The 286361-nt window shown below is 40.5% G+C and overlaps 17 protein-coding genes across 27 annotated transcripts in view; 7 read left to right on the top strand and 10 right to left on the bottom strand.

The window, feature by feature from the left end:
• Window positions 1-5462, top strand: part of LOC117455775 (kinesin-like protein KIF2A) — a 13201-nt gene extending 7739 nt beyond the window's left edge. The window contains exons 9-21 of the mRNA XM_034095333.2: window positions 1-65; window positions 275-365; window positions 442-505; window positions 600-691; window positions 842-984; window positions 1069-1273; window positions 1789-1899; window positions 2022-2089; window positions 2189-2278; window positions 3024-3171; window positions 3464-3565; window positions 4088-4223; window positions 4714-5462. The exon at window positions 1-65 is cut by the window's left edge and continues 98 nt beyond it. Of these exons, the coding sequence (XP_033951224.1) occupies window positions 1-65; window positions 275-365; window positions 442-505; window positions 600-691; window positions 842-984; window positions 1069-1273; window positions 1789-1899; window positions 2022-2089; window positions 2189-2278; window positions 3024-3171; window positions 3464-3565; window positions 4088-4223; window positions 4714-4799 (1401 nt within the window). The 3' untranslated portion in view covers window positions 4800-5462. The remainder of the gene's footprint in view (window positions 66-274; window positions 366-441; window positions 506-599; window positions 692-841; window positions 985-1068; window positions 1274-1788; window positions 1900-2021; window positions 2090-2188; window positions 2279-3023; window positions 3172-3463; window positions 3566-4087; window positions 4224-4713) is intronic.
• A 13079-nt stretch (window positions 5463-18541) lies between these two features.
• LOC117456659 (membrane-associated phosphatidylinositol transfer protein 2-like) lies at window positions 18542-90745 on the bottom strand. 2 transcript variants are annotated; one of them, XM_034096597.1, is made up of 29 exons: window positions 90500-90745; window positions 82886-82947; window positions 82161-82290; window positions 69666-69887; window positions 57497-57711; window positions 55241-55362; window positions 54567-54800; window positions 35534-35857; window positions 34580-34675; window positions 33885-33989; window positions 33658-33722; window positions 32671-32761; window positions 31650-31803; window positions 31362-31551; window positions 30431-30550; window positions 29968-30182; window positions 26076-26251; window positions 25180-25350; window positions 24970-25101; window positions 24200-24355; window positions 23866-24102; window positions 22899-23047; window positions 22079-22195; window positions 21572-21688; window positions 21347-21495; window positions 21109-21258; window positions 20138-20321; window positions 19930-20058; window positions 18542-19304 (listed from the first exon to the last, which is right to left on the bottom strand). In XM_034096597.1, exons 4-29 carry the CDS (start codon window positions 69741-69743, stop codon window positions 18936-18938), a joined length of 4245 nt encoding a protein of 1414 aa, XP_033952488.1. In that variant the 5' UTR covers window positions 69744-69887; window positions 82161-82290; window positions 82886-82947; window positions 90500-90745; the 3' UTR covers window positions 18542-18935. The 2 variants fall into 2 exon arrangements, with proteins under 2 accessions (XP_033952488.1, XP_033952487.1); XM_034096596.2 differs by lacking the exons at window positions 23866-24102; window positions 54567-54800; window positions 55241-55362; ... (3 more) ...; window positions 82886-82947; window positions 90500-90745 and adding an exon at window positions 42987-43174.
• Window positions 90746-91537: 792 nt separating this feature from the next.
• Window positions 91538-113142, bottom strand: LOC117456355 (M-phase phosphoprotein 9). The gene is made up of 24 exons (XM_034096205.1): window positions 113055-113142; window positions 111715-111980; window positions 110664-110811; window positions 109289-109378; window positions 108699-109207; window positions 107159-107318; window positions 106962-107043; window positions 106180-106283; window positions 104379-104495; window positions 103841-104304; window positions 103057-103206; window positions 102706-102793; window positions 101847-102062; window positions 101508-101555; window positions 101348-101412; window positions 98868-98969; window positions 98141-98365; window positions 97399-97565; window positions 96399-96659; window positions 95964-96084; window positions 95469-95560; window positions 94859-95047; window positions 93328-93401; window positions 91538-92542 (listed from the first exon to the last, which is right to left on the bottom strand). The coding sequence occupies exons 2-24, from the start codon at window positions 111942-111944 to the stop codon at window positions 92441-92443; spliced, it is 3804 nt and encodes a 1267-aa protein (XP_033952096.1). The 5' UTR covers window positions 111945-111980; window positions 113055-113142; the 3' UTR covers window positions 91538-92440.
• Window positions 113143-114106: 964 nt separating this feature from the next.
• Window positions 114107-117993, bottom strand: LOC117456124 (cyclin-dependent kinase 2-associated protein 1). 2 transcript variants are annotated; one of them, XM_034095875.2, is made up of 4 exons: window positions 117831-117993; window positions 115862-115962; window positions 115266-115392; window positions 114107-114729 (listed from the first exon to the last, which is right to left on the bottom strand). In XM_034095875.2, the coding sequence occupies exons 1-4, from the start codon at window positions 117856-117858 to the stop codon at window positions 114662-114664; spliced, it is 324 nt and encodes a 107-aa protein (XP_033951766.1). In that variant the 5' UTR covers window positions 117859-117993; the 3' UTR covers window positions 114107-114661. The 2 variants fall into 2 exon arrangements, with proteins under 2 accessions (XP_033951766.1, XP_033951765.1); XM_034095874.2 differs by lacking the exon at window positions 117831-117993 and adding an exon at window positions 117214-117366.
• An 831-nt stretch (window positions 117994-118824) lies between these two features.
• sbno1 (strawberry notch homolog 1 (Drosophila)) lies at window positions 118825-136850 on the bottom strand. The gene is made up of 33 exons (XM_034095455.2): window positions 136521-136850; window positions 134033-134152; window positions 133843-133941; window positions 133499-133723; window positions 133257-133392; window positions 132619-132719; window positions 132426-132522; window positions 132008-132168; window positions 131698-131831; window positions 131490-131580; window positions 131214-131375; window positions 130947-131082; window positions 130726-130831; window positions 128375-128528; window positions 128094-128276; window positions 127538-127635; window positions 127303-127454; window positions 125208-125411; window positions 124947-125117; window positions 124690-124859; window positions 124469-124600; window positions 124122-124257; window positions 123878-123990; window positions 123709-123780; window positions 123526-123625; window positions 123305-123379; window positions 123042-123188; window positions 122709-122803; window positions 122525-122611; window positions 122216-122353; window positions 122047-122123; window positions 121537-121730; window positions 118825-121441 (listed from the first exon to the last, which is right to left on the bottom strand). Exons 2-33 carry the CDS (start codon window positions 134150-134152, stop codon window positions 121299-121301), a joined length of 4209 nt encoding a protein of 1402 aa, XP_033951346.1. The 5' UTR covers window positions 136521-136850; the 3' UTR covers window positions 118825-121298.
• Window positions 136851-137730: 880 nt separating this feature from the next.
• kmt5aa (lysine methyltransferase 5Aa) lies at window positions 137731-143452 on the top strand. Its single transcript, XM_034095771.1, is given in 8 exon segments — window positions 137731-137951; window positions 137953-137997; window positions 139941-140085; window positions 141019-141298; window positions 141411-141498; window positions 141711-141770; window positions 142498-142688; window positions 143120-143452. Coding segments are annotated over 8 exon segments (1215 nt in total). The 5' UTR covers window positions 137731-137756; the 3' UTR covers window positions 143331-143452.
• Window positions 143453-149013: 5561 nt separating this feature from the next.
• Window positions 149014-165421, bottom strand: rilpl1 (Rab interacting lysosomal protein-like 1). Of its 5 annotated transcripts, XM_034096257.2 has the most exons (10): window positions 164874-165421; window positions 160170-160317; window positions 158939-159057; window positions 155984-156205; window positions 155393-155554; window positions 154183-154233; window positions 153932-154086; window positions 153748-153852; window positions 152567-152654; window positions 151090-151181 (listed from the first exon to the last, which is right to left on the bottom strand). In XM_034096257.2, exons 1-10 carry the CDS (start codon window positions 165159-165161, stop codon window positions 151176-151178), a joined length of 1344 nt encoding a protein of 447 aa, XP_033952148.1. In that variant the 5' UTR covers window positions 165162-165421; the 3' UTR covers window positions 151090-151175. The 5 variants fall into 5 exon arrangements, with proteins under 5 accessions (XP_033952146.1, XP_033952149.1, XP_033952150.1 ...); XM_034096255.2 differs by lacking the exon at window positions 152567-152654 and having other exon boundaries at window positions 149014-151181; XM_034096258.2 differs by lacking the exons at window positions 152567-152654; window positions 154183-154233 and having other exon boundaries at window positions 149014-151181.
• Window positions 165422-166701: 1280 nt separating this feature from the next.
• On the bottom strand, window positions 166702-179270 carry LOC117456260 (huntingtin-interacting protein 1-related protein-like). The gene is made up of 33 exons (XM_034096070.1): window positions 179083-179270; window positions 178685-178748; window positions 177931-178073; window positions 177753-177809; window positions 177208-177288; window positions 177028-177104; window positions 176880-176941; window positions 176604-176744; window positions 176460-176517; window positions 176301-176376; window positions 176037-176174; window positions 175823-175945; window positions 175395-175578; window positions 175225-175313; window positions 174914-175030; window positions 174694-174795; window positions 173871-174065; window positions 173361-173471; window positions 173083-173277; window positions 172846-172993; window positions 172236-172322; window positions 172036-172143; window positions 171809-171945; window positions 171362-171472; window positions 171127-171185; window positions 170991-171021; window positions 170491-170553; window positions 170171-170271; window positions 169969-170074; window positions 169580-169703; window positions 168182-168243; window positions 167260-168096; window positions 166702-166926 (listed from the first exon to the last, which is right to left on the bottom strand). Exons 1-33 carry the CDS (start codon window positions 179161-179163, stop codon window positions 166891-166893), a joined length of 4104 nt encoding a protein of 1367 aa, XP_033951961.1. The 5' UTR covers window positions 179164-179270; the 3' UTR covers window positions 166702-166890.
• Window positions 179271-179513: 243 nt separating this feature from the next.
• Window positions 179514-189907, bottom strand: ccdc62 (coiled-coil domain containing 62). Its single transcript, XM_034095742.2, has 13 exons — window positions 189403-189907; window positions 189252-189292; window positions 189053-189166; window positions 188203-188395; window positions 187730-187884; window positions 187397-187498; window positions 187113-187284; window positions 186905-187006; window positions 186179-186267; window positions 181682-181782; window positions 180736-180895; window positions 180148-180336; window positions 179514-179995 (listed from the first exon to the last, which is right to left on the bottom strand). Exons 1-13 carry the CDS (start codon window positions 189455-189457, stop codon window positions 179927-179929), a joined length of 1542 nt encoding a protein of 513 aa, XP_033951633.1. The 5' UTR covers window positions 189458-189907; the 3' UTR covers window positions 179514-179926.
• Window positions 189908-190027: 120 nt separating this feature from the next.
• denr (density-regulated protein) lies at window positions 190028-197161 on the top strand. The gene is made up of 8 exons (XM_034095744.2): window positions 190028-190170; window positions 191346-191455; window positions 193510-193529; window positions 193657-193741; window positions 194143-194232; window positions 194830-194946; window positions 195039-195178; window positions 196855-197161. Exons 2-8 carry the CDS (start codon window positions 191356-191358, stop codon window positions 196897-196899), a joined length of 597 nt encoding a protein of 198 aa, XP_033951635.1. The 5' UTR covers window positions 190028-190170; window positions 191346-191355; the 3' UTR covers window positions 196900-197161.
• A 98-nt stretch (window positions 197162-197259) lies between these two features.
• LOC117456028 (hydroxycarboxylic acid receptor 3-like) lies at window positions 197260-199866 on the top strand. Its single transcript, XM_034095743.2, has one exon. The coding sequence runs from the start codon at window positions 197590-197592 to the stop codon at window positions 198583-198585; it is 996 nt and encodes a 331-aa protein (XP_033951634.1). The 5' UTR covers window positions 197260-197589; the 3' UTR covers window positions 198586-199866.
• A 121-nt stretch (window positions 199867-199987) lies between these two features.
• Window positions 199988-231525, top strand: clip1b (CAP-GLY domain containing linker protein 1b). Of its 4 annotated transcripts, none has more exons than XM_034095565.2 (24): window positions 199988-200120; window positions 200648-200677; window positions 202285-202467; window positions 208538-208918; window positions 208999-209129; window positions 210223-210347; window positions 210437-210638; window positions 211076-211273; window positions 211931-212034; window positions 212152-212212; window positions 213098-213202; window positions 214034-214195; window positions 214432-214527; window positions 215260-215317; window positions 215404-215489; window positions 216940-217014; window positions 221580-221686; window positions 225514-225559; window positions 225753-225796; window positions 227042-227129; window positions 227219-227384; window positions 227477-227529; window positions 227691-227803; window positions 228440-231525. In XM_034095565.2, exons 3-24 carry the CDS (start codon window positions 202359-202361, stop codon window positions 228672-228674), a joined length of 2745 nt encoding a protein of 914 aa, XP_033951456.1. In that variant the 5' UTR covers window positions 199988-200120; window positions 200648-200677; window positions 202285-202358; the 3' UTR covers window positions 228675-231525. The 4 variants fall into 4 exon arrangements, with proteins under 4 accessions (XP_033951456.1, XP_033951454.1, XP_033951455.1 ...); XM_034095563.2 differs by having other exon boundaries at window positions 227477-227565; XM_034095564.2 differs by lacking the exon at window positions 200648-200677 and having other exon boundaries at window positions 227477-227565.
• A 1218-nt stretch (window positions 231526-232743) lies between these two features.
• On the bottom strand, window positions 232744-238838 carry bcl7a (BAF chromatin remodeling complex subunit BCL7A). Its single transcript, XM_034096045.2, has 6 exons — window positions 238716-238838; window positions 237055-237136; window positions 236797-236893; window positions 236530-236679; window positions 235424-235527; window positions 232744-235132 (listed from the first exon to the last, which is right to left on the bottom strand). Exons 1-6 carry the CDS (start codon window positions 238805-238807, stop codon window positions 235058-235060), a joined length of 600 nt encoding a protein of 199 aa, XP_033951936.2. The 5' UTR covers window positions 238808-238838; the 3' UTR covers window positions 232744-235057.
• Window positions 238839-240316: 1478 nt separating this feature from the next.
• On the top strand, window positions 240317-243902 carry eif2b1 (eukaryotic translation initiation factor 2B, subunit 1 alpha). Its single transcript, XM_034096152.2, has 9 exons — window positions 240317-240647; window positions 240726-240827; window positions 241105-241241; window positions 242172-242288; window positions 242510-242622; window positions 242702-242770; window positions 242861-242936; window positions 243515-243640; window positions 243716-243902. The coding sequence occupies exons 1-9, from the start codon at window positions 240635-240637 to the stop codon at window positions 243869-243871; spliced, it is 909 nt and encodes a 302-aa protein (XP_033952043.1). The 5' UTR covers window positions 240317-240634; the 3' UTR covers window positions 243872-243902.
• Window positions 243894-250062, bottom strand: ddx55 (DEAD (Asp-Glu-Ala-Asp) box polypeptide 55). Its single transcript, XM_034096151.1, has 14 exons — window positions 249851-250062; window positions 249699-249749; window positions 249237-249323; window positions 249043-249134; window positions 248799-248861; window positions 247776-247925; window positions 246606-246795; window positions 246445-246527; window positions 245581-245712; window positions 245263-245355; window positions 244958-245072; window positions 244607-244775; window positions 244224-244516; window positions 243894-244139 (listed from the first exon to the last, which is right to left on the bottom strand). Exons 1-14 carry the CDS (start codon window positions 249956-249958, stop codon window positions 243957-243959), a joined length of 1809 nt encoding a protein of 602 aa, XP_033952042.1. The 5' UTR covers window positions 249959-250062; the 3' UTR covers window positions 243894-243956.
• Window positions 250063-250807: 745 nt separating this feature from the next.
• tmed2 (transmembrane p24 trafficking protein 2) lies at window positions 250808-254239 on the bottom strand. Of its 2 annotated transcripts, XM_034096018.2 has the most exons (5): window positions 253863-254239; window positions 253149-253341; window positions 252930-252947; window positions 252483-252590; window positions 250808-252396 (listed from the first exon to the last, which is right to left on the bottom strand). In XM_034096018.2, the coding sequence occupies exons 1-5, from the start codon at window positions 254040-254042 to the stop codon at window positions 252272-252274; spliced, it is 624 nt and encodes a 207-aa protein (XP_033951909.1). In that variant the 5' UTR covers window positions 254043-254239; the 3' UTR covers window positions 250808-252271. The 2 variants fall into 2 exon arrangements, with proteins under 2 accessions (XP_033951909.1, XP_033951910.1); XM_034096019.1 differs by lacking the exon at window positions 252930-252947 and having other exon boundaries at window positions 253863-254236.
• A 2239-nt stretch (window positions 254240-256478) lies between these two features.
• ptpn11a (protein tyrosine phosphatase non-receptor type 11a) lies at window positions 256479-271743 on the top strand. The gene is made up of 16 exons (XM_034095562.2): window positions 256479-256896; window positions 258156-258278; window positions 260033-260227; window positions 263930-264122; window positions 264903-265022; window positions 265122-265235; window positions 265636-265732; window positions 265827-265924; window positions 266119-266277; window positions 266588-266719; window positions 267215-267369; window positions 267463-267530; window positions 268259-268410; window positions 268497-268615; window positions 268713-268801; window positions 268991-271743. Exons 1-15 carry the CDS (start codon window positions 256883-256885, stop codon window positions 268780-268782), a joined length of 1809 nt encoding a protein of 602 aa, XP_033951453.1. The 5' UTR covers window positions 256479-256882; the 3' UTR covers window positions 268783-268801; window positions 268991-271743.
• Window positions 271744-286361: the final 14618 nt, after the last annotated feature.

The raw sequence follows: 286361 nt of genomic DNA, 5'->3' as shown, positions 1-286361 counted from the left end.
GAGAACCAAACTTTCCGGTTCGACTACACCTTTGATGAGAGCTCCACCAATGAAATGGTTTACAGGTGATTTTCTTTGTAAACCAAAGTGAAAGCATATGGGATTATAACAAACTTTACATAACAAAAAGTGGAGGTAAAAATGACTTCATGAAATAGAAGTTGACTGATCTCTATTGAGAAATAACAATTCATTGTTGCAGAAGTATTTATTTAATGTTGAACACTTTAGATCCCCATAGTTTCCTGCTTGCTAACAAAAGCTCTTCTTTCAGGTTTACTGCTCAGCCTCTGGTTGAAACCATTTTTGAGCGAGGAATGGCAACTTGCTTTGCATACGGACAAACTGGAAGTGGGAAAACACATGTGAGCGCTTTAATTTGAACCTTAACATTCTTTTTTTCATATACCATTCCTGTTTTAACACATATCTCCCTTTCAGACGATGGGAGGGGACTTTTCTGGAAAGAACCAAGACTGCTCTAAAGGGATCTATGCACTGTCTGGTCAGTTTCTCCTATACAGTACTTCTACATTGACTTCACTACTGATAGCTGCATCTGACTGAATTCAGGTCTTTCATTTTCTTTCTTCTTGCAGCCAGAGATGTCTTTCTCATGATAAAGAAGCCAAATTACAAGAAGTTGGATCTCCAAATCTTTGCGACATTTTTTGAAATTTACAGCGGGAAGGCAAGTGTCTTTTAACACAACATGACATTTATTTATTTAGAAGAGATTTCTGAATGTGCCTTATTTCAATTTGGCTTAATGCTTCTACCAGAACTGCCAGACGAAAATAACTAATGCCTTCATTTCTACTTTTCTATTCGTTTTGAAAAGGTGTTTGACCTGCTTAACCGCAAAACCAAGTTACGGGTCCTGGAGGACGGGAAGCAGCAGGTGCAGGTGGTCGGGCTGCATGAGAGGGAGGTGAAGTGCACAGAGGAGGTCCTCAAACTCATCGAAATCGGAAACAGCTGCAGGTAGTACGATCTTATAAGAAAGACACAGCAGCATGAACAGAAGTTTGTTCTGAAAGTTAGGACTGGTCTTCATGTCTCCTTAAGGACTTCTGGTCAGACCTCTGCGAATGCTCACTCTTCTCGGAGCCATGCCGTCTTCCAGATCATTCTGCGCCGGCGGGGGAAGATGCACGGAAAGTTCTCCCTTATTGATCTGGCGGGGAACGAAAGAGGGGCGGACACATCCAGCGCTGACCGACAGACTCGCCTCGAAGGGGCCGAGATCAACAAGAGCCTGCTGGCACTAAAGGTCTCCTCTTCACTACCTAGATGTATCCTGTGCTTAGCTTTAAATCCTGTTTGGGTTGTGGAGGTTACTCAGTTTTTAAGTGCGACATTGTTTATGACAGATTTCGTCTCATTTCGTGAACACAATATTTCATCTATCTAATCCTAACAATTTAAGGTAATTATTCAAATTTGGCACAAATGTCCGCTTCAACCCAAGGATTAAATTCTGTTGGTCAAAAGTTCAACATCACTTTGACTTCACGTCCGTCCCAATTCCTCAAACACAATCTCTCAGGAACTCTTAAGGTGAACTGATTTAAATGTGGTGGTCAAAGGTCAAGGCCTATGTAACCACTATATGATATTAAAAAAGCTGTAAATTCACACATTTGGGAATGTACCGAAGTACATTTTATATAGTTAAGCGATTATCAAAAGTGTTAATTGCGTGTGTCTAATTGCGTCTGTATAATTGGACATTTGGAAATTGTTCTGCCACACAGCCACTGATGATGTTCCTGTCTCTGTCTGCAGGAGTGTATTCGAGCGCTGGGCAGAAACAAACCTCACACTCCGTTTCGAGCCAGCAAGCTAACCCAAGTGCTGAGGGACTCCTTCATAGGAGAGAACTCCAGAACATGCATGGTGAGAAACAAGTTAAGCTTTGTGTTTATAACTGTACCTCCTTGGACAAATTGATTATTATATATTTTGGTATTTGTTTCTAATGAATACTGATGGAACCCTCTTGATATTTCCCTGCCCAGATTGCAACCATCTCTCCTGGAATGGCGTCATGTGAAAACACCTTGAACACGCTGAGATATGCCAACAGGTAAATCCGATCGTAGGACAAACAAAAGAGAATGATTGCAAAACATTACATTATTCTCTACTGTCTGCTCATGTTGTGTTTTTCTGTCTCTCCTGCCAGAGTAAAAGAGTTTGGGATAAGTCCTTCAGATATTCCCTTCAACCAGAGCGGGTGTTCAGGGAGCCGCTCGGACCTCTCCCCAACTTATGAGTATGATGTCTTTCTACTACGTCTTTCATCATTTCATAACCACTTTGGGTTTCTTCCTGTCCACTCAAAAGTTACTCCAAGTCAATAAGAGATATATATATATATATATAGAAATATTTTAAACGTTCTGGCTAATAAACAACATTTTGTATAATGCCAGCACTTATCTGGAAGAATAAGCTCACCTTTAATATGGGTTCAGAAGTGCATGCGTTGTAGTAGTACTAGTTTTGAGCCAATCTTCTTGTTACTGAAACAATGAGTACGCGGTGGAAATGCACAAAACACTCAGAATGGACATCAGTCGTCAACGTTTTGATAACCAATGTTTGCATATTCATAGATTCTGGATGTTTCATTGAGGTAGAAGGAATTCAATGTAACCTTAGGGAAGGTAATTAAACATTTTTGTGGAAAAAAAAAACCATATCGGACACAAATTATTCAAAGCAGAGGATTTGTATTTGTCCTTTAATTGATATTTAATGTTGGGAGTTTACCTGTAGGCTACCAAAAACATTACTGGGGCCTCCGAAATATTCACAGTATATTCAACAGTAGGATGGTATTGCACAATGGCTCAAGTTGTTACATCACACCCAAGAGTGTGTTTATTTTACTGCTTTTATTTTTTCCAGGATTGATTTCTCCTGAGCCTGCATGGAGTCAGTCTGTATTGATTTTGTTTCCATGCATGTGATCAGTATTTTCAGCAGAAGTACCAACAGTCATTTTGCTATTTTAGTGTGAAGGAGCTCTCGATGGACCCTGAAGCAGTGATGGACATGCGTCAGGGAGGATGTGGTGTCAACCAGCTGGAGGTGCTGGAGGCTCAGTGGGAAGTCGGGAATTCTCCACAGAGAGATGATCTGAAGCTGCTGTGTGAACAGAACGTAAGATGAACAGATACTCCCTCATTCATCATGTACTGTATGTAGGCTTTGTTTACCAACGCACTTTAAGGACAAGGAACTTGTTTTTCATGTCTCCAAACTATACTCAGACTGAAAACTAAATCCTGGACGATATGTTATGTAATGTGGACTTCATGGGTTGTGTTTGAGTTTCAAGAATGACGTTAAATAGATTTATGTCAGTTAATTCCTATTTTTGAATAAACAAACTGCAGACCGTTATTTCACAGCATCAATGGTGTCCAAACATACCTGGTTGTTCTCTCTGTAGGTGGAAGAGGTTTCCCCGCAGCTCTTCACTTTCCACGAGGCCGTCTCTCAGCTGGTGGAGATGGAGGAGCAGGTTCTGGAGGACCACAGGGCCGTGTTCCAGGTGCAGTAAAGCGTTTAGCAACGGAGGCAGCTCAGAAATGTCGAGTGCCTCATTTGAATCATGCAAAGTCCGAAATTCCATCGATCAAAATGTGAATGAACTTGACAGTTACTGTAAGTAATGAATCAATATCAATACAGACGAATTTATCAATGTTTTAACCACACTTCAAGTTATTTTGTATCCTTATTTTAATCTTGAGTATTTAACTACATTTTCTAATTTACATTTTTCAAACTTTATTAAGTTATTGCTGCTCATTTCCTAAATATTTAGTTTGTCCATGATCATGCCAGACACAGATGTGCTACAGAGACCCAATTTCCAACAAAATGTGTTGATAATATGAGTAAAACTCCCACCCAAGTCCCAAACACCCACCCACCCAAGTCCCAAACACCCACCCACCCACATACAAAGTAAGATTAGAGATCCTTGAAATATCAAACTGCGATTATCAGCCTACATATTCAAATGTATTTAAACAACATGAGGTGTTAAAACTGCAGCGTGTCCTTACAGGAGTCGATCCGCTGGCTGGAGGATGAGAAGGTGCTTTTAGAAATGACGGAGGAGGTGGACTACGACGTGGAATCATTTGCAACTCAACTTGAACAAATTCTGGATCAGAAGATCGACATCCTCACTGAGCTGAGAGGTAAAAAGAATCTGTCGTTCCTCAATATTTAAGCCTCTTAGCTATTTCAGCCCCCTTTATGTTCCCTGAAGTCAAGTTTACAATGTCTTTCTTGTGTCTCAATAAGCGCAATGCTACCTTTAACAAAACACAAGTCTGATATGATAACGCATTAACTTGAAGGTTGCAGCAGCAGCAGCACAATCAAGAGAGTGAAAGAAATGTGTCATGTTGCACCTTCTTAGATCACATCATCACTCATGCACCAACAGTTTAATAACCCATGACACTCAGTGAAGTGGAGGGAGATTTTGTAATATTTTACAACTGGAGCAGAGGAGAAAAATAAATAAAAGCACAGTTAAAAAAACTCTTGATCAATGTCTCTGCGTGGCTGAATATTCAGGAGAAACTCTTAATACAAGCGTTGAGTGTTAACAGGAATGAATGTTATGATGATGTGATGCACACGTTTTGAAACATGACATTTTCCCTTCCTTTTTTTTTTTAGATAAAGTCAAGTCTTTCCGTTCTGCACTCCAGCAAGAGGAGCAAGCTAGCCAACAGATAACCCCGAAGAGGCCTCATGCACTATAAACACCCAATACAAATGATATTTCACTGTAACACTGACTTGACACAAGGCAAAGGCCTGCACTGAGGAGGTCAGTGTTGACTAAAGAGCTCATGTAGCTCAGTTGTGATTTTATGACTTGCTGTCTTCTGTGCGTCTGGTCCCTCCTCAACCCCTTTGCTGTACAGGCTGCCGCTGCTTTCCATCATGCATCCGTCCATCTGTTATACCAAAGAGCAGTCCGTCTTTGCTCTTTCATCCTCCTGTGAAGTGTATTTACAAGGTTTTTGTATATGTAATACAAGTGCTTCATTTGAAAACAAAAAAAGGTGAATAATTATTTGTTTTACGTACATTTTTTATAGATTCAAATCATAGCTTATCCTCACTTTGGCCAATTTTATAAACGACTTTGCCATTTTGTGCAATATTTGGAGGATTTTATTCCTGTACTTCCCCTTATTTCAGCGGAGGGGTGAACAGGGCATGTCGAGTTTGTGTGTAAAATGAGCCACTGTGTGTTTGTGTTGATACTGTATGTAATATATGTTTGATTGAGAGAAAGCTTAAAACTCAAATAACCTTGCATCACATGAATTGACCTAATGGGGGCACTAAAATCAAAGAGAAAACTATTGATTTAAGTGTTCCATATAATAATTACTGAAACAGTAATTTTTCATTTGCCAAAATAAAGAAACTACTTCTTGTTGCGGTACTTGTTTTTATTCATTCTGTTGACATCTTACTATAAAATGTTAAGAATATGAAAGAAGGTGAGAGTTTAAGAAACTTCAACATTTCTTTATTCATTTATGGAAACTGATTTAGTGCTTGATGATTACTCACAAAGCACTAAATCAGGATGGATAACTCTGGATGGATTCCCTAAAATGAAGCTGTTTTTGTAAGTGATCTATACACTTTTTTTAAAGGAATAATTTTGTATTTCAGTTACTCACCCTAACCTTGAATTATTGATGAAAATGTGTTCCTTATTTGAGTAAATTGTCTTAAAACTTCCTCTACCGGTCAACCATAGACAGTAAATGCTGTCAGCCTGTAGTATCTAGATTTTTTAGTGATGGGAATTCCGGCTCTTTTTAGTGAGCCGGATCATTTGTCTCTTCATTTGACCACATATACCTTTTATAATTCAATCAAATTTAGCCCTGTTTAGACTAATTATTTACATGTGTACACATATATAACTTAAATTATTCAATACATCTTTTGTACTGAAGTATTAAAGTCAAAATTACATTTTTAATATACATGATTTGCTGTGGCCAATTGTTTTCATTGCATTTACATACCCTTAACTCTCTGATACCACCCAATGAATGCACTGACTTGCTTGTAGAACCACGCTACACAAAGCAGATAGCAACACATGTAAAAACTTAAGCATAGACATTTAAAAAAAGGACAGCTACTGTATCAACATTTTAAAGATATATACATATATCACACTCTCGACCTTGTTCTGACTTATGGTATTGAAATTGAGCAACTATTAGTCAAACCGCATAATCCTGCTTTATCCGACAATTTCTTAGTAAGTTTTGAAGTACTGTTACTAGACTACAAAGCATTAGTCAAAAGCTCCTGCAGCAGAAACCTATCTGTTAGTGCTATAGCCAAATTTAAGGAAGAAATTCCACCAATACTTAACTCGATAGAATGTAAGGGAGGAAACTTATACAAAATGTACACCACCCCAAATTGATCATGTTGTTGATAGTGCTACAGATGCGCTGCGAATAAAATTAGACTCTGTTGCTCCTTTGAAAAAGAAAATAAAACAACATAGATTAGCTCCAAGGCATAATGCCAAAACCCGCAAAATAAAGCAAAAGTCGAGACAACTTGAAAGGATATGGCGTTCCACTAAACTTGAAGAATCTCGTTTAATTTGGCATATTACTCTCAATGAATATAAGAAAAAACTGCGTAAAGCGAGAGCAGCCTACTACTCTTCATTAATAGATGAGAATAAGAATAATGCAAGATTTCTTTTCAGCACTGTAGCCAGGCTGACAGAGAGCCATAGCTCGATTGAGCCTTCTATTCCCATAGCACTCAGTAGGCCTAGTAATGATTTGATGGGCTTTTTTAACGATAAAATTGTTACTCTTAGAAAAAAAATTAATGACCTCTTGCCTTTGACCAGTATAGTGTTATCAACAGCTCCCGGAAACGTAAGTTCTAATATTACACTAGATAGTAAACTAGAATGCTTTTCAGCCATAAACCTTGAACAATTAAATTCAATGATTCTCTCTTCATTCTTCATTCTCTCTGAAGAACCAGCACCTTACCGTGGTAGAGAGGTTTGTGTGCCCTGATGAACCTGGGGGCTGTGTTGTCTGGAACCTTGTGTTCCTGGTAGGGTCTCCCATGGCAAATTGGTCTCAGGCAAGGGGCCAGACTAAGATTGGTTCAAAAGACCTCATGAAAGAAACAAGAAGTGAGGATACCCGGCCCGGAGGAAGCCCGGGGTCCCTTTCTGGAGCCAGGCCTAGAAGGAGGACTCGTTGGCGAACGTCTGGTGGCCGGGCTTGCCACGGAGCCCGGCCGGGCCCAGCCCGACAAGGCAACGTGGGCAACACCTCCGCTTCTCCGTCCCGCGGGCCCACCACCTACGGGAAACAGCGATTGGGTCGGGTGCGCTGCCAGAAGGGTGGCAGTGAAAGCGGGGGGGCTCGACGGACCAGACCCGGGCGACAGAAGCTGGCTTTGGGGACGTGGAACGTCACCTCTCTGGGGGGGAAGGAGCCGGAGCTTGTGCGGGAGGTGGAGCATTACCAGTTGGATCTGGTTGGGCTCACCTCTACACACAGCGTCGGCTCTGGAACCTTACTTCTGGATAGGGGTTGGACTCTATTCTTCTCCGGAGTTGCTCAAGGTGTGAGGCGCCGGGCGGGTGTGGGATACTCATAAGTCCCCGGTTGGGTGCTTCGTTGTTGGAGTTTACCCCAGTGGACGAGAGGGTCGCCTCCCTACGCCTGCGGGTTATGGGGGGGGAAAACTCTCACTGTTGTGTGTGCTTATGCACCCAACAGCAGTTCAGAGTATACGGCCTTCTTGGAGACCCTGGAAAGAGTCCTGTATGGGGCTCCTGAAGGGGACTCTTTAGTCTTGCTGGGAGACTTCAATGCACATGTGGGCAATGATGGAGACACTTGGAGGGGCGTGATTGGGAGGAACGGCCCCCCTGATCTGAACCGGAGTGGTGGTTTGTTACTGGACTTCTGTGCTAGTCATGGATTGGCCATAACAAACACCATGTTCGAACATAAGGATGCTCATAAGTGTACGTGGTACCAGAGCACCCTAGGTAGAAGGTCCATGATCGATTTCATTATCGTATCATCGGACCTGAGGCCGTATGTTTTGGACACTCGGGTAAAGAGAGGGGTGGAGTTGTCAACTGATCACCATCTGGTGGTGAGTTGGGTCGAGTGGCGGGGGAAGCCTCTGGATAGACCTGGTAAGCCCAAACGTGTAGTTTGGGTGCACTGGGAACGTCTGGAGGAGGCCCAAGTTCAGGAGGCCTTCAACTCACACCTCCGGCGGAGCTTTTCGGGCATTCCTGTGGAGGTTGGGGACATTGAACCAGAGTGGTCGGTGTTCAAAGCCTCTATTGCCGAAGCCGCGGCGGGGAGCTGTGGTCTCAAGGTCCTAGGTGCCTCAAGGGGCGGTAACCCTCGAACCTCCTGGTGGACACCGGTGGTCAGGGAAGCCGTCCGACTGAAGAAGGAGGCCTTCAGGGATTTGTTATCCCGGGGGACTCCCGAGGCAGTTGCAAGGTACCGACAGGCCCGAAGGGCAGCAGCCTCATCCGTGGCCGAGGCAAAGCAGCGGGTGTGGGAGAAGTTCGGAGAAGACATGGAGAAGGACTTTCGGGCGGCACCAAAGTTGTTCTGGAAAACTGTCCGACACCTCAGGAGGGGGAAGCAGGGAACCATCCAAGCTGTGTACAGTAAGGATGGGACGTTGTTGACCTCAACTGATGGAGTGTTAGGGCGTTGGAAGGAACACTTTGAGGAACTCCTGAACCCGACAACTCCGCCCTCTATGTTAGAGGCAGAGCTGGAGTATGACGGGGGATCAACACCAATCTCCCGGGGGGAGGTCACTGAGGTCGTTAAACAACTCCACAGTGGCAAAGCCCCGGAGGTGGATGAGATCCGCCCAGAAATGCTGAAGGCTCTGGGTGTTGAGGGACTGTCATGGTTGACACGTCTCGTCAACATTGCGTGGAAGTCGGAAACAGTACCGAAGGAGTGGCAGACCGGGGTGGTGGTTCCCCTTTTTAAAAAGGGGGATCAGAGGGTGTGTGCCAATTACAGAGGCATCACACTACTCAGCCTCCCCGGGAAAGTTTACTCTAAGGTACTCGAAAGGAGGGTCAGGCCGATTGTCGAACCTCAGATTGAGGAGGAACAATGCGGATTCCGTCCTGGTCGTGGAACGACGGATCAGCTTTTTACTCTTGCGAGGATCCTGGAGGGGGCCTGGGAGTTCGGTTATCCGGTCTACATGTGTTTTGTAGACTTGGAGAAGGCGTATGACCGAGTTCCCAGGGAGTTACTGCGGGAGTATGGGGTGAGGGGGTCTCTACTCAGGGCCATCCAATCTCTGTACTCCCAAAGCGAGAGCTGTGTCCGGGTCCTCGGCAGTAAGTCGGACCCATTTCTGGTGAGGGTTGGCCTCCGCCAGGGCTGTGCTTTGTCACCAATCCTGTTTGTAATATACATGAATCGTATTTCGAGGCGTAGTCATGGGGGATGGGGTCTGCAGTTCGGTGGACTAAGGATTGCACCACTGCTTTTTGCAGATGATGTGATTCTGATGGCTTCATCGGTCTGCGACCTTCAGCACTCACTGGATCGGTTCGCAACAGAGTGTGAAGCGGCTGGGATGAAGATCAGCACCTCCAAATCTGAGGCCATGGTTCTCAGCAGGAAACCGATGACTGTCCACTCCAAGTAGGGAATGAGTCCTTACCCCAAGTGAAGGAGTTCAAGTATCTCGGGTCTTGTTCTTGAGTGAGGGAACAATGGAGCGTGAGATGGGCCGGAGAATCGGAGCAGCGGGAGCGGTACTGCAGTCGCTTTACCGCACCGTTGTGACGAAAAGGGAGCTGAGCCAGAAGGCAAAGCTCTCTGTCTACCGGGCCATTTTCGTTCCTACCCTCACCTATGGTCATGAAGGATGGGTCATGACCGAACGAGATCGTGGATACAAGCGGCCGAGATGGGTTTTCTCCGCAGGGTGGCTGGTATCTCCCTTAGGGATAAGGTGAGAAGTTCGGTCATCCGGGAGGGACTCGGAGTTGAGCCGCTCCTCCTTCGCGTCGAAAGGAGCCAGTTGAGGTGGTTCGGGCACCTAGTTAGGATGCCACCTGGGCGCCTCCCTAGGGAGGTGTTCCAGGCACGTCCAGCTGGGAAGAGACCAAGGGGTAGACCTAGGACCAGGTGGAGGGATTATATCTCTTCGCTGGCCTGGGAGCGCCTTGGGATCCCCCAGTCAGAGCTGGTTGATGTCGCCAGGGAAAAGGAAGTTTGGGGCTCTCTGCTGGAACTGCTACCCCCGCGACCCGACCACGGATAAGCGGGAGAAGATGGATGGATGGATGGATTCTCTCTTCTAAACCATCAACGTGTATCTTAGACCCAATTCCAACTAAGCTGTTGAAGGAAGTGTTTCCATTAATTAGCACTTCTTTATTAAATATTATGAATATGTCTTTATTATCAGGCTATGTTCCACAATCATTCAAAGTAGCAGTGATAAAACCGCTTCTTAAAAAGCACAACCTCGATTCAGAGGTTTTAGCCAACTATAGACCTATTTCTAATCTTCCGTTCCTCTCAAAAATTCTTGAGAAAGCAGTCGCAAAACAGCTGTGTGATTACTTAAAAAACAATGATTTATTTGAGGATTTTCATTCTGGCTTTAGAACACATCATAGCACAGAGACAGCTCTGGTTAAAGTCACAAATGACATTCTAATAGCCTCAGACAAGGGACTTGTCTCTATTCTTGTTTTGCTCGATCTCAGTGCTGCATTTGATACTATCGACCATGATATCTTATTGCAAAGACTAGAGCACTTAGTTGGCATACAGGGAACTGCTTTAGGCTGGTTTAGGTCCTATCTATCTGAACGCTCTCAGTTTGTACGTGTTGTCACAGTGTCAACGATGAATCTTCCACGCAAACCAAAGTTAGCCATGGAGTGCCACAGGGCTCAGTGCTCGGACCTATTTTGTTCACATTATATATGCTTCCGTTAGGCAATATTATAAGGAATCATTCTGTAAATGTTCATTGTTATGCGGATGATACTCAACCATATTTATCAATCAAGCCTGATGAAATTAATCATCTAAATAAAATTCAAGACTGCCTTAAGGACTTAAAAACGTGGATGACCTTAAACTTTTTGATGTTAAACACGAACAAAACTGAAGTTATTGTACTCGGCCCGAAGAATCTACGAAACAAACTATCTAAAGATATACTAACTATCGATGGCATTAATTTGGCCTCCAGTGAGACTGTAAGGAATCTTGGTGTTATATTTGATCAGGATTTATCCTTTAACGCCCACATAAAATCAATTTCAAGGACCACCTACTTCCATCTACGTAACATTGCAAAAATCAGGCATATCTTGCCTCAAAACAATGCAGAGAAACTAGTCCATGCATTTGTTACTTCTCCTTATTATCAGGGTGTACCAACAAGTCAGTTAAGTCGCTTCAGCTGATTCAAAATGATGTAGCTCGTGTACTAACCAGTTAGGAAAATGGACCACATTACTCCTGTTCTGGCTGCCTTACACTGGCTCCCTATAGAACACAGGATAGAATTTAAAATTCTTCTTCTCGCCTACAAAGCCCTTAATGGGCAGGCGCCATCTTACCTTAAAGAACTCTTATTATACCCTACTGTCCTACTAGGGCATTGCGTTCCAAGAATGCAAGGTTGTTGATTGTTCCTAGAGTCTCTAAAAGTACAATGGGAGCCAGAGCCTTTTCTTATCAAGCTCCACATTTGTGGAATCAGCTTCCAGTTTGTGTTCGGGCGGCAGACACCCTATTTTAAGAGTGCGCTTAAGACCTTCCTTTTTGATAAAGCTTATAGTTAGGGCTGATTAGATTCAGCCCCTAGTTTTGCTGATATAGGCTTAGTTTGTCGGGGGACATCTTACTTCTTCCTTCTCTCTGTCTATACCTGTGTACTCTCATGTTCCGATTAACCCAGCTTTCCCAAATTTCTTTCTTTTTGGTGTCTATATACGCTGGGATCCGGAGTCATGGATGATCCTGCGGTCCTGTGTCCTGGATCGCGAGCCCTGGATCTTGAGTCGTGGCTGTGGTCCTTGATCATAAGTCCTGGATGGATATCCTCGTGGATTCATCTTCCTATTATACACACATGCATTTCCAAACATTTGGACTACCTATGTTGCAAATGTATTATCTTTTCAATTTACACACGGCATCTATTGCACGTCTGTCCGTCCTGGGAGAGGGATCCCTCCCCTGTTGCTCTCCATGAGGTTTCTCCCATTTTTCCCTTTAAACTGTGGGGTTTTCTCCGGAAGTTTTTCCTTGTATGATGTGAGGGTCTAAGGACAGAGGGTGTTGTATTGTCATACTGATATTCTGTACAAACTGTGAACTCCACTGAGACAAATGTAACATTTGTGATATTGGGCTATATAAATAAACATTGATTGATTGATTGATAGATATATACATATTTAAATAAAAAGCCCTAACAAAACAGCAGGGTTCTATTTCAGTATTAAATAAAGAAAAAAAGACAGAAACAGCTGACATCAAATCTTTGCTGAGCCTAAAGATAATCATAAATAACATAGTGAAAATCAATGTATTGCAATGCTCAAAACAGCAACATCCAACTGTCTCTAATCATAAACAAAACCAATACAAATAAATGTATTGCAATGTGCAAAACAGCAGCATCCAACAGTCTCTAATACTTGGAAATTACTTGTCACTGCATGCATGCACGTAGCACCCGTAGCTGAGAGGTCATCATATCATTATGTCTTGTATTACTTAAAGGTCCCATTTCTACTGATCATAATTCCATTGTTGAGGTCTAGAATAGATTCAGTGTGTCCCCTAGGTTTACTGCTTTTTTTGGGGGGGGGGGGCCGAGGCAGATAATTGGACTTGCTTTTTACAGCGCCACGGCTTCCACAGATGAAATATTTGTATATATTTTTTGTCAAAGCATTTAATTTATTCATTGCTATCGGGATGTTAAGAGCATTCCATGGAATATAACAATATGTGTTTCTGAAGTGAATTACCTACCCTACCTTTAAACTGGGAGTAAAACAGCTAGAGCATGTTGGCATGCTAATACGATTTCCAATAAGTACAGCTGGTAATGTTATTACTTGTAGGTATTTTGGTCATAAACCTAAGTATTAGATAAAAGTATTTTGCTAGAAGAAAAGGGATGGGTAGAAAAACATTTCCAGATATTCATCTCAAAGTATTATGTCAAATAAAATCAAACAGACATGTTGAGTTACCGTCCAATTGTAATTTATTCCACAGAACAGACAATGGTAGAGAGAGTCCGGCCCGATCTGCCTGAACATATGAACTATGAGACATCAGCACCTACTGTATCCTCTGTCTGAAAACAACATACTGGTGTTCTTAACCAAGGACACAGAGCTTTTAACAGTGGTTGTTAATGTCATTTATGAAAGGATAACACTTACCAATCATGTAAAAATTGTTTATGGCCATTTGTATACAGTTGCTAACAGAATACAGAGAAATACTGGTAATATTGTCATTTAAAGCCCCCTGTTTAGCATCTATAGGCAGTACAATAACACTGGACAGAATATAAAACTATAATGTTTGGTAGTGTGATGATCATAAACAAACGTTGATAAAAAGTCAATTTAACCTGACATAACACAAAAGTTGTAATCATACATGAGTAAATCCTTACACGGTGTCATAAAGCATTTACTCTAGTAAGTATGCAATAACTGTTTACAATCCAATTCTGAACTGTGTACACACTGCTTATAAATGCTAAATAACAGGGTTAAAATAAAATGAAATACTTTAACATTTGTCAATCTAACATTTTAAACACTGCAAATATCCAAAATATATCTGAATGATTGCCACCATATATTTATGTCACAGACCTAGAGTTCTGTTGTGTATCACTATTTAATTCAGTTTATTATTTAAAATGTATAACAACCCCAGTGTTGGGATTTATAAATAATTGAGAATAATACAGAATATTGGTACAACGTAACAATAAGGCACCCGGCCGTTACTTAGGATTTACAAGTTGTGAGTAATTGCTTTATTAATGGGTGATTAATAAAGATCATATAGGGTGCTTTATTATAAAGTGGTACCACAAAACGTTTAGTAATGAATCAAACTAGTTCTGGACTGTGTGTTTCAAAACTAAGCTGAATATGGTTCTTTAAGCGTTTTATCCAAATGTGGCAATAATTGCAATAATCTCAAATATATTCAGGATAATGGTTTATATATTTCATTAGACAGTGAGGACATTGAGGACAACATAACTGGTTTATTATTGTTAAGCATGAAGGTTAAGTAGTTCCAATCTGACTGGATGACATGCAACAGCTTGTTAAATAGAGCTGCTTCGTTTACGGGATTTTTCACTTCTTCATGCACCCACTGCTGACTGAAAAAACAGTCCCCATTTATATCTCAAAGGTCTTGTAAAATACTCCAGTTTGAAAAATAGGTACAGTAAGTCCTATAAAACGTTCAGTGGTTGCCTGTTGTAAAGAGAGACAGCAGAGGTCAACAGTAGCCCAGATACAAATAGTCTTCACGAGACGTGAAACAACTGCAGGTGTGTGTGTGTGTGTGTGTGTGTGTGTGTATGATTTCAGACTGCGGATTGCCTGTAGCTTGTATTGTGGTATATTGTGCCCCTGCTGTGATAGCGGTTTTGCCTGGCTGTGATTGGAACAATAATATTGCACTGGTAAAAACAAAAAAAAACGTTGTGTTGGTCCTTAGCCTTAATGACCGCCAAAGTGACAAATAAAATGCTACATATTTTCAAATATATTTCACCTGAAATTTCCAGAGTAACATTATGATCTTTAGGTAAATAAATAACTCTCAACCATATAAGTCCTACATATACATCTTTACAGTATGTACACTGACACATCCATGGCTTCTGAACAGCCTCAGAATAAAACGGGCGGACATTCAACAGCAGCCAATCGGCTAAATGGGGTAACGATGTGTCTGTAGCCAAAAAACTGCTACCAACAGCACTAAAAAGATCTGTGACATCTCGCTAAAATCCTTACTGTCCACGATTACAGCAGCATGGTCACCTTTTTCTCTCAATTCAAAGCTAAAAATACATCTTCAGCTTTCCATTAAAGCCACTTTTTTCATCCTCAGACATGGACGACATTAGATTAAGAAGGTGTAGTCACCAAAAATCATGATAATCCAGTCAAGTAGTAGAGTAAGTAATGCTCTCAGTACACTTTTTCCCTTCTTACGGAAATAAAATGTTGGATACAGTCTAAATCAGGGGTTTTCAAACTCTGGGGCGCCTCCCCAGGTCAATTATTGAAGGAAGGTGAGGCAGGTGTCTCTAAAGTGCTCTAAAACCAAATTATTGTAGTTTCTGATTTGGCAATTCACCAACACTGTTGCATGCAGCTGATGGAGGACATAAAGGTAATTTAAAGCAGTTGGCACCTTATTGCCACAAATTCTGCCATAATTTGATGTCCTTCGAAATTGTGAACAAACATATGTTGTTGTTGGTTTGTTTTTTATGGGGCCCCATACTTCCTTTTTTACATCTCGCAAATCATTATGGGAAACCTAGCTCCAAAACATGATTATTTTCCAAATAGCTGTAAGACAAAGGTTAATATTGATATGAGAGTAGGAGTGTGTTGGGGGGAGCCACAGTGTCAGAAAACCCCTGGTCTAAATACTTATCCTCTCAAACTGTTTACTGTTTGGCACATATACTTACATTATTTTCATTTTCTGACAAAATATACAGACGTGTGCGTACCTGCACATACAGTATACCCTGAAATGAACAAAGTGTCATGCACTACAGAGTTGTCCAAATGTAGCAACATGAGATGGTAACTACAGTATATTCCCACCGTTAACTAGTGCAAAAAAACAACAATGAGGTTACACAGTTGATTAACTACAGTATTTAGAGAATGATTTTGGCTTTTGTGTCGGGTTGAAGACATTGCTGATCACACAGAGAGTGGAAACAGACACTCTTGTGTGGAGTGGAAGCTGGGCATAAAACAACAGCATAGTAAAATGACGTGAACAAGAGGTACAACTGTTCCACGCATCAAAAACTTTCATGGGTTTAAAGGAGGGCTTCACAGTTTCTCAAGTCTGTCTGAAAACAAAAGTTGGGTTCCCATATGAAAATCCAAAATGGCTGATTGAAGGATCCTTTTTCAATGTGCTTCCATATGGAGGACAACATACACAGTCCCTTCTGGGCAAAAATGCACGACAATGTTTAGTGAGGGTTTAACATAAGCAAAAATGCAAGTTAATATCTTCCAAATGGAAGTAGGAAAGATTTTTATTTTCGATTTAAACGTAACAAAAGCGTATACCAAAATGTAAAGACCCAACGCCCAAGACTTTACCACGAGAGGAACTCTTCGCTAGTCACAACTCTTCTCAATATTTAAAGAATAAAAAAAGGGATGTAGAATTTTCAAAACATGGTTTGAATTATTAATCATAAGTGATTTTGATCTATGTGTTACAGTAAATGTGATTGAAACCACTCCAACGCCTGAATGCCCACTTTGAGTACCTACCATAGATAATTATATCATTTAAAATCACTCAACAAAACCTGGAACTTGTCCAAAATGTTGTTTTGCTCAAATGTCATACTTAAAAAGTCAATATAATATTCACTTGATACGGACTTTGTTCATACTTCAATATACTTGTAACACATCCTGGCATAGATCGAAGGCTTTCTCTAATGGGATTTACCCCATCCCTTAAAAAGGAAGAGCAATACAAATCTTTAAATGACCGCTATGAACAGGAGCAATGATAAAAGCCCCCAACTATTGTTTTGAATCAGACTTTGAAAAAGTGTGAACTTTTCCTTGGAGGAGCGAGGATGACATCAGCACTGGAAACTATTTTGTGCACAACGTTTGCATTTTGGACTGGAGATGTGAGGACGCTTCTTCTTCTTCTACGTCCCCTTTGTATGAAAATATACAGTTCAGTAGACGGAAGCAGCAACATGATGCTCTCATGAGGGCAGCGGTGATTTCGATGCAGTCTTTTCAACATTCCTGCTGAATCACTTCCAGCCCTATTCTTCAGTCAGTTGGGTAAAAATACTGTCGGGTCTCTGTGAGTGAAAGCTACGTGGAAACACTGCCTCCATGCCTCCGAGAGTCACGCCTGAAATGAATCCGGCTCCTCAGCAGAAACACCACGTCCATCCTCCATCCATCCAAAAGAGCAGGAAGCCGGGGAACAACACACAAGTGTCTCCCAGCAGCAGCACATGTGGGGAACAGAACGCCACCAACAGGCGGGTCAGAGGTATTGCAAGCCGATGAAAATATAAAGGGATTGTTGCTGTTGACTGTACAGAGTCTCTGTTGTTGCTTCAATGCTGCATGCCCTGTTTGCCTGCTCTCTGTTCCATCTGTGGAGCAAGTGTGTTGTTGGATATTAAGGCCTTGGATGGCCCAGAGGCCACACTGAAAGGGAAAATACTACCGAGTCTCCCACACATACACACACACACAGGGGAATGCAACTAGCATTATGTATTGTGTGGAGATACAAAGTACTTTCACCTCTGATACTGTATATTTCAAATCCAGCCCTCAGGTGTTTAAAGGATCAGTTCACCTAAACTACCAAAGAAAACATTATTTCTCACTTCTCTATGATAGTATATATTCACGCAGACAGTCATGGTTTAATAGTTTCTGTCTCTCCACCTCACTGCGATTGTGGTCCTTGCAGCATTGGAAACTAGCATTTAAATAAGACTATGATTCTGCAGCCTTGCTAGGTGCTAAGGAGGCTGCACATGAGCTACATGCACGGTTCCCAGATGTTCTTGAACATTAAGTTCAAGGACTTGTTTCGAGGCCCAATTGCTTAAAATATAAGGACCCAACACGGCACAGTTTGAGTCACAGATAAAGATGACATCATCTCACTTTCTTGAATCAGTGAGGCAACAGCGGGAGACACAAATGCAGACGGAAGCGCGTGAACGACTCAAATTGAACCCAAAAGTACCTGCATGGAAGAGAAAAGTGAGAAACTATTTCCTTTATGTAATTAGGATGAGCGGACTGTATTCTGTGCTGATTGCCAGTCATTCCTGGGTAGAGGGAAGTGATTGAAACATGTTGTTGCTCAGCTGACATTGGGACAGAAACGGTAGTGAAAGTCATCAACTCTTTGTCATGGCTGCCAGTCAACTTGGCCTCAAACCCGTGCTCGATTGTTTGAAGATGAATCTGGCTCTGCAGTTTGTCCTGAGCTCATGAGTGTGAATGCTTGGACGTGTGTGTGTGTGTGTGTGTGTGTGTGTGTGTGTGTGTGTGTGTGTGTTGTGTGTGTGTGTGTGTGTGTGTGTGTGTGTGTGTGTGTGTGTGTTGTGTGTGTGTGTGTGTGTGTGTGTGTGTGTGTGTGTGTGTATATATGGAGGTTGGGTCCCGTTATACGAGATTAGTTTAAGGCTTACAATATTTCATTTAATCCTTCCTTGTCACCGTGTTCTATAGTTTATAATGTATCCTATAAAAGTATTACTGTAAAAGAGTCATGCTACAGAATTGTCTTTTGTTCGCTGGATCCCATTTGGCCTGATTAGTCCTCTCCTCCTGGACAGATCCTTCTCTATCACTGATGATCAAGTGTTGTCATGCTATAACCACCTATTCCTTCATTTCCTAAGATTCAAACCCTCCTTCCACCTTTTCTTCTTCCACTTTTCTCTCTGGGACCAATCCAGAGATCATGTTGACTTGGGCAGCGTCCTCTACCACCACAGCTCCAATCTGAACCTTATTTAGGGCTGAGTAACCCTCCACTGCCCTCCTTGCCGCTCCCGGTGCGACCCCAGCACCCTGCAGCAATACTCATACTCCTCTGGGTCGCTGGCCCGGTCACTCGCTCCCGCTCCATCTCACACTGGCTGAGGGTCCGCTCCGTCCGCCCCGTGGGGTTGGGAGAGGCCGCCCCCGCCCCCGCAGACTTCTTTTGGGAGATGGTGCGGAAGATGTGATTGCGCTTGCGAAGGAAGTCTCCTCCGGCTGCCCCCAGCCCAAAGCTGCCCTTGCGGAGGACCATGCGGGTGCTGGCCGACTTGGCCGGGCGGGACCTCTGGTTGTACTCCAGCTGGGACAGGTGGGAAGCGTAGCCATCTGGAATGAACTGGAAGAGAGGTAAAGTCAATCAGATACATGTATTGACAACCAAAATCCAAACAGTGCGTGATATTAAACACACACAAGTTAAAAGAAATTGGAGAGCAGAGACTTCTACCAAGGCTAAATGTACTACATCGCATTGATTACAGAAATACAAAGTAATAGTGTATCTGCCCTGTGATGATGAAAGAAACATCCCCTCCATTGTGCCAGGAATACAAAGTAAAACTTATTGAAAACAGTCGAATGATGCCACTTTTTTCATTTACTCAAGTAAAATTGAGAGGCACTTGTCATTCATTCTTGGAGTATTTGATTTATGCTACTTACAGTACTACATCTACTCAACTCAAATGTACTTGACAGCTAAAATAACTAAATAGTTAAAGAATTATAAGTGCTTTTACACAGTTTTACTGGTACTTTATTAAACCAACACATTTGAATTCTTCTTCTTTTAACAGTGTTGTTATTATTAGAGTTTTAAAAGTCGGTGAGACCAACAAAGCACACTGTTAAAATGATTATGATGAATTTACTTGTATACTCGTGGCAATCGTTAAACTACTTCTGTGTCTACACTGTTAACCGTAGATGTTCTGCCTTTGCTATCAGGATTTACTCCGTACCTGACACTGCTGCAGCATCTTCTTGGTGGGCCTTCCCACAATGTAGATATGTGAAGAAGGCAGGCCAAGAGACGAGTACACTGAGATGTCCTTGGTGGAGCCGTAGGCAGCAAAGATCCTCATGTTGGCCTAATCAAAGAGGGAGGTCAGCTTTTGGAAAATTCAAGGATTTTAACAGAACACATAAAGTCAAAGGGACCTGCCTTACCTCGCTGATGAGACATTTTAGGAAGTTGGCCTTGTGCCGGAGCGGGTCGTGCACCAGCCCGTCGCAGAAGGAGACGATGCCGTGAGGGAAGTTATGCTGAGAGAGCCAGGCAACCACGCGCTGCTTCTGCATGTCCGGACGACCCGTTACATATACTATCAAGTAGCCCAAGTCCTGCCAGTATCTGCGAAAAACAAATACATTTAAAGGAGCACAGCATTAATTCAGGAAAAGAGTTCGGGATCACCTGTAAGGCCAGTACGGAGGGACATATCTGGCATTAGCAGCCAAATGCTCCATTATGGACTTAATTAATTATTAATAACAATACATTTTATTTATTTGAATACAAATTAATTTAAATACATTACATTTATTTTACTTTTTTTTTTAAAGATTTTTTGTAAAACGGCAGTTTCTTTTTATTTCATATAGCATCTGCCAGATATTTGGCAAGAAACTGATATAAAAACTAAACTATATGTATAGTCAAATATATTGCCATATAGTGCAATATTTAAAGGTGGGGTAGGTAAGTTTGAGAAACCGGCTCGAGATCGCTAGAATTTGAAAATACACAACCGGAGAAAATCTGCCACTTCCTTATAGAGCCCCTCCTCCAACACACACGAACGCGCACATGACCAATGAGGGCACGAGATACAGTACCACGGCTTCTACAGATGACATTTTTTTATGGATTTTTTGTCAAAGCACTGAAGATATTCATTGCTATCGGGATGTTAAGAGCATTCCATGGAATATAACAAAAAGTGTATCTCGAGCCGGTTTCTGAAACTTACCTACCCCACCTTTAAGTAATATATGCCTCTGTATTTACTAAAAACAAACATAACTAAGTAGCTTAGTTTGAGTGGGCTACAGCTTTTTACAGTTGATGTATAATAAATCCACCCTGATAACCTTTGTGTATATATTACTATAAAATAAACGGTTATGATGATCCTTACCTCACCACATCCACAGCTCCAGCTCGGACTTTTGGATCGCTGCCCATTATAGACACGCTGGCAGCGAATGAGCCGTCAATACTGAAAACAACAAACTCTGTTCCTCGTGGTACCACAGAAATATAGCTGTCTGCAACTGTGTGGTCTCCCCTGAGAGAGAGAGATGGAAGATATTTTAAAAGGGAGGAGAAGTACAAGGAATGTTGTTTTCAATTGAAATACCAATGACTCAGCACACCTTACGACCATCTTGACAGGATAAACCCCGATACCCAGCTTCTTGCCCTCAGGGATCACATAAGAGACGCGCCCGCTGCTGTTGGTGAGCTCCGTGTTGAAGTACACCCACTCTCCAGAGGGAGGCTGGGTCATGATGTGGATGTCAATCTGCAGGAAACAACACACATACATTTACAACACTGTGTGCGACCCCACTGAGAGTGTGTTTGTCTTTCATCAGTACCTTCTCTCCAGTGAGGGTGACCATGTCCAGGGGGCCGTACATAAAACGTCCTATCACCATCTGGGCTCCGTCCTCCACGAACACGGCGTCGTTCACTCGGTGGTTTGCCGTCACGTTCTGACATAGAAGAGCACACAACAGGAATCAGAAATACTGTCCAACTCATTTTATTTGGTGTGTACTGTAACGAAAGATGTCATATTTTTGTGATAAAAGGGTTCATTAAGGTTTCTCACCTTAACTCTTGTTAAATGGGGCTGGACTATGCTAATAGTCAAGTAAAGTCCTACTATACGTATGTCAATATTGCAATTCAGCATTCACATGAATGTCCTGTTTGCATTGTATTAAGCTGATGCAGCAGCTTGTCTCTTAATAAATCAAATAATTGATAAAAATGTAACGGTAAAGTGTGTTTAAACCAGAATAAGTTATAAAATGCAATATTACAATCACATGTCAAATGTTTTTCTAGGAAATGCACTTAAAGAGGAAGAGAGCTCTTACCCGGATTTTAACATGAGTCCTCTTGCGGAGCCACTTCTCCCGAGGCTTGGATGGAGTGAATTCAGACACTTCTTTACCATCCAGCTCCAAAATACTGGAGTTCTCATGTCTCATCACCTGGGGGAGATGATACATTTTTGTTATAAAAAGCCAGCAAAGAACATTTTAAGTATAACCTTGTTTCATAACCTGTAGTAAATATTTAGATTTACAGTCATCCTGATCTTCATAAAGAAGAAACCATAAAGAAGCCATTTATTTTGTTTAAGTTTTTGAAATATTTTGGCGCTTAAGCAGGCACTTTTTTCTGCTTGCTTAGCAACTTCATCTGAATATTCTGGGTCATCACTGCAATGAATAAATACATGATCTTTCAAATTGATGTAGTATCAAGTACACTTTGCTTCATTTCACTTAAGAAGATTTATGGTTTTGTCCTTTTCACTCCGCTCTAGATTTTAGCATCAGCTTAATTTTCAGTTTGAAGACAAGGATGGGAGAACTGTGACACTTAAAATCTATTAAGAAACCATAACAATAAGTAGAAAAAAGGTTCAGGATATCAAAATGATTACGCTTCACATAGGGGAGCAAGAGGACTTTAACCAAATGTCATCGCATTGAATATTTATCAACTATAAAGCAAGTGTCAACCTGCTGATGCTTTTACACCAAACACCAGTTTCCTACTCTGGAAACAATTAATATCTTTATTCAATTTCATTTCAAACCATGCAAAAGTTGTTGATTGTTGTTGACCTTTAACTACATTTACAGATAAAATGACATAAATTCTGATTAACAGAGAGAGGGAACAAACCTGTCTGAGTAAGAAGGAGACGACGTCTGTGGACTCCCAGTAGGAGGCGTGGAAGAGATGAGGCAGAGCGACCGTGGGGAACGCAGTCAGAGCGTCAGGGCAGTACAGAGCGTAGTCCATCCTCTTACTGCCCCACCAGCGAGAAGCAACTAGAGCAGGAAAGAATAACAGAGGGAGGTTAGTAATCTGTGCCTCCAGTTTCTCATCTCTGTTAGGGTTTTTTCCAACGCAGATTTACAGCCTACATTCATTCAGAGGTACGTTCTTTAGGGTTATCATAAACTGGAAAAAGTTAAAACAGTGTTAAAAGGGAAAGTTGATCATTGTATATCAATTACTTTATATGGGAGTGTATTGAATAGCAAGGTTTTAGGAAAAGTGCATGTGTTTTGTGTGTGAGAGTTGACTGGATGAAAAAGGCTTGGATTATACTGCACAAATTGTGTGGGGGTTTAAAACAAATATTTTGATATAGTTTTGCTGTGGCCCCCCTTTTACTTCAATTCATCAAGACTTTTCTCAGTTTTCAACAAAATGGAGGCATGCAAGAAAAGTGCGGGCATGTTTTCCTCACAAATTCAAGGTAAGTAATTGATATACAAATCTCAATTTTGTGGGTGAAGTATTCCTTTAGGGAACCAAAACTAAAGTCCAAACAGTTCATCAAAATGCCGAGTGAAGGGTTGTGAAAAGGTTCGGAAATGCACACTTGCAGGGGAAAAACAGCTCAGACTTTGTGAGAACCTGGTCAGTTAATTTCTGGTGGTCTTGCAAAAGAAAAACACGGAGGTGGTTCTCATAAACCTGAGCGTAAGAGGAGATTGCAGGATTTGTTTTTGGAATCAGGAGTTCTGAGGAGGACTATCCCAGAGAGGAAGATTTCAGAGGAGAAGGGAAAGTGCACAGGGAACAAGGTTGGAGTCTAGCATCCTTCCTTCTTGTCCTTTCACTACAGCTCCCAGGGTACCTTTCCCAATGTTCTTCAGCAACCCGGGGGACGGGGGGGCCGAGCTGATGTCTGCGATGTCAGACGCGTCATCGTTGAAGTCAAAGCTAACCTCCTGCTCAGACTCCACACCGTTGGGTTTTGGGAGCATCTGACGGCTTTTCCTTTGAGACCGCATGGATGCTCTTCGAGAGGCAAACTTATTGTAGGGGAGCACCAGCTGGGACAGCAGGCTGGGCTTTCTTTCAGTTTTGTGGGCTGAGCGGGCGTTAGGAAGGAGGAAACGAGAACATGTAAACTGTCAGCTCGTAGGCCAAAACTTGGGTCACACACTGGAGGTGAGAGCGCGACTTACTGGTGGCGATGTTGGAGGCGGTGTACGAGTCGGCTAGGCCCGACACCTGGCTGGCGATGCTGGCACTGCTGGACCTGCGGGGGCAGCGCAGGTGAGGGACGCCCGGGGACGTGGGGAGGGGGCCGTCGACGAAAATATGTGACTGAAGAGAGTCAGCTGCAGCGACAGAAGAAAGGGTTTAAGTCATATTCTCTACTGCAGAAAGAATTCCAGTGAAATCAAGGTAATTATGATTTATTTTATTTCTGTAGCTTTGGCATACTTTCTGTTGGCTATGATAACACTGCGGGATCAGTTTGCAAACAAACATCTCCCTGTACAAGAACAGAGTCCAAAAAAACACAATTTCCGCATATTAATCTTTATCATAAAGCTAAACACGAGTCCATCGCTGACGAGCAGCCAACTTCCTAATGTAATGAAGCAAAACTTTTACAAGAGCAGAGCTGCGTGTCAGCAAATAATTGTTGTGATCTGGGAACATGACGCTACAACGATGTTTGACGAAACACCAGCGGTCAAAAAGTTGGACAGTTTGTAAAGAAGTTTATATGGAGATCAAAATCTAAAGTGAGTAATAATAATCTCGTAAATTCACAAGAACATTGTGTTTGCACAGAAGTACTTTGGGTTATAAAATCGTTGTTACAACTATAAAATTAAGACTCATTGTTATAATCTAGATTTTCCCTTTTTATCCCTAGAATCAGTAACATGAGGGATAAAAAGATGAAAAGAGCCACATAAATGTTTGCTAAATGGAAACATACCGTCTGTGTGGAGCTGCCAGTTTAGGACGGGCACTGGGATGGACGTCTCATTGACGGTGAAGTCCTGCTGGCGGTGAGAAACTGCACCAACAGACTCCATCAGAAGCTGAGGGTTACTCTGCATCGTCTCAACTAGGGAGCAAGTAAAACGGAAGAAGATTAAAAGGCTATCTACATTTAGTATAGTAAAAGTATGTATGTTTGACTCACCCAATAGAGCCGACTGTCCATCGCCCAGAGGGAAGCGCTGGTATCGAGGGACACTGAAGGGAGGCAGCAGGTGGAACCGTTTGTCCAGGAGAGGCTCGAGGCGCGAGGCCGAGGGGTCGGCGGGGTGAAACAGGTTGTACACCTGCTGACAGGCCGGACGCAGAGCCGACACTGGGGGGGAGAGAGGTCAAGAGATTTAAAAAACTGCAACATGATACCGGAAACTAAGATTTCAAAAGCCAAATAACCCAGTTTTATTCATCTCTGGTTGAAGGTTTCATGTTTGTAACCAAACCTTTGTGCAGTTCTACACCACTGCACACAGGTGAGAAATAAAACCACTGCTCAGCAGCACCCAAACGTTCAGGCTGCTGTAGAGTTTGTATTTAAATTACATTTAGTTTGACATTCATACTGGTTAAAATAAAGTCACTTGCTTTTTTCTTGATTGTTAGATATGATGATTGTAAACCACTCTCTAATGTATGAACGGTTAAATATTATGACTTGTCTGTGACTTTTTATGCCAAACAAACTATTTATTGTAAGAAAAGCTTGTCATTTCAGCCCACACATTTGGAGTCTTAAAAAAAACATAATTTCAGTGGTTTTGCTTTCTACAGTATTGTTTTGATGTGATTAATTGATCGTCATGGTGTGGTTTATTATAGACCAAAAATAAACCTTAATTAATCAAATCTGTTAGACAGTTAAAATAATAAAAAGAGGGGGAAAAACAGGCTCTCCCGACACCGGCTCTACAGCACGAGAATCCCACAAGGGAAAATACAGCAGAAGCTATCTAGCAAAACAAAACAACTTTCAGAAGGGACTTTTAACTATTTAAAATTACAGTAAGCTATGCGCAATATCAAAATAAGCAAAACCTTCCTCACCATCTAAAGAGGGCACCACCGTCTTCCTCAGAGCGAGCACCAGCCCCAGAGGAGAGCCGAACATGAAGAAGTCGGTCACCTCAAAGTCAAACTTCCCCAAACTGCCTCCTTCCAGCATGGTGCTGCTGCTGGAGCGCCGAGACCCGGGCTCCCCGAGGAGCACGCTGGAGTGGAGACTGGAAACATTCATACAATCACAGGTAATGTTGTTAATGAAACTTTAATGGCAAATTAAAATTGAAGATGAATTATTTTCATTAATAAAAGAGGGGGTGTACAACTGTGAAGCTGACAATTGAGCGGTAGTGATGGCAGTTTGACACTGAAGCTTCGAACGGAGCTTCAACCCTGGACTTCCTATTCCATAGAAGCAGTGCTTCGAAGCTTGCTTCAAATCACGTGACATGTGACGTCCGAAGCAGCAACTGCTCATTTCCTGAATGAATCACTTGACTGGTTCCATTCACGCGATTCAATGCACTGCCTCGTCTCGAGTCTGACAGGTGACAGGTTGAAACGGTTTCAAATTTGAGCGCTTCAACACTTTATGACCGCTCTAAACAATGCGCAATATTTAGGTTGTTGTCGTAGTTTGCGTTGTTGCTGTTGAGTTGTTGGTATTGCATTTGAATTGTAGTATCATTATAGAGCAAGCCAGGAAGAAAGATAGGTCGTTCTGGCTCGGGAACACTTCGAAATGTGGAGAAGTTCTGAACAAAAAGACAATTATCAGTAATATAAAAACAGTTCAATATTTTAGGGAATAGATAGTGGGTAGAGCCGGCGGCCCGAATGCGGCGATGTCTCAATAACCCAATACCCACAATTATCAATCTTTAATTGCAAATAGAACATGATATTCAGTCTTAGTGTGTGTGTGCATCGAATATTTTTCAAGGCAAAGATACGTTAAACCCACTGCAGCCTTGCACTTCGCCAGGAGAGGTCGCTGTAACTGAAGCTTCGAGAAATTAACCTATTTCCGACACAATTGTCTAAGTGGTTCGATGCTTCATTCAAAGCTTCATTTTGCCATCACTATTGAGCGGCCCGACCAAGCAAGGAGACAGAACGTCCAAAAATACAACCCGGTGTGGGCATTTATTCAAAATCATAAGCACATGGGACGGGTGGCGCAGTGGTCTGTGCATCAGATCAAGGGGGGTGCTGGGGAACTCCAGTTCGAAACCCGCTCCTGCCGCCACTGCGTCAGGCCGTTGTGTCCTTGGGCAAGACACTTCACCCGGATTTGCTCCTGTGGGTATTGTCCACAGTGACCATTGCATGTATAAAAAAATATGTGTAATGTGTGTATCTGTAAAGCTCTTTGAGCACTGGAAAAGCGCTATAATAAATGCAAGGAATTAATTAATGATTCACAGCCTCAATTGCTGTTCCCCTGAACACAGTCAGCAGCCACAAGGATCTCACCATTTCCTTACCCCTCTCCCCTGAAAGCACAGTGTCTTGGAAATCTTGGCTTCCCTACAAGGTTTCTGCTTCCCCTTGTGCAGCTTGGTTTTGTGTAGTCAGAAGGAAGCTTCCCTTTCTTTCTCTTCGGGATCTGATTCTTCCTCTCCATGCGCTGCTGCTGGTTCTGCTCTCTGACGCACTCTCTCTCCTGACGGACCTTCTCGGCTATCTTTGCCATCCGCATCTTTTGCGCCTCAGTCTTTTTCGCTTCCTCCCGCGCCCCGTTGCTCCATCACCGGCCGCCCGTTTGCTCAGCTCCACTTCATCGAGACACTCAATGTCCTCATTCACTTTCTCCGACATCCTGTCGTGTAATGTGTGTATCTGTAAAGCTCTTTGAGCACTGGAAAAGCGCTATAATAAATGCAAGGAATTAATTAATGATTCACAGCCTCAATTGCTGTTCCCCTGAACACAGTCAGCAGCCACAAGGATCTCACCATTTCCTTACCCCTCTCCCCTGAAAGCACAGTGTCTTGGAAATCTTGGCTTCCCTACAAGGTTTCTGCTTCCCCTTGTGCAGCTTGGTTTTGTGTAGTCAGAAGGAAGCTTCCCTTTCTTTCTCTTCGGGATCTGATTCTTCCTCTCCATGCGCTGCTGCTGGTTCTGCTCTCTGACGCACTCTCTCTCCTGACGGACCTTCTCGGCTATCTTTGCCATCCGCATCTTTTGCGCCTCAGTCTTTTTCGCTTCCTCCCGCGCCCCGTTGCTCCATCACCGGCCGCCCGTTTGCTCAGCTCCACTTCATCGAGACACTCAATGTCCTCATTCACTTTCTCCGACATCCTGTCCAGAAAGTCCCGCCCTTGGTACTCCCCACGTCGGAACCCATCACATCCCGGACGAACTCCGGAGTTTTGGCAATGATCAAAGGCTGCGACGACTCCTTTCCTGCAGGTTTCCTTGGCTTGTTATTCTTCTGCGTGTGCGCCGCCATCTTTCCAACCGTTCTCCATGCTTCTGCCTTCCTCTCTTCTTCCCTCTGTAACCGGAGCTGCTCCTCTTTCTGCTCTTGCCCCAATCTCCGGTTCTCCGCCAGGATCTCTGATGCCTCAGCGGCAGAGCCAGCGCCCGTCGAGCCTCCAGCCAATCTGACGGAGTATCCGTTCCTCTTCCTGTGCGAACTGCTGCTCACAGGCTGCCTGAAGCTGCAGGAGTGACCTCATCATCGCCCGCAGTACCTCCATCACTCTCACCTCCTCACTTGGTCAAATCCCACTTCTGACACCAATTGTGAAGCTGACAATCGAGCGGCCCGACCAAGCAAGGAGACAGAGGCAGAATGTCCAAAAATACAACAACCCGGTGTGGGTATTTATTCAAATCATAAGCACGTGATTCACAGCCTCAATTGCTGTTCCCCTGAACACAGTCAGCTGCCACACGGATCTCACCCACACTACCAGCCTCAAAACAGACAGGGCAACAGAGCCTAAATACACACACACACTAATCAAACCAACAGGACACAGGTGAGGGGGGAGGAGACACCACAGGGCACCAGGCGTCAAGGACAGACATGGGGAAAGGGGAACACTTTTCAACAACAAAAAACGAAACAACCCGTAACGGAGGCCGAGATCTATGAGCCCAGAGATCACCTCCGTGACAACAACTAAAAACTAAATACGAAAGGAAATAGATATGAAAGGAAAAAGTGATTGTTTTAATGCTAAGTTTCATACAACGATCATCAGAGGCAGAATGTCCAAAAATACAACAACCCGGTGTGGGTATTTATTCAAATCATAAGCACGTGATTCACAGCCTCAATTGCTGTTCCCCTGAACACAGTCAGCTGCCACACGGATCTCACCCACACTACCAGCCTCAAAACAGACAGGGCAACAGAGCCTAAATACACACACACACTAATCAAACCAACAGGACACAGGTGAGGGGGGAGGAGACACCACAGGGCACCAGGCGTCAAGGACAGACATGGGGAAAGGGGAACACTTTTCAACAACAAAAAACGAAACAACCCGTAACGGAGGCCGAGATCTATGAGCCCAGAGATCACCTCCGTGACAACAACTAAAAACTAAATACGAAAGGAAATAGATATGAAAGGAAAAAGTGATTGTTTTAATGCTAAGTTTCATACAACGATCTTCATATATCTATCCAAAAAAGGTAAACTAATGTAACAATATTGAGAGCTGCTGATGTCAATGCGGCTTAACGTTTTCTTTCGGTGGCCTACTTCTTGTGTTCACATTGAAAAGAATGACTAAGCAAAGGGCAAATACAGGCAGAGGAAAACATAACAACAGCTGAACCCTCTAAATGCTTTGAATAGATACAAATAAATAAAGGTCAACAAAAATGGCTTTAGTTTTTGTTGATTAATACTAACAAATTACTAAACTCTGTAAACATTCGGCGACATTTACTGAAGCCTATTTCTGTGTCTCACCTGGACAGGAAGGCCTGGTGGTGTTTGATGGTGTCCAGCTCGTAGGTGGACGAGTCGCTGCGTTTGCGTGGAAGTTGTCTCTTGGGGTCGTCGGGCCCTGAGCAGCGGGGGATGTCGATGTTGCTGCGGCTGAGATGGCGGCTTCCTTCGAGGGTCGGCGAGGAAGACGGAGAGCCGCTGTTGATGATGATACCCGGAGAGAGGAGGTCTGTGTCCTGAGAGACAGAGAGGACAAGGAGAACATCGTCAAGCTGAACGGGATTACAACATTTCTAAATGTTCAGCCAGACTAGTAGCATGGCATTAGGGGTGCGACGCTGATTAGCCCAAACTGAAATATAACAACTATTGATTGGTTTGCTGGTTTTTAGAACGCTGGTGTTATATTTGAGTACTGAGCCTCATTAAGATGCTAAAGTGTGCATGTTAGCCCCGTATATGTCAGAGAGTAGTTAGATGTTACCTGTACACTGATGGCGCTGCCCCGCCTGCTGCTGTTCTGGCTTTCTGACACCATCACCGAGCTGCTGCACAGAGCGTCAAACCCCAGGATGCCTCCAACACAATCCCCAATAACACACACCTGTAACACAAAACAAAGCACAAAAACATGAATACACATTAACCACCAAACCACTGAGGGAAAATATGAACCTTCCAAGTAGGGGTGTCGCAATGTATCGGACAATTGAATTATCAACCCTGAAATGAAGAACATCAAAAGTTTATATCATGTTAAGAAAATAAAAAATATGATGAAATATTGTGTAGATAATGCATCACCTATTAAATCATTTCCATTTCTTTCAGTTTAGTGTTTGTCTTCCTTGCTGACTCACCTCCCTACACTCACAATTTGAGTGTAATTAACTTAAAAACAAAAAACAATGAATTTCACTGATAGCATTATTTTATATATATTCTTTAAATAATCCAGTGCCTCTTAAATCATTTCTGTTTCTTTCTGTTGTCGCTTTGTCTTTCTCTGCACTCATCATTTGAGGGCAATTCATTTTCAGAATGTGCACAATACACCCAGAATAAGTCAAAGATGAATTTGACTGATAACATTATTTATTTACTTTGATAATATTGTGCGAATACTCCAGCGCCTCTTAAATAGCTTCCATTTGTCTATGTTCTTGCTTTTTTTGTTCTCTCCACAAATGTCCTCTTAATTCCATGTAATTAGTCAAAAAGTGAACCAATAAGCACAATTAAGTTAAATATGGATTTGACTGAAAGCATTATCTATTTTGTTGTTGTTGAATGTACTACAAATATCCCAATGATATGGCTGTTGTAAATTATTTGGACCTCAAAGACATTTTGGCCACAATAATCATATGGTGAAAGTATGATATTGTGTCAGCCCTGCCTGGTTACACACTCACCTGGCCGTTGAAAGACGATCCCTCCACAGACTTGAGGAAGTCGTTGTACACCTGATTGGCTCGTAAGATGACGGTGGCCACGGCTTCTTGGTACTGCGGTGCGGCGGTGGCTAAGAGGGGCAGCGCGGCCAGAGGGATGTGGTCCTGACTGCTGGACAGGCAGCCTTCGTCGTAGCTGTAGGGGCTGAGGCTGCGGAGAGGAGGACGCGTTGTTATCCATCTGTGTTTAACATTCACTCAGCAGGTTGTATTACAGCAGATTAATTAAACACTCAAAAGGGCTCTCACTTGGAGACGAGTGCGAATGCGTCCACACATACAGCAGGACAGGGGACCATCCGGATGGCGATGCGTCCCAGCACTGCGGGGTAGTGGACCCTCATCACCGTCTCAAAGGCCCCGCCCAGCGTGTTTATATCCGCCTGCTTGCCGCTCTGCTCGCCTGCAGACAAGAAGAACATGTTGCATTGGTCAAAAAGCTGCAAGAACATTTCCCTTTTACACTTTGTTTCAGAAGTTTGAATTATTTTTGCAGCAGAATTGTCTTCTTTATATCCTGTCTTTTGTTTGGACATCCTCAGATTAAATCTTGAGAGAACTGGTAAACTACTGCACCAGTTTAAGGCTGTAATGAGGTGATTTCCTCCTGAATGGATCAATAAGTATTACCTCTGCCAATGAGGTTATGATTTCAGTTTGTTTATCGGTATTTAGCTAGATTACAAAACAACTTCTAGCCTGATTTGAATGAAAATGGAAAGGAAAGTGGTGTTAGCAAGGGCCAAGAATGATCCCGTCCCAAACAAACTGTTATCCCTTTGGTGAACACTGCCAAATAGAGCATTTGGCCTTATTGGAGATCTGTGTTCTCCGTGGGCTCTTCTTGTTGATACTGAGAACATTTGTGATTAAAACAATGAGCAACATTGGAATTATTTGGAGTTGTTGTTGTTGTTGTGTTCACCTGAGGATTAAATGTTCCTCTGATTTTGGCTCTTCTTTTTTTTATCTTTACTCACTCCTTAGTGCTATATTTTTCTCTTGACATATTGTGTACTTTTCTGCATTTTGCAGTTGGTGTCATGTTTTAGAGTTTTTTTCCTCTTTGATTGCTGCCAGAAATGACACCATAGCACTGTGAGAGTGATCTAAGCAGTGCATTTGAGGCCCCAAAACCAAAGCAATAAGCTGAGAGACGCAAAAATATTGATTGAAGCCACTATATTAATTTTTTAGGGTTAGAAGTTCAAATTGATTTAAGCTAGTGCGAGTTTCATTAAAATGTTGCAGGGTTTGATTGCAGGTGTACCAGAGCCAGTGTCCAGAATGTTTCCTCCATGCAGGACGAGAACGAGGACGTGAGTTTTGGACGTCTGGAGACACTGCTGAGATGAACAGTCCTGCAGGTAAGAGGAGAGGAAAGGAGGCAGGAAACAGGATTAATAGAGAGAAAGGAGCAGGCAGATAACAGCAAAAACGGGGAAAGGATAGAAGAGCAACATGCAGGGACAATACTAATGCTAAACGAGTTAGTTGATTAATAAATACATCTATTGAAAACTACATTTAATCAATTAAAATGATTGTAACCTGAATTTGTTTGTGTTTTGGACTGTTTCCCAGACCAAATCAATCAATCTGAAGCCTGAAACGTGCTTTGTATACAGAGGGTATTATCCACTAGATACTAAGCATCAGTTGAGCTGCTGAAGATGGTTTGATAAGATTGAAATCTCAATAGCAATTAATGGACCTTGTGGTGAGATGATTGCCTTGAATGCTACACAAAAACAAAGTTTAAAAGCAACAATTAGACAATTGACAGGGGTCATATGACTTCTTGGTCACTACCAGTAACTTAATGTAGCCAAGAAATAGTGAGTACGATATTCTACACTAAATGTAATCAATATGAATGCTGTCAGGCGTCCTTAAAGTGCTTCTACTCCTAAGACATCTAATGTCTATTTCGACTTTCTTCAATGCTCTACTGGCTACAGGACTGACACTTACATTTATTTTTCTGTTGAATTTATGTCTTTTTCTCTTTGAGGCACGGTGCTGAATACAAAGAGCAAGAACACACAGCATTTATAGCATGGTGAAAGTGTTAGGGCCATGTTTCCACTGTATAGTCTGACGGCTGAGGTGGAGAGGGGGTCCTGGTTTTACTACACTGGCAGGATGACTGGAAGCTATTTCAGGAGGAGGGATGAAAGCTACACGCTATTTCATTGAAGATGTTGGTGTGTTAGGATGACTTGAATGAAATAAAAAAAGAGTGAAGGAAGTGTACCTCCATCTGCCTCTCCTCATTACTCATCACAGCATACTCCCCACCCGACTCCTGATACATAGTTTCTGTAAAAACACAAATTCATTCAGGAAAAATAAGTGTATATTATACACAAAGATCACAATAAAACTGACTGTAATGGACAATATCTCACTGCAGGATCTCATGTGGCCAAAACTGTTAAAAAATAATATGAGTCTTTGTTTTTATTTAAATCAGTTTAGCACCTTGTGCTTCATCCATCTCGTTTGTTCCTATCTTGTCCATCAGATCGTTGGAGCTCCACTTGGTGATCTCTTTGGCAAACATCTCCTCGTTGTCAGAAAAGTCCTCTGCAAAATACACAGAGGGCCTCTGATATAAATAATCTATCTCTGCACGTCAGAGCAATAATATCTAATAACACAGACCCAAATAAATGTTAATCCCACGATTTAAACGTGTAAAGCCATATTTATTCCTTTATTGTTGGTGTTTTTAAATTAGCTTAATAGATAGAATTACTTGATTTTCTTTCTGTCAGCCATTTTGAAGGGCAAGGCCATTTGTTGTAGGTTACATTTATTGAATCTAATATAACAACGTAATGTTCCTCTTTTAGAGGTCCGGAACATAAAATGCATTCATTTAAGAAAAGAAAATGATCTGAACTTCATGGCAAAATAACAACTTCAACAAACAAAAAAGGATTTAGAATGAAACATTGAGATTACCTTGATATATTATATTAATCATCCCAAAGTGAGATATGATAAAAGCGAATTATCTAATCCAATGTGTTCATGTTGTAAATCCAGTACAAGGCAAAAGGCAGTACCAAAATAGTCATGTTGCATAACACATAACACATATAGTGCATGTTTAAAATACAAAATAAAGCCGGTGTTGTATTATTTATCATGAAGAAAGAGAAGATTTTTACCGTGAGCATCGAAGAACTCGTCGTCTGTGCTGTCATCTGAGTCTCGGGCAATGCTCTGCATCCTCCACTCTGAAATGTTCTGGTGAGACGGACTCCCTGTATAAACATATTAAACAAAACAGGAAGTAGTGATATTAAAGCTGGGAGTAGTAAGGTTGTATAATGCACTTATCCAAAGTCAGTGTATTAATAACAGTGGTTGGCATGTCCTCAGTTTGGAGAAAAAGTATGGGCATTATAGTGCAGTGGACGGGGGTGGAGGACAATGTATTGTAGCCACATAGAAAATAATCAATATCAGTTTAATATCAAACGCTATGTTTGGAATATTTCCACTGCTTTACCTTTTCTGTCAGACAGTCCGTTTCTGTTATCACAGCTCTCTAAAAAGCACAGATAGACTCCATTGATTGGAAATGTGCTAACTCTTTATCTACTGCAGGTAATACACTGCATTTGGAGAATACCTCATACAGCTCAACTCCACTTCAAAACATCTGAACAATGCCTTTTATCTTCAGAGAAACAACAAGACATTTGCTCAAATAAATATAAAATAAATGATCAATCAATCAAATTTCATTTACATAGCCCTACAGTATATCGCAATTACAAATTTGTCTCAGGGGGCTTTACAGTATTAACAGCATACAACATCATCTGTCATTAGAGCCCCCCAGTGTACAAGAAAAAATCACCAAGGAGACCCCACAATTAAGCGGGAAAATCAGGGAGCGCAACAGAGGAAGGGTCTATCTCCCAGGACGGACATACACGCAATAAATGTCGTGTTTATAGATAAAAAAAGAGAATGATACTTTTCTGAAATAAAAGTACAACATGGATAATCCAAATGCATGTGAACGTATATACAAAAAATGTATCCAGTAGTAATATTCTAGGGGCCACCAAAAAATATTGATATAAATAAATGAGGTAAATAGTAATCCTCACCGCCTCTCTTGGACGACCTGTTGGAGGACTTGGAGGAGGTGGACCACTGCTTGGTGAGCTCCCCTCGTGTCTCCAGGGAGTCTCCCAGCTTCCCCCCCTCTCCCTCTGCAGCCGAGCCCCCGGCCTGAGCCCCCTGCTCCTGGTCCTGGCTGACGGACGTCTCTGCCCCCCCCTCCTCAGTCAGGCTGAACTGGGCCATCTTCTTGGCTAAAGCCAGCTGCGTCTCCAGCTCCAGCAGCCGGATGTCCTCGATGGTGAGGCCGTACCACTCGTCCTGCCAGCACCACGCCTGTCTGTGGGCGCGCACCATCACCTTACGCAGGCCTGGAGGACAGCAGTGAGGATTTATTGGCATTTTAGAGAGGAAAGAAGCATGTTTCTGGGATATATATTCTGGGTCAATTTAAGTGGATTAACCTTAAAATAAAGACTTTATTTGGTTCACTCTAGAATTGTATCTACGATGTATATTTTGTAAATTGTGTCATTTTTACAATTGGTTTATCTTTAATATTTTTTATTCATGCTTCTTAGGTAACATTAAGCTGTCTTTGGCTCTTTTCTGCTGTTACAATGTAAATGTCCCCTCTGTGGGACTAATACAGATATTCTGATTCTGCCACAGAGTCACTGTTTAAACAAAGGTGTAGGTTTGGTTTGAAATATGAGGAAGGGCTATTCAATCATTAACAAATTAAATCATATTAAAAGGCAATGCAATTTAGCAAATAGCGCATTATAATGCTTAAGGAATTCAAAGGGTGGCCTGACAGTCTGTATTTATTGCAATAAGTCTGGTTTCTTTGATAGAAAACTGAGATACTGCTTTAATAGATTAGACAACTCAAACCAGAAACTGCAAGGAAAGAAAAAATAGATTAAATAAATACATCATCCAAAAACTTTAAGACTCAAATACAGTATTCAGTAATAATAAAATCTATTATTTAAGTTTTGCAACAATTTTATTAGAAATTCTGACAGTGCTGTAATATTATACTGTGTAATATATGATATAAAGTATTTTCCAAAATTAAGTTAAATTATTCATAACTCTAGTGGAGCAATCTGATTTATTTTGTTCCCGTTTCGAACACTTATGGATCGGTCAATATGAAAATGTAATCTTGAACAATGTCTTTTTCTTGAGGACCTGAACAAGCATAAACTGGTTATAAATTCGGACGTGTAATTAGCTAAAGTGTTGTTGTTTATTGATATCAGACAATGATACTACAGATTATTCAATTATTAATTAAATATTTCGTTTTGTTATTGCATTAATTTGTATAGTACTGTATCATGTCTGTATCATCTTTTGTTTCATTTGTATTTTCTTTGGTTTTACACTAAACTAAACTAAACTAAATCCCAACCCCTCTGAGCAAATCATGATTAAAACATCCAACCTGGTAATAAAAGCCAAAATTAGCAAACAGAGAAAGCTATTAAATTAATATCCAGTGGAAAAAACCACTGACAGATTAATAAAGCTTGAACGGTCCAGCATTATACAAGTTACAACCCCCTTCCGGCATAATTTATAATAAAGACGCTGTGTTAGAGCAGGTTGAATGCAAATGAGATACAGTGAATATCAGAAGCTGCAGGGCATTAGCATAACAACAAAGGGAAAGTCCTTTATAAAAGCATGCATGTTAAAGTGGAAGTGGATGCAGCATGGACAGAAAAAACAAACAGATCTTGTATTTTAGGGTCTTTTGATTAGGCCTCAGAGTGAGAATGCCATGAAGATAGAGCAGCTGCTGTGTAATTAGCCTGGGAGTGAGCGCGTGAGGGAGTGAGCTGCGGCTGCCCGAGTGTAAACAGTCTTAAATCACAGCGGCGAAATAGAAACGGCGGCAGGAAATTAATCCAGTCTGCTGTGTTATCTCAGGGAGCCAGACTCCGCGCTGCTGCCTCTCAAACACTTTCTATAAAAAAGGGATTTATTTGTTTTACCTGCCCGCTCACTATCCCTCACACTCACCTTGTTCCTTTCTTCTTCAGTCACTCAACATAATAGACAGTTTAATTAATCAGTGGTTAATCATTAAAGAAAGAAGGTCTTTTTTTTATTTTAGTTATTATTCTTTAGATATTTTGGATTATTCAAATACTTTCAAGGTAATCATGTTCAGGGTTATCCTGACTTTATCAGCATCATTCCTGACTCTTTAGGATTCATTCCCAACTGTTGTAGGCTATACTTTTTTCCTGATTTTTCATGGTTATCTATTAGGCTACTTTTTACAGTTTTAAATCTCACATTTTCAAGGATTTAGTATTTTGTGTTAGACATTTTGGGTGCAAATTAATGGCACAAACTAACGTAACGTCCACACGGTTCCGTTGCGTTCTTCAACTGAGACGCTTCCCATTCACTTTGAATGGGGTGACGTCAAGCTTTGCCGAACTGCGTTGTGGTTCCGTTGCTAAAGATGAGAAAAGTTCCGGCCCGTCCACACAGCGGCGTGCGTTGACGCTTCACCATTCACTTTGAATGGGGTGACGTCACTTTTAGCCGAAATGCATCGTGGGAAGCGACGCGGAGCGTAGCTGGCGTGGCTCGCTGCAAAAGTTGAGCAATGTTCAACTTTTGACGCCTCGGCAGAAGCGTCAGCCAATCGAATCATATGCCAGTACAAGCTCTAGCCAATCAAACCGCTGCTTGTGTGTCAGGGGCGGGAGATTCATGTGATTGGTTGTTGGTCGAGTTTCAGACACGCCCGCCGGCAAGCGTCAGCGCACGCCGCTGTGTGGACGGGCCGTTCAACTTTTCAAGCGTCAACGGAAGCGCCTGACAACCAAATCATATGCCAGTACAAGCTCTAGCCCAGAGTGTGGACGTACCGTAATATATACAACTCTAGTCCTTTTCTGATTTTTAAGCATTATTAATAATTTAAGGTTCTATTTCGTCCCTACTGACCGCCAGAGGCCGTGCTTTAGCACTGGATATGTCCTTCGCGCGCATGCGCCGTACCAATAACAACAAAGTCACCTGTGACCCACGTAACACCGGCTATATCAGCCAGTGTCATCAGAGGATCTGTTCTTTTTCATCTCCTCACTGCGCGAGAATACCGTGGCTACAATATTGTAGCCTACAGCGTTCAGTTGGAACGTTTGATTTAAGGATTTCTCTGCATCCAGCTGGCTGCGTGCAGCTTCGCGACTGATCCAGTCGGAGCCGCGGGGTTACCCAGGAGCTATGGCCGGCTGCGCAGAAAACTTCAACCGACAGGTTGGTGTCGGCTTGGTCGGTGACGGCAGTGTTTCCACTCCCTCTCCCAGCTAAGTTGTCCTGATTCTGTCTTGGTTGCTACCTGGTTTGAACTTTCTGGTGACGTCAGCGTTTCCGCCCCCTCTCCCAGGAGTTGCCCTTGTTGCGCTCTCTGTACTTTTCTGATAGCGCGGCGTTGCGCCAAGCTATCATTAGCATCTTGAGTTCCAGCTTTTGTCGTGTCCTCTTGTTTAGCTAGTTAGCAGTAGCGCGCAATGTTCTTGATCTCATATTCTCAAGGAACTGCACTACTTCTAACCTCTCTGTAAACCCGCTCCACACATCCGATCACTTCTTCATTTCATTCTCTCTACCCCTTTCCAAACATAACAAACTAATCTCTTCTCATCCTGCAGCTGTCCGCCGTAACCTTCGTTCCCTCTCCCCCTCTACCTTTGCCTCATCAGTGCTCTCAGCCCTCCCTTCGTCTGACTCGTTCCAATTGCTGCCTCCAAACTCTGCTGCAGAAACTCTCCTCTCTACTCTCTCATCCTCTCTGGACTCTCTCTGTCCTCTCACATCTCGGCAGGCTCGTCAGTCCCCTCCTGCTCCCTGGCTAAATGATGCACTGCGTGCTAATAGAACCGTCCTTAGGGCAGCAGAGCGGAAATGGTGGAAATCCAAACACCGTGACGACCTCCTAACCTATCAGGCTCTCCTCTCCTCTTTCTCTGCTTCGATCTCTCAGGCAAAAAGCACTTTCTTTCAAGATAAGATCCAATCTTCCTATTCCAATCCCAAAAAACTATTTTCCATCTTCTCCTCCCTCCTGGACCCCCCCAAAGCCCCTTCCCCCTCCTCCCTTCTGTCAAGCGACTTTGTTAACCACTTTGAAAAAAAGGTTGATGATATTCGCTCTTCTTTTTCTGACTCACCTCTACTCAGTCACCGCTGGGTCACCAGACCCTCCTTTCACCCACACACTGACCTCCTTTTTCCCCTCTCTCTCCAAGTGAGGTTCTTACCCTCATTACCTCTGCCCGCCCTACCACCTGTCCTCTGGACCCTATCCCTTCAAACCTCCTTCAGACTATCGCTCCTGATATTCTACCGTTTCTCACCCATTTCATCAACACTTCTCTAACTTCTGGTCACTTTCCAAACAGTCTCAAGGAGGCAAGAGTAAACCCTCTCCTAAAGGAACCCACTCTCAACCTGTCAGATTTTATAAACTACAGGCCTGTCTCTCTCCTTCCGTTCCTGTCTAAAACACTTGAACGCGCTGTCTTTAAACAACTCTCCTGTTATCTCCATCAGAACAACCTTCTGGATCCGCACCAGTCTGGTTTCAAGGCAGGTCACTCCACAGAAACTGCCCTCCTTGCTGTCTCTGAGGAACTGCACACGGCTAAAGCAGCCTCCCTCTCCTCTGTCATCATCCTGTTGGACCTGTCTGCTGCATTCGACACGGTGAACCATCAGATCCTCCTTCGCACTCCAAGAACTTGGAGTTTCAGGCTCTGCACTTTCCCTCCTCACCTCAAGACCGCACCTACAGGGTTACTTGGAGAGGGTCCAAGTCCGACCCTTGTCAATTAACTACAGGGGTCCCTCAGGGCTCTGTTCTTGGTCCCCTCCTCTTCTCCTTGTACACAAACTCGCTCGGATCTGTCATTAGCCCGCATGGTTTTTCATACCACTGCTACGCTGACGACACCCAATTTAATTCTGTCCTTTCCCCGCTCAGAGACCCAGGTCGTCGCACGCATCTCTGCTTGTCTAACAGACATCTCTCAGTGGATGTCTGCTCACCACCTCAAGCTCAACCTTGACAAGACTGAACTGCTTTTCCTTCCGGGAAAAGATTGTCCCACTCTTGACCTAACAATCAACATTAGCACCTCTGTTGTTTCCCCGACTCAGACTGCAAGGAATCTGGGCGTGATCCTAGATAACAAACTGTCCTTCACTGCAAACATCGCTGCTACAACCCGCTGCTGCAGATACACACTTTACAACATGAGGAGGATGCGTCCCCAGCAGACCCAGAAAGCAACGCAGGTTATAGTCCAGACTCTTGTCATCTCACGCCTAGACTACTGCAACTCCCTCCTGGCTGGTCTACCTGCATGTGCCATCCGACCTCTGCAGCTCATCCAGAATGCAGCGGCTCGTTTGGTCTTCAACCTTCCTAAATTCTCCCACACCACGCCGCTCCTCCGCTCCCTCCACTGGCTTCCGGTAACTGCTAGAATCCACTTCAAGACAATGGTACTTGCGTACCATGCTGCGAATGGATCTGGCCCTTCCTACATCCAGGACATGGTTAAACCGTACACCCCAGCACATGCACTCCGCTCTGCATCAGCCAAACAGCTCGCTGCACCCTCACTGCGAGGGGGACCCAAGTTCCCATCAGCAAAAACACGTGGGTTTGCTATCCTGGCTCCAAAATGGTGGAATGAGCTCCCCATTGACATCAGGACAGCAGATAGCTTACACACATTCAGACTGAAAACTCATCTCTTTCGACTCCACTTCGAGCAATAGAACTATTAACAAAGCACTTATATACTAATAAAGGACTGACTTATCTAAAGCCAGTTGAGTAGCACTCGAAATGTTTTTGCTCTATGAAACCTGATGTACTTATATGATTTTTTTTTCAAGTTTGTATTTTGTTGGTCGAACGCACTTATTGTAAGTCGCTTTGGATAAAAGCGTCAGTTAAATGTAATGTAATGTCAGAGGCAGAACACAGGGACAGTGGAGAGAGGTCCGTTACTGAGGTGAGTGATGAAAGGGAAATGACAGTTTAGAGTCAATTGTGATGTGGACTCATCCCATAATTTTAAGGAAATCAGTGGGGATATTGAACAGGAAACATTTCAGTCAAGGGGCATCATAGACAATATAGACAGAAGAGCAACATTTATTTGAACATTTAAGTCAATGATACCATTCCTAGGTGAACTTAACATCTGTATGGAGTCAGATCAGTCTCAATATTAATAAATGCTCACAGAAGGATTCACAAATGTATTTTGCGATTTATATATAAATGACTCTCCACAACAATATCTCTCAATGCACTCACAAATATTTATTGTTGTATAAAAATGTACAAAAAATTGGCATTTAAACTGCTTTTTATTAATTCAAAGACGGCTCTGAATTAATAATCAAATATGTTTCCTTTCTTTACTACTGGATGAAATTACAAAATGTACCTATCACAGCTCAGGGGTCAGATCTGGCATCCAGACCCTCACCGCCTTCAGCTCTGGGCTTGGCCTCTGCAGGCCCCAACCCACTGTTGAGCGTTTTTACGGCATCTGTCAGGGAAACTATCCTGAATGCCAGAGCACCATCCACTCGAGCACAGTACGAGTGCAAATGGAAGCGCTTCTCCCACTGGTGTTTGGGTAAGGCTGAGAATCCGGGGCATTGCTCTGTGGCCACCATTCTGGAGTTCCTGCAGTCCCTTCTGGATAGTAGGGGTTTCACCAACTTATTGACTAGTCGACTACCTCGGCGCTGTAGGCCCTAGTCAACTAGTCGTGAAAAAAATGGAGGTAAACGAGGTGCTTGCAAAATGCTCCAATACTTGTCCGACATTCTTATGTATGGTAGTACTTCAACAAAGATGTAACCAACTCCACAGTGAAGTGTCAGTTGTGTACAGCTGTACAACTGAAGATTCTGGGAACAGATCCTCTGATGACTCTGGCTGATATAGCCGGTGTCACGTGGGTCACAGGTGACTTTGTTGTTATTGGTACACGTACGGCGCATGCGCGCGATGGACATATCCAGTGCTAAAGCACCACCTCTGGCGGTCATCCGGGACTCATAGAATCCGTAGTTACAGACGTAACTATCGTTTTCATTGACAGGTATTCAAAATGGTTCATGGTCATGTTTTTATTTATGCCCAGTTTTTCTTCTTTCAGTCTTTTAATGATTATCCTTCATTTTTACAGGTGTCCTCAATTTTTCATAGTTATGCCTGATTTATCATGATTAAATACACTTTTTCCAGACATATATCCGACATATCAGAAATCCAACGTGTTTGATGAGTTTTATGGCTATCCAAGGTTATTTTTTAGGATGATGCATTGACCCAGAGAAAAAGAGGAAGATATTCCCTTAAAGGTGACTTGTGTCAATGAGTGCGGCCCATCTTAAGGACAACACACACACACCCCAATCTGCCATACCTACCCACGTCGTGTATGAAGCGTTCAATCTTGGACTGCATGCCCCAGTATCTGAACTCCACTTTGCAGAGTTTGTAGGCACACATGACGGGACATTCACCAAGGTTCTGGTTGATCTCCTCGATCCCAGTCGTCTGACAGCGGACCCCGTTTGGTTTTCACCGACTGATACAGCTTAGGGTCTTCTTCCACCAGGTATTCATGTGGAGGGATGTAGTCCTTTACGATGTCTATGGGGTCTGCAAGGGGGACAAAGTTATTATTAATCACACAAATCAAATGACACATTTCACGACTCCCTGAGTGAAAATCTGTCTGTCTGTGTGTGTGTGCGCGTGCGTGCGTGCGTGTGTGCGTGTGTGTGTGTGTGTGTGTGTGTGTGTGTGTGTGTGTGTGTGTGTGTGTGTGTGTGTGTGTGTGTGTGTGTGTGAGAGAGAATGTTTTATGTAATAACTCCATGCAGGGCATTTGTCTGCACCACGGTGAATTTTAGTATTCAGGGGCTCAACACGAGCTGCTACACTCCCCCAGTCTTATCCCTCCACATCACACTGTCTGCATTTTCCCTGAACATAACACTGTGTAGATCTGATCCTGCATTCACTTAAATAGGACTCCACTCTGGGAGTTTTCATGGCAGAGGGTGTGTTCTTGTGTGCAGAATGAAATACTCACCGACAGTCCTCTGTCTCTTTTCAGCAGAAGACATATTGAAGACATCCACTTGATTTCCAGTGTCTGGTTTGTAATACGTCTCAATGTCTATAGAGAACTTCTCTACAAAGGGACAGGTGTACCTGAGAGACAAGAGAGAGAATAGTTGTTTAAAAGTGTAGACAAGTCTTATAAACCCATTTTTTAAATGTATGTTTATGTTATCATTAATATTTTATTTATTTCTTTGTATAGTTGTGTCACTTTTTAAAATTTGGATTTGTTCACATTGTTGCATGTTTGCTGCCCACATAATGTTTTTATGCACACCTATTGTGTGTGTGTGTGTGTGTGTGTGTGTGTGTGTGTGTGTGTGTGTGTGGTGTGTGGTGTGTGTGTGTGTGTGTGGTGTGTGTGTGTGTGTGTGTGTGTGCGTGTGTGTGTGTGTGTGTGTGTGTGTGTGTGTGTGTGTTGTGTGAGACTAACAAGCAAGCAGCCTTATGCCCATATATTCCGCAACTCTAGACATTATTTAAGCACTTCTGTCGGCCTCGTACTCTGACTGTATGAAATGGTCTTTGCTGTAAATGCTACAAGCTTCTGGCGCATTGTGATAATAAAAAAAGCAAAGAAAAGATATCAGATGTGGACCCAATGTCCTTTATCCTGGACCTCCTGGGCAGATTTATAACACAAACGTGAAGAGATGTTCCTTTATTCTTACTTATGCTGCAGGGAAGAGCATGTTACTGATGTGGATTCATGAAAACTGTTAAAGCCTGGCAGAGTGAGCTGTTGGATTTATTGCACTAGAATATCTTCATGTATATTTTATTATAAATAAGGGTCTTTATCTTCATTTTGCACATTAGCAATGTATTATTAATATTATACCACTATTTTGTTTGTTGTCTTTTGTACCTTTTTTTTATCTCCATGGATTCCATAATGAATAATAATAATGTGCTTTTTGTTTGAAAAAATGGAAATGGAAATTTATCATGTCATTTACTTGTATTTAATTTGGATTATTAAATTATTGATAATTATTCATTATAAGAAACCAAAGTAAATACAATAATAATAACAATATAAATAAAGTTGTACTTCTTGTATTTAATTTAGTTACATATAGTTATTGATGGACGGAAAGTGATATTTAGATTTCACTTCTCCCAAAAACACAAATAAAATGTTATTGGAAACACCCCTAAATGGCTTCTTCAACATGTATTGGGATTTGTGTCCCTGAAGCCCCTTCCTCTATCACTATGACAATGTTCTCTATTATTACTGTACATATTGAGTCACCTGGAGGATAACTGATCATTATTCAGCTCAAATTGTTCTTCGTCAGCAACGGCAAGTTACTGGTGCAAATGTATGAATCAAGAAGTAATTAAATGGAAAATCATTAACGTTTTATTACATAAGGGTTCAGTCATTGTGCTTTAAATAATACAAGCTGTCCTTAAATTCCCTTTATGTGATGAATGCTTCAGTGTTAACAAATGTGTTAGCACAGGAGGAATTTTAGAGCACTTTTGTAATATCTTCATGTCCAAATTAAGCATGAATCATTTGTAATGTGTCATTTTCAGACGTACTTTTACATCAGAAATGTGACAATACCACATCTTCTGAAGTAAGTATTATAATTAAAATAGACTTAAAGTACTTCTTACTTAAGGTCCTATAAAATAAGCTGTTATGACAGTATTGATAGTGTGTGATCACCTAAATGTTGCATTAGTGAAGGTAGGTTGTATTTTAATCACATAATATACTTCTTGGAAACCTAAAAATATATAAAACATTAATAGTACATTATATTTCTTAATAATCTCAATCTGGGTAACCATTATCCGTTAATTATATCATATAAATTGATGTTTATAATTCTTTTACCTTTATTTCTTTCGATTTATTGATTTGTATTTAATTGCATCAGTTCAACTGATTTTATTTATGCTGTTCAAAACAAAGAGTATGATTACTGTTATAATGTATATATTCTTTTGTATGTTGTTTACCCTGCCACAATATTATTTCTTAAAATTCAAACAAAAAATGCTGAATATAATCCAGCAAAAAGTACAATATTGGCTTTCAAAATGTAGTAGAAGTATAAAGTAGCATAGAATAGAAGTACTTAACAAGAAATCAGTTAATTTAGTAAGTAGTAACATAGGTGCTGTACTTGTGTAAATGTACTGAGTTCTATCTTCCTCTGGGTATTTCCCTGCTGTGGTGTGTTTCTCACCGGGTGCGGGTGTATGGGTAGGCGTTCCAGGACTCCTCCTCCACTCGGAGCGCCGCCTGAGGCAGGATGGCACAGAACCAGGACGGGATGTGCTCCTCCCGATGTGGTACACTTTGTGAGTGTACTGCCCCGAGCCCCCGGGCCCGTCCTCGTAGGGCTTGTTTTCCAGGATCTCTTACGCCGCTGCCCTCCCACAGCTCTCCCTCTCGGCTCTTCTTCTGCAGGGACACCAACAGGAATGGTGAGTGGTTATTACTTTATTTCATGTGCCGATGTTGGGTTTCAGAAGTCATATCATAGGTTCAACCCCCCTCCATGTAGCTAACTCTGGAGTTATATACAATACCCTTAACTGTGGTTCCCTCCATTTTCCCAGGAGAAGAATCTCATATTTTTTTCGGATCACAAACAGGATCAGCTTCTTGTCAACACAACATGTTATCGAGATAAAAATTTATTCAAGATCACAGAGAAAAAGTTGAATAATAATAATTAAAATATCGTATTTCTTATTGTCTTTTTTTGTGTTTTTCAATAGTGGAAGTGGAAGAAATCAAATAGAAATACACTGCATTGTTAACATTATGTAACTTATTTACCTTGTAATTAATGCTGTAAACAAGAAGGACCTCAAATCAGCCACTGTGTTTATTGAGTGGGACTTCTAAAGTTTTACTTTTTGTTTATGCGCAAAGATTAACTCTTTTGTTCCTTTTTATATAATTCTGTACTGGAAAATATGAACTAGAAATAAAAACAATGTCAGCTCAGTGACAGCAGCTGGGCTCAGCGAGGCTTTGACTTCAAAAAGTATCATTCAGTGAGAGACTCTGAAACAGCAACGGTGCTGCCTCCCTCCCTTTATTCCTAAATGAAGCCCCTGAGACCCTCACACAGCGCTCCTGTCTCTCACTGAGTGTCCCCCCCCCCCCAAAGGGATGATGCAGCAGGAACTGAGTGGTGAGGCGGAGAGAAAGAAAGCTGCCACATGGAAAACAAGAAACTGCTTTACATTCGAATTCAGCCACACCTTTTCCTTTCCTCCTCAGCTCAGTTTGCCCCTCCACTCTGCACACCCGGACAAAAAAATGTAACTTAAAAAGAATAGAAACAATAAAAGAGACAATACAATCGAACAAACTTTAGAGAAAGGGAATATATCAAAGAGTTAAAAAATATGTTTTAAAATTGAGAGGGAGAGAGAGCGTTTAAATGTATAGTGTAATTAAAAAAATCACCTATTAGAACAATAAGCTGCTTTTCTTATATTATAAAAATGCTGTAAATTCACTTTGCCTATTTGTTTTGGAAATAAAATGGAAAAAGAAAAATAGTTTTATTTGATCTCTTTTGGTACACCCTCTTAATTCCTCTACATCTCTTATTCTCCTCTCCTCCTGTGCTAAATGATCAAATGAATAAAGCGGAGGAGGGGACCTCAGAGGTCTGGTTTCTCTTTCTCTCCGCAGCGTGTGCCCCTCTCAGTCAGGCAGCAGATGGTGGGACACAGATCCTGGAGCTCGGAGCACTTTTAAGCTGTTTCTTCACAGCAGGAGTCGTGGATTACTGCATCAGTTTACATCTTCTTAAGAAGCTCTCCGTTTAGACTGGGACCATCTTCACTGCAGAGATGAGTGTTAACCATAGGGTGTTAACAGGCTGGTGAGACATGTGAAACCCTCCAGGCTCTGACAGAGCAGCCCACATGTCTAATATATCAATATTAAGTTTAGAGAATATGTTTATTCATGCTTCTTAGGAACATTAAGCTGTCTTTGGCCTTTTTCTGCTGTTACAATGTAAATGTCCCCTCTGTGGGACTAATACAGATATTCTGATTCTGCCACAGAGTCACTGTTTAAACAAAGGTGTAGGTTTGGTTTGAAATATGAGGAAGGGCTATTCAATCATTAACAAATTAAATCATATTAAAAGGCAATGCAATTTAGCAAATAGCGCATTATAATGCTTAAGGAATTCAAAGGGTGGCCTGACAGTCTGTATTTATTGCAATAAGTCTGGTTTCTTTGATAGAAAACTGAGATACTGCTTTAATAGATTAGACAACTCAACCAGAAACTGCAAGGAAAGAAAAAATAGATTAAATAAATACATCATCCAAAAACTTTAAGACTCAAATACAGTATTCAGTAATAATAAAATCTATTATTTAAGTTTTGCAACAATTTTATTAGAAATTCTGACAGTGCTGTAATATTATACTGTGTAATATATGATATAAAGTTTTTCCAAAATTAAGTTAAATTATTCATAACTCTAGTGGAGCAATCTGATTTATTTTGTTCCCGTTTCGAACACTTATGGATCGGTCAATATGAAAATGTAATCTTGAACAATGTCTTTTTCTTGAGGACCTGAACAAGCATAAACTGGTTATAAATTCGGACGTGTAATTAGCTAAAGTGTTGTTGTTTATTGATATCAGACAATGATACTACAGATTATTCAATTATTAATTAAATATTTCGTTTTGTTATTGCATTAATTTGTATAGTACTGTATCATGTCTGTATCATCTTTTGTTTCATTTGTATTTTCTTTGGTTTTACACTAAACTAAACTAAACTAAATCCCAACCCCTCTGAGCAAATCATGATTAAAACATCCAACCTGGTAATAAAAGCCAAAATTAGCAAACAGAGAAAGCTATTAAATTAATATCCAGTGGAAAAAACCACTGACAGATTAATAAAGCTTGAACGGTCCAGCATTATACAAGTTACAACCCCCTTCCGGCATAATTTATAATAAAGACGCTGTGTTAGAGCAGGTTGAATGCAAATGAGATACAGTGAATATCAGAAGCTGCAGGGCATTAGCATAACAACAAAGGGAAAGTCCTTTATAAAAGCATGCATGTTAAAGTGGAAGTGGATGCAGCATGGACAGAAAAAAACAAACAGATCTTGTATTTTAGGGTCTTTTGATTAGGCCTCAGAGTGAGAATGCCATGAAGATAGAGCAGCTCTGTTAATAGCCTGGGAGTGAGCGCGTGAGGGAGTGAGCTGCGGCTGGCCGAGTGTAAACAGTCTTAAATCACAGCGGCCGAAATAGAACGGCGGCAGGAAATTAATCCAGTCTGCTGTGTTATCTCAGGGAGCCAGACCCGCGCTGCTGCCTCTCAAACACTTTCTATAAAAAGGGATTTATTGTTTTACCTGCCCGCTCACTATCCCTCACACTCACCTTGTTCCTTTCTCTTCAGTCACTCAACATAATAGACAGTTTAATTAATCAGTGGTTAATCATTTAAAGAAAGAAGGTCTTTTTTTTATTTTAGTTATTATTCTTTAGATTATTTGGATTATTCAAATACTTTAAGGTAATCATGTTCAGGGTTATCCTGACTTTATCAGCATCATTCCTGACTCTTAGGATTCATTCCCAACTGTTGTAGGCTATACTTTTTTCCTGATTTTTCATGGTTATCTATTAGGCTACTTTTTACAGTTTTAAATCTCACATTTTCAAGGATTTAGTATTTTGTGTTAGACATTTTGGGTGCAAATTAATGGCACAAACTAACGTAACGTCCACACGGTTCCGTTGCGTTCTTCAACTGAGACGCTTCCCATTCACTTTGAATGGGGTGACGTCAAGCTTTGCCGAACTGCGTTGTGGTTACGTTGCTAAAGATGAGAAAAGTTCCGGCCCGTCCACACAGCGGCGTGCGTTGACGCTTCACCATTCACTTTGAATGGGGGTGACGTCACTTTTAGCCGAAATGCATCGTGGGAAGCGACGCGGAGCGTAGCTGGCGTGGCTCGCTGCAAAAGTTGAGCAATGTTCAACTTTTGACGCCTCGGCAGAAGCGTCAGCCAATCGAATCATATGCCAGTACAAGCTCTAGCCAATCAAACCGCTGCTTGTGTGTCAGGGCGGGAGATTCATGTGATTGGTTGTTGGTCGAGTTTCAGACACGCCCGCCGGCAAGCGTCAGCGCACGCCGCTGTGTGGACGGGCCGTTCAACTTTTCAAGCGTCAACGGAAGCGCCTGACAACCAAATCATATGCCAGTACAAGCTCTAGCCCAGAGTGTGGACGTACCGTAATATATACAACTCTAGTCCTTTTCTGATTTTAAGCATTATTAATAATTTAAGGTTCTATTTCGTCCCTACTGACCGCCAGAGGCCGTGCTTTAGCACTGGATATGTCCTTCGCGCGCATGCGCCGTACCAATAACAACAAAGTCACCTGTGACCCACGTAACACCGGCTATATCAGCCAGTGTCATCAGAGGATCTGTTCTTTTTCATCTCCTCACTGCGCGAGAATACCGTGGCTACAATATTGTAGCCTACAGCGTTCAGTTGGAACGTTTGATTTAAGGATTTCTCTGCATCCAGCTGGCTGCGTGCAGCTTCGCGACTGATCCAGTCGGAGCCGCGGGGTTACCCAGGAGCTATGGCCGGCTGCGCAGAAAACTTCAACCGACAGGTTGGTGTCGGCTTGGTCGGTGACGGCAGTGTTTCCACTCCCTCTCCCAGCTAAGTTGTCCTGATTCTGTCTTGGTTGCTACCTGGTTTGAACTTTCTGGTGACGTCAGCGTTTCCGCCCCCTCTCCCAGGAGTTGCCCTTGTTGCGCTCTCTGTACTTTTCTGATAGCGCGGCGTTGCGCCAAGCTATCATTAGCATCTTGAGTTCCAGCTTTTGTCGTGTCCTCTTGTTTAGCTAGTTAGCAGTAGCGCGCAATGTTCTTGATCTCATATTCTCAAGGAACTGCACTACTTCTAACCTCTCTGTAAACCCGCTCCACACATCCGATCACTTCTTCATTTCATTCTCTCTACCCCTTTCCAAACATAACAAACTAATCTCTTCTCATCCTGCAGCTGTCCGCCGTAACCTTCGTTCCCTCTCCCCCTCTACCTTTGCCTCATCAGTGCTCTCAGCCCTCCCTTCGTCTGACTCGTTCCAATTGCTGCCTCCAAACTCTGCTGCAGAAACTCTCCTCTCTACTCTCTCATCCTCTCTGGACTCTCTCTGTCCTCTCACATCTCGGCAGGCTCGTCAGTCCCCTCCTGCTCCCTGGCTAAATGATGCACTGCGTGCTAATAGAACCGTCCTTAGGGCAGCAGAGCGGAAATGGTGGAAATCCAAACACCGTGACGACCTCCTAACCTATCAGGCTCTCCTCTCCTCTTTCTCTGCTTCGATCTCTCAGGCAAAAAGCACTTTCTTTCAAGATAAGATCCAATCTTCCTATTCCAATCCCAAAAAACTATTTTCCATCTTCTCCTCCCTCCTGGACCCCCCCAAAGCCCCTTCCCCCCTCCTCCCTTCTGTCAAGCGACTTTGTTAACCACTTTGAAAAAAAGGTTGATGATATTCGCTCTTCTTTTTCTGACTCACCTCTACTCAGTCACCGCTGGGTCACCAGACCCTCCTTTCACCCACACACTGACCTCCTTTTCCCCTCTCTCTCCAAGTGAGGTTCTTACCCTCATTACCTCTGCCCGCCCTACCACCTGTCCTCTGGACCCTATCCCTTCAAACCTCCTTCAGACTATCGCTCCTGATATTCTACCGTTTCTCACCCATTTCATCAACACTTCTCTAACTTCTGGTCACTTTCCAAACAGTCTCAAGGAGGCAAGAGTAAACCCTCTCCTAAAGGAACCCACTCTCAACCTGTCAGATTTTATAAACTACAGGCCTGTCTCTCTCCTTCCGTTCCTGTCTAAAACACTTGAACGCGCTGTCTTTAAACAACTCTCCTGTTATCTCCATCAGAACAACCTTCTGGATCCGCACCAGTCTGGTTTCAAGGCAGGTCACTCCACAGAAACTGCCCTCCTTGCTGTCACTGAGGAACTGCACACGGCTAAAGCAGCCTCCCTCTCCTCTGTCATCATCCTGTTGGACCTGTCTGCTGCATTCGACACGGTGAACCATCAGATCCTCCTTCGCACTCCAAGAACTTGGAGTTTCAGGCTCTGCACTTTCCCTCCTCACCTCAAGACCGCACCTACAGGGTTACTTGGAGAGGGTCCAAGTCCGACCCTTGTCAATTAACTACAGGGGTCCCTCAGGGCTCTGTTCTTGGTCCCCTCCTCTTCTCCTTGTACACAAACTCGCTCGGATCTGTCATTAGCCCGCATGGTTTTTCATACCACTGCTACGCTGACGACACCCAATTTAATTCTGTCCTTTCCCCGCTCAGAGACCCAGGTCGTCGCACGCATCTCTGCTTGTCTAACAGACATCTCTCAGTGGATGTCTGCTCACCACCTCAAGCTCAACCTTGACAAGACTGAACTGCTTTTCCTTCCGGGAAAAGATTGTCCCACTCTTGACCTAACAATCAACATTAGCACCTCTGTTGTTTCCCCGACTCAGACTGCAAGGAATCTGGGCGTGATCCTAGATAACAAACTGTCCTTCACTGCAAACATCGCTGCTACAACCCGCTGCTGCAGATACACACTTTACAACATGAGGAGGATGCGTCCCCAGCAGACCCAGAAAGCAACGCAGGTTATAGTCCAGACTCTTGTCATCTCACGCCTAGACTACTGCAACTCCCTCCTGGCTGGTCTACCTGCATGTGCCATCCGACCTCTGCAGCTCATCCAGAATGCAGCGGCTCGTTTGGTCTTCAACCTTCCTAAATTCTCCCACACCACGCCGCTCCTCCGCTCCCTCCACTGGCTTCCGGTAACTGCTAGAATCCACTTCAAGACAATGGTACTTGCGTACCATGCTGCGAATGGATCTGGCCCTTCCTACATCCAGGACATGGTTAAACCGTACACCCCAGCACATGCACTCCGCTCTGCATCAGCCAAACAGCTCGCTGCACCCTCACTGCGAGGGGGACCCAAGTTCCCATCAGCAAAACACGTGGGTTTGCTATCCTGGCTCCAAAATGGTGGAATGAGCTCCCCATTGACATCAGGACAGCAGATAGCTTACACACATTCAGACTGAAAACTCATCTCTTTCGACTCCACTTCGAGCAATAGAACTATTAACAAAGCACTTATATACTAATAAAGGACTGACTTATCTAAAGCCAGTTGAGTAGCACTCGAAATGTTTTTGCTCTATGAAACCTGATGTACTTATATGATTTTTTTTTCAAGTTTGTATTTTGTTGGTCGAACGCACTTATTGTAAGTCGCTTTGGATAAAAGCGTCAGTTAAATGTAATGTAATGTCAGAGGCAGAACACAGGGACAGTGGAGAGAGGTCCGTTACTGAGGTGAGTGATGAAAGGGAAATGACAGTTTAGAGTCAATTGTGATGTGGACTCATCCCATAATTTTAAGGAAATCAGTGGGGATATTGAACAGGAAACATTTCAGTCAAGGGGCATCATAGACAATATAGACAGAAGAGCAACATTTATTTGAACATTTAAGTCAATGATACCATTCCTAGGTGAACTTAACATCTGTATGGAGTCAGATCAGTCTCAATATTAATAAATGCTCACAGAAGGATTCACAAATGTATTTTGCGATTTATATATAAATGACTCTCCACAACAATATCTCTCAATGCACTCACAAATATTTATTGTTGTATAAAAATGTACAAAAAATTGGCATTTAAACTGCTTTTTATTAATTCAAAGACGGCTCTGAATTAATAATCAAATATGTTTCCTTTCTTTACTACTGGATGAAATTACAAAATGTACCTATCACAGCTCAGGGGTCAGATCTGGCATCCAGACCCTCACCGCCTTCAGCTCTGGGCTTGGCCTCTGCAGGCCCCAACCCACTGTTGAGCGTTTTTTACGGCATCTGTCAGGGAAACTATCCTGAATGCCAGAGCACCATCCACTCGAGCACAGTACGAGTGCAAATGGAAGCGCTTCTCCCACTGGTGTTTGGGTAAGGCTGAGAATCCGGGGCATTGCTCTGTGGCCACCATTCTGGAGTTCCTGCAGTCCCTTCTGGATAGTAGGGGTTTCACCAACTTATTGACTAGTCGACTACCTCGGCGCTGTAGGCCCTAGTCAACTAGTCGTGAAAAAAATGGAGGTAAACGAGGTGCTGCAAAATGCTCCAATACTTGTCCGACATTCTTATGTATGGTAGTACTTCAACAAAGATGTAACCAACTCCACAGTGAAGTGTCAGTTGTGTACAGCTGTACAACTGAAGATTCTGGGAACAGATCCTCTGATGACTCTGGCTGATATAGCCGGTGTCACGTGGGTCACAGGTGACTTTGTTGTTATTGGTACACGTACGGCGCATGCGCGCGATGGACATATCCAGTGCTAAAGCACCACCTCTGGCGGTCATCCGGGACTCATAGAATCCGTAGTTACAGACGTAACTATCGTTTTCATTGACAGGTATTCAAAATGGTTCATGGTCATGTTTTTATTTATGCCCAGTTTTTCTTCTTTCAGTCTTTTAATGATTATCCTTCATTTTTTACAGGTGTCCTCAATTTTTCATAGTTATGCCTGATTTATCATGATTAAATACACTTTTTCCAGACATATATCCGACATATCAGAAATCCAACGTGTTTGATGAGTTTTATGGCTATCCAAGGTTATTTTTTAGGATGATGCATTGACCCAGAGAAAAAGAGGAAGATATTCCCTTAAAGGTGACTTGTGTCAATGAGTGCGGCCCATCTTAAGGACAACACACACACACCCCAATCTGCCATACCTACCCACGTCGTGTATGAAGCGTTCAATCTTGGACTGCATGCCCCAGTATCTGAACTCCACTTTGCAGAGTTTGTAGGCACACATGACGGGACATTCACCAAGGTTCTGGTTGATCTCCTCGATCCAGTCGTCTGACAGCGGACCCCGTTTGGTTTTCACCGACTGATACAGCTTAGGGTCTTCTTCCACCAGGTATTCATGTGGAGGGATGTAGTCCTTTACGATGTCTATGGGGTCTGCAAGGGGGACAAAGTTATTATTAATCACACAAATCAAATGACACATTTCACGACTCCCTGAGTGAAAATCTGTCTGTCTGTGTGTGTGTGTGCGTGTGCGTGTGCGTGTGTGTGTGTGTGTGTGTGTGTGTGTGTGTGTGTGTGTGTGTGTGTGTGTGTGTGTGTGTGTGTGTGTGTGTGTGTGTGTGTGTGAGAGAGAATGTTTTATGTAATAACTCCATGCAGGGCATTTGTCTGCACCACGGTGAATTTTAGTATTCAGGGGCTCAACACGAGCTGCTACACTCCCCCAGTCTTATCCCTCCACATCACACTGTCTGCATTTTCCCTGAACATAACACTGTGTAGATCTGATCCTGCATTCACTTAAATAGGACTCCACTCTGGGAGTTTTCATGGCAGAGGGTGTGTTCTTGTGTGCAGAATGAAATACTCACCGACAGTCCTCTGTCTCTTTTCAGCAGAAGACATATTGAAGACATCCACTTGATTTCCAGTGTCTGGTTTGTAATACGTCTCAATGTCTATAGAGAACTTCTCTACAAAGGGACAGGTGTACCTGAGAGACAAGAGAGAGAATAGTTGTTTAAAAGTGTAGACAAGTCTTATAAACCCATTTTTTAAATGTATGTTTATGTTATCATTAATATTTTATTTTATTTCTTTGTATAGTTGTGTCACTTTTTAAAATTTGGATTTGTTCACATTGTTGCATGTTTGCTGCCCACATAATGTTTTTATGCACACCTATTGTGTGTGTGTGTGTGTGTGTGTGTGTGTGTGTGTGTGTGTGTGTGTGTGTGTGTGTGTGTGTGTGTGTGTGTGTGTGTGTGTGTGTGTGTGTGTGTGTGTGCGTGTGTGTGTGTGTGTGTGTGTGTGTGTGTGTGTGTGTGTGTGAGACTAACAAGCAAGCAGCCTTATGCCCATATATTCCGCAACTCTAGACATTATTTAAGCACTTCTGTCGGCCTCGTACTCTGACTGTATGAAATGGTCTTTGCTGTAAATGCTACAAGCTTCTGGCGCATTGTGATAATAAAAAAAGCAAAGAAAAGATATCAGATGTGGACCCAATGTCCTTTATCCTGGACCTCCTGGGCAGATTTATAACACAAACGTGAAGAGATGTTCCTTTATTCTTACTTATGCTGCAGGGAAGAGCATGTTACTGATGTGGATTCATGAAAACTGTTAAAGCCTGGCAGAGTGAGCTGTTGGATTTATTGCACTAGAATATCTTTCATGTATATTTTATTATAAATAAGGGTCTTTTATCTTCATTTTGCACATTAGCAATGTATTATTAATATTATACCACTTATTTTGTTTGTTGTCTTTTGTACCTTTTTTTTATCTCCATGGATTCCATAATGAATAATAATAATGTGCTTTTTGTTTGAAAAAATGGAAATGGAAATTTATCATGTCATTTACTTGTATTTAATTTGGATTATTAAATTATTGATAATTATTCATTATAAGAAACCAAAGTAAATACAATAATAATAACAATATAAATAAAGTTGTCATTCTTGTATTTAATTTAGTTACATATAGTTATTGATGGACGGAAAGTGATATTTAGATTTCACTTCTCACCAAAAACACAAATAAAATGTTATTGGAAACACCCCTAAATGGCTTCTTCAACATGTATTGGGATTTGTGTCCCTGAAGCCCCTTCCTCTATCACTATGACAATGTTCTCTATTATTACTGTACATATTGAGTCACCTGGAGGATATAACTGATCATTATTCAGCTCAAATTGTTCTTCGTCAGCAACGGCAAGTTTACTGGTGCAAATGTATGAATCAAGAAGTAATTAAATGGAAAATCATTAACGTTTTATTACATAAGGGTTCAGTCATTGTGCTTTAAATAATACAAGCTGTCCTTAAATTCCCTTTATGTGATGAATGCTTCAGTGTTAACAAATGTGTTAGCACAGGAGGATTTTAGAGCACTTTTGTAATATCTTCATGTCCAAATTAAGCATGAATCATTTGTAATGTGTCATTTTCAGACGTACTTTTACATCAGAAAATGTGACAATACCACATCTTCTGAAGTAAGTATTATAATTAAAATAGACTTAAAGTACTTCTTACTTAAGGTCCTATAAAATAAGCTGTTATGACAGTATTGATAGTGTGTGATCACCTAAATGTTGCATTAGTGAAGGTAGGTTGTATTTTAATCACATAATATACTTCTTGGAAACCTAAAAATATATAAAACATTAATAGTACATTATATTTCTTAATAATCTCAATCTGGGTAACCATTATCCGTTAATTATATCATATAAATTGATGTTTATAATTCTTTTTACCTTTATTTCTTTCGATTTATTGATTTGTATTTAATTGCATCAGTTTCAACTGATTTTATTTATGCTGTTCAAAACAAAGAGTATGATTACTGTTATAATGTATATATTCTTTTGTATGTTGTTTACCCTGCCACAATATTATTTCTTAAAATGCAAACAAAAAATGCTGAATATAATCCAGCAAAAAGTACAATATTGGCTTTCAAAATGTAGTAGAAGTATAAAGTAGCATAGAATAGAAGTACTTAACAAGAAATCAGTTAATTTAGTAAGTAGTAAACATAGGTGCTGTACTTGTGTAAATGTACTGAGTTACTCTCTTCCTCTGGGTATTTCCCTGCTGTGGTGTGTTTCTCACCGGGTGCGGGTGTATGGGTAGGCGTTCCAGGACTCCTCCTCCACTCGGAGCGCCGCCTGAGGCAGGATGGCACAGAACCAGGACGGGATGTGCTTCCCGATGTGGTACACTTTGTGAGTGTACTGCCCCGAGCCCCCGGGCCCGTCCTCGTAGGGCTTGTTTTCCAGGATCTCTACGCCGCTGCCCTCCCCACAGCTCTCCTCTCGGCTCTTCTTCTGCAGGGACACACAACAGGAAGTGGTGAGTGGTTATTACTTTATTTCATGTGCCGATGTTGGGTTTCAGAAGTCATATCATAGGTTCAACCCCCCTCCATGTAGCTAACTCTGGAGTTATATACAATACCCTTAACTGTGGTTCCTCCATTTTCCCAGGAGAAGAATCTCATATTTTTTTTCGGATCACAAACAGGATCAGCTTCTTGTCAACACAACATGTTATCGAGATAAAAATTTATTCAAGATCACAAGAGAAAAAGTTGAATAATAATAATTAAAATATCGTATTTCTTATTGTCTTTTTTTGTGTTTTTCAATAGTGGAAGTGGAAGAAATCAAATAGAAATACACTGCATTGTTAACATTATGTAACTTATTTACCTTGTAATTAATGCTGTAAACAAGAAGGACCTCAAATCAGCCACTGTGTTTATTGAGTGGGACTTCTAAAGTTTTACTTTTTGTTTATGCGCAAAGATTAACTCTTTTGTTCCTTTTTTATATAATTCTGTACTGGAAAATATGAACTAGAAATAAAAACAATGTCAGCTCAGTGACAGCAGCTGGGCTCAGCGAGGCTTTGACTTCAAAAAGTATCATTCAGTGAGAGACTCTGAAACAGCAACGGTGCTGCCTCCCTCCCTTTATTCCTAAATGAAGCCCCTGAGACCCTCACACAGCGCTCCTGTCTCTCACTGAGTGTCCCCCCCCCCCCCAAAGGGATGATGCAGCAGGAACTGAGTGGTGAGGCGGAGAGAAAGAAAGCTGCCACATGGAAAACAAGAAACTGCTTTACATTCGAATTCAGCCACACCCTTTTCCTTTCCTCCTCAGCTCAGTTTGCCCCTCCACTCTGCACCCGGACAAAAAAATGTAACTTAAAAAGAATAGAAACAATAAAAGAGACAATACAATCGAACAAACTTTAGAGAAAGGGAATATATCAAAGAGTTAAAAAATATGTTTTAAAATTGAGAGGGAGAGAGAGCGTTTAAATGTATAGTGTAATTAAAAAAATCACCTATTAGAACAATAAGCTGCTTTTCTTATATTATAAAAATGCTGTAAATTCACTTTTGCCTATTTGTTTTGGAAATAAAATGGAAAAAGAAAAATAGTTTTTATTTGATCTCTTTTGGTCACACCCTCTTAATTCCTCTACATCTCTTATTCTCCTCTCCTCCTGTGCTAAATGATCAAATGAATAAAGCGGAGGAGGGGACCTCAGAGGTCTGGTTTCTCTTTCTCTCCGCAGCGTGTGCCCCTCTCAGTCAGGCAGCAGATGGTGGGACACAGATCCTGGAGCTCGGAGCACTTTTAAGCTGTTTCTTCACAGCAGGAGTCGTGGATTACTGCATCAGTTTACATCTTCTTAAGAAGCTCTCCGTTTAGACTGGGACCATCTTCACTGCAGAGATGAGTGTTAACCATAGGGTGTTAACAGGCTGGTGAGACATGTGAAACCCTCCAGGCTCTGACAGAGCAGCCCACATGTCTAATATATCAATATTAAGTTTAGAGAGGTTATCAACCTAACAAATACTTCTGCATACAAACAGTTAAATAAAAGATCACTTTATTGAAGATTACAATTAAATATATTAATAAGGATTAAAGAATATGTTAATTAAAGGTGGGGTAGGTCATTTTGAAGAAACCAGCTCAAGTGCGCTAGAATTTGAAAATACACAGCTGGAAAAAATCTGCCACTTCCTTACAGAGCCCCTCCTCCAACGCACATGAACGCGCACATGACCAATGAGGGCACGAGATCAGTTTGTGCACAGATGGAAGGCTGACAGGCAGGTAGGCCATCCAGTTACTTTAGCCGGCCGACTAAAATGATTGGTCGTGCTTTTTACAGTATTACGGCTTCTACAGATGACATTTTTTATTGATTTGTTGTCAAAGCACTTCAGATATTCATTGCTATCGGGATGTTGAGAGCATTCCATGGAATATAACAATAAGTGTATCTCGAGCCGGTTTCTCAAACTTACCTACCCCACTTCTAACTATAATATAAACAATAAAATAGGCAATTTAATACAAGAAAGTATAGAACTTGTATTACAAGTAAACATTTACAAGGAATATACTGTTTAGTTATATACAGAAAATATTTTAGATTTCTAAATTATAGTAAAACATATAAGAAATTATTAGTTTCAGTTAAATAAATTGGGCAAAATGTTATGCTTTTCATATATTATAAAAACAGTGAAAAAATAAATATTTTACAAGGGGAATACTACTTTAATTTAGTTTTTGGACAATTCATAGCCAATTCCCTGACATTTCTTTGATAAATGAATACATCAAAAAAGCAGGTTTAGCCCCAAGAATAAAGTATGTTGACATAGCTGCATTTTTTGTTATTTTATTAAGTCTCACTTTCTCTTTTATCTGCTGCTGCAATCTCATGGGGTCAAACATAGAAATGAACTCAATAAATTAACGATAAATAGCTTCATCCCATCTTGTGTTCCCATTCTTGGACTTACACGAGCTAAGAACAATACAATGAAACTATTCTTTATACCCTCTGCAGTCTCTCTAGGAGGAAGAGAGAGTTATTCTCATAATGGCTCAATTTATTGTTTCTAAAATATCTTTAATTGACTGAGTATTTATACTTTTGCCCTGTGTTTAATGTAAGCTAACTGTGTGCATCCCACTGAGCCCGACTAATTGCCCCTGTGAGGACAAATACAATTATTGATTGATTGATTTTATCCATGCATATTTACAGATTCTGTGCGTGAACATTAGTTTTCCTTTGTACCTTTTATATACATTGTTTTGTATATCATTTTAAGTATGTGTGCATGAATGTGTTGCCCAGATTATGCCCACATTACTATTGTATTAAAAGAGATGTAAACTTAATTTGTACTTTATAAAACCGTTAAAGAATCTGTGTTTATTATATAACTGTTGCTAAAATTCTAAAAATAAAAGGGACCTAATGCAATGTATTTAAATCTTAATGTCACTGTTGAGTCAGGTGACGGTACAGTAGCTCTGTATTCTGGTGTGACACTGATGATTGAAAAGCTATTTTATTCCTTCCGTTGTAATACGCTTTGGTACGAAGGACTCTACGTGAATACAAATCCTCCCGATCATTATTAACAGCAGAGTGGGGTGCTGGGGGTCAACAATGAGAGCCCAGATTGAACACGGAGCTCCCTCTCCTGAAGACTTTAGGGAGGTGATATCAGTAATGAAGGTCAGAGGAGGCAAACAGCTGGAAAATTGCTGTAATCTAGCAGGTAATGTAATTTATGTGAGGAGCTAAGGGTCTTAAATTACCCTCCTCATGTCTACTGCAGTACAGGAGAGCACATAGTATCTGTATTAATGACACACACCTCACTGCAACTCAGCTGACTATACAGGGTTTCCCAGGGGTTTTAAGAAGGTTGTCTTTAAGAACAACAGCAGATGCAACAGGTGCTGTGTAGAAAATGAAGGTTATTATCTTGCACAACATCAGCCTAAGACAACCAAGACAGGATCTAAAGAGGACATATCCACTTATTGGCAATACAACCTTCAATCCCCTCTGTACTAACAAAAAAACTGTCACCAATGTTAGGGAAAAAATGGTCCTAGACTCCTAGATATGACGTGCAGGACCAACCCTGACGTCTGTTATCTCCTTTAAGGACAGAGGCTGCTTGAGCCATAATGTTGTTCTTCCCATTCTATGACCGGGCAACCCTAGGTCACAGACTCACAGATGGTGTATTGTTGTGGGTACACTGGGACACTTCCTTCTCGGTGTTTGTGGACTCCAAGGTGTGAAATCTTCGTGGCCATAACGGCCCGTCCACACAGCGGCGTGCGTTGAAGCTTCCAACGCTTCTGCCCATTCACTTTGAATGAGGTGACGTCACTTTTAGCCTAACTGCATTTTGGGAAGCGACGTGGAGTGTTGCTGGCGTTGCTGGCGTTGCTGGCGTTGCTGGCATTGCTGGCGTTGCTGGCATTGCTGGCGTTGCTCGCTTCAAAAGTTGAGCAATGTTCAACTTTTGACGCCTCGATGGAGGCGTCAGCCAATCGAATCATATGCCAGTACAAGCTCTAGCCAATCAAACCGCTGCTTGTGTGTCTGGGGCGGGAGATTCATGTGATTGGTTGTTGGTCGAGTGTCAGACACGCCCGCCGGCAAGCGTCAACGCACGCCGCTGTGTGAACGGGCCGTAAGTGTCAGACGCAAGTAACTCAGTGTTCCCAACTGTTTAGGCTATCTTCTCAAATATGTTGATTGCTCTCTGTGAATCCAGTTAAATGGGCTGACGAGAGAGAGGCAACTCTACCGTGCAGTCAGAACCTCTGGCTCTTGGACTTGTGATGTGAATTCTCCGGCCGAAGCTCCAAATAAACCATCAGTGTTTGACATCAAAGCTCCTGCTCTTCCCGTGGGGATCCCCAATTCATTGTTTTGATATCATCACAGTGGGGGCTTGTGCAATCACACTTCACAAAAGACTGATATATTATACTCTGGGAGGTTTTTTGTTAGTTGAAAGAGAGTATTTGTTGAAAACAGCACTTCAAAATGTAACTATCATGGTTTTTTGGTGCCTTTGAATTACGTTTAATGTCCAAGTTTCTTTCAATCAGTTATATATGTGTTGTATCCGAGTAGAATAGCTAGAATAGCAAAAACAGCAATAAGGCATAACTGAGTACACTTTCATATATCTTTATACCTCAGAAGCAGTGTTGGGGAAGTTACTTTTAAAAAGTAGTGTTTGCTCGTTACTTCTTTAAAAAAGTAATCCCTTACTTTACTTAGTTACCCTCCAAGGAAAGTAACTTTTGACGTTACTCGTTACTTTTACGTTACTTTTATGTTGCTCGACTTTGGGCAGAACCCCATCTCTGTTCCTAAATGTGTAGGCTTACATAAAGTTCTACTATGGAGGACAGAACAGATATGTCTTTTGTGCTGTTTATTATAAAAGAAATACCACAGAGCACTTAACAAAACATTGGGCTATACTGTAGGCGTCAACACCACCACTAAACAATAATATCAAACAATATCAATATAAAATAATAATCATTAAGGGTTACAGGCTAGCCCCAAAATAGGTGCAAAGCTAGTGCAAATTATATCAATAGGCTACTAAATAGGCTTGGACTCGAAATCATCATTTCATCATCATTTCCCCGGGGATCTTGAGCTACTAGCTTCATGCTAGCATGTTTTCCTTTCAAATGCTTGGTGTGGTTGGCAGTGGAGTTAACGGCAGTGGACACAAGTTTCTGGCCAGGGCACAACGTACACCAGGGCTATTCAACTGGCGGCCCGCGGGCCATATTCGGCCCCCGGGTGATATTTACTGGCCCTTTGAGTATAATGTTAAAAAGTAAAAAAAAAAAAAACAGAGTGCCTTGATTCCTGAGAGGGTGTTACATTGAGAGATAGAGGGGAAGATATTGCCTGAAAACTTTGGCGGGCTCGGGTTTCGAACCCACCTACTACCAACTCCTGTCATTTATTGCGTCTCTGCGTGCGTCCTCGTGGCTCGCGCTGCCCTTCACTACAAGCTCACGCACCTTCGACGGTTTCGCGCCAATGGAACGATTAATCAAACCTGGTCAGCATAGTTGGATATAAAAATGTCTCTTTCTACGTTAAAAAAACGAAAGGTTGACACCGAAAACCGGCAATTCAACAGCGAGTGGAAAGAGAAGTACTTATGTGTAAATGTCAGTGGGAGGCCCGTGTGTTTAATCTGCAATGAGTGTTTATCGGTGTGTAAAGAGTACAACTTGAGAAGGCATTTTAAGACGGCTCACGCCAACTTTGACGCCACTTTTCCAGCGGGCTCTGATGCTCGCCGCCAGAAGATTTTGGGGCTAACTTCGTGCTATGACCAAAGACGTAGCTCCCTTTTTCGGGCTTGCACTGACCAAGAGAGAGCTACCACAGCGTCCCTACGAGTGGCCTGGATATTAGGCAAAAAGAAAAGGCCTTTTACGGACGCAGAGACAGTCAAAGAGTGTATGCTAACTTTATTCGTTGTAACTCCAGTTTACAGCACCGCCTTTTCCGCCAGATGTTGTCAGACATGTCAGCTCAATATAATGATTTGCTCATGCACAGTGCCATTAGATGGCTAAGCAAAGGAAACGTCTTGAAACGATTTTGTGAACTTAAGGAGGAGATCATGGTGTTTCTCTGCAATTCAAAACATAAAAAAGCCAACGCCTTTCTGTGTCTGATGGAGAATGATGAGTTTTACGCTGCCGTTTGCTTTTTGAGCAACATTTTCCAACATCTGAACCAACTCATTTGGAGCTGCAGGGCAGAGACAACATGGTTACACAACTTGTGGAGAGACTCCATGCATTTCAAAAAAAGCTCACTTTTTTTTGCGGATTTATGTCCAGGAAAAATGCTCCATTTTCCAACACTGCAGGTTTACAAATCACCGAGGTGATGACTGGATTTATGGACGCATTGAAAACCAACTTTGCCACGAGGTTTGAACATTTCAGTCTCCCGACTGAAGTGATGAGATTTGTGAAGGACCCTTTCTCAGCTGGCAGGTTCTGAAAAGTTCTGGACTCATGAAGTCAGCCACGAGAAATTCCCTCATTCAAGGGGTCTTGCACTTGTTGTCCTCACAATGTTCGGCTCGACTTACACGTGCGAATCGGCATTCTCACACATAAATGCCATAAAAACTAATAATCGCGCATCCCTCTCCGACCAGCATCTGCATCACTGTATGCGTATTGCCATGACAACGTATACTCCCGACTTCCCTGCTCTTGCTAAATCGAAAAAATGCCATTTCTCTCATTAGATGGCACATATCTGCCAAGTTGGTTGCATACAGTTATCACTATGTTAATCAAAAAAGGTTTGAGTTTTAAAAGGCTGTGTGTTGTGGTTTGGTAATTAACCAAAATTAAGTTAATATAATTAATAAGTCTTTTGACAATTGTTTTTGCTTTTAATTAAGCAATTGATGTGGTATGGCTCACTTGTCTTTATTGTTATTATACCATAATATGCACTGTTGTTTGTGTATGGCCCTAAATTGCTATTTTGTGTGAATTATTAGATCATTCAATCTAAATCTAATGATGTTGATGGTTATATTAGCTTCACATGTACTGAGTTCTGAACTTGCCATTTATAAAGGCCTTGGGGCTATGTTTGATTTAATTAAAAAAAATATATGCACTCCACTATGCTGTAGTAGTCATTTAATTTAATTTCAAACCTTTATTTATGCAGGTGAATCCCATTGAGATCATTGATCTCTTTTTCAAGGGTGACCTGCTGTAGTATTAACTGTATCTGAAGCTCTTAATATGATTGCTCATATTTCAAGTCATTTTTCTCCCGGCCCCTTGCTTTGGATCATTTTCATCAACCGGCCCCCATTCCAAACTACTTGAATAGCCCTGACTACACCTTACACTCACAGTTTCCCCCTTAGTTTCAACAAGTTCGAAGTAATGGGAATAGGCTCCATCCCTCGAATGTTAGCGTTGGCTGCGCCTGCTTCTCGCTTGCCATCACTGCTCTTCAGTCTTCATGCCACCACCAGCGGCCAGCCTCTATCACGTACAGTGTGGAATGAGAGCTCGTGCCTAATGCGTAAGCACACAGCTGAGTAGGCAGTGTCACTGTCACTCGTCCCTGGGAAAAGTAACGTTGCGGCGAATTGAAGAAGAAACTACGTTACCAAATGTTCCGTAGTAGCGCGTCACACTACTTTTTACCTGGCAAAAGTAGTTACGTTACTGTAACGCGTTACACCCAACACTGCTCAGAAGTAATGTTGTTCTTGCGATATTCAACAACATTATTGCATATTTTCCTCATATCGTTCAGTCCTAACATTAGCAGAGCAGCTAATGCTAATAGAGCTAATGCTAATAGCAGCATGCAAACACACTCACAAATACAAACGAATCAAAGTGCCCCATGACATGAACGCCTGAAAACAGCTTCACAGCAATCCATCCAATAGTTGTTGAATCAACTTCATATAAAAACATAAATATCGACCCTGTGGTGGAGCTAGAGGAAAACTCAGTCCACTTGATGGATATTTTGCAAGTAAAACATGTGCCCTGCTGGTGGGGCTTTATAAAAAGGCAGTATATGAATAAAGTCTTTACTGTACTGAAATTCATGGAGATCAAAAACTGATAAAGAAAGTTTCCGATCACTGTTAAGAATAAGCTGCAGAAAGTTGGATCAATGTGCGAAGAGTAAAACATTGATGACGTAAGTTCCACACAAATTCTTTACAAGTCTCTAACAACTTTTCTTAAGTATGTTAAACCGGTCTCATAAAGCTACAATTCTCATATTCTCCTGTCTCAGAAGAGGAACTGCAGCCGTTTGTATTAATGTGTGAGAAAAGACTACACAAGTCAAACGTGGCGTCACACTTCACAGGTCTGTGTTTTGCAGAATAATCTTTGCATAAACTATTCCTGCAAAGAACTATGTCATTTAAGTCGAAGTATTTGTAAAAAGGGAATATTCAATAAGAATAAAAATATACAAATTAATTGTTTTTTGTATTTTAAAGAGTCTTTAAGTTAATGCACAGCTTTTCAGATAAAAAAGCAAACATGTAAAATGTGTCAGAAGCCAAATGTATAATACATAATAACAATACAATAAGCTATCACTAACAATTTGAATGGAGCTGTTCCTTAGAACTCCTTAGAATATGTTTCCTCTCATTTCTGTAAATTAGTACCATGAAACTACTTTCCACTAAAACAATTTTTTGAGAATTACAGAACCAAAAAGTTCCTAAATCTTAAAATCCTTGAATAAAATAAAGAACATGACTGCCAAAAAACCCACATGAGGAAAGATGAGTCAGAAAAGCGTGACGAGGCAGAAACTGTTCAAGATAAAGAAATATGAAAAAACTAAAGTGTGCTGGAAAAAAATAGCTGACAGGAAAGGAAAAAGGAGAAGGAGAAGTGGAAGAACACAGATCCCATGCACAATGTGAGAAGTGCAACCAGCTCTCAGCAGAATGAGAAAGGGTCACTGCTGAGGTTCTGGGTCTGTTGGCCTGAGATGCCCTGAATCATTTATGAGACCCCGCGAGGAGAGCATGGGTAACTCTTCAGTTTCCAAACAAAGAGCAATGTATCAGGGCTCGGCATTAATGCTCGCCCGAGGCAAATGATTTGTGTTCGGACAGCAGGAATGCCTTGCTCAATTGGTCGATCATGCAAGTGAAAAATAAGTGTGACCTTTATTTATTAATTTCTCTGTGTTGTAACATTGGATATATGCTAACTTAATGTCATCCCTCCAAAGGACAAGAGCAACTCAGCGCGTAAAGCCGACATATTGTAACGTCTAATTTCATGAATTAAAGGTGGGGTAGGTAAGTTTGAGAAACCGGCTCGAGATCGCTAGAATTTGAAAATACACAACCGGAGAAAATCTGCCACAAGGCTGACAGGCAGGTAGGCCAATACTGTACTTTTTACAGTATTACGGCTTCTACAGATGACATTTTTTTATGGATTTTTTGTCAAAGCACTTCAGATATTCATTGCTATCGGGATGTTAAGAGCATTCAATGGAATATAACAAAAAGTGTATCTCGAGCCGGTTTCTGAAACTTACCTACCCCACCTTTAAGGGTTTATTTCGAGCAGACTAACGTTAGTGAATGCTGGAACAGTAGAAAGACTAACCAAGGCGGCTTTCATGAGTTGTATTGAGTTTTTAACATTATGTTTGATAAAGTGGGTTTTACGATGATCAACGAGGTGAATTTACCGTTTCCGTCCATGGAGTCAAAATGATATATTAATTGAATGTTTTCATCTTTAATACCAGAACTTTCCAAATATATGTTGATTTGTATTTTGTTGTTTGTCCTACATTTTCCAGTTTCTCTTTCAGGCCACTCAAACATCTGAGCACCTCGCCTGACAATTTTTTAATCAAAGGTCACTCAAACTAAAATCCAAATGGATTTGTTTGGTTCTATTTTCATTGCCGGCGTAATCCATATTTGCTGCTCTAGTGAGTATTTGGAGCAGCAGTTTGTGAGATTGAGTCAAAATAAACTACAGTGTGTGTGTTCATGGTGCGTCAGTGTGTGGCTCACTGATGTGTTTCTGATCTGTTGTTTGGTTTATTTTGGATCACACATGTCAACGTTTGCAAACTACAGATGTATTTAAAGTAAAATAATCTTATTTAACACAAGGGTGTTTACATTGGGTACATGAGTAATGCATACATCTTGTAAATAGTGTATCCAGTAATATGGAGCCAGACATAATGTCGTCATGGTAACGCTGACTGCCCCATCACGTCTCCTCCCTTGCTCTCTTTCTTTCTTTCCGCCCAGATCACAAACAAATGATGGCAGTGGCTGCCATGCTGCAGCTGATGTCACCAGTTACCACAGCAACCGGCACTTAGCTATGACGCTGAGAAGGAGCAGGAGGAGTCCACCAGTGTGTGTGTGTGTGTGTGTGTGTGTGTGTGTGGTGTGTGTGTGTGTGTGTGTGTGTGTGTGTGTGTGTGTGTGTGTGTGTGTGTGTGTGTGTGTGTGTGTGTGTGTGTGTGTGTGTGTGTGTGTGTGTGCATCATCAAAGCTAATATTCAGGAGGTTTGTTTAAGATTTTTTTTCCGGAACGTTCGCTCTTCTTTGCTCCTTCTGATGTTTTTTCCAGTTTTCTTTTATTTAAAGAGTTTTAGACCGGTATATTTTGTACGGATTATAAATCTGCATTATGGATAAAAAAAATATAATCACTTTTACACACAAATTATATAATGTCATTATCTCCTCAAACATGGAAGTCGTTCAGATTGTCCGTCAGCAGGATTACAGGAAAACTACTTGCCCTAGTTTAATGAAATTAGGTGGAAGGGCGTGCATGGGCCAGTGAAGAAGCCATTAAATGTAATCAGAGCGGATCTGAATCATGGCCGAAGAAACAAATCACCTTGTGGGGTACAGCAGGGCCTTGCTGCATGTCTGCGCGCTCAGATTGCCCTCAATATACCGATTCCAAACTCATCTAACATCCAAACGAAGTGTAAATAAACTAAATCATTTATGATTTGAAGGTATTTTACCAACTTCATGTCTTGTCACATTTTAGTCCACAAATGAAAATCGCACTTCTCTCTCCCATAAAACATATGAGTATTTGGATATATTCAGCCTGTCTTTTCTCTGTTATGGTGTTATGCAGGTCTTTTTAGTTTCTTTTCCTATAAATGTTTTGTTGGTTCCATGAGCATTGTGGGTTATCTTACTTACTGCGTAGTCCTAGATTTTTTCTTTTAAAATTAAGCCAAACATCAAATTAATCATTTCCACTAACAACAAAGTGGATTATATAATGTTTCAATCTTCAGTTTATATAATAATATGCACATAATAACAAACTTAATTCTATTATCAGCAGTTTTATGAAAAACACCCTAAACCTAAAGGCTTTCCCTTGATGAGTGCCTAATAAACATATTTGACTAATGGTTACCAGCATTTATTTGCAAAATAAAATCACATCTTGTTCATCTTTTAGTGCATGTTCTATGTGTGTGTGTGTGTGTGTGTGTGTGTGTGTGTGTGTGTGTGTGTGTGTGTGTGTGTGTGTGTGTGTGTGTGTGTGTGTGTGTGTGTGTGTGTGTGTGTGTGTGTGTGTGTGTGTGTGTGTGTGTGTGTACAAAACTATTAAATGAATCCGGCATATGGAGCACCATCTGTGACCCTGTGACCACGCTGCTCACCACTCTAGTTCTGGTACAGCACCACACTTCTCCTGACCTCCAGAGAGAATACTCCAGTTCTCCAGCCTTCTTGTACTTCACTAACAGCACCTCATTAAAGCCTTTAATGTAAGCTAATAGAAAGACATTTAGTTCCCATTGTAGTGTGTGGTTTACATGGAAAACTGCTCACCTGGATCATGTAGAGCTGCGCGATGCGGTACTCCTCCACACTCATCGGCATGGGGATGCGATACTCCTTAATCAGCATGGTTGAGCTTGAATTTGGCCAACTCCTGGTGTGTGTGAGAGTGTGTGTGTCCAGAGAAGGGAAGGCTAGACGCTCCTCTCTTTCAGCTTCGCTACCCAAGCAGCATGTTCAAACAGCGAGGACGGGAGTCATCGTTATTGACACCTGAGAGACAAGAAGCAAAAACAGACTTTCAGGGATAAGACGAGGTTTAACAATATGTAGCTTTTAGCTCCCAGCATGACTTACAAACCAGAGTTAGCATGCTTGTCTCAAGGATTAAACCCCCGAACACAAGCCAACCGCTCCTCTGTGAGTGCTCCAGCCTTCCTCCAGATCTATTACAAGGTAATCCACTGACCTAGCAACATCTCTGAAATCCCCCTGCAACCTAAATCCCAACTCCGTGTAAACACAGTGAAGACTCAGCCAAGATGTGGTCAATGAAGCATTTTAATCAAGGTATTTGTACTTTCATTTCCGGTTTCTTTCTACTCCACTACATTTTAGAGTTGTAAATGGTGTCATTACTGCTTGTTGTTTTTGACCATTTGGAGGCAGCAGAAACAAGATGTGAACGCAACAATAACACATCATGATGTACATGTACATGGCGACATTGTTGTGCACATTAAGCAGTTACAGAGCAACATGAGGACTCATTTGGAGGTTTGTTTCCAATATTCACTCTTAATAAAGCTCCGGTTTTTTCTTTTAACTCCTTAGAGAAATATCTTTACCACAAAAATGCTCAACTACGTTCACCAGATAGTCTGTAGCTTTGTCTTTCTGCTGTTCTGTTAAGCTGGTAGTGATATTAGTGAGAGTGAGCCAGAAGTTGTAGGACGACGGATAAACAATGATCTGAAACTCACTTTAAAGCTCCGTAAAGCCGAGTAAAGCTGCAGATACAGGTGATAATCCTCTGGAGGTTCCTCACTCACAACTTTCACACAAATATTAAAGCCACTTCAAATTTTTCTTCTAAACAAGGTGAGAAAAAGATATACTGTTGCTATTAACATAATGCAGCAGCAAGCAGACAGGGATGAATTCAGTCACATGACGAGGGCTACTTAATCTCAGACAGATTAAGGACGGCAGCTCTGATGCTGTTGACATGAGAGAGGAGGTGGAGCTGACATGTCAAATAAATGAAAAGCGTGTGTGTGTGTGTACAGGGGGGGGCAGTGTGTAAATTGTGTCCCACCGTCTGTCCATCTGTGCATCATCAGGTTATGCATGTTTGGTCAGGCTGCTCAGCTGATCTGCAGAGGTCAGGTAGTATAGTATGACAGTGAAAGGAGCCTCTTTAATGATTTAGGAAAAGGTTAGGAGCCATTCTATATTGTTGAATTGCATGAATATTAGTGTTTCAATATCTCAAAAGTATATTCACCTTTGCCAAGAATGGTATTCTTATTCGCTTGATTTGTTTTTTGATTTGTCTACCTCTAAAAAAAATGTAATCTTGGAGTGAGGGTGTAACATGGACCAAGCTTAAACCTAATACATTTTCAACAGGATACAAATGACATGGTGAAAACACCACTCACTTATGTTTCACTTTGGTTAACAATTAAAAAATAAGACATTAGACACATCTGAAGGAAAACAATTCCAGCTGTATGGGAACATTTGTGGAGAAAAAAGCTAACATTGTGTTGTTAAAATGCTCCGACTAATAAAATCAAAGAGATTGTCTTTGTTCATAAACACACTGAAGTCAGAAGAACAACGTCCTATTTCGGTTCATGGGAATATTCAAGGAGCCCCTGAATGCATCATTGGTTACCGAAGGTCTGCATGTTACGCGCTATAGTTCAAAATAGTGTAATTTAAAAGTTAATTTAGCCTTGGGTTCAAACCAGTGTCAAGAAACAAGAAGTATAATCTTTGAGTCCTCCGAAACAGTCAGGCTCTGTCGTTCCCACAATTCAAAGTGTATTACAAACAATATCTCCAGGTAATAAAGTTGCAGCGCTCTGCCTCAACAATGACTGAAGATTCCAATCCCAGCAGCTCTCCAGAGGCCTTCACGTACGACCTTATTTACTGTGTGCTGTGATACAATTGCAGCAGGGAAATGAAGTGGCATTTCTCACTGAATCCCGTGAAGGAACAGTCCTTGAGCAACAGAAGAAGTGCTATATATAGAGACACAGTAATCCCCACGAAGCAGAATGTGAAACAGATGAAAAATGACACATCGACAGATAGACCGAGCATCGTGGCTTTTTTCTTTTGCCTCCGTCAGCTAAATGAGCTGTGAGTCAGCACATCAGATCCAGCAGCCGGCAGTCTCTGAAACATGAACATAAAGTGAAGACTGAGCTCAAGAGGACGACGATGTTATGTCATGTCGGGAGGATGTAGAGCTCATTACTAGAAACTAAATATAAAACATTTCTCTGCTTTGAATATATATACTATACCGACAATAGCAATGCCACGACATCAGATTTCAAAACACGATTTTCTTTGTAGAATTCATTCACAATAACAGTATTATTGGGATATCTATAGAATATAATAAAAACTATAAATACAAAGTAATAAGATAATAATAAAAGTAATAATGTAATCAGTAATATCTTTGACTTTCTGTATGTGCATCGTTTTCTCTTTTTTGGAATTATAACAGTATTATTGGGATATCTATAGATAATAATTGAAATATATAACAATAAAATAATAATAATACAAATAAGAAGAATAATTATAATACATACATATAATAATAAATCAGTAAACTCTTTAACTTTCTTTATTTTGCCATTTCTTTTAAGTGTAGCGCGCTTCAGTGAGGGTCTCTCTCTCAATTAAATCCCCGATGACACAATAGACAAAACATTATCAACCATCAGCTCCATTATCATGGAACTGCAGGGTTCACATTTATGCTACTCAAGTTATTTCTATAAAGCTTGTATAAGACTTCTGTCTGCTCTGTGTAATGCAAAATGAATAAATAACCTGAGACAGAAACATAACAAATATAGATTATAGTAGCACAGTATGAGTGTTATCCGGTGTGTCTGTAACATACGTTTGTGTTTAGTGCAGTCCATCATAAGCCACATTACACTTACTGCAGCCCTCACAAAAAGATAAGCACTTAACCCTGAAAGAAAACATTAAATTGTCTTCCGATCTGACTTGGCAGCCAATCTTCAATTCATTTTATTTCAACAACAGGAAGTCATTTATCAACATGTCATGTAATGCTTTTTATCTCATTCAATAACTGTTTCTGAATTTGGCTCCACTCCCTCTCATTACTTTGGGACTGGCCACCGCTGCTTCAGACATAAACAAAGTTCCCTCGGGCTTATGGGCAATTTACAACAAAACAACCCAACCACAGCATGTAGCAAATGAGCTCTCCTCCTTCCCCGTGTCCCTCAATCCACTCTAATCCATTTAACTGATGAAGTTTGCCCTTTTTGTGAAGGCATTAGGGAATAAAACCTGAAGCCAATCATAAAGGAAGATTGTCCTCTATAGAAAACGGCGAGCACTGCAGGGTGGCTCAAATTGCAGCGATTTTGTGAAAACATTTTCAATAAAAATCAAACTGAAGATTGTCTTCATGCAGCCGCTGGGACAATTCAAACAATCCTGCAGTCTCCCAGTTTAATCTGAAGGCCTCCTAATTGAGCTCACAGTCGAAAATCACAGTCAATGTCACTCCGCAGAGCAAGTAAACGTCTCATCTGCAGCACTGAGAGGGAGCCAGGCTGCCAGCTGCCCTCCATCACAGCCTGTGTGACGGCAGGCTGAGGAAACCTTCAGATACATTGCACTGAGTTTGCCACCGAGGTAACCGGCTTGGAGGGAAGCAGCTCTGGTCCATTAAACACAACACCGCCTGCCAGGAGGCTGACACCCTGCACCCCGACCTACTGTCCACCCATTCCCGTTACACTGAAACCCTGTGTCTGCTGGGGATGTTTCTACGTAAAACAGCAATAGGCTGACATACTATTTCTGCAGCTGGATATTTACACACCTCTCAGCCCTTTGCCAGCCGCTCTGCAGCTAACCTCACCCTAAAATCATTTGTATTCTGCAGAAATGCAAAAGATGTAACTGTTTTTCGATCAGAAACTATTTTCGATTAGAAATGTCAATGTTATTCATTGAAAAATATTTTTTATTGACCCCTTGGCAATGTGTGATTGAGAATTGCTGATATACTGGACATACAACAGTGGAGGTGGCAGGTCAACACTCTCCTTTAAAGCTGCAACAAGAGAAGTTTTGGCCACTTGGGGGCAGTGAAACTTATTCCAATTTGAAATAGTAGCCGAGACATTCATCAGACTTTTCATCGCTGTTCCTGGAAACAACAACCGAGAGAGTGAAACAAAACCTTGAAGAGGATGTTTCATAAATGACTTCCGGTACATGTACATTTGTGTTTCTGGCACGCTTACTAACCCGGCTCAGACCCAGTCAGACGATATGTGGGCTGCCTTTATCCGATTGGCTCTTATTTCTATGTCACATTCTCAGACAATCACATTAGAATACGAATATAGGATAAGATAAGAGATAGAGCTTAATTGTCTCCCTTCGGAGAAATTTGTCTTGGGCATCGAGATAATACACATAAAACATTCAGGTCAATCAGTCAGATACAGAACAGAGATCACATATCACATGGCAAAGAAACAAACAAGAAACATACAGGTACAGCACTTTCCCTATTGCACATATCCCTATTGCATTCATACATAATCAAATTGCACCTTCCCTACTGTATTCACCTATGCATAGTGTCTGTCAGATCCCTATTGTGTCCATACCTATTTACACATAATGCACTTCCCCTATTTAACCTTCTCGATTGCACAAACTACACTGTAAACATTGCACCTCCCAGTATCTCCATCCATGTCTTGATAACTTCATTTGCACAGGTGTAACATTTTTCTGGTGAGCGAATCAGAGCAGACTGGGCTTCAGAGAGAGCGTGTATAAAGGTATATTCAGACACACTGCATTAGAAAACTTGAAATGTTGCAATTATGAACCTGAAAATAAGTATAACACGTGCCCTTTGAAACAAAACAATGAGCTACAAGATGCTATAACGTAGACACAGAGTAAAGAGATAACACCGATTATAATTTAAAAGAAAAGGAAAAAACGAACTGGTTTGATACTAAATAAATAACTTCTGAGAGGTCCATTTGTGTGGGGTCCTTCTTCCAAAAGTAATTTAACAAAAGATCTAATTCTGGCAGGCATGAGCATCACCCAATGTGTGAAGACCCGTCTCTGGGGGTGTTTTGTGAGCCTTTATTTTATAAGTCATGTTTAATGAAAATCAGAGCCACTTAAAATTCCTCCGAACACATTTACAGAATGCACACCCAATGAATTATCATAATCGCACGGACAAATGGGACAAAGACGATAACGACGATAACGACTACTGGATACATATATAAAATGTGTAATCTAACATGCATTACATTTAAGAGCAAGAAGCCAGCGCACCACGTCTTTGTTACAATCATCACAGTTTGATGCACCGAGTCCATTCTTCTCCAGCGATGTGAAGCGCTCCAGGAGTCCTGCTGCACTCACGCAGGACCTGATGGAATCTGTCTGCTTTTGAAAACAGCATGGATTCAAAACACACCACAGCATTCTTCACATCGGAAGAAACGTGCCGTCTTGCAGAATAAATCAGATGACGCCTGCCACGCACACGAGCAGGCCGAGGAAGACAAACACACCGAGTGTGATCTCTGGAGGAGTCGAGTACTGTAAGGTACGCTCTCGCTGCGTACTTCAAATCTCATTCAAATGAGCTGCAAAGCAAAAGTGATCATCAGCAGCTGTGGCCAAACTGCACTTTAAAATACAACATCTGACGGTACTATTTAAGTGTCTTTCCTGTGGTGCTGATGCCGGTTGATTACGTTTCCTCCCATCAGCGTACACTAACTCCCTGCACATCACTACACTACCATCAAACATGTGTTGCAGCGAGACATGAAGCCTCGCTGCAACAACACTCCTCTGCTCCTACAAACACATTTCACACATTACTCATCTCCTTCAAATGTCTTTCTCGCAGGAAAATGAACAAAGCCACCTGTAGACCCCCCCTCGAACTGCAGCCACCTGCAGCTCCTCAGCCTCCTCCTCTTTACAGATACATCCGTCTGGACTGGAGTCCAACAGGCAGGCATCCATGTTGCCATAATGTACCTGTCTTTATAGCAACAGCTGCAAATAAAGGTATTTAAATATAATATATCAGTTTACCTCGCAGGAGCAAACACTGATCCTCTGAGCAGAGTCTTTAGGGGCAGATCTGCATGGTCCCACAGAGACCAGCAGCCGGGCATCTTCCCCGATCCCCTCTCTTTCTGCCGAATACTGTCAACCAATCCACCGCAGCCTCGCCCCCCCCAGCGCCGGTATTCAGGAAGGAGCTTCTTAAATCCTCACTGGGAAATAAGAGAAGGTATCGATTCTTCTTCTTCTCCCTCTCCTTCTTCCCCCATCCACCTCTGTTCTGTTTTCCCTCCCTCGTCGTCTCCACCTCCTAGCCACTGAGGAAGCCCTGTTACCATGGAGACGCATGAGGCTGAAGCCCGATTGGTTGACAGTGTTGTGATGCAGGAAGTCAGCGTTGCAGCCCACCAGATTGATTGCCTTTTTTTGTGTGACCATCCCTCTCTAACGACGAGTCCAGAATCAATTCTCCACTTGTTTTTGGACAGATGTACAGGCATCCGAGTATCACCAACTCCCTGGGTGTATTTCATTCTCTTAATGGGTACACTTCAAACACACAGCAACATCTTCTTCTTCCACACATACAAATGTTTTTGATAGAATTTAACTTATATCTAGACTCCGCTACTGACTTTCTTTCCCCTTTTAGGTGTGTTTTAAATATGTGTATATGGTATGTGGTACATTTCTATCAGTTAAGCAATATGTAACTTTGTTGAAGAGGTGCTATATTAAAATGCAAACTACAAGCTCAAAAACTACGTTATTTTATATGAAGAGTTGTTTAGTTTATTCCTTGTAAGTTTTATTTATTTACCTTTTACTTAATGAATCAGTATTTTCCTCTGTTGATAAGGTACATTCTTTTATTATTATTTATTTACCCATATTTAATAAAAAGCAATATTCACTCTAATTATTTCTGCTTACATCTAGAGGAAAAAGTGTTTTTAGCTAATTAAAGTCTGCAACAAATGTGCATAATGAAAGTAAAGACAAGTCGGATTTAACGTTTTCAAATGTCAAGCTGGAACAAGAGAAAATTCATCGTTTGTGCTTTAGAAATGACTAATAAGTGTCAGTACTTTGATTCATCTTCTGATTCGTTTCTCGCATTATTGCTCTCGGAAAAATGATATGAATAATGAAGATTATCAACTATTTATTGCAGTGCTTGTCTCATATGTCTACAGGAAGCTACTGTTTGATATAGAATATAAATGATAAATACTTTATTACTCTCACTGAGATACACAAACCATAAAGCGCCTTTTGACACCTCCACACAAGTCCTCAACGCCTTAATTAAATCCTACAGCTCTGGTATATAGCCGCATGTAGGCTTGGAGATGAAAGAGGTTTGGTAAAGCTCATGTGCATGAATCATTTTGATGTGATGCCTGAGGCATTATGCATCTATTTGCACGGTGTCGTGACCATCCTGCCTCTCCTGCTGGGTATTTTTCTCACCTGCATCACACACAGAATTTGAATGAGCCAGCTGAGTGATGCGAACAGGTCTCTGATTTTGACTGGCAAATCAGTGAATGAGCAAAACTGTGCTCCTTTATTTCAGCCTGGAGCTGCGGCGTCACTCCAGACGCTGTAATCTTCAGCATGTGGACACTGCAGCAGCTTATCTACATTTAAATGTCAAGCTTTACTGCTCACATTGATGTAAAACCTACCATAGATTTATTTTTACTTTGCACATGGGTTTAACTTTTGCATTTTTAAACAGATCATTTACGTCCTGGATTACGATTGGTGAAATAATCCATGAACACACAACTGTGCCTACATTAAATACATTTTACTGGGCCAAACACAACGTTTAAAAATGTCCAATTTGCTGTTCATTTGGAGAATACAACCTTGCTTCTGGCACAGCGCTGATAAATCAGTGGAGAGTCAGAAAACCCCTGACCAGGCAAGTGATGGCACCATTCTTGGCAATAACCACTAAGAACTACATGGTTTGGCTGTAATACGAGTATTTCTTTCATTTGGAATAAACCTTTCATACAAAAATGTGATCTTTAGTTAAAAGAAAATGGTGAAATGTTTCGGAATATGCTTTGCAATTTGAGGATTGATGCTACCCTTGCTTGTGATTGAGAAATATATGAAGCTACAGCAAGCATCATGCTAACTTAGCTAGCATACCAACCCAGTCTCACGGCATTTCGTGTTCACCAACACGATTTGTAATCTATTGATTCGTGTTCACCATCACGATTTGCCCCTTTTTTTCGTGTTGCACAGCACGATTTTAAAAGCAATGTATTTCTACTGGTAACGTGTTTCGTGCCTGCAGGCTGCAGCACGTCTTTTTCTCCGGTCGGGTCGTGGAAGACCGGAAGCTGTGTGGTTCATAAAAACATGTTCTTACTCAATATCAAGCCACAATTATTGCGTTTATTTTAAATCGTATAATTTCGGACTTTTGTTGCCGTCTGTGAGGAAAATAAATGGGGCTCAGAGCCTCAGGATACTGAAATCTGTATTTTTAAATATTTTTTTCCTTCTAATTTGTTATTCTTTTCAAAATAACACACTGTTATTTACTCACCAATAACACACAATTATCCTTGCTTTTATTTATTGGTTTAATTCCATAATCTCGGGCTTTTTTTGGTGTCCGTCAGGAACTGAATTTCAAAATAAAAATAACCGGAAACAGACGTAGGCCTATAAGGGACATTTCGAGCATCATTGCGATTGTCAACATTTCTGAGTTTAGGATGGCCGAAGACACTACACTACCCATAATCCCCAGCTATCGTTTAGGACTACAGTCCCGTAAGGTTACGCAGAGCGTCAAACAGCTGTGTGAAATGGAACGAAACCACGCCAGACTATCCAAAACTGGAATCGAACACCCCTCCAGAACTACACATGCTGGCTATTGTGTTTCGCAAAATGTTTTATGGGACGTCTCTACTGAACGTTTTCGTTTTTCCCACAATTAGAAGTTGCCATTATTAAACACATTGGTGTTATCAAATGTAAAACATATAATTAATAAATGGGTGAAAATCACTTGTGTCCATAATGCGCAGCATTATATTTATGCCGTATACCCACATGACAGCTCATTGCTACTTTGTAATTCTACTCCACTACAATTCAGAGGTTAACCTGGTATTTTTACTCCACTGCATTTATTTGAGTTACTTTGCAGATTCTGATTAATGATGTGAAATATAAACAACCCTTAAATCAGACTTTAGTTACACCTGAGTAAAATTCAGGGAAGGTGATTGTCAAGTGCCAACAATCAGGAGAGATATTTGATAGTTGGTGCTTGAGAAGACTAAACATGTATCTGCAATTGACATGAATGGAAACAAGTAATAAAGTATATTCATTACTCGTTATTCTCTACTAATAGTTAATTAAAGACTGTATATTATGGCTATTTTGCACATACCTTTCAAGATTTTCAAAGGTTTATTGACAACTACGGTGTAGTTATGCAATGAATGAAAAACTTGGGTCACAGGTTCCTCAACAGTGCATTACAAGACATCTATCAATATGTGTGTACCTCCACCATTAAACTGTCATATTCTGCACATTTCTTATTCTATCTACATACATAAGAGTATAATTCATGTGTATAATATCAGTTAAAATAAGTGCTTCAACATAGTTAACATTGCAGGAAAGAAATATATTAGACGTTAATTACTTTGTCAGGCTTAATATTTAATGTTTAAATAAAGGTTTTTCTGTTTTGCACCTCCTCCTATTAATATCTGTGTACATCCTGCACTAAACTGTTTTATTGTAGAGATCACTTATAGTATCTTCTTGATTTTTTATATTCTATATTTCTATATTTATACTTTCCCCCTATGAAAGTAGTACTCTTAATATTTTTGTAATCAAATATTCACATAAAAACAATAATTCAATAACGTGCTTTAACCACTAGGAGGTGTACACAAGGTGCACACAGCCATAATAACTTTGTATTATTAGTGTGTATGTACAACATCTGAAGATGTATAGTTTTATGCATGCTTTCACATCATTTTACAGCATATTGCTATACTATTTCAGACTCAGTATTTACATTCTTACATTCAAAGAAAATCAGTAATATCTTTGAAAACTACAGTCCTTTTCTCTCAGCTGTGCACCGTTATGGTGTAAATATAACCTATCTATGAATTAGATCAAATGTAAAAGTCAGCCGAATTAGTGTTGATACTGCAAGGAGACGTATTGTGTGAAGAGAAATTGAAGATGTTGTTTAATTGTTGATATATTTATGATCCACGTCAAGTATTCAGTTTCGGCGCCATTTCTTCCAGTTTTTCCAAAGGTCTTCTCATCAGGGCTCTCTAAATAAAGAACTACGGCAGATCTGTAATATGTAATGCAGCCGAACCGTGTATTACAATGCCGTTATGTGATGAATTTCAAAGAGAAAACCAAGAGCACTCGGAATTAAGTATTATTTTATACTTTTAAAATGTTTTCCGGATTTCATATAATATAAACACCAAATCCCAGCATGCATTGCGGCTAACACATCCAATCAGCGAGCTTAAAACCATAGCTGAGGATCTTGGGTATATTTATTTTGAAATTCAGTTCCTGACGGACGCCAAAAAAGCCCGAGATTATGGAATTAAACCAATAAATAAAAGCAAGGATAATTGAGTATTATTGGTGAGTAAATAACAGTGTGTTATTTTGAAAAGAATAATAAATTAGAAGGAAAAAAAGATTTAAAAAATACAGATTTCAGTATCCTGAGGCTCTGAGCCCCATTTATTTTCCTCACAGACGGCAACAAAAGTCCGAAATTATACGATTTAAAATAAAAGCAATAACTGTGGCTTGATATTGAGTAAGAACATGTTTTTATGAACCACACTGCTTCCGGTCTTCCACGGCCCGACCGGAGAAAAAGACGTGCTGCAGCCTGCAGGCACGAAACACGTTACCAGTAGAAATACATTGCTTTTAAAATCGTGCTGTGCAACACGAAAAAAAGGGGCAAATCGTGTTGGTGAACACGAATCAATAGATTAAAAATCGTGTTGGTGAACACGAAATGCCGTGAGACTGGGTTGAGCATACAGAGTGGAAACAGTTAGCATAGCTCCATCTGAACAACCAGCATCCCTAAAGCTCATTTATGTTTCATGTATAAAAATAGAAAGTGAAAAAAGACAATTCCCAGTATTACAGTGGGTTAAATGTCTAAATGTAATGTTAATGTATCAGAGGCACACACTGGAGATCTTTCCTCAAATGACACGTGCTGCGAGTGCGATACACTCTGTGACTCACAAGCCTACGCTTTGTAAACGTCTCTTTAATTACATCCAGCCGACGTGTCTCTGTGGGTTTCAGGATAAAAATATCCCAACCTGCAGCCAGACGGATTCTGTAGGGGATTGTGTCGCTGATGCTGCTCCACATCTCATTAAAAAAATCTGGCATAGGCCTATGGCATTATTGTGCAATAGACTGTAACGCAATAGCACTAATGTCATTTTCTATAAATACACTACTGTATTTATTGTATAATTCATACTTCAACATAATTTTATTTTTGTTATATCTTGGTTTCTCCAAGTTAGATATATGAATAATTGATTTAATACAATTTATTATATATGAAAAAAAATTCATATATAATATATATTTTTTCTATTTCTATTGCATTGAATTTATTTGTTTAATTTTATACTGAAGAAACAGTTAAACCCAAATCCAATTCCCCCCTAGGGATACATACATGAGTTCTTATTCTCATCTGAAGAAGAGAGTGTGAGCGGCCTTTTAGCTCCTGAGGATGGATCTGAAGAAATGTACTACAACAGATCACAAAAGGTGAACCTGCAGCGAGATTACATTTACTGTCATACCAACGAACAGGAAGTGAGGCTGAGAATGAGAATGAGCTTTGTGCAGCAGCCTCTGGTTTTATCATCCAGCTGCAGGGATGTACATCCTCAGAACAAAATGACTTGTTGATGGGTACTCCGCCCTACACACACACACACACACACACACACACTTTATCCGAGCATCAGCAGGACACACGCTAACAGAATCAACCCCTCAATGCCACACAGTCCCGCTGCACAATGTGAACATCTGCTACTATAACGGCTGTTAATTTGTGACCGTGTCAAACACATCTCTGCTCACCAGACACTCCTGTTACTCATCGGCTCGAATCAAACGCCGGCCTGGGATGTTACCGTGCGTCGGCTCCTGCTGTCCCTGGCAGCATTTCATCAGGACGTCACGCTGGCTGCTGCAGCATGTGCTCCAATCCCTGATGGACATCTTTATTTATTTACTTATCAGCGTTCAGAATTTTAATATCATAATGTCACCGAGTTGCAAGGCTAAATGGCTGGAAAATAATCCCAGCTGTAGTGTTGGGAAGTATATTTACTCAAGTAGTGTACTTAACTACTGTTCAATTTGTAGGCAATTACAGTGTTAAAAAACAGTCATTAATAATAATTACGTATCATTTATGATCTAAATGTTGCCACCATACTATTATATTACTATTATTCCAGACCAAAATCCATTCATTTTTTAAATACATTTGTGTTGTCATGGTCCCAGATGCAAATATTGTTAAATTAGTTTAGTCATTTGTTAAACTCCACTATGTTGATACCTGATAGCTGTATTCACTAGTTACTATTTTACTAGATATATTCTAGAAAAAGATAAATGGTAAGAGACTTTTACTTTGATACTTTAACTATATTTGCTGATAATGCTTCAGTCAGACTTTTACTGGCAATTCTGTATTTTTAAATTGTAGAATTGTTGCTTTTATTTAGATAAAAGGAACTGAATACTTCCTCAACTGCTGCTTAGCTGACAGAGAAGGTTTGTTTCATCAAACTCACAGATATGAGATGTTATCACCGACCTGCAGTCCATCTCCAGCGATGGTTTCCTCTCCTTCTTCCTGTGAATGAGAAACAGCAGAGATGCTAATGTCAGTTTAACGAGGCACGCTCTACTATCTGACACACAGCTCTAAAAAAGAGTGTTTCCTCAAAGACCTCACACTTCATATTTCATAAATACCAGAAGTCATGTTTCGAACTAACTTCCTTCCTCAATCAAGGTTGAGGAACAGAAGAAATGCAACAGAATCAAATAATAATTTATAAAAACGACATGACTTTAAGATCAGATGGAAGTCCGTATGCCAAACAACAACAGCTCATGTGAACATCTGACACTCTGAAAACATCACAACATGAAAAGAGGCGTAGGCAGCAAATGCGAGTGAGCCTGACGTGATGGCTGGGTGATGAGAGAGGACGAGCTATTTTTAGCTCAGGGTGGCGGTGGAGGTGGAGGGGGGGGCAGAGAGCAGCGTAATGGTGGTGGGGCTGCAGGCAGGGGTTAGTTGTGATGCTTCTCAAATTGCTCTGCTTTCCTGCGTTCGGGTAAATGGCGGCGATGCATCACTGTCTGTGGGAGGGGGGGGGGGGAGGGGGGCTAATCACCCCGCACACTGTTCATCTGGGGCTTCAGTCTATAATGGTGTTCGCTCATTTAAAAATAAACATTTTATGAATGAGGAAACAGAAAGTCACAGATGTATTTTCGCTGGCTGCCCTTGATGAAAAAAACCACATTACTGTTCTCTTTAAGTTTAGATTTAAGGTCACCAGCAGGAGCAGCTTTTAAAATAACGAAAGGAAAGCAGCAAAACAAGCTGCAACATTATACAGTATAATCTCTCTTTTATCATCACCTTTATTCAGTTAGGCCTCGTTGAGTTGAGGAAGAAATACAGCGATGAACAGTTCATACTCATTTTATCAATATCTTTGCATTTAACAAAAATGGCAATTATGATGCAAAATGATCAATGTACAATACATCATAAATCATAAAATTGAATAATTGAAAGTCAAGACAAAACGGTACACATAAATGTCACCATTTGATGCACTGCCACATAGCTTTAGGATAAACTGCATCTGCATCTTCGACAAGTCAAAGAAGCACAATAATAAATGGCACAAAGTGAAGAAATACTGCAAGATAAAAGATACACATACTAGCTGCACATCACAGATGTATGTGTGTCGGATAAAAGTCAAGTGATGAAGGCTATAAGATAGAAATCAAGGTCAGTGAGTACAGAGCTGAGCAGCAAAGCATTCCTTCAACATCCATGAGAAACTCCAACAGAGGGAAGCAGCAGGCGGTTGAGATCAGAGAAGCCTCTTTCAACAACTCACAATTAACTCTATCAACACATGGTCATTTACAGTCTCATCTGAGCACACACACACACACACACACACACACACACACACACACACACACACACACACACACACACACACACACACACACACACACACACACACACACACCACACACACACACACACACACACACACACACACACACACACACACACACACACACACACACACACACACACACACACACACACACCACACACACACACACACACACACACACACACACACACACACACACACACACACACACACACACACACACACACACACACACACACACACACACACACACACACACACACACACACACACACACACACGATAAGAGGATCTGCAGGTGGAGGTGGACAGCACAGAGGCAGGTTGATGTTAGTATACAGTAGACAAGGAAACATCAGGACAGAAGAGGAATACAGGTCATTTAGCCGAGGAGATTTAGAAGGAGATATAAGGAGGGGAAGCTCCACTGTCCGGGGCCAATACCATTACTGTTTGGCCCGGCTCCAGGCCTCCGAGGCTGGCTAATATACAGCCGGGGTGGTGGGGGAGACAGGGGGGACGCTCTGCAGGGACACCCGGTCCTGTCACCAGGATTAAGCATCTATTAAGACTACAGATTCATCTCTTGATTGCTCACATTTATAAGGTCTGTGAGAAGATGTATCACTCACTCACAAAATCATTACAAACCCGGTCCATCGCTTTAGTCCAGACTGAAATATCTCAGCAACTATTGAATGGATTACCATCAAATGTGATACATGCGTTCATGATACCCAGGTCAAAAAACCCTGCGTTCCCTTTAATATTGTTCTAAAATCTTTATCTACTCCTATTTCTCAATTGATTAATTCCCTCGTAAAGTAATTTATACATGAGTTAATTCTCCATTGGTAATTTCAAGTCTTCTTTGATACAGCATAATGTCAATTCATAAGTGATGGTCCCATTTAGAGTAAAATAAACAATAAAGAAGGGTATGCTTTAGGGCAGGGCTACCTTGTGATTGACAGGTCACTAACATGGTGTTGTCCAGTATGGGTTTTGTACATTTTAGTCTTAGACATTAACGCTAAAGAGTTATTTGTAACATTACAGTCCCCGCTTCAAATGTCATGTTTGGGTGTTGCGTTGTATTGTCCTGCCAGTTGTGGTAGCAGAAACACAGGATAGTAACAGCAAAAACACCATCTATGAAGTTTCAAATTGTAAACCTAAAAACTATTCGTCACAATATTGTGTCTAAATCCACATCGTGTATTGAGTCTTTGGATACATCTCAACTATGTTTGAATTGTCATGACATTTGGAACACATTCACATTCTCCTCAGGATGAATTGGAATATCCTTGGTGGATGACATCCTTTTTGTCCGTTTGTATATCTCAACAATGATTATATGGATTGTCATGCATTTTGGTAAATTTACAGAAAAACACTTGCCATCTATTTCATTTGACAGGAGCTTTGAAAAGTGATGAATAGCTGGACAATGCAAATAGCAAATAGCTCCTGCTGGGTTCCAGACGTTCAAAAGGCAAATGCTTAGTTACAATAAGAAGCCATCATAAAAAGGGAGGAGCTGTGATCTGAATCCAATCAGCCATTAGCAATGTCTAAAAGAAAGAATATTTTTGTGTTTCTCTACGTTACATGTTTAGATGCTTTAATGTTCAAAAAGTGCTTTATTTTTCTCATTCTGCCTTTTTCTGCCTTTCACCCTCTGTCTGAAACCAGAACCCAGTCTGCTCTGATTGGTTTGCTGGCCGGCTCTGTTGTGATTAGTCAACCACTTAGAGATGTCCCGCCCCTTAGCCTATCACGTACAATGTGTTGGAGCGCTAGCCAATAGAAGCGCATGTTACTTAGTGATGTCACTATGTTACGGAAGTAAACAAAGGAGTCCAAGGGAGGATCATTTACATACACAAACACTTTTTGAACAGACTAAAGGAAAGGGAAAGCATATTAGGGCCCCTTTAAAACTATTACCAGTATTTATCTCAAAGCTCCACTTGCAGAGCACGTCAGCGAGTCCGAGGGAAGCAAAGAGATGACTTTAACTAACAGAGCGACGCTCAAAGTATCAGGTAAGCAGGTTGCTCTCCCTCATCCATACTACTGAACATGGTGCGTCTGAATATTTGATGAGGACACAACGCCTCGCTGGACCTGAACAAAGCCTGGCGATTGTTAATTAGAGGAAGTGCTCAAACAAACCGCATGAGCACTGCCAACGTGGCCAAACATGACAGCTCTAGCTTTGGATTCTCAGAACAATACCACTCCCCCATCCTCGGTCTCACATGTCTCCCCCCCCCCCCCCCCCACCGGAGCAACTGGGGACGTCATGAAGGTATGGATCTATTTTTAGCTTACATAGAAGGGCACCCTCTGACTGCCCACTGGAAACCCTGTTAATGTGAGTCTATATGCAGCTCCTTCTGGGAGCACCGGGGCTGAGATACAAAGCCTTGTACTTAAGTGACAAAGGGAATAGCATAATATAAAAATACAAGTAAACGTACTGCATTATTAGCAAACTATACTGTTCTCTGGATGTGGAAAATGCGTGTTTAAATGTATTATAATTGCTGTATATATGTAATTCAGTCTTTCTCAGTGTCTGCTGTATTAAATCACAGAAAAACAACTTTTTGAAAATAAAATAAATGCATCCATCATTGATTACATGTAGTTCTGTAAATAAACTTCTGGAGCTTAAAAGAAGCAACAATAAAGCAGATCGTTGGACTATAATTCTGAAAATATATAGATTTCAGAATAAAACCAGATTATTTGCAATACAGACCCAAAGGACCTTTGGGTTAAGGACCTTTGGGTTAAGGGCTTTTGGGTTAAGGACATTAACATGAAACGCATATTTTGTGCACTGAATTGTACATTTAGACCAAAACAATATTTCAAATATTATGTATGAAAATAAAAAGAGCTGTCGAGTGCGTTAAACAATGGTGCAACATTTTTAGAATGGCGCAATGATTAATGGTAATAATAATGTAACGATTAGGAGCTTCTCATTAATGTATGGCGTCAAGTTAGACACCTACACTTCATGTTGTAGTGTATATTATATGTTATCTATTATTTGATGTCATATATCTGGTTTTACTTTGTACTGTATGACTGCATAACAGCCTCTGATATCCTCACAACTAAAGCTCTTAATGTTGGTTACTTTCCCTTCTGCATGCTAGATTAATTCCTATGTGAGGCTTGTGCATATGTCCATGCATGTGAGGCACAATAAGGAGCAGAAAGCGAAAGATGGGCAGATCTTCCGTCTATTTGTGGCGCAGTGTTTCTCCCTGACAGGCCGAGGCGGTGGGAGGAGAGGGAGTGACGCTGTCGGTAAACCGTCAGGACTAAAAAGAAATGTTTTCCATTCACATCCAAGTGCAACACTACAGTCTGCCTCCACGCACTGTGAAGCCATGATCAGTGGGCTGGAATCCCTCTGTTTACCCTGCTAAAAATAGATTCCACACACTGTGATGACGTGGCACCTCGTGACAAGACCCCCTCCCCTTCCTCCCTACCTCCCCCTCCTCTCTCATCCAGACTGTAGCGCTGAGCGAGTCATGCCGTTATTAGTATGCAACGCTCGGCCCGGCTGCATGCCAACCCTCCTCAAAAAACCTGTCTGACGTAGCTTTGGAGGAAAAAACCTGGCATGTTCCACGAGAAGCGAGAAGATTGATTTAAAAAGGAGTGAGATATAGAAGTAAGGATGGATTGGTAGACGGGGGAGGGTAGGGAGGAGGGAGAAGGAGCAAGTGAAGGAGGGGGCGGCAATCAATACCATGACTCATTCTTTCTGCGGTGGCCACTTCCTAACAGCATTCATTAAAGCAAACCTAATCATTTTGGCCCGATAATCAGATCCTGCGAGGCTCCATCTTTTTCAGTCCCCCACCACACACATTCAAATCATGCACACTGATCCTGAAATGGGAGGAAACAGAACCTCATGCAGTGGATCTGATGGTTGTGGTGATAGTGGAGATGATATGATACTACTTCAATTAGCAAGTCAAATCTTCGGATAACACTCACAATTTTTAGCCATGATAGCAGCGCGGCTCCGAGGAAAGGTCGGTTTGTGGATGGTGTGCCACTCAGGTTCAGACTGAAATTACAACAACTATCGGATGGATTGAGGTGGAATGTGGTGCAGGCATTCACGGTACCCTAAGGATGCACCCTTATAACTTTCATGATCCCCTGATGTTCCCTTTAGTGCCACAACAAGGCGGAAATGTTGAGTTTGGTATCAATATCTCAAGAACTGCTAGATGAATTGCTGCTGATGAGAATGTTTATCCCAAAACCCAAGGTGATGTTTTTCTAATGATTTAACATATTTTTACAATTTCAAATATTTCTATTTTACTGATCAAAATAAAGCAAAAGCAGCTAATCCTCATATTTAAGAAAAGGTCAATCCATTAACAACTAGATTACATTTTGTTAAAACTTTCATAATTTTGAAATCATACTGACTTTGGTGAACCTTTGTCAGTTAATTTTTACATTTTAAATTGTTATTTACATTCCTTTACTTTGGTGTATGACAAGATTCATGAACTCCTATTGTATTGGCGTTTGTATGTTGCGTTTCCTGCTAATTAGCATGCTAACCAAACTAAACATTACATGAGATAACAATAACCTATTAGCACTATATGTGTTAGCATGTTAGCAAGCTGATGGTATCTTTTTGCTCAAAGACTAAGAACTCAGGCTTGTTTTACTCAATTAAACTGTATCTACAGTTAGAATTATTATCAAATGAATGTGGTTATCTAGAGTAAGATACATGTTATATTTGCATTACTGAAAATGCGCTAACACTGATTATTTTGAGCTCTGTGGCTACTGCGAAACTTTTCAAGAGGTAAAGTGTTTCTTCCTAGAAAGTTCTGGCCCCTCTGCATCATCCGTCTATATAGGTTTCAGGCTCGGTGTGAATCACACACACCACAGCAGCTCTTTAATGTTTTCACCTTCAGTCTGAGAATAGCTCCAGCCCAGTGGAGGCCTGCATTGAGCAGGATGTATAGGACAACTTCTAGGATAGGTCAAACTTCAGACAGTTAATATGAGAGAAAGTCAAGTTAAATTATTTATATTGTGCTTTACAGAAAGAGGGTAGGAAAGGAGGGGGGAAATGTGAAAGAGGAAGTCACAATTTCAAGAAATATAATATAAAAAATACCTAATTATGTGTGATGAACTCAGATGGCCTGCTGCAGGGGGATGCTTACATTTGTATTGATTCATCTAAAACTCAAATATGTGTTTATTCTTTCTTTAAGCTTCCTGAATGTTCATATTTGCTACTTTTCTTTGTCTTTTGTGAACCATATATGTAACATATTTGTACTGTAGATTAGCCAAAAACAAGCAGTATAAAGTCTTCCTTGTGGGGTGAATGGTATTTCTCATAACATCTTCCAGTCTAAACGGATAATGCTTTTTTCTTGCAATTGAAAGGCATGACTATAGTGTCCAAATCAATGCTAACATTAGTCTGTATCTTAACGCAGCCATACTGTTAGACTCTGGTTGGTTGATTTCTCAGAAATGTGCACCAAATAAGCAACATATATCCACCCTTTTTGAGTCCTGCATGTTGTGACCCTGTCTTGTACATGAACCCAGAGTCCTAATCTAGTTGTGATGGTGAGTGAATCTGGGGCTGTGTATAGTCTGCTGTGGGGAAATGATGGTGCATACAGAGGGTTGGGTGAAGAGGATTTACTAAAATCCATCTGTGCACATTGAAGTATACTTTATTTAAAGCCGATGACATTATACGGCTTATTGGGTGGGTTACGTATGCAGAGAAAGAACATCCCTCTCTCTTTTAAGTACAACATAGGAGGTTTGTGCAACATGCCATCTCCCTGCCAGAGGGTGCTGTGTGAGACTGAATATCTGCACAGCACATAAACACACACAATATAATAACCAAACAACCACAATGAGATATAGATGCTATTGATCAGCTGTTTTGGTTCAAGGAACGCTACAACGATGGATGTCACCTGACCACTGCAGCTAATGCAAACACTCCCACAAATACTGGAGGAGATAATTAACATTTGCATCGTGTCAGTCTTCCTAATTAACGTGAAGCCTGAGAGTTAATCAGTGTTGACAGCGTGTTATCAGATAAACAACACAACATCAGGAGAGACTCACCTGCAGCTAGTCCCTGTTATTCACCTGGATCTCCACATAATACAACATCGCTGTCAGAGAAAGGTGTATTTCCCACGAGACGCCCGGTGAGGATATCGTCGGTGATGGTGTTTATTTTCTGCGCTGGAGGGGGGCCGCTGTTCGTCCTGTAGTCCCCCGCTCGGAGCGTTCATGTGTCGACCTGTCAGTCCCACCCTCCCCGCTGCAGCTCCATCACTAAACACGGTGTGTGTGTGTGTGTGTGTGTGTGTGTGTGTGTGTGAGCTCCAGTGTGTGTGAGCTCCAGTGTGTCGCCGGTGTCGGAGCACAGATCAGGTTAACAGTTACATCAGAAGAAGACAGCACATCCTCCTGCAGAACATGAAGAAGAGGGGCGCCCCCCCGTGGTGCACTGCCGCCTGCAGGAGTCAGGCTGGGTAATGTGAACATTACGGCTGGAAATACTTAAATTACTGGTGGAATAACAGATATTTTAGTAAAGTAGCGATACAACAGTATAAAAATTACTACATTCAAAATGTGCCGTAGGTAAAATTATGGACTGTAATATGAGCATTAAGATGTACAATACGTACCACCTAGAGATGTATTATAATAACTCAATATTGTGCTTCTTTATAGTTATATTCCACTTTATTTAATCAAATTAGTAACCTTAAATTGCTAATTGAAAACCAAAGATTGCCACCCAGCAGTAGATATGACAAGTTAATATGAGCTCAACCTTTACCAGTTGCAACATTATAATATGTAGGCATAATGGACACATTCATGCATACAACGTTATAATCCAGTGATATAAATCAGTTTTTTCGAACTCTGCATAATGACTTCTTTGACTGTGGGGCATATAATCCAGGACTTTTACATGTAGGCAATTGTTTTTAGTGTGGTTCATGTTCTTGCTTAATTAAGTAAAGGATCTATTAAAACAGCCAGGGTTTCTATAACTTCATAAACAAAAATATAATGTAATATTTGTGTCAAAGACATTCAACATTTGTAAGTCGGTCATAATAACAGCAACAATGTTCCAAGTAGTTATCGAAAAATCTTAATTTATTGTGCAACAACAATATTATATTTCCAGTGAAGTTCACGTCTTGTTGAAAACTGCATGGCAAAAGTAAGCAGTGCACAAGATTCCATGCACAAGCATAGATCAAGAAACAACAAAGAATGTGTGTGTGTGTGTGTGTGTGTGTGTGTGTGTGTGTGTGTGTGTGTGTGTGTGTGTGTGTGTGTGTGTGTGTGTGTGTGTGTGTGTGTGTGTGTGTGTGTGTGTGTGTGTGTGTGTGTGTGTACTGAAAGTGTGCTGGTTTGGATTTTACAATGAACTCCAATACAGAGCGTCCAGTCCTGTAACAAATATGAAACATAAAGCAAGGAAAGTGTCAAGTAGTAATGGAAAGTAAACAAAAGAAAAAAGGCGATTTTGATTCAAGTAAACAAATAATTTTTTCAAGTTTCATACATTTGGTCCAAAGCAAATAGAAAAAAACGACTCTTAAAAGAAATAAACATGTTAAAAATGTACGAAAACATAAAACAAAGACCTTCGACGTCAGAAATGTTCATTGACACATTAATTAAAATGGCAGTCATATTTCCCGAGTGGATGAATGTCTCTGCTGGAAAGTCCTTTTTGATTATTCATTCACATGGCAGATTTAAAAATCTACACCTGAATATGGCAAGTAAAACATATCATATTAATATTTCTGTGACTAAAAAAGTAAACGACTTTACAAATCTGTGCATTTCTAAAAATATACTCCAAAAATGGAAATATCTTTCAGACATATAAAAATATCCCAGAGATATACGTATAAAAAGATGGTGTGGAGTCTTTGTACAGATGGTTTTATGGCACAGGCAGACAATCAGTGCAGTGTATGAAAGTTGTAGCTTCTCTACTGTGGTGAGAAAATACAGACTTTGCTATATGTTGGCAGAGGAGCGGAGGACGTGGAATCTCTTCAGAGTCATGCGGAGAGATCCCAGCTGTCGATTCAGCCTCTCCAGACGGTTCTCTAAGGCCACCTGGGAGGAGAAAGAGAAGACAATTAACTACTTGGATGATTGGTTATTAGTTTCATTTATTTATGAAGCAAAAATGTAATAAATGATCTGGTTTCTGTTCTTCAAACTGAAAGATTAGCAGCTTTTTAGCCATGATAGCAATCTGTTTGTCAGTCCACCACCTTGGTTAAAATATCTCTACAACTTTTGAAGGGATTGCCATAAAAATGTGCTCATACATTTATGGAGTTCAGAGGATGAATGCTAATTGTTTTTGGTGATTCCCTGACATTTCACTAACCCCATGAATTAAGAATGAAAACAAAGCCCTTGAATGGCAAAAATCTACAAGAGATTTTCACAGTCGTTTCATGATGGGAAACTCAATCGATCATTTAGAAAATATATAAACAATAACTAATAATAAGATTTTGGATCAATCAATCAATCATTGTGTTTGTATATACTGAACTAATCGTTACAGGTTTGTACTGGGGGAACATTTTATAAAAAATGAAGTAATTTATTCAATACTTGTTTGGTGTATAAAATGTAAAAAGGGAAATACATTTGAAAAATGCTCATTATAATATCCTAGAGCGCAATGTGACCTCTAAGTGTTTATTTAAAACCCCAAAATATCAAATAATACAATTATATCAAACTAAGAAAAGCAGTCTTCCTCACATTTGAGAAACTTGACAATCAACAATTGGTTAAAAAAAAAGTTATCCACTTAGCCTTTAGCTCTCACTTTAAAAAAAAACTAAAGTGTTTGAACATGATCAATATATCTGGCGTCTCACCTCATCTAACCGGGTCTGTAGAGTCACTCTCCCTCCGGCTCCGGGCATCCGACTCAAAGCTGCCTCAACCTGCACAACACACACAAGTTAGCATTTAGCACCACAAATAATCATATTGATGAAACAACCGGGAAGATGACATGTGCTGAATGCTTTCACATTCACCAAAAATAGAAGTCATTTAGGAGTGGTGTAAAAACAATGAAGTCTGTGTTACATAAGAGGTCAGCTAACGGTACGTCCACACAGCAGCTTTTCAAAAATCTTGAAAATCTTGGAGCTGGGCGTGTCTAAAAGCATGGGGATTTTTTGCGAGCAACGCGACCAACAACCAATCACATGAATCTCCCGCCCCCGACATACAAACCAAAAAACCCCGGGGATTTTATGCGAGCAATATATATATATAAACTCCCCAAACAGGCGAAAACCTACCAGTTTCACCCACTGTCTCTGCCACCTCCCTCCATGCCTGGTTCCTCCGGTTTGTATCCCGGTAATAGTTCTGGTCGTAAAGAACCGGGTGATTTGCTACCGTAATTTCTCGTTTGGAATATGAGGAAATGAACTGCGGTCTGGTTCTCCCTGCTTACACGCGGTTTGATTGGCTAGCGCTTCTACTGTCAGATTTGCATAAACGTGTTTGATTGGCTGACGCTTCCAGCTCAGCTTCAAAAGTTGAACATTGCTCAACTTTTGAATCCTGAAAATCCTGGAAATCTTCGCTTCGCTCCCCCATAATGCAGTTCGGCGAAAAGCGAGGCTAAGTGACGTCATCCCCATTCAAAGTCAATGGGCAGAGAAGCGTTGGAAGCGGTGGAAGATTTGTTTAAAGCTGCTGTGTGGACGTACCGTTAGAGTTGCACTGTTAAGGCCTGTGTGTCAGAGATAAAAAGCTCTTTAAACTGAACTTCACTGCGGAAGTGAGTAAATGTCCTTTGCGGAAATATGTGATGTAAATGGAACATTTCAAATTCTGTTTTATGAACTGAGCTTTGTTTGGAAAACTCATTACCAAATCTTCTAACTGCTGGAGACAGTGTGGTTCTCCCAGAACATTCTTTATATTTGCTTTTGACCATTATTCATTCCTTTCTAGCAGGATGTTCATAACGTTTTGCAACAAGCCATTGGAAAATCATTGGTTTGATTTTGTTAATGATATTTTTAAGAAATCGAAACGTATATCAAGTAGACTGCAACAGGAAAAGAGTTTGAAAAGATAGGAATGTTAAAATGTTAAAATGTTTTTACCTTTTAATTTGTAAAATGATTTAACATTCAGGTTGATGCATTTAAGTTTGGTTTTCTTTGATCTTGTTATTAGTCCTTATTTTTTTACCTGGTACATGTATTTGATCACTTTCTGCTATCGTTTTGTTCAACACAATGCCTCAGATAGATAAGCCTAACATTTTATACTTTTTATGAGAATGATTACGTAACCCTGGTGGACGAGTGGCTCAACGCTGTGTGTGATGATCTGTGAGTCAGCTCCTCTCACAGAGATATAAAAAGCCCTCACCTGCAGTTTTCTCCTGCGTCAGCTCATCTAACAGTTTCTCGGCCTCAGTCAGCGAGTGGAATCTGTCCAGGAGAAACGGAGGCGAGTCCTCGCAGGAGTCCTGCAGCTCGGAGACACCAGAGACCCCCAGCCCCTCCCAGCCCAGCTGGGGGTTTCCCTCCAGAAGGTTAACACTGGCCGAGCACTGCTGCAGGTCTGAGGGAGAGGAGCAGAGTGTGATCCTCCATGTGAGCAGATATTTACTTTATTTGTATCCACCACATTTATGTCAATAAGGGAAGCACACTGTAGAAAACACCTTAAAGTTTATATTGTGTATATTTGGGTTTTGCACTTTATTGATCAAATGTATTGTTTCCCATTTAGTTTTGTGCACTCTGACCGACTTTGTCCTGCAACAGCAAACCATTTTAGAAATTGAAATTGTTATATCTCATTATAAACATGTAGAAAATGTAGATTAATTCCAAAAGACTGGATAAACGTTTAAAAGTTGCTCAAATACTTGTTTTGACAGAAATACAAAAATATTAGCATAAAGAAATCGGGCCAACCATAAGAATTTAATTTCTATACCACATTTACTTTTAAAACCACTAGAGCTTGACTAAATTACCATCTTCTCTGTCTGCTGAGGAAAACTGGAGTCTCTTCCTGGGACTGCCGTTGTGGAATGAATCACGCCTCTGGTCAACGTCATCATCAGTCCTGTAGACAAAATTAGATTGTTTTCAAAATAGATTTTTTTTTTCAAAAGTGGTCAAGAATCGACAGTTATGTCTCTAACACTGGCTCACTAAGCTGTTTATGGTTCATGCTTAGACTTCATTTTAACAAGCAAGGAATGATTTGGGTTTTTTGTAAGCAAGATGTCTTATGTCTTACATTTTAGAAAGCAGTGTTGCACATTGTGCACAAGGGTGGTCATCACTCTCCTGTTGTATTTTAAGTATTAACACAATTTCACGACAGCAAATGTAGAGGGAATTAATAAATGTGCAAAATGTTCTCTACAATCCATCCAACATTTTGAGATATTATAGCAGTTTTCACTTTGCTTCGATCACCTAATCTAACTTGCAGAACTGATAACATGTTGTGTGTTAATCACCTTTTGTGCATGTGTGCCTCTCTTGGCATCAGGTGACCAAAAGCAGTGGAGTAGTTCTCAGAGGGGCAGCGTTTGGGACTGGACTTCGCAGACCTGGGCATCAGTAAAGTTCCTCTCTTGGCTGGATGGAAAAAAGAAGAGCATGGCATTAGTTAAAACAATAACTAACCAATAACTAACCATTGAATGAAAAATACATTCACCAGGGGGTTTCAGCAGTTTCAAATGTTTACATTAAAAAGCCTCAAAGTCCAAGTCTAAATGACGTGCACATGTGTATGTATGCTTGGAAGAAAACAAAAAAGGTCCTCAAAACAACTCTAAAAAAACTTCTAAAAGAGTTCCAGAATACATTGAAACCTGAGCCTGATGTTGTGTACCGGTAAATAAGATAATTGTTGATAATATGTGTATGAAGAGCCTGTGAGGACATACTGGGGGTAGTTGTTGGTTTGTTTCGATGTTCTGGAGGCAGTGAGGAAGATCTGTGGCCGTCTGGAGACAGACTCCTCTGAGCTCTCAGGAGAGCTGCAGCTCTTTTCTTTGCTACCCCTCCTCCTCCTCCTCTTCCTCCTCCTCCTCCTCTGGGCTCAGCTATGGCTGCTTCTCCAGATTTTCCCCCCTCCCTCTCGGTCTGCAGCACTTCTTTGTGTCTCCGCTCCACAAATCCCACAGTGGTCCTCTGATTGCCGACCCCTGCAGAGAAACATCATTTGGTGAGGTTAAACATGCCTAGAATGGCCTTTATCTCTCGGGGGAAATAAAAGCACAAATAACAAAACAAACAAATAAAACTTGCGAAATACACAAGGCCCACAAGAGGCTATCAGTTTCTTTTCTTATGTGATCATTAAATTAAATAATGTTTGTTTTGTTTGTTAGTCCTTAATCAATTTTGAAGGCATCCCTTCGGGGTTAGGATAAGGTTAATTATTCACTCTTTTCTGACATGTGATGCACATATTCTGACACCCCAGGATTAATTGATGTTTCTTCTTATCCTTTATTACTTATTTTTATACAAGTTTCTATTCGGATGGTTCAGCCATAATTCCGTTAAGAGCAGTGTCTTCTTAAAGGTAAAAAAAATGGTTCTAGTTTATATTAAGAAACATGTCAGGCTTTGCTGAGATTGACCACTAGAATGTGTCTTGATTCGGTGGCAGCCACTTAATTGTACAATCATGCTATACTGTACTACAGTATAAAACTGATTGCAGCCATTGTTCCCTTCTTCTCCTGCTGCAGGGAGAAGCCAGACACCTATCCTAAAATGCAACGTTATGTATGGAAGGAATATTGCTGTTATGCCCCAAGTGTAATGAGACCTCATTAACACATGTTTAAATTAGAAGTTGGACATGGCGTTTCATTTGGAGCATTTATCAGGGCTTGTGAGTGTGAGGCATACTGTAGGGGGTGGGGCTGTTCTTACAGGGGGCCCGGCTCTCTGTGGCTCTGGTCTCCTCCAGCTCTATCAGGGCCCTCATCATGGGCGTCAGGGCGGAGGACCCCTCCCTGGGGCCGGACTCCCGCTGACTCTGCTCCTGCTGCCTGTGCTGCTGCTGCAGAGACTGCTCACACTCCGGGGGGGACGCACACCTGCAGAACAAAAAAGAGTTGAATCCAGAGGTGGACAAAGTATCTTTACTTAAGTAGAAGCAGTAATACAACAGTGTAGAAATACTCTGTTCAGAGTCAAAGTTGTGCCTCCAAAATGTTACCATGGTTAAAGTATTTAAGTAATAGCACCAAATACAAAGTATTAGTACTTATTCCCACCCAAGGGCCTCCCAGAACAATATTCAGTATATTATATTATTGGATTAAAATGATGCATTGATGATCATCACTTTAATGTTGCAGCGGGTAAAGGTGGAGCTAAAGCACCAAATGGTCAATAAAGTTGATCCTTTCAATTCATGATACATTTGTGCTGATTATATTTGTAATATTAGTCTTAATAAGAAATAAATGAAGTGGAGTAAAAAGTGGGATAGAAAAGGGGGAAATACCTTATTACGAACATCCTCAAAGAACATCCTCAAAGTACCTCCAAATTGTACTTAAGTGCCGTTCTTGAGTAACGATGCTTAGCTAATGTCCACCACTGCTTAAATGGAGGAACCATGTTTAATAACTTTGGTAGAAAAAACGCTAATACAATAAAAACCTACCTCCAGCTCCCCCCAACTGAAGAGCTCTCCACAGAGCTTCCAGTTCCCGATGATGGATCATTAAATGGATAATGTGACTTCTTGTGGATACTGGATTGGTTGTTTTGAAGGAATGGAGATTTCCTGCCGCTGTTCGGCTGTTCAGACGGGGATTTCCTGCGCGTGACATCTGGTTCTGCCTTGCCTTTACTCGGGGACATCAGCAGGTCAGGATGGTGGAGGAGACTGTGGAAATGTAGAGGAAATTCAAATACAGGCACATACAGCTCAAATGTATCCGGTTTTTCCTTCTTTCTTTCAGTTTGTATTCGTTAAATAGTTATTAGTTCTTGTCAAAAGGAAAGAAGGTCAGTAGAACTAGTTCCCCTCTAAGCTGTCTGTGCTTAATGAACACCAGTGGGAGAATAGGAGACAAATGCATCCAACTATAGCCTGCATACTGTAAAAGGTGTTGTTACTAGTATTGACCACTCCAGCATCCAACCGGACACCACTGACATTTGCAGCAACATTTACATGTCGTTAAATATGCAGCAGCTGATTTATTAACATGTGTTTTGTTCAATTGCAGGCTCTTGTATTGTGTAGCATCCCAGATGAATTATAATCTAAAAGCACACATTTCTCCCTTTAGGTTCCGACAGTATTTGTGTTATAGGCTGATATATAATCAGCCAATAACACCCACTGTAGTAATGCAACAAAAGAGATTGTAGTACGTGCATACCCAGCACCAGAAGGTTGTGTGTTACTGTGGGAAGAGTATCGAGCTCTGGCCTGGTTCTCGTGCTCCAGCTGCTTCACCTGAGACTCCAGTTTGGAGATGACTCTGAGGGGGACAAGCGGAGATAAGACATTGAATTGAAGATGCAGAAAATTGGGAGACTTTCTCTCGACTACTTTTCAAAAGGGTATGCTAAAAAAATCTAACATTTATAATCAATAATAACATTTTCTTTTTGAAACAAATTAAAGATAATTGAAGTGTAGTAACAAATGCATTTTTCAGGTGTAAATAATTCATGGTGTAAAAGCATCCGGAGGTATTCTTTCTTGTGTCAATTAGACTCCCAAAAAAACATTTCTCCCTTTGCACAGAGGTAATAGGACCTTTATCCACACTTTGTCTCCTCTGGGTTATCATACGTTCTCTCTGCTGTCATGATCCGGCTCTAATTTGCGTCTCCTGTGAGAGTCTGACAGGCCTTGCTAAAAATCTTCTCCTGCAGCATTTGGCGCTCCATTATGAGATTCCATCAGACCCTGAAGCTGGAAATGTTCTCGCATATCTTACTGCTTATTCCATTTTGAGCGCCTAATATCGACTTTGCTTTTTGACTGAAATGCCTGGAAGGATCTTCAGGTCACAACCTAATTGTATGCGTCTTTTCTGGGATATATCTTGTCTCTAGAGTTGGCTAAATGTAAGAAATTCTCATTAAAATGCTGTGCTGGTGACACATGTCTTTTGCATTTTATCTTAGATTTCTCTCGCATCCTTGGTACATTTAAAATATATCTTAATTTTCCAGATTTACTCCCTCTTGTTAAAAGACCATATACATATCTCCATTTTTTTCTTGCCTTTTCCCTCCAGGTTATTACTTTCAGTATTTAAGCCCTCCTATGACATCCGTATTGATGTCCTGCGAGCTGTAGCTTGCTATCTGTCCCTGAATCGACTTGATGCAGAGTCCATGGCGCTGCCTCGATTGGTGCCAATTTGCAGGCAGAGCTGAAACTGCGATGGAAGGTTGCTGCATAGTGTCAGCCGATGCTATTATCTACTTTCGACAGCACAGAGACCATCATTAGACTTTATGGATTCATTCTCTCGATCGCCCGGCTGTCTAACAACCTCCACTGCAGCTCTTTTACAAAACTGCTGGAGCCAGCCAATGACAACGTAATAGACCTGAAACTAATAGCCATACGACAGCTGCCAAGAGATCGCTCTACATCAGTGTTTCTCAAACTTTTTCATACCAAGGACCACTTAACAAATAAAAAAACACTCGCGGACCACTTCACTCCACAAATATCCAAAAACACATAGTTTTTTACAAATCGCCTGAAAATGGTACAAACAAGTGGCAACATGTGTGATGAAGGTGGTTATCTGGGCTATATCATGCAATCGAAAGTGAAACTTAAGCTCGCTCCATTGCGGAGATATTCCCGCGAGGGTGCGGAAAAGTTAAATAAATTAATTTATTTCAAATGTGAAATTTTACCAATATACTCACGGACCACTAGGGGGTGCTCACGGACCACACTTTGAGAACCACTGCTCTCCATGAAGTTCTTTGTTTGTGTCTGTGTTGTTTGTTTGTGTTTTTAACATTATTCAAAAACATCACTACATCTGCTCAAGACAAGATGTGTATTATACAGTTGAGTAAGTCTTCAATCAGCAATAAAGAGAGCAACTTTATTTTCCAACTGGTCCTTTAAGGTCGAGAGCTTCAGAAAGCTACTACTAAAGTGATACAGTATTGTGAAGTAGTGTAGTGAGGTATTACCAACTCTGACTTCTAGTTCTTGTTATTAGGAACCACATTTGAATAGTAGGAGGATCAATAAATGAAGGGTCTGTTGGGAAAATACTGAATGTACTCTTCTAATATCAGAGTAGCACATGATAACAAAGGCCCAACTGTAGCTGTGTACGTAACAGGATGTATGATTACCTCGAAGAAGAACATGATATGATAGCTATGGGACAACGATTAACATGATGATTCAGCCCCTAGGGAGATAGACAAGCATGATGATTTCTGACGTGGGCCTTCGCTCACTGAACAAAACATTGAATACTGCTTTGAACCGGTATTCCTGCATCTTGTGACTGTGATACTCCCTCTCTTGTAAATCAGCATGTGAAGGACACTATTCGGGGAACTAGTTGTATCATATGCCTGTATGTGATGACAACTTCCATTCTTGCAAGGATAATAAAAACATGTTCCCTGATATCGAAGCTCAAGCTGGTGACAAGTGAGATTGTTCTAACATGGTCACGAATTGAAACTGTTGGCAAAGAGAGCATCTTGTGACCCTTAATCAATAGAGCAAATTGTTTTTCAACTCCTATCATTTGATCCCTAATACCAAGAGTTGGTCAAAACCAGAAATAATACAGACAACTTAACATTTTAAAATTCATACAACATCTAAATCTAATTTCTTTATAAATGATCCACTCACCTCTTCAGGTCTGATATCTGATCGGTGGCATCGTCAAGTTTGTTCTCCGTTGCCACCAGGTTGCCCTGTAGAGATTGATTGTGATATTGTTTGTCACAGCTGAAATAATCAAGATCAAATGATCACAGAGAATGTATATCATCCGCTCCAGATTCATTACCTTCAGTCCCTCGTGCTCCTTCACCAGTGAGTCATATTGTCCAAGCAGCTGAGAGACCAAACAACAGAAACATAAAGAACATCAGTGAGAATACTGATTATTGTATATAATAAGGAGCAACTTTTTCTTGATGCAGGATCAACCTATTCCCTCCTGATATGTTACCTATTCTCAAGTCATTTGAAAGTACATCAACAACACTTTATTTATATTACAAATAAATCATTACAAATAGTGGCAAGGTTCCAGTGAAAAGAGGAACTTCAGATGTTAGCGAACAACTAGTTCGCTATCAAGTATATCAATGATATACGTCTCTTTCTCTCAGCTCAGACTCACATCCTGCAGCATGTTGGACTCCTTCTCCCTCCTCGCCTCCCTCTCCTCAGCCTCCCTGCAGGTTTTCAGCAGCTTCTCCTCCAGCTGCCGTACGTGGCTCTTCAGACGGGCTGCAGAGGCGTCCTTCTCTTTGCCCGAGCGTTTGCTTTCTTCCATTCGCTGCTGCAAGGACTTCACGGTAGCAGCCGCGACAGCGTATCGCTCCGGCCATTCTGCCTGAAAACAGAAAGTCACATAGAAAATTAAGGAATGGTTGGATTTTATTTGAATGCATATGCTTAATATATCGATATTAGACATTGAGATAATTTGGCAGATATTTGTGTAACCAGACATAAAATGAAACTGTATTTGTGTCCAGGTTTTAATAGAGTGCTTAACTTAAGCTATTAATAATCCATCATCACTGAGCTTTATAGTAGATGACTTAATTAGGGTCCATGCCACTTTCCCCACTTGATTAATTACAGGTTGTTTGCATACTTCAGAGACTTGCGTTTAATGATTTAAAGAGCCGTTTGAGGCACAAATCATATACAAATGAAGAAAAAAAACATGCAGGAAAGTTTATTTTGACAAGTGACATCCGTTAATTCAGGTTGTATTTAATACATAAACTACATAAATTAAAATCTGACAGGTTTCCTTATTTTTTTTAAATTGTGCTTATGAATGTAAATAAATGCATTAATAGCTTTTAGATCCTAATGACACTGTAAATCTGTCAAGAAAACTGACCATGTGAAATTGCTCTGGGTTTTAGACATTTAAATAATAAATAATAAGATGTCCTTGCTGAAAGACAGTACCATTTTAAATGAGTTTTCTAACCCCTAAATAGATATCTGAGGATCGTTACCAGCTTCTTCTCCAGCAGGCTGTTTGTTGCATCGAGTTCTTGAACTCGTCTGGTGGCCTCGGCCAGAGCTTTCTCCAGGTGCCTGCATCTGTCGATAAACAGAAAATCACAATAGCACAGAGTTTAAAAATAAATGTGATGCTGGGGAAATGTGGGACCCTTCGTGTGTGTGTCTTGAAATCTAATAACCTTGATTATGAGTTATTTGCATCATAAAAATTAATCAGCACAAAGAAGATTTAATGTAAAATTGCATGTGGCATTTCTTCCTTTATATTCAACATGATTAAAATGTTACTTTCAGGAATGTTCATGAATGCATCATATCAAGTGAAATGAATCAATGCACACCTGTCTGCGAGGGCCTGGTTGCTCCTTTCTAAATCCTGGGGCAGATCTCTGAGTTTCAGTTTGTCTCGCAGGATTTGAATCTCAGACTCGTAATACGCCTTCAGATCAGCCACGTGTCGAGAGTGCTTCTCTCTCAGGTTCTGCCGCAGTCTGGGGAGAAAAAAAGAAAAGAGAAGAAGATGAATGAACCCGTTGAGAGTCGATAGCTTCATTTGGACTCAAGGACATGAGTAATTAGGATGCTAACTACTTCTTTTAATGAAAAAAACTAAACATTTCTCAAGCCTTGCAGGTCCAGGGCCAGGCTAATGCTTTTTTCTTTTAAGTCCTTTCTCAGAACAGGTTACTTTTTAACTTTGTAAATGATTTTTGACAAGGGCTCAATGAAGCTAGTTATTGGATATCAAGCATGTGAACATCCCAGAAGAGCAGCAACTGTTTGTCGACTCATTGATTATCAAATCCAGGGGGAAATGTATTACAAAGTATTTTATAATAATCATAATATATTATTGTTGAAGGAATATTACATTACATTTTAAGGCTCTCCAAAATAGATAATTCCAGATTTCTTCCTTTATTTTATATCAGGACTGAAAAATGAGACTTAAAAAGATATCACCTTAACTTTGAGAAACGTGGGATGGACATTTATCCTTATTTAATAGACCAAACAATGAATCCAGAAGAATTATTAACAGCTTATTCGTTATGAAACAATGGTTAGTTGCAGCTCTACATCCCAGTATGAACAAACACTGCAACCTGTTGTTGCAGCACTCACAGAGAAAGGACGACAGGATCCTCCAGTGATGAAGCTCTCTCCATGTGTGGAGGCCGCAGAGAAGCACCGGCGGCAGCACGAGGCTTCAGGGTGCTGGTGTGGGTGTTACTACCCTCCTCCTCGCTGGCTAAGGGGGCGCTGGTCCTGCACTGCTGGCTGGATGTGTGTGAGCAGGGCTGGGTCAGATCCTGGGAGGGGAACAGGACGGCCTGGGAAACGTTTCCCCACGGGTTCTGCTGATGAGAGGGGGAAGGCCCGGCAGCTGAAACACTGGAGGTGTCAGAGATGCAGTCTGTGTCTCCAGGGTTGGGACTGCCCACCACCATGCTGTCGGGGGTTACAGGGGTTCCTACTCTAGGGTACACGTGGGGCTGAGCGGCAAAGGAAGGGCTGCTGAAGTGAGAGGGCGAAGTGAAGCCAGACGTACGATCTGACTGTCGCTGGTTAGCAGCTGGGTCCAACACCTAAAGCAACAAAGTGTGGGTTAGTTAGAGACACAGTCAAGGAGTTCACTGATCACTGAAGCTGTGAGACGTACCTGTGGTGACGAAGGACTGGATGTTACAGAGCCTTCCCAGTCTGAACGTTTACCATCTGTTCTTTGCTTGTTGTTATAGATCTCTTTGAGGGACAGACCAGGCTCCTGAGATGGGGTCTACAAGAAGAATTCAGATTTAGGGGGGGAGGCATAGCAAACCAGCAGCTAGGTGGTCAAAACCTTTACATATTGACCAAAATATCAAATTACGAAAAGGTATTGTATCTCTAATGTGTTTTTATACCTAGAAGAAAATCGCTATTTCATTGGTTTGCCCATCACCACCAGCGTTTTTCGTTAAATGCAACATATGATTGGCCCAATTTACTACTCATAACACGACCCTTAATCAGACATGCACGTGTGCCCTGGGGCCTCAATTATAAACGTTGCGTACGCTCAAAAGATGGCGTACGCCAGTTTCTAAGCAATCTTTGCGATTTATAAAAAACAATCTTGACGGGAAAATGTGCACCATGCACACTCTGACCCATCCGTACGCGGTATGCACAAAAACGGGAGAGACGAGAAACTGCAACACCGTTGGCAGAAGGAAGAATGGAGAGAAATATGTGGAAATAATACCATAAATAGAATGTTACCTCTCATTTATCATGTGTGAAGAATTAATTTTCACAAATGGATTAAAGCCAATCTTAAAATGATTAAACAAACGCCTGTTTGTGACTCCTCAGTGCACACAAAAACATAACTTGAGAAATAAATAAATACGGAAATCACCCCTCCATTATCTTCTCTTGTTAAGAAATGTATTCTCATAAATGATGCGGTAAACAGAAGGATAGAACTACTTTAAACTGACGCCGTTTTGCATTTCAATAGGTTGTAGATACGAGCATGGTTTTATATACCATCATGTTTAATCATGTTTTATGCCGTTCGCCAATACTTGATAAGTCACTCGTAAAACACAGGAGGAGTGGAAACTAAGAACACCATGTGTGGTCTATTGTACAGCTAATATAACACAACACATACGTTTTATTTCCTTTAACTGGTGGATATAGAGTTGCTGTGCACAGGCTGCACTGGAGACGCTGCGCACAGATGGTCGACAGCTGGAACACAAACCACCAAATACAAAAAATAATTCAGATCCAGTCGTCATGACTCCACTCCGGAGGGATTCCCCGATCATTTCTTACAGTCTCTCATCAAGGGGGGTCTCCTGTCCCCGGTACAAACACACTGCCTGAGGAAGGCTATGTGTATTTATTTTGTCATGAACCTTTTTCGGACCACTTATTTATTTATTTTGGTGACGATCCGACCTCCATGCTGCTACTCTGGTTCAAACTGCATCCACCAAACAATATGATGATCAAAATAACCAAACTCTGACACGGTGTGAGATGTCTTTTTTAGCTGTTCTGTCGTCATTTCCTGCGATCTTCTTCATGCAGTCAGTCAAAATGAATATTAATACGGGTCGTTTCTTTGACTATTTATTGGCAAATATGGGCGTTATGTGAAGCCCCCAAAAGCTGCGCCGCATTTCGAGTTGATTGTGATTTATAAAGGGAAACCGGCGTAGGACGTGCGTGCGCAGTGTTTTATAAATCGGAATATTTTTGTGCGTAGTTATTTGCTTTGTCCTACGTAAGCCACCTTCCCACGTCAATCCTACGCAAAGCTTTATAATGAGGCGTGCGCAGTGTTTTATAAATCGGAATATTTTTGTGCGTAGTTATTTGCTTTGTCCTACGTAAGCCACCTTCCCACGTCAATCCTACGCAAAGCTTTATAATGAGGCCCCAGGTGAATATTACATTTTACTCACAAGACTAATGGAGGCCTCCTGCAGAAGGAGGTAAGCACCGCTGTCGAAGCTGTCGGGTAGAGGGTGATACAGTTCACTCTCATGCAAACGCCAATAAGTGAGCCCTGAGACAGAGGGAAGAAACTGTACAGGTTAAAAGGGCAGTGATTCAAGTATTTTTTTTTATTATTTTCTCATTTTTTGGCAGTGATGGCCATCTTAATATGGACCATTTTAAAAAGAGAAATCTAGTGTGATTCTACTTTTTCTTACTGTCTATGAATTACATAGCCTCTATAAATGTATCAGCTAACAAGTTTTGTCTCTGTAGTAAAGCCTAATATAGCCTTCTGTTTATTCCACAAAAAGTATAGAGACTAGCCGTATTTATATGACTAGGCTTTCAGAGAATTTTTTTTGCTGTTTTAAAAGATTTAACATCTACAGTAAGAACTTAATGTATTTGGTGCTGAGAGCCACAGACCAAGTAATGAAGCCGAATTCATGGTTTACATTTTTTTCATGGGATTTGTTAACGATAAGAGAACACATGTTTGTGAATTTCTTCAGGAAACAATAAAAAAAGGGAATTCATATTATTCCTCCAAATAAAGCCCTCAGTGGCACAACAGTGCCATCGTTCTGTCACTTGTGGTAATTACAACAAGGCTCCATCTTTAACACGTGTAATGTAATATTATATCCTGTTTTGGTTCATTCTATCACATTCACACTGTCAGTGATTTTTTGACATGGGCCGAGCTTTGATGTTGTGTGTTTTGTCTGAGTCAGGGAATTGTTACCTGATGCCTCAGACAGCAGGCTGTCACTCCTCCTCAGGGGGAAAAAGCTGGACGACAGCCCAGACGATTGTTGCTGCTGAAACTGAGTAAAGATAAGTGGATTAGATTCAGCGGAGGGAAAGTAATCAGACCAGCTACAACAAACACTACAGATGCAGGGCAGGGATTTTGTATCTGGTTCCACTTGTGAGTTGTACCTGCTCCTGGAAGTCTGAGCTCTCCAGAGGGATTTGTTTATGGGCTTCTCTGTGCGGCTGCTCCTGGTACTCAAAGATTTGGGATGAAGCTTGTTCTGCTTTGCTCTTCTTGGGCCTGAGTTTCTGCCTCTGGGCCCAGGAGGTCAAAGGCTGGCTGGTGCTGCCAATAGAAGAGGTTGTGTTTAGTATAGATATCATTTCTCAGTTTAAATGTTGCCTAAATCTAAACAGTGTTTATGTAGGTTCTATCAAGTTATATTTAGGACTTTTTAGTAATTTTTAATTCCAAAAGGAATGTTGTCACGCAGGCCAAAGTATGGGGATATAACAGACAACCCTTAAGGAAATATGTGCAATATCTTGGTGTTGCGCATCATACAATATTCCTGGGTATAGGTTCCGGTGTATATTGATTTGTGTGCATGGGCGTCGCAAGTCCCCCCCACCTTTAAAATGATTAGTTTAGACCCCCCCACTTTTACTATGCGGAAAGTCCATGCATCGGTCTATCCACTCGCCGCTCTTTGTCGAGCGCTGTGTCAGTGCTTCACTATCAAATCCATTCCACTTGCTTATTGTGAGAATGCCCAAATCAATGAAACTCCGTACCATGTTTTCGCTGCTACTTTGCAGATTCTCAGAGTCGTACACATGTTGCGTAGCTGTGTCTTTAGTTGTCAAATTATGCGCGCCACAGTTTCCCCGCTGCGAGGCTCCAGCGCTAACAGTTCACGAGCGTGCTCCACTAGCACCCGGATATAAGGCACTGTTATGAAAGAGGTGGAGGGAGAGGCTGATAACTACAGCTCAGTGAGTTTAGATAGTTCACTTTAGTCTAAGTAGTGGGTCTCAAACGGTTTGGTAATCATTTATGTGAACAAGTATTTCCAAGGCACACTTTTAAATGATCATTATAAAAAACAAGAGAATACCAGGTATGAAATAATTCCAACTCATACTATAGGACAGTAACACAAAAATACAGGTTAAAAGGGCAGTGATTTAAAAATATGCATAAAGAAAAAGTAAATCTGTTTACAGTTCTGTTTCACATGGGTGTTGTTGAGATGTATCCATAGATTTAGTCCCTAATTTTGCTCTCAAAGTGCAGCAGATTGATGCTTTTAACTTCAATATATAAAAAAATCATCTTCCCGGGGGAGCATGATGACTAGTTTGATCCTATATATACAGAGAGGTTGGGTTCTGCTTCATCACCTGCATTCTCTCCAATGACAAAAATTAAAGGATATTAAAAGGCTTATGTTTTCTTATATTATCTTAATTAATTCAAAGTCCTAATATACAAGAAAGAATATAACTATGCATTTTTAAAGATGGTTCTTACAAAAAAAAAACGTCCAACTAACATTATTGCTGATGTCGCGCTAGATACAAATATTTAAAACAACCATACAAAACCCTTAAAGGCCTTTTTTTGAAGAGACTGAATTGAATGCTTTTAAAGACTTTTCAGTGTCTGTAAATATGATGTCGTAAGAAGTTGTGGTTAGTCTGTCCAAAGAAAACCTCAACTTACCCAGAGTTGTTCTGCTGGTAGAGTGGTGGATTAGTTTCATCCACTCCGAGAGCCATCACATGAGTAAAATCCTGCTGACCCCCAATCAAAGTAGTCTCTGTGTATTCTATAAAGTTAAGGGTCAAATGATGCTTGTCCCTCCCTTGAACACCGTCCTCCTCTTCCCCCGGAGACCCTGCAGGTTCCAGAGCTGTGTCCCATGCAGACAGAGTCCCGTACCCGCTGCTGAGCACTGTGGTCGCCCGCTCCCCCTCATGGTTGGCGGTCTGTGATCTCTGGAGTGGAGGTGAGGGGGAGCTAAAAGTGGTAAGGGCTGGGGCTGCCAGGCTGTTATTGTCACTGGCCACATTTTTGGAGAATGTGCAGCCATTGGGGATGAGGGGGGAAATATAATCCTTTTTGTTTGGGGTAGTTTTGGTCATCGAATTTAGAGAGAACTCTGTGTGTGGCTGGAGGCTGGCCTGGCGGTTCTGGAGCTGAACCAGAGCTTTGATTTCATCCTGAATCAACTGGGAAAAGAATAGCATGGTTTACTGCATGAACAAACATTTTTACACCATGGTAAGTAACTAAGACTAACGCAGACCTACCTGTATTTGGCACTGGTATTGTTCTTGCTGAGCGAGTATTTGCTCTTGGTATTGCTTCTCAACCAGCTGAAACAGATGCAACCATCGGCCCTGTAGTAGAAAAAAAGAGAATGTAATGTCATGTAGAATCACTTCTCACAGCAGGACTATAACAGTTGTGACACACCCATAAAAAAAAAATGTAATCACTGTTTAAATCAATTAAATTGTTTTACATACAGTTACCTCATCGGGATGTTTGACCTTCACTGTGCAGAATGACGTATGAGCAGAGTTTGTTCACTGGGCTCATTTTATATATGAACTTAAGATGTGTACTAAAACGTATGGATTTTTTAAATGACGACAAGTTTGGAGGGAGATTTTCTCCAGTATGCAACTTACAAGAATACTTAGCATTCAACCAGAAGTGAAATGCAAAGTATTGAAAACATGAATGCACGTACATTTACTGAGAATGGATTTCACAGGGAAGTATGAGACATCTTGCAGTTCAAGTTTTGAAGTGAATTTGCATTTTCAAAGATTATGGATTTTCAATTAGGAAAGAAAAGCAGCAGACGCAATTTGAAGATCTTTAATGAGGTATAGTAACTTCTTAAAATCTTATTTCCAAGTGTTTTCGTCTTAAAATATGTCTGGAGGGTATAATTTAACTGTTGTAATGATACAACATGTGTAGTGCACAGAGCCACAAGAGTCTGCAGGGACCATCTGGGTGTAGCCTGTATGCGTGAACATGTTCATGTATGCAGAACTGCAATGCAGAACCATGTGCCTGGCCTACTTCCTACCTAGTATATATAGAACATGGCAAATATATATTAGCTCAGCTGACAGATACATTTATTAAAACAGCAGTAACGATGTTAGTAAATCCATGTAAACCCAATGAGCAGAGCTGATCTGCATAAAACATAAAAGATGTGATTCTGAAACTAAACTATTCTGCATACAGCTTGCATGTACATCAAACAATAGCTCTCTAGAAATGTAGGAAAGAGCCTTTTAATTAAGAGAAAATAGTGGGGGTTTTTAACAGGTATGTAATCTAAAAGGCTGATGAACTATGCAGTGAAATGTCTTTATGTTGTAGCGCATCACAGTTGTCTCTTCACTGCAAATCACATCCAGTGTCTGAAAAGATCAGCTGCAGTGTGGTGCTGTGTCTCTCTTACTGTCAGGTGTGATCCACACAAAAAATAAAAGTGACAGCTCAGAAATTAGGCTGCCAGCTGCCAAATGCAGAGCGCAAGAACAACTGCCACAGCAGCTAACCCCATCTTCTCTTTCTACATCATGAGTGTTCATGTTTACTCTCATTTACACATAGTGCAATAATGATTTCCTTTCAGACTCTGTGGTATTTTCCTACCTCACAATCCTTCCAGATCTCAGGGTCGGTTTCTCCGCTGCTTTGGATCTCCTGCACCAAAGCCCTGAGGGTCTCAAGAGAGCTTGGGTTGATGAATGGGAGGCTCTTCCCCTGCTCAAATGCTTCCTCTGTGCTCAGACACAAACTCCTGCAATAGAGTTATATGATATGAAAATCAAATACTTTAGTTAAATACTCAATAAATGTGCAAGAAAGATCTATATTATCGCATTACTGGAAAATTGCATTTGTCCTTAGATAAATGAGAGAGTATATTTAAATTCCCTGCTGCTAAACATATACTGGCCACTGTTTCATATTGTATCTCTGGACAAAGACACTAGAGACTTTGTTCCATATAGAGTGGCGAAGTCCCTCCCCTTCCGGGGACCTCCATGGGACCTTATTTTGGAAAAAGTATGTATTGAAGTCAATGGAGAGAGAAAACTTATCTTTCGATCCCGTTTGAATTGTGCCACGAATTACACATATGATGTTTGTCAATCTTAAAAAATCATTTTCGTGTCAAAAAAGTCACAGTTTGTCGTAAAACTGTTGAAATATAAGACTATGAAAAATACGCAACTAGAAAGACTACAAATCCCAGAATCCCGGTCCCGCATGCTGGCTCTCACGGAACCGACTAACTCCCCTTTTGTGTATGTACAGCTCTCAACATGCCCAGACTTGTAGTGATTTTCTCCTCGTTTAATACTTTTCGCCTCATTCTGAAAGAAAGAAGCGAAATGTGCCAACGTGACGGCCGTCTTGGTGTGTGGTGCGAGACGGGAGAGAGATGTAGTTCATTGAGCGGTTTCACACAAAACAAAGTGTTACTTCACAGTTTTACGACACATTTGTTTTTTACTTGCAAAATTATCTTTTAAATTAACAAACATCATATGTGTAATTTGTGGCACAATTCAAACGGGATCGAAAGATAATCTTTCTCTCTCCATTGACTTCAATACATACTTTTTCCGAAATAAGGTCCCATGGAAGGGGAGGGACTTCTGATCTCTATACAGTAAGATGTTTACAGTTACTGCACCTGATCTTGTTGCATGCTGGTGTGATGTCCATGTTCTCCACAGTGCCTCCTGTTGTTTGGGAGGTTGTGAGTCTGTCCTCTGAGACAGCCAGCCCAGAGGCTGATGTTCCCTCAGAGGACACCAAAGAGGTCTCACTCTCCTTACCCACATCCCCATCAGCACTGGCATGGCAATGGCTCAAAGCCCCCGAGGTGGACGCATCCTCAGAGATACTGTCATCTGTGGACATGTTTATGGGCCCATGCAGAGGGGGTCAGTCTGACAGCTGGAAACCAAGAGAGGGGGAAACAAGAAGCAGTCAGACATGTGATGTGGAAATCCACACACCTGTTTGCTTGCACTAAAATAAACACTTGTACACATCTATGGAGAACAGATAATTATACCACTATGGGGGTAACTGGGTGTTAACGATCCATCACTCAAACTGTGTACTCTGTGCAATGATAATATTGTTGTATCTACTTGATTTTGATTGTTTGCAAAACAAAAACAAAGCAGCAATAACACAACACAAACAAATAAGCAAGATGTGCAGGTTATATTTAAATAAATAAAACCTAGAGGTTAACAGAAGGCATCTAACTTAAAAATGCATTATAAGCCAATACAAAAGTAGAATAATCAACAAAAGTAAACACACAAGCACACAGAGGATCAAAAGTAAAATATTATGTAATAATCTTATCTAATAGAACTGTAACAACAAGTAGCTGTTTAAAACCCAGCTATTATAGCTCATTATAAGAACTCTTTCCATGTCAAATATCTAACTATACATCTGATGTCAAAATTAAATAATTAAACAAAACCTTAACAAAAATACACAAGATGTGTAAATGATTTACATTAGCATCTACGATTATTCTGTCTAGCATGAACTGTTATTCCTGGGTGACGAGCATCTTGTCTGGACTGGCCATGTTTAATTGAATTTAGCACCATCAACACTATAAACAAGACACAGACAGACAGCTATAATTAGCCATGCAGCAGCGGTTTAAACAATTAAACAATGCCAGCTACATTAGCTTCCTTAGCTACGGTGTCAACCAGCAAGCACCGATGTTGCAGCCCGTTAAAGTTGCCTGTCAACTCTGGGGGCGGTTGGGTGAGTTATCTAGCTAACATGCTAACTACAACTACCTAACACTGACAGGCAATTGGTTAGCTAGCTAGCTAGCTAAATTGAGCTAAGTTGGTTTATTACAGGTTTGTAAGGAGAGCGTAGGCAAGCTGGACAGCGCCAGTAGCATTATAACACACACAAAACGACATGCAAACATTCTTTTATAGAAGAAATAATGGCGCAGATAGATAAAATAATAGTTGACGTTACCCGTTGACTTGTATCATCGTTTCATCCATATTTCTGTGAGTAGACGAGACAGCTAGCTGGTTGCTGGTTGGCTACTGCACTGCAGTGATCTGTGGCTGCTGTAACGTTCACAGCCTGCAACGCCATTGGTCAATCCGTAATAGCCGTTATTGGTCGTTCCTCTCATTCTGTATTTCTATTGGTTGTTAGGGGGGGAAGACGTATACACATGTTGGGACAAAAGCTGACACAGAAGAAAAACTTCTGTCACCGTTTCTATTGGTTTTTTAATTTATTTTTTGAGCTACTTCTACTTTAATAGTTCCATTTTATATACCACTACATGTCAGAGAAAATATTCAACTTTTTGAACCATTATATTTATATTATGCGTGTAATTACCTATGGTAATTACTGGTAAATTCACAGCTTTAGATTTTGTTTATAAACTAGTGAACAAGTGAATATCATTATTTTAAACTAACTACAATGAAATGATTTGATTTTGTAAGAAAACCTGTGGCCCTTCAATCCGAAACCTTGTGCACTTTTACTTTTAATGCCGGAATATTGGGTTCCATCCGGTTCCATCACGCTAGTGTGTAATCCTGATTTCCACCACTATTATCCTACAGAAAGCCCTACAAAATGATATATACATATATATTGATAGTTGTTTTTTTTGGACCCCAGGCCTATCTGTCAACAGTTCACTCGTTAATATTTTAACAAATGTGTCTTTACATTGTCAGTTTAAAAAAATAATGAAATGAACTGCTTTTATGTAGCGCTTTTATCCAAGTGTCCTATTAGTCGTACATTTACACACACTAACGGCATCAAGCTACCATATAAGAAGCTGGCCTAAACATAGAGACAAATTGAGAGTCATTATCTTAATTAAGAAGCAAGTCAGATGAAGAATGTCCACAGAAAAAAAGATAAAAATCCCTGTGGCTTCTTAGTTGTCCCCTTTCTTGACCACTATAATAAAAAGTTGGGTAGACATAAGTGATCATCAAAACTGGATGACGAATGTCTGAAATGCACTGAATCATACAATGACAACTATATTGAAAATACAATTTATTACACAGAGTAATAAATACATACAAAGATGCAAGTAACAGCATTTTCCTTTTTTATAATACCAAAACCAACCTCAACACGAATGAACCGATGCATTTGGCACATTTCTGCCCCTCACTCACTTACAGTCGTGTGTGTTATAAGGGTCTGAAAAACAGACCAAAATACTATCAAAAAACAAGTCTTTCCATCTACCCCTGTACAAGCCATGCGCCGTCTACAATTAACCCCCGGGCCTGTTCACATGCACAAATCAATGTTTTAAATATGAAGTCAAAACTAAGATCCCAAAAGTGGGGCATAAAAACACATATGAATGAATTCCACTAACCCACACATGATTTAAATGATCCTCCAGAACCCTCAGGAGTCATGAATTGTGTTATTGTATTTTTTTTTTCTCTCAAGGAGCTTGATTTTCCCATCCTTTGTTCATTTACTTCCTCTTCTCCAAGGAAGTGCCATGCAAGTTTTTTATTTTTTATTTCACGAGACGCACTCTGTTAGTTCTTCTTGCAGGGAGGAATGTCTGTTGGCAGCTAGGACCTCGCATTTCTCTCCGTCTCTGACAAACATTCACGCACCAACCCTCTGGCATGGATTATTCCTTTAAAGAAAGACAAATACAATTTAAATTAACAAACTGTAATATACTGTAAGTTGTGCACTCTAATTGTTCTACATTTCAGGCAATGAAAGAGGATGAATTCAGAACATTTATTTCAGTAAAAGTAGTGATATCACACTGTGAAAATACTCCAATGCAAGTAAAAATCCTGCACCCTTACTTAAGCAGAAGTATTGTTAGCTAAATATACTTGAAGAGTAGAGTAGTCATTTTGCAGTAAAATGTTCCCTTCCAGTGTTTTACAATATATAAATAAATATCATTTGTTTGGATTATTATTGCTGAATGTGTACGTCAAATGTTACTCATGTAGATGTTTATAGTTGTGCTAATTTTGAATACTTTATAAACTGTTGAGTTGTTTAATCTTCAGCAATGCGTTATATTGTATAAACTAGTCATGTTTGTAACGTTGGTTTCCTATCCATGTCTTTGAGATGCTAATAATGAACTGTTAACCAAAGAATTTTTACTTGAGTATAAGTACGTAGTTTAATTTCAAGGTTAACTGTTACCTCTTTTCAGTCTCTCCATTGCACTCTTGCTTCCGGCATATGTGGGCCTGATCTCCTTCCCAAGCTCTTCGATGATGGCCAGCAGCTCTGCATATTTGTTCTGAGGCACTTGGCTGCCACTGGAGCCCTGAGGTTAGAGCAAAAGACAAGCCAGGTTCAACACATTTCACATTGATTTTGGTATGCGGAAGGTAGCAAGATCACAAATAAGTGACGCAAAATGTAAGAACTTACAAAAAGGAGGTCTATTTTAAAGAAAGGAATATGTCATTACAATAATCCTTTGAAAACCATCTAAGAGCAAGAAAAAAACAGGCAAGCATAGACACGTTTGTAATATCTCATTAAATTAACATTTCCCCTCCAATTATTATTGAGAAAGCAATTAAAAGTAACATCTTGAATTTCACACATCAAGATTAGTTTACTAGTCATGTGTTGTACTAGTCTACCTTGGAAACAGTTGTATGTCTTTTTTGCTTCAACTGACCATTATCTGTCTTTTGCAAGTACCCTACTAATGGAAGTGTATAACATTCCTTTAAATAGGAAGTCAATGAAGTGAAATATATGTGACAATCAGATCAGCAGTTTACCTGTGAGAATCCCAGAGACGGAGGTCCAAAGTCACTCAGAAGCGGCCTGTAGGACTGCAACGTGGCCAGGTTAGCTGCTGAGGGAGACTGGAGGCTCCCAACTGTTCAAAAATCACAAAAGGGCATTAGATATACAGCATCAATTGTTGTCATTGTTGTTAAGATAAGATGGACAATAACATCAGAAAATAGTTAAAAACACTAATTTGACCAAAAACTGAAATCAGACCTTCAGATTCGTTTTGTCTAATTTATTAATATATTTTGTGGGCATAAAATAACATGTTTCTGCATTGATAATAATAATATTAATCTAAAAGTTAAATATATGACAGTGTTACAAAGAGAGAAAACATGTAAGCAGTGGTGGATGAAGCATTTCGATAGTGAGGTAAAGGTAGCTACTATACTACATATTAACCTTACGTTGTTACTAGAATAAGTCCTGCATTCAAACTCTAAAAGTTCTCATTATGAATTTTAGAAACACATGTTATTACATCGTTAGATAATAAATATTGCTGCAATAATTTGTACATTCCTCTAATTTTGAAGCTGGAAAAGGATGAGCTCATTTCAATTACTTGATGTACTGCTGGGTATTTTTACGTACAATAACACATCATACAAAGTACAACTTAATTTATATTTGAATAAATATTCTCACGCTGTCAATACAATTCAAATGACTCCAAGATGCATTGAAGTCAATGATAATGAGGTGCCTACTTTCACATTACATTCATCATATTTGAGTAAGATACTGAATGCAGGAGTATTTTTTTAAATGTGATAATATTCCCACTAGTGGAACATAAAACATCAAAATCCTTAATTCCACCAGAGTCGAGGCATGTGTTGTCCTCCGCCCTCGCCGCTCCCCTGCTGCTTTGTTCGGCTGCAATAATCATCCTCCAACGCGAGATGTCCTCGAAGAGTCATAAAACAATTCAGAGGCAGATCAATCAGCAGCTCCGACCGAGGAGCATCATGGAGGAAACGGAACAAGGCTGGCTCAAGAAGACACAAGTGATACATTTTTGTCACCGTGAAACGGCACCCACCCGGCGGGACCAGGACCCCGGGCGACGGTTAACGGCATTTTAGGAACCGTCGCCTCGTCGTTTCTCACGTTAACCGTCTTTCTCAGCGGCTGATAGCACGGATGGCGCTCTTTTACATTAGTAATAATGGCGGATATGAATTAGCCTAGCTCCCAGGATCTGACCCTATATATATAACTGGACAAAAACTACAGACACGGTCTTTCTCCAGGTATTCTCCGAGACCCTGAATTTAACACTCGATTTAACGGACGGATACTTTGATTTTCCACCATTTTTTCTCCTTACCCTGGTTCCCAGAAGTTCCCGGAATGTGCTGATGGACATTGGGTTTATAAGACATTCCCAAAGACATTGTAAATTAAAGAAATAAAAATGACCCGAAATTCAGTGAAGCGTCTGTCTCTCACTTTTTGTTTACAACAGCGGCACCGGCAAATATGGCCGTCACTTTATATTGACACCCACTATGCTTTCTTACACTGCTACTATCCATTGCGGGTTATCAAGAAAAACGGTTAAATTCTGATTTCGACGATCAAGCGACGGATTTTACCCGCCGTTTCACACACATTTAGCACATTTTACTCTACATCAGTCGGGAAGTCTACTTTAAAATACACTTTTAAAACACTTTATTACATTTAGGGATGTTTAAAAGGGTAACATGTTAAGTATGATTGTACTTTTTCCATCACATTTTAAGTATTCTTTTGGATTTTACACCACATTTAGAGACAAACCCCAATGTTTAAAAGCAAGATAACTAACTTCGTGTATGTTTATTTGATTTAAGGTTACATTTAACATTTATGCAGATTGGTTAGGAGAGTAAACGCTTTTTGTTTTAGGCAAATATTAACACTTTTTCTCTGAAATGAGAAAACGAGCTTGTTTGCAGGTACCTGTCTTTGTCTGTGAGAGCGCATCCATTGTTTCGTAGAGTGAATCTGTAGAGCTTTTACATTAACAAAAATGAAAAGAAGAATTTGAGTTTATAAAGGATCCACTCATATTTTAAAGGAGTGTAGCTGTGTATCCTCTCCTCTTCCCACAGATGCCTCTGTACTATGTCCCACCAGGCTCTTTTGACCACATGGTTGGACACACAAGCACAAGGTTTAGCCCAATCCTGGCCCACAGTCATGACCTCTGACCCCAGAGAAGCAGTGGGATGTCCCCTAACAAATGAAGATAACAATGGGTGAGGAGTTGGTGCTTTCCTTTCTATTTATCATGTCATACTGATCCTAAAATTAAATAAATCTATCATAAAATATCTCCAATTTACACTGTTCGTGTATTTCTTACACAAAATATTTGAATTTTAGGTGGCTGTTTGCAAGTGTTTGCAAGCATTGATCATGCTGCTTGTTGTTCATACACCAATATGATTTGGTCTGATATTCATAATAATTTGTCTATAAGATAATTATAATAATGTATTTACTTACAATTAAATAATGTCTTGGCTCATCAAAATGAAATACAAAAGTAAAACGATTAATTATGCAAAATTGCCTTTTTCAGATTGACATATTATATATGATTATTGATGTATTTATAAGTTCATCACCTTAATGTTGTAACAGGTCATGGTGAAGGGAATTGAATTATTTTACATTCTGCTAGGTAATATAATCTTTTTGTCAATTATCTTTGTATTTAGCTAAATCTGCAGTGTAAAAAACAAATGTATTGCTTTAAAAAGTACCGATTTCCTAGAGGATGAAATGAGAATAATGATCTAGGTAGCATACATATAAGTGAAAATGTGCTTGTTTTCGATTATTATCCCACATCATAAAACACTTTTATAACCATAATGAATCCCAAGCTTCTATATTTGCCTTTTGGATCCCAATATAATTACATTAAATAATCAGCAGTACTACAAAGTAGAAGTATACCAAGCTTTATTGAGCATCACACTCATTCATGTACAGGTCATGTTGAATTTTGTACAACTCTGTTACTAGTGCAACTCGTGCAATGATGAAAGGAGAGAAAATAAAAAGTTCAAGTGTTTCAACTTTAAAAAAGGAAGCATTCTGCCATTACGGCATCAAAAACTATGTTACAGAGTCAGCAGCCCGTGTATATAACATCTCAAAGACCAAATAAAACAATTTGTTGGCTTATATATGATAATTATTCAAGTTATAATACTTCCAATTCGAGATAAGACCTTTTCAATAGTCTCTCCCATTTTTGTCGGGACTCTGTGTCTATCCTTTTATAAAGTGTACAAAATGCAAATTGGTATGATACAAAGACTTCTTCCTTACCATTACACTTGTTTCTAAATGCTTCCATTGTGAAAAGAGAGTACAGTTAATAACATTAACTAATGCGCATGTTAACAATGTGTCTGAGCACACTGTGATAGAAAACACATCCGTTTTGTATAATTATCAGCATTTAGGACAGTTTGTGTATCCAGACTTGTCGGTTTTTTCCAGTGCAGATTTAACAAAATGTAATATAGGACTGAGGCAAAAGAGGAGGGTTACTTTTCAACAGACGCAATCATCCGTTTCCTTAATAGCACAGCTTCAGAGGATTCAGACAGATGCGTTAGAAACATGTACTGAGAAAAGGAGCTGTAAATACAGCCAACCACAGAGCAACGTTACGGAGTAGCGGTGGCGCACCGTGAGTGAAGGTCATGCATTTCAGATTCTTCATTAAAGATGTTTCTTTGTTAGCTTTGTTTTTTTTCAAAGAGGGTCTATGTACGCGTTTAAACCCTGAGCAGAATTCTTTAGAAAAAGGAACAAAATAAATATTACATCTGAGGCAGAGCACTTGATATTCTTCGTCAAGGACTTCACATTGCTCACAATTCCTCAGCTGCAATTGTTGCGGTTAACATGTTTCCTGTCATTTGAAAGAGAGTTAGTACAGCAAGGTAATACTGACATCACAACATTGCCTCAGACATTAGGCAAGGCAAAGACCAAAGGTGGTTTTAACCTGCAACACAAACTACGAATAAAAGTTTTTAACAGACTGGGGAGAAGGGAGAACAAATGATTTACTGCTTAAATAGAACGGCAGTTTTTTCTCCTATTCAACATGTATACGCAGTATATAAACATTCAATAAATGGTTTGCAACATGTATGTAGTTGTAAGCAGATATGCATTTATAAACACTACTTTCAATATTTTAACTCCTCCTGTGGGCATCCATTACTGATGACTGCTGTATAAACAGAAAATGAATGGGACAAAGTTCTTATAATATGAAGCATGTCTTTAAAAAGGACACATAAAAAAATCCTTATATCTGCTTATCAATACAATTTGGTGTGTTGTAAACAATTAACAAACTGTCTGAATTCTGCTTATAAATGCTAAATTGAGAAAGGGGAATACACTGTGTTGATAGCAGCTATCCAAAAAGAAAGCCCGGTTTGCTGATAACAAACGTGACTCATTCCTCGAACAGAAAACAGCGTTTCAATATTATCTTTGGGAATCATTTCTCTCGCCTTCATGCTCTATAAAAAGAAACCAACCGAGCAGCTGGCACTAAAATAAGTCTTTTACAAATCAAAGTCTGACGTGTTAGTGCTTTGTAGAGGTGCTTGACTGATGAAACTATATGTAATGATACAAAGACATATTTGAAAAACGCCAAGCTGTAATGGATACCGATAATCAGAAAACTACCTGCAGATATAAGGCTTCCTGTTTTCCTGGAATAATGTCCAACACACTTTTTTAAACCACAGACTAATTATTTCTCTGGATTAGTGCTGAATGATGTCTGAGGAGCGATAAACAGTTTTAATAATATATTAAAATGAGATTGTAGTTTAGCTTTAAATGGCCTTTTGAATGAAAGTCTGAAGCCCTCAGACTTTCAAAGACATAGTGTTCTTTGTCTCATCCACCTTTGGTCTGAACCAAGAAGAAAGTCTTTGCTTCACACCAGGTAGTGCAGGCTGACCAGCTTAAAGCATGTGTAGGAGAGGATAACAGAACAGCCACAGGCCAACATGCCCTCTAAACTTCTACGCTGTCTTCATCAATATATCACAAATCTTTTCACTCTGAATGTCAGAGGACAAAACATCACCCGTCAAAATCTCTCAAGGTGAACACAGGAGTCTCTGGAGAACTAGAAAAGAAAAGAAAAGAAAAAAAAACCTGAAATCTTTTCTCTGTACAACCACTGCTTTACATCTGAGAATCACCACAGCTTGGTGTGACACCCCGGACCCTCAGAGAAAGGGGTGGGGGTGTCTGTACAGGACAAGGGGCAGCGGTCCTGGAGCCTGCAGTGCAGAGATAGAGGCTCATCAGTCAGACCCCTTCAGAGAGGGATGTGAACTTGAGACGGGATTTAACGCGGCCCTCCCTAAACTATGTGTTGGGGGCCTGGCTGAGACTTTGGGGGTGGAGCTGCTGCCGTTTCTGCAGCTCCTGCACGGCGAGCTGCTGGCTCTGGTCCGACGTCGAGAGTTTGTTGATTAATGCATTCACGCAGTTCGCTGGAATGATCAGTCCTGTAAAAGAAAGAAAGAGTTGACAATGAACTTATGAGCTTATTATTTTCCTTTAAGAACTATTCCTTTAAAATCAAAACGGCCTTTCAACTTACCGACTATCCTCTGTCCATCTTCTGTTCTGAGGCGGACAATCTGCACCTTCACATTGGTTCCACTGAGCGGGGTGAGCACTTCCTCCAGCTCGTTCCACACACTGAGCACTGAGCCACACAGAACGTAGTACGTCCGACACCGGAGTCCAACTTCACACAGAAGACCCACTGAGGCTTTCTTACAGTTACCCCGCCTTTAAGAAGAAACAGACCATTTATAGGTTGAATGATCAAAGCTGTTTATATTCTATGTTTTCATTCTGTTCTACAAATCCCATCACAAGACAAAAACCAGCAACTCTTTGTCTTCCCCAGCTGGTTTATCTATGAAATCTTGTCACAAATATCTAGTTGTTTGCTGGTGATTGTAGTTTTGATAAGAAATATTGCATTTGGTGGCGATTCATTTTCAGCAAGGGAATTATCCAACTTTGGGCTCCAGTAGCTGGACAGAGTTAAACATATAGAATATGATCAGACCTGACCTTTAGAGATCTAAAGTGCACATACCAAAATGCATGAGAGCAGATCTTTGCTGACGACAGGTACTGGTCCATCCAGTGCTGCTTGGCGTCATCTGACATAACCTAAAGAGGAACAAGCACATTTCATGATTAAGTACATAAATCAATAGGGACTTTTTTTCCATATTCAAATTTGAATACAAACAATGTTTCACCTTTTTAAACTTTTTCTTGATGTCTGCATACGTCTCCAGTTTGACCTGTCTGCCGGTGTTCGGCCTGTAAACCAGGAAGAGCCTCTTCTTGGGGTTCACCTCTTTGACCAGTATGGCTGTTTTCTTGTTGTTCCTCATCTGATAACGACATAAAACAAAACATTTAAAAACAGTGGAACCCCAAGAAATTAGTAAATGTAGGATCCATTCATTCGATAAGTCATATCAGCTTTAACTAGAAAGTCATATTAACCAACAGCACTTGTGGAAATGAGGCATATGTGAGAATATTTCTCAATCTTCTCGTACCTGAACATAGAAGCCATCATCCCCTCCATTCTGATCCGCCCAGACATGCGTGGCTTCCTCCCAGGACATCCCCCTCTCCACGCTCACCTGGGAAAACAAATATAAAGTCAGGGTATGTTACTGCAATCTAACTACATCCTAAAGAGCGCAAAGAGTTCATATAGAGATTTATTTATAAACTTACGTTGTACAGCTCTACATGTCCTGCTGTGGTGTATCCTGGAGTTAGGAATTTCTTGCAGTCTACCTTCTTCACCTTCTCATCACCATTGCCCAGATCTAATATGAGAAAAGGAAGAACATTTATTTTTGTATTAACGTCTGATACCTTTCAGAAACAATGTAATAGTGAAATAGTGAAATTCAAGGCCGAAAGATCGGTATTACTCAAGGGATTTTGTCACAGAGGAAAGCACTTTAAATGATTTAACATATCAAAAATGCTTTCTGTCCCAGTTTTGCTTCTGTATTTGTGGAAGCAGTTTAATGTGAAAATGAAGAGTGATGGCCATCTTACCGAGAATGCCCATGTCATATCTGCCACTCTTCTTGGCTTCCTGAATAACTGCGGCCAGTGTGTCAGAAAAGTATTGGAACAGGGCATTCTGCTGCTGGACCTCCATGCCCAAAATACGGTTCAGGAACTTCCCCATGTTGTTGTAATCTGTAGCAAACGATATGCATTACATTTATGTGAGAATGTCCACAAAACTGTCCAAGCGTTGCACTTCATATTACACAATATCAAACTGTTGAAATGTCATTTATTTTAACAATCACCTTTGTCCAGTATCATTGCGCCAAATCGTTCGTCCAAATTTATGATGCCCACACCTATTAATCCGGTTTGAATTTCTACAGGAGGAAATTACTGTTATTGACGACAATAGATCAAAAATCTAAAAAAGGTAGATAGTTACAGAAACGTTTTACAAAACAAAGTTGGTTTGGAATGTTTTGACTGAAAGGGAAATACGTTCATTGCATTTAACTCAAATTACCTTTGAAGAAATCTCCTCTAAAAGTACTTGGTGGAGGAACTAATGGAGAATCAAGCTTCACGATGGACTTCATCACAATCTCCAGAGCATTTCGGCCATACTGTAGCAAAGACAAACATGAGTGAGTTACAGCCAAATACAAACAGCAATAAAAGTTCTGAGAAAAAGGCTTTATGCGCCTACTTTGTTGTCAAAATTAAACCGGCTGAGATCTCGGGTTTCTGTTGCTCTTCTGTCTCCGTGAGTGAGAGCACCCTGTTACAAAGATTTAACAAATACAGTTAATATTTCATGTAAAACTTCCTTTAAATTAGATTTAATGATCTTTATTATTCATTCAATGAGTCCTTACCAGGCTTTCTAGTCTTTTGGCAACGATAGATGCAAATCTCTGCTCTCCTGCCAGCTCCGAGATAAGGAAGACATATTCTGGAGCCGTGACCTGGTTTGATCTGTGAGTTCTCCCTGTGTCCAAACAACACATTTGCACAATGAGATAATGGCATTCCAAACTGGCCCTGGTACAGAAGGACACATTTTGAATAACTGGCACTCATTCTGGTTGTGCCTTCACGGTGAGGTATATCTCTACTGACCGAACTGTTGTATGGCTCTGTCTGCGCTCCACGGCAGCTCCAGCGTCATGTGGACTCTCCGCCGCTGGTTCTTCACTCGACGATCGGCCTGCAGGGATATACCAGAGCTGGCAGCTTCTGAGATGATGGCTATGTTCTGGTTGAAAAGAAAGACAATAAACATGACTTTCCATGTACAAATGTGGAATGAGCAGCTGTTATTCTTTCTCTTTTTGTAGAAGAGTCAAAAGTTTTAGATCAACCACAAGCTAATTAAATCACTAGGTTGGCGGACATAAGTTCTAGCATTTTCCTTAAGTTAATATTGCACATTACAAGAGTTCCAATAACCATAATGTTGCGTTTACCTTCTCTCCATCCATGAACCTTTGCTTCTCGGTGAGATTGAGGATTTCCACCGGGACATCCAGCTCAGAGCGAGATTCATATGTGATGGTGCCGTCGTCATTGCTGACCACGCGACCTTTTCGGCCAGTCATCTGTAGCACAGTTAAAGAGACCGCCAAGTGATGTAAGACACAAATCAAATGATACACCTTTTTTTAAACAAAAGGAATAGAAACATTACCTCAGCTACGTTCTCGGGTCCTCCCAGTTCATCTATGAGCTCATCCAGGGTGTTGGGAGGCAGATCCTCAGCTAGCTCATCAAGTTGTTCCAACAGATCTCTCTTCATTTTCTGGGCATTGTCCACTGCGTCTTCACTTGTTAGGCAGCTATCCTGACTCTCTGCCTTGACTAAAGAACAGATACAAAGGCATTTATTAACCACCATGCTGCACCTGAGTCTTGTTATCCTGCTTTGCCATGTGGTATTGTGCTTACCAATGGCAGGCGCGCTGGGGGGTGCAACAGGGGCGGTGAAAGCGGGCCTGGTGGACCCCAGCCCGGAGGCTAACAAGGCACTTTGAATGCAGTCAGGATCAACACTCTTCCTTCTCTTTTTCTTCTTCTTCTCCTTTCCTTTCTTTGGTTCTTTTCTGATCAGCCATGGATCTATAACAAAGCAAGGAATAAATGTTTCCCGTTAGCACTGAATAGGTTATCAGAAAAAGAAGGTTTCACAATCCCCATCAGGAGTCTCACCATCTTCATCGTCGTCATCAGACTCGTCTCTGAATGGGTTGAAATCATCGTCTTCGTCCCCCGAGCTAACAGATTTGAAGCTGTCGTCACTCTCTTTACCAGACTCTCTGTCCGACTCCTCCGACTGGCTCTCCTCCGAGCTGGTACCAGACAAACCACCGTGCTTGCGAGGTTTCTTTTTCGGCTGCTTTTTGACATCTGAACCTGGAGAAATAATCAGAGGCATCATAAATGATCGATTCAGAAGAGTCAGGTCACAAGTAGGGATGTCCCGATCACCTTTTTTTGCTCCCGATCCGATTCCGATCATTTGATTTTGACAATCTGCCGATACCGATTTTTCCCGATCCGATCTTTATGCAATGCATTAAGAGAAAAAAAAGGTAACCGATAACGGCTGGTCATCCAACGCGATGAATTCAGCTATCTTGGCTGTTATTTGTTTGGCCTTTTCACAGTTCTGGGGCAGTTTCTCTTTCCTTTTAAAAGCCTCTGAAAGTGTTGGTTGTTTCAGTGCCGTTACCCGAGTGGCCGCTGTGTACTCGTCGTGTTGTTGTTGGTGTTTGTTTCTCAGGTGTTAGATTGGTCGTGTTGAACGTAGCTCTGTTCTTTCCACCACGCGGAACCTCCGCCTTGCAAACATTGCATCTGGCTGTTACACTGCCTTCGCTTTCAATTGTATAATACTTCCTAACTCCTGACATTTTCTCTGTCCCGACTCCCGAGTCACCAGCTGAACGTAGCCTCTCGTTAGCTTACTGCTACTATTAGACACTGCGCCCACTCTGTTGCCAGATTTGAGAGAAAAAAGCAACCTGGGGGGTATACTACGAAGCAGGATTTTCGCTTAGCCGGCTAAATTCAGGGAAAACTCCGGCTTTCCGGTCCTACGAAGCTGGTTCTCTTTTTAGCAGGCTAGATCTCCATGGTAGCTTATGCTGAGCGGCTAACCTGGTTGCAGGCTAAGAGCTCAACTCAGTGAAAGCACCGCCTGCTGACCAATCAGAGCTCAGTGTGCGGAGTTTAAAGCGATCAAGTCATATTACAGGAGAAAGGAAATACAGAAAAGCTGCCGTTGCAGGAAAGACGGCCGGCAAAAATCACCGACTGTGTGAACGTGAACATTAATAGAATATCACCTCCATCTTCAGAGCAATCTGACTATTATAACATTAGCGTTAAGAAAGCTTAATTAAATATCTGCCACAACATAAGTACACTGAGTGCAGACGTTGATGTGTCCCATTATAATTCATATCACATCATAATGTATCATATATCTCCTTATCTGAGTCAGCTTCTTGAGCCGTATCTGGCCGTGCAACACTTACAGTGTCATATACTGTATGCAGAAGTATTATTTGAAGCAACTCGTCAACTCCGAAACACTCGAGTCAAATGTAATTGAAGTCAGATCGTGTCTTAGACGGGGCAGTGATATCATAAACCTGTTAATGTACGCATTCAAACACTTGTTCTGTTACCAGCTGTGTTCACCTTGCAGGTGCAGCTCTGTGGCTTTGATCCTGGATAAAGTGTTTAAGTCATTGATGTTTAAAGTTTAACTTCTTCATATTTGACTAGTATTAAAGTTCACTTTTCATTCAGGAAGTATGACGCGCTGCGCTGTCAGTGCACTTGTCCATGTTTGTGATTGGTCGAATGCTCCAAATACCACCCCTTTCATATGAACGCGCACCTAACTAGATAGTAAACGGCTGGCTTGAGCGATCCACTTGATAACCCGCGTCGTAGTACAGTTTAGCGACAGCGCGTATGTTTTGGATTAGGCCAACCGGCTAACTCAAACATATCCAGGTTAGGTTGAACCAGCTTCGTAGTATAGGCCCCAGGTCTATGAAAACAAGCCCAAAAGAAGCAACACATACATGATGTTGTGTCATTTTAAACCAAAACTAAGGCCTCAGGATGACTTTAAGACGTGAACATGGTCATTTTTGTTTTGTAAAATCAAAAAAATATTTTATATATTAAAAAAAAAATCGATCACGTGATCTCTAGTCACAAGGAATCTTTAAGACAAAGCCATCTGTGATTTCATGAAGTCTTAGGAGAAGTTTGAGCTTTTTCTTACCTTTCCTTTTTTTGCCCTTCTGTTCTGGTTGTGCTGCAGGCTCAATGGGTGAGGGGGTCTTCTTAGCTGAGAGGTCGATACCTAGCAGAGTGTAAAGCTTCTGTCTGTCAGGAGCTGGAAAGTGCTTCTCAACCAGGGACTGCAGCACACCTCTACAAAAAAAAAAAATTCTTTATAGTTACAGACATATAATTTGCCTTGTTTTGGAGAAATCTTATCTTTAGTCTGTCCGTACTTTGCAGTCGACACAAAGTCATTGAGCTCTCCTCCTCCTTCCTCCAAGGCCTCAAGTGTTCTGGCTTCTCCAGTGGACTGAAGGCCGATCACCACACACTGCAGAGGGAATGTATATCATGTTAAAGCAGGCAGCACAACATTAACAGTTAAAAATAAATAAAATGGTGTCTTGCAAAGCATTCATCTCTTGTTTTTCAGTTCTAAATGTTTAAGTTATATTTTCCTTAACTTGATAACTTTATCATGTTTCTATTTTTTATTTAACTTGGTAATAAACATTTGAGCCTTCATAACATCAGGAAGCAGGGCTCAGTATGGCTGCTAATATGCCTGAGATTGCAGTTCACTTTGTAAGTTTAATAATGAACAGTGAATTGTCAGAAGTGTGTGCAGGTCTTTTTTATTTATTACATTTTCTGTGATAATTTAAAAATGAATCCACTTCATTGTTATTAAGTGTTCATGTAGTTAATCAAATAAACTTCAACTTAACCAATGATTTGGAGACTTGTCAGGCCAATCAAGTTCAGTTTATATTTAAAGTTTAGTCTCACCTTTCCATTTGCGACCTCCTCTCGAGCGAGCTGCACCACTCTGCGGACTTTGGAGGCGATGCAGAGGTATTTGAAGAACCTCTGGTGAGCAGACCAGAACTGGCCCCACATGGACTTCTTCATGCGCTGCTCGGCATCCATCAGGTTCGCTGCTGCCTGGAACTTCTCTCGTGCAAGCACCCACTAGGAGAAACATAGATCAAGTTGTAAATGGCAAGGACATCAAATAAATCACAACAATGTAACAAATGTGTTTGTTGTACTTATTCGTTGTGGCTTACCAGCTTGACAGATTTGTTGTACATCTTGATGTATTGCGGAGTCAGGGGAACCTCCTCGATCTTAAAGGTCACTCCTGTAAAACTCAACTGCCTTGCAATGTACATTCCCCTCAGTTTCATGTCCATGGCTACTATTTCCATGGCGCCAACACCTCTAAAATTAAAAAGAAAAAATGTGTAACATACATGTTAGCAGAGATGGGGTCGTTACAAAAAAAAAAAGTAATATATTACATATTACTTAAAAAAAAAATATATATATATATATTACACTACTTCGTTACTCTCTACATAAAGTAACTCGTTACTTTACTCGCAGAACCGGCCCGCCCCTCCCTACAGGGAGATCACGCAGACTGCGGCGCACCTACAGTGTAAGCGCGCCACAGTTTTGCCTCTGCGAGACTCCACTTGCTCTTTACTAAAATAGGCTACCAGCCAACCACAACAAGCTAACAGTCTGTGAAACGTAAAGAGCATTTGAAGAGAAACATTTTAATAACGGAAGTGGGCCATATCAATGTGATGTGACACTGGCAAAATAAACAAATAAATAGCCTCGTATAAAACAAAATAAGAGGTTGGCCTTGATAACGCATTAAATACACAAATATTGATTGCCTCAACAAAAAAAAGGCCTTTCAGCATTAAATATGCTAATGAAAAAGAACACAACCTAAAGCATGAGCTTCATTAATTGAACAGTAAGCTAAAAAATATACAATATAGTCAACATGGCCTTTTAACATCATTAACAACAATCAAAAACGAAAATAGACCAAAGTGGCATTGGCTGTGAACATAGGCCTATTACCACACTCCCTCTCGTGGTCTCAGACTGAACACTTCACACTTATTTGATGTGTTTGTCACTGAAGCAGTGGTTATACCGCATTAGGAGGAGGAGTCTCTCAAATAGTTGATCTGATAACTGATTTCTTCTTGGTGTTAGCACAAGACTTCCTAGGCTGAAAAGCCTCTCCACCGGCGCACTCGATGGGGTAGCGGTGTTGTATTTCAGGAAGATGCGCTTTATATTAGGGAAACGGCTCAAGACTGCCAGCTCTGCTTTGGTTACCGGTCCTTGTTACGACCCTGGGTCGTTAGGTCATTTGTGTGTTTATTTTTCCCTCCTTCTGTGTCTGTGTGAGTTAGCAAGCAGGTGGTGCCCGTTAGCTGATTAGCTACCCTCGTCAGGCTGATTGGTCCACCTGAGGAGACGGGAACATTTTAAGCTGAAGCCGTGCAGTTCCTCGGCCGCTCTCTCTGACTCAACTTCTCCTACTCCCAACTCTGCGCGTGTTGAGATCTCTGTCCTGTTGTGCTGTGTACTGACATTTTACCGTATACCGGTCCTTCTCTTCTGCTGTGAGACGGTGGAAGAAAAGCGGTTTAATCCGTCTTTGTAGAGACGAGTTATTTTACTCAGGAGTGCAAAACCCTTTTCTTTGGTTAATTCGTTTTCTCCTGTTTAATGTTAGAGTAGGTAAGAAGCCTGAACGTTTATTTTTCTCATTTGTTAGGTAAGATTTTTGTGTTAAAGGTTAGTTCGTTTTGTGGTTGTTACTCCTGTTTGTTATTTTTGTAAACAGACTTTCAGCATGTTTTTGTGATTCTGATTTGGTAATTAAATTACCAAACGTTTTCTCTGCCTTGGCGTCCATGTTCTTGGGAGTGGGAAAAGTGGGGAGAGTGCAACTTTGTGCTGCGCCTAGGTTCCCCTAGGCCTGGGCGTAACAGTCCTCCAAATTCTAATTTCTGCTGCTTTGGAGTCGGCGGCGGCGCACTCGCAACATCCTCACTCTGGGTTCGGGGGTCCTTAGCTATTAGCTTCACCTTAGCATGTGTTCTTTGCAGGTGCTTGTTGAGGTTTGACGTGGTGTTTACAGCTTCTGGCCTGGACACAGTTTGCACCTCACCATCACATTCCTGTCTATTCTTCGGACGAACTCAAAATAATGGGCATACCTCCACCCCTCGAAAGTTATCGCTGACTCAGCCATGTTTATGCAGCACTGCACGTGGAGATGTGGACGTGCAAGTCGCGCAGATTACGTACATATAAACCTGCGGCGGAAACCCCTCTTGTCTGTCAGTGTGATTATGACTGATTTTTAGTAAGTAACGAAGTAACGTGTGTTGGGGCAATGTTAGTAACTGTAGTGTGATTACTGAATTATAAAAGTAACGCGTAATGCGTTACACTACTCCGTTACCGACAAGTAATATTACAGTGTTACACCCAACTCTGCATGTTAGCACATTTTGCAATCACCAGCATTCAAGCCCATGGCAGGGAAGGGACATTTTTTTGTTTTTTCACATAAAAAAAAAGAGAAGAGGAAATGTACCTGCGCTCAACTGCTTGGATAAAGTTGTTAAATTCTCTGAAAGGTGTTTTTAGTCCCCAGATGCCGAGACGATTCATATAGGCCATATTCCTGGGTTCAGAGGCACCTAATGAGAAGAAATATATTTTCAGAATGTACAGCATTTGTACAGGTTTCCCAACTCCACTTGAGTTTACACTGCCAACCCTTTCAACAAGATAAATACATGCGATTCTACTAACCTGTAGCACTTGCATACACAACGCGAGCCTTGGGGAGTTTGTTCTGCAGTTCCAACACAGCAAGACCAGTTTTTGTAGGTTTCGATGATCCAACTGGACATACATTTTTGGCTTTGTGACACTCGTCATACACAATCTTAAGACATTTTGTTAAGGAAATTAATTATATAAATCACTTTGCTCCAGCTTAGTTGATTCCATTTTAAAACCCATGAAAAGGACAAAGTTACATCTATGGTACCAACTGATGGCTAATGGAAAGGATACAACTCCGTCAAAGTCCTCCCCACACCAGTGGAGAAGTTGTTGAAATCTGGTCTTGTATTTACCTCCCGATTGGCTCTCTCCGATCAAGGAGGAGTAGGTGGCGAATATCACACCTTTCTTCACACTGCCATTGTGTTTTGAGGTGATTTTTCCATATTTGAACTGGAAATATGAAGCATGTAATTTGAGTCACACTTCGTCGTTATAAGTCATGGACACACTTTTCCTTACATTGTTCAACACCATTTTCATATATGTATCATAAAATGATCTTACCTTGTTCAATGAATGAACAGAGATGTTTTTGGCTCCTATGTCCTTTAAATCCCTTTCCGCATCATACTTCAAGTCGTTCGAGACACTGAACCTGAACAAAAGAGGAGAATAGTAAATAATGAAGAGGTCATTCTGTTGACAGATCATTTATTTTAAAAGGCTAATCGTTTTAAGAGCTAAATATAATGTAAAGGATTGGGATATTTACCAAAGTGATCTCTTTCTGCCTAGAAGGTAATTCTCATAGATGATGCCTGCAACGGTCCGGCCTTTCCCCACACCTGCTCCATCTCCGATCAAATATGCAGCTCGGTCACCGCAGGGGAGGAATGTCTCGTGTTGCTGTGGTACACAGGGACAAGGAATTAATCATTACAACTCAAAAACGTAGCCTTTCAAAGGCTTCTTTCAATTTTGTGTCTTGTGTCAAAGTAAAAAAAAGTTATCATAAAGCTTTACTGCATTGATGAAAATCATCATAGTTTATATAGCCTATAAAATTAACAACCTGAGCTTACCTGAGCAGCATATGTAATTGCCTCCAGCTGCAGTGCAGACAGGCAGCCACGATCAATGACTTCTTCTGAGATGGACAGTCTGTACCACACATCTGGAGGGTTGACACTGGACAGGGAGCTGGTCTCCACCACAGGATCCGGATGTCGCAGGCCAATCTTTACTGAATTGACAAACCCATGATTCAGTGGAAGAGCAAATCACAATAGCAGTTTGTATTTTGTTATTAGATTGTGCGCCACCAGCCAGGTTGATACTGCAGTTACATCTCACTGTAACATATACTTGGAGTAATCCCGACTTGCCATTTAAAAAAAGTTCTTAGTGTGGAATAGAGGGTTTTGGCTAGACTAGATTAGGAAACAAACTATTCTGTAGTATAATACTGTCATTGTAGTTCAACACAACGGTTATACTTACATTTCATTGGCATGTACTCTGCATAAGTCTCTACAACACCCAACTCGTCCTCCTCTTCCTCCTCAGGCTCATCCTCCTCCTTCATCCCTGGGATTTTCTGTATCCATAGATTTACATAACAATAATGTTAACACCATATCAACACATTAGGCAACATTTATCAGCCTTTTTAAATCAATATTATAATAGTTACCATTGAATGTGAGAAGGGCTGCATTTTAACATCTTCATTCATCCAGATCCTGGGAGACTCTTTACCAAATACTTCTTTCTTGATCCCATTGATCATTTCAGCTGAAACACCAACAGAGAAAACAATTTAAGTACTGACAAGTTTTTTCTTCTTCTAATATTACAATTTGGATGAACAGAAATTGAATTTGCTCGTGTTGCAGAGAACTATCATGTGTTTTAAGCATAAAACACTGAACATCACATTGTTCAGGATTGCGCAATGTGAGTTTCGTGCCCTGCTTTGTGTAACGTGATAGTTCAAATCTATATTCTACCCATTTCATCATTTTCAGACCAAACGATCAACATATAACAACATTATATAATGAAAGTAACAGTGAGTTGCAGCCATAGTGTATTTCTTTCCAAATAAAACTTCCCCAAAAATATTTTTGAAATTCTCAAAAATAATTTTACAATAACAAAATGTGGATGGAGGAGGGCATAAAGGATCATGAAGAGTTAAAGTAAGTCAGAGATGTCAGACAAACAATTATTTAAAACTATACACCACAACTGATGCAATTTTCTTATACATTTTGAATGGGTTAAAACACAAATCTATTTGTACATATAAATAACACAACAATAATTGACCTGTTGAAGTTGCCGTTGCTACTGGTGGAGCGATGTTAGATGGAGGCTTCAGTCTCATGAGCTCCATCAAACTGTTCCCTTTAAGAGCAGTGCTTCTCACATTGCCAGTTCGGAGGAGGTCTTTCAGCTGAATTTGCTACAACAACAAAAGAAATGTATATAAATTGAGAATTATCAAATGAAATGCATTTCTCTAAGCTGTTGTGGCCTTGGGATGGTATCCATGGTTTCCACAAACGTACCTGATCTCTGTTAGAAGGCACTACTGTCGGCCCTGAAGGAGTACTTGTAGAGGATAGGGTTGAAGTTCCTCGCAAAGCTGAATTACTAACATGGACCACTTTGGTGACAGTTATGGTATGTTTGATGGGATTTGTTACTGATTGTTTGGTCACAGCAGCTCCGAGTGACGGCAACTGATTCAGCTGATTTAAGACAAACGTGGTGGTTGATGGCTGAGGTTTGTGCTGTTGAAGACATTGAGCAGAGAGAATAAATGACTTTAATACATACAACAAAACATCAGCTGCTACTTAACATTTTCCTAAATAATTAATTAAGGGAGGTTGTTAATGTGTAATCTCACCCTGATAGTAACAATCGGTACTGGAACTGGAGGATTATTTCGAAAAACATCCACCGACTCTGTCCCCATACCACCCTCCAGGGCACTGATGGAGATAGACTGGAAGAGGAGCAAAAATCAGAACATTAACATATAGCTTTGATAACATTAAGAAAACTATTATCTTCCATTCGAATAAAGACCAACTTACTTGCTGGGTTGTGGAGGGCTGTGCAACATCCTGAGGATCAACATCAAAAAAGCCAAAATCATTTGGACAAATGCCACTCTCACTCAGGGCAGCGAGGAGTAAATCCTGTCCAGGATCCATCTGCAGGACAAGAATACATGTATTAATAACAATGATAAATTTATAAAAAAAGACGACGTTTAAGAATTAGCAGATTAAATCACGACACAAAACAATTACATTGTACATGTACACTGTATTTATAGAAAGATTGTCAACATGTGCAGGCTATAGCTTCTTAAACTGTGAAAAGTTACAGCCACAACACAGACTCTATGCATTACATTAATGCACACAATGTACAACGATATATTTGTATTACTGCCGATTTTTATTCCACATTTTATTCTATTGCAATGTAAATACTGTTATATTTTTCTAGTTCTCTACCTGTGTTTTTAATACTTGTTTTACTTGTATGTATGCACCACAACACCAAGTCAAATTCCTCATACTTGTAAACCTACCTGTATAAACCTGTTTCTGATTCTGTTTGTGGTTATTGCATGTGATGAAGAATAATTCCATTATTAAAAAAATCTCATGCGAATTGTCTTCTACCAAACTCAAACATTTTCACAACATAATGCATGCACACAGCAACACTAGCGAGTTCAACATTTGAGTTGTAAAAAGCACAAACATTTCTTCCCAACTGTACTGACTATATGCAAATCGAGGAGTCGTTATGTATTAAAAGAGAGTGGTGTGTGTAAATAAAACAATGGAAAAGACAAATATAAAGAATACATCTGCCCAAGAGGTTACCAGATGAGGCTAACAACTACAAGCATATCATCAAACTAATACATAGTTTAAACTCTATGTAGGATAGCCATAAGGGAAGCAATGCAACTGATCATGCCTACAAAAAGAAAAACAAAACAGAAATGTGACCCTCAAAAACTACATGAACTAAAAATACCAAAAGGGATATTAGGACCCACATGTGTGGTACACGCATGAGATGAAACACGGAGTGCGAATTAAAATGCAATGCCCAGTTTCCCAAAGAAAAACTAAGATGTCATGTGTTTACCTTCAGCATTAAAAGACCAAACGTGTATGTAGCTATAACACACGGTATTTCAATCCAACGTAAGCATCATAATACACCTATTTAAAACGTTCACCTCGCCGTATCTCGTCCTGCAGCGCACGCGATAATGATATTAAAAACGTAACACTGAATCGAGATACCTAAATTCACTCCAAATCCAGACAAACTATGTAGAGGAAGGAGAGTTGGCCATATCTAACAGCAGCGTCTGCACGCCAGGTCAGACTTGTTCCAAAGTGACCCAAAACAAGACACGTGTTTGCAATGCCGTGCTTTAGTGCATACAACTTCCTGGTCCCTCTGACTCTAACGCCCCCGACCTCCTTGCTGGCTCCGCAGTTTGCTAATTTTAATAAAAGCAGGCACATTTGATGTATGACGGGACCAGGCTTTTAGAACCCTTATGTATTTCAACAAATGTATTTGGAACCAGCTAACCTTTGCCTTACAAGCTGTCATACCATTTAGCTAGTTAAACTAGCCTGGGTAAAGAAGGGTGACACGGCTAAACTGTGCTAACAGAGAGCTAACGTACCAAGACAGTTTCACATTCATTTCAGAGACACAACAGTGAGGACAAACACCTTAATGCCCAACAACAAACTACAATTTTAAGAAAGCTTTGTGTCATTAACGGTCATCACGGAGACACACATGTCAGTTAGCTTTTAACGTTATCCACACTGAGACCAATTACTAATATTGTGCATTTAATACCTGGTGGTTTTGGGTTACATAATAAGCTGTTGACATTAAAACGCAACAATTTCATAAGATAAAACTTAATTTATCCCAAGGGGAAATGTTTGTTCCACAGTTGCAATACAACGTGGGGAAAGTATAACTACACAGTGAACTTGAGCTATTTTCATTATGTGTGCATTTAATGTCAAATAGAAGTGTATGTTTTAATAGTTATGTTATAATAACTCAATACACATATGTGTCAAGTAGAAGTAGACAGTAAATGGTGGAATACAGAATAAACAGGTTGAAGGTAAGGTGCAATCCAAAGCTAGCTTGTTTTCGCTAACATGATACGTTGCTGATAAAATAATACTAGGCAGCTTATACAGCACTAACAATATGTGTTCAAAACAGCGTCTAAACCTTACATTTTAGTGTGTCCTTCCTCAACCTTATCCCCATACAGAGGCAGGGTTCGGCGGCGGGGTTCAGCTATCAGCCCCCTAGCATTGTTGTGATGTTGTGCTCAGTGTCATTGCTGTCGCTAAGCTAACATTAGCAACGAGGAGTAAACGTACACCTTAAAATTAAAATATATAATACTTTCTGTAAACGTACTACCAAGCCCCAACACATTTGTGTTTATAATAACCGGGGCTTTAGTGTTAAAACTAACAAATCCCCAGGCTAAAATCAACTCACTTGACAGTTCAAGAGCTGCTCTCTCTCGCCGCTCCGGTTCGGCAGTTTGTTGTCCTCTTCGCTCCGCCGCTCTCACGCCATCTTATTTTATAAAACGCTCAGCCGCATGCTGGTCACGTGACGCGAAGGCCCGTTTTCGCAGTCAAACTTCTCGCCCACCGTCGGTAAAAATGGGTCTCTGGAAAGCCGTGGGACGTCCTTTTGACACAATAAACCGATAAAAGCGAGTAAGTTAGCATTTCTGAAACGTTAGCACAAACGACAAACATAGCAGAGTCAGCGAGCTAATGCAACATCACGTGACCACGCGAGATCTTCGTAGGAAGTGACGATATTTTTTTTTTTCTTCTTCGCTGTTCTCTTCCTTTTTGTTTTTCCATCCTCTGCTTATTTTTATTTTACTGAGTTCTCTTTAAACACCCATGCTTATTTCCCTCCAGCAATATTCAACTTGTATTATCTGCATCTTCATCTTATATTTTTTTGTGACCAATTGTGTATTTGTTTACCTCCCCTCCCCTTTTGGATCATGATGACAATTACACATAACATGCAAATAATCACTTAAATACGCAACACAACCAAAGACATACGAGAAATAAAAAAATACAAATAGCACATTTTTTCCCACAATATTCATGTCCCAAACGCATCCACAAACCCAATTAAAACACTAAAATAGAAGCAATTTAAGCACTAAAATGATTCACAACAATAATTATAAAAACCATGTATTTATTATAACATTCAGTGGTGGATGAAGTACTCACAACTTATACTTAAGTACAATTAATAATACAATACTGTAAAAAAAATACTCTGTTACAAGTAAAAGTCCTGAATTCAAAATCTTACTCAAGTAAAAGTACCAAAGTATTAGCAGCAACATAACATTGAGTACCAAATCTAACAGTATTCCTTATCCATTCTTGGAATAACATTTATATCACTGGAGTTTATAAAGTGTATATAGTATACCATACTGTATTAGTTGATTTTTTTTTGTATTAATAATATTAACCTGCAAAAGTAACTATTAACAAATGCTATCAAATTTATATAGAGGTGTAATAAGTTCAATATTTTCAGTCAAAATGTAGTAGTGTCTGCATGTTTCTGTGAAAAAAAATCCTAAATTAATATCAACAATCTATAATGTTTATGTTATCTAAACGCAGTACCGCTGTCGGCATACAGGGGGCGACATTGCCGCGCCTCCCCGTCTCCTTCATTCTCATGGAGAAAGATGGCGGAGAGGAGCTGTGGAGGCTGCATCGGCTGAGCTGCTGGCAGTTCAAACAACAATACACGGGCTCACAGTCACCGTGGAAGGGGGCCGGAGGGAAGGGAGGGCACTGCCGTGTGAGCAGGGCGAGGTTAATCTCTGACCCGGCCGAAAAGTTCATTTATATTCTTTCATCGAAACGAAAAAGAGCCGAGCGGAGAGAGCCACAAAAACAAGTCGGACATGAACGGGGTAAGTTTGCTTGTTTCAGGTCCTAACGAAACGAAAAGCTAATTAAGTTGTTTTTTACGCTTATTTTTTCGAGATAGATTCAATTTTTTTGCATTAAAATCAAGATAAAAATAAACCGATATATCTTTATTTTGACTGTGAGTTACTTACAGTCGGTTTTTGTTGAAGTGCTTTGCTAACATTAGCTTTACGTTACATGTGTCTGCTGTCTGAGAGCATAAACATGATTTAGGACACAATACGACTCCAAGAAACGCGCATCTGTCGTTTTTTCATATAAGTTAGTCGTTTGAAAAGCAGATGTTGAGGTGTTTTCATTTTTTTATTTGAGTGAATTTGACCAGTAGATACTGGGCCAAGAGGCCTGTTAATTTAAAGGGACTGATGGCAGAGTGGGTATGGGTGTGGAGCCAGCATGTTTCCCTCCTCAGGGCCCCACCCACTGCTGGACATTTACACAAGTACTGCATACATAGTACACATAGTACAGCTCTATTATACGTGTTTTTATATTTATCCTGCACTATATTTGTTTGACAGCTCTAGTTACTTTTGAATAGAACACGTTGTCATACCTCTCCTTTCTAGTGTCAACCATACATCTCAAGATGTGTTGATTTTATTGTTTGTGATAAACTGAAGTGTTCTTTAATAGGTTGGAACATAATACTACTTCTACATACAAATATGTAAAATCTTGAAAAATGCATCATTGCTGAGCTGAAAACAGGGCTGTTATTCTGAGATCTTATAAAGTTTACTTAGACATATGTGCTTCTTGCAGGATGTTACCAACATATTAAGATTACATGTCACTTGTTAGACGCTTTTATCCAAAGCGACTTACATACTCAATACTTTGGGCAATCCCCACAGGAGCAATTTGGGGTGAAGTGTCTTGCCCAGGGCCACAATAACATGCTGACTGCATTGGGGTTTGAACCTGTGACCCCCTGATCAGAACACCAACTCACAACCCACTGCACCACATGCCTCCCAAGATCTTTTGATATGATATGCTGCCTTGCTGTTTGTTACTTTTTACTGCAAAGGATCCTTAACAAGATAGCAAATATACCCACTCATGTCTCTTGGAATAATTTGAAGTAGTCAATTCTTATAAATGTATAACAAAATGCATTAGAACATGTTTACACATGTATTAAAACATGATTATATGTTTAATGAGAAAATGGTTATAGATTATAATGTAGTTGGCAAACAATTTATGATACAATTTTTTTTATATGAAGATAAAACATATAGTTCTCATTATTATAATATGAATACATCTTAAAACATCTAGAAGGATTCTGGACAGATACAGTTTCCGTTTACAGAATGTCTTGTGCGTTACCTTGAGGTCTAACTAAATGAGTTGAATGCCTTTCCTTCCTTGTAAAAGTATTTTTGAATAGTTAAAAACTGGGATGGACCTCAAAGGAATTTGAGTTTTTATGTGTGATTGTGAGCTGATAAAAATGATCTAAACATCGACAGACATTTTTATTTAATATGCCATTACTATATTATCTCGATAAAGAGTTTCAGTCATATTGCAGTCATGGCACAAATGCCAAAAAAATCACTGTTTCCCACTTCTCAAACGTGATCATTTATGCTTTTCTTTGCATGGATAGTTAAGTGAATATATTTCGGTTTAAGTTTGTTTTAAGGGAAGTTTCTAGTGTTTCTTCTGTGTTTGGTCTGGGTTTATTTATTTATTTTCTTCTTTTTTTAAGTATTCAATTTAGATGCTTTTCTTGTTTTTGTTTGTTAGATTGTCTTCACTATGTGATCTTCTGTGAACACCATGTTGTGCTTTGTTGTATTTTTTTTAAGCAAACTTGAAGCATACAGCTGTACTGACTTTGGACAGAGTGTCAGTGAAAATACACAAGGCAGGAAGCATGCACTAAATACATTTCTCCCTACCTTCACAGGATATTGTTTGCAACAGCCATTCAGTCACTGTCCTAAGCTGCACCAAGTCCATATCTGCAGTCCACAATGAGATCAAGCTGACCCAGGAGGGAAGATGCTCTCCAGTCTGCTTCCCGCAGAATGATGCTCGGAGGCTGGGAGAGGGTGAGTGTCTCTGCAGCTCAGTAGAGACGAGTTTTAACACTGCGCAGGAGAGCTAACACACCTCTGTTTACCTTTTAGTAGATGATGTAATAGTGAGAAGAAGAAGAAGAAACCACACATTTGAATGAAGCTAAATCTTTATTTACACCTATACCTAGCATCCATTCTACCCTTTTCTATCCTTTGTAACCTCTTAAGTGGAGACTTTTGAAAAGGCTGCTGACCCCTTTTTAGTTTGAAATCTTCTAGAACTTGTTTTACTCTGGATGGGCGGAGAAGGAGACTTTTAAAAACAAGACAGAGACACACATGTTCGATCCTGTTTTGGTCTCCTGTAAACAGAAATCAAGCCAAAACATTATTGCATATATTTTATGATTCAATGTGTTTGTGTTTGTACTCTTTCCCTATTGCCCTGGTTCCCCTCGTGATGGAGAATGCTCTTGGTACCGTGTCATATGCACAGTAGCTACACTGTAGTTAGGGCAATGAAAAACATCCCATGCTCCTTTAACGATGCAACATAAATGTATATAAGACATAAACAATACAAAAGAGTTCAAAAAGAAACAGAATCTAAATACAAGTGAATGTGTTGGAAGTAAACTATATACAGGTAAAATAGTATAATATGAGCTAAACCAGAATGCAAAATGAAATGCTATACAGGAATAAAATACTGTTTAGTGTAATAATAAATTAATATGTGAAATGCAAACAGACAAATGCTTGAAGTCATGAAGGCACTTTACTCCTATAATATATCGACAAATTAGCTTTCCAACGACTCTATGTTTGTTGCCACTTTTACCGCCTTATGCTTATTGTTCTCTTGAGTAACAGTTCCACTTCACAGTGCTCCTCCTACTCCATAGCATTCTCTTCTTAAAGGCTCGCATTGAGACTATTCTTTCATTCTCTCTTTTCTTCCAGGCAGGAGAACCAACTCAATCAGCGCCACACCCAAAGACTCAAAGACGGATTTCCCAGAGATGGAGAGCAGCTACAGCCAGCGTTCTCCCTGCTGGTCAGATGAACATCCTCCGCAGCTCCACTGCGCTCAGACCTGCCTTCGCTCCCCCTCTGAACTCCCCCTGCCTCTGGGTAACAGCCTGTCTCACGCGCCCCTCCACTCCAACAACAACAGCAGCACCCTCCACGGCCTCCAGAGGAGAGCCGTCCGTCTCAAAGGGAGGAAGTCCACCATAAGAATGTACGCACGTCCTGAGTCTTCATGCCTTTTTTAATGAAGAAATCGAATAAGACAACGTTATAGTGTGATCGTGTTTCATATATCTGATGTGATTTATGTTTTTCCTCTCCAGTGCAAGTGGGAAAAACTCCCAAAACCGAAAAGTTACCGATTACTATCCAATAAGACGAAGCTCAAGGAAAAGTAAAACAGAGCTACAGGTAAGACAAAATTACTTCTGTTCAAATGAAACATAATAAATATATATTTGTTGTGATTGAATTATATATATATAAAAGTATTGGCATTGATATAATGTATCATATTACTTCTGGAGTTACTGACAGATACGTATTTGTGCTTCAATCAAAGTGAGAGAGAGAGAGAGAGCTCTTCGTCACTAACGCCCTCTCGTGTTGCTTTGTGTTTCCAGTGTGAAGAAAAGAGACACATCGATGATCTCATCACAAAGGGAATAGAAGAAGGAATGGAGGTACATACTTTCTTTCACTCTTCAAAATAAATGTCTTTAATCATGCTAATTGAGCACTTAAATTAAAAACAATTAATCAGTTTCACACACGTGTCACTCGCATATTCGCACTCTGTTCCCACTCAACAGGATGTGTTAATTACATTAAATAAATGAAACTTCCTCCTATGATAAAGAGAACATTTAAGTAGACATTTTAAAGTGATCACATGATTAATCACATATATGACCAGCCTCAGAAATCCTACATTTAACTTTGTGATTATGCTATTTGGAAAATGCACATCTAATTTAAATATTCAAGAAAAGTAGATTTTTATTTGTGCAGAATTATAAATATCCCTGCTAGCATTTATCATGTAAAAGTAACAACAATCATAATATGTAATGGGATTAATATATCTGGATTGAATAAGAGTAAAGTATCTGAAATTGGGACAAAAAAGATGACAACATTTGAGGAAAGGAATGTTGCTGCTTGTAGATAAGGTACATCAGAGAAAACGCAGCGAGTGTCGTCCATAGGAAAAGTATTGCAATCAAAAATGCAGTTTTATTTCACAGCTAATCCTATTCTGCTACAAAACAACCAAAGAAAAAGTGGTATCGCATCACATTTTCAAAGTAAATGGACTGAAACGTCCCCATTCTGAGTTATACAAATTACTTTTATTTTGTATTTACCCGTTTTGTTTTATGATAGCCAACCTCTCATTCTGTTTTGTAGGTGCAGCATATAGAAGGAAAGGGGAGGGGGGTGTTTGCCACTCGGTGTTTCCAGAAAAGCGAGTATGTGGTGGAGTACCACGGAGACCTGCTGCAGATCACCGACGCCAAACAGAGGGAGGCGGAGTACGCCCTGAACCCCGCCACCGGCTGCTACATGTACTACTTCCAGCACCTCTGCAAAACATACTGGTATGATCAATCCGTGCATGACACCACAACATTTAAATACATCGCAGGTCAAAATACATTAGCTGAGATTTTAAGACCTCATCAGAAACCAAAACGCAGTCACGTTTTTATTTTCCTATACTGGTTAATGTTTACCTATTCATATCAAATATTTTGTCAGTCTGTCACAAAAGCCTTACAAACATAGCAAAGACCTTTATGCTCGATGATAAACATAACTTTTATTGTGGAAAGAAATACAGGTCAGACTGTTAAGATATATTTATTTCCCCTATAAATAAAAAGTTATTCTCGAGAGTCAAAACAGGGTTTGGGTGGATGAAAATCTACTCCTAATTATAACTAAGAAGAGTACATTGTATGTCCTTATTGAATTAAAATGTTAGTAGCTGTTCAGGTGTATTTAATATCTTCCTGCGTTTTGTTTCCAGTGTGGATGCCACAAAAGAGTCTGGTCGAATGGGTAGGTTGATAAATCACAGTAAAATCGGAAACTGCCAAACCAAACTCCACGAAATCAACGGGATCCCTCACCTGATCTTCGTTGCCTCTCGAGACGTCGACGAGGGCGAGGAGCTGCTCTATGACTATGGAGACCGGAGCAAAGCCTCCATCGCAGCCCACCCCTGGCTCAAATACTGATCCTCTAAAGAAAGGAAAGGGAAACGCACAGTAACACTTGTGTTTCTCAATAGCTAGTGTACAAAATGCCTTAGAAACAGAATGTGTACCCTTTTTGTTCAATAATGAGGAAGTGGGGGGGGGGGGGGCGGGTTATGTGTTCAGGGGTACTTATCACATTTCGATTAATGTCTTTCTGCCTTGTCAGAGGACACCTGTACTTTTATTTATGTGTATGAAACGTTCTTGTTGTTTTGCAGCACATTTGTTTTGTACATTTTGTATTACCTATAGACCAATGCTTCTACAGCATGTAGGTGGTAGTTAATGCTCTGCAATTTTATACTGCGTTTTTCTTAATCAGTAGTTAGATACTTAGCAATACTTACGAGGCCCCAGAGCCCTGTTTTGGATCAGCGAGAAGACGAGATGCAAAATATGTTGGTGTTCTAGTGGAATTAGATTTCAGCCATCCAAACTCACACAATCTACCGCTAAGTGTAACAGTTTACCAAACTCATGGTTCTGTTGGTCTTGATGACAAAACAACATGATTTGACCCTGGAGTATTTTACTTTTTTGAAGTGTAAAATAACCTGATGTTGAACATGGAGGCTTTAAAGATTACATAGGAATACTAATGAATAATCTTTTAACCTATATTGTATTTTATAATATTTAAGATTCACGATAAACATCATCAAAGGCCTACACTATATTTGGTTAAAATAAACATGTATATGAAAGTTTCATACCTAAATATCTACTAATATAAATTACATTGAATAAATGACTAACACAGGAATTTAGATTTGAAATTTCTACATAAACTTTCGAATGTATCACTGTCTATAATATCGTAACATGTAAATATAGTTATTGACTAGTTTCAAATCAAAGGGTGGTTTAAAGGATAGTTTTTACTTTTTTTGCTAAGAGGTCATGTTTGATATCACAGCTAGTCGGGGTTGCTAACACACCAAATCGTCTTAAGTAGCATAATTATGAATTCCCATTTTCAAAGGAGGGGAAAAGGACCAAAACAAAGTCTCAAAATAGCTAAAATGATCAATAGCTGACCCAAACGGTTCACGGTAAAATAAAATAAAGCTTCATCGTGATTGAAACTGCTCAGGCTGTTGGTTGGCTGCTTTCCCCCGTTTCCAGTCTCTATGCTAAGCTAAACTAAGCTAACCATCTCCTAGCTGTAGATTCCGATTTAACCAACCGAAAAACGGTATGCAGAATTTGTTGCTGCAAAGTTTTGCATTTTTAGGTATATTAAATGCACACACCAGCCTCTCCAACATGTCCTGTGCTGCCATGTTTTTGGTGAACTGTTACACTCTTTCGGTAAATCGTAGACTTTTGCAGGTTTTCTTCTACACAGCCGTTCTTCATGTGAAAGTATTTAACAGCTGAACCGCCAACAGGTCATTTTTTTATTTTATATTTTTGCGTTTCCATTGAATTGTAGCCAAAAGGTAAAATATACCCCAAAGTGCTCCTATTTATCCTAATTTGCTTTTATTTATCCTCATCTAAAAAATCTAAATATTATTAGCATTTTAGCTAATTGGTAGTAGGTATAATCAGTATTAATTAAAGGGACATTTGCAAACTAACTAAAAATGAAAGTACCACAGTAAAATGGCCACATCAGCAGTTATACATCAGTTTATATTATGTGTATCTTAACAGTGTACACACAACATGCATCATCACTTTCTCTAACATTATGGAATTATAATTATTTTTAATTATGAGTTTAGTATATTGATTTTGGGGCTCTGTGTTTTATATTTTGACTTATCTTTAATTACTCCTACTTGCTTATCCTCTTCTCGCTCCTGGACAGAAATTGATTTAGCATATTTACCAAAAATGTTAATTTCTGTACGATCTCAGAATTTAATATTTTAGCAAAACGAGGCTAAAAGTTAGGCTGTTGTACCAAATCGTATCCATCATTTCTCGATGCATCTCTGTGGCTGTTGAGGTTGTACAGATATAAACAAGTGTTCAAAAATCATGAAAATACTTCTTTAAGTATCCAAAATATTCAGTATATTATTGAAATTGCAGGATTATTTTACATACCATATAAAAGCATCCTCAGTGTTAATACAAACACCAATCTTATAAGGTACGTTTCAGGTAACACACATTTGGACCTTCCTTCTCCACACTAACGGTAGCATTGTGTATAACAGGTGTGAAATGATTACATGTGAGCCTTTTCTTAAACATGTTACATTTTGGATTTCTAAAATACATTTTATGGTTAATTGTAGAATTTATGGAATAATACCAGATGGAGCAAAACTGACCTGTTGGCAATTTGTAGGATTGAATAGATCTTTGCTGTTGTAGCGTTAAATAAATCTTAATGCTGGGGTTTAGGCATCGATGAATAAAGATGTATTATGCAAGTTACAGGAGTTGTCTGGTTTGTTTTTGGGTTAATATACTTGTTTAGATTTGTTTCAAATGAGTAAGAATGTTGCTTAAGGCTATTATTTCTCACATAAGGGCCACAAATCAACTCGAGCAGCATTTATTTTGTCCCATTTATGCAAATTGCTGATAATATATGCAAAATTATGATATTATAGCAAGGTACACAGACATAAATTGTTGTTTTTGCTTATGAAGGAATAGCAATGTACCCTTTACAACATTACCAAACGTAGAGATTAAATGTTGTTTTACTGGACAGGAAGGGAATGAAATGTAATCTGAAAAGAAACATAAATATTCAGACAAATAAATGTAGCGCAGTAAAATTGAATACAACGTGTATATTGTTTGTGAAGTACACTGTTGCATGAATTTAAATATGGAAACATTGTACATAAGTACTTGAGTAAATACTTTGCAATCCACCAAGTCAAATCAAGTTTTATTTATATAGCACATTTATAAGCGATTTTTGGTCGAGCCAAAGTGCTGTACATCTAATAAAAATAGCCTACAGTAGAGACACTTTACAGCAAATACAACAGCACAGATTGTTCAGAATATCAGTATGAGAAAAACGTCTATCCTCTATACTGCAGACAATTACCAATGAAAAAACAACAGAGACATGACAGAAGTTTTATTATTTTGGAGACATGTTTACATATAAGCCAGCTCATTTAATAAAGCACTGATTCAATCATCATAAGATATTAAATATCCATTTCAATCAGGGAAACAGGTGAGGGATAGTGATTAACACCGACTTCAATAACACAACTTGTTGGTTGACCAGATTTCCCTTTCATGAGTTTAGCTTTAGCTATGATCTCATATGATACTGTCTCGTCATTATATTCTTTTTAGGATTATGAAGCTGCTTTGAAGCTCATCATTTTGTTCCTGTCAGTTAACATCCCTTTATTCTACCTCTGTGGGTGAGTACAAATAAAGATAGTGCCACTACTATAAAACATGTCCACCACATATCCTCTCTCAGGGGGACGAACTCACAGTGTTCAGCCTGAAGGGAAACTAGAAGCAGAAGCATTCTTTTTCAATTAAAATGTAAACCACACTTCAGCTTTAACCACTTTCTGTCATTTCTAACCTCTGGGACGTCTTCTACAAAAAATCTGAGGAACATTTAGATGTTACTTATAATGTATCAATATGATTTTATAACATATTCATATCATATGAGCTTTGAAACCAGCGTTTACACACCTTACTAGTAGTTGTTTAATAAACCTACATGTACAGGAGCATTTTGCTGAGTATTCTCTACTAAATGTGCTAACAGTTATATAGTTGGGGTATTGACAAATGATGTAAGTTGCTTTATAAAAGTATTTGCTTTATATTGCCTTGGTTAAACCTGCAGAATACAACTAAACATTTCCCTTGGGCATAAATACTATATCCCTTTGTGCTTTAATACAAATCTTGTATGCCACATTTAGGGGAAGACACTCGTGATTTTTAAGGCTTTAATTATAATTAAATTAAAAGTTATGATAATTTTATATTTTGACTTATTGTCAACTATTTCTTAAAGGTGACATGTCATGCTTTTCCGGTTATTACCCGTCCCCTTGTGTGTTATGAAGGTTTGTATGCATGTAAACGGTGTGCAGAGTAAAAACCCTCAAAGTACACCCTGTAGCGAGTAAAACTCGGCCCGTCCACACTACAGCGTCGACAACTCCAATCTGCCCATTCACTTTGAATGGGGTGACGTCACGTTGCCTCGCTTTTTCGCCGAACTGAATTGTGGGTAACAGAGCGGTCCGTCTCCGCCGGAGACGCCAGAGTAGCCAGCGCCAGCCAATCAAATCCCGTTTCGGAAAATCTGACAGCTCAAGCCGTAGCCAATCAAACCGCGTCTAAGCTGGGAGAGATATCCCGCCGTTCATTTCTATATTTCAAAAAAAGTTGGAGGAGAAACTAACTATCGCTGTAGCAAATCACCCGGTTTTGTATGACCAGACCCTCTTCACCTACCGGGATACAAACCGGAGGAACCAGGCATGGAGGGAGGTGGCAGAGACAGTGGGTGAAACTGGTAGGTTTTCGCCTGTTTGGGGAGTTTATATATATATTGCTCCCATAAAATCCCCGGGGTTTTTTGCTTTGTATGTCGGGGGCGGGAGATTCATGTGATTGGTTGTTGCTCGTGTTGCTTGAATAAAATCCCCAAGCTCCAGACACGCCCAGCTCCAAGCTTTTTTTGAAGCTGTAGTGTGGACGCTCCAGAGGGTCTGGTCATACAAAACCGGGTGATTTGCTACGGCGATAGTTAGTTTCTCCTCCAACTTTTTTTGAAATATAGAAATGAACGGCGGGATATCTCTCCCAGCTTAGACGCGGTTTGATTGGCTACGGCTTGAGCTGTCAGATTTTCAGAAACGGGATTTGATTGGCTGGCGCTGGCTACTCTGGCGTCTCCGGCGTCAGAAGTTGAACATTGTTCAACTTCTGACGCCGGAGACGGCGGAGACGGACCGCTCTGCTACCCACAATTCAGTTCGGCGAAAAAGCGAGGCAACGTGACGTCACCCCATTCAAAGTGAATGGGCAGATTGGAGTTGTCGACGCTGTAGTGTGGACGGGCCGTACACAGAGAAGAACTCCCCAAAACGCCTCGTTGGTGAAACGTCATCATCCATTTGATTCTTCCGGGTACATCAGGACGTCATGTTGTAACCGGAACGAAATGGACCAATCCGTGGAGCTGTTACGTTAAGCCCCCGCTGATTGGTCCAAATTGACCAATCCACGGACTTCCTCACACACACACGCAGCTCAGCTGATGTCTCCTCCGGGCTGCTGCTGATAACAGACAGTTGGGATCGCGGCGAAATTCTCTCTGCAGACCCATTCTCACAGCGTTTATCAACCTTTTTCTTCTCAATATCAAGCCACACTTATTGTTTTTACTTCGGCTGAGACTTTGTGTGTGCTCAGGGTGAGTTTGGCTGTGTTTCGCTGTGTATCGCTAAACAAGGGAATCACACCTCCACGGAGCTCAGCGCGATTCACAACGTGAAACAATCGGACGTTGTGAATCACCCCGAGCACACACAAAGTCTCAGCCGAAGTAAAAACAATAAGTGTGGCTTGATATTGAGAAGAACAAGGTTGATAAACGCTGTGAGAATGGGTCTGCAGAGAGAATTTCGCCGCGATCGCAACTGTCTGTTATCAGCAGCAGCCTGGAGGAGACATCAGCTGAGCTGCGTGTGTGTGTGAGGAAGTCTGTGGATTGGTCAATCGGAGCACACTGGGCTCACAGGGAGGGGGGCAAGAGCTCCAACGAGCCGTTTAGTGGAGAGAGTGAATACACGTAGTTTACAGAGATGCTGTATGCGAAACAATGTGAGTTTGGAAAATTGCACAGTATTTTTCTATTGTAATAGAAAAACAATGGTATTATGATCAGTAGAAAGGACCATGACATGTGACCTTTAAAACCAAACCAAAGTCAAAGTGTTGGGGTTTTCAACATAAGACATATGTTTAAAGACAGATATTTCTTTTTGTTGACGATATGTAAAACAAAGAATGCCACCCGGCTCTAAAGAAGATAATAAGTTAGGAGGTAAAGTCTCACACAGGCATCTTGTTTGTGGAGTTTAATACTGACTGGCTGCTTTTATAAAGCCTACGTTCACTGAAGTGCTTAAAGGTCATGAGGTATCTGCAGAGCTCATTCAGAGAAGGTCAAAATACTATAACCTGCTTGTTGCTGGTAATCGGAAACTGGTGTTGTTATACAATAGTTTGAATTAAATGCAGATGACGGATTTGGCACTTTTAAGCCAATAATGGGGAGTAGGCTTTTCTGTTCTTTTCATTATAACGTTGAGTAAGAAGCGTTTATTTACTTTTGGTAGCCCAAGAAGAAAAATAAATGTGTCTCATGATTGAACAAAAAATATTTATATACTAGATACAGACAGTATTTTCATATACGTTTTGACATTTCAAATACAAATTAAAATGTGTGTCTGTTTTAATTCCTAGAGTCTAAATGTTGTCTCATTGTTTGGACTCAACATGAGTAGTCTAATTGACATCACAACAAACCCTTTATGTATTTCTCTCTTTTCTTGGCAAAAATGTGCTTCCATACTTACTGCATGTAGCATGATATATATTCTGAATAATATTGCTTTTTTTAAATTAAAAGCACTTGTTACGGTTATTTAAAAATATTTTTTCTGTACACATCTTCATATTGTGATTCTATGCCCCATTTGACACGCAAAGCCCGCTCTCTGTAGTTTGTGGAGCTGCACGGTTTGAATCTGCTGAAAGTGCTGGTGATGGACCGATGAGCTGCTCTCGTGAACAAGGAAGAGGGAATTCAAATACATCAATCAGAAACAAAAGGGTTGCTGATGTCAGTGATGTGCTTTTCCTTTTTTCTATGGGGATTCTAATAAACACTAAAACCCTCATGTTTCATAAATAATATGCATACAAAATCATATACGGGCCATTGTAGGTGAAAAATGAAAAAGAAAATATACTGCATGGGGCTGCAGGAAGGGGTAATATCCAAGATTAAAGTAATACATTACCAGAAGATATATTCTATCTTGCAAATGTATGACTTCATAATCTTATAATTGTTTTCTGATAACATGGTAAGTTCATATTCTCATACATTTACCATTGCAATTTCAGAGTATATCTGAGTTTTCTTATACAAATATACAACTTTAATGTCAGAAATTCGGAGTTACCCCCCTCCCCCGGCCATGTTATTTGTTTTCACCTGCAATCGTTTTTATGAGCCGTTGTAGAAACACTCCAACATTTGAATTCATGATTTCTAGACAGAAATAAGCAGCACAGCTTCATCTGTGTCATCATGTTCCCCCACTGTTTACCAACACATCTGTTTACCAACACATCTTCAACCAACGTTCCACTTTCCGTCCTACAACTTGAGTTTACCTTCTACGGATCACTTAAATCTCGCCTGCCTCTGTAAAACAACAACACCATTTCTAGAATGTTTAAAGTCTGTATGTGCCATCCCTCATTGAGACATACGGTAATATGGATATATATAGTATTCTCAGGGGTTTAAATAAATGTATATCCGAGCTGTAGCATAATTCAAGTTGAGTCTTCTTTGTGTCTCACCTCTCAGGGTATTGTCACAGTGCGGGTCACTGATCGTGGTTTTGGTGCAATCGACGCTTCAAAGCCTCGGGGGATGGAGTGTAAAGAGTGTAAAGAGTTTTGGGGTTTGTCCAGTCCCGTCTTTACAGCTGCGGTAACGCCTCCTGGGCTTGTTCTGTGTACACGTCCTCCTTCCCCGTCCACGAGCTGAAGCTGCCGCCAAACTCCCCGCTGCGCTGCAGCTGGCGCTGCTTGTCCCGGGAGAAGAAGCTAAACCTGTAGAGGAGAGAGACTTCAGTGGGAGGATGTGACAGTTTGGTTTCGAGTCAATGTGTGCAGTGAACATCAGTCATTTGTAAAGCAGTGTTAGCAGTTATGGCATTTCAAACTATTATTTCTGGGGAAATTAATTGTGATTAATTGGCATCATTGCTGAAAACAAATGAGATTTAGCTGCTCCTGATATTTAAAACCACATTTCCTATAAATCCCAGAGCCTCCTGCAGCAATGTTCTTCTCTCTCTCTCTCTCTCTCTCTCTCTCTCTCGCAATAAGAGCTGCTTCAGTGTGACAGAAAGCGAAACGCCAGCAGCTCCGTTTCAGCATCCAGCATCTTCTCCGGTGGAGTAAAAGTCCTCTCATCTCAGCCTCCTCGACTACTCACTGGAGTAAAAGCTCTCTCGCTCTCTCTCTCTCTCTCTCTCTCTCTCTCTCTCTCTCTCTCTCTCTCTCTCTCGCTCTCTCTCTCTCTCTCTCTCTCTCTCTCTCTCTCTCTCTCTCTCTCTCTCTCTCTCTCTCTCTCTCTCTCTCTCTCTCTAAATTGGCACCCAGAGAATTCACCAAAGACAGATCCTTAACCTCGACACCTGTTACAATACACCGCAACAAAATCAAGTACTTACAGAAAATAGGCAAAGAAGCAAAAGCTAATGCCAAATCGAACTTCCAGGAACTTCCATTTCCATTTGATTCATCATCAAAACAGACATATTTGTATCCAAGGGATTCCTTTACTTTACACTGATAAGTTGCCTTCCAATACAATATAATAAATACAAATACAAAAATAAATGAACTAATAAAGATGGAAGTATGACAAAATACACATTTTGCTTGTTACTTGTACTCAACATTTCTTAAAGTTTCTTTAAAGGGTATATTAAACACAAAAGAAACATAGTGAAAATATAGATCGTTCCTTTCCCATGTATTTGTTTACATATAATATTGATGTATTAAATGTAATGCTAAATGCTACCCAGGTTATGTTTAATACCTTTTTCATTAATGCACAACACAAACATTTGAAAGATTAAAGATTATTTAAGAATACTTTTAGAGTTAACTGTCTGTTACAAGTGGTTTAATCACTAACTATTGCAAAAAGAGCTAAAAGCACTTTAGTTTGTAAATTAAAGACAGTAGTAGTATTATAAGTGTAGAGGTGCAGACTTGTTACTGCGGTCAGTGGGGGGGGGGGGGGTGACGACGACAGGCTACATGTACATTCTGACTGGCTGATTTCTCTGATCCCAATGACAATGATAAAGAGACAGCCCCACAATCAGCCAATCAGAATACTACAAAGTGGGAAAAGGAGCCGGCACATGCAAAGGGAGAGAGCCTAGTTATTCTGAAGCCAATCAAATATAGAGGCATACAAGCGACATGAGACGTCTGATTGGCTGTAAAGTGGGGTCATCAGGAATCAAACCAGCTGCCACCATTGGCATAATGGCTGTGAAGATCCTGTTACACAGAAGACACACAGTCACAAACAGGAAGAGATATATATATAGAGAGGGGGGGGGAGACGGACAGGGGGAGACAGGGACCACATCAACCTTTGACCCTCATGTAAAGTGTATAAAACCAAAAGAGGTCATGCTTTAGTTCCTTTTGGTGTAAATAGAAATAGAGTGAATCCTTTTTTTGCAACACAGTGGTTTTGTGTGGGTAGCATGCTAATCTTTAACCAAGCACACGCAGGGTCAGCTGGAAGGAAGAGAGCACACTTTTTGCACATGCTGATAAATGAAAGTAAGATGATTTACACAAAATAAAATGCTCGCTGCACACAATACAGTTGGAAGCATAATCTTCTGAAAACCACTCCCTTACTATCACATGACTGACCATGTGATTATCTGCTCTCACATAATGGAAGTAGTCTTTAAACCTAGAAATGAGTCAATGTTTTTTTAAATAATAGTCAGATTATTCTCTACAATGTTTTATCGTGATGCCTAGTCACATCATATGTCCTGTTAGTTATCAGAGCACAGACAAGATTCAGCCTGTTTTGTTGAAAAGTCAGATTTTTTACAGAGACCTCAGATCTATGGCATGAACCAGAGCAGCATGCTGAAGCAGAACGCAACACATTAAGATACATGCTGTGCTATCTGCTATTGTTTACACAGGCCAAACAAACGGGGTGCATGTACAGTACGAGCTGTTCCCACTTAAAGTTGCTGAAAGATATTCTTTTAGCTGAAACACAAATATGTCTGTGGTTAGAGTCTCCATTTGGTAATGTACCAGATGGAAATAGTCCCAGATTGTACAGCTGCTCAGAAAATCAGGGGTTATTTATCTGGAGTTGAATAATAAATAAAATAAATTGTATTCAAGGGTGCCCTCAAGGGACACCGTACAATTTATTTAACTTGCATATTTCTTCAGAGGTCCTCTGAAATAGTTTGAGCATGCAGGGATCCTTTGAAATAAGCCTTAACTCAGCACATGCAGAGCCATTTGAGTTTTCTAATCTCAAAGTTAAGGAAGGTAGTCGGTGCGAGCCTGTGAATCTGAGGGAGTGTGATATAGGAGTGAAACATACAGGCGTTTGATTCCTGACTCTGGCTGGGCTGAAGACCGGGAGCGACTCCTCAGTTCAGGAGAAGGAGACGGAGAAGGAGTAACCATGTCATCTTCTGTCTCCTCACTGCAGAGAGAGATTAATGATCAATGACAGTAATGATGTGATAATCTCCTCAGATGGACATGTTGGTGCATGTGAACACCTCTTGTAGTAGGCCAGCTCCTCCTGCAGCAGGAACACTTTGGCCTTGAGCTCGTTCCTCTCGTGGAGGACGTCCCTCAGCTCCTGCAGGGTGAACCGAGGCCGGTTGGGGTCCTTAGGGTCCAAACCCCCCGTCTCATCCTCACATAGCGCCTCCTATGGACAGGTAAATGCATCACAGGGAGGAAACAAACCCAAAAAAGGAAGAAAGGAAGGAAGGAAGGAACAAAGGCGGGTAGGAAGTGAGGATACCTTTGTAAAATATTGGAACACAGCAGGCATGTCCTCATCGCACATCGCCTCCTGGTGGCAAACATTGAACTCTAAGTCAGAAATCAGGCCTTGTTCCAATACATTTGTTCGCCCTTCCCTCCTCCCTTTAAGCTAAAGCTTGTTTTGTTTTTTTGTAGCATTCAGCATGACAGTTAAAAACACCTACAAGACCTCAACAATACATGCAGCTGACAGAAGTCACTCATGCATTGAGCAAACAACACAAACCATAATTCAAACGTAAAATTATGCATTTTTAATTAATGACTCATAAATAGTCCTTTTTCCTTGTCTGGCTAAAGTTAACAAAGTAAACACGCTACACATCTTGTAATAGTCCTTAACACTGTTGTGTTATTTAAGTCAGTGCTTTTCAATGTGCGGCAGCTCAGAAGCTAATTTGCTATGAAAAAGTCTAAATATCACACTTGGATAAAATTGAATAAATATGTGAAAAATTGCAAACAATTCTGGAAAAACAAGTATCTTGTTTTGAAATGGTTTATGGTAAACTCACTGTTTCTCTTGATGAACTAATTCCTAATATTTACATAACAGTGATCAATGGAAAGGTGCATTGATTCAAAATGTATTTGCAAAGTTTTTGGAAAAGAAAATCAAGAAATTGTGCCAAATTTTGTTGAGAAGTTTGTTGAATTTGAAGGAATTCTTGACTCTTGACTATAATGTTAGGACTTATTCCAATACAGTTTAAAAAGAAGCAATTTGATGGACTGTTTGGGAATCAGTCATTCAACTACATAGAACTATCAAATTGATATAAAAAAAGGGAAGCAGAAGGAGAACACGAGACATGTGACTTACAGAGCTGTAAAACAATGCAATTTTGTCTCTGTTGGACATTTCTATTCAGAGTTTCAGGATCATGGTGCACTAAAGGACAACTTCCAGTGCTGTTAGAGGCCAAACTGTCGGGGTGAGCTATATTTAAAAAAGGTCGTCCACAAAGTCTCACCCAGTCGAGGAGCGACAAATCCTACTGACACACACTCTGTTGTTAGTTCTTTAACACCAAGCTGTTTCTCATGGGGCATACACATGTTAGTCTACTAGCTTCCTTTCTACTGATACAGTAGTGTTACTCTGGGAGGGGGGGGGGGGGTGCAGTTTGGAGTTAGAGTCGGACACTCACACCACTCTGGGTTGCTAACTAGCACTTCAGTATTACCCAAAGCAATACTGCCTCGTCCTCCACATCCCCTTCCTCGTGTCTCTCTGGGCTGAGGGAGCCATACAGGGGAGAGTCAAAGCCCCCCAACATCAGCTCAGAGGGGGCAGCTCTGTCTGACCAGCCCTCTGCCCCCCCCACCACTGTGGCAGCTCCACCACGCTGGTAGAGTAAAAGACACTTAATATCTTTGTACAGCATCCTACCTGTTGATTATCTCTCTTTTTGCTGTTTTGGGTAATAGCTTAACGGCTTCAGTTGGAAATTTAGTTATTATATTTGACGAAAGGTTTTCATGTGAAAGTGATCAGACTATATATACTTTTTTTTCATTTTCTTTTGGCAGTTTAACCTTTTGAGATAGGAGACAATACAGAAAGGTTAGGAGAGAAAGAGGGTAACAATAGACACAAATGTAACCCTTAATGCACAGTTCTTATATTGACAGGACTCCATTAACGTCTACGTTATCACAATAATATCAGGTCATATTTGATTATAGATACTTTGCTGTGGTTTGTTAAACTACCTAAAACTTAAATATAAAATTCAGACTCAGACCTCACTCTCAATGTTTTTTCAATGTGTTACCTCTGCAGGTGACGGGGGTTGAGGAGGTGTTCCCTCTGGATTCTGAGCCCTTAATCGTGTAACTTCCTGTCGAAGGGCTCCAACTTCCTGTCCCCGCGCCTGAGCCCCGGCCTCCAGCTCCACCTTCTGCTCTATCAGAGCCTTCCCCTGAGCCTCCACCACGGAGATTTTATGGCGCAGGTCGTGGTTGATTTTTATGAGGCGAGACTGCTGCTGCTGGAGCTGCAGAAACACGGATAAACAAGGGAGGATGGGTACATTTTAACAGAAAAACTGGAGGTAAAATATAAAAGGTACAAATATATTTTAAAGCTGCATTAGGGCAGATTTATTTTATAAACACCTGTATCATATGTGTATAAGTGATGTGCCCCAACATTTGGTTTCTAAGAAGTCAGCGAAGGATAAAGACTTTTCAACAAAAAGTCTCAAAGAGGCAGTGGCGGTTCTACAGGGTGGCACGGGGTGGCAGCCACCTCAGAAAAATGCCTTGCCACCCCAGTTGGCAGCTTGGTTTTGAAAGAAAAGTTGTGGCTCATCGGACATTTATGAGAGAAAATCTCTAATGTCCGAGTGCAAGTGAATGCAGCACAAGAGCGCCTTGTAACCCCTCCCCCGGCCCTGGCGCGAGCCTGGAAATATGATTGGCAGCGATTTTATTTGAACGGGGGGACAGCACAAAACGAGAAGCATTTCGGATCCAAGTAGACGGAAGGAATGTGATTTTTGCGGTCTACAATGACAGAGAAGAGCCTGTCAAGTTTGGCTGCAAGGCGAGGCAAGGCGAGGCAAGGCGAGGCAAGGCGAGGCAAGGCGAGGCGAGTTTATTTATATAGCACTTTTCTGTACGCGACAATTCAAAGTGCTTTACAAAACAAATTAAAAGACTTTTTAGGAATACATACAGTAAAAACACATATATAATGGCATTTTATAACAGGCATTACAAAGCAAAGATAATAAAATAATAAAAATAAACACCACAGGTATACAACACATGTTTAAAAGGCATACTGTAGTGCGAATATGAGCAGCTCAATTAAAAGCTGCGGCAAAGAGATGTGTTTTTAGTCTCGATTTAAAAATAGTAAGCATTTCTGCGGACGTGCATGATTTGGGTAGTTTATTCCAGAGTGTCGGGGCATAACAGCTAAATGCTGCCTCTCCATGTTTTGTTGTTACTCTCGGAACCGATAACAGACCCGTCCCAGAAGACCTGAGGCACCTTGATGGCTCGTAATTATGCAGGAGTTCAACAATATACTTTGGTCCTAAACCATGTAATGATTTAAAAACTAGCAATAGTACTTTAAAATCAATTCTTTGGCCGACTGGAAGCCAATGTAGAGATTTCAGAACCGGACTGTTGTGATCCACTCTTTTAATGTTAGTGAGGACACGTGCAGCAGCGTTCTGAATCAGCTGCAGTTTTCTGATGGATTTTGTTGTCAGCCCTGTGAATACACTATTGCAGTAGTCGAGTCTTCTAAAGATAAAAGCATGGACAAGCTTTTCTAAGTCCTGTTGTGACATTAGTTTTTTAATCCTCGATATGTTCTTCAGGCTGTACTCAGCATTGAATCAAAACGCACCATAGCTTTAAATCTTAATACGTTTGTGAGGCGTTTTGCTGAACAAGATGGAATCGCCACATTCAGCTGTTATAGGCATGCCAACTTGATGCTCTGCTCACGGATGAGTCGATGAGAATAATAAACTATTAAGATGATGACCTTACGTGTGTACATTTTTTTTTTTCTTTGAGGGGGTCTGCCCCCAAAAAACAGTTTTAAGTCCTGAGAAAGTCAAATAAAACGGTGTGTAAAACTTCACTGCCCAGCCAAAACAAAGTAACCACTTTGATTTAACTAGGCCAGTAGGTAAGGACCTTCCACTGGATAATAACTGCAGCGATGTATATGTTTTAGCTGAATACACGTGTTTTTAACCCTAACTGATGCAGTTATTCACTTCTTTAATGTTTGTTCTTTCTGATGTAAAGTCAAGGTTGTAACTGTTTGCAATGAAGTTGTGGGGCGCTGAACTGTTCTTTTGATTATTTTGATATATGATAGTAATTACTTGTCTTTCAAATTTGAAGGAGGGTGAGCAAGCATCTTGTGGAACATTCATCATTAACTCCTCCAAAAAATATAGTTTTTATAATAATAACACTGAATATGTGAATCATAACAGTGATTGACAGCTAATATCATATTAATTTAGACACACATCGACGAGACAGTTAATTAATATACTTATTGCAGCAGTCTGCATATATTTGGTACCCCTGCTCGTCTAAGAGTGAGACAAACTCATTCAGTTATTGTTCAGTTAAAATTCATTAAATTAATTCTGCCACCTTATATATTTATATTTAAGGCTTGATGTGCCACAATAATGTCACCTATGTTATTGAGTTAAAATAAATATTGTGGCTTTCCAAGTTAACATTGATTGATATGACTGCGATTAAATCAGCATATACTTCTGCCAGGGGATGCCACCCCTGAAATTCTCCTGCCACCCTCTTGCCACTCATGAATATTTGTCTAGATCCGCCCCTGCAAAGAGGAAATCACATATCATTTATTCTGATTCAAACATAAACATGACATGTTTGTATTCCAGTTGGAGAAGCTGGGACTAGCAAAATTGTATAGCGCGTATATTTGTTTTGTATTTTTGTCCACTAAATGTTTGACTCATTCAATTAGAAGTGCAGATCTCCGCCAGGTGTGTCGACACATGATCAAACAGATCATCTGCCCAAAGGCTTACAGCTGGCAGAGCTTACTAATCCCTGAAGCTCCTACAGGAAGAAATACTGCAGCTATGCAGGATAATCAAATAACCAATGTGATACCATCAAAAATACCACTACTAAACCATCAAAATAATGAAAGTTTTTGGAGCTTTATCAAAACATAATAGAGCCAATGTATGTCCCCTCACTGCTTCTATGTCCTCGTTCTTCAGTGTGAGCTCTCGGTCCTTGGCTCGGATCTCGTCTCTCTGCTTGTCCACCACTTCCTTGAGTTTCTTCATCACCTGCCTCTCCTTCTCCGTCATACCTGTGACCACAGAGAGCAGGCGGTGAGGAGGGAGTGAACACACAGGCAAAAACAAGCAGGCAGATTTAGATCATAAATATGTATTTATTTAATTTTAATTGGAAGATAAAAGTTATTGAGTTGTACATAGGGAACCGTGATTCATGTGCAGACAAGCATGACTGCATGAGAGTATGTGAGTATGTGTGTGTCAAGCAGGTGTGTACACTGAGGCTGGTCTGTGGTCAGGGTGACTGTGTCCTCTGTATGAAATCACGAAAGAGCCTCTGATGCAAAGACAAGACTGGCTTGCAGTCAGACACAAGAGAAGGACTTCTTTGTGTGTGTGTGTGTGTGTGTGTGTGTGTGTGTGTGTGTGTGTGTGTGTGTGTGTGTGTGTGTGTGTGTGTGTGTGTGTGTGTGTGTGTGTGTGGTGTGTGTGTGTGTGTGTGTGTGTGTGTGTGTGTGTGTGTGTGTGTGTGTGTGTGTGTGTGTGTGTGTGTGTGTGTGTGTGTGTGTGTGTGTGTGTGTGTGTGTGTGTGTGTGTGTGTGTGTGAGTGAGATAGAGAGAGGAGGGCAGTGAAAAATGTTAGTGAAGGATTTCTGAAGAGCACAAACAACAGGTAGCAAATATAATGTAAGTCTTGCTAGCTTCATTGTATTAAGTAATATTCCAACACTTTGGGAGATGATTTGCTTTCTTGTCTGGATTAAGACAAAATGAATATTCATGTTAAAATAAATATAAACAAATAAGATACAACTTGTTAATTAAAAGGCTTTAGATTTCCTTAACTTCAGACAGAATCAGGCTAACTGTTCCCAACTGCTTCAAGTCATTATGCTAAGGCTAAGCTAAGCTAACCCTCTAATTACTCTAGGTTCATATTTCCTGTACACATAATTAAAAGATCTGAGTAATTCTTCCACTACTGGCTGCATTATTGATTAATCTGCTGACTATATCGTTAAATCACTTGGACTTTAAAATCTCCTTTTTTTTTAGAAAAGTCAATCAGCATTTCCCAGAAAGGGAAATATGTAGGTGTCTTGTTCGATTCAAACAACAGTCCAAAGACCAAAATGCTTCCTGTGTTTCAGTCTGAGTCGACAGTCTGGTCTGTCCTCCTCACCCTCATGCCTCTGCAGGTCCTCCTCACTCATGGGGTCTTTGTTGGACATGTTGGTGAGGAGGGACTTGTTCTCCTCCTGCAGCTGAGCGATCTGAGAGAGCAGGTCCTGAGCTTCTCCTCTCCACACGTCCTCCACCAGCTCCAGCTCCTGCACTCAGAAACACATACACATATTAAGTGTTATGTAAAACATTATTGAATATGTGTTATTTAGACACAGACTCTGTATGATGCGGTCAGTGTCTTTGTCCTTCAATTTGGTCAAGATTCGATTATTTCAACAAATATTTGATGGATCGCTGTTTGCTCAGACATCCACAGAGGTGCAATGTGACTAAGTACAATTACACAAGTGCTGTACTTGAATACAAACGGGAGCTACTTGTACTGAAATTTAGTATTTTATGCAATTTTTCATAACTCTTCTCCACAACAGAGGGACATATTTAGAGATGTCCCGATCCGATCACGTGATCGGGGATCGGAGCCGATCACGTGATTTTCAAAAGATCGGAATCGGGAGAAAAAAATCGGGGATCGGGATTTTTTGTTTTTTCTTTATATACATTTTTTTTTTTTATTTAATGTTACAAAACAAAAATGACCATGTTCACGTCTTAAAGTCATCCTGAGGACTTAGTTTTGGTTTAAAATTACACAACATCATGTATGTGTTGCTTTCTTTGGGCTTGTTTTCATAGACCTGATTGCTTATTTCTCTGAAATCTGGCAACAGAGTGGGCGCAGTGTCTATAGTAGCAGTAAGCTAACGAGAGGCTACGTTCAGCTGGTGACTCGGGAGTTGGGACAGAGAAAATGTCAGGAGTTTGGAAGTATTATAAAATTGAAAGCGAAGGCAGTGTAACAGCCAGATGCAATGTTTGCAAGGCGGAGGTTCCTCGTGGTGGAAAGAACAGAGCTACGTTCAACACGACCAATCTAATACGCCACCTGAGAAACAAACACCAACAACAACACGACGAGTACACAGCGGCCACTCAGGTAACAGCACTGAAACAACCGACACTTTCAGAGACTTTCAAAAGGAAAGAGAAACTGCCCCAGAACAGTGAAAAGGCCAAACAAATAACAGCCAAGATAGCTGAATTCATCGCGTTGGATGACCAGCCGTTATCTGTTACCTTTTTTTTCTCTTAATGCATTGCATAAAGATCGGATCGGGAAAAATCGGTATCGGCAGATTGTCAAAATCAAATGATCGGAATCGGATCGGGAGCAAAAAAAGGTGATCGGGACATCCCTAGAAATATTATATTTGTACTCCACTGGTTTTATCTGACTATCAATGTGTGTGGTAAACTGAAGGATAAAGTGTTTCAAGTTTCAAGGCTTTATTGTCATGTGCACATTAGCTACAGGGTAGATATGGCAATGAACAACTTAAGTCCCAGGCTCCTCCAACAGTGCAACATGAATATACATAGTGTTTCTTTATGTGTTATAACCCTCTAGGATCAGCTGAAAATGAGTAAAAATGCAACATACACATTAAAGAAGCACTAATATATGTATAGTTTAGGTACATTTGGCTGATGAACGTACACAGTTTTGAATGCAGATGTCTACTTGGAAGTATTTGTGAAGTATTTTCACAGAGCAGTATCACTACTTATATAAAATACCTAATACTTCTACTTGGACAGTTTCCATCAAATTGTTTAGTGACCTTTTTGCTCTGTATTAAATCAACAGCCGTCACTATGTTTCTCTGCTCGTTAAATCAAGTTGTTTCTTTAATTGTGCACCCATCTGTATAATAAGAAGTTGATTGTGCTCTTGAATGTGATTCTGTTTCACACATGATGATATTACATGCCAGGCAGCATGACTGAGGAGCCATGTAGAGATCTGATAATATGCAATGTTAACAAGTAGGGATGTCCCGATCACCTTTTTTTGCTCCCGATCCGATTCCGAACATTTGATTTTGACAATCTGCCGATACCGATTTTTCCCGATCCGATCTTTATGCAATGCATTAAGAGAAAAAAAAGGTAACAGATAACGGCTGGTCATCCAACGCGATGAATTCAGCTATCTTGGCTGTTATTTGTTTGGCCTTTTCACTGTTCTGGGGCAGTTTGTCTTTCCTTTTGAAAGTCTCTGAAAGTGTCGGTTGTTTCAGTGCCGTTATCTGAGTGGCCGCTGTGTACTCGTCGTGTTGTTGTTGGTGTTTGTTTCTCAGGTGGCGTATTAGATTGGTCGTGTTGAACGTAGCTCTGTTCTTTCCAGCACGCGGAACTTCCGCCTTGCAAACATTGCATCTGGCTGTTACACTGCCTTCGCTTTCAATTTTATAATACTTCCAAACTGCTGACATTTTCTCTGTCCGGACTCCCGAGTCACCAGCTGAACGTAGCCTCTCCTTAGCTTACTGCTACCATTAGACACTGCGCCCACTCTGTTGCCAGATTTGAGAGAAATAAGCAACCAGGTCTATGAAAACAAGCCCAAAGAAAGCAACACATACATGATGTTGTGTAATTTTAAACCAAAACTAAGGCCTCAGGATGACTTTAAGACGTGAACATGGTCATTTTTGTTTTGTAACATTAAATAAAAAATGTATATAAAAAATTCCCGATTTTTTTCTCCCGATTCTGATCTTTTGAAAATCACGTGATCGGCTCCGATCCCCGATCGGCTCCGATCCCCGATCACGTGATCGGCTCCGATCCCCGATCACGTGATCGGATCCGATCCCCGATCACGTGATCGGATCATCTCTATTAACAATGAATCAGTTGAAAGAAGGAAAAGATTCAATCCACAACTTGTTTTCATCTGATGCAAAAACAACTGCTAAACTTCAAAAAGTAATTTCACAATGATATGGATACTCCGTATAATTATAATGAAATATGGTATTGGCTAGACTTTTGCGTGTTGTAGTTTGATGCTAAAAATTTTAGTTTTCTCAAACATGAAGATTTTATGTTGTTTTTGTCAGACATGATAATAAATTAAATATCTGTTGGTTTGGGACTGTTGCTTAGACAATTCATTTCCCTAATGCTCGTGTTTGCTCTTATTTTAATCAATATTGTTTATGGGACACAGATTTTTTGCTAGTTTGTTGCCTGTGTTTGAGCATGTGACATATAAAATCTTTGAATAATTAATCAATAAGTCCACAAGTTCAGATAACTCAAAATGATACTCCTGGTTGCCTTCCTTTCCCCATCCCAGAATACTTTGTTTGCAGAGTTATGCAGCGTGTATTTCTGCTGTGTTGTGTTTTCCAAGGAAAGATCATGTAAACTGACTGTTACCTCCAGAAACATCGGCTTTATCACACTCATGAGACACGGTTAATCAGTGAACCGCTGACTGTTCAACATCGCTCACTCACTGTCACGAGAAACAAGCATATCAACTTCTTTATGGCACTTTAAAATAGCAACACTATTTCAACAGTGTCTGTGATACTAAACACTGAGTTTAATCAGAGTTTATGCATCTTTTTGAGAGTAAACTTCAGTTGAAGTATTCCTTTTGACCTACAGCAGTCAATGTATTTTTTCCCATTTTGGCTTTTGACCTCTTAAAAGTAATGTCTAGCGAGTAGTGTACTACAATATTTTCTTGGATGACTAGTTGGAAACAAATCACATATTTGACTAATATAACTGGGGTGTGAAGAGTTTCCTGTTGAGTCAGGGAGATATTTCCCATCAGCTGACATCATCTGTAGCTAAACAAACAGGAAGTAACCGACTGGGTGAGTTTAATCAAGTAACTTTGTACGTGTCCTGCCAAACATATCATGGTTTCAGCATCTAAATGTGACTTGCTGCTCTTTTGGTATAATACACTGAATATGTCTTTGAGCTCCAGGTATTTATGATGAGCACTTCTCACTATCTTCCTACATGTTATAAACCATTAATGTATAGCCTAATCAATGAAACAACCAGCAGATTAATCTAGGGAATAGTTAAAGATGAGCTAACTAAAGCAGTAAAATGCTCCTCAAACGCATGAGTAACAATCATCTATTATTTCCCACTTTGTTTTGCACATTCCTAGAATTATCTTTGCACAATTCTGCACAATGCTACCTCTTAGACTGCACAGTTTTTTCATAGTTATTTGTTAAATCTATATAGTATTTCCCTTTTTCATAATTGTATATTTATTGTAAACAGTTTCTTTCTTTCATAGTTGTTTATGACAATAATATTTTCCTAATATTTTTTCAGAAGTTCTATGATTTTTACATTTTAATTGTCTTACTGTGTGTTATGTATGCTCCATTATACACCAAAGCAAATTCATTGTATGTGAAATACTACTTGGCTTTTATTAACATTTAAAATCAGGACTGTTACTTGTTATTGATATTCTAATTAGTATTGGTACTTTTACTCATAAAGATTTTCTTTACAGTATTATTTTTTTTAAATGGAATTGGGCACTTTGTGGCTCTGTTATGGTTGGTTTCTTCTTTACTTGTAATGGAGTATTATATTTTATAATGGTATTGGAACTTTTACTTTTCCATTCAGCACTATAACTTGTAATGCACTACTGTTTTACAGTAGTAAATGTTAACTTGACTGTGACCCTGTTCAGTTGATTTATTTGTGTGCATGCATGAATGAGAGAACAACATGTCAGCAGCAGATTACATCTACATGTCCTGCTTGAATAAGTGTAACACTGATTGACAGGCTGTCAGACCTTTCGGTGCTTCTTCTCCTTCTCCTGCCGGTCCATCCTCTCCAGCTGCAGCTTGTCCAGCTCCAGCCGCAGCTCCTCGGTCTCCGGGCTGATGCAGTTGCGGCTCACCATCACCTCCAGGATCTCCAACACCCGCACCACTTTGGGCATGAGCCTGGACAGAGCCTCGCAGCCGTACTGGTCTATGATCCGCTCAAACTCCTGGCCCACCACCGCTGCGATGTCGTACACGTCCATGACCGTGAGGTCGGCGACATTTTTCTCTAGGGCCGACCCGGAGTCCTCCATGTCGGGACAGCTCGGCCCTCCCCGGTTTCCTATATTGTTTCCTCCGCCGCAGCAAACTTCCTACCCCTGGAAGAACAATTCTGCTAAGTTAGCGTAACTCTACCGCTTTACACTTAAAAACTACAAACAGATACACCGTAAAGCAGGTTTAAACACCGTAACTATCGTTTATCCATCTATAGCGGCTTAGTCGGGGCGTTAGTTTGATTTGTTTGATAAATATCGGCTGTGGCCCATCGCTGTCCTGCCCGTGTCCCTGCCGTTAGCTACTGTAAAGACTGCCATATTGAAATGGGATACTTCCGGCTACAAATTTCTAAATAAAATCTTGGACGCAACAATTTGTGTATCTTTGTACATGTCATGTACAATATATGGCAATGTTTTATTTTTCACTAGTGGTGTTAAGTAATTTAGTATATATATATATATATATATATATATATATGCTGTATTACTAACCAATTTTGAGGTAGGCCTACTTTATATGAGTAATTCGATACACGAACATTTTAGAAACGCATCCTTACCTGACTGTTATAGAAACCTTACAGATTAAGATTTTAGATTGGTTTAAAATACCACATGTGGTTGAAGTCGTGTCCTACCTCTACAGATTTCGGTTATTGATACAATATTCAAGATTTAAGGATATTCAATTTGTCACATATGTCAAACTCAGGCAGTGCAAAATTGTAAAGGTGAAATAAACAGAATAGCCTACATTAAAATCGGAAAATCTACAAAGTAGTACAAATATACAAAATCGTTAACATTAACAAGATAATTTACATTTTTAAAGTAAAAAGTGAAAGCAAAAAAGTATGTTCATTTCACATAGGTAATCTTAAACAATAATGAAATTTGGTAAAAAAATAAAATCTTGATTTTCAGAAAAACTACAAAGGAAAAAAGTTTCTTGGAGGCCCCACGATCGGTCCCACATCATCACATAACCTTGTTGTGGAAATCTAGTTTTAAATACCGGATTACTTTTGTTCAGATTTTTCAATTGGCTTCGTCAGTGTATATTCTTAAATAAAGGAAATTAAATAAAAAGTACAAACGTGAAAGTGAGACTCAAAAGTTGTGAAGAGTAATGTGAACCAGGTTTAACTGGTGATTGGTTTGTAGAAATCTGCCTTACAATCATCTTTTAGTATGCTTTTATTTTGAAGGCGTTGATGTCTTATTCCGGTATCTATCCCTCCTACAATATTCTAACTGGACGCATCTTTACTGGTCCGTGCACAGTGGCCACTTCCATAGTGGTGAGATTGCAGTTTGTATTGCGCATGACAGACATAACAGACAGATGAGGTCGCTGTGAGAATAAATGACAGCATGAATAGACCTTCACTGGTTAGGAACAAGTATGCAGGTCGTTTACTTAACTACTACTAAACGGCTAAAAGTCTGTAAATAATGGGGGATATAGTTTAATCCCTGCAAAGCAGAAATGAGAGGAAACACATTGTACATTCTGCCTTCGATGATTTGATGATATTTATTAAATCAACTCAGTATACAACAGCAATCATAAACATAAAATAGGCTTCCGTATTATTACAAAAATAAATTGGAAAATATACATTTGCACAATTAAGTGAACATTTTTTCCAGAGATATAACATTTGATTTAAATCAGCGATTTAAAAATGTTAAAGTAGGGTTGTTTATATTTGCACTGATTTTTAATTGAAATTTCAGATTCTTCTTCAGTCAGGATTCAAGACTCCCCTGTTCCAGTTTCACCTCTTTTGAACTGTAATAAAAAAAAAAGACCCAGTTATAAACCATTTACTCAATATATCCTCTTAATGACCATTTGTATATTATTTACTTACCATGTGTTACCTTGAATGCTTCAAGAAAACTCCACGGTAATGAAGAATACAAAAATGGAGATTTTTCTTTTTTAAGTAAATGGAGGCTTTCTGGATTATGCGTCCACCATTGAGGTAGCAAAATTAAATAATTCAAGGTAACACGTGGTGAGTAATTGCAATTCAAAAGATTATTTTGTGGGTGAATCATCCCTTTAAGCATACATCATGAATATCCAGCTCGAGCAGAACGTTTTATAAAAGGTACTCACCGCATTCTTCAACAAGTTTCCAGATTTGGTAAAGATGTTGGGTTTTCTTGAGGCTGGTTTGACGGTCTCTGCGTTCTGCGGGTCTGCCCGGGCCAGAGACGGAGACTGAGGCCGAGAGAGGCTGGGGGAGGTTTGAGTGGAGGGCGTTGATAGCGAGTAAGACTGAGGGTTTAAATAAGTCGTGTAGGGCTGAGGTATGTAGGGCTGAGGTGTGTAGGGCTGAGGTGTGTAGGGCTGAGGTGTGTAGGGCTGAGATGGAATGAAAGGCTGAGAAGGTGTGTAGGTCTGAGGAGGGGTATACGTTTGGGAAGGGGTGTGGATTTGAGAGGAAATAGAAGTCTGGGAAGGAGTGTAGAGTTGAGAAGAAGTGGAAGTTAAGGAAGGGGTGTATATTTGAGAAGAGGTGGTAGTTAGGGAAGGGGTGTAGATTTGAGAAGAGGTGGTAGTTAGGGAAGGGGTGTATATTTGAGAAGAGGTGGTAGTTAGGGAAGGGGTGTAGATTTGAGAAGAGGTGGTAGTTAGGGAAGGGGTGTAGATTTGAGAAGAGGTGGAAGGGGTGTAGGTTTGTGCCTGTGGTAGTGTTGGTGTGTATGACTGAGGCTGTGTTTGAGACGGTGCAAATGGATTAGTATGTGTGGTTATGTAAGGCTGTGTCTGTGGGATGGACTGATTTGCTGTCGGGGAATCGAGCAGAGTAGGTGGTGGTGGTGGTGGGAAGCTGTCGGGATCTTCGTCTGCTTCATCGACAGAGGAGTGGAGCTCGTAGTGCCTCTTCCTCAGCTCCCCCAGACGGACCCTCTCCTGCTCCAGCTGGCTCTCCAGCTGCAGCACCCGCACCTGAGAGATTTAAAACATCGTAAGCGACCTCCAATCGACAACAAATAATATCAAGATGATACATTTTGGGACTTGAAAGCCTCACCTGAGTTTCCATCTCCTCTGTTTTCAGTTTGATCAAAGATCTGCCAGAGAAGTCCATCAAAACTGCAAAGACATCACATCAATTATCAGTAAACCAGTTGATAGATTGCTGTTACATTTAGTAGAAATTCCTGATCCCCAGAGGATGAATCCTGACGATTTAGGTGAATATTTCTCCAGCTCCATAATAAGATTCATAAAGTCAAAATGTAAATATCCTAAAAACAATCTTATGTTTCCCAGCGGTGGAATAAGTACTCAGGTCCTTTACTTAAAGGTCCCATGTCATGCTTTCCCAGTTATTACCCGTCCCCTTGTGTTATGAAGGTTTTCCTGCATGTAAACGGTCTGCTGAGTACAAACCCTCAAAGTACACCCTGTAGCGAGTAAAACTCTAACACAGAAAAGACCTGTCTATGCTGCCCCAGAACGCCTCGTCCATTTTTTTCTTCCAGGGCCTATTGACGTCACTAAGTCCAAATGGACCAATTGGCACACAGCTACAGAACAATAGGCACACCCTCTGCCAGGGTGGACTCCCGAGCAGCTCAGGAGTCCGCCCCGCGAGGCCCCCGGAGCGGACAGTGTGAGGTGGATTTCCCGCTCTGTTTCCCTGGATGCTGGATATAGCTCCGCACATACACACACTCACTCAGCCTGAGCTCCGCGGTGTCCGCTGGCATGGCACACAGACCCCACGCAGCAACCAGGACACGACACCAGTAATACAGCTCATACTGACGGCTCCTCGAGCCTCAAAGGGCGGAGCAGCGAGCCCCGCAACGTCCCGCCAACACGGCACCCAGACCCCACGCAGCATTCTCATCTGTTTGTCATTACTGGTGTCATTTTCTGGTTGCTAACAAACGCCATTGTAAACCATAAACACTGATGTCCCGCTGTAACGGTGGTTGACTAATCAGAACAGAGTGGGCGAGCTGACCAATCAGAACACAGTGGGCTCATAGGGAGGGGGGGGGAGGAGCTCCAACGTGCGTGTAGGACAGAGAGTGAATACACATACTATACAGAGATGCTGTATGAGAAACCAATGTGATTGTGGAACATTGAACAATGTAAATCTATTCTAGTAGACCTCAACAATGGAATTATGATCAGTAGAAATGGCCATGACATGGGACCTTTAAGCAAAAGTAGAAATACTAAAGTCTAAACATACGTCATTACAAGAAAAATATTCAATGTAGTGGTGTAAAAATTACATAATTTGCCTCTTAAATGCTAAGGAGAAAGGCTATAAAGAGTTATGTTCCAATACTTGAGAGAAGAATGTCAAAGTACGTTACTTGAGTAAGTGTACGTATACATTCCACTACTGGGAATGAGTTAACAGACATGTTCACTGCAGGATGAATTATAATAAAACATCCCCTCTCACCTGGGTCAGAGATCTTCTCCTGCCCGTGTTTGGTGGAGGTGACGACCACAGCAGCCATGTCATTAACGTGGCGCGAGGCCTGCTTCAGGGTCTGCAGCTTCTTGTTGTTACGGTCGGCCTTCACCTAAAATAACAAAGCAGCACTTCAGAATTCATCTACATCTCCATACATCCAAAGAGCTCCTAAAAACAACGTGCTGCTATCCAAACAAGTTTTACATTTATAATGAATATGTGTCTATTTGCCTGAATAATACCAGAAATTACTTAAGAAAACAATACACAACAGCAACATTTAGGATTTTTTTTTAAAAACACCACCAGGTACCTTTGTGGAGATCAGACTGCCTTTCCTGCTAACAGAACAATTTTTTAACTTGACTTTGTACCTTTGAGGCAGCAAGGAGCTGAGCTGTGCTCGCAGCGATCTCATGTGAACACGCAATGAGCTCCTCGTACGCTCCTTTTTCAGCCACCACCCGGTCCGCTGAGTCTCTGATAGCAAAGAAGTGAAGAACAGTACAGGTTCAATATATAGGGATTCAGAACATAAGACTAATATTGTACAGTATGTTATTCTTGGACACTTACAGCAGCTGTGTGGCGCCCCAGCCAACAGCTTTAGAGGCAGAGATGAGTCCCTCTGTCCAGCGAGAGTTCTTGCCATAAAATTCTGTAACAGACGCTGCTCCCTACAGGAAGAGCAAAAGTGTCAGTATAAAGAACATTGAACTATGGTTTCTTCTTGAATACTTCACCCACAATAAAAAAAAAAAATGCAGAACTGCCATATTGTCAACATCAATTTACATCTCTAACAGAACTCTTAAATCATCTCTTAAGTCTTTTGCTTATAATGTTGCCGGAGAAGGTTTGAAACTCTGCTGTAATTTCTCCTTTTTGTGACTTACCCTGCCTCCTTCCACAATGTCTTTTTGCAGGTCAGCAGAAGCTGTAACCAGCATGTGAACGGCCTGGAGAGGAAAAAAGGAGATCAGGAGAAACTCTGAGTGAACATAAATCAAAATCACAGAAGTTCACAGAAATGTATTGTAAAAGTAAAGACACGGGTGTGATTTTTAGGTACATCTCCGTCAAGTGGGAAATAAGTATTTTTTTGTGTGTGTTTCTCTTAGTATCCTAAGATACTGTTATGTTTGGCTGTGAAAAAAAAAAAATTATTATTATGAAGGGCAGACCATCTATTTGTATTTATTTGTTTTTTTTAGAAAGGGGCAGGTCACATAAGATGTTATTCTTCTCCCTGCTCCTTTTCGCTCAATGGTGGAGTCATGTTTTATGGCAATTGTTGTACATTTGGTTTTGCATACCATGAGCGGGACAAATAAAAATGAAATGGAATGAAATGAAAGTTATATATTTGTTGAATACATAAAAAGAAATTTCTTACCTTCATCAGGTCTGAACAGGATCCCAGGATACTGTAATGAAAAACAGAAAAACATCCCACAGGTGCTGGTAAGAAACTGATAGAGAGAAGATTAGAAAACATTTACTAATTTAGAACAATACAGTATTTTTCTTACCTCTGGTTGACCTCCAGTTTGATGCCAGAAGTGTCTTTCTTTGCCTGATTCATTATCTCCTGAGAAACAGAAGTTTGAAACAGAATAGTTAAGAATCACAATGTGTGTGTGTGTGTGTGTGTGTGTGTGTGTGTGTGTGTGTGTGTGTGTGTGTGTGTGTGTGTGTGTGTGTGTGTGTGTGTGTGTGTGTGTGGTCCAGAGTTTGTCAGGTCTATCCATTATGCTGTGTCCTTACGCCCATTCTCAGCACAGCCTCTTCAATGGCAGTTGATGTGGCGATCATTTCTTTATCCACCAGGTATTCCAGCTCTCCTTTTTGCAGATCCTGCCCTGTTGGACGCAGACCCTAAACAGGATTGATCAAGTACGCGTCAGAAATTCAGCAGCAAATACTTAGTTACAGTATACAAATACTTCGTGTTTTTCCAGGTACAAAAATCTGTACTTTTTCACCACTACATTTGTATGAAAGCTTAAGTTACTTTTAAGCTTCCCACCAACAATGCTACACCTAATATACAAATACATTCTGAAGTATTATGAAAGGTTAACATAAGACCTTCTTGATCCCTTGATGAATTTGACCAGCTACCCAGCATAAAGTAATTCAAAAAATAAAATATAAATTGCTATCAATAGCAGTTTGCTCTTATTACTCTGATGAAGGTCAAATCTGTGTCACCTGTGCCAACCCGAGGAGGCGTTGGACAGTGAAGCGCACGGCGGAGGGATCTGCTCGCTGTAAACTGGCCTGAATCTTTAGATCTTTCAAGAACTGAAGGCAGTGATTCGCACAATCCCGACAGCTGTCAGTCAAACCTGCATGAGAAGGAAACCGGAGTGTTTACTGTTTGTTCATTCTATATTTAGTTTATGCCTTTTCAGTTTCCGTGTGAGCGTGTCTCTTACAGTCGGCCTGGTCGGTGGGAGCAGAGTGAGATGCTGCTGCTCCGTTGACAATGGTGTCAGCAGTGAGGTGGGAGAACTGTGTGACCGCTCTCAGCAAACCACTGGCATCTAAAAACAAGAGGGAGGAGCCTTACATACACTCGTCATCTAAAACAAACATACTTTACCTTTAAATCAGAACACAAGCACAGCTCACTCACCATTCCTGTTTCCCAGGTAAACCACGTGACTCTGCTGCATTTTGTCAATAGAACCCAGAGTGATTTCAGCTCGGTTTATCAAATAATCTGAAAAAGAGAAAGAAAATTTAAATGGGAAATGATACGAAAAAGCATTGAGCAATTCTAAGATGTATATACATAATGTAGGAGGATATCATGGTAAATTTAAAACAATTTAATAAATGTTTATATACTGTTTTTAAATGTTCCGTTGATGGGATATAAATAACGTGTTATCAAATGAATGTCAACTTAATCTAAAATGAAAGCAAATGATGCTATTATTGTCAGTACTAACTTTAATAATAAGTATTATGTACATACAGTTTTGAGTAAATACATATATTCGTCTTTGGATTGTTCGTTTTTATTTTCATTTTTTTCTTCTATTATATTTAGGATGTTCCCTCTTTTTACTGAGACAAAATAACCTTTTAAAAAAGGACCTAAACCTAAGCAATTTTCACTATTTTTGAAACTTTTATAGACTGATAATAAAAATAATCGCCATTTCAAAAACATACTTTTATGCAGATATGGTGTAACTATTGGAATTATTTAGTGGGAGACAAAAGAAATAAGGTTTTACCAGGTGAGCTGATGCAGCTGAGGTGAATGGGGTCGTCCAGTTTGGCCACAGCGTCCAGTATGATGCCCTCGGCCTCCACCACAGCACACTGCAGCAGACAGAACTGCTCGTCCTGCAGCTTCTGGGTCAGCTCACCCTCACGACACGCCTGAGGAAACACACATAAACTCATCAGTAACTAACCACTCCATAGTAGGTCACACAGATTGCACAGGTGATATAGTGTGTGTGCAGCACCTGTTGCTGTATCTGGGCATGCAGACTGCCCACTTCCATGCTGCTCCTCTGCCTCTCCTGCTCCAGGGAGCTGTGGTGGAGCTGGGCCTGCTGGCGCAGGGAGTTCAGCTCCGCCTCCTGGTCCCTCATGGAGCGCAGCAGCACCTCCCTCTCCGCCTGCAACCCTGCTATAGAACTGCTCAGCTGGGTCCCACTCTGAGGAGAAAAACATGCATCAATCAGTTTTTTCAGAAGAGGATTTGTAGACGAAGTGAGAAAGTTAGCATTAGTATTCCTACCATTTCTCTGCTCTGCAGGGCGCCGTTTGCACGATTTAACTCCGACCGTGTCGAGTCCAGCTCTCGCCTCAGACGGTCGATCTCCAACTTCTGCTCTGCATTGATGGTCAGCTGTGGAAAGGCAAGTTTAGTTTATTTGTATCGGACCTTTGAAAAATAAGTCAATTAAAAGTCCTTAAAATACATTTGTATTAAGAAATAATATAAAATAAACACAAGACACATAAATACGCTTGAAAGAGAATAAAATAAATATGGGATAAAAATCTGCGTGATGCTCAGCGACTGCTCAGACAGAAATGTAGACACAAGTTTGACGTAAAAGTGCAGAATTAAAGTAAAATGTTTAAGCCTTAATGTATATAAAAGAGTTAGAGCAGAGAGTTTGTTTTCTATTTTTGCTAGTTTTTCTTATTATTGTATATTTGTGTTTTTGCAAAACACATGCAGATAAAAATATTACCAGGAAAAATGTTGCACATATATAGTTACTGTGTGATGACTCTGTACCTGTTGCTGCAGCTGCGCCCTGAGGGCTTCCAGCTCTCGGAGCAGGCGGTCCCTCTCCAGGTCCTGGGAGCCCTGCTGCTGCTGGGCCTGCTGTCTCAGCGAGGAGAGCTCTGCGTCTTTCTCTCGAGCTGAGCGCAGCAGTACCTCCCGCTCTGCATGCAGAGCTGCCAGGCTGCTGCTGACCTGAGACCCCTCCTGAAAAAGACAGAAATATGTAAGTGCATGAATTAAACCTCTATATAAAACCATTTATTGAATAAAGCTGCAAATCTCACTTTTCTGTGAGCCAAACGACAAGCACAGAGTATTATACTCCTATTCTGTCTGTCAACACAATGAGTGATATATATCTTTTTGATATATGTATTTAATATTATTTATAATATTATTTAGCAGGGACAGTGGCCATTAATATGCATTTCTGAGTGAGCCAAGAAACATACTATAATGAGCCAAATAAAGGCATCCCAAAGATGCTTCATTTGACATGCTGCAGAGTAAATAAGACTGGGTAGACATTTAACAGTCCCAATACATAAACTCCTACACGTAAATATTGGATGAACTTTTTAGAAACGAAAAATATTTGATCAAACTCATAGTCAAAGGGTTGTAAATGTAATGGCAAAACATTTACTTTAGCCTGATGGTGGTGCTGTAGAGTTTGTTGTAAATGTTAAAACTCATACTGAGTCAGGTGTCTTTCTTGCTGTGATTGTTGATATCCATCTCTACTGCAGTTTAACCCTTCACATATCCATTTCATGAGACAGTAAAGTGTTTAGAAAACATAAATAGCTCGTTATCATACATCCAGTCTCACCATGTCTTTGTTGTCCAGCGTACTGCGAAGGAGAGCCAGCTGGGCTCTTTGCTCCAGAAGCTCTTGGTTGAGGCGCTGAAACTCCTGCTGCTGCTGATTCATCTGATCAGGAGAGAAGACCGTGAATAGCTACCTACAACAGTCTTTGTTTTTCAACACAAAACACTTTCTTGTGGAGAAATATCACAACAGAAGGTGTTCTTTTTCTGTGCCGTCTCACCATGTTGCTGTTCTCCCGCCGTAGATTTTCCAGCTCGATTTCAAGCTGCTGTTTGCTTCTCAGCAAATCATCGTGACCATGTTTTGTACCAGAGAACAACTTCACTGTTTCTGCATTCTGCAAACACACAACATTTTTGGCGTGAACCGGATTCTGTGCAACTATGGTCCTACAACAGCCTCATAATCAATACGAAAAAGAGGAGAAAATGTATAGTTATTTTAGGAATGATACTTCAAAGTGTCTTTATCTCAGGTTTTTCTCAAAATGACAGAATGAGTAAAAGAAACAACAAGGACGAGGAGGTTTACCTTCTTCATTAAGTCAGCGTGGCTGGTGATGAGCTCCGCATGTCTCTCTTTGAGTTGAGTGAAACGAAGCTCTGCTGACTGAGCTCGATCTGTGGAGACAATGGGATGAAAAGACACATTAAGACTAAGCTACATTTATATTTCACCAGTGCACAAATCGGCTTACTTACGGTCTGCCTCCTTGTATCCGATCTGAGCCCCGACGTTGGCGACATTAGCGCACCGTAAGCCCTCCACCTCCATCCGCAGGTGCTCCTTCTCCACCATGGCCATCTGTTTGTAGTTACGCTCCTCCTCGACCTCGGCCTCCAGGCGATTCACCTGAGACTTCAACTCAGTTAAACACCTCCGAGCCTGAGAAAAAGATCACATCATATATAATAGTTAAACACTCAAAGGTAACATTTTACTGCACAAAGAGTACATTTACTTGTCAAACTTTTGAGTACTTTTGATACATACTTTTACGTAAGGTTTTGATTGCAGGACTTTAAGTTGTAGGGGAGTATTTTCACAGACGGGTTTGAGTCTTTTTTTTAAGTAAAGGATCTGAAGACTTCTTCCACAACTGAGTATATATCCAATGTGATAATCTCACCTCAGACTTGATGAGCTGTAGTTCTGGTCTGAGCGCCTGCAGCTCTCTCTTCAGACCCTCGTTTTCGGTTTCCCTTTGGTCCACTGGAACATCCTGTGCTCCCATTTGGTTTGGCAAATAGTACTGTCATGAGAAAGAAATTAAACGTCAGCCGTCCGTGATACCAGAAAAGGAGGTGGAAGGCATTTTTTTCTCATTTTTGTCTCGCATGTACCTGTGGCATCTGTGGTGCATCTCTGGTCTCTGGTTGCTGTTCCGCCTCATCTCTGTCGGTACGGTCCTCGTTAGGTATCACCACCACCGCCCTCTTATATTCAGCCAAGGCAGAAGCGCGGAGGAAGTTTGGTGGAGCCTGTGTATTAAACAAAACCTTTTATTTTCAATTAAGGACTTTACAGTGTGGAATGAGTACTTATGTTAAAGGTCTGAATACTTTCATTTTTCAAGTTAAATCTACGGAAATATTTATGGTACTTACATCAGGGAGATCTGGGATCTGGATGAAAGTTTTAAAAAACTCAGTTTCTCTGGCTCTGTCAAAGAATTGTTTGAGGCTGCAGGGGAAAACATATCTGTCACTAACATAGCCCAGAGATGGAATAAAAGTGTGTATTTGCTAATAGCTCTGAAATCCTACCTGTTAAAAAGATCTCGGAACCGCTCTCGATGTCCAAGAAGAATATCGGGAGCCATGCCTGTAAAGCAGAGGATATGATTATTACCTTTTAAGGCTTTATCTAACACTATAGCTCGATTAAATAGAGAAAAACATATTGCTTACAGCTGTGCAGTTTGAACATCAGCAGGACAGTGAAGTGGTAGAGGAAGCTGCAGTCCAGTATCAGAGGAATCAGAGGAGTCAGTCTGCACTGTCCAGCTGGAGTATCAGATTTGGCGCCGTTGGCATCAAGCTGACGCAGAACTTTGAACAAGAAAAACAATTCTGGTGCTACTCTGTATTTTATTTATTGCCAACACATCCCATTAAATCCTCAGCAAGTGTGTGTATCATAATCCTAAAAACATCTCCAGAATGATCGAAAAAAGATGGACTCACCTGTCTCCTCCATCTTCAGTCCAGCATCCAGGTAATCCATCAGTTCCTGCGTCATATCCAACCTGCAATACATTTAAACCACATTAATGAAGCACATGCCTGATATTTAATGAGAAACAGAAGCAATTATTGATGGTGGTAAACTTACACTTTGTTTTTGTCATTTCCTGTTTCCTTGTCCAAAGTCTCATCACTGGCCTCCAGGTTGCCTGGGATCAGCTTGTGCTGTGAATTTATTTTGTAATTAAAAGTTGTATCATTCTAAATGTTAACATGACATAATATAAACCCTTTAACAGTTTTATATAACAAAATATATATAAGTTACCTTTGCATGAAATTCCATTTTGAGGCAGAGGAATTTTGCAGACAGTGCAACAATTTGGCCGTATCGATCATGCAAGCTTCCCTGGAACAACAATAAAGAGTTGTCATGGCTTTATGCATTGGTTTATTTACACAATTCCATAGAAAGATAAAATGTATGAAGCCAGAACAAAATGCTGATTAAAGATCATGGCTATCATTACAATCTTTGGCTCTGTAGTATGAGCAAATCTTTTTAGATGTCTAGCGTTCAATGTTTAACATATATTTATTTCATTTAGACTAACTTAAAAACACAAGACATTTTTATTTAAAACTGGGAGACTGAGGCACACATTTTTCTTTACTTATTTACGCTACGTCATACTTCTACTCCAATTTACTACAAAAGTAAATCACTATACTTTCTACAGTTCTACTACTATGTGTTACTTTTCAGATTAGATTTAGCTTTTACTGGTACTTCCTACAAACATTTGACAATGAAGTACTTCAAACATTACTAAAGTCAAAGATCTAAATACTTCTTCATCCTCTGCTACTCACCCAGAGAACGCCCATATCTTTGACGTTGCGGCAGTATCTGTGAGAGTCTCTAACGACCTGTAGTCAAACACAGAGGGGCGAGGTTACAAAAGGAAGAGTGGGTAGGCCTAAGGGTGAGACAAAGGAAACAAAGAGACAACAAATAAAAGATTGAGAAGATGTTTAGATTTGAACTCACATTTCTCTGTCCCCCCCGGAGCACTTTGTGCAGCAGGTAGCAGAACTTCCAGCAGATCATGGAGTTGCTGGAGAGAGGCAGGTTGAGGGTGTAGGACCAGAAGGTGGCAGCTCCACTCTCCTTATACGTTCCCATGATAATATCTTCACCGCTGTCAAGGAATCTCCAAAATACTAATGCTATAACTTTCAGATTAATGGTTCAGAGTGAAATATATTGACAACTTTTCAGTTATTGCCATATTTTCTTATCCAGACATTCGTGTTCCTAAGAGGATGATTCCTAAAAACGCATTTGAACCTCAGACTTTCTATCTAGCGCCACCAGCAGGTCAAATGTTAACTTAATTTCTGTTTTGCTTTAAGTTAAGCCTCACAAAGTCATTACCATGCATGCACGGTGTACTCTTGTGTTAATTAATTTGGATTTACTTTCTTAGTTAATTGGGACAATGCAGTTAAAAACTCAGTGTGAAATTGATGTCCTTTGCAGAGTTTGTGCTATAGCTAATTTTCAAGTCCAATACCTAGTTGGGCTTTTAGATGTGTAGTTAAAATATACAGCTTTCTAGTTCATTAAACAGCAATATAACGTAAATAGAAATACAATAAAAAACACACCGCATATTGCAATACCGTCACACATCTTATAGGCTACCATAGTTACTTAGAGAAACTTTGATATTTAGCATTTTGTTTGTCAGTTAATGAACCATGTTGAAACATGGTTTAAAATGTAAAAAGTAAAAGGATACTGCGCACATATTTCTCTTTAAGTGGAGTTTCTCCTGAGACGAGAGTTTTGCTGATGCTGTGGAGCTGAAAGAAAAGAGACTCAACTTTAGTCAGTCAACTTTCCTACGGGTAAACAACGACTGCCGCTTGCGGAAATAGATAAAACAATAAGATAACAAAAAGAAAATACAAGGTTGGATATGGACAAACACGTCAAGGGGGGAAACATTTACAATAGTGAAAACATTTACTTAAAATATCTTATTTTTGTAGGGTTTAGCTTCACACTTAAACAGTGATACAATATTACTTATCAAGGTGGTTCCCGTAAGCTGATTTTCACAAACTATAGAAGATGACAACAATAAACCAGCTCCGAAGTATAAAGGTTTGATTGTAATAAATAATAAAAACATACCTGTTGTTTAGCGAACTGCTCTTTCTCAGCAGCCAACGCTTTTTCCGTCTTATTTTCGCTTTTGTTCTTCGTTTTGCTCATGTTGTTGCTGTAAATCCACACAAACTATAATGATATGAATCCTCAGAGGTCCAGCTCGAGGTGTCTGCTCCTCACCTGTGCCCTCGTGGCCCTTTAAAACAACAATAGATGCGTCACACGCTATGGTCAGACGTGGCGCGTGCAGTCCTCAAAAGAGCTCTCCTCTGAGTCCCTTCTTCAGATCAAGATTACAGTCTGCTCAATTGAAATAAAAACCAAGCCGTTTCTCCTGTGCGTAAAAGCCCTCGAGATGAGTAAAAAAGCGCATTGAAAAATATATTCACAGCAACAAAAAAACTACTGACACGTAGTTTACATATAAAAATATTTGTTTTATTACAAAATGAAGTTATAAAATGTAAAAACGATTAACAGCTATCGACAATACCTCTTGAGTCACCAGGCAAATGTGTAGGCAGTGAAACTGGAAAGACAATACAGGAACACACACTCAACAGCCCTGAAGGACAGGTTTCCCCATGTGATCTCACACACTTCACACAATGCAGCCTGTACAAATCTGAAACAGGGCTTTAAAACATACACATGTATGATTAATGTATCCCCTAAATGATGTGTAAGGTTAAACAAATACAATGAGATTTATGCTTTCAAAAGTTACAAATTCATGACATAAATCGCTTTTATTCCTTCATTATTTTCCTGAGAGAGAGTTCAACCTTTAACTGTTAGCATATATGTTCTGTAGTAACACTGATTTTAAAAGATTTGGTAAATACTAGAGTTTTTAATAAAAAGTGCTTCAGTCAAAATCAAGCCTTCCAAATGGCCGGTGGTGACGAGGGCAGGCTTTGGGTGGAGTCTCAGTGGCCTGTTGGAGAAAAAATGACGATGCTGTTATGCCTTCACACCCAAACTAGAAAAAGGAACAGTTCAACTGAACACTTTACACCCTTAATGCCACACCCCATGAATACAAATGGGAGAGAGAAATCGTTAAGAGGCCCAGCATCATGAAACTACCTTGTAGGTCGGGGAGACTGTGTGGTGGTGGTGGTGGTCATTGTGGGATGCCGGGCTCTTATGTGAGTAAAGGGGTTCAGTGGTCCCACAGCTCATAGTGTGAACACTGTTACTGTGAACAGAGCAAGTGACCTGCTTGGACTCATTTAACATCTGCTGCAGAGAACAGCTGGACAGAGGATCATCACCCTGGTGAGAGGAGGAAAGAGGGCTTGAAGTGATCAGCTGTACATAAATACACTGTTTTCTTGCCAGGAGTAAGATTACAAGAGTGATACCAGTGATACCTTTGCACATTCCTAACATTGTTTTTTAGCATATTTCTGCGCAATACTACCACTTTTAAAATACACCACGCACATTTATTAGGAGCTGACAGTACTTCATATTCAATGTAGAGACATTAAGTGGGTATCAACATTCTTATTTAACTCTCAGTAAAAAAGCATATACATTAATGACCATTCCTTTAAAATGTTGACCATTTCTATCACACTGATGATAGAAATAATGTGTTCCTAAGAAATGTATCTAGCCTTCTTTAATTTACAAAATTGCTGTCAATATGAGGCACTGTTTCTGTCTTACATCAATGGAGTGTGCAGAGAAGTCTTGCAGGTCACTGTGAACCCTGGTGTGCAGATTGGCTGCTGGTGGAGAGGGGGCATCATTTAAAAGTCTGGAGTTCTTCACTCTGGGTGATGGAGGGGACTGTCTGTCCACACAGAGACACCTCAACTCCTCCTGACTGAGTCAAAAAAGAAACAGGACTGATGAATATCACATATCTCTATTATATTGAAATGTGTGATACATTAAAGCTCAATATGGGTCTTAGTACTGTCATTACCTCTTTATTTAGCTAGATGCATGTCTAGCTGCATGGCTGCACTGTATTGAAGTCTTAAATAGAGCTGACTCCTGCCTTTGAATGACTTTTTTCAGTGTTTAAATTGTGTCCATGGCAGCCATTATGGACCCATTAACCATTTGTACTTTGGTAATATGTCTTATAAGAGAATGTTTTCATTCAATGCCATAATTCAACTTTAGTAGGTGCCTCTGAGATGTTGTGGAGAGTAAGCACAGAGTGTGTGTATAACCCAGTTAAATTCAACCTCTGTCAATAATTGTAACTTATCTGTATCTATTCCTCTTTAATGCAAATGCTTTTTCTGCAGTGCAGTTGTTGTTTGTTCTGCATATTTCTATACCAATAATAAATAGATATTTAAAAAGAGAAGAACAAATAATATAAAATAAAACGTATTTAGATCTATGTTTAGGGTTTCAGAGAAAAGTCTTGGCAAATGATCGCTGCTCTCAAATGTTTCATGTTCCTCTGTTGTTCTCAGAGGGTCTTACGCTCCTCCTCAATGCATGAAAGCTGGTCTTTTCTTTCATTGTCCTCACCCAACTCAAACTCAGTAGCTTCTATAAAGCAAGAAGTTATGAAATAAAAGAAGTTTATATATCCTTCATTCCTACATCATGCATCAACTCTTCGCTTTAGTTTTTTTTGCACATTAATTACCTGCCCGGTATTCCCTGACTGGTCTTCTCCCGCAGAATATCCCGGGTACTCTCCAGGTTTAACTGCAGCAGCTGCAGGTCATTACGCTGATTATCGCACACCTGTTAATTAAAACAAACAAAAACATCATTACGTATTACATATATTGTTACCTTTATTACCTTATATACTATGTTGTATTTCTATACTAATACAGACAAACATTACTTTATAGATGCACTATACCTTTCTGACTTCGACGCTGTCTTTTGCCTTGTCTTTTTTCTCTTGTATAGTTTATATTTTTGTTTTATATACCTCTTATTCTAGATTTTTCAGTTTCTATTTATCTCTATTTATTTCTACTTATGCTGCTATAAAACGAAGGGTTACGTATGGTAACCCTTGGTATATAAACACCGGCGGAGCCCTCTACTGGACTCTATGGGTACTTCCCCTTGATTCTAACATGCAAGCATTCATCCACTGAGACTTTCTAGACCCGGGGCGGGCCTACCTGAATGCGCGAGCATCTCACCGTATAAAAGGAGGCCTCGCCTCCTGACTGTCATCCTACACTTCTCTTCAACAAGCAGCATAGGACAGGCGGGGCCCCTGAGTAGAGGGCTCCGCCTGTGTTTATATAACAAAGGGTTACCATATGTAACCCCTCATTATATCTCTCACAGGCTCCGCCCTCTACTGGACTCTATGGGTACAGTGGGCGGAGCCCCAATGTATACACGCGCTGTCGTCCCACAACAACACTGTTCCATCTCACTGTTTGTGACCTGCTTTCTGGTTAGCAGTCGCTGTGCCACACTCGCCTCTCCCTCGGTCGTAAGTTCGTAACCGTGGAGAAAATTGAGGATGCGGCTGACAGAGCATACCCTGACGCGCTTACCCCGCGGAGGTGTGCTATGACGTGGAGGACTCCCCCCCCCTAGAAAGAGTCCTCCAGCCCCTATGGGCCCATGTGCGCGTCACGAAAAAACGTAAGCGCATTACGCCCGGGGAGGGGGTCAGATGCCCACTGACCCACAGCCCCCCTCCCTCCTCACCAGTCCTGTGTTGCCCCAGCAAGCACAGACGATGAAAAGGAGTCAGACATGTCCAAGAGATACAACTTTATGAAGGGGCCTGGCGTTGACCAAGACGCCGCCGTGCATATGTCCTCCACACTCACACCGTTAAATAAAGCTGTTGATACAGCCATGGCTCGTGTAGAGTGTGCACGGACCCCCGTGGGGAAGGCTCTCCCCGCCTGTCCGTAGGCATGTGCAATGCACTCGCAAAGCCAGCCTGCCAGGCGTTTCTTGGACAGGGCTTTCCCGATCACCCCGCCCCCGAAGCACACAAACAGCTGTTCAGTGCGCCAGGGCAGTCGTGCGCTCCACATAACATGCTAGCGCACGCACCGGGCAGAGGAGGTGTAATTTAGCCTCTCCCGCCCCACTATGGGGTGGAAGATTAAAGCCCCCCAACTGAATAGCCCTCGACCTGAACGCACTCCTTAGGCTCCTGGGCACAAAGGAGGGGTTCGGTCTGAGTGTCGCCCCGCTCTGGTCACCCCAGATCATTAAACAACTCGGGTGCACCGATAGAGCGGTTAACTCAGACACTCTTTTGGCTGACGTTAAGGCAAGTAACAATGCTGTCTTCCACGACAGTACTTTCAGGGAGGAGAGCTCCAGAGGCTCAAATGGTTATGTGACTAGAGCCTCGAGCAACCAGCAGCAGGTCCCACTGCGGGGCGGAGGCGCGCACTACAATTCACAAGATAGGGGCTATATTTTCCGCTCCTCAAACCATCGCTGGAATCCCAGCCACTTCGGCGTTTAACAGGCTGTGGCGGATCCCGCTCTAGCTGTCTGGATAGACTGAATAACCTCGTCAGACAATCCACCCTGTCTCAGCCTGTCCCTCTCAGGAGCCAAGCCTGGAGAGGTTGGCCCAGAGTGGGTAACGCCCCGATTGCACTTGCCTCCTGAGACATCGCCCCCCAGAACTGGGGGAGCGCCCAGGGCTGGCCCACCTTCATCTGTGTCATCTCTGAGTACCACGGCGCCCCGACGCGATCCGGCGCTACTAGAATGATTGACAGATGTTCTCGCCTCACTCTCCCCAGGAGCGGGAGAATGAGACAACGGTGGAAAGGCGTAAAGCAGCTTCTTTGGCCATAGCTCGTGGGTAGGGGCGCAGTGGCTGTTGCGCCGGCTGGCGAACAGATCCACCTCTGCTCTCCCGAACCGGGCCCAGATCCGCTTCACTGCCTGGCAGGGCTCCGCCCCTTGACATGAGGTCGGCCCCCCTGTTCTCCAGACCCGGAATGTGGAGGGCTCTCAGAGATAACACCACCTCTGAAGCCCATACCCACAGTTTCTCTGCTGTGGTCAACAAAGCGGCGGAGCTGACTCCGCCCTGCCTGTTGATATATGCCACTGTGCCATTACATGTCTCCCCTGAATTAAGGGTTTGAAATGCTGGAGGACCAACACTACTGCCCGCAGCTCTAGGAGGTTGCTGTACCGTGTCTCTGTTAGAGACCAGCGCCCACCTATAGTTCTCCCCAGGCAGGACCCTCCCCATCCCGTTCCGGATGCATCCGTGAACACTGATGTAGGAGGTCACCCGTCCCAGTGGGGACCCCCTCCGGAGATGATCCGGGGACCCCCAGAACCGGAGGTTGCCCTCCACTGAGGGGGGGGGGTGGTCACCAGACGCCGTTTGTGTCTCTTGAGATCTAAACGCAGGCTGGAGAACCACCTCGGCAGGCGGCGCATATGCAGTAACCCGAGCGGGATCACAACGTGAGCCACCGCCATGAGACCCAGGGTCTGCATGATAGTCAAAGCTGTCACTGTTGCCCCCTGTCACAGTCTGCAAACTACCTGAAGCAAGGATGCCTGCCTGCTCTCTGGCAGGGTGGCGCGTAGCCTGCCTGCATCGAGCACCACTCCCAAATACAACGCCTGGTGGTGAGGTATGGGGGTCATTTTCTTCCAATTGATCGCAAAACCCAACTTAGTTAGGTGTAGGATCAATTGGGCAGTGTAAAACATTGCCTGGACCTGGCCATAACTATGAGGTCGTCCAGATAAAAGAACACTCTCATGCCACGGCCGCGCAGCGGCTGGAGCGCTATGGCCACACATTTGCTGAACGTGCGTGGGGACAGGGAGTAGCCGAACGGTAGTTTGTTGTACTCGTAGGCCACCCCCTGGAAGGCAAAACGCAAATACTTTGTGTTTTGGAGCAATCTCGAAAATGAAAGTAAGCGCCCTTCAGGTCGATGGTTGTGAACCAATCGCCTGGCTGCACCAGTCCCAGTAACTGTTTTATAGTTAACATCCGGAATTGTCTGCGTGCAATGTGAAGATTCAGACTGCGAAGGTCCAGAATGGGCCTGAACCGGGAAGTACAGGGAATAATGCCCCCCCCTCTTGTGTGCGCACAGCAGACACTGCCTGTTTTTGCACCAAGGCCTGAACCATCCCCTCGGGATGATAGCTTTGACTCTCTTATGCCTGTGAACGGAGGAGGGATGCTCTAAAACTGGAGTGAATAACCCAGGGTGTTTCTCAATCGCGAGTACGCTTGCTTGGTAGCACATGTCTTCCGAGCGTCATGCTTCAGAAGCGAGGCAAGAATACTTCCTGGCATTTGGAAAACAAAGAGTGGAACAGGCTAGCAAGTGTGCAGGTGTGCGTCATATGAGAGGCCCCGCCTTACATTTTCCGCCACAGATTTGGGGAAATGGTCCGTGCGCAAAGCATTGTGGGGATTTTAAGACTGCAGTGCAGAGTCTACACATGTGCAGCCTCGAAATTTCTCCAAACTAAGTATGCCGGGCTCGGTAGATTTCGAAGTATGCTGGACATTGGAACAGTACTTCGGCGGCACTCGATGACGTAGTATGCTTGAAATAGTGGCTCTGGAGCAGCATTACTCGCGATTGAGAAACACCCCCAGTCTCAGCGTCCTGTCCATCCACTCCGTTAACATGCATCTGCGCTTCAATTCCCCATAACACTGTGTTAAGAGGATGTGCAATCAGCTGTGGGGCCCCAGCGATAAAGCCAGGGTACTCTCTGGCGACCCGTCCCACCGCAAAACTCCCCGCGAAGGGAAGCTCTGCCCATGGGGGGTCGACACAGAAAAGGCCCGACTCTCTACTGAGGACCGTGGGAGTGCGCGCTCCGTCATGATGAAGTCATTAAATTCTTGTGACAGTCTAAGAATTGGTTTGAACATGTTATGGACCCGACATTGACCCAGAGCCACAGACTGCAGGAGGTATGCTGCCAAACCAGAAAGGCTCATCTGACGTCAACAAAAGTCTGACGAACAGGTATGTGGAAAGAAGCATTGCCTAATCTGTGTTCTAACAAGGGTAATTATAAAAGTATATTTTGTTCATTCATCATAACTGATTTTGAAGCCACATTGTGAAGTTAAGAGAGAGTGGAGAGATATGACCTTTATATATGCCCCCTGAGTTATTAAACTAAGTGGTACCTGCCGTATGCAGTGCAGCTCTGACATGGTGCGTTCCTGTTTGGAGCGAGCCAGTTCCAGCAGCTCGTCTCTCCAGCTGTCTCCCTCACCTGGTGACAAACATGAAGTGCTGCAATTATCATTAACATTAGTTTATCACAGCTACTGCACAGATTAAAATCAAGATATGTAGGCTGCAGGGAAAACGGGATTATAAACATTGTAACTCACTTGACTCTTAAACCAAACATGGTTGACATTATCTCCACGTATGCTTTTCACTGTACCTACTACTGTATGGTTTAGTGCAGACATTATTCATCTCTCTGATCATTTCAAAAATCAAATATTCATGACTCCAGCTTCTCAGTGAGGAATGCTGTTTTTACTGTTGTTATATTATTAAAAGAAAAAGTAATAAATAGATGTATTGATAATACAAATAATTCTTAGCTACAGCACTTGAATAATTCATTATAATGATTTTTTTTTTTTTTTTTAAATGAAGAAGATTTCAAGAACCTGAAAACACGTAACATCAAAAATAAAATGATATCAGTCAAATAACAGCAATAAATAATCGCAATATAAAAACAAATGTGCAATGGATTTAAATTCTTAAGAAATAAAAACTGAAAATTGACAATATATCTTAATAGACAATATATCTTAATATTTCTACCAAATAAATAGCTTTGAATCATTGATAGGAAGAGGATGGATGTGGAGTGCTGCAGATTATTGTACCTGACAAGGCCACATCTCTGCGCAGCAGCTGGAGCTCCTGTTTCAGACGGATGATCTCTTCCCTCTGAGTGCTGCTCTGTGTGACCTGCTGCTGCAGATCCTCTACAAACACAGGGGCAAATAATACATGAATAGCTGAAATTATGAGACACTTAATGAATTAGTCAATCAACACAAAATAAAAGCATCATTTTTTTTATTGATGTACCTTTAAGGTGTGTGATCTCATGCCTGGCCTCTTTGCAGCGACGTTTGTTTTCCTCTGAGTCTCTCTGGAGTTTGCTCTCTCGGGAGCAACTCTCCGTTAGCGACGTCTCCAGATCTCTTAGCCTCGCTGTGAGGTCGACCACATGACCAGAGGCCTCAACTACATCGTTCTCCTGATGCGGGGAAAAAATAATATTAACCAACTAGCAGAATATAAAAAGATCAGACACTGATACTGATCAGTATTCATGGAAACAAAATGTTGTAATACTATATATACCGTACCTTGAGTTTGAGCATGGAGCTCAGTTCTTCCTCCCTGACCTGCAGAGAGCCGACTTGAGTGGACAGAGCCATGACAGTGGAGTTCAGACTCTGGTTCTTCTCCTAAGAGAAACCACATACAATTACACCTAAAAGCAGAGATACTAAGTTCCAAGGCAGAAATATAATAATATATAATAATAATAATATAATAACTTTGAGAAGGAGATTCTGGTTTATAAAAGAATCCTGCTATATGGCATTGGTAGCAATCCTGGTGCTATTTGTCTGCCTTAAGATGTAAGCATATGTTTATATAGAGGATATAAGTGTGTATTAGCAAATAACTTGTACCTCAAAGTCTTGATATTTTTGGCTGATGTTCTGCTGCTCACAGAGCTTCTGTTTGGCTAAGCTGAGCTCCTTCTGGACCTCCTCCTCTCTGGTTTCCACCACCCACACACGCTTAGTCAGGACTCTGATCACCTCGTTACGCTTCTGCAACTCATCTGCACAAACAAAACAAATTCATGTGAGGCTGATTTATGAAGTTACTAGAAACAAAACCAACTTACAACAATTTTGATGATAAAAATAATATTATATTGAAGAGCTTTGATTTTGAAATGGTTGGTCGGATAAAACACGGAATTTGAAGTCAGGCTCTGGGAAATTGATTATGAAAATGTTTTTTAGTTGCAACAATTTAACAGAGAAATTTGTTATCTTGAGCATAATTTGCAGTTTTGATGCAAAAACATTGAAGCCATAAATAGCAACCAAGGGCTGGATGTGTATTAAATCAAGGAAGATCTCTGTGTCCTTACGTTCTAAACGGGCACACCTTTGCTCCAAGGCGAGCACCCTCTGCCGGTCTTGTTCCCAGGCAAGAAGATGCTTGTGATGGGAGGCAGCCATAGTGTTCAGCTCCCTTTCCCTGTCCTTCAGCTCCGCCATCAGCAGCTGGAGCTCCCTCCTCTGCCTCTGGATGGTGCAGCCACTCGGGTCATTCACAGGAAACTTTTCCAAAAGCACACAGGAAGACACATCAAGCTAATGTCGCCATAATAAAGCCCACTTTAGAGTATGTGTCTGAGTAACAATGCACAATCTACACTGTAAACAGTCAAATCATAGCTCCTAAAAATCTCACTACAGTTGTCTGTGAGCTGGGTGGACAGAGGTGTAAAGTAACTAAGTAGATTTACTCAAGTAATGTACTTAAGTACAATTTCAGATAATTGTATTTTACTTGAGTATTTCAATTATATGCTACTTTTTACTTCAACTCCACTACAATTCAGAGGTAAATCGTTTACTTTTACTCCACTACATTTATTTTGTACCTTTAGTTACTTTACAGATTTGGTTTAATGATGTGAAATATAAACAATACTTAAATAAGACTTTAGTTACAGCTGTAGTCAATTCACAAACTACCTTACAACAGTATACAAAGTAATTAAACCTAACTGCACCGTTGCAAACTTTGATAGACACATTCATGCATCAATAATTATAATCTAAACAAATAATCTATATTGGTACATTTGATGCTTATACATTTGTACTTTTACTTGAGTAACAGTTTTTAAGAAGTTGTACTTGTAACATAATATTCCTACACTCTAGTACTCCTACTTTTACTCAAGTACAAGATCTGAGTACTTCTCCCACCTCTGCTGCTGGTATAGGAGGTGTTAGTGTGGCCCACTGTTTTGCTGTGCTGTCCATCTTGAAGCTGCTTGAGACAGAGAGTGGAATGGCATCCAGAGAATCACCACCATTTATCTGAAAAGTAGCACGTACACACATCACAATCAGACAATAAGAATGCATTTATTTCTTAAGTGGATTCAACAGAAATGTCACTTGCCTTTTTAACTGGTGTGCTGTGCCAGAGCTCAGCTGAAGTATCTGCAAGTTAAAGTGGATGTTGGATAGTTGACATTTCCTGTCATTCATTTCGAATAAAAGACACACATGTGATTATTGTTGGTAAAGAAAATGATAGAGTTATTGTTTACCATTTGACCAGGGGAAACATGCTGAAGCTCTTCCATTTACTTTCCCTTCGTCCATTTACAACAGTTACATCCACTAATATTTCAGCAACTCGTATTATGTGTTACCTTCATTGATGTTGTTTAGAGCTTGTACTGGGCATCTTTTGAGGAGCATGCCAGCTGGCTTAAGTTAGTAAGGCTAACGATACAACCACCAAAGTTCATTTATAGTCAGGAACATAGGCTAAATAAGTTACACGCTTATATCCTATAGCATTTATCTCCAAAACGTATTCAAGTATCGTTGGTTGAATATAAAAGTGTCTAAAAAACTGAAATGGCTAACTAGCTAACGTTAGCTTCTTTTTACTTTTGAACGTAAATGATCGAACTGGGAAAACAACGACGATTACGTCACGCCAACGTACATCCCGCAGTATTTTTACAAAATATTTTCACTTCATTTAAAAACGTTGATGTTAAAACTAAACACTGTACTGGAACAGTTTAATTTGGAGTGGAATCGTTTTAATTTGACTTATTTAGACATTTTATAAAAACAGTTTAGTAAATTCGCCCTCCGGCCACCAGGGCGAGCTGTGGCCCATCAGCGCTGCGAACCAGCAGCCACTTCAACAACTACAAAAAACAAGAACCGCTACTAGGCGTGCTCAAAGTACGCCAACTACACCTTATTCAATAAGAATGGTTTTCTAAGAGTCAAACTAACGTTAATAATGCAAGTGGATTTACTGAACAAACATCAGTTTTAAGAGGATATTTCACAGGGTACGTAACTCGACATCTCTTGTATTTGTATTCTGTTATTGAATAGCAGAACCTGGCAAGTTAGCGTTAGCTCATTTAGCATGCTAAGCTAAAGCCCCATTAAACTGGTGCTGACGGTGACAGCTGGGTAAGTCAACGGTACCTGATGAATGAAACCTCTCAAACTAAATTAGCGTATATTTTAACAGAAAGGTACAGTCTGTCTATATGATCATATTGTCCACGGCAAAAGTAAATCATATACTTTACACGTAGTTTAGCTAATTGGTGTATTTATTAAATCAGCCGCATGTGTTAGCCAGCTAACGCTAGTAATTCTGATGACTGCTACGATGCTATCAAACCTATTTATTTCGCTGCTGATTTTTGTGTATTAAATTAGCCCCCTTGTGACTGACCTGCCATCTATTTCAGTTCACATACGCCTGTGTCATGCTGTTGGCTAGCTTGCTGCTGCTCATGTTACTGATCTGTGATTTGGGCAGGCTAGCATGATGAAATATTGGCAGGAGCCTTGTTCACTCGTGCCAACAGTCAGAAAATATATTTTACTTAAATATAGTAGTAATATCCAATAGTGATAATACAGTTTGAAGGGAAATATCATGCATTCCGATTTTACCTTAATTCTAGGCATACTAGTGTTGGCATCAACATGTACCTAAAGTGCCAAAAGTCAAATAAATCATTCTGCAAAATATTATTCTATACGAATGTAATTGTTTATGCATTTATATGTAAGCGTCTTTAATGTCTAAGCTGGCAAAGGTGGAGTTTCACTACTCTTTATTCTTTAATAATACGTCATAATGTATTTGTTTATTTTGTATTATTCTGAATCTGCATCATAACTATTAACTATAGTAGTCAGTTAAATGTAGGAGTCAAAAGTTCAATATTCGCCTGTGAAATGTTTAATGTAGCAATAGATGGAATTAATAATGTAAAGTAGTAGTAGTACAAGTACCTCAACTGTGTACTCCACTTACTACAGTAAATGTACTTAGTTACATTTAACTGCTGCCTACAGCAGAGTCTGATAATAACACATTGTATCACTTGTTGTTGGGTTTGAATGAAGAGTGAAAACTTTATTTTATAGTCTGATTCACACCAAGATTTATATTGGCCTTGTTTATTTATTTATGTTTTTTCCATTTCTGTCTTCTATCCAGATACGTTGTGATGGCTACTACTGAGATGGAATCCGGTTCTTTGGAAAGCAAACCAGATTATACTTATAGTTCTAATTCAAAATATCCACTGAAAGTTCTTTACTGTGGAGGTACAGTATATAACATTTTACTCAGTTTGTCTTATTCCCATACTATACTTTACCACACTATATGATATCATACTACATTATGTTGTACCTTCTTGCTAAATTACATACTATATTTACATACATTATATATTAATACAGATTGCTCTCAGTAGAATTACTTATTCACAATATATATTATTCTGGGGTACACTGTTTACATATTTACTACACTCACTACCAAGCACACCATGGCCCTTTCTAATTTCTCTAACTCCCCTCCTCGACTCCTATCCTCGAGACTTGGTGCCGCCCACAGGAGATGCGAGCGGAGGACTGAGGAGGGGAACCGAGGAGAGAGGAGGGGAAGCAGCAGGCGGTTAGAGAAATGAGAACTCCTCTCCTCTGAGCGGTTATTTTAAAGAGACGTCCATTAATGATGACAGGAGGCACAACAGCCCTCTGTCTGATGGACAGATGTGTTCATGACCACTTATATATTTACTTTTAATTCATTCACAGTGCGGTATAATGAGACAATAACAGGCTACACACACACACACACACACACACACACACACACACACACACACACACACACACACACACACACACACACACACACACACACACACACACACACACACATATATGTATATATTGATATAAATATATACAATTTCAGAATCAAACAGAGCGCTCTCATAATAACGTAACACTATCAGAGACTGGATATATCCCCCCCCCCCTCTCCCCTCTGGTCCCTACAATGAGGAAAATAAATTACGGGCCAAAAGTTTTATTTACAAGTATTAAAAGTAAGCAGAGGACACCAAACCAACTGAGACCCGTCTGTCCGCTGCATCTACGCACACACTGTACCACACACACCTACACTACACACACCTACACCACACACGCACAGCTCCTAACCTAAAGCATATAATCAGGCTACAGCCGTTGTGTATTTTATTGTGAAGCACTAAATGGTTTTAGAAAAATATCGACTCCATGTTTGTAGATATCTACTAAACTAAAGCAAATAAAGAGAGTAGGCCTGTTATACTGAGTGATATATATTATACACACTGCTCTGCTTTCTGCACGGACCTCACAGCTGTTCTCACTGTAAACATCGCGTTGCAATGAGAGTAGTTACTAAAATAATATCCAGGGGATGCATGCAGAGCTGTCATTGGCTGAGATAAGTCCGGCCGTGCGTCACGACTCTTTGAAACATCTCTGTTCCTGGAAATGCATCCACGAAGGAGCCGTGGAGGACCCATCGGTGTATCCTCGGTTAGAGCTCCTCCAGAGAGCCTCCTCGATCCTCGAAGTGCATTTAGAGAAATTAGATGTCCTCCAAATGGTGCGCTGAAATTAATTTCCGGGTCACTACCGGAGGACCGAGGAGTCGAGGAGGGGGATTTGATTAAATGAAAAAGGGCCCAAGTCAATGCCTAATAAACGTTGTCTTTCAAGGGGCAATAGACTACCCCAATCGCCAGAGCATTTCCAAATGGCATTATTGTCAGAGCCACTCTCATAAAGACTACGACACACTGCATTTTGTATATGAAAGTTACTTCAGTTGTTCTGCCATTTCCATTACCGGGGACTGCTAAGAAGTTATAGTGATACTCTTTGGTGACTGGGGATACTGCAGTAGCTACAAAGGAGCTATTCTCTTGTGGTTCTGTACACCCAGAGGATGAAACTTGTCCTTTGTGCCATTTAAAAAGAGCTTTCATTTACCCTGGGAGATCTACCTGGTGGCAGAGTTGCGAGGCTTATAGGGGCCCCACCTACAGTAAACACTACTAGTGTTATTATTCTTGCCTTATGCTTGCTACTTCAATTGCTTTTGCATCCTTATGTTCTTATTTTAGTTGTTCAAATCTGTTATTGTGTTATTTTTACTTCTCTTTCTATCAGTACCGTTTCCTATCTTTGTGCTGCTTCCACATCTGAATTTTACCCAATGGGATCAATCAAGGCTTTTGTTATTTTATCTTTCCAAGATGTTTGTATGTAAGATTTCAAAATGTGACGGTCTTTATTTTTTTGTTTCTTTGCAGTGTGCTCTCTGCCTACAGAGGTAAGTTTGAATTCACAAACAAAAAACAGATATATAACTTTTGTTCATGCATACAGTCTTCATTTACAAGTTAAACTATATTTAGGTCATTCTCTAACTAATTGAATCTACACTGTTGTGTCTGCAGTACTGTGAGTACATGCCCGAGCCAGCCAAATGTAGACAATGGCTTGAGAAGAACTTTCCAGATGTGTTTGCCAGGATGACAGTAGGTGAGTGAGCCATTTCAGATTTTAACCAAAATTGTTTTTCTTTAAATCACCCAAAGTCTTCATGCTGAACCTTAAAAAGGTGTCACCTAAGAAAAATATATGTGCAGTATAGATTTGATGGATTCATTATTAATGCATTGTTAAATAGTGTGGATGGGGACATATGTTATGTCAAAATTTCGGAATCGTCACATGATGTGATATGTGTTTAGCACGTTATAGCTGGGCAATATATATACACTTATCGTCTTAAGTGCTGTACTGACGTCAAACTTAAAAAAAAAAACATACTGTGATGTTTAGCAGCCGGGCTAGCCTTATACTAGAATGTTCAGGTGTGCCTATATAGTTTTATTGCATGATTGGTTTTAATGTCTTCCTATTGTCCTTCTGCACTTTAGGCCCGGCATCGAATGCTCCCCTGCAGGAAGTTGGCACTGGAGACTCTCCCCCTGGAGGCGAGGAGGAGGAGAAAAAGAAACAGAAGAGAGGTATAATGTCAAATGACAGAGGCATTTTCTATTAGGGTTTTTATTGGGTGTCACAGTGTTAGATGTACATTTATTTATTTGTGTCAATACTTTTCATGGTTAACCTGCCTCGTTCAGTTCTGCTAGATGTGGTTACCTGGCATGCATCATTTTTTGTTGTGTTCTTGAGCACGTGAAGACAATTTGAATATTATAGTATCAATAACTGTGTGACTTAATTACATATTACATTACATGTTACTTGTTTGATGCTTTTATCCAAAGCTACTTACATACTCAATACTCTGGGCAATCCCCACAGGAGCAATTTGGGGTGAAGTGTCTCAGGGACACAACGACATGCTGACAGCAGTGGGGTTTGAACCTGTGCTCCCCTGATCACGAACACCAACGAACTAGTCCACTGCGCCACAGCCTCCCTGAACTTAATGAAAATATTAAGAATCATAACTTTACTATGGTCTGGATTTTAATATGTAGCTTTGTTGGTTTATTGTGCTTTATATTATGATTATACTCAACATCCCAGGTTGTGTGGAGTTTTATAATTTAAAGCCAAACAAAAGGAACAACTATTTTGCTTCTACTCTTCTTAAGGTGGAAGAGGCCAGATCAAACAGAAAAAGAAGACTGTCCCTCAGAAAATCACAATAGCAAAAATCCCAAGAGCCAAGAAGAAATATGTAACGAGAGTGTGCGGCATGGCAACATTTGGTAAGATATTTGTTGTGCTTTTGTCATTCTCAACATCGCCTAATTCTCTTCTTGCTTGAATCTTAACATATGTCTTGTGTTGACTCTTGCAGACATTGAACTCAAAGAGGCTCAGCGATTCTTTGCCCAGAAATTCTCTTGTGGTGCCTCAGTGACAGCAGAGGATGAAATAATCATTCAGGGAGACTTTACAGACGACATAATCGACGTGATTCAAGAGAAGTGGCCTGAGGTGAGCTGTCTGAAATCGAAATGGTTCATCCTGCCAAGATATTCCTCTTTGTTTGTTCATGTACTTGATTCCCCTTTGCCCTCGGTTTAATTTTAGGTGGATAATGCGGAGCTGTAAATGAGTAATTTTGCCCCGAGTTTAAACTCTCTGTATTTTCACAGTCATTTAATCCATTTTTAAGATGGTTGGCATGAGGAGACGAGGGATTTGGATGGATTACTGAGAAAAGTGTCTCAAATCAGTCCTAATACTCACAATTTAATTAAAAAAAGGACAGTTTAAACTGTGCTAGCTTGTTAAAATATCCAACTGCAGGCACATCAGCCGTCTACTGTATAGGTTGAGAAATATAAATGCATGTAAAACACAGGATCAGTCTATTCTGTGTACATTTTATTTTATGACAAAACGATATGACAGTTGAACCAGTTTGCATTTCAAATGTATTTCAGCGTGAGGGCCGTCTTGTGTAGAATGAACACAACTGAGCCTAAAGCAACATGGACAATTAAAAATGCAGCAGATGTATCCTGTTTTATCTAGGCTACACAGTCAGAGGGTGTTTCTCAATGTCGAGGAAGGCTCCTCCAGAGCCACTATTTCAAGGATGCTACGTCATCGAGTCCTGCCGAAGGACTGTTCCAATGTCCAGGATCCTTGGAATTCTACCTAGGCCAGCGTCCTTCGTTGCGGGAAATTTTGAGGCTGCACATGTGTATCCTCCGGTCTTAAAATCCCCACAATGCTTTGCGCACTGACCAATTTCCAAAATCTTTGGCGGAAATCGCGCTCCATTTAAGGCGGAGCCTCTCAAATGATGCACACCTGTTAGCCTGTTCTTCGTTTTCCGAGGCTAGGAAGGATTCTTGCCTCGCTTCTGAAGGACCTGACTCGGAAGACATGTCCTACCAAGGAAGCGTCCTCGACATTGAGAAACACCCGTAGTGGTGCATGTGATGTGTATTTGTTTCTCAAATTGTATTTTGCTCATAAAAATCGTTCCTGATGGTTCTGAAAGAGAATGAGAGTCCTTAACCAGTAAGCTACCCAAACAATAAATGATTAAGGGGTAGTTTAATATCTATTATATAGTTTAATCTTATTGTGATTTCAGACAAACATAACCTATCAATGTGTTATTTCATAACCTATTTTGTCAGTTCCATGCCCTTTTGTTTCCTTCTGAAGAAGTTATTCTTTAAAAATGAGTCACAAATACAGAGGTTAATTTTTAATTGGTGGCTAGGTACTTTTTCTAATATAGCTGGTTACTTTAGTTTTTATCAGACTAACAGGAGGAAATGGAGGATTGGTTTGGGGCTATTTTCAGCGGTTGGATGAGTCAAATTTTGCATGACGTGTTTGCGGAGGTGAGTCAAAATAAACTAAAGGGTTGTATTCCTGGTAATAAACAACAATAGAGCTCTATGCAAATAGGACCAACATATATCAGCCTTTGATACACACACACACACTACTTGTTTTATAAGATCTTTTTTTAGTGGTTTTGGTCTTTTCATGGGATTTGTTGACTGTTTGAAACCTTTAAAATATCCTCAGATATGTTAACCTATTGGAACAATTTCTAATAATTTCTTACCATTCAACAATGTGCTCTGAAGTGACAAACAAAAAGCACAAATGTTAATTTCCCTCTCTGTGTCTCTCCGTTGAAGGTGGATGATGAAAGTATTGAAGACCTGGGTGAAGTGAAGAAGTGAAGACCAAATATGCACTTTTACTGAAACGGATGTGACCTGTAACAACGACAACCTGGCCAAATGTACACATTAAGTCATTTTATACCTATTTTATTTACTGTTCATAAAAGCTGCAGACTTGGCCACTCACTTGGCATTTTTTTAGTTAATAATAGCGGCTTTCTCTCGTTTGCCAAAGGTGTGGTATGACGTGAATCCCTCCCAACTGTTCTTCACTCAAGCAAAACTGTAGGCTAATAAATTTCAGTCTCCTTCGCCTGTACACTCTTCTTTATTTTCAATGGGTATGTTTCTATTTTAAAAAAAACATTAAAAAAGGATTGTATGGTTCACCTGCTTTTATCCGAGTCACTTAAATGCCCCCAGGTTAATTGTTTTGTACGCATCCTACAGCCTCCCCATGAGGAAGCCTTCTCCCCTACATAATAGTTTTATAATTAATCCACGCTCCCCAGACGTATAACATTTACAGTTGTTTCCAAGCTCCTCTGGGTCAATACCACTTCCCCGGAGATAACACATAGTGCACAGTTGTTTGCTCCACTTGTGAATTAGCATGTTGGTCCGAGAATCATTTGAAGGTGCGCAAACATAATTCCCTACCAAAGAAGTCACCTGGTACAGCATATCTGTGTTGACACTGTAGAACAGTTTATAGCTGCTGGTCAGTGTTGAGCTTCACTCTTAAAGATGAATCTCACTCCTCCAGCCGAGTGCTGCGCCTTCGAATCGCCCATCCTGGACCAGGTTTTGCCACCAATACTGATTATGGAGTTCATGTTTGGGCTGATGGGGAACGTTGTCGCACTGTGGATGTTCATCTTTCACATGGACACATGGAAGCCCAACTCTGTGTACCTGACTCACCTGGCTGTTGCCGACTCCATCGTGCTGTTCTGCCTGCCTTTCAGAGCCGACTACTACAGGCGTGGAAAGAACTGGCTGTACGGCGATGTCATGTGTCGCATCCTGCTCTTTCTGCTGGCAGCCAACCGTGCGGCAGGGATCTTCTTCCTCACCGCTGTAGCTGTTGACCGTTACTTCAATATTGTCCACCCAATGAACCGGATCAACCGGATGGGTCTCGGCTACGCTCTCGGGGTCTCGTTCGCTCTCTGGGCTCTGATTTTTCTTGCCACTGGGTATCTTCTTGCGAATGAGCACTTCTTCTACAATGGAAACCATACCCAGTGTGAGAGTTTCAACATCTGCATGGGCTTCAGTCCCCTCTCCACTTGGCACAACACTTTCTACGTCTCCCAGTTCTTCCTGCCTACTATAATCGTCGCTTTCTGCTCCGTCAGGATTACGTGGCAGTTAAGAGTCAGGACTATGGACAAGACGGGGAAAATCAAACGAGCCGTTCAGTTTATCTTGGCTGTCGCCTTGATTTTTATTATCTGCTTCTTTCCCAGCACCATATCACGCATTGCCGTCTGGATCCTCAAGGCATGGCACAATGAATGCAAATACTTTGAAGAGGCCAACCTGGCATTTTACACATCGGTGTGTTTCACATACTTCAACAGCGTCCTCAACCCTGTGGTGTATTATTTCTCGAGCCCTGCCTTCAGTGGCACCTTCGATAAGCTCCTGAATAAACTGCTGCGAAGGAAGGAGGAAGACAAAGATCAGACGGATTCAACTCAGAACGATGTTTCCACTGTTGATAATAGAAGGATTTAAAGCCGGTGTGTTTGTTTTCCCTGCTCACATAGCAGGGGAAGTCTAATTAATGCAAAATGCATGTTAGATTCCTGCCTACTGATAGAATTACATGTAGAGATGAGGTTTTGCTGTGGTTGTGAAAAACATAATTGCCCAAACAAAAAATCTAATTTAAGTCTTAATGCTGTTGGTATAGGGTTACCAAAAATCCTCAAAAGTATATATTAATAAAATGTATACTGAGCGATTAAGAAAACAACAACATTTAATGTGATCTAGTCAAATATGCCATGCTAATTCTTGTAAATATGGATATATGTGTATGCACATTTTCTTGGTAAGGTAGTTCATATAATACTATATAATGTCAACTGCATGACACTGATTATTAGCCGCACAATAAAGTAATATTTGCAATACAAATCAGTTATACAGCCAGAGGGAAGTTTGGATGAAAGTAAAAGTGGTGATACCAAATTGTAAGAATTCCCTGTTACAAGTAAAAGTCATGTTTTCAAAGGTTTTTAATCTGTTTGGACAAAATTGAAAAGTACTACTTATACAGATGGGACCATTTCAGAAATATGTCTATAATATTATTTTAATTATTCATATTATGGGCTGCTTTTTACATATACCGCTTGTAGCTTGTGAATTTCTCCAATAGTATGCTATTTATACAAAATAATGCATACAAGTTTTATTATTGTTTTATCTTGTGAATCTAGTTCAGCAATGTAACTCAAAGTAACAAATAAAGGTAGTGGAATACAAATTATAAATATAATTAGGTAATGGAAATAGTGGTGGTCTAATGGATAGTGAGGTGGGGTGAAGATCGGAAGGTTGTGAGTTCAAATCCCGCCAGGAACACCACCACTAGTGTGCCCTTGAGTAAGGCACTTAGCCCTTAGTTACTCCAGGGAGAATGTCCCTGTTATTGTAAGTCGCTTTGGAGAAAAGCGTCAGCTAAATGAAATGTAATGTAATGTAAATACTCAAGTAAAATACTATACAATGACCATCAACTTGTATTTAAGTATAGTACTTGATTAAGTGTGCTGTTTCACTCCCGTACATGTATCTTTGCACCACAAGTTATTCTGCAGATTCAGATTATTTTTACAAAATATGAATCGGCTAATGAAATACATTTATGATTACATTTTATGATGGCTTCAGTGGTCTTCTGTCATTCTGTGTGCATATATTTTGCACATTTCTAGCCATTAGATCCTGTCCCATTTTCTTTTTCTTTAAATAAATATGACTTAGAATAACTAACATAAGTCAAATATACCGCTTGTGTCATTCTCCTTTCTTGATTGTTTGTTTTCTCAGTCATAAAATCGTGTTATAAAATTCGGTTCTCAAATGGTTGAGTTTACGGTCCGGTCCTTGAAGGCAGCTTGAGTTTTGGTTCCCAAGGTGGTGACGTCAGGCTGGGGCTGGGCACTGGGCAGAGACGCTGGAAAAACATGTAACGGTATAAAGATACGCTGCACCTTCCCACGACATCTTTTACCGAGGCTCAATTCACCGGCCGAGAACAAGTAAGCTTTCACGACAACTTTTTACACACCTGTCTGCTTTAATATTCCATCTTTTAGGGCGTTAGTGTTTACGTTAAGCACAGTCAAGTTAATATGTTTATGCTAATATGTAGCTAGCTAGCATTGGCAGTTAGGAGCGCATTCCAGCAGGGACCAACGCTTCAACGTGGGACACAAAATAACATAAATAAGTATTTAGTTTACGCACTGGGACTATCTCTTGTACGATATGTGTGGTTAAAGTAACCTGTCATTTTGAAATTAAATGCGTAGGGTGTTTAGAAAAAGTGTCCACACCTACCTAAGTTGCAAGCTCAAGAGATGCAGCAAGTATATCGAGCCCATCCCAGACATACACAACAAGGACCAATCTCATTATCTGTTTTCCATGCATCAGCAGAGATTTGTACATGCATGGTTGATATCTGATTCTGTTAGGATAAAGACAAAGGAGTAGTAGTGCTGAGATGATCCCAGACACAGGATGAGATTTGACAGCTGTATGTGTGCTTGTTGTTTTGGTCTAGCTGCACCGGCTGGGCGGAGAGAGCAGTGAGGTAATGTTACACAGACGAGGCTTGTGTTACCTGCTCACTCACTGCATGGGATTAACTTTAAACACACACTTTTACTGTTAAGTGCCGACAATATGCAATATGACAAGTTGAGTCAGTGCAAATAAAACATGCTGCTAGCCTACATAATAGATTTCAGTATTGTCAGTATTCAACATTGTCAGTGGTGGAGGAATCCATATAATTTACACTAGTAATTTTAAGTGAGTTAAAGTACTAATACAACACTGAAAATACTCAACCGCATTTAAAGGTCCTGCATTCAAAGATTTAAAAGCGAGATTAAATAGCAGTATAGAAAGTTAAAGTAGTCATTGCTTAAATGTTAGCTTTTAAGGCAGACTAAAGTCCAACTAAAACAAATACATGGTTATATAAACACCCATACTAATACACTTTGATAAGTATCCTTAAATAAATATAAAAACTACATTTTTGGTAGAGATCTGAGTCCACAATGGGAAGAAAAGTTGAACTCAGCTAGACTGGTTCACAGGTCTTGAAGGGTCCAAGGTTTTTTGGGTTTGTGGCCATGTATGAGAAAGGGTTCTCTTTATCCTGATGGTTGCTGTTTTGCAGGATGTTTTATATCCATAATGGTTTGTTTGACCAGTATTTCTAAGGGCTGAGTAAAAAGCAAGTCTTGTAGCTTGAATGAACTACTGTCTGCAGTGGAAGCATGAAGATAGATTCCCTACAGTTAAACAGCCTTATCTGTGTGAAACATAATATCTGCCTTGACCGTGTTGGTCCAGAGTGAATCATCTGATTTATGAATAAAATGGCAGCATGGTCAGGCAGCAGCCCAACACCTACGGGACAAGATGTGCAAAGCTAGAGGAATGTTTTACTTCGGAGAGGAGGGAAATCCGCATCACTTTATTTAATAAATGCCATATATGCAAAGGCATTTATATTTTGGCGAGTGAAACTACTCATGAGTCATGACACGTGGTCAGGTTAGCATTTCATTTGGTTGATAATAAATAGCCTGCATATAAACAGTGGGTTGTGAAATACGTTGGGAAGTAGTCTAGGGTGACATTATAACAGTTTAATGTTCACAGGCCTTGATGAGTGGTGTAGCAGCTCTCACTGCTTGTTTTTTGTTTTTGTCCGCATTTGTTAACTGAGTATTACTGTTTTAGTTATAGGTGGTGTGCATGGAATCAAAAAATAAGTTTTATTAATTGGGTCGGTCTACAGAAAAACATATTTATTTTGATAGGTGAATCATTTTTAGTCTTTACATTTTTAATTTGAAGTAAAAGTGCCTTAAATGTACTGGTTAGGGTTTTTTGCTAAGTGGCCTTTTATATACATTATTTGCCTTGGTGTTTTAGTGCAAGATGTACAGTGAGCATAGTGAAAATAAATAGAAACATGGATCTGTAAAGCGTTAATGTTTACCTATAGGGTTTATGTATTTGAGTTTCTGCTTAAAATTCCAATAAGGTATGACTAAATTAAGCTGAGTCAATATCCACTGTGATGAGTTTCACGTCTCTGCAGATGGTCAGCTACAATAAAGGACTTATAAAACATGAAATGGCCTCTGTTTCTGATTTGATTTATGGCTTTTTCCCCAGTTCTCTTCTATCACATTGGGACTTTATGGGGTGGTGGGGAAGGCCTCCACCTTGACCAGGCCACACCCCACACAATGGACAAACCAGGAGCCATGAGTACTCAGGGCAAGGTCAGCGGGCTCAAACCCCCCAGCAAAATAGTCCGTCCATCTGGGGTGCCCACAAAGACCTCTCCTTCCTCAGGTAAGATCATTTTAAAATACTCTTGAACTTTATAAAATCTCAGAGAGTATTTGTGGATGATGTATTTTAGTACATTCATGCAACAGAACTGAATAAGACAAGAAAACAATTATTTAAAACAACTAAGTATGACCCTATTGCAAATGGAATATCTTGCAGCTTTATAAACGGGATGGTTTGTTGTGCTGTTTGCTCTGATTCACCATTTAGGCAGAACAAAACCTCAGCAGGGGGCCAATCTGATTACAGAGTCCATCCTTTAATCACTGTGCAACTGCACTGTTTCATTGTTTGCTTCATGTGCCAAGGGGGAAACACTAACAGGGATTAGAAGAAGATAGTGATTCAAATGAACACTCTTTACTCATTTCAATTGTCATGTTTTACAAATATTTATGTAAAGAAAAAGTTTGAGTGTGTTATTACTAGGATGGGTTAAATGCAGAGGTCAAATTTCACTGTGTGCTGTGGGCATGTATGTGTAACAATTAAAGAGGGTTTCATCCCTCCGATTCTATTCTATTTTATTTAATGGGAATGCTGATGCAGCATTCCAACTATCTGTTATTCGACGCACAAAAGTCTTTATTATTCCGCCGGGTTATTTTGCGCCTTTTCTGCTGGAGGACCGATTACATTTTGCCTTCATATTTTCTTTTACACCTGCCATAATTCCCAAACCCTACATTCCTGAGACATAATTTTTCATGACAAATGTAGGAAAACATCTCGTAGCTTGAGAAATTAAAAAACATTAAGCAAAATAATTAAACAAAATGCCTCTTGATGGCATGAAGTGACAAAAACGTTCAACATGTCTCCATTAAACCCCATTGTAAGTTCAGCCTCATCTTTCCCCACCACAGCAGCCACACACCTTTTAGTTAATCTGCCAAAAAGGCCACATTATTAACCCGAAAGTACACAAAAAGTACACTTCAGATGCTCAAGGTCCTTGAGATGCTTCACGCTTTGAAATGTCACCGATATCTGTTACGGTTCTTCAACAAAACGTTCACATGTAAGAGGTTTATCTCTCATTCAGAACAATGAAAATGCTCTCCTCTTACTGATTACTGCACATCACCATGGAAACCTTTGATCTCTGGACACATCGTTAGCTGAAATATAAACACCTGTGTCATGGAACACGATGATGTCATTTCTCTGACATGCTCAGAGCAGCAGATTTCAGATGATGGTTAACACAGCTCTACATCAAATCTGATGTTACGTAATGTGGTGTTACTATGGCAACGCATCCCTCGCCATAAAACAGCAGCAGACTTCAGATAATGGTTAATGGTCCTGCCCTCAACAGCTCTACGTCAATTATGGGGTGTCTTCATATGTCTTTTGCGTATCCCTCACCATAAAACATGATGTCGCTGTAACTCCAATGGACACAGTCCGATCGTCCCCCAAACTTCACTTGTATATCACCGGTCCGTGCCTCAACAGCTTTACGCCAAATCTGAGATCTCACCATAGGCTGTTGCCATAAAACACGATGTCGCTGTAGCTCCAATGGACACGGTCCGGTCGTCCCACAATCTTCACCTGTATATCACCTCTCCATGCCTCAACAGCTCTACGTCAAATCTGACATCTCACCATATGCCGTTTCCATGGAAACGCATACCTCACCATAAAACACGATGTTGTCGTAACACCTATGAAAAGGGTCAAAAACAGCTCCATACTTCAGATAATGGTTAACGGTCCAGCCCTTAGCAGCTCTACGTCAATTATGGGGTGTTATCATTTGCCGTTTCCATGGAAACGCATCCCTCGCCATAAAAGAGGATGTGGCTATAACTCCTATGAAAATGTTCAAAAAGTGCTCAAACTTCACATGTGTGCTAACAGTCCCGTCGTGAAGACATCTACGGGTCGGTTTTGAGATTTCTTCAATTGCCTTTGCCATGGCAACACAATGCTCACCATGAAACACGGTGTTCTCATAACTTCAGTGAAAATACTCCTAACGGCCCAAAACTTCATAGGTTTGGTAACGATGCAGCCATCAACGCATCTAAGCGTATTATGGGATGTCATAAAATGCCGTTGGCATGGCGACAGATCATTCGCCATCAAGTTAGTTAAGAAGTTTGCAGTTCAAATATTCTGCTGCTTTTCCAAGCCTTTTTACTTTTCTTCTCTCATCACACATTCAAGCCCCTGTGTTCATGTATCATTTCAATCTAAATTCTTCACTTTCTTCTTACACATTACATTTCAGCATAGCAGTTTAGCGTCAGCTTTTCAGCGTAAAGCATTACCACTAGCAATTTCTTCAGGAATTGCATTCTCTTGTTCTATTCTATTAATCATCAGTACTGTAACTGTAACAGTATATGTGTAACACCCAGGATATTGGAGTTTTGCACTTCAAATGTGTGTATCTTGTTTACTTACTCTGTGCTCTTTAATAACAATTCAATTTGTCACTATTTATTCGAAGTTGAATTAAATGCTGATGCATTTGTAAAAGTGTGGCTTACTTTGTCACACAATGTGTGGGTTTTTTAAGTTGGGTACAAAACAAAACGCTTTCTAATGACAGAAGTAACCAAGTTCCAATAGAGTCTAGAGCAGTGCTTCTCAAAGTGTGGTCCGCGGACCACTTTCCAAGGTTTGACATAATGAATTGTGCTACTTTTAAAGCAAGCAACGATGTTTTCAAATCTGTAATCAAAAATCTCCTCAAAAACGCTATCGAAGCAGTGCCGTTGCTACCATTAGTTCAAACAGTAACAACGGACTCTTTTTCTTAGCGGATGCATGTCAATTGAAATCAATACATACAACAATTTTTTAAATCAATAAAATCATTTTCTAAATCCATAAAATCATTTCAATTAATATTGAGTCATATCGTTACTTTGTTGAGAATGTGGCCATGTAATAAGCGGGATAATGTGCAGCAACGTGGTCATTATGGGGAAAATAACACCTTCATGCCGATCTAGATCCCTCTGCTTCGCGTCGGGCTCCTGATTAGCCTGTCGGTGTTCTTTTCCCCATAATGACCACGTCGCTGCACATTATCCCTTACATATGATTATATAGAGTCATTATTCATTTGTTTTAAAGCAGGAGGCGCAAACGCTTGCCTCGGGGAGGGAGAACAAGAGCCACAGCGGAGAACAAACAGAAGGGCAACCATGCGCGGGAAGTCTTCTTCGCTGCTTTTGTGGCAGACGACAGTGCCACTCATGCCTAGGGTTGGGTACCGAGAACCGGTTCCGGTTCGGAACCGGTTCCAACATTTCGATTCCAACGGCATCATTTAGAAATGTGAATTTCGGTTCCGCTTTTCGATTCCTGAGGAAATGTTTCTCGCCGCTCTCCGTAGCCTACTGCATGACTGCAGCGGGGCGGGACATTTCCTACAGTGTAACCTGAGACCAGGGCCGGCCCGTCGCACTGGCGTTATAGATGTTCGCCTAGGGCGCCAGATCTGTGGAGGCGCTGCGCTGCCAGCTCTGGGAGAAAAGAAAAATGTTTTGACCGTTGGTGCTCATCCTAATTTTCGGCCTTGATGTAACAACATTCATAATTAAGTAAATGTAACACCCTTTTCACCCCGGCTACACGTTTCATTTGCCCTGTACGATGGGCGCTGCAAGTGATTAAAATGGGGGATGTTGGCTTATCTGGCAACCGCAGCTCACAGCCAGAGTGCGAGTGAGCTAGGGAGAAAGGGAGGGCGCTGTTGTTATTAGCATCTGGTGCTAGCTGCTCTGACGGATATAAGAAGAAGATGTTTCTACAATGATGTGGAGGAGAGTCCTCTCCAGTCAGACTGAGAGGCTGATAACTACAGCTCAGTGAGGTAAAGGACTCTGAGTGTTTAGATAGTTCACTTTAGTCTAAGTTATCTCAGTGGGTCTCAAACGTTTTGATCACAATTTATGTAGGCTAAACACATATTTCCAAGGTACTCCTTTATAATTATTGGGATAAAACAGGTTTGAAATCATTCCAATGTATACTATAGGACAGTAAACCAGACATATCGTTTAAACTGGAGAGATAAAAAATATGCATAAATAAAATAGTAAAATAAGATATGAATGAACAACAAAAATAAAATGCGTTACATGTAGGCTATTTGTTATTTAATTATTAAAATGTAAACCGATCTTTTTCATATGGGTGTTTAGAGTTGTACCCCCTAGATCTAGTCTCTAGTAATTCTGCGTGTGCAGCAGATTGAAGCATTTTACTTCAAAATGTTCAAACATTTCTTCCCGGTATGCCTGAGAAGGCAGATATGCTTGTTTTTCTCAACAAGAACTGTTTTTAAAAGTTGGACTGTTGCACTGTTGTAGCTTCAGTGGTTCTCAGGTTACAGTTACATAGCAGTGAATATAAACAGACTGATTAATGTGAATATTACTTTAAACTAACCTGTGTAAAAGTTTCTCGAATAAATGTAATTTTTTTGGTGGAAGAAGCATGTATCATTTTTTTACCCTGCCCCTCAAAGAATCGGAATCGAGAACCGTTAAGAACCGGAATCGAAAAGTAGAATCGGAATCGTGGAAATTCAAACGATACCCAACCCTACTCATGCCCCTTTCACACAATGCGTTTTCAGCTCCGGCTCGGAGCTGCAGCCTCAAAAGTACCGGTTTTTCCTGTTCACACCGCAGAGGGGCCGCCTCTTAGCTCCGGAATCCGGTTCACTTCCAGCTCCAAAAAATTGGCGGTCTAGAGGCAAGAGCTTCGGAGCTAAGAGGCGGCGTCGCTTACGTCTCTCTTACGTCGAGGCGGGGGCAGGGGCAGATTCGTCGTTGAAGTAGATGCTGAAGACCACAAAGAAGTCTTGCACTTCGCATGTGATGTTTGTAAAGTCGTCCCTTGTAAAGTCGTCCGATGCCTTCCATTTCGTTTCGTAAGAGGATAACCAAAGCGAACAGCGCTTCAATACAATCGGCCATTGTTGTCGATGTGAGGGATTTCCGCGCGGTTTGGATTTTATGAAGCAGGCACGTAAATGGTGACGTCATGACGCAGCAGCGGCGGCAGCTCTGGGCGATGTGAACAGAGCGGGAGCAGAAAAGGGAAACCGGAGCTGAACCAGAAAAGCTCCTGCTCGGAGCTAGAAAGGGAAAAGCGCTGGTGTGAAAGCCGCATTACAGGCCTGGTATATGTACTACAGCTTCTCCAGCGCTGTCGAGCGGCAATGGTCGGCCGTGGCCCAACCTCTCATTCCCCTGATAGGTGGAGAATTGACCACTAAGCGGAGCACCCCTTTTGTGACGTAGAAAACAATTCAAATCTGGATCAGTCTGGATCTGTTACAGCCCCTACCGGGGACACCTATTCATGTATAAAAGATGTACAAGAGTGCATTTTGCATGAGAGGTTCCCTTTTAAGTTTTCTGCAATGGAGCGAGCTTAAGTTTCACTTTCTATTGCATGATATAGCCCAGTGCAACACCTTCATCAAACATGTTGCTACTTGTCTGTACCATTTTCAGGCGATTTGTAATCTGTTCTAGAAAAACGGTGTTTTTGGATATTTGTGGAGTTAGGTGGTCCGCGAGTGTTTTTTTTATTGGTTAAGTGGTCCTTGGTATGAAAAAGTTTGAGAAACACTGGTCTAGAGTCTTTACAAGAGCAGAAATGATTAGCAAATATTTTAGCATTATATGTATAGAAATATAAGTCTGTTTGACAATTTCACTAAAATAAGTCGTACAGTTCCCCCCTCTCTTGAGCCCTTACAAAAGGTTGTTGCTTCACCCTGATTGGCCAAGAGGGGAAAAGCACCAAGCTGCTCTCAATTCTTAATTGGGAGCCAACAGGTGATCTGAATAACCTGCAATCAGCTCAGGGGAGCTGTGATACCCAGCTCAAATTAATTGGGAAAATGATAATAACAGCATGTACCAAAGGTTTGCTGCACAAATATACAATTACAGTCGCCATATAGATTTTAGTGAGATACTGAACATATATCACAGGTTTCAGATCAACTATTATTAATTTGATCTTAATGAAATTATAGGATTTATATCAAAAGCGGTGAATATATTGGGTATAATTGTGATTGTAGGTACTGCAAAGCCAGTCCCTCCAGAGAAGCCCCCGGGCAGTGGGACCTCCCCGACCCAGGATGGAAGTGTGGACTTCGAGGTGGGAGAGAGGGTCTGGGTCAACGGAGACAAGTCCGGCTACGTGCAGTTCATCGGGGGCACGCAGTTTGCTCCCGGGCAGTGGGCGGGGATTGTGCTGGACGAGCCTATCGGGAAGAACGACGGCTCCGTGGCAGGGGTCCGGTACTTTCAGTGTGAAGACGAGAAGGGGATATTCACACGGCCTTCCAAGCTGTCAAAGACTGCTCTGCCAGTGAAGGAGTTAAATGGGGGGCAGCAGAGTCCAGCACCAGGAGCCCCCGCAACCAGCGAGTCCACACCTGCTGCCACTACCTCAACTGGTAACATACAGCATATTATCAGTGAATTCTGACTGTGTATCTTATTCAGGGGGGTAAGGTTGGTCTGTTTCTGTGTACAGTTCAGGGCACCGGCATTAAGACGAGTGCAGCACTTAACCGAATGCTCACATGCAGCGATACAGTGTCTAACGTCTCAGACACAGAATCCATGAAGAAGAGGAGGGAGCTGAGGCTCGGGGACCGCGTGCTGGTAAGAAACAGTGTATAATCACTAATATACTCAAGATTAATATTCATATTTTCCTACAGTCATTTACTGCCAACAAAGGACTTCATGAGAGAACTGTTTTCAGTGAATCAAAGTTTTGATGATAAACAGAGCCATTTCCTATATAAGGTCACCTGTTCTGCTCCATTTCTGGGCAAAGTTTCAGTCACAAATCCCCAAAAATAAAAGTATTAACTATGCAGAGCTTCAAGTCTTTCTCTTGGACATCAGCAAACAAATATGTAAGCAGTGTTAGTTGAAGATAAGAACTATGTTGTGAAAGAAATGGAGAGGAAATAATTGTACATGATGCTGAAAAGTCTCTTGAAGTCGCAATTCTCAGACCATGACCATGACATGAGAATTGTACTTCGCGGGTGAATGTAGTCTTTCAAACATGCAAGTGTATTTTTTACGTGCTACATTAGACATGAACACACAGTTTTAAAGACAGAAGTCTAAATCCCAGTAATATTTATATTATGGAGATGCCGACATCTTAATTTTGCATGCATTTTCTATTGTTCTCCAAGTATTAGATTCAAGGCTTTTATTGTCATTCGTACATAGCTACAGTGTAGTTATGTTGATGAAAATCTTAGATCCCAGGCTCCTCCAACAGTGCAACACAATAAAACAGATAAAATAGTGCAAGTAAATACAATAAAATAGAATATAAGTAGTGCCATAAGAGTCTATATACAAGTGATACATAATTTGTGAGTTGCAAACAGGTGAATGTTTTGGATGTTCTAGTTCAGGTGTTTAATAGTCTTATGGCCTGTGGGATGAAACTGTCCCTGAGTCTGGTGGTTTTAGTCCTGATGCTGCGGTACCGCCTGCCAGACGGCAGCAGACAGAGCAGTTTGTGGCTGGGGTGATGGGGGTCTTTTATAATCCTGAGGGCTTTCTTCATAAGATAATATATGCTTGCTACAAACTGTCCCAAATGTAACCTTAGAGGAGTTTAACAACTTTTAACCTTTTAAGATTGGTGAATTATTTTTAGGAATTCATTTGAAATAAAACTAGTAAATTAAGAAAGCACTGCAAATCATAGTTTTTTTTTTTGTAGGTTGGTGGTAACAAGGCAGGAGTTGTGAAGTTTCTCGGGGAGACAGACTTTGCCAAAGGAGCGTGGTGTGGAGTGGAACTAGATGAACCACTAGGCAAGAATGATGGAGCGGTAGCAGGGACCAGGTGATAAATGACACATGTATAAGATATGTCTTCACACAATCATAAGTAACCTGTGAAGAAAATATGTCTTTTTCTTGCTTTCCTCTCAGGTATTTTCAGTGCATGCCCAGGTATGGCCTGTTTGCTCCGACCCACAAGGTAATGCGTATCGGCTTCCCGTGCACCACACCCACCAAGGCTAAGAGCTCACGGAGGAAGTCCGCCCTGAAGAGAAGCCCGAGCGCCTCCTCCATCAGCTCGCTCAGCTCCGCCACCTCCTCCATCAGCGGCAAGCCCAGCAGAGCAGGACTGGTAAGACCACTCTGTAGTTAGTCCACACTACAGGGGTTTATGTGGACTGTTTATGCAACACATCCCAAAACCATACTGTGAGTCAAAGTTATGTATGCATAGGTAGCAAACTCATCGTCAAAACCTTTGTATAACTTTACCAGTGTACGCTAACATGCTTAGTTTTGCCTATGTATGAAACACATTTGAAATAAATTTTGTTTTATTGTGTTTTGTTGTCAGTGTATTTCAACAAATGTACTTGTTTGGTATTCTCATTAGTAAATTCTTTGAAGTGTGACTGAAAATGGAAAATAACTAATGCTTAAATCTGGTTTTAGTTTTTTGGAACTTAAACCTATTGGGTTATTTTACGATTTGCTACCTCCTAGACCTGTGACACAGTTTTCTTTTAACAGATAACATAACATTTTAAATCTTTTTCTTTGTCCCTTCAGCTGACAGAGACATCTGCTCGGTATGCTCGTAAGATCTCCGGCACTACAGCGCTGCAGGAGGCCCTGAAGGAGAAGCAGCAGCACATCGAACAGCTGCTGGCGGAGAGAGACATGGAGAGATTTGAGGTTGCGAAGGCCACGAGCCATGCAGGAGAAGTGCAGCAGGAGATGGTTCAGCTGAGGAAAGGACGGGATCAGGTCAGAAATATTAACACATGAAGGTTATCTGCAGTCAAACAGAGTACAAGCACATACAAATACTAAAAAAATCACTTGCATCTCTTATTTGTTTATTATAAGAGACTATTGTTTTAAAAATCTAAAGCTAATTTCTAGTTTTCTGAAAGGAATATTTATGAATTGGCTTGACACGATTGTAAAGGGAAGGTCATGTTGCTTCGTGTCGTCGGGAAATAAAATCCAGCTGTTTTATGGGTTGTTACTCCTACTGTTACCACAACTGATATCTTGATACAACTAAGTTAATTATGTGTAACATTATTAAAAATGTAATGTCAATGCAAAGGACAAACTAGAAATAAAATCTATACACTAGGACTTATGCAATAATTATTTAATGCACGTTTTTGGGCATTATTGAGCCATGGTCCCGAGTTAGGGGTTACATTATTCATTAAACTATATATATGACAAATACATTACAATAATCTTTTAACACTAATGGAATGTTGAAAGAGCACATTTTACAGATCAATAATGGTGCGAGACATTGCAATATTTACATTTGTGAACGGAGCTACATCTTTCAGCGACTGCCATGGCCAACGTGAACTGTTAATTTAGTGTGCATTCACCAAGTCTGCTCATGCTGCTGGCCATTCTGTGTGTTTACAGTATGCAATGGAGATGGAGGACAAGTTAGATCAGCTGCGATCACTGGTGGAGGCAGCAGACAGAGACAAAGTGGAGCTGCTCAACCAGCTGGAGGAGGAGAAGAGGTGAGTCTGACCTGGAGCTGCATGGGATTCTGTTTATGGATAGGATTAAAGCCATTGTTTTGATGTATCACAGTATGAACAGTTGGACAAAGTTTTATGGCTGTCCTTGTTTAACAGAAAAGTGGAAGATCTGCAGTTCAGCGTGGAGGAGGCCTGCATCACCAAAGGAGACCTGGAGGTACGTTTTGGTTATATAATCTGTTTCTCAATGAAACATCTCTCACTCACTGCAGCTGTCTGACTCTCACTTGTCAGGTGGATGTTATACCCCTACAATTCATGTGTGAATTATTGACAAACTAGATGGAAAGTTTAATTGACATTTTATCACTTCCTCTTAGTTCTATAGAATATCAACGTTGAGCTCTCCTGTATACAAGTTTCTAATGAACACCTGAGTCTGATCTCTTTGGTTTTTACCTGCTATAGTCATAGTTAAAATGCTAAACGGCTGCTTTCCATTCCTCTTCTGATGATTACATCAATCATGTGTCTCAGACTTTCCCTTTCCCTGAAATCTTTGAATCCTTCATTTGCTTTCTTGTTAAGACGCATCTTCCTTCCCTGCTCTTTTTGATTTATTCATTCATGCCTTTCCTCTGAGGTTTGTTCACCCCTCTGCTGCACTTACATGACCATCCTCTCCTTATCTTTTCATCTACTTGGATGTTCTTGAAAGCTCTCTTTGTGTTCCTATTCTTCAGTCTTTTTCCATGCTTTCATCTCCCCCGCTTGTCTGCATCTGCTTCACTCTTCAGAGGAAATAAGGGACTAAAGCAGTCTCCTTCAAGTACAGGAATACAAGAGTCAATAAAGTGAGAACTCTCAGTCAGAATGAGATGATTGAAATGATTGGCTCATGATATTACTCAGAGCAGAATGAGCGAATAACAATCTTTGCCTTTGTTCACAACCGACTGTACAATGCTGGAAACCATCAGTGCTTTCTTGCTTACTGGCATTTCTCTTTTAAAGTCTTCTTTCTGTTTGTGGCACAGAGCTGGCATGTCAGTGTTGCATTGGTGTTTGTTCTCCTTCTCCTCCTGCTCTCTCTTACTAACAGACGCAGAACAGACTGGAGCATGCCCACATAAAGGAGCTCGAGCAGAGCCTGCTCTTTGAAAAGACCAAAGCTGAAAAACTCCAGAGGGATTTAGAGGACACCAGGGTAATGCTGGCAGTCCCCGTCCCACAGCAGGACGGGGTGCTGTGCTTTTCCCTCCACTGGGTTTAATAACCATGACAGAAAATATTGACGGACAAACAGTATGCAAATGTTCAGATTGATCACAAGCGGCTTACCTCATTGCCTTGTTCACGATAAGCCCTGACAATGGGACATTGGCTTTTAACTTCTTCTAATAAACACTATGCATGGGTTCATGCACGTTTTTTTAAAAGGCCTTGAAATGACTGGACCTCGAAGATGGCGAACATCATTTTTCTTCATCAACAAAGCCCACGAGAAAAATTAGTTTGTCTTGTAGGACTTTTTTAAATTCTCTACTTCGTCGATTGCCCTCGTCTCAAAAGCCATTGCTTCCTACCGTAAAGTAAAACAAAATGGCTCGTTAATATATAGTGTTATTTGTAAGAGAATAAAAAGGCCAAATTCCGGGTTACTGTAGTTTATATAAAACAAACATAAAGAAATTGTGACATTTTGTAGGACTTTTTGTAGAGATGGATTAATCCACAATTGGTAATGTAGTGAGTAATAAGGGCAACAGTACGGCTGGCTGCTGTGTATTTATAATTATAAATTAAATATCTTTTGGTTTTTGATTGTCCTACAAACAAGTGCTAATGTCGAAAAGACCAATTGATTGAACAAATAAGAAACTTTATTAAGTTTTAAGTAATTTGTATACAGTTTAATCCCAGATATTATCAGGTTTAAACTCATATTTTGATATTTTGCTTAACAACCTAGATCTTTGTACACTACTGCACTTCTCTTCTTTGCATCATGTCTTCTTTTCTCCATCTCCTGCTGCAGGTGGCCACGGTGTCTGAGCGCTCCAGGATCATGGAGCTGGAGAGGGAGGTGGCCGACCTGCAGCTCAGGCTCAGGGCGTCCCAGCAGAAGGAGGACGCTGCGTCTCTGTCCCAGCAGCAGATCAGCAGCCTCAAGGCTCAGGCTCAGTCTCAGGAGAAAAAGGTTTGCTACATGTTGCTTTCCGCTTGTAAAATTGATAATTCATCAGTGTATAGGTAATTGCATTACGTAACGCTGGTGATGTAATTCCTATTTACAACCCTCTTTTTAGCCCCTAATGTATATATTCTATTTTATATTGGTTTGTTAAAGCTACTGTAATGATTAATAATGTATGGCTGTATTCAAATATATCAATGCATACTGTTTGTTCGATATATAATGCGTGTTCCCAACAGATCAGCGAGCTGAGTGTGGACGTGGAGAGCAAACAGAAAGACCTTCAGTCTGCACAGCAAGATAAGAGCTCACTGGAAGAGCAGCTCAGCAGCCTGGTGAGAAAGGAGGAACATCCGTATATTAATGTAAACAAGAAGAGGATGTAGAAGGAAAAAGTTCATCTCTGCTCGTCTTCCAATGATGTAAAGCTAAATATACAGAAATGTATATTGCAAATGGACCTGTTGATTCCTCCTCAGAGTCCAAAGAAAGGCTGCATCTCTGAGGCTAAAAGTCAACTTCCTTGTCCGTTGATTTGTTTAGAAGACGTGAACATTTATATAACATATAAAATGTTCTGTTATTGAATTTCAGAGCTAGTTATTTCTAGCATTTACATTTGACAAGCCTTTTTAACGTATACATGGCTTAAATAATTAATCCGTCATCAGTTGTAAATAGTTTATGTTGTATTTCTTTATCAAAAAATCAATTTAATCATAAACTGTTACAGAAGTGTTAAAGAAATGTTGTTCGGATTCTTTAAGAATTTGATGATGTCATACATTTCACAGAAAAGTGCATGTGTTGGTATATATAAACACATTTCCTTCATCAGTGCACATCTGTGAGGGTCCAGTGTCTAACTATAGTTTTGCCTTATTTGTCTAATTCATGCTCCGTGAGGTGTTTTGCCCGTGGGCATCGTGAAAGTGGCCTCATTAAGAGAGGCATTTTCTCCACAAACATTGCATGTTTTCTTGGCCAAGTCATTATTAGCTCAAGGTACAAGAATGTAAGTATGTACGCCATTAGTTCGTAATCACGCTGATCTTTCCCCGTTTCAGAGACAAAAGCTCGAAACAGCAGAGGAGGACTACAAGAGGACAGCGAAGATCATGCAAGGTAAACATATCAGATGTGTCACAACTGACTTTTTTCTGTGCGAAGACGGTTGTGAGAGGTTATCCTGTCCTTCTGTCTTCTGTCAGACCTGGAGCAGAGTGTGGAGCAGTCAAAGAAAGACCACCAGACGCTGAAAGAGATGAGTCAGTGCGGAGAGAAAGAGCTGACAAAGGTACGCTTACACTCGTAGTCAATGGTTTAAAATATCTTGTCATTTACATGAGTATTTGCATTTAATTTAACGTCATGCTTTTCTTTTACCTCTCAGAAGAAAGTATTTGACTTTTTACCCCACTACATATTTTGACCCCTTAAAAGTGGATCTTATAGATTCGACGCATTCCTGTAGATTATGCTACCCAACAATATATAAAGGAGTTACCATTAGCACAACATTAAACATCTACTGCAGTGAAGTGCAACACACACATTGTTGCAACAGTAACATCAATACAAAAACTGAATTCATGATCATGCAAAACTGACGAGGAACATTTTACTGCACAATGACTACTTTTCCTTTTTATACTTTTAGTACATTGTGCTTAATAGATGCATTTGCTTTTGCTTGGTTAAGGGTTTGAATGCAGGACTTTTAAGAATATGTTAGTAAAACATAGATCCTGGCACACAAAACATCAGTGCTGAGGGACATCTTGATCTCATGTAACCAGTCTTGTTGTTGTTGTGCTCACACACAAAGAGCCTGAATGTCACAGCTCACACTGCAGCTAACAGTCAGATAGCGCCGTATGTAGAGGATGAATCAGTGTGTAGACATTTGCTGACTCTCACCAAGATAGCTCACTCTGCTTCTGGTTCTCCAGAGAGCTCCACACAATACTTGTGATATCTCAATTAAAAAAAAAAAAAAGTTTGGGCTTTCCTTTTTATAATCCCTGCTTAGTGTGCCTTGTGTGCTTTCATTCATTCTTAGTGATGCGCTCCCACTCTAAATCTGAATATGGCCACAAGCAGCTATTTTTACGCTGTTAGAACATTACTAACACACACATGCACACGTTACTTACATTACATCATTCCCATTTGGACTTGATAAGTCGACGCACCAGTCTTGGCATTGCCTGAAAAGGAGTTAAGAGTAATATAAAGGACATGTGAAGAAAACAATTATTTGGAATAACAATGATGAAGGAAGTACTTTTTTCTCTTGTGTAATCCCCATGAAACTGATTACACTGAGTATGGGCTATCCGCATGTTGGGCAGTGTATTGGCAGGTACATACATTAAAGGGTAAAACAGAGTCTTTTACTGATTCAAGTGTTAGTAAAGATCAGCAGGTATTATAGTTTGCAATTATAAGAGTGTTTAGTTGTCTTTCCCTAAAGTCAAAGCTCTTCCCTCTGGCTTCTGGATTTAAAAAGAGAAACAGCTGAACGAGCTCCAGGCTGACTCAGATGAGGGCAGTCTTCCTTTTTTAGCCAGCATTTTAATGACCTCTTATCTCTCCGGTCTATTAAGAGATGTGTTAAGTGCTAATATCCGTTTTGACTAGAAAGGGATTTAGATTGTTGTGCCTTTTGTACATTCTTGGGAAAAAGAGAATCTAATGTTACTCTCTGATTTTAAGCTTTTCTGATTGATCTGTATGTTTTCCAGGCTACTAAAAAGTCAGAGAGTTCAGCGCTGGCGCTTGAGCAGCTAACAGATGAAAACAAGACACTGGAGGCACAGGTAAATATCAGAAATATGTGTGGTAATATTCAGATGCAGCAGAAAACTGTGAATACTTTCTGACACTGAAATCACAGTGTTTTCATTTTATAAGTTGTATTTTTATTCATTAGTTTTCCCTTTTTTTTTGGTCAATATTTCCACTCTCACACAGCACATGTGTAGTTTATTACAATATAGGACCGACATTTAAGACGGAGGTAAACAAAAAGCAGTATTTCATTTCTATTTCTTCATTCTCAGACTGACTTTTCAGGTGCCTCGTTCAAAAAAGAAAAAGTATATAAAAGTCAGCAATAAAATTCTCCTTGCCCTCTGGACATTATAGCTTTACTGGCAAATGCCCTTTTCTCTTAGCCCACGCTGTGCTTTAGCATGTTGAGGAATCCTAAGCTTTATGTACTGTATGCATGCATGAGGCTGCATGTTTCTTTGTGTCCACTGCCCTGTGAAAGAAAGGACTTGCACATGCATAGGTTTAGCATTTGTAGCCTGCAGGGTTTTTATTATGGATTCACATCAGGATTCCCACACTGACCGCATGTGACTCTGAAAGTCCTAGTCATCACATCTAATAAGCCACGCATGAAATACTATGAGCCATCTCTCCCCGTCTCTATTGCCCCTGTATGTGTATCATTACACCCTCATAAGAGCGGTTTGACTGACGGTTGTCCAGCTGCAGCCGTGCTCTCAGACTGTGGCTCTCTGGTGCCCTCTTGCTTGCCTTTATTCACTCTGACTCCAGCTGTTTGCGAGCTCCAGATGTTTGATGTCATGACAGCGAGGGAAATTGAAATTGGAGATTAGAGATTGAACGATTGAACATCTATTTTAGTCCCAAAAGAAATGACACCATACCAACCCTTTTATACACTACTAGTGTCAGAAAGAATAGGAAAAAGTCATCCATTCCCCTTTAAATTGTTATTTTCAGCTCTGTCACTGTAAGGCATAATATAGAAATGGTATTAATAAGTTAGTTTAAACTCACTTAAAGCTGGAAAAATATAACCTTCTGTATTCGAAGGTTGAAATGAACAACATACACTAACTTTGTATGTACTTGCCTCTATGAGTCTGATAGGATCAGCATAACATGACCGTCTTCAAAATGTTTATGTATGCTACATTAACGAGAACAGTACTTTAGTCTTTGTAGGAAATCTAACACACGGTGTAAATTATTCTGCAGGAATGCTCTTGCATCTGCTTCTTCTGCCTGCTCAGCCATGTTGCTGATGTTGTGATGTAACTCTGGCAGAGAGGGTGCATGAATGAACGGTTGACTTCAGATCGGGCTCTTGTGTTGTGCTCTCACACATCCGTTGGGTCCAGAGATGAAACTTTAAAAAGCGATGTATTGTTTCTGTTCTTATTTATTGTGTTTTTTGTTTAAAGCCTTCATAAGACAGCACCAGTAGATAGATAACAAGGAAAATTATGCAAGAGTTGAAAGATGCAACAAAATGGCAAAATGGTTGTTTCCAGCTTCAGTTACAGTATGTGTTCTTCCTGGTTTTCTTTGCCTTGTTGTTGTAGTAAACTTAGGATGTTGGTATATTGAAGTAGACTAAGAGATGGACAAGAAATATCAACTTGAATATATTACACGTACAACTTGTAGTGTTTTAAATCATATGACATATATCTGTCTGGTTAGCTTTCTTTTTGTTAGGTTTGCTTTTTAAGTTGTGGTTATTTGCTTGTTTTCTATTTTATTTAGATTTAGTTTTAGGGTGGATAGCGTATTATTGGGTTTGGAGCTATTGGTCTTCTAAAGAAGCAGTTTAAACACAGTGGTCATTTATTTGAACCAAAGCAATATTTGAAAGAATAACTGACAAATGAATGGCTGATGAAAATAATTGATAGTTTCAACCCCGATTAATACTAGGGGTGTTGGCTGCCACCTGTTTGTCTTCTTTAAAAAAACATGTCCCCGAAATGAGCTGGCTCCGGCTTCTCAGTTGGGCTTATTTCTCTGTCTTCTATGATCTTATACCGGATGTATTTGTAACTCCCTTAACCTTTTTGTTTGGCTTTAGCTTGTTAGATATGGGCATTTGCTCATTTACTTCATTTTATGACAGTTAACATATTACTTTTGGTCTTGAGGGGAAGATGGACAAAAAATAAAAACATGCCTTTTGTTTGTCTGTAATTGTGATTCTTTGCTGGTTTCTCGGCCTTTTGGACCAAACATAATTGTTTAAACACAATAATTGTAATGCAATTAATTAACATAGCGATTTTCTAGACATGTCATCGGCGATGAGGACAATTCATTGTGGGTTTTAGCCTACGCTGCATCTTACACATGTTGCAACACTAAACAACATGAATGCTTTCTTGTTTTGATCAGACCTTGTAAGGTAAAGCAGTTTACACACAGCTGATTCTATTTGCTGTGATTCATGTAAAACACTGAATGAAAGGTGAATCTTTCAGAGGAGTGTGTACATATGGTGTTAGACAGTGAGGAAACAAGATTGTGAGCAGCAGAATGTTTGGGGGGGGGGGGTCTGGGAGGAGCTGATTCTTGTGGGGCTTACATAATGGAAGTGCTCAGCTTTTAACTCAACTGTGAGAGAGAGAGAGCGAGGCTGCTGAGGCGACGCGCGCTCCATTTCCCTCTCGCAGCGGTGCACGGCGGGGGATGAGAGCTGATGCTTTATTGATGCCCAGCTTGTTTTATTCTGTGCATGTGATGCTGTAGAGCGGGGGGACATCGCTCCAACGCTGCTGTTGTTAGAAGGTTAACATAGGTTAAAATCAGAGGGGAGCTGTGCAGGTATGGACATAGCTGCTCTGCATCAGGGTTACTCCAATAACAACTTCTCACCTCACTACCAGGTAGGATGGCTGCTTTTCTTTGGCTTTTTAGCTCGGGATTCAAACCTGATCAGTGCCGCAGATTGTAGAGCATTTCAATCTTCTTCTTCTTCTTCTTCTTCTTCTTGTTTGCAGGAAAAGAGGGTGCTAATTTTGTCTCTAATTAGCTTTCATAAATGGAGATTTTAATTGGTGTTGATTTCAGATGTCATGATGTAGCCTGTGCTTGTGATCAGTGTAGATATCCTGTTTGTTTATAATTGTGTTAGTTTAGCACGCTCAGCTGACTATACACTTTGTAGGTGGGGATAAATATTGAAAAAGTCAGAGACAGATGTGCAAAGCATCCAACACACAGTTGTTGAAGATATGCAAAGAAGCACAGAAACATAATGCAGATGCTTCAAGTGGGAGTTGCAACACATTAGTTTTTGAAAATACTTTTTTGTTTTTTAACCAGCTACTGCAAAGGTATTGATTTATCAGTCATACTTGGTAATTAATTATTGACTATTGCTATTTTGAAACTGCGAACATGGCGGCGCTGCACATGTCAGAAAAACAGTTAAGTGAGATGTGTGTTTTTTTTTTTGGACTCCCAGATATCTGACATAAATGAGAAACTGAAAGTGTGCATGAGGTGAAGTTGGAGGAGCTGTCGTCTCTGGGGATATTATTTTTAGTTTCACATGGACTGAACCCATTCTGCTCTCTTCTGACTCATCACATTTCTCAAGGCGTTGGGTATTTTAAGAATTAACTGCAGCATCACTCCTAATGACCCATCGTTTCTCTTGTGTAACTGCAGCGGTTTTCTAACGTAAGAGATGTTGTATTGTGAAGTGGTATTATGGTGTTTATGGTGTAAAGTAGCTGACAGAATGAGTTCATTATTTGATCAGTAGGTAGACAATTAATCATCGTTATAGTAAGGATGTTTTTATTTTTGCCGGGCCATTTGTATCTTTTATCACAGTGAGTATAGAGAGAGAAACATTGTTTCTGCCACTAAACTTCGGGGTTACCAAAATAGACAACTATTTTGATAATATATATTAATTGATGAATATATTTTTTAGGCCAAACATTAGCTGGTTACTTGTTTTGAAATGTGAAGATTTCCTGAATGTTGTCTGATTTTAAGTTAAAAAGGTTTGTGCTACTTCTCTGAGTCAAAACTCAGTCAAACACGAACACACAACATGAAACACAGTAATATAATTGTGTGTTTCACTGATGTCTATCATAGATAAAGCATCCTTCAAATCATAAGAGAGAAAAAAGACGCTTGCCTTTGATCATTACATGTTTTCTTCTGTGGCAAAGCGATCCTGATACACATTACAGGGAGAACAGACAGTGCCCCCAACCAGTAATGAAGCTTTCATTGTTGCCCACATAAGTGCTCCTTACACTGCACTGCCCTCTTTATTTTATTATAGGTTATTTGATCCTGTTTGCTTTTGAATGGCAGTAAGTTGTATTTAGATGTCCTATAGTTGTGTTTTTTGCACTTTGTCTCAATGTTTTGTGTAAGGCACTTTGAGTTGTCTTGTGGCTGTAGTGTGCTTTATAGATTCACTTCAGAATAGGGCTTAAGTGTAACAACTTCTTAGCTGTGAATACATAATAAGCAAAAAGGCGAAACTACCTCCCTTAAAGTTCTTTGTTGTTCTAACTTGGTGTGTTTATATTTATGAATCTTTTTTTTCGTTCCTGTTTCTTTTCAGCTTGAGGCTTTAAAACAGCAGAACTCCAAGTACCAGGAGGAGCTGAGCCTGTCGAAGGAGCGGAGCAGCTCAGAAAACCAGAGAATCGGAGTCCTCTGCAAGGAAATGTGAGTACTCATGATAACTAATGTGTTTTTTCCTGGCATGTCTCCTGTAGAGGTGACCCCAGCCAGCCAGTTCATTAGAGTGCTGTGTGCTTAATCTGTCCGGAGGGTCTGTACTGATCATTAAAGACCCCGCCTGCATTTCTGGCTCTAATTCAGCACAAAGAAAGGACTGTGCAAATGTCTCGGTTTAATTACATTTTAGACATTTAAATACAAGCGTATATCAAAGTCAAATGTGTTCTTAAAGTGGCTCCATCTGCAGCTCTCTGGAGAGATGCTCCCACTTGTAAACATGCTATCAATTGTTGTGTAAAGCCCATAATTAGCCAGAGGGTGCTATTATGTGATTATGGATATGATGGTGGAGTACAATGCACAATACACATGACTGTGAGAAATCCCTCTTGGGAGGAATTGCTTTCATATTTTTAAACCACAATTCCTCACTATTAAAATGGTTGTTTACGATTAAGATTTCTACAAAGCACATATATTGTCTTCTTTTTACATTTCCCGTATACATTTGTTAAAAATATGTCATATATAAATGTGGATGTACTTTTCCGTCAATAAGTTTGGCTAAAATCAGTCTGCTGTTGGTCACACAAAGGTATAACCCATCACAAAGTTTGGTCTCATTTTGAACTGAAGCAGCACGTATTCACGTATGTTACCAAATATGATCCACTTAAAGTTAGGCATGATACAAGTTAAACAGGTCTTTTGTTGTCTTCGCTGCCATCTTGACTGTAAGGGAGCCCGAATTATCACAAAATGCATTTGTTATATTACTTTATTTTGATCTTGTTCTTACTCTTGGAATTCATGTAGATGAATGAAAACAGATCCATGAAGTGGTTAAGAAAATGTAAAATGTGTTTTGCAAAATGGTTTGCTATTAAGTGAAAGTACTAATTGGTCCCATGAAAAACCACTGGTATGATCCAGTTAAGACCCTCATGCATAGAGAGGGGCAAAGCATGATGAAGCTAAATCTATTAACATGATTACTTTCATGGCTTCCACTGTGTTGGCATAGCAACAAATTCATAACAATGACCAGCAGCGCTCTGACTGACAGCTCAGCTAAAACTGTTCTAAAAATACTGCATCTTTTATCAGCATGTTTTCACTTCCAAATGTTTGTGATGATCTCCAGCCCAAAGTCGACGTCTATTTATAGACTTTGTGTGTGTGCGTGTGTTTTTGAGTCTTTACATCATTCTGACACACCTCCCCTGAGTCATCGGAGCCCAGAGCTGTGACGTCAGAGCTCCAGATGAATCTAATTGGCTGGATTATAGTCATCAATATGTAGCATCCTTCGGGAAGCACAGCAGATGGAAATGTCAAGCAATATTATTGCAGAGAACCTGCGTTTATAATATCAATGCCTTTTCTTTTTTAAACCAAACATTCTGCATAAAGGTGAATCCTGTTAAACACTTCTGTGGATTTGTCAGTTTAATTTCCTCTATTTCCATCCCGTCCCGTCTCAACAATGTGTTTCTCCATCCTTCCTCAGTCTGCTGCTCTTATGTAATCACTCCGTCGCTGCTCCTAGGACCGCCTGGCTCCAACATGGCCGCCACTTTCACTATGACATCAGTGTGTGTGTCACAGTGTGGACTAAATGTGGCTTTTGTTTCTTCTAAGAGAGCAGCTGTGTGCACCACAGCTCTGATGGTCTTTGTTGAGGTCAAATCCTGATTGGTTTGCCTGTCAGTTTGGGTATATATGCGAGTCCTCATTCATTAGTAAGGCTTATAAAACAGCCGTGCTAACAGCTCTGTGAGACTGTTCTTTGGTACAGCAGTGCTTTAAACTAATTGCTAACATCAGGATGCTATCATGCTCACAATGACAATGTTTAACATTAAACCTGCTTAGCATTAGCATGTTAATGTCAATCAATCAATGTTTATTTATATAGCCCAATATCACAAATGTTACATTTGTCTCAGTGGTCTTCACAGTTTATACAGAATATCAGTATGGCAATACGACACCCTCTGTCCTTAGACCCTCTGTCCTTAGACCCTCACATCGTACAAGGAGAAACTTCCGGAGAAAACCCAGTTTAAAGGGAAAAATGGGAGAAACCTCAGGGAGAGCAACAGAGGAGGGATCCCTCTCCCAGGACGGACAGACGTGCAATAGATGCCGTGTGTAAATTGAAAGGATAATACATTTTCAACATAGGTAGTCCAGATGTTTGGAAATGCATGTGTGTATAATGTCTTAGTTTCATTTTTTTAGCTGGCTGACATTTACTATTTTGCAGTAAAGGCTGATCGGATAAGATAGTTTAGCAGGTATTTGGTCAAGTAAAGTAGTGGACAAATATTAAATTGGACCAAAGTGGTCGACCGCTCGGCTCAAGATCTCGTGTACTGTCTTCCACATGTTTTTGTCTAGAAATATAAGCTTTGATATAATTTCTCTCTGGAAAAACACAGAGCGTAAAACTAAGATAATAAGAAATGAAATCAAAGATGATGCATGAAACTATTTGTCATGCATCAAATTGGAAAATCTTCATCCCAGCTGCTTCACTCTCTGCTAAAACATTTGTATTTGTATCCTATTGGAGAACACTGATGACAGACATTGCAGTGACTTTTTATTTACAAGTATATGTAAGAAACCATATTTAGTCGTCCTATTTCCCTTTAACTCCTCCCATTAACTGTAATGGCTGATGTTGTTATACACCAGGGACTGGTAGCCAAACATTTCACCCAGCTGGTGCTCAGACGCAGCTCTTAGTCACACAAAGCTTCTTCCTCCGACACAAATCCTAAGAATGACCCACATGGAGCTAATTTCAATTCCTCCAGAAAATCATTTGGTTCCAGCATCCAAACGTATCCAAGTTCATACATTCCCAGACAACACAGTGCGTGCATCTGTCTCTTGGGCTACATTTGGTCATATGCTGAGATTAAAATGTCAGTTTTGTAATTCCCTGGTGGTGTTTTCACTCTTGGATGTGTGTGTACTGTATCACTACTGTATCTTATGCAGCAAGTATAAACCACTGTGGGTTTACAGCTGTCCAATCCTTTAAGATGTTAAAGTAGGACGATGTAATGGTGGAAATAAGCAGCCGATATAAAGACCAACAGATGGCTTTTTAGTCTGTGGATGGTATCCGTATAAGTGAGGGCCTTACAGTAGATTCACTTGCAACTCACAATGTTTGTAGTGCAAACATTTTCTGCTTTTATGAAGACATTATTGACTTGAATACATTTTAAACTAGCCTTTATCCGTACGCTTGGTTTGCTTTGTGGCTATAATCAATATTTTTCTTTTAACAATGGATCAGAGCACTATGTGTCATCGGGCTCGATTGTAGTCATGAACCAAAAAAGAACTATGAAATGACTCAACAATGACAAACAACAACCTGTATATCTCTGAGCATTTAGCCGCTAAAGAACGGGATGTAACCCTCAGGAGTTGGTCGAGACACCAAAGTGAGCTATAAAAGAAAGGGAAGATTGGACTTTACATCCGTGAGCTGTTTAAACCCCAAATAAATGCTAATGTTGCTCTGCCTCTGCTGACCGGTTAGAACTTTACGGGGCATAATCAACTCTGAAATAAGAACTTTTTGCACCAACATTTTGAGCAGGTGAACCACAATGTATTTGAAGGTGCCAGTTTGTTAATGTGTGGGTGCATGTTTAACAGGTGTGAACACATCTGGCCCCTCTGGCCCCAGACCAGATGTAAGCATACAGCAGTGATGGTGACACAGATACCTTCCTTCAGTGCACACTTTAAACTCTCTTCCTCCTCTTCCTCCTCTTCCCCTGCAGTGAGGAGCTGAAGCTGGCCTCCCAGAAGTCTCAGCATCTTGAGGAGGTACAGACCTTTCCAAGTATTTTATTATATAAGCGACGTCCTTCTTCCTGTCATGGATCAGGGTTTCTTGAGTCAGAAACGGTGATTTGATTAATAGGTTTTGGCACCGCGAGGATTTACTTCCCACTGTGCGACCGAGCTCAGACGGGTTTAGCTTCTATTTAAATGCCTCGTGTGTGTGTTTCCCTCTCAGCACAATGACGACCGCAACAGTCAGCAGGCAGACATGAAGACCAGGTAAGAGACGAGGACATATGTCCCTAATAAATATGTATGTTTTAGTTTTCTGTCATATTCTTCTAACCCACGCTGATGGACTGTTTTATATGTTGTTCGGAAATCCCTTGAGGCTGTACACACTTTAAACATGAAAGTGTGACATTGATGCTTCTTTAATTATTATGTACATGTTGTGATTTACTTGATGAACCTTAATTGATAGTCAATCCAGTGAATGTAATGAACTGGTATGCACTGAATTATAACCCAATATAAAGTAGTTTTATGCTGATTTAAGGGTATATTATGTGATTGTGTTTATCAGAATATTAGGCCTGGCAGACCTTTCCACTTCTGGTAGGAGAGTAAGATGTTTTAAATGTGTTCATTGTGTTTGTTTGGTCTTATTTTAGTCACTTTCTAAGTCTGGAAACAGAAAGTGTTTGCCTTCTCAGCTCAGTTATCAGAGGATTTAAACATCTTCAGAGCAGAGACTTCAGTTAACAGTGAATGTTTGATGAGGTGTAAATGATAGACAGGATGACAGTCGTAGGTGAAAGTGATCAGAGCAAGGAGACGAGAGATGGAGAGCAGCTGTAGGGAAAAGAAGAGGTGATGCACAATAATTAGAGCAGAAATAATACATTTGGAGCGAGAGTGTGTTCTCAGAAGACAGGAGATGTGATTCAGTGAAACGACCCGATTCACATCCACTTCTATTCATCAAGAAGGCTGAAGCAGAGATGGTGTCTCCTGGGTATCACTGGGGCAGGTGGTGTAAATACACAGCTGATGATTCATGGTTTTTCACGGTGTAGATGTGAAATCCAGCATCGTGTTTTACAACTGCATATATGCTGTAACCTTTACAGTTGGGTAAAGGTCATGTTTTACTAGGGCTTCACCAAATGTCCCTTCTTATATTAAAGCTTTGAAGTTTTTGAATGAAGCTTCAAATGTTATACTGATTCTATCAGACCGCCTTTTATACCAGGTGTGTGCCGCTCTGTGTCTGCTGAATGCTAACAAATACGGATTTGAGCATAATATTTGTGTACATTTTGGAGATGATGATCATTCTTTATGCTATATATCTGTATCGTTTTAAGTCATTCGAATTGTTTGGATCACACAATGCTGAAAATGACGTTTAGTTTCAACAATAGAAAACTAAAGTATGCAAAGAGATTATAAAACACAAAGATGACCTCAGTCTAAATGTTGGTTCTCTCTTAATCGATCCTGTCTTTGGTCTTTGTACAGAGAAACGGATGGTGAAATGAACTTCCAGAAACCCACTGGAGCCTTAATCTCAGACAAAGACCGGGAACTGGAAACTCTGAGGAACGAGGTATTCACACGTGACCTTTACACGTTCTTTAGAAACTTCACTCTTCTCTCAGCTTGATGAGGGTTTCATATGTTTCGGTGTTGCTGCAGATCACCGCACTTCGAGGAGAAAACGCCACGGCCAAGACGCTGCATTCCGCCGTGGAGACGCTGGAGAGAGACAAAGCTCAGCTGCAGAGCCGAGTCCACAGTCTGGAGCAAAGGCTCATGGGATCACAGGCCTCAGAGGGAGAAGACTGGGAGGCTCCACCCTCAGGTGAGGAGAGGAGGAGAGGAGGAGAAAACATGAACTCTGTTCTGGTGAGGATATTTTTGTTTTTGTCAACCTGTTTTCTGATGCTCCTGCAGGCGAGGCAGCGCTGGAGCAGCTGAGGGAGGAGAAGGAGTTCGCCGAGGGGCAGGTAAGACTGTCGGGACGAAAAGAAATTCTTACAAAGGTGGGATTTTTAAAGGGTTTGAAAGGCCAAACAAAGAAAGGTGGAGAAGATGACACAAATGTATGTTCTCAGCTTTTATCTGTGCCCACTTGAAGGTGATCTGTGTCTCGCTTCGTCTCCATCAGATAAACTTCCTGAACAGTGTGATCGTGGATCTGCAGCGGAAGAACGAGGAGCTGAAGATCAAACTGAAGAAGCTCACTCTGGCTGAGTTCAACGGCAACGACGACACTGATAAGTAAGGGATATATCAATGATATCAAATGAAGCTTCTCTGTGTTCTTATGTTATTGCAAATTGATACAATCATAACAAGTCATTGAGAAAGTGAGCAGAAGCCTTACCTCCCTAACCACACTTTGCTTAAATGAGAGAAAATTAACATTGATACCACTCCTCATGTCTGTCTGTTAAACGTGAAGTTACAGCCAGGCAAAGTTAGCTTGGAGGCTAGAAGGCTGGAAACAAGGACAGACAGTTAGTGGTTTTGTCCTACAAAATATGCAGACAAGCCCCCTAAAGTTAATTATTTAACCCATTGAAGGCTTTATGTGCAGAAATATTGTGATTTTTACACTTTTGATTTCCTTTCAAGTCATTAAACAAACATCTGAACCCTGGTTACTGTAGTTTTTTATTAAACAAACGGGAAATATTGTATTTCTTGTGGACTATTTCTATCTGCGGATGAATCCATATTTGGTACTCTTTGTTACGGAGGGATGGTGTACTATGTGGGATTGAGTTCAAATAAACTACATTGTGTGTGTTCATGCTACTGAAGTATGTACAGGTCACCCAGTGAAACAGTGTGGCTATGATGGAAGGAGAGGGAGAAGATGCATCACACACATGACTCTTTTCTCTGCCGCAGGTTTGATGACGGTGAGTCAAAGCGGGAAAAGAAGGCGACTCCGCGTCTGTTCTGCGATATCTGCGACAGCTTTGACCTCCACGACACGGAGGACTGCCCCACCCAGGCCCAGAGCCCCGACTCGGTGCCCCACACCACCTACCGAGGCAACCCGGCCGACGAGAGGCCGTACTGCGACTTCTGCGAGGCCTTCGGACACGCCACCGAGTCCTGCAAAGATGATCAGACCTTCTAGTAGCTCCATCAGATATTTACCGGCATTTAAATTCCTTCCTTTTCCTCCTAAACTCACCTTTTCACCCTCCAGCTTAATTCCCGTCAGATTTTTTCGATATTGTATTTTTCTACTGTATTTATGCATATCACTGGTAGCCACTGTCCTGGTCTGAATCTCTACTCTGCAGCTTTTCTCTGAAGATAAACTGTAATGCACAACGCTCGTCCAAATATACTGCGCAATATTGATGTTTATAACAAAAAGGAATCCGTCCTCTGCACTCAACGTTTTTATTGTGCTGTTTTGCATTTAAGTAAGAAGTATGTGTTGTTTTTTAGGCTTTATTTGATATTTAGCAGAAAATGATGCAACTTGATTAAGCACAGTTTAAATAAGGGAAAATGAAGCACCTCTACATTACTGTCTTAAGTAACACATTCCTCAAGTCTATACGGCTGCAAAAATCAGACAGATACTGCCATGTCTAACTTTTTACTAATTTTATAATATTTACTAATATGTTAGTAAGTGCTTCTTCCAGCATATCCACCTAAAACGAATTATAAACTAACATTCTAAAGAAATGAGGCATAATGTTCTGAGAACAAAGCTGAATTATACAGTAAGTCATAAAATCTAATCGCATTAATTATTTGAAAAAAATAGTTATTTCCAAATATTTTACGACAAATTATTAAAGCATTATACTCAAAAGATTTTGAATAGACACCTGTCTTATTGTTTAAATATTATGACTGTATAATATAACTGATTGTGGCTTTTTCTTTATTTGATATTTTTATTCATTATCAACCTAAATATTAATCTATGTAAAACCTCTAATACTTTGAGTAAATGTCAGTCTTGACGTTGGAAATGGTAGCTTCCAAGGTTTCTCAGTGAATGCCATGAGATGCAAACAAAGGCAACAAACTAATTACATACACCTTGACTTAAAGGGACAGATTTTACACATGAAGGTCAGTTTACTCGTTTACATTTGGTATGAAGTCACAGATTTATGTTTGGACAAAACCATCTCACTATTAATATCTTCGTCAGCCTGCACCAGGAATTTTGGGTGTTAAAGTAAAAATAAATTCAAAGCACTTTAAGGACGTCTGGTCTATAATGGTGTAGACTTTGAGTTTTAAAGTTCATCTACATGTGCAGAGCAGACACAAAATGAACCACTTGATCAGATAGATTTGTGTTTTATAGATTTCCATAGATCATCATTCAGGTTAATATTCTCGATGAATGCCACGGAGAGCTCCAGAGGTTTCGTTGATGATGACGTTGTTGAATTTTGTTATTTATTGTCTGATGTTTGGCTAACCAGTGACATTCCTACAGGGACATAAGCTAGCACTGATTAAAGTGTAAAGTCTGAACTAGGACCACTAGACGGGCTTCTAAAATGCAAACGCCTCATGTTACAGAATGAAAACTAACCAGATAAAACTATAGAAGCCTCTACACTAACTTACTTTTGTTTGCACTGTCCACTTTAAAGATTCAGCCGAAACAAACAGCGCTTTAACTTTGATTCTAAACAAAAGTGAATTTATTTTAAGAGTCAGTACAGATTATTCCGTCCCATTTCATACTGCCCTCTTTTAACTGGTTTGAAATGTTTTGGAAATACACCTATTTGCTTTCTGGTGGAGAGTTAGATGGGATGATCGACACTACTCTGTCTGTATGACAAATATGAACCAAGTTGAGGCAGGTTAGCTTAGCTTAGCACAAAGTGTGTAAACGTTTTTTAGACACTGGTTTTTCTACAGGTTAACTAATCAAGATGTTAAAATTAGAGGTGCTGAAAGGCAGATGTAGTCTGTAGTAACAATTTGACACCTAAAGTCTGTATCAAGGTGTTGGGGAGTAAAGAAAAGTACTAAAAAGCTTCTAGTGTCTCTAGGTAAAAAACAGTTTTCCCACAGAATGGTGTTTCCATACATCTAAACTGCATTTTTAGTACATTTTGAGGAAATGATATTGCCTCCCTGATTATGGTCGCAGTTTTAAACATGAGGTTAAGGTTGTAAATGGGAACAAAACAACAGACTTAATTAACAACCAGATATTGAAATGTTCCTCGCATTCTTTTTAACACAGGTCAACATGTCACATGAATCTGTTAGTTGGTAGTCTGGTTGCATTGTGGGTAATGCAGGTGCCAAGTTTTTAGGAGGAAGAGGAATATTTTATTTTGAGAAAAATGAAAGCTGGTTCTGCTGCAGCTTATTTTAATCTTTCCGTATTTACAGTCCATCCTCGGTCTGATAATTTAATAAGTGCAATAATACGGTTTATCTGTAGATCACTCCTTTCATAGACGGATATTAAAGTTGTATCAATCATTTCAACTACCTCTAAGAAAGTGAACATATTTCCCAGAAAATTTCAAACTATTATTTTAAATGTAGCCTGTGTAGCGACTTGTATTTGACTCCTCTTGTTCTTAAGCACAATATTTGGATCATATTGAATCTTCCCGAGTAACAGTGTATTTAATACATGTGACTAACCTTTGTAAATACTAATCAGAGGCGTCCTTCTGATAAATGTGTACACAGTGCCATGAGACAAAATAAAGCTTTTATGTGTACAACATTTTATTTTTCTGCCCTGTTGTATAATGCGAGAGAAAAACAACATTTGTATAGACTTTAAAACATTGTGTACTTTATAAGTGATGCGTCTAATTATTATTATTAGTGTAATGTTTTATATATGTAACTATTTCAGGCACTATCTAGAAATGGTTTGGAAACAATTTTACAGATGTTGACGTGGTGTAAGATGTCACTGTTTTCTATGTTCTGTATACTCCTGAGCAGTCAATAGAAACACTTTAAAACAAGCTCGTGCTCATGTGGTTTTTTCACTCTAGCAGAAAACACTCTCAGATATATTTAAAGCAGTATTGGCACAATGTAGAATAACTACAAGTAAAAGTCCTGCATTTATATATTTGTTAAGTTAAAAGCACATTTTTGACACAAGTTCTTTGTATCAAAAGTCCTGAAAAGAATTGTGTGAGATGCAACAGTTGTACATCCTGTTAGATTTAGGTCAATCAATTATTTAAACCTTTATAATAATAAAGAAATATAATATATATATATATATACATATATAAAACTTAAACTAGTACTACAAATGGTCTAACCCTTCCGTAAGTTTTATATATGTATATGTGATATATATATATATATATAAAACTTAAACTAGTACTACAAATGGTCTAACCCTTCCGTCCAAACATTGAACACAAAGACCAGAAACTTTTGTGAATTTTATTAAGAAAACCATTGGACATAATAAAAACCAAGCACTACTGATGGAATAAATAAGTCAAACCAAACCATAAATCTGTACAAGATCTAAAGTCAAACAAACTGGTCCCGATAAGAAAACAACATACAAGATATTATATCACAGCTCTTTTTTCTTAGTTTTTTTAAAACACAGTTATGAGCAAACTATAAGCAATCGGCTCAATTAGGTGAAAGCTACAACAGAGGTGAGATTTTTTAAACAGAGTGTACATAATGCTGTTTATAACTGTTAATGTCAATACATAGCATTTTAAGTTCCAGCGCTGCTGGACTGGGAATGAGGTATATGCTAATCCATCCTCTAAACTGAGACAATTGGTTTTTTCACTCTAGCAGAAAACACTCAGATATATTTAAAGCAGTATTGGCACAATGTAGAATAACTACAAGTAAAAGTCCTGCATTTATATATTTGTTAAGTTAAAAGCACATTTTTGACACAAGTTCTTTGTATCAAAAGTCCTGAAAAGAATTGTGTGAGATGCAACAGTTGTACATCCTGTTAGATTTAGGTCAATCAATTATTTAAACCTTTATAATAATAAAGAAATATAATATATATATATATATATATATACATATATAAAACTTAAACTAGTACTACAAATGGTCTAACCCTTCCGTAAGTTTTATATATATATATATATATATATATATATATATATATATATATAAAAAACTCAAACTAGTACTACAAATGGTCTAACCCTTCCGTCCAAACATTGAACACAAAGACCAGAAACTTTTGTGAATTTTATTAAGAAAACCATTGGACATAATAAAAACCAAGCACTACTGATGGAATAAATAAGTCAAACCAAACCATAAATCTGTACAAGATCTAAAGTCAAACAAACTGGTCCCGATAAGAAAACAACATACAAGATATTATATCACAGCTCTTTTTTTCTTAGTTTTTTTAAAACACAGTTATGAGCAAACTATAAGCAATCGGCTCAATTAGGTGAAAGCTACAACAGAGGTGAGATTTTTTAAACAGAGTGTACATAATGCTGTTTATAACTGTTAATGTCAATACATAGCATTTTAAGTTCCAGCGCTGCTGGACTGGGAATGAGGTATATGCTAATCCATCCTCTAAACTGAGACAATTGGTTTTTTTCTTTTCTCTCCATCCATGTGAATGCTGATTTGTTGAAATCTGATCAAGTAATTCCGCATCATGAAGTACTTATTATAGCCCATAGTTATGTCATGAAGTCATTGGTTTGCAGTGATTCAATTCATTTCAATCCATATTCAGTAAATATTAATGAAAGTTAATGTGTGAGGTTGTTCATTACGAGGTCACAGGTCTGAATCCGCTTTTTTGTCAATATAAAGTTCAAGTAAATTGCACAAATCTGCACGGAAACCGAGAGCTCGATGCCACACGTGTATGGATTCAGTCGATAGAGAGCACCGTAAGGAGTCACAAACCAACGCTCGAGCTAAAGACCCTTCTGTCAGAGATAGTAGCGATACGCAGAGATGAGAAGTGAGTCAGTACAGGTCATGATAGTGGAGCAGACGGAAACCAGTCCCACAAACTGGTCTGTCTCTACTTTGGAGGCAGAAAGAAAAACGTCCCCTGAAGTAGACAGACCAGAGACTCCGATTCAGGAGGTTTGCAGATGTTTAAATGTGCGGCAAATGTAAATTATTCTGGGTAGTGTTCACATTCCAGTCTACAAATGTTTTAAAGGAATAGTTCCACATTTTGGGAAAAAACACTTTCATGACTGTGCTGAAAATATAAAGCCACAGTCCAAACATAGTTAGCTTAGCATAGCACACAGCCTGGAAACAGATAGTCTGACTCTTATTGAGGGTACAAAAGTCCAACTTTATAATAATCTGGAAAATATCTTCTTTGTTTTCATACTAAGACAAAAAGCTTATTCCTCTAAAGCTCATTAATTCAAACATTATGGTCTTGTACTTTTAATCTGTATTAAAAACAGGAGTTTACAAACCATTAGGCTAGTTTCCTTTTGTTTCCAGTCTTCATGCTAAGCTAACAGCTTTACATTTAACATACAGAGTGGAATTGAACTCTTGATAAGTGATTATTACAAAAATTAACCATTCCTTTAACAAAAAAACAAGTGTTGCAGTTGATTATAAATATTGGATTACACTAATAAGTGATGATTATAAGGGAAAAAAACAAACATGGCACCAAAATTGTAATTCAAAAGCGGGTTGACCTAAAGCGTGTTTTTAAATCGTAGCAACTCAAGGCACACCTTCATGGTCTACGCCGCCTGTGCTCACTACATATCCAAGAGTTTATCTCGACCAGTACCATCTCCTTCTACAAACCACAAACTAACTTAAAGATGTGAATGGAGAACTTTTCATGGATAGAGAAAAAAGACTTCCACTACAACAGCAAATCTATCTGTGATCGATTGTGACATACCATAACAGTGCATTGACCCTCCTGAGAAAAAAACCCTAAACGTTTCCTAAACAAATATAGAACATTAGTCTAACAGGAGGCGAATCGGGAGGATTGAAGTGACGTGGTCTTAGGGTGGAGGTTCCCCCCGGGAGCTGCTGATCTGACACCCAGTTAGCCTCTATCCCGAGCTAACCGTTAGCAGTAAAATGTGTTAAAAACGGTTTCAGATTAGCGCCTGGGACCAACCTCGTCCTAATCTCAAATCCCCAGTGTTAACTATTTTCAGTCACAGATGCAGGTCAGTGTTTGAGGGCTGGCCTGGCGGGGGGTCACAGAGGGGTCTGCAGCCCGGGGTCAGAGCTTCTCTTGGCATTAGTGAAGAAGTGTGGAAGGAAGCACGGAGGGGGGACCAGCGAATAGAGGTAATATCCATCCTCCCTCTGTGGCAGAGGAGTGTTAGGGCAGACTGGAGGAGGGGAAGAGAGACGTCTGTTCCCCTTTCGGTTTTGAGAAAGGGAGGTGGGGAGAGGAGAGCCGGTGCGTCCATTAGCCCTAAATTATCTAGAGGTAATGGAGGGAGGGGCGGAGGGAGGGAGGGAGGGAGGGAGGGAGGAGAGGAGAGGAATGACTCGATCAGCTCCAAACATTTAACTCTCCTCAAAGTCTGGAGACGAGGACTCCAGTTTGGCTTTCTTGCTGGGTAGGGTGTCCTCATCTAGGTCCTAAAACAGAAAATGAAATTTAAAAAATATGAAACATAGACACTTTGTTTGGTTTTGGAAATATTTGCTGTGATTTTTGCTACAAAACCAATAAAATGGAGTCAAATAATTTCTAAAACATTAGATTTAAAGATGTTGTGGTGCTCACAGCATTGGGAAATAAGGCAGCAGTTTTGTTTCTTAAAAAATAGATAGTAATTTGCCCTTGATATATGGTTTATGGTAGTAATAATAAAATAATAATTTCAGTTACTGATGAGTTTTGAAGGTAGTTTGGGGACGTGTTTGTACCTGATTGGCTTTGCTGTCTGAAGAGTCCTTCTCCCCCGAGGGCAGAAGGTCTCTCTTGGCACTCGGTGCTCTCTCTGAGGTCTCTGATGAAGACGTGGTCTTACCTGAGGAATAAAGAAACATAAAAAAATTAGAACATGGGAGCATTTATTTATCTGGCAGTGGAGGACTGAACAATGTTGTTGAGGTGATGTGTTGAGGACGGCTTGTTCCTGACCCTTTAATGACACAGTGTGGTGGTGTGGAGTAACTGCACGGTGACGTGGAGTCATTTCAGACTAAACAGTTCAGTTTAGTTTAACAACAAGGATGTAAAGATCAAAACTGGAAACATTAAGATTTAAAAGCTGAAAAGAAAATCAGCAAATATTCTGATTATTTATTTTTTCATAAGCAGAAATAAGTCGTTTTTTAAAAGCAGAAATTCCCCTAAAACCTGCTACTTTTACTTTCTCAACTACAACTATTTGCCGTTTTTCTTATGGCTGTTCATTAGTTTCTCGTTCAACAAAACAAGCCTTTGCCTTTTGGAAATGTGAAGAGCGCATTTTAAGAATTATGAGTCACATTAATATCTTATATTCATCTGTTGCAGCCCCGCTTTGCATAGATGGGTTCATCCGTCTGTTCAAGTGATGGCTTTTTGTTATTCAGACAGAGGAGTTATAGAAACCTTAATGAATGATAATCGGGTGTGTGAGGAATACAGAGTCCACCAACACATTTTATTATAAAATATTTATCATTTTAGGTTCATCAGACAGCAAATGTTGCTGCCTTTTTATTATGTACGATGTGAAAAAGATTTGAAAAACAATATATTGGATATCTTATTTAGAGCTGAGACGATTGGACGAATTGTTAAAAAAGAAAGTAAAGAAAAAGTGCTTATTTTTTATGACAACATGCTAGTTTTCTGTTAAATTCCTATTAAAATAAGAGCAAGTCGTGATGTTTCTGGTCCTGATATTAGAAGATTAGAGTAGAAAAACAAAAGCAGGAAGTGCCTAATCATGCATCTGATCAGCCACACGACCACCTGCTAGCTGTCTGTTGAGTTAGAAAGAATGATGTTTGTTGATGTTGGAGGTGTGAGGGTGACTGACCCCTCTTGCTGTCCGGGCTCTGGTCGCTCTTGATCTCGCTGCTCTCGCGGTGAGACGTGGCGGTGGGCTCCGGGGTCGGGCTGGTGCTACAGCTGTTCTCCTGTTTCACCGGGGAGGAGTCAGCGATGGAGCTCTGGTTGCTATTGTCATCTAGAGAAGACGGAGAGGAGTACATGTTGTTTTTTTTGTAGGATTGTTAAACATTGTTAAATAAGAGTGAGTAAAAGACACTGCAAATCCATGCCCTTTAAGGCTTTCACTACGTACCGTGCATGTCCATCATCCCTGGAGAAGAGCTGTTTTCTGGAGTCGTCAGCTCTGAGCCGTATTTCTCATCTTTACCTTTCTTCTTGTTTTTATTTTTCTACAAAAAGGGAAAAAGTATATGTTGTTAAAAAAAAAAGAAGCAATTTCCATGCTTTACTGGAATATAACAACCTACAAACACGCCTGCTGAAAACATTAAGTTACATAGTGTGTTCACTTTAAAGGACAATTATAACCCCTTAAAGAGGCTGAACTCACATCCTCTGATTTGGGCTCCGTCACTGGCACCCACTTGAAGATGCGAAGGGACGTGTCTCCAACAGTCACCCATTTCTTCTCCCTGTGTAGGATAAATAAAAAAGCTGACTCAAACGCTATAGGGCATCATACAATTAAGAACATTGCCTTGGTCTTATAGTGTTTAGATAGATTGTTAGTGAAAATGACACAATGCAGAAAGATAAAACAACTTATCATATTTTAGCAGCTAGAGTTGGGTGAGTGTTGGGCAGTTTTTTGCTAAATGACTACTCAATGTCTGTGAATGGAGACTATTAGGATTTACACAGCATGAGTATATCCCATTATTAATAAATCGACTATAAAAAATCACTACTGACCCCAAAAGACTCTGAATGCAATTACACCAAGGCCATTGCAAATATTCACATTGGAGTAGCTGGAACCAAAGGATATATGTATTCTTTGTATGCACAAATCCTTAAACAATAAGTAAATTAACAAACATGGTTGCAGATGCATTTTCTGATCAACTTGATTCATCATTTAAACTCCAAATAATTAAATATAGAGGCAAAAAGTATAACTCTGGCATTCCCTATTGAGAAAGTAGCATTTAGTTTAGAGAATATTTGTATACCTTTTTACTTCATATATATTAATGTCAATATCCTTATGTTGTGGATTACATTATTCACCTTTTAAATGTAATGAAATCAAATGTATGAAGATGAATATAATAATACTCAGAATAACTCAAATTATCTTCTTTAGTACAGTAACGTCACTTGACTAAATGAACAATGCTGAACTTGTTAGCCACTTTGGAGCAGCATAACGTTTGAACACAACAGAAAAATAAATATATATTTGTAAAAAAGCATATGTGTACCTTTAATCTTACTTTTCAGTGTATACAATGTGTTTTATTTTAAATGTTAAAAACATTAAATTAATGTTATTTTCAAACCACCAACTTTTACTGACTTTGACCTGGGGACATTTGATTAAACTACCTGATAAAAAAACAACATATACATATTGACACCAGGCGGGGTTACACACCTAAACATTAACAATATATTCCCTGCATTACAATGTGTTTGTGTGAGCTGTTAAATGTGAATACAAGTGTGTTTTGTGTGAAACGTTAAGACTGAGTCACTACGTGTTCAGCCATGCTACTTCCCTCTCCCAACCCCCACCGTGCCTTCTTCTCTATTGGACCTAAAGGGCGACTCAAAGCGCTTAATTTAAAACTCCAGACGGACTAAAGTGCTCTGACTCAAGAGCGCCGTCGTCAAATTGTGTCCAAGTCAACAGTTATCGGAGGTTTCGGTGCTAAATAAACCCGCCGCCGAGCTTCAAGCTCAAACAGCGGGCAGCAATGGCTTCATGTGACTGCATAGAAATGGCTTCTGGGTTCAACCCTTTGCCGTTAATGGAAAAAACCGCTACAATCTGAGTGATACAAAGCGTTCAGACACCGGGCTGAGGCGGTGAGCAGCACGAGTGCGCCCCGGTGCACCTGAGCTGTAAGTACATCTGTTCAGAAATCATCCTTTTCTTTCAATTTCATTCCTCACCCCCGTCCCCTTCCCTCTCCCCCCCCCCCAACAAGCCGAAGCCTTTCTCGTGTTAGATAACGAAGCCCGCTTTTTCCCCTCTCACTCTCTTACCATTTTCGTACTTTCTCAATAGCGGCCATAACCCGCTTGATGTCATCTTTAGCCCTGCTCCGGGTCTCAGCTCGGACCGACCTGCCCGACATTGCCGCGGTGGGTATAATATTTTTTAAAGCTCGCCGGCAGTTCAGACACAATGCAAACAGTAGAGCGCACAGAGGAGCCACTGCGCATGCGCGGCCTGATTGAGCAGAGAGAGGGGGGCTGGCTGCAGCTGCACTATGAAGACAGATCTGTCTCCCTGTCCCTGCTGTGTGGAGCACAACAAAGAAACTGCTCTCATCCAACAAATACAGCTCGAAACTAGTAGAAGTTTGGTTTAAAACGTGGAGTAAGTACATAACGTAAGTACATACGTAAATAACATAAGAAAGATAAGTGGGAGTGTATTGCTTTCCATACAGGGCAGAAGATTGTGTTTCCCTGGGCCCAGTGGGAAACAAAAAATGAACATACTGGTACAAACAACAGAAGAAAGAAACAAAAACAGGTATAGAGCAAGTTACAAGAAAAAGTACACTTTGTGTAAACATATAGTACAATACACATTAAGTACAATATAAATACAGGTAGTTTCAATACATGTCAAAGTAGTAATAATACCTAAGTTACAAAGTCACAATGTAAATATATTATGTAAATATATTTAACAATCCAAATATGTATATGTACATTCAAATTATCAACGTTTACCGTGATATATTTTTTCAACAGTTACTATGACTTTATCATTTTATTTTTAACTTTTAATTTTTGTGTTATTATTTTCATTTGTATTCTATTTTATCTTTATTGTTTACCTTGAGTGAATCCTGTTTTTCACTCTGACCCTGTTGCTGCTATAAACGCCTGAATTTCCCCAGGGATAAATAAAGTTCCATCTTATCTTAAAATAGCAATGCAGAATAGTCCATTTCAGGATAATACTTAACTTTAATTGTTTTAAAGAAAACATAATTAAACAATTTGGATATACAAAGAGACACCATTTTAAAAATAATTTTGCATTTCTACAATATGAATACATTAATGTGTTTCCAAATGTTTAAGTTTGCACTGAAAATAAGATTATTTTTCTTGATACAAAATGGTAATTAAAAAGAGACGGGTCTATACTGCAGAAAGGGACATAGATGTATCTGTCTAAAGTAGATATGTGTTTTTCAAATAACTGTCGTGTTATGTATGCGAGACTGAGAATGTGCTCAAGTTCTGGCTTGAGGTCAATTTCAAAACCTAAAGTGCCAGATTCAAAAAATGAGTAAAGTTGCTATTATTGAACCAACAAGTTATATATATATATATATATATATATATATATATATATATATATATATATGATGTGTGTTGCATTTCCTGTATGTATTTGTGCTGATGTTAACTTCTTAATATACATTTTCTTATCAATAAACATAATAAAACTGTCAACATAAATGAGACACTGCAAAAAGGAAATAAATAAAAAGATGTTTACAAAAAAGACTACATTTAAAGAAGACATATTTCCATAAAAAACCCATCAGTACTGAAATGTATGTCAAATATTTCGACTCCACGTAAATAGTGCACGACGTTCGGTGCAACAAAAAAAACCCGTGTACGTCATCTCCCTGCGACACGTCAACACGCAGCTCTCCGCCAGATGAGCTAACACAGTGCAACACGGCGGATAGTGATAATACAACTTTCCAGACAGACTTAACCGGGATTTTTATGGCAGAATTCTAAGAAGTGTAGCTGATATTGTTAATTACAAAGGAATTTATTTAATTGTGTGTTTAATTCTATTTGAACGAAAGCGGAGTCAGCAGCTCTGGCATTTGTCATTTTTTGTGCTGACTGAAGTAAACATCCACCATTATTTGTTTTAACACTTAGGACTTCAGCTTTAAGGCTCTCTTGTAGGTGTCAGGATGAACGAAGAAGGTAAGTTGCTTATCATTTCCTCCCATGTTGTGGTTAGTATGATTATTAAACGTGTTTTTGTATTTGTTTGTTGGTCAGAGCTGGTGGAGTATTTCAGGGCTCAGATGAGGAAAGATCCGGACATGGCCTCTGCTGTGGCCGCTATCCGCACCCTGCTGGAGTTCCTCAAGAGAGATAAAGGTGTGTTAATCCCAGCATCATTTTACTTGTTTATGTAGTATTGGAAGAAGAAGAAACACATTCTTAAAGGTCACCTATTATGCAACATCCACTTTTTCATGTATTTTATTACATAAATATATGTCCCTGTTCCTGATCCATTTATATAAAAACCTGTCTGAAAATGAGCTGATCTGATTTTGGTCACTTTATGACTTTATTTGTGTAACCATTAGCCAATCACCAACCAAGGTAACACCTGACAACCTGTTTTGTAAATCCTTCCCTGCCCCTCCAGGTGAAACCATCCTGGGCCTGAGGGAGAGCCTGACGGGAGCCACAGACTGCCTGACAGGAGTGGACTCCTCTGTGGCCGTGTCCTCGGGAGGAGAGCTCTTCCTGCGCTTCATTAGTCTCACATCACTGGAGCACCAGGTGAGAGGCTTCTCTGGGACAGCTCCATGCTCCCAAACTAAACAACAGTCAACATCTCATATCTGCAGTAAGCAAGGTAGTTCAGAGGCCCCTCTCTTCAGCATTGTGTTCCTGCTTCCCTGGGCTGAACGTGCCCTTGAGTCACCTGTGAAATAAATACAAAAATACTGGCCATATACTGGCACAGCTTCCAAGTCTAATTTAAATATAAGACAATATGGGATCAAATGTACAGACCTCATTTGATGCAAAATGCATTCAAACGCGAAGCTTCAGCAGTTTGGGTTAGCCAAATCAAGTATAGGGTATATTAACTAAGTTACAACTTCTTTCTCCTTGACATTGTTAATTTGCTGGGATACTAATACATAGAGGGAATTCAATGCTAGAAAGACTTACTAAATACCTGCTGGGTTTGTCCAGGGATGTTATGGTGTAATGGTCTGTGTCTTAACCACTAGGGCCACTATGGCATTGTGGCAGGTTTATAAAAGCTGATTCTGATATTGTCTCGACTAAATATACTTCAATGTGTAAATTGTAGTAAGGAAAAAGCTAAACATTGACAATAAGTTTAGTATTTTCCACCACAATAACATTGCAATGTTAAAGGCTTTCAACAAACATCTAGACCTTGTGTAGAGACATATCATTTGCAAATAATTAAACTGAACATGTAAATGAATAAATACTCTAAAAATGTGTTGAGAGATGATTGTTCAGGTATTTTTGGAATTGTTACCCCATTATAAAAAAACACCTGAGATTTCTTTATTGTAAGAGAGCTATTTATAGTGCCAAGTTTGCTTGATTTAAAGGTGCGAACGTCTGTAACTACTTTCTTATTCTAACTCCGCTACTCCCAGGCTTCCAGTATTTTCTTTTGCCTGTAACATTATGTAATCACCAAATATGTTGTCTCTTTTTCAGGATCTGTCTCGCTGTAAAAAGGTGATGGAGGAGAGAGGAGAACTTTTTCTAAAGAAGATCTCATTGTCCAGGACCAAAGTCGCTAAGCTCTGTCACACCTTCATCAAAGACGGAGCTGTACGTATTTGTGTTGCAGACAAAATTCAAGCTACCTGTATAACTGGGAATGACTCATTGTTGTACCAATAAAGACCTGCTTGTATTATGAGCAGGTGTAACACTTAACTGTTGTGACTGAAGGCCATTATTAACCTATAGAAAGACATGTGGGTGTGGGTTGGTAGGAACAGAGCTTCATTTACACTGCACACACATAATGTGAAAATGTATTTCCCCAGAAAATCCTGACTCACTCGTACTCCAGGGTGGTCCTGCGGGTCCTTGAAAAAGCTGCAGCTGAGAAGAAGCGCTTCTCTGTGTATGTGACTGAATCGCAGCCTGACTCAGCTGGGTGAGTGAACCGTGTCAGTAAATGTGTTTTTATTCTGAGGGGATACGCACTTATTGAATCAGTATTTTGTTATACTCAGGCGACAGATGGCAGAAGCCCTGAGAAAGCTCAATGTTCCAGTCACAGTAGTTCTGGATGCAGCTGTGGGGTAAATATATTCATCAGGTTAAAAAACAAAACAGTGTTGTACTTTGACAACATGGACATTTATCCAGTGTGTTTGTTTGTGTTATTACAGGTATGTTTTGGAGAAAGTAGACCTAGTTATTGTTGGTGCGGAAGGGGTCGTTGAGAGCGGAGGGATCATCAACAAGGTGAGTTTGTGGAATAAATAATGACAATATTTAAATTTTTACTGAATCAATTCGATATATTTAAATTTGAAAACTTTCATGATACCAGCTGGTGAACCCAAAGATAGTTGTATAGTCGAAAAATCTTGCTTTGCGATACAAACAAGTAAACCCTTTTGACTTAATAAAATAACAGAAGTGTTATCAAAAAAATGTATGTATTAAAACATATCAATTATCTAGAATACATTTTTATTATAACAATCAAGGTGGAGCTGATTTCAACTCATTTAAATGTTGAGAAAAGTGAGAAAAAAACAATATTTAAATAATCATTTTTATAATTATATAATTTATAGAAGTCAGTGTTAGGATTTTAAAGAAGACAGAATAAGGGATTTCTGATTTAAAATCAAGAAGTCACTTTATTCTAGAAAAAAATATGTTTAGGATCTAATTACACAATTGACTCAGATGATTTTTGTGGTGTTTACGAAATGTTAAATATTTTCTTCCGAAATGTAATGGATATGAAGTAACACCACATGGAAATCCTCAGGTCAATATATCAACATTGTACTTACTATTCACTTTTACAGATTGGCACTTATCAGACGGCCGTGTGCTCTAAAGCTCACAACAAGCCTTTCTACGTGGTGGCAGAGAGTTTCAAATTTGTCCGACTCTATCCTCTCAACCAACAGGACGTGCCCGATAAATTTAAGGTACGAGAAATTCATGGATACTTATGTTATATGACACTAAGAGTGTTTCTTTACAGTCTTCCATCGTCTCCACAGTACAAAGCAGACACCCTGAGGAGCGCTCAGAACCTGTCAGAGGAGCATCCCATGATCGACTACACCCCCCCCTCCCTCATCACCCTCCTCTTCACCGACCTGGGAGTCCTCACCCCGTCTGCTGTCAGCGACGAACTCATCAAGCTTTATTTATAACTCAATAAAACCCATTCATGAAAAAGGTAAACACATGTCAAACGTTTATTTGATTTCTGCTTTTTACATGTAGAAACACAGCTGTTCACACATCCTCGCCCCCTGAGCCCTCGCCCGTCGCTGCTCCTGCTTTGTGTTTTGGTCCGCTGATCTGAGCTGATATCTGATTCTCGAAGTCCTCCTCTGTGATTTTCCCTTTCTTAAGTTTCTTGAGGATGCGAGTGTCATTTAAAAGCTCTTGCATTTCTTCATCCTCCACATCAGAGCCCTGCAGAGAGAAAGAAAAACATGAGATCCATAAATAAACCCAGCCCACTGAAGGGATCATCAGGAGATTTCTTTTTTTAAATACCTCGTCACGCCTCCTCTTGGCGGACCTTTTTTCCCTGCGCTCCTTCTTGCTCCTCTGTTTCGACCAGGACTTATTCTTGATTAAGTTCTTTTTGGGATACGAGATCTTCACTTGATCTTTCAACTCGAGGAGCAACTTCTGTCTCAGCTTCTCCCTTTGCTTGTCCTTGTAGCGGATTTTGTCTGTGTCCACTGTCGTCTCCTTAAAATCAGGGAGTGTATCCCCTCTCAGCTCGGGCATCCTCGGCAGGCGGAGGAGGGCGAAGCCGCGGGCTAAGGTGGCCAAATCCAGATCTAGACAACAAAATACAGCACAAAAAGTTATATCTGTGTACTTTATGCACACTGCACAACTGCATCTGAATGTAGAGATGCTGTTTTCACCTTTGGACCTGAAGATGAGACTACATTCGTGTTTGGCGTAGGCCTGGACGTAGGACACGAAGGCTCTCATGCCTCTGTCAAACATGGCGCGGTCTGCCAGAGCTAGAGTCTTCACTTTGGGCAGCACATCTGGAACATCTCCTGAGAGGACCATCTTCTGGAGGGGGCACTGAGGAGAAAACAAGTCAATTATCATGTGTCCACATCAAGTAACCTCAGATTTTGCAATTTGATCATTGATTGTCAACAGGAAATGTTTCTTTCAATTCATGTTGTGTATATTAGGACCTACCCTGGGTGGAGCAGGCATAACATGTGATGTTTCTAGCAAGATAACTCGAAATAACTCACTTTCTGATTGATGGACAAAAAATTGACATAGGCCTCCTCCATTGGCAGCAGAAAAACGAGGGCATTGCCCTGATTGCCGATACGTGCCGTACGTCCACATCGATGTACAAACGCACTGAAGGAAAAACAAGAAGGGAAAAAGCTGCTGTTTAAAAATAGAAACTTGATCTGAGGAAGAGCTTAAATCAGGATCATAAAAAAATGACTACTCACATTTAGCTGTGTAAATACTGAACCATTTAAGACACACAAAAGGACCAGCACTTCTACAGTGATGTATTTTGCAAAGACTTTGTTTTGCTCACCTGGCATTGCTGGGAGGATCGTACTGCAGCACCCAGTTAACATCGGGGATATCGATGCCTCTGGCCATGACATCAGTACACACCAAGATCCCACTGCCACACATTACCAATGTTACATTTTATAAAGAACACACACACACACACACACACACACACACACACACACACACACACACACACACACACACACACACACACACACACACACACACACACACACACACACACACACACACACACACACACACACACACACACACACACACACACACACACACACACACACACACACACACACACACACACACACACACACACCTTTTCAGGGCCCGAAAGTCAGCAAAGATCTTGTTGCGTTTGTTTTTCATCTTGCCGTGGATGCAGTGGACATCTGCTTTCTTGACCAGAACCTCCAGAGCCCGACCGTAGTACTCCACACAGGCACACGTACTGGAGATGAGATAACAAGTGATCAGTCAGGAAATGCATATGTGACAGCATAATGTCTGACAGACACTGCAGGTGTTTAACGCTTTGTTCATGGCTAATCCTTTTTAGAATAAGGCCAGATTTCTTCCAGATCTGTTGTTTGCTCTTCAGTTTTAGAGAATCTGATTATTTCCCTGAACAATCTAGTGTGAGAAAGTTTGGTCAGCTATCCTTTAGTTTAGTCTTTTTTTATTTCCTGCTTTTTAAACATGTTCTCTCTCCACTACTGCGTTAGCTCTGAGTGTTAGCGATGCTTGCTAATGTAAACAAAGACCATATTACGTCCAAAACAGTTGGGCATCGTTTCTGATAGCAACGTTTCTGATCGGGCCGTGGGTCCGCATTTCGGACATTACGTCATATTGGACGCAAATCTGGATCAGCTTCGTTGTATCCCCGTTTTTAGAGATTTGGGTACGGAGGAAAAGGGTTTTATTTTCTGACACTCTGTGAGTCTCCTGACACACCGGGGACACATTTATGTATAAAAGACATCAAAAAGTGCATTTTGCATGATAGGTCCCCTTTAATGTCCCTTAAGGACACTTGTTTTCACAGCCAGTACAAATGAATATATTTACAGATAGATATACACACACATAGCTATAAACAGATTTAGTCAGTACACTAAATCTTTATGTATGTATTCGTGAAACCCATTTTAAAATGTAAAAGGTTCTTAGTTTATCATACCTGAAGAAAACCAGGTTCTTCTCGTGCTTGTGTTGCCTTAGAAACGTCACTAGGTGGTTGAACTTGTTCTCTGATCGACATATCTGAAATGACAACATGAGTTTATGTCAATACATTTTAATTAGGAGCTTATTGATGAAAGAGTTGGAAGTGTTACTCACAGTGTAGTAGTTGGAGAGTCTGGAGGGTGTTTTCTGCATAGAGGTGGCAGCTACACCTTTCTCCTTGACGGTGATGCGCACCGGGTTTCTGAGGCCGGCCCTCACCAGCTTCTCCAGCTCCTGAGTCTGAGTCGCTGAGAACAAGCCTGTACGCCTCTGTTTGGGCAGGAAGCCCAAAATGTTGTTCAGGCTGGACACAGAAAAAGAGTCTTTCAGTGGTAGAAAATACCTAAAAGGGTTACTAATTCAAATGACATGTATATATGTGACCTGCTCTATCGAAATCAGTCGGAAGACGCAACGGCTCATTTCAAAATAAACGTAGATTCGCATACAAAAAAAAAAATGCAAAAAAATCTTTCGGGGTTCTGTGTTTTGTTTGATTTAAAATAAACAAAGTCTTGGCTTTCAGAATATTACAGTTTTATTTCCAAAATCACACGATAAATACATTTTTGAAGCTTGTAAAGGGAAGATTCTGCTCTTCCGCAGCGCCGCCCCCCTCCCTCCCGCTGACATTATGAATGTAAGAGTATAGTAATCATAGATAACAAGGCAAGGTCCGTTACAGTTTGTTTTCATCTGATTTCAAATAAACAAAGTCTTGGCTTTCAGAATATTAAACTTGTTTCGGCAAATTCAGATGATAAATATAACTTTGAAGCTTGTGACGGCATAATTACAAGCGGAGAACGGAGTAACTTGACGTCACAGCAGGCATAACAACAGCTGGTGTTTCCCCGGGAAACAAACACAACACACTCAAACGCAAAAATACACACACACGCGAGCTTCCCCCAGACCAGTATTCCAAATGAAAATATCTTCCCTCCGTAGTATTTTGATCATTTGCTCCGCCGATAATCAATCAGATCGATGGATTCCAGAGAAGAGGAAACTTTGAAAGCCCTTTTCTCAAAATGATGACTCTGTGACAGTCATTATATAAATGTGACATATTTTGCTTAATATTTGGAGAACAACAACAATCCTGATATCATTAGAACGCTAGGAATCTACTCTTTCCAGCAGTGTATACAACTCAAAATGTGTCTTCGGGTCAATGCGATTGATTTTAATAGAGCAGGTCACATATATATATCAAAATAAATGTTATAGAACTAAATTCTTCTTCCATAAAAAGGGGAAAAGTTCACATTTAGTCAGTACCTGGCCTCGAACCCCATGTCGAGTAGTCTATCAGCCTCATCGAGAACCAGCACATCAAGACCCTTCACTGAGCTGGCCAGATCCAGACCGTCAGCCTTCCTCCTGAACATATCCTCCAGACGGCCCGGTGTCGCAATCACTATGTGTGCCCTGAACCACACACACACACAAATGTAACACTCATGGTTTATGATGCTGGCAATGGAATGCCTACATCTCCTCTTTGTCAGCTATCTAGTCTTTGGTATCTAATTTAGGGGAAAGAGGGTTCAATTGTGTTGTTTCTAATGGGACTAGTTTGACGTTTTTTATATATATATACGCTTGTCACAAAAGGGGGGGAAATAAATAAGGTGGAGGTTATTAACAGGAAAGGAAGGTGGGGAAAGAGGTGAGACCAATCAGACACCTGTGAGCTGGGGTCAGGGAAAGAACTAACAAAAACAGCATGGACAGAAACGGACAGAGGACTTAAAGGGAGTAAAAGAGAAGATAACTAAAGTTTAAACCAGTTTTTGACATTCTTTGCACCTATATTAAAGTAAAAAAGTGGTTCCAAGAACAAGTTGGATTTCCTGGACTTCCCAGGGCAACATGGAAGGCAGCTGCAGCAGGGTTTGGATGAATCTATTTTTGTATTTCTTTATGACCTGCTTGTAGCTGTGGATTTCCTGGTCTTAGTTGGATCTACAGGTAAGATAAGTATTTTTCCTACAACTTGAAAGGCTATTTATTTATTTTTTCAATGTTAAAGTGACTGGGTTAGGGTTATTCTCCTGTCTGGTGTCTAACTTTAAAAACATTGTGATCAAGCTGCACAATATCAGTCGAGACGAAGAAAAGAATGCTGCTCTCATTCCTGTCTGTTGATATGAGCCAATTAGCTTAGCATAAAGACCGCAAACAGGGAGGTCTCCCTTGAAAAAGAGATCTATGATCTCAAGGGACCAATCTGATTAAATAAAGGTTTGAAATGAGGGACCCTCACTATTAAAGTCATAATATGTTATATCTAGTGCATACCCGTGTTCCTTGAACTTCTCCACATCCTCTATGGGGTTGGTGCCACCAATCAGTAAAATCTGCCTAAAAAAAACATACAAGAAGCATTTTAATTAATAAAAACAAACAAAATAGATCAACATGATGAGGAGGGCACAGTTATTTCTCTAAGGGTTGCAATTTGTTATTTTAAGTTAGGACTACTTGAATACCATTTACAAGGTACATTTCCCCCGTTTTGACTCCTACTTGATGTTGTACTTACGTAAACTGTGGGAATTTTTGAAGAAACTGTTTCATCACTTCACTGATCTGAAGAGCCAGTTCTCTGGTGGGAGTGACGACCAGGGCGCCGACCTGCAGAAAACAACAACAAGACTGAGCATCGAAGAGACTGGAAAGCTCTACAGTGACAGGTGGAAGGTAAATATAAGTATTGAGCGTTGGTTTCCTCATCACCTGCATCTTCTTTAGCTTCTCTTCTCTCTTCAGGAGCAGCTCAATAATAGGAATGACAAAAGCCAGAGTCTTTCCGCTCCCAGTCACCTACAATGGTACAACATTTAGTGAGCTGCACAGGGAGTGCTGAGGAAAAATGTAATAGACTGTACTTTTTCAAAACAAAAAACAGTTAACAGGAATAACTAGTGGTCAAAGTACACTGGTTAAGTATTAGCATCAAAATATACTTATAGTAAAAACAGTAAAAAAAAATACTCACTTTACAGAGCTATGTATAATTGTGCAAAGAAAATGGCTAATTGACATTACTTTATATACTTTTAAATAGCTTAAACTTTAAAATATATACTTTATTAGGTAATTTATATTTGGTATTATTAATCTCAATCTGCAGAGAGACTAATAAATACGAGTTTGGCTATCATTTGTAGTTAGATGAATGTATTTTGTTACACTTACCGCCTCAGCAGCCACATCTTTGTTTCTCATGAACAGCGGGATGCAAGCAGCCTTGAAAGAAACTCAATATTAATCAGATGTATTTACTGATCAGTGTTGTTGAAGCATACAGTCAGTGTTAAAGAGAGGCAGGTTTAAAGTGTTCATGTTACCTGGACAGGTGTCATGTGCGTGAACTTCACTTCCTCGAGCGTTTGTAAAATCCCCTCGTTGAGTTTTACAGGTAAACTCTTCCACGTCCCCTCTGTGGTGTTATCCATGTTGTTAATATAACATTCAACACGATTTATGCTAAAGTTGTTAGCCACCGCTGGGCTGACTCTCCACGCTGCTCCTGTTTCCGGGTGCTCAGCTGTTTACAGACCGGGTAGGAACCGAAGCGGTGTCAGGAGAATCGTTCCGCCTAGCCATGTATCTCTTTCCATTTTTTATTTTACTGTAAAATAGCCATCATGGATGGAATAGACATCCATCTACATTAAGTAGAAGTAATGTCTTCCTATATATTTATTATTTTACTTTTGGGTATTTTAATTACATTTTCTTTTGTATAGTCAGACTGTAAAGGTGATTGTAGTTCAATTGTATACACAGCGCTCTGTAATGTTCTTTGAAAAGTACTCGATGCGTTTGTCTATTATGACAGTGAATAATTAAGTAAAATTATAGTATTTTTAGAAAATCTACACGGTAGTATTCATTATGGAGTGCCTTTGTATTTTTGTGACTTCAGATGCATATTAGGCTTTAATACTGCATCTTGCTTTGGACAACTTTTTAAATATAATTCAATTTATATGAAAAGTTGAAAACACAATTATTTGGAATTCATTTTCAACTTTGAAAGATAGAAGAGGAGCGTTTGTTTGTATAGTATCATTTACATATGAGAGCACTCAACAAGTCGAACCAGATTCTTGGAGCCTTGAGCTGACATTTAGACTTGTCATAGCAAGTAAAACGAATCAAATCAAGAATAGTTCAGTAACAGCGTTTACGACAAGGAAATTCAGCAATTAATGTTCTTTAAAAGGCTCAGGCTAAATTCCTCACATTTGCATTCAAACTTTCTAAAAGACGCCACCACCTGTTTAAAAAAGACACTGAAGTAATTGTACAGAATATTGGCTTTATTATGAAACCTGGGGCTTTTTTCCACAGACAACCATTCTACATTTGTACAGATCCATTTATCAGATTTAGTTGTTGTAATCACAAAAAGGAGAGACTGTGTACAGAGCAGTTTACCTGCCAGAGCTCACCAAAGATTGTTTTAATAAAAAAACTGGAGCATATTCTGTGACACACAACATGCATGATGTGTACTATATGTGAAGCTACTGTCCTGGACGTACGTTTTTTTACCTTGGTGGGGAAATAAACAGGTAAAAGATATTAATTTGAAAAGCATCAGCCACACAGCAGCATGTCACAGGATATGCTCCAGGAAAAACAAACAGTTCAAAATTGTATACAATCATATAATTTAAAATCCCTAACCCCAACAAAAGAACTATAGTAGAAGCAACTAAAGCACACAGCAGTCATTAGGTGTCAGACCCCCCACCCACTCACCCACCCACCCTCAACATGTAACATGTCATCTCAGTGTTCCTCCACACTTTGCTTGGAGCTTCACTCCAAGTAGTTCAGTTTAAAATCACACAGCCTTAGCTCTTCAAGGTCTTACAGCTAACTAGAACTTTTCAAATGAAGGTGTTTAAAAATTAACTCAAGGCCAAGAAACTGTTACCATTTTCTGAACTACGCAGGGAATCACAGTTTCCCTGCAAAAGGTGTCCACTGAAGCCCCCTTCCCCACAGCGTTGATTGCCTTGAATCGACAGACCGAGCTAGAAGCTTTAGTTTCCCTTAATGATTAGCTGCAGTGTAAATCCTTCAGATATTTAGATGCATTTATCAGGAGTGCAATTTGTTGTTTGAGAGAAACCCAATGTACAGATTTCAGATATCTGCCAGTACATTGTCTAACTTGGCATAGATGCTGAAAACAAAACCTTCTGCATCTCAGACAAAAAAAAAACATCAAATTATTTGCGTTTTCATGAGTGTCATTTTTATCACTTGAAAAGGTCCCATTTAAATTCTCCTGTATAAAATCTCACATTTATCCATGTATTGATCCTGGACTGAGGCACACCCCTGTGCTTCTAATGTGGATCCTTAAATTAATCAATTTATGTGCATATCTAAGTCTTTTCAAACTGTCTTTACTTAAAATGATGAGCCTCAGTCATTCACATAGGTAAAACTGTATTGGCGAGTAATTTGTACTTAACTGTAAATATAAAACAATATTGGACAGAAAAATATTTTACACAAAAAGTTATAACTAATGAAATGATATCCAAGAATTTTTTGGCCATTCGTTCCAAACAAACATTAATTACATTTATAAAGAAGGAACCAAACAGGTAACAGGTGAACAAAACTTCTGAGATCCAATCATATTTAGGCTTTACTCAAATCTGCCGGTCTCATTTCCAGAGTGTAAATAACTGTCATGGTGTTGGAGAAATCAGTGAAGGACACAGAGGGATCATTTAACCGCACTAAACCACTCGCCGTACTTCGAAAAATCTCTTCAAGTAATAAATCTGTCCGAGTGTCATTGCCACCAGAACGAGAGCTTCGAAGAACGACCACAGCACCACTCGGCTGTTTGTGTTGTCGTTGACTAGAAAGAGAAAAGAAGACGGGTTCAGGATATAAAAACAAACATTTCAATTTGTTTCTATACAGTGTAATTGGCTCTAGACTCACTTGCTCTGTGTATCCTCTCTCGAACCTCCATGTACTCCTGCTCATGCTTTACAGCCGTCATAGCAACCGCCAGCTCGTTGATCATCTCTTCCAGCTTGTTTTGGTGCGCTGAAACAGGTAAAAGTGATCATCACAAAAAGGGCCACAACACAGTTGATGTGCACACAAAGATACATGCATGAGGTATGCAGTACATGCATAACAGATGTCATTGTGATGTATGTCGCAGGACAGGTGATGCTGCGCCATCACCAGAGACATTTTTTATACCATACATGTTCTTACTGTGCAAATAGTCAAGCCATTCAAACTATAAAACTTCCTACGCGTTTAAGAAATGCACAATATTAGTTTAAGCTACAAAACAACGCTGGTTAGAGAAAACTCTGCAGTGCATCACAAACTCAAAAGTCTATTTCACAACAGCAGTTTTGCCCTGTGCCCTACCATCCCAGCTTTCACCACCTATGAAGAGGAACAGAGCGCCCAAAATAAAGTCAAAAAAAGGGAAAGAAACTATCAAACAGTGACACATGGTCAGCAGAAAAAGAAACAAGTGGTTTGCAGCTGGATGATCTTTAAAAATCTGGCTTGACATAATGCCATATGGAATTTCTTAATTTCTCTCTTCACAGGCATCAATCAAAACATGCACCCCTAAAGTACCTTCTGTCTCCATGTCCTGTCCTTTAGGGGCCTCTCCGATATCAATCGTGAACATGACAATCTTGGGTGTCATGGTTGACATCTTGTTGCTGAAGCAGAACTTGTAGGTTCCGTCCATGTGTGCTGCCACAGAGTATTTCCCACTTGACTCCCTGTCGCCTTTGTAAATTTGTTTACCATCAGGCCCTGTTATCTGGAAGGAAAATGCAAAATATGTGAGTAAAAATCACTGCTGCATGAGAGCACAATTGTAACATATGGCAGCAAGATCTGTGTACATTAAACCCATCATTTGCAAGTTATACCACAGCACTTGTTTCAAAGAAATAAGTTAAAGAAGATAGTAAATGTTTTCTTTGGATTATACTCAAATACATTATTGGCTACATAGTTAGTCCGGCAATGCTAGCATAACTAAGCCGGACATAGTGCTAATGCTACACTTCCTGTATCCTAATGAATAATTCAGTTACAATATTCGGGTTTAGGTAAAAGAAAACGGACCGAATAATAAGATATGATGTTTTTGTTATTCAACTTTGAATTACAATAAGTTAACATCCATCAACTGGACTGCAACTAGTCCACTTGACGTTACACAGAGAGACTGCGGAAGCTAACACTAGCTAGCACAGGCCTTGTGTGTGAGCATCAGGTTTAAGTTAAAAAACAAAACACATTCCTCCACATTAGGTGGCTGGTTTATCATCTCACCTCCACATCGATGTCCAGGAAGCCTCCCTCGGCTACCTCAAACATGAGGCCCATCTTTGTGCCGGAGTTGACCCGCTCATAGAAGCACTCCTCGGCATGGGCGTCTATGCTAACGAAGTAGCCGGACGCAGTGGAGGACAGGACGGCCAGCAAGACAACCAGCTCCGACACGGTAAACATGTTTAAAAGTGTTGTATAGCAAGCTTCACAATAAAGCTATTGATATAGAGAACCCTCCTTGTTTCAGTGTATCCTGTAAGAGTGCAAGATGTCAGACGGTATGAGTGAAATTGTTGCCGGGGAGTAACGTTAGCCGCTCCAGCATCGGCTGCTGTGTACTGCTCTCTAACTGCCACGTACGGCTAACGGCATCCGGCGAGGGCCAAATGTAAGAGTGTGCTGTCAAAATGTAGTGACTCTTCACCTGTTTAGAGAAGATCATCACATCAACTCGGACATTCAGTGGTGTAAAGTAACCATTCACTCAATAACTGTACTTAAGTACAATTTTAAGAAACTTGTACTTTACTTTAACAGTATTTCAATGTAATTGCTACTTTGCTCTTCTGCCCCTCAAAAAAGTGTACTTTTACTCCACTACATTTATTTAATACCTTTAGTTACTTTGCAGATTTGGATTAATCATGTGAAATATAAACAACACTTAAATAAGACTTTAATTACACCTGGAGTGAGATTCACAAGATACCCTGCAGTGTACAGAGTGATTAAAACTAGCTGCACCTTTAGCAGCTTTGATAACATACATACAAACAAAACATATATTATTCTGAAATGGGCCAATTTGCATAATGAGCACTTTTACTGTTGGTACTTTAAGTATATTTTGATGCTTATACTTTTGTACTTTTACTTGAGTAACATTTTGAATGCAGGACTTATACTTGTAAGTAACAGAGTATTCCTACACTCTGGTACTTCTACTTTTACTAAAGTACAAGATCTGAGTACTTCTCCTACCTCTGGATGTTGGACAAAGTACTCAAACCATTTAATATTCATACCAAAAAAACATATACCACAGTTGAAAATACTTCTCTACAACTTACTTAACCCTTGTGTTGTGTTCGAAAGCTGTTACCGTTCATGGTGTTGGCGGTCAATTGTGACCCATGATTTATCTCAAAACACTCAATAATAATGACTCATCCAATATTGTTTTAATTACATCATTACTAACTTATTATGGATTCATAACCGTACAATCCTGTTGTAATTGTATTGTATGGCCCCACAACACATTACACCACATATTTAAGTAAAACATGTGATTAAATTCACTCATTATATTCCCTAGAGTGAAGACAGTGGATAATTATGTTATCTGACAATAGACTAATATATGATACAATTTCCCCCCAAAAGGTTTTAAATGGTTGGATGGAGGGGTGTCTAAAGTCAAAGATGAATCTTGATTGGGCCAAATCTGACCCCGAGTCACCCAAAACAATGCTGTGCTGGGTCTTCAGAGAACTTCAGACTTGGCTAAAATTGTCAAAAACCGTTTTGTAGTGTTTATATAGCTGTTGTGGAGGATACCATGAAGCCTTGTTCCGATAAAAAAAGCGTATTATTATATAATTTTAACTTGAAATGGGTCACGGGAGACCCAAACACAACATAAGGTTTGGGAAAGGCTTGTAAATATAGGCTATCAGCAATATCTCAAGTAAAAGTCATAATTATCCATTAAAATGTTCCACGTATGTGTCTATGGTTGATTTCTACTGCCTGCATTTCACTGCTAAAGCTGTCTTGGACTATTTTTACTCACGTACACATTTTTGGGTATAGTTGAATCTACAGCAATAGCCTACATTATATTATTTATTTGGCTTTATTATAGGTAGAGAGCATGGACAGATGTTAAAGGTGCAACTGTAAGAGATTCAAAATGGGACAAAAACAGCTCTGTTTTCAGCTTTGTTACGATGCATTTTCTAGCTGACCCAAGAGGAGGTTTTAAAGTATATTTAGCTTAAAATGCATAATTATTTCTCAACCCATGAAGGAACATTTCAGCCTTCAGTTTAACACAAATATTTAAAAATAAAATCAGCTTGTCAATAAATGCACATGGTTTTCTTTGCACAGGAAGGGGGAAAAGTACTAAAAATAACTATAGCTGTCAGGAAAATAGAGCAAAGTAAAATGTAATTGCAAATGTGGCATAACATGGAAACACAGGGAGCTTACTTTTGTTTTTAACTAAAGTACAATAGTCTAACTTGAGTAATTGAACTAAGTTATATTCCACATCTGACATAGACTTAACAATGCTAGAGAAGATCATAGATTTATTTTTGATGTAATCACTTTTATTTTTGTCCATAAAGGTATCTAACTAACATATCTGACACTTACACCACTGCTGAATTGTACAATTATTACCAACATTTCGTTTTTTGACATTTGAACATTTAGACATTTATCTCCTCTACTTGTTGTGATGGTATGGTTATGTGATCACGTGATTTGTGCGGTCAATGCGGTGGGCTACGGAATGCTTCGCTTTTGACGCTAGAGCGGCGAATGCTCCAGAGATGCTCCGCACCGCTGTACCGCTTGTGCCGCTGTAATCATAAAACAGGGTGTCAATGAGCATGCGCAAGAGAGAAAGTGATAGGACTCTTTAATTTATGTCCCACTGTTTGCCGGACGGGCCGAGCTCTGTAGCTTTTTTTGAAAAGCGGGGAAGTGGCAGCGTTGAACGGCCGCACAGGGTGGAAAAAAATCCGCGCACCCTCTGTTTTGTCGCATCTTTGGTGACGTCCAATAATCGACTAGCTGTGAAGTCTCCGGGGCCGAGGCCTAAAGACTTTTCTTTTTGTAACGCATACACATTTTTTAGTCACCATGCCTGGATTTCGGTGCCCGTTTTGACCGGGTGTAAACCGATGAAGCACTTTACTCTGTGATTGAAGAGGAAACGGTGGGAAACGTTAGCCAGCTAATTGTAGCTCCTGCTAACTGCCAGCGAGGAAGTGAGGAACGAAAAAATGACATCTCGGAGGTAAAGAGGGGGGTAGGGGGGGCTGTCTGGAAAACAATGTATACTAAATGTGTTAGCTGAGCTAGCTAACTTTTAACTTAACTCAGCTGTATGGGGGTCCGTAAACAAGCTCCGAGTGAGCCGACGGTTCTGGAAAAAAAACTGAATAGCTAGTTTGCTAAAGACCCTTTCATTTAGCATACACCGGCAGATGTGGAAGAAGTACTCAGATTGTGTACTTGAGTAAAGTATCAGTGTATGAAAAAGTCCTGCAATCAAAGTCTTACTTAATTAAAAGTACCAAAGTATTGGCATCAACGTATACCTAAAGTACCAAAAGTAAAAGTACTTATTCTGCAGATTGGCCCATTTCAGAATAATATGATATGTTTTGATTGTAATATTTGATGCAATAATGTGTTTATCAAAGCTGGTAAAGGTGCAGCTAATTTAATTCTTTTTTATAGTCCAAGGTAGCTTGTGGATTTACTCCAAGTGTAACTAAAGTCCTATTTTAAGTGTTGATTATTTCATATCAAAGTACATATGCAAAGCAACTACATAGATAGATAGATGCTGTAATCATCCCAAATTGGGAACATATTTTGTAAAAGCAGCAGTATTGTCAAGCATTACACATGAGTTAACATTGTTTAAAGATAAAATAAGATACAAATATTAGGTGAGGTGTTGGTGCATAAGGATCATTAGTACTGAACTGAAGTTGTTGGAACAGGAATGAATACTTGTACACATAACACTGAAGGGGTATTATATTCTCATAGAGGGAGACTGCATGCAGTGTTAGGACAGTTGTGAACAGAGACAGAGCAAACACTGGCTGAGTCTCATGGAGGAAGAGACGCAGATATCAACCTAACAGACAGATAGTCTTGGGGGAAAAAGAATGGGAGAGAAAAGATGGACAAGTACAAAGGAGCCTCAAATATTAAGAAAAGAAAAACGAGACAGAGCAATAAACTAAAGGGAGATTTGAACACACATAAAAAGTGATATGGTTGTATATTTTCTGTGTTTTATTATGTTGAATGTTTAGGTCGATGCGTGTTCTGTGTTTGATGTGTGCTGCGGGACACATTTCCCCCCGAAACAATAGAGTTTAAAGGTGTTGTTATGGTGCTGCTTCAGTTTCAGAAATGCCCTTTTTAGTTGCATTATCCAAATAGTTAAAAGAGAGAGACTCAGAATGAAATGCAGTACAAGTTTTGAATATCATCTTTCACTTTACCCTGAAGCTGATTACTGTGTTACTCTTTCAGGTGGTTTCACCCAAACATCACAGGTGTGGAGGCTGAAAACCTGCTGCTGACTCGAGGAGTGGATGGAAGCTTTTTAGCCAGACCCAGTAAGAGTAATCCAGGAGACTTTACCCTCTCAGTGCGGTAAGTGATGAGCACACGATGCAGCATACAATACAGAAAATACAGTGAGATACTACTGTGGCAACAATTTAAAATAAACTTTCTGGTGCTTTTTACTAATCCTTATCCAAATTTAAACAAAACGGCGATAAAACTGGCAGAACAAAATAAAACCAAGTCGTAAATGTTGGATTACCTTAATTATTAGGCTAAGGATCGGACAGAGTGAATGTTCCACCCTAATTTAATTATTTCTATTTCAACGTTAAATAACTGTGATTGTGCACATCTGTTTTTGTGTAATCAGCATTTTGGCTTCCTTCTAATTGTTAAATTATAACTACTTTTAGAAAACCAATATGTCTGATCAAAATGTTTTGATGATATAAATGGATCATATAATGTCTAATTCAAAAGGAGTAGTTTGTAGTAATAAATACCACAGATAATTATCAGCAGTCTCTGCAGTTCCCCTCAAGTCTACAGAGTATTTAACTTCATTTTGGATCAATGTTTTAATTTGATATCCCTAGACACAGTTTACACCCCCTGTTCAGCACTAAACTAACAAGGAGACAGAGGTTTTATTAACACTATTAATGAATGCCTAGATAATGGAAACAAAACACCCCATATCGTCTTGGGAAACCAGTGTTATCCAAAGAATTTAATAATAATAAAAAGGTTTGTGGTTGTATCTCAGGCCCTGTCGAGTCATACAATTTAACGATGACGTATCATTAACTGAATTTAGACACAGCCAATGTTATTTTTGCCTCAGTCTCATAATTTAGCAGCACAGCCTCTCATTTCTCACCATATTTACTTCAAAACTCCAAAGTAAGTCGTGCTGTCTTGTGGATCAGAGACATCGTCCCTGCTGCTTCAACCAGCACTTGTCCGCCTCTCGTCTTTTGTGCTCCTTCTGCCAGACTTAACCAGAAGTCATTTAAGGTTACATGCTGCTGAGCTTCAGATCTGCCTCAACTTCTCCTTTTCTATTTTCCGAGATACTGCTGATCCCTTACAATGACTCAACACGGTTTATGCAGTCTGTGTCTGGTTTGTCTCAAAAGAACGTGGTGCTTTCCTCTAAGAAATTCTATCTCACTTTGACTCTGACAGTTTTGTGTCTCTCACCTCTCTTGTACATAACAGATGGCAACCATGTTGTTGATGGTGCATGTGACTTTGTGTTAAACTATTTTTTATTTTGCACTCTACATCTGAAAGGCTGCAGGCAGTATACAATAGTGTCGTTAAGGCTGCAACTAAGGATTCATTTCTTTATTGATAAATAAATACATTAATCTGTGAAGTTATTTTTAAGAGCAACAGTTTAACACCCAAATCAATTCAGTTCAACATTTTGCAAGACAACAAAAAGGGACGAATGTCACGTTTCAGATGCTGCAACTAAGTAAAAATTAGCTTTCCTGCTTAGAAGACATTAGAATCAAGTATTAAAATAGTAGCATATAAACCCGATCAGCAAGCTGTTTCATCTCGACCTGCCATTAGTAAAAGAGGTCTGCCAACTAAGATGCATTTGGAGCCTTCCACATTAAACTAAACACCATGTGCTATTATCATTTATCAATAATGCTACATTGTCTGCTTATTTGAGATGATTTTAAGAAGATGCTTCACATATCGGTTTGATTTCTTTTTTGTTACTCCCTGTTGGAGTCTCTTTTTGTCCCTGACGATGGCACTGTTCTTTCCCCTTGATGGAAACATTTCTCTAAATGATTCTGCTTTTCTTTTTTTCATAGACGAAATGGAGCCGTCACCCACATCAAGATCCAGAACACAGGAGACTACTATGACCTTTATGGGGGGGAGAAGTTTGCCACTCTGGCGGAGCTGGTGCAGTATTACATGGAGCATCATGGCCAACTGAAAGAGAAGAACGGAGACGTTATTGAGCTCAAGTATCCTCTCAACTGTGCGGATCCCACGTCAGAGAGGTGAGCAATTACGCTGGATATTATGTTTTTATTAGGGATGTAACGATATATCGCGATATCGCGGTAAATAAATGTCTCAATACCGTCGTGAGACTGACAAAATCTACCGCGATTTTTTTTAATTTGTTTTAAATAATTCTTTTTAAATAATTATTTTTTTTTTTAAACCTTTATTTAACCAGGTGGTCCCATTGAGATCATCGATCTCTTTTTCAAGGGAGACCTGTCCAACATGGCAGCAAGTAGGTTACAACATGAACATAACACAAAAGGACATCGTATTTACTGGGCTACATTTACACACCTAGAGACATTGACAAGTACCAAGTCTACCAACAGTATATTTATATCTCACCCTGTCAATAAGCCTCACCTTCTTGGCAAAAACTGTATTGTTTTTGAAGTGGTGGAGAGACAATGCACAGTTTGACCCACTGCTGTTTCCCATGGCCAAAGCATATCTCTCTGTCCCAGCAACATCAGTACCAAGCAAGAGAGTTTTTTCCACAGCAGGGGATATTGTAAACGCCCAAACATCCCAGCTTCCACCTGGAAATGTGGACATGCTCATATTCCTAAAAGATATCCTTGATGATGCTGAGTGAGTGAGTTAGAGTTGAGTTACATTACATTACTTTGCATTTAGCTGACGCTTTTATCCAAAGCGACTTACAATAAGTGCGTTCGACCAACAAAATACAAACTTGAAGAAAACAGAATCATATAAGTACATCAGGCTTCATAGAGCAAAAACATTTCAAGTGCTACTCAACTGGCTTTAGATAAGCCAGCCCTTTATTAGTATATAAGTGCTTTGTTAATAGTTCTATCGCTCGAAGTGGATTCGAAAGAGATGAGTTTTCAGTCTGCGCCGGAAGGTGTGTAAGCTTTCTGCTGTCCTGATGTCAATGGGGAGCTCATTCCACCATTTTGGAGCCAGGATAGCAAACCCACGTGTTTTTGCTGATGGGAACTTGGGTCACCTTCGCAGCGAGGGTGCAACGAGCCGTTTGGTTGATGCAGAGCAAAGTGCACATGCTGGGGTGTACGGTTTAACCATGTCCTGGATGGAGGAAGGGCCAGATCCATTCGCAGCATGGTACGCAAGTACCATTGTCTTGAAGTGGATTCTAGCAGTTACCGGAAGCCAGTGGAGGGAGTGGAGGGAGCGGAGGAGCGGCGTGGTGTGGGAGAATTTAGGAAGGTTGAAGACCAGACGAGCCGCTGCATTCTGGATGAGCTGCAGAGGTCGGATGGCACATGCAGGTAGACCAGCCAGGAAGGAGTTGCAGTAGTCTAGGCGTGAGATGACGAGAGCCTGGACCAGAAGCTGCGTTGCTTTCTGGGTCAGCTGGGGACGCATCCTCCTGATGTTGTAAAGCGTGTATCTGCAGCAGCGGGTTGTAGCAGCGATGTTTGCAGTGAAGGACAGGTTGTTATCTAGGGTCACACCCAGATTCCTTGCAGTCTGAGTCGGGGAAACAACAGAGGTGCCAATGTTGATTGTTAGGTCAAGAGTGGGACATTCTTTTCCCGGAAGGAAAAGCAGTTCAGTCTTGTCAAGGTTGAGCTTGAGGTGATGATCAGACATCCACTGAGAGATGTCTGTTAGACAAGCAGAGATGCGTGCGACGACCTGGGTCTCTGAGCGGGGAAAGGACAGAATTAATTGGGTGTCGTCAGCGTAGCAGTGGTATGAAAAACCATGCGGGCTAATGACTGATCCAAGTGAGTTTGTGTACAAGGAGAAGAGGAGGGGACCAAGAACAGAGCCCTGAGGGACCCCTGTAGTTAATTGACAAGGGTCGGACTCGGACCCTCTCCAAGTTACCCTGTAGGTGCGGTCTTTGAGGTATGAGGTGAGGAGGGAAAGTACAGAGCCTGAAACTCCAAGTTCTTGGAGAGTGCGAAGGAGGATCTGATGGTTCACCGTGTCGAATGCAGCAGACAGGTCCAGAAGGATGATGACAGAGGAGAGGTAGGCTGCTTTAGCAGTGTGCAGTTCCTCAGTGACAGCAAGGAGGGTAGTTTCTGTGGAGTGACCTGCCTTGAAACCAGACTGGTGCGGATCCAGAAGGTTGTTCTGATGGAGATAGCAGGAGAGTTGTCTAAAGACAGCGCGTTCAAGTGTTTTAGACAGGAACGGGAGGAGAGAGACAGGCCTGTAGTTTATAACATCTGACAGGTTGAGAGTGGGTTCCTTTAGGAGAGGGTTTACTCTTGCCTCCTTGAGACTGTTTGGAAAGTGACCAGAAGTTAGAGAAGTTAGAGAAGTTAGAGAAGTGTTGATGAAATGGGTGAGAAACGGTAGAATATCAGGAGCGATAGTCTGAAGGAGGTTTGAAGGGATAGGGTCCAGAGGACAGGTGGTAGGGCGGGCAGAGGTAATGAGGGTAAGAACCTCACTTGGAGAGAGAGGGGAAAAGGAGGTCAGTGTGTGGGTGAAAGGAGGGTCTGGTGACCCAGCGGTGAGTAGAGGTGAGTCAGAAAAAGAAGAGCGAATATCATCAACCTTTTTTTCAAAGTGGTTAACAAAGTCGCTTGACAGAAGGGAGGAGGGGGGAGGGGCTTTGGGAAGGTCCAGGAGGGAGGAGAAGATGGAAAATAGTTTTTTGGGATTGGAATAGGAAGATTGGATCTTATCTTGAAAGTGCTTTTTGCCTGAGAGATCAAAGCAGAGAAAGAGGAGAGGAGAGCCTGATGGGTTAGGAGTTCATCACGGTGTTTGGATTTCCACCATTTCCGCTCTGCTGCCCGAAGGACGGTTCTATTAGCACGCAGTGCATCATTTAGCCAGGGAGCAGGAGGGGACTGACGAGCCTGCCGAGATGTGAGAGGACAGAGAGAGTCCAGAGAGGATGAGAGAGTAGAGAGGAGAGTTTCTGCAGCAGAGTTTGGAGGCAGCAGTTGTTACTTGAAAAACTAAAGTGAAACTTGATTTATTCTATTGCCGGGACTGATTATTATATTTTTGACACTTTAAAATACTACTATCCTACTAAAATGCTGTACAACTCAGATTTATTATTTAATAAAGAAAAAAAAATTCAAGTAAAAAAAGAAAAATTCACATTTTTCTTTATTTTTCAATATCGTGATAAATATCGTACCGTGGACTTTTTATCGCGATATTATCGTACCGTGAGTTTTTGGTATTGTTACATCCCTAGTTGTTATGCTTGAAGTATGTCTGTTAAGAAATGATCAGCTTGGATTGATTTTACAATTGTGTTAATTAATGAAAGATGTTTGGTGTTCAGTTATATAAATATGATGTCACTCAATGTTCACTAGCAGTAGCTATAGTTTTGTGCTGCAGCGTTTAACTCGGGATTAACTTTATTTATGGCATTTTATACTGTAAACAAAGGTAAGAAATATAACTTTTTATTATGCAAAGTACAGATTAGTTTTTCTATCATTCTCCATATTTAAAAAAAAAATTGGACATGGCTCTTTCCTTCAGAGTCTAGGCAAGCTATAATATACAATAAAAGGAAACGATGAAGAAAAATGTAATCTTTCAGATAGTATTACGTCTATGACCCTTTTTCAACCAAGCTTTTAAACAATAAATAGAGTGATACCATTAAAGTAGTAAAGTACACGTTTATTCCAATCCCTATTGGCAGCAGGAGGAGTATTCTTCAGTCAGTTGAGTTTGGATGAAACACATTTTCCGCTTGTGTGTCTTTTTGCCAGATGGTTCCACGGACATTTGTCGGGCCGCGAGGCAGAGAAGCTGCTGACGGAGAAAGGGAAGAACGGCAGCTTCCTTGTGAGAGAGAGCCAGAGCCACCCCGGGGATTTTGTTCTGTCAGTCCGGACAGGAGACGACAAGACGGACAGCAGTGACAACAAACCCAAAGTCACTCACGTCATGATCCGCTGCCAGGTAAACACACCCCTCATCACCTCTGTGTTCGCTGAATTCCTGTGTTTAACAGAAAGAAAACTTGTAAAATATATGTAGAGACACCTAAGAGGGTGAAGGATGTACCTCTGGGAAGAGTCAAGCTAATACAAGTAGAACCAATCCCAAGTGCCTTGATTTTCTTGACAACAGTGGAACAAGTTGGTATAAGCGTCTTTGAGCATCTGTAAAAGCGCTAACAAATTAAATCTATTATTATTATTATTATTATTATAAGATTTATTTTTCTACACGTGGCGTTTGGTTACCCTGCAATGTTCACCACTTTAAAATTGGTACATAAGATTTTGAAGAAATTGCTACTGTGAACTGTAGCAACAGTTTACAGGGTCAAATATGAAACAAGGCAGTTATATTCAAAAGGATTTAGTATGATCTCTTCCTGAGCAGAAACTACATTTAGCCACAGAAATTCGTTGTAAAAGATGAGTTCAGTGGAAACAAAAGCAGAGCCTGTGACTATGACTACAACCTCAGACACGGGTCATTATGTTCATGCAGTGGAAGACTCAGACACATCTGTGCTAGAAGAAAAAAGCAAGGGGCTCTCAGTATAGTCTGTCCTCTCACTGTTTACGTTTTGGAATGGGGACAAATAGATCAATATTCACATATTGCAAATATTGAGTGCACAAAATGCATCCTCTGTGATTTCTCCTAGACATCTAGTGCATGTTAAAGTTTGTATTGTCTTACGATGTTGAGACTAGTTCCCTCATGTGGATGTGGTTTCTTCTTCAGCATGACCTGAAGTACGATGTGGGCGGGGGGGAGAAGTTTGACTCCCTGACTGACTTGGTAGAGCACTACAAGAAGAACCCCATGGTGGAGACTCTGGGCACCGTGCTGCAGCTCAAACAGGTACCGCCAATGTCTGCTTCAAATACTACTTATACCTAAATCTAAGGCTACATTCTCCTGATTGTACTTCCCGGTGCTGACCCCTGCTCTCCTCCCCAGCCCCTGAACACTACTCGTATTAACGCTGCAGAGATTGAAAGTCGAGTTAGGGAGCTGAGCAAGCTAGCGGAGGCCACTGACAAGGTCAAACAGGGCTTCTGGGAAGAATTTGAGGTGAGTGGTTCAGTTGTTGTTACACTAAAGCTGTCCTCTTTGGTCAGGTTTTTTCAGTTTCTTACCATAAAAGTGCTAAATTGTCAAGTGCTGTTTTTTTTAGATTTGCTACTTTTTTTATATTCTAGTTTAGAACTCTTTGTTTTTGTATTATTTTCTACTTTGTGTGTTATTACCTTAAATATCAAACGTGTGGGTTAAAGCTGCAACAATAACTATTTTGATAATCAATTCATCGTGAAAGTTAGTTTTCATGCTAAAATGACAGAAGCTCGTAGAGAAATAGATTTAACGATCAATACATCAGGAAATCTATATGAATTAAAATACCCTATTGTTACTTTGAAACAGCATGCTTCTACACTATGACTGCTTGACTCTCCTCTCTTTTTCCATCCAGACCTTGCAGCAACAAGAGTGTAAACTGCTCTACAGTCGCAAAGAGGGCCAGAAAGCAGAGAACAAAAACAAGAACAGATACAAGAACATTCTGCCCTGTGAGGAATCACTGACTGCTCTTTCTCTATAACAACCTTTCTCTTTCACCTCAGGGTTTTTTATAAACTGTACTGTTTCTCTTTCTCTTTCCAGTTGACCACACACGTGTGGTGCTGAACGACAGGGACCCCAATGAGCTAGGCTCTGACTACATCAATGCCAATCTCATCATGGTAGTATCTGCTGTCATGGTAAACCCCCTATATACACCCATCATTCATTCTGTACTTGATAATATGTTTAAAATGAAGAATTGTGTTGATAAGTCTGTCGGTAGCTTTTTCTGCATGTTTTCAGTTTGTGATCTTGATTTTACTCCATATGTTTTTATTTCTGTTCATTGTCAGTAATCCTCCGTCTCTGTTTGTTTGGTCTGTGTGTGTAGCCGGAGCTAGACCCCAAGTGTAACAGCACAAAGGTGAAGAAGAGCTACATCGCCACTCAGGGCTGTCTGCAGACCACCATCAGTGACTTCTGGAGGATGGTGTTTCAGGAGAACTCGCGCGTCATCGTGATGACCACCAAAGAGGTGGAGAGGGGAAAGGTGAGCAAAACAAAGCAAAAAGTTAACCATAAAACCATTAATACTGTATGGTGTCCTGTCCTGTTGTTATTCCTGAATACTAGCTGAGCAAAGTGCAGAACATTGTTGCATCAACATATTTCCAGTCCAGCTACAGTCATTATCAGGTTTTGGTGTCAGACCCTCTACTTAGAAAGTAGAAATAACATGGTGAGATAGAATAGAGGGATACAGTTCAAGTTCTTAGTACCTTTTCAACTCTGCCCATTAAACAGAGGCATCAGAGGAAACATGTCATAGTGAGTTCTATTGTTTTTTTGTGTCTCAACAGAGTAAGTGTGTGAAGTATTGGCCGGACATGTCGTCGCTGAAGGAGTACGGAGCGATGCGCGTTCGCAACGTCAGGGAGACGGCTGCACACGACTACATCTTAAGAGAACTCAAACTGTCTAAAGTTGGACAGGTAAGTTGTGTTTGTTTTTTTTAAACATGGATCGAGAAAAACAGTGTAATGTATTGATATGAGCAAAATCGTTTTTTTCTTTTTTCTTTCTGTGCCATAGATCTCTATTGTTGTTCAGCTAGCCACCCTGGGGAGACACACACACTGTTGTTTATTTTTGACTCAATCCAACACACAATGTCCTACTGCCCCAAATACTCACTAGAGCACCACATGTGGAATAATCCATAGCTAAAAATAGTCCCCAACAAATGCACTATTTAATCTTGGTTGAGTGACTTTTGCTAATAACTTCAGGAATCGTTGGGCTGAGTGCCACAGACAACGTAGAGAATTAATTAACAGACATGTTGGTTTTTGATTTTACATGGGTATTTGTTGACTGAAAAAAATATATAGAATTTGCAAGCCTTTCCTTTTTGGGACTTCTGTATTCATGTATTGATTACTATACATTGAACTGTATTTTGAAAGTTGTTCTCCACATGTTTCCAGGGCAACACAGAGCGTACAGTGTGGCAGTACCACTTCAGGGCCTGGCCGGATCACGGGGTCCCCACAGACCCAGGAGGCGTCCTGGACTTCTTAGAGGAGGTCAACCTGAAGCAGGAGAGCATCGTGGACGCTGGGCCTATAGCGGTACACTGCAGGTACAATCACACTAAAAACACTTACACAAATAATTTAAATAAATCCTCTAAGTGTGCGTGTTAACTCAAAGATGCGTCTGTTATTTTCTTCAGTGCAGGGATCGGGCGGACAGGAACATTTATTGTGATTGACATCCTGATAGATGTGATCAGGGAAAAAGGTGAGTCCTGCAAATGTACTCTTGGCAATACAAATGTCTTGAATCAGGATAAAATCCAGATTAAAACATTTCTTAACCTACATGGGTCTTTGTGGACCAAATCACAAATCTGACTACCTTCTGCTCGGGTGGTCAAGCACTTGAAGCAGCTTAGTATTTGCCAAAAACACCAGAAAAAGAATAACTTGATCACTTTAAAAAATAAAAATGTACTTTACTCATTAAGGCAGATTTGTTTTGAATTGTGGTTCGATGAGGTACTTCTCCAAATTCTGTTGCAAACTATATTTAGAATATTTCTACAGCTTTACTTCGCCTTTATCTGTGTTCTCTTCAAAACCGCCTGAGAATTTTTTTTGACCAAGTCTTTGAAGAGAGCTTAGATAATGGCTTCAGTCCCCTGTCAGTAAGATCTGTCTGATGGCAATTCACTTAAAAAAAACCTGAACAATCCCTAAAAATGACAATATGTACTATATCCTATTTACATATACTACATTTTCAGACTTTGCTGTTACTAATCCCTCCAATGTCACTTTACCTGGTATTTTAGTTAGCCTGCATGCTCTATTATTATTATTATTATTGCTTTACTTGCCTTTTATATCCCTTTAGTTACTTTTTCACTTGCTTTACTCAGGATTTTGTCCTTGAGACTAATGCTGGCTTTGTTAATATAGCCAATGCTAAGGGTGTTATCAGTGTAACATATTGTTTGCCTGCTGCAGGGGTGGACTGCGACATCGACGTGCCAAAGACCATCCAGATGGTTCGTTCTCAGCGCTCTGGAATGGTGCAGACTGAGGCGCAGTACAGATTCATCTACATGGCTGTACAGCACTACATAGAAACACTGCAGAGACGCATAGAGGAGGAACAGGTGTGCAGCAGATAACAAACCACTTTTTCCATTATCGCTTTTTCTGCTCCAGCCCCCTGACCTTGCTCTGTTTTTCTCCTCTGCAGAAAAGTAAGATTAAAGGGCGTGAGTACACCAACATTAAGTACTCTTCATCTGACCTGACTGGAGGAGAGCAGAGCCCTTTGCCTCCCTGCACTCCTATTCCTACTCCCACCTGCACAGAGTAAGTAAAGGGTCGCTCTTTAACTGTTTTGTGTCAGATTTAAACCCCTTATTAAGAAAGTAGTGTGGCATTACAACATGTCAATGTATGTTGGCAGGATGAGGGACGACAGCTCCAGAGTGTATGAGAACGTGGGCCTGATGCAGCAGCAGAAGAGCTTCAGATGAGATTTACCCTCGGTTCCAGGTACATGAGTATCATTAAGGAATAAAGGAAACCATATGAGGCAGTAAAGTGAAAAGCAAAGGCCAGTCATTGATAAAGCGCTGAGGGTGTTTGAAGTAGTTTATCTGTCATGATGAATTCTGCATAATGAACATTTTCACAGCTCAAATTGTATTCCTACATGTTTACCTTTTTTATTGTCTCCTTCAGGATCTTGATACCTGACAGTTTTTTCGCCAGCCACACCTTGACGCCTGAGACTTGACCGTAATGACATGGAACAATGGAAAAACACACACAAAAACAGAAAAACGTGAGAGAGACCAGACACCAGGGTCCTCCTGTTCTCGCTCATCTTACATGAACATTTGCCCTCTAGTTGAATTCTAAACCACTGTGATGATCATCAGAAGAGCCTTTGAGAAGCCTAGCATGCTAAATCCTACTACCAACAGTTTTAGGACTAGCCTTTGTAAATCTCAATTCAACAAGGGCTGCAAAGAGCGAGCACTCTTCTCAGAGGGAAAACCCTAGCTAACCTTTGCTCATCTCACATATTTCTGTTTTCTTATTTTAATTAACCAAAGGAAGGTTATGTAGGTTGTTTGTTTGTTGATGGAAGTGAGGAGTTTTCTGAATAAGGCCTGTGCCAAAACCATGAATGATTTTATCCACATTTCTCAGCCAATTAAAAGTCTCTATTTAGCCTGGTCAGTGGGAGACGAGACCTTATTTGTGGACTAAAGTGGGGCAGAATTTCCAGTGATAACGGTCTAGTTTCACTGTTATATATAGAGCTAATGTTTTTGAATGAAGAATGATTGGCATTGTAGTATAATACCATTTTACTGTAAATTGTAATCTACTGACTAAACATGAATTCCTTTTTTTTGCGCCAGAACTGCCTCCAAGTGAAATCTTAATTCAGGCTGTTCGGAGTGTGAATTCACATTTCTTTGTTGTCCATAAAGTGCTTTTGTTATTGGGATACGCATCGTCTGTTAGTTAACCATTCCTGAGCTCTAGCCGTATGCCCTTATTGCTGCACTTTTATTTAGCAGCCTAACAGTTACAGTCAAGCCTTGATTCACCTGGTGGATTTATAAACAATGTGGGCTTTAGAGGAGGGCCTTCATGCCTGCACTTCATTGTCAGTCAGTGTGAGGACGTATTAAGATTTCAGGGGAGTCTGTAGTATTTCAGTTTCTCAGATGCATGGCTGTCAAATTAACTTTGTTTTTTAACTTGTGCATATAACTTTTTTCTTTTCATTCGCTTTTTTCGTACCATTGCCTTTTTTGAGCACCATATATGTACTTAATTTTAAGTCACTGAAGCAATCACACATCTCTTGGCTTTGACGCTATAGATATAGATATAGTCATTGCTTTGGTTGAGATTGTTGGCCCTGTAATAGTTGGCACCTGGATTCAGAAGTTCAAACTTGTTGTCTTTTTGTTGATGTTACTCAAACTAAAACATTTAAAGGAATATATTGTAATTTTGGAAAATTCGCTCATTTACTTTCTTGCAAGAAGATTGATAAAAGAAGCTATAGCCAACAGCGGATTAGCTAATTTAGTATAAAGACTGGAAACTTTGCTTTGTCCAAAGGTAGCAAAACCACCTACCAGAACCTCTATACAGCTCACTGATTAATACATAATATCTATTTTCTTTAAACTGTTCACAACCAGATGTGAAAAAATAGGTCCAATGGTTTTGTTATCGTCAGAGAAAGCAATGCTTGTTGTTTCCCCCTGCTTACGGTCTTTATGCTGATTCAAGCTAATTACCTGTTACTTATAGCCTTGATATTTTTCAGCACCTCTTGGCAAAAAAGCAAATAAGTGTCTTACCAAAAATGTGAAACTATTCATTTAACTTCATGTTCACACTAAGCTGCAGTATTTGTAGAAAGTCTGGTGTTTTGGATCTGTATTAATCTGAAACCACAACACTCATTTCAAACGTGTTGACTAAGTATTTTATTTTTTGCCAAGCCTTCTAACACTAGCTTTGAGAAACTGCAGTCTTGAGACTGAACTTACTGTAACAGTGCTGACTCACAATCTCTCCATTAAGAAAAGGAAAGAAGCGACTCTCCTCTTTGCCTTGAGGGACAGTTCTCAACAACCACTGATCCAGGATTGAACAGCTTCTTTCTGTAACATTTGAAAATCATGAAATCAGTGATTCTTCGGGGGCTGCTTCCTCCCATCGGAGGACTCTGCTTACACCCGGCTGCTGCTTCACAGCAAGTGTTCTTTGAAATGATTCCTCTGCTCCCGGGTGAACGCCATTCACTGACTGAGATTTTCTGTAGTCTGGTGTACTGTATGCAGTTTTATCGTCAAACGGATGAGTCTGTACTTGTCTCATGTTTCTTGGAGAGCTTGCTTTTTGGTGTTTTTTGTCCTGTGGTGTGTGTGTGTGAGGAAGATGTGTGTAAGTGTTGTGAGAGTGCGACTGCCTATCAGCCATATGTTCTTGGATACTTTATTGTTTTTGCTTTTTTCTCCCGGATGATAAAACTGCTTTCCATTTATCATGTAAGCAATTTAGATGCATAGACGTGCCTTCTATGCATATGTGTATGTGATAACTATTAAAAAAAACAGTGCTAATTAGTTCCTCCACCATTCAAGAACATGTAACACTTAAATGTGAAATATTTCATCCTGAACAATAAAAGGAAAAAAAAGAGATCACGATGCAAACAAACTATATTTTTTAACATGTATATTGTACATGAGTACCTGATAGAGGAGAATGTACTTACTAAAACATATCTACTTGCCAATAAGATAAACTGTATGTATATTCCTACAGCCTTCTCTCTGTGACACAGGGAGGGACCTCTCACAAAGCTTAAGAGGTTTATTGTATGACTTTCAATGTAGTTAACAGTGTTAACTTCTCAATAACAATAAATGGCAGGCTAATGCCTCAGTAAGACTGTCTTTTTGTTTCTTTTTTGTAGCCATTGTGCATTGTTCTCACAAAACACTTGCAATACTTTTTAAAATATATGAAACTTCTTAGGAGCCTACATTACATTTAATATGACATTTGGGGCTTTCATTCGTTTTTGTTATGCATCATGACTGAAAGGAGTGTAAGTAATGAACAAATATGAAACTTGCTGTATTGAATGGAATTTCAAGAGATGACATTTGATGAGGCCAGTTAAAATGTCTGACAGGTGAGTGTTAAAGAAATAGTAGAAATGTCACTAGGCATTAGTACTGAATGTTCTAGTAAATATAGACGTTACAGTACTTTTCAGGAGTTTTGAAGTGTATTTGAATAATTGATAAGGAAAAGATACCAGGCATGTTAGTGTCAGTTAGATAAAGTGCAAAAAGAGTGTTAAAAGTAGTTAAATATTAAAGAGTAGTGCCGAGAGATAGGAGTCGGAGGCGGTGCATCGAAGGTGAAATGTTGACTTTAATCAGAAGCTGCAAAGGACATGTTGCTGCAAAGGACACAATCCTCGCATCCGGGAGGAAGCACCACAGGTGCCGAGGAGGGTGGGGCCGCAGGAGAGGGCATCCCCACCGGGGGCGGGTCGGAACGGACCGTCGTAAGGGGGCCGCAGTAGGCGTCGTGGCGAACGAAGAAAAAATCCGCCAGCCGTAGAAAGCAGGGCCGCTGTGCTGCAACGTGGGGACGGGCGTGAATATCCCGGTGGTCCCCAGCAGGAAGGAGCGCTGCCCGGCCGCAGGCGAGGGCACAGCGGCGGCGGGCACGAAGTCCTCGGGAGGAAGGAGCTGAGGACAGGGGAGAGGCCAGATGGGGCGCCGTCTGAAGCCGCCGTCGAGGTGAGCCGCGGTAAGAGAAAAGGCCAGGCAGGGTCCAGAAGCGCGCCACCCACGGGCTGATGAAGGCATGGGCGACGTCCGAAACCGTAAAGTCGAGACGGGGTCCAGAAGCGCGCCACCCACGGGCCGATGAAGGCATGGGCGACGTCTGAAGCCGCCGTTGAGGTGGTGAAAAAGCGAGAGGGTCCACATGAGGCCGACCAGACATGATCGAACCTCCTCAGGCACCAGGGAAAAGCTCAAAAGGGTCGTACTGTCCACGGTCAAAAACAGGTGGGCGAAATTGTGAGAGGATCCACACGAGGCCAACCAGACGAGGTTGAACCTCCTCTCCGGCACCACAAAAAAAGGGGTTAACAGTCGGATGTCAACCGACGAATGTCAATAGCTGTTAGCAGCTAGTCGTTAGCTGTCGTCGTTAGCCGCTAGCTGGTAGTCTTCGGTAGCTGCTAGTTGTCGTAAGCTGTCAGCCGTTGCTAGCTGTCGTGGTTAGCTGCTAGCTGGTGTCGACGGCCGCTAACCGCTAGTCGATGTTGTCGGCCCCGGAGCCTCTGCTAGGCGGCGTCCCTCTACCAGGGAAGGTGCCGCTACGTGTAGTGGCCAGCACCTCAGGGGTAAATCGCCGGGCGGCCAGGAAGAACCGGCTAGCTTCTTCGGCTAAAGTGTGGGGCTCAACACTAGCCGTGTTAACTAGCGCAGCCTGGACATGCAGCCGCACGTCCCGAAGAAACAGCCCCATGAGGTAGAAGTCGGGTTCTTCCATACCTAGCAGGTCGTGTATCGTCTCCGTGTAGTCGGAAGGCTTGCTGTCTTCCACTGCCGAGACGATGCGTGAATGGCGAGCGATGTCCTCAGCCATTCCGCATGGGGTGCACTGAGCCTCAGTCCGTGTGCCCGTGACAGCCACGGACGTCTCCCAAAAAAAACCGGCATTTCGAGAAAAACTGAGTTTTTCCCGCGTTCGGGAGCCTGAGGCATGTACTGCGAATCTAGTTCAACATACCCCTGATATACCGCACCAACTGCGTAGTCCGATGTGTCTGTGGTAATGGAGATGGGAGCCGTGGATGATGGGTGCGCCAACAGGGCCACCTGAGCCAACGCGGTCTTGACCTCTGTAAAAGCAGACTCAGCTTCCGCCGTCCAGTCGATCGCCTGGATGGGGGTCGTACCCTTCAAAGCCTCATACAGCGGCCGCATAATGTGGGCGGCCCGGGCGATGAAACGGCGGTACAAAGTCACCATCCCCAGGAAATCACGGAGCGACCGGGCTGTGAGCGGGCAAGGAAACGCCGCGACAGCCTCAACCTTCGCCGGCAGGGGTGCTGCACCGCCTTTGGTGACGCAGTGTCCGAGGAAGTCAATGTCAAACACCCCGAACTGGCACTTTGCAGGATTGATTATCAACCCGTGTTGGCTGAGCCTCGTGAAAAGGGCTCGGAGGTGTGACAGGTGCTCTTCCACCGAAGTGCTGGCGACGAGTATGTCGTCCAGGTAGACTAACACAAACAGCAGGTCCCGCAGCACCGAATCCATCAGGCGCTGGAACGTTTGAGCGGCGTTCTTGAGCCCAAAAGGCATCCGTAGGAACTCGAAAAGTCCAAACGGCGTTGTCACTGCCGTCTTAGGAACGTCCAGGGGATGCATGGGCACCTGGTGGTATCCGCGCACCAGGTCCACTTTAGAAAACACCAACGTACCAGCCAGATGTGCTGAAAAGTCTTGAATGTGCGGCACCAGGTAGCGGTCAGGTGTCATGGCGTCGTTGGTAATCCCCGCACGGGCACCAACCGCCGTTCTTCTTGGGAACGACGTGTAGAGGAGAGGCCCAAGGACTGTCAGAACGGCGGACGATACCCAGGCGTTCCATGGTTGAAAACTCCGCCCTCGCTACTACAAGCTTAGAAGGGTTCAACCGCTGGGCCCTGGCGTAGACTGGGGTACCTTCGGTGGTAACGTGGTGCTCCACCCCATGCTTGGTGGTGAGCGCGGAGAAGGTGGGTAGCGTCAGGTCTGGAAATTCAGCCAACAACCTGAGAAAAATGTCCGCTCCCGACAACGAGCCCGACAGCCCGTCGTACGCCGCCTTGCCAAGTGTACACACGAGGGAGGAAAACGTCAAGGCATCAACCAAGCGTTTATTTTTAACGTCCACCAGGAGTGCGTGAGCACATAAAGTCTGCCCGAGGAGGGGAAAAGAAATGTCTGCCGTCACAAAATCCCAGTTGAACCGCTGTCCTCCAATACACAAACACCCCGAACCGCTTGGTAAAAACACTCCTGTGTCCCCACGCCGGCTTGGTACCGTCACGTCCAGCCTCCCCCAAGTCTTCTTAACTGTAGAGGGGGCGCCGAGCGTCACAGCTAGCACCTCTACACCGGACTGCTGGGTAGCCAGGAAAAAATGGTCAGCCTCTTCAGCCAAGGCACGGGGCTCCGTAATGGACGTGTTGGCTAGCGCCGTCTGAACCCGGGAAGGCAAGTTGCGCAGGAACGTCTCAATGAACAAAATCCGGGGATCTTCCCCCCCTAGCAGATTTAGCATTTTCTCCATTAGCTGCGATGGCTTGCTGTCTCATAGGCCTTGAATGTATCTGGCGGGTATCTGGCGGGCCCTCTCCTTAGCAGATAAGCTAATGGCGCGTTTTCCACTGCAGCGGGTAGCTCGCTTTAAGCGTGCCGAGCCGTGCGGGGCCCGTTTTTGGTTGCGTTTCCACTTGGCCTAGTACCGGCTAGCGGGTCCTAATTCTGGCCCCATAAAATCGTGGTTCTAGGGCCAGGAACAACCAGGCTGAGTATGCTAAACTAGAGAGAGAATAGCTGGCAAGGGGGCTACAACTACAACAAGATGAACATATTTTACCGTGATTTAATTGTAATACACGTTTCAAAATGATGCCGAAGTAACAACATACTGATACCGGTTAGTAAAAACCATGAATTAATGCTTTGACAAGTCTGCAGACAGACAGCAGGCGAATAACCCTTTTAAAATGCGTGTTTTCTAAATGGAGCTTGGCTAAGCTAACATTATATATGCTCCGCCCGTCCACACTCACAACAACGGCCTATACAGAAATAAATAAACCAGCGACTGTATTCGCCATGACACAGGCAGTCTGTGGTTTGTACTTGTTTAACTTTTGTCTAGTTTCTGAACAGATATGAAGAGCTGTGAGCTCTGAGTGCTAAGAGCTAACGGCTGTGTTGTTTTTCTGGGGCTCTCATTGAAGATGACGTCACGGCTCCGCCTACACTGCGTTACTATAGTAACTACCTCAGTTCCTAAACTGTAATGGAAGCGCAGCATTAAAGTGAGCCGAGCCTAGAGAGGCGAAGTTCCTCCCTTTCCGGGAGCCTCCATGGGACCCCGGAAGCGTAAAATTATACATTGAAGTCAATGGAGAGAGAAAGGTTATCTTTTGATCCCGTTTGAATTGTGCCACGAATGACACATATGATGTTTGTCAATTTAAAAGAATATTTTGCAAGTCAAAAAAATTAAAATGTGTCGTAAAACTGTGAAGTTACACATTTTTTTGTGTGAAACCGCTCAGTGAACTACAGGTCTCTTGGTCTCGCACAATACGCGTCACCATCACAAAGATGGCCGTCACGTTAGCAAATGTCACCTGTTTCTTTCAGAATGAGAATAAAAGTATAAAACGAGGTGACTACAAGTCTGGACAAGTTGAGAGCTGTACATACACGAAAGGGGAGTTATTCGGTTCTGTAAGAGCAGCGGGACCGGCTTTACAAGATGTTGGTGAGTAATATGAGTGCAATGTGTAACGTTAATGTCAGCTAGCTAACATTAGCTAACAAGGTACACTAACGTGTTTTGTTTCAGTAACTAGTGTTCTCCTTTAGAACTTCGTGGTCTGTGTGTGCTGTGGATAACATTAGTGTTCACAAGAACAAGGTATACTCCCGTGTTTTGTTTTAGTTGCTCTTCAGATTGAAACGGCCAGTTTTATATCGACTATACTGTATGTGTGATCTCCTTTTACATCTCGTTGTGTCATTTGAGTTTATTTGCTGTGTGTAGATTCAAGGGTTTTGGTTATCTTGTCAATTTGTTTGGTTATCCAGGCACAGCTGTGCGTGACTCCCTCGGGTACACTGGTATGTGTTTTCCTAATGTAGAGAGCATTGATTAATTAATAAACTACACACTGAGTCTAGATCCTGACCAAATCCTTTTTTATTGTTGATCAAATGTTTTTCAAAAATGTATTCATACACATTTAGAAAAATACAATGTACAATCACAACCAGTACAACACACATTACAAAAAATACAGAAAAAACAAACAATAACAACAATCAGACAAAACTATGGAAAAATAACCCCTCCCACCCCCAGATGCGGACCATCCTTGTATTATTGCTCATTCAATCTATTATAGCATGCTAACAAACATGGTACTTTCTTTATTTGTACAGATCTGCATGGGAGACGATGGCGCGATGCAGAGCGCTGTCTGTGATTGTGCACGGGGGATGTACAAATGCAGCCACGCTGCAGCATTGACAATATGTGCCATGTGGCAGATCAGCTCCACAGATGTTGAGTGCCAGTGGAGGAAGCCTGGCACTTCCAAAGTAGTCCAGCCGGTGTCTCAACTTTACCAACAGTGAGAGGAGACATACAACCCACTGGCCAGAGACATCGCCACTCAGGATGTAGACTGGTTCAGGTCTGCACTGAGGGGCGCACAGTGTGGCATGGCATGGCTTTTGTCACCTGAGCCAGAGCCGCGGCCTCAACATCAGGCCATTGTCACCGTGCCGGAGCTGGTGAAGGGGCATGGGGGTCGGGGGCTTGAGGCAATTCTTGCCTCAATGCGACTGAGCAGAGACCAGCAAGCTGCCATCCAGACAGCCACCGGAGGACAGCGGACAAAGTGGCAGTTACACAGGCGGGGCAGGTTGACAGCCAGCAAGTTTGGTTCTGTGCTGCGGTCGGGACTTTCATCCACTCCATGCGCGTCCCTCATGAAGAGGGTGCTCGGGGGGTACAACTTGGACGGAGTCATGGCTGTCAACTGGGGGTTTTTAAACGAGGCCGAAGGGGTGAAGGCTTTTGTGCAGGCCTCTCAGGAGACCGTGTTCGAGTCTGGTCTCTTTGTGAGTGAGTCGGTGTTTTGGGAGCATCCCCCGATGGACTTGTGCAGCCATCTGCCCTGCTGGAGGTGAAGTGTCCACCATCATTATACATGATGGTGTATATAGGATATATATATTTGTATACATATCTGTAAATTGTATAATTTTATTTGATTTAAAAGTATTTTTGATCTCTGTCTATAAACACAAACTGAGTAAGATTGACAATAAAGTTGATATATATATATATATATATTCTTTATGAAAATAGTTGACTGTTGGAGAAATGAATCCAAATGAAACGTTGGACTGAACTACAACTACGCCTTTAAATCTCTACGGACTGTTTTTCAGTGGGATGGCAAGTTCCTATCTTTAAACATGTATTAGTTTTTTCTCAGAACAGATTTGATTTTCTGAAGTTAATTTAACTTTGCCGACCATGTAAGGTCATTATTAAAAAGGTACAATCAATTTGTTTAGGGTTGAATAAAATAATGATAAACATTTCATCTGGATAATTTACTGACAGAATAAGAAACTCAATGATGCTCTACTCACCTGTTCCTTTTTATAAAGTGAAACAGTTTAAACGATAGATTTTAGTAAATTTAAAAACAACCTTCTCCAAAAGCTATCAAGGAATATACCGAATACTTGTTTTAGAACTTTATTACATATTTTTATATAAATAGTTTGAGTGATCCATAATTGACAGAAGCTTGTGTTTACACTGACCTGTCACTCATATATTAATGTCTTTGTAACTTCAGTAAACCACTACCTCACTCATTTCTTTCATCACGGTTCAGTAAACTAAGTGACACATGAACCAGTTTAATAATTATAATAACGTAGGATTGCAACTCTTTGAAACTGTAGGTGGCTCTTAAAAGAGCCGTTGTATTTGGGTGTGCTGGTCTCAGGTCAGTCTAAGCCCTCTCTCGCGGATGCAGCTGGATGTCCTTGGGCATGATGTTGACCCTCTTTGCTTGGTTCATCTTACTGGGGGCAGCTACATGGATGTCGGTGCAGTCCACAATCATTGTGCAGTTGAAGGCAGAACTAGAAAATGCATTTCTTGCAGAAAATGCGTGCGAATGCTGGAAACTGTGAACATTTATGGCTGAATTTAGCTGAAAATGCAGAAAAAGCTGAATATGTTATTAGCTGAATAGTAGCTGCTTTTAGCTAAAAAAATGCAGAAAAAGCTTAATATTTAAAAGAAAAGGTTTAAAAAAAGGTGTAAACAACTACGTGTACAACTACGCCCCAATGTCCTGAAATAGCTGAATAATGTAATAGTTGAATGGTTTATAGCTGTAATTAGGCTGAAGGAGTTAGATATTAGCTGTAAGTAGTAGTGAATGAATGTTTACAAACACCTGTGTGTGGTGTAAACCCAGAGATCAAAGTTTAACATGATGACGACTTAAGACCATTTACCAAATGCAGAGAGAGAGAGAAATTCAGTGTGTGTGGTAGAGAGAGAGAGAGTGTGTGTCTGTGTGTGTGTGTGAGAGAGAGAGTGTGTCTGTGTGTGAGAGTGTGTGTGTGTGTGTGTGTGTGTGTGTGTGTGTGTGTGTGTGTGTCTGTGAGTGAGATATAGTGTGTGAGAGAGAGTGTGTGTGTCTGTGTGAGAGAGAGAGGGAGAGAGAGTGTGTGTCTGTGTGAAAGAGAGAGTGTGTGTCTGTGTGTGTGTGTGTGTATGTATGTGTGTGAGAGAGAGTGCGTGTGTCTGTGTGTGAGAGAGAGAGAGAGTGTGTTAGTATATGTGTGTGTATGTGTGTGAGAGAGAGTGCGTGTGTCTGTGTGTGAGAGAGAGTGTGTGTCTGTCCGTGTGAAAGAGAGAGTGTGTGTCTGTGTGTGTGTGTATGTGTGTGAGAGAGAGTGTGTGTGTGTGTGTCTGTGTGTGTGAGAGAGAGTGTGTGTCTGTGTCTGTGTGAAAGAGAGAGTGTGTGTCTGTGTGTGAGGGAGATAGATAGAGAGAGTGTGTCTGTGTAAGAAAAGGTTTAAAAAAAGGTGTAAACAACTACGTGAATAGCCCCAATGTCCTGAAATAGCTGAATAATGTAATAGTTGAATGGTTTATAGCTGAAATGAGGCTGAAGGAGTTAGATATTAGCTGTAAGTAGTAGTGAATGAATGTGTACAAACACCTGTGTGTGGTGTGAACCCAGAGATCAAAGTTTAACATGATGACGACTTAAGACCATTTACCAAATGCAGACAGAGAGAGAGGAATTCAGTGTGTGTGGTAGATAGCTGTTCAGTGTGTGTGGTAGAGAGAGAGAGAGAGAGAGTGTGTGTCTGTGTGTGAGAGAGAGAGTGTGTCTGTGTGTGAGAGAGTGTGTGTGTGTGTGTGTGTGTGTGTGTGTGTGTGTGTGTGTGTGTGTGTGTGTGTGTGTGAGTGAGAGAGAGTGTGTGTGTCTGTGTGTGAGAGACAGAGAGGGAGAGAGAGTGTGTGTCTGTGTCTGTGTGAAAGAGAGAGTGTGTGTATGTGTGTGAGAGAGAGTGCGTGTGTCTGTGTGTGAGAGAGAGAGAGTGTGTTAGTATATGTGTGTGTGTGTGTGTGAGAGAGAGAGAGTGTGTCTGTGTCCGTGTGAAAGAGAGAGTGTGTGTCTGTGTGTGAGAGAGAGTGCGTGTGTCTGTGTGTGTGAGAGAGATAGAGAGAGAGAATGTGTGTGTGCTCTGATTGGATTATGTGACTCACGTGTGTGTGGCTCCAATCTGCCAACATCAACACCATGACAACCATCTGCAGCACTGAGTCCCCTAAGAATGCTGACAATTTTGCCACCTGTTCAAAAACTATGGCTCCCATAAAAAAAAATGACCAGACCCTGAGCATCAGGGAACCCCAATGAACTGAAATATGTTTGTTTTTTTGGTTTTGTGTGTAAAATGTGGAGATGGGAGCAGTTTGTCTAACTCTAAAGTGTACTTGTCCCTGCTGGGAAGAAAGATCCGGAACAATTTAACATGGCAATCAATTGGGAGCTAGCTGGACTTTTTCTCTCTTCATGCCCTCAAGAGGCATTTTGTTTAATATGTTTTCTTAATGTTTTCTTATTTTCCAAGCTAGGAGAGGTTTTCCTACGTTTTCCATGAAAAAATATGTCTGAGGAGTGTAGGGTTTTGGAATTATGGCAAGTTTAAAACATTTTTGGGGGAGAATTTCAGGCACCGCTGCACTCTGTTTTGAGATCAAAGCACTCTAGAGTTAACGAGCTGCTCCATCAACTGTAATGTTAAGATCTGGAAAAGGCCTCTCTGTTAAGCTCCAAACTAAATTCAATATCTCAAAAAGTTGAAAAGATATCAAATATATTTTATACAAGTTTTATAGCGGAAGGTATTGTGATCATTTGAAAGTTGGAATGAAGTGTCTGGCTGAAATTATTTGGAAGGAGATGCATTTGGCGCAAAGTGTAGGAAAAGTGGATTTGAAGGCATCTCCCATTGACTTCAATGTTACAAAAAGAGTTTAAAAAGCTGAATATTTCAAAAAGTATAACATTTTTTGAAAAAGTTGAAGGTTTCCCATCGATTCCTGAACAGGCTGGATAGTTTAATATTTGAATGGTTTCTGTAGCTGAAAGTAAGCTGAAGTTATGGAGAGCTAAAGTATTGGCTGATTTGAAGGCTCTTCCCATTGACTTCAATGTTAAAAAAAGAGTTTAAAAAGCTGAATATTTCAAAAAGTATAAAATATTTTGAAAAAGTTGAAGGTTTCCCATCGATTCCTGAACAGGCTGAATAGTTTAATATTTGAATGGTTTCTGTAGCTGAAAATAAGCTGAAGTTATGGAGAGCCAAAGTATTGGCTGAAATAATAATAAGAGGAAGAATAAAGTTTTTTTGAAGCACTATAGTGGAATGCTGTAAACAGCATTCGCACTAATGAATGTATTATTGACTCCGAATGAAGCAGAACTTCATGTCATACAATACATTGACTTTATTTGTAATTGTGTAAAAAAATAAAGCATTGATTAGCAAGCAGGACCTGCAGGAACAGAGCACGGTGATGGATGGAGCTGGGAAGAGAGAAGAATAAAGAAAACAGATCAACTTTATTATCGGATATTAAAAATTCAATTTCAAAACAAGTTGCCGCTCCTACAGTTTTCTAGTGTGTAAAGATGATTTCACATGACCTATGCACAATATCACACTCAATACATGTGTGTCTCTGGGGGGTGCATTGTGCCTTTGATGTATATAAATAATATACCATAACCAAATACTATTACGTACAGTGGAAATCAGGTTGCCAGAGCAGGTCAGTCCAGTGTGCATGTTCCTCAGGGTCTCAGCAGTTACAGGTGAGGTAAAGGAAATAAAAGAGAAAAAGGTCAGTAACAACACTTTAAAGTAACAACACTTTGAATAATTATCTCTTTTAATAATGTTCTATCAGTAATCACTCAACTACTGTCTTTCTAACAAACAGATTGACTCACTATCATCACAATGAAACACGTCCAGAAGAATGGACCACAGATGGAAATTAGCTATTAGCTATACTCTGGCATATTGCATCTCTTCTCTTTGCTGAGATTAATGTTTTTGTATACATGGTCCTTCTATAAATAAATACATGTCATGCAAAGCTGCCTGCCTGCCTTCCTTCCTTCCTTCGACTCTCCCTGAACTGCCTGATCTTTTAATGTTCAATGTTAACCATTTGAGCAGATAGCATTAAGTAGAAAAGATCGCAGATGCTAATCTGCCGTTAGCCTACCTCCCGCCCCCTTAGCACCTGGCGATAGGCTCCTCTTCAAATGTTTCACAAAATACTTAACATCATGACTACTCTTACTGTTTAACATCTGGGTTCACTTCATGTTAAGGCTAATACAAATGACAAGGCTAAGTAATGTGATGCTAACTAACGTGCTCGCTACTAGCTATGTAGCTAGCTTGACTGTGTTCCATGCACAACATGTGTATTACCTGAGATCTCTGATCCAGCGACTCCTGGTCCTTTCATCAGACGGGAAGCGATAGAACGAGCTATGATCTATAAGTATGATCACTTATGTGATTACAACCTGGTACAAAGCACACAGGCATCTTGTAAAAGTGAATTTATTTTTAGCAATCTCTTATTTATTGGAGGGAATAAATCAGTTATGAGATCTTCTTCTTCGCTTTAATTACGAGTCGCAACCACTTGGAGCATTATCGCCTGTGACATCACTTACGCGAGCCAGAATGGGATTTGGGATTTGTAGTCTTTGTAGTCGCGTATTTTTCATAGTCTTATATTTCAACAGTTTTACGACAAAATGTGACTTTTTTGACATGGAACTTATTGTTTAAGATTGACAAACATCATATGTGTAGTTCGTGGCACAATTCAAACGGGATCAAAAGATACGTTTTCTCTCTCCATTGAATTCAATGTTAATTTTTCGCTTCCGGGGTCCCATGGGCCGGAAGTAGATGGGCGTGACTTCGCCTCTCTATAACGGCCCGTCTACACTACAGCGTCGAGAGCGTCGAAAGCTCCAAGCAGCTCCGAGCTGCCCATTCACTTTCAATGGGGTGACGTCACGTAGCCGCGCTTTTTCGCCGAACTGAATTGTGGGTAGCCGAGCGAGGCGTCTCAGGCGACCAGAAGTTGAACATTGTTCAACTTCTGGTCGCCTGGACGCCGGAGTAGCCAGCGCCAGCCAATCAAATCCCGTTTCCCAAAATCTGACAGCTGAAGCGCTAGCCAATCAAACCGCGTCTAAGCTGGGAGAGATATCCCGCCGTTCATTTCTATATTTTCAAAAAAAGTCGGAGGAGAAACTAACTATCGCCGTAGCGAATCACCCGGTTTTGTATGACCAGACCCTCTTCACCTCCCGGGATACAAACCGGAGGAACCAGGCATGGAGGGAGGTGGCAGAGACAGTGGGGGAAACTGGTAGGTTTTCGCCTGTTTGGGGAGTTTATATATATATTGCTCGCATAAAATCCCCGGGGGGGCGGGAGATTCATGTGATTGGTTGTTGGCCGTGTTGCTTGAATAAAATCCCCAAGCTCCAGACACGCCCAGCTCCAAGCTATTTTTGGAGCTGTAGTGTGGACGCTCCATAAGGCCTAACCAAACCGAGCGAGGCCTGCAGTGGAAACACTGCGGTCAACTCAGCCGTCTCTCAAATTTGCTTGGTCAAATGAGCAGCGCTTCATTTTTGAGTGCGCGATTAATAGCGTATTTACGGTAATCGCAGAGAAGTGGCGCTGACCCTAGTACAAGTGTTTATGCTATATTTGATCAATCAATCAATGATATTTGATGATGAGGGATAAAATGATTTTTAGCCATAAGTTCTTAATAAAAATGGTACTGTTGGACTCAGTACATGTTAGACTACTACCAAAAATACAATCAAGTACTTTTACTGTGTACTATTTGAGTAATACTCTGTCAAACTCCCCTCCAGAGTACAATAATGCATGTTTTCTGCCCTTTTTGATGAGAGATCCAATCATTTTTTGCAATGAGTTCTTAATAAAATTGGTTATGCTGAATTCTGTACTACTTGGACTACTACCACGAGTACAATCAAGCACTTTTACTGTGTACTTTTTGAGTAATACTTGTTTAAACTCCTGTCCTGAGTACACAAAAGAATGTATTCTGCCATGTTTGATTTGAGATAAAATTATTTTGTGCAATAAGTTCTTAATGAAATTCGTACTGTTGGATTCAGTACTACTTGGACTACTACCAAAAGTACAATCAAGTACTTTTACTGTGTACTTTTTGAGTAATCCCCTGTCAAACTCCCCTCCAGAGTACAATAATGCATGTTTTCTGCCATCTTTGATTTGAGATAAAATGATTTTGTGCTATAAGTTCTTAATGAAATTGATACTGTTGGATTCAGTACTACTTGGACTAGTAGCACAAGTACAATCAAGTACTTTTACTGTGTACTTTTTTAGTAATCCCCTGTCAAACTCCCCTCCAGAGTACAATAATGCATGTTTTCTGCCATCTTTGATGAGAGATAAAATAATTTTGTGCAATAAGTTCTTAATGAAATTGGTACTGTTGGATTCAGTACTACTTGGACTACTACCAAAAGTACAATCAAGTACTTTTACTGTGTACTTTTTGAGTAATCCCCTGTGAAACTCCCCTCCAGAGTACAATAATGCATGTTTTCTGCCATCTTTGATTTGAGATAAAATGATTTTGTGCTATAAGTTCTTAATGAAATTGATACTGTTGGATTCAGTACTACTTGGACTAGTAGCACAAGTACAATCAAGTACTTTTACTGTGTACTTTTTTAGTAATCCCCTGTCAAACTCCCCTCCAGAGTACAATAATGCATGTTTTCTGCCATCTTTGATGAGAGATAAAATAATTTTGTGCAATAAGTTCTTAATGAAATTGGTACTGTTGGATTCAGTACTACTTGGACTACTACCAAAAGTACAATCAAGTACTTTTACTGTGTACTTTTTGAGTAATCCCCTGTGAAACTCCCCTCCAGAGTACAATAATGCATGTTTTCTGCCATCTTTGATGAGAGATAAAATGATTTCGTGCAATAAGTTCTTAATGAAATTGGTACTGTTGGATTCAGTACTACTTGGACTACTACCAAAAGTACAATCAAGTACTTTTACTGTGTACTTTTTGAGTAATCCCCTGTGAAACTCCCCTCCAGAGTACAATAATGCATGTTTTCTGCCATCTTTGATTTGAGATAAAATGATTTTGTGCTATAAGTTCTTAATGAAATTGATACTGTTGGATTCAGTACTACTTGGACTAGTAGCACAAGTACAATCAAGTACTTTTACTGTGTACTTTTTGAGTAATCCCCAGTCAAACTCCCCTCCAGAGTACAATAATGCATGTTTTCTGCCATCTTTGATTTGAGATAAAATGATTTTGTGCTATAAGTACTTAATGACATTGGTACTGTTGGATTCAGTACTACTTAAACTACTACCAAACGTACAATCAAGTACTTTTACTGTGTACTTTTTGAGTAATCCCCTGTCAAACTCCCCTCCAGAGTACAATAATGCATGTTTTCTGCCATCTTTGATTTGAGATAAAATTATTTTGTGCTATAAGTTCTTAATGAAATTGGTACTGTTGGATTCAGTACTACTTGGACTACTACCAAAAGTACAATCAAGTACTTTTACTGTGTACTTTTTGAGTAATCCCCTGTCAAACTCCCCTCCAGAGTACAATAATGCATGTTTTCTGCCATCTTTGATTTGAGATAAAATGATTTTGTGCTATAAATTCTTAATGAAATTGATACTGTTGGATTCAGTACTATTTGGACTAGTAGCACAAGTACAATCAAGTACTTTTACAATAATGCATGTTTTCTGCCATCTTTGATGAGAGATTGTACTCTGGAGGGGAGTTTGACAGGGGATTACTCAAAAAGTACACAGTAAAAGTACTTGATTGTACTTTTGGTAGTAGTCCAAGTAGTACTGAATCCAACAGTACCAATTTCATTAAGAACTTATAGCACAAAATCATTTTATCTCAAATCAAAGATGGCAGAAAACATGCATTATTGTACTCTGGAGGGGAGTTTGACAGGGGATTACTCAAAAAGTACACAGTAAAAGTACTTGATTGTACTTTTGGTAGTAGTCCAAGTAGT

This window comes from Pseudochaenichthys georgianus, chromosome 12 (genome assembly GCF_902827115.2).
Source record: "Pseudochaenichthys georgianus chromosome 12, fPseGeo1.2, whole genome shotgun sequence".
Taxonomy (NCBI): Eukaryota; Metazoa; Chordata; class Actinopteri; order Perciformes; family Channichthyidae; genus Pseudochaenichthys; species Pseudochaenichthys georgianus.
Note: the sequence above shows the minus strand (reverse complement) of the source record. Positions and strands in the feature narration are given on the sequence as shown.

Bases quoted from the DNA above. Each gene is read 5' to 3' on its own strand.
- LOC117456124 (XM_034095874.2), bottom strand. From the start codon at position 117,280: ATGTCTTTGGGAATGTCTTATAAACCCAATGTCCATCAGCACATTCCG. The intron at 115,963-117,213 runs GTAAGGAGAAAA...ATTTTTGAACAG, and splicing joins GGGAACTTCTGGGAACCAGG to TTGGGAGCCTCCAGTCTCCC. The intron at 115,393-115,861 runs GTAAACTGCTGA...CTCTAACCTCAG, and splicing joins CGTCTCTGGGATTCTCACAG to GGCTCCAGTGGCAGCCAAGT.
- sbno1 (XM_034095455.2), bottom strand. From the start codon at position 134,152: ATGGATCCTGGACAGGATTTACTCCTCGCTGCCCTGAGTGAGAGTGGC. The intron at 130,832-130,946 runs GTTAGTAGAATC...TCTTCTCATTAG, and splicing joins TGTGTATGCAAGTGCTACAG to GTGCCTCTGAACCCAGGAAT. The intron at 128,529-130,725 runs GTACATTTCCTC...TTTTAATTTTAG, and splicing joins ATCCAAGCAGTTGAGCGCAG to AGGTGTTGGCGCCATGGAAA.
- rilpl1 (XM_034096255.2), bottom strand. From the start codon at position 165,161: ATGGAGGACTCCGGGTCGGCCCTAGAGAAAAATGTCGCCGACCTCACG. The intron at 160,318-164,873 runs GTCTGACAGCCT...TTCTGAGTGCAG, and splicing joins AGGAGAAGAAGCACCGAAAG to GAGCTGGAGCTGGTGGAGGA. The intron at 154,087-154,182 runs GTATCCTCACTT...ACCTGTCCATAG, and splicing joins TGTTCCAATATTTTACAAAG to GAGGCGCTATGTGAGGATGA.
- LOC117456659 (XM_034096597.1), bottom strand. From the start codon at position 69,743: ATGCTGATTAAGGAGTATCGCATCCCCATGCCGATGAGTGTGGAGGAG. The intron at 54,801-55,240 runs GTGAGTATTTCA...TCCCCCTTGCAG, and splicing joins AAAGAGACAGAGGACTGTCG to ACCCCATAGACATCGTAAAG. The intron at 33,723-33,884 runs GTGCTAAACTGA...GTGTTTTTACAG, and splicing joins CGAGATGGATGAAGCACAAG to AAACTATGTATCAGGAGTCG.
- ptpn11a (XM_034095562.2), top strand. The intron at 265,023-265,121 runs GTACCGCCAATG...TCTCCTCCCCAG, and splicing joins CCGTGCTGCAGCTCAAACAG to CCCCTGAACACTACTCGTAT. The intron at 268,616-268,712 runs GTAAGTAAAGGG...GTATGTTGGCAG, and splicing joins CCTACTCCCACCTGCACAGA to GATGAGGGACGACAGCTCCA.
- denr (XM_034095744.2), top strand. From the start codon at position 191,356: ATGGCTACTACTGAGATGGAATCCGGTTCTTTGGAAAGCAAACCAGAT. The intron at 194,233-194,829 runs GTATAATGTCAA...ACTCTTCTTAAG, and splicing joins GAAAAAGAAACAGAAGAGAG to GTGGAAGAGGCCAGATCAAA. The intron at 194,947-195,038 runs GTAAGATATTTG...TGACTCTTGCAG, and splicing joins GTGCGGCATGGCAACATTTG to ACATTGAACTCAAAGAGGCT.
- eif2b1 (XM_034096152.2), top strand. The intron at 242,289-242,509 runs GTACGTATTTGT...GTATTTCCCCAG, and splicing joins CCTTCATCAAAGACGGAGCT to AAAATCCTGACTCACTCGTA. The intron at 243,641-243,715 runs GTACGAGAAATT...TCGTCTCCACAG, and splicing joins ACGTGCCCGATAAATTTAAG to TACAAAGCAGACACCCTGAG.
- tmed2 (XM_034096018.2), bottom strand. From the start codon at position 254,042: ATGTTTACCGTGTCGGAGCTGGTTGTCTTGCTGGCCGTCCTGTCCTCC. The intron at 253,342-253,862 runs GTGAGATGATAA...TTTTCCTTCCAG, and splicing joins TCCTGGACATCGATGTGGAG to ATAACAGGGCCTGATGGTAA. The intron at 252,397-252,482 runs GTGAGTCTAGAG...TTCTCTTTCTAG, and splicing joins AGAGAGGATACACAGAGCAA to TCAACGACAACACAAACAGC.
- ccdc62 (XM_034095742.2), bottom strand. From the start codon at position 189,457: ATGGACGAAGGGAAAGTAAATGGAAGAGCTTCAGCATGTTTCCCCTGG. The intron at 187,885-188,202 runs GTAAGGACACAG...TTGTTTGTGCAG, and splicing joins AAGGTGTGCCCGTTTAGAAC to ATGAGTTGCAGAAGCGTAAC. The intron at 181,783-186,178 runs GTACCACTTAGT...TTTAATTAACAG, and splicing joins AGCTGCACTGCATACGGCAG to GTGTGCGATAATCAGCGTAA.
- clip1b (XM_034095564.2), top strand. From the start codon at position 202,359: ATGGACAAACCAGGAGCCATGAGTACTCAGGGCAAGGTCAGCGGGCTC. The intron at 210,348-210,436 runs GTGATAAATGAC...CTTTCCTCTCAG, and splicing joins GGAGCGGTAGCAGGGACCAG to GTATTTTCAGTGCATGCCCA. The intron at 214,528-215,259 runs GTGAGAAAGGAG...TCCCCGTTTCAG, and splicing joins AAGAGCAGCTCAGCAGCCTG to AGACAAAAGCTCGAAACAGC.
- bcl7a (XM_034096045.2), bottom strand. From the start codon at position 238,807: ATGTCGGGCAGGTCGGTCCGAGCTGAGACCCGGAGCAGGGCTAAAGAT. The intron at 236,894-237,054 runs GTGAGTTCAGCC...CCCTTTTTGTAG, and splicing joins CGGAGCCCAAATCAGAGGAT to AAAAATAAAAACAAGAAGAA. The intron at 235,133-235,423 runs GTACAAACACGT...TTTCTGTTTTAG, and splicing joins CAGACAGCAAAGCCAATCAG to GACCTAGATGAGGACACCCT.
- ddx55 (XM_034096151.1), bottom strand. From the start codon at position 249,958: ATGGATAACACCACAGAGGGGACGTGGAAGAGTTTACCTGTAAAACTC. The intron at 249,324-249,698 runs GTAAGTGTAACA...GTACCATTGTAG, and splicing joins AAGATGTGGCTGCTGAGGCG to GTGACTGGGAGCGGAAAGAC. The intron at 245,073-245,262 runs GTGAGCAAAACA...TTTTTCCTTCAG, and splicing joins GATCCTCCCAGCAATGCCAG to TGCGTTTGTACATCGATGTG.
- LOC117456355 (XM_034096205.1), bottom strand. From the start codon at position 111,944: ATGTCCACAGATGACAGTATCTCTGAGGATGCGTCCACCTCGGGGGCT. The intron at 107,044-107,158 runs GTACAACTCACA...ATCTTTACTCAG, and splicing joins GCTCAGACTTCCAGGAGCAG to TTTCAGCAGCAACAATCGTC. The intron at 95,048-95,468 runs GTAATTTAGTCA...CCTCTCCCTCAG, and splicing joins CTCAGCAGACAGAGAAGATG to ACCTGCAGCAGTGCTCGGCC.
- LOC117456260 (XM_034096070.1), bottom strand. From the start codon at position 179,163: ATGAGCAAAACGAAGAACAAAAGCGAAAATAAGACGGAAAAAGCGTTG. The intron at 175,946-176,036 runs GTACATGCGAGA...TTCTCATGACAG, and splicing joins ATGCACCACAGATGCCACAG to TACTATTTGCCAAACCAAAT. The intron at 172,323-172,845 runs GTAAAACCTTAT...TCTCTTTTTCAG, and splicing joins CAGCTGCATCAGCTCACCTG to ATTATTTGATAAACCGAGCT.
- LOC117456028 (XM_034095743.2), top strand. From the start codon at position 197,590: ATGAATCTCACTCCTCCAGCCGAGTGCTGCGCCTTCGAATCGCCCATC.